Source organism: Dendrobates tinctorius, unplaced genomic scaffold, assembly GCF_039654945.1.
Source record: "Dendrobates tinctorius isolate UK_male_01 unplaced genomic scaffold, ASM3965494v1 ptg000113l, whole genome shotgun sequence".
Classification (NCBI taxonomy): domain Eukaryota; kingdom Metazoa; phylum Chordata; class Amphibia; order Anura; family Dendrobatidae; genus Dendrobates; species Dendrobates tinctorius.
Window position 1 is genome coordinate 11,836,125 of NW_027361781.1, and position 288,358 is coordinate 12,124,482.

Consider the following 288,358-nt stretch of genomic DNA (forward strand, 5'->3'; position numbering starts at 1 on the left):
CATGGCATAGCATTAATTCCAATTTTTTTTTTCAAGACGTTCGGAGTTAAAAAGATATTGACTATGTTAACCTTTTTTTTTTTTGTCAGATATGTATGTTTCACAACTTCCATGCTCTTCACCTTCTTTTGTACTTCTCCCACACTTTCTCATTCATGATCCGCAGCAGTAGCATTTTTTTCATCAACTTTTTCTTCACCTTATTCATCTTCTTCTTCTTCATCTTCTTCCCATTAATTTTTTTTTCCATTCTTCATATTCTTCTTATTCAGCTATTATTAATTTTCATATGCTATTTCTTCATCTTCTTCCTATTCTTCTTTTTCTTCATTTTCTTATGGTGACAGGCATTCCTGTAGTACTTATCTATAAAAGTTATAAGATTACACCTTACGTTCTGCCTGTCACTAAAGATTTACAACAGGATTTGTCCGCATTCAGTTTGGCCTGCAGCAGCAGGCATTTTCCAGGGGCACCACGAGGAGGAACGGACTCACCCCCATTTACTGCTTAGTCTTCTTCTGCTTATAATTTTGATTTCTTCTATGCTGATTTTTAGTCTTATGCTTAATGTTCTTCTGCTTTCTGTTCTTCTGCTTTTGCTTCTTCTGCTTCTTGTTCTTCTGTCTTTTGTTCTGTATCTTGGTGGTTGTCTTCATGTTCTTTGTCCTCTTGGTCATATTATTTAGGGTCATATTTCTGGTCTTCTTTGGTGTGGTCTTCAGGGTCGTCGTCATCAGGGTCGTCGTCATGGAGATCAATACAGATTACCAAAGACAATTTCAAAAAGCTTGATCTTGGAAATGTAGCAGAAGGTACAAGAAGGCTGAGAAACTGGCGAGAACCAGCTGTCAGTACTGGAACCCGTAGTGGCAGCAGAAGGAACAAGAGCCATTGGCACTACTGAGAAACAGCTGACGGTGCTGGAACCCAGATGGGTAGCAAAAGCTACAAGAGCCAATGGCACTACCGAGGACCAACTGACGGTGCTGGACCATGGTTACTAAGCAGAAGGTACCTGTGCTAAAAAGCACTACCAAGGACCAGCTGACATTGCTGGACCTCGGATACCGAGATGGAGGCACCTAGGCCAAAGGCTCTGGCGAGAACCAGCTGACAGTGCTGGAACCCGGATGGGTAGCAGAAGGAACAAGAGCCAATGGCACTACCGAGGACCAGCTGACGGTGCTGGACCACGGTTACTAAGCAGAAGGTACCTGGGATAAAAAGCACTACCAAGGACCAGCTGACGGTGCTGGACCTCGGATACCGAGATGGAGGCACCTAGGCCAAAGGCTCTGGCGAGAACCAGCTGACAGTGTTGGAACCCAGATGGGTAGCAGAAGGAACAAGAGCCAATGGCACTACCGAGAACCAACTGACGGTGCTGGACCACGGTTACTAAGCAGAAGGTACCTGTGCTAAAAAGCACTACCAAGGACCAGCTGACGGTGCTGGACCTTCGGATACCGAGATGGAGGCACCTAGGCCAAAGGCTCTTGCGAGAACCAGCTGACAGTGCTGGAACCCGGGTGGGTAGCAGAAGGTACCCATCCAAAGCAAAGTAGCCAGGCCGCAAGCCGGCCGCAGTTACCGAAACCCACAGTCCTACAGGGGGTCCATGTCCCAATGGCACTACGGATCCAGCCTTCAGTGCCAGTTCCCGCAGCCCACATAGGAGTCACCTAAACTGCAGGCACCGTAGAGTCGGCTAACCCGGCCGCAAGACGACAGGACAACGGATTGTTGGCATAGAGACCTTGACACTACCCGGAAACAGCTGGCGTGCTGGAACCAGGCTGGGCAACAGGGAGTACCCATGCCAAAGACACTGCCGAGAACCAGCTGACGGTGCTGGAACCCAGATGGGTAGCAAAAGCTACAAGAGCCAATGGCACTACCGAGGAACAGCTGACGGTGCTGGACCACGGTTACTAGACAGGAGGCACCTGTGCTAGAAAGCACTACCAAGGACCAGCTGATGGTGCTGGACCTTCGGATACCGAGATGGAGGCACCTAGGCCAAAGGCTCTGGCGAGAACCAGCTGACAGTGCTGGAACCCGGGTGGGTAGCAGAAGGTACCCATCCAAAGCAAAGTAGCCAGGCCGCAAGTCGGCCGCTGTTACAGAAACCCACAGTCCTACAGGGGGTCCATGTCCCATTGGCACTACGGATCCAGCCTTCAGTGCCAGTTCCCGCAGCCCACATAGGAGTCACCAAAACTGCAGGCACCGTAGAGTCGGCTAACCCGGCCGCAAGACGACAGGACAACGGATTGTTGGCATAGTGACCTTGACACTACCCGGAAACAGCTGGCGTGCTGGAACCAGGCTGGGCAACAGGGAGTACCCGTGCCAAAGACACTGCCGAGAACCAACTGGCATTGTTGGAACCCAGGGACAATCATGGTGAAGGCCGAGGCCTACTTGGTGGTAGTTTTAGATTGTTTGTAGGCTACAACAGACTGTCAACGTGCTCCAATTAGGCATCTGTCTCCACTCTGTTTCCAGGATTTCACGTGACCACCAACACCGCCAGTTTTTGCGTACAGTAGCCGTCTGCCCAATCCACACGTGTTCCTGTGTTACTGGGGTTCTGTAATGTCAGCAGATCCCCTGATGTGTGTCTGCCAATGTCTCCTGCTCTGTCCACATTCCCACCACTTGCTGTGGGAAGGTGGACAGCGCAGGAGACAGTGCCGGACACACATTGGGGGATCAGCTCACGTAACAGAACACCAGGAACATAGGAACAAGTGTGGAATGTGTGGACGGCAACTGTGGGCAGGAACTGGCGGTGTTGGAGGTCAGGGGAAATACTAGAGACAGAGTGGAGACAGAGGCCAAATCAGAGAATGTTTAAATCTGAAGTAGTTACAATTTGGAGGCAGCAGCAGTTTGCCCTCCACACAGCAGGGGATCAGCTGACGTTACCGAACCCCACTTTCAGATGAACGAGTGTTTTTTTCTGTGTGGACAGCACTTCCGAGCACCAACTGGCGTTGTTGGAGCCCAGGGACAATCATGGTGCAGGCCGAGGCCTACTAGGAGCCAGGTGTAAATCGGAGGTATTTTGACTTTGGAGGGAGCAGGACACTTTGCCCTCCACACAGCAGGGGATCAGCTGACATTACCGAACCCCACTTTCACATGAACAAGTGTTTTTTTCTGTGTGGACAGCACTTCCGAGAACCAACTGGCGTTGTTGGAGCCCAGGGACAATCATGGTGTAGGCCGAGGTCTACTTGGTGGCAGTTTTAGATTGTTTGTAGGCTACAACAGACTGTCAACGTGCTCCAATTAGGCATCTGTCTCCACTCTGTTTCCAGGATTTCACGTGACCACCAACACCGCCAGTTTGTGCGTACAGCAGCCGTCTGCCCAATCCACACGTGTTCCTGTGTTACTGGGGTTCTGTAATGTCAGCAGATCCCCTGATGTGTGTCTGCCACTGTCTCCTGCTCTGTCCACATTCCCACCGCTTGCAGTGGGAAGGTGGACAGCGCAGGAGACAGTGGCGGACACACATTGGGGGATCTGCTCACGTAACAGAACACCAGGAACACAGGAACAAGTGTGGAATGCGTGGACGGCAACTGAGAGCAGGAACTGGCGGTGTTGGAGGTCAGGGGAAATACTAGAGACAGAGTGGAGACAGAGGCCAAATCAGAGAATGTTTAAATCTGAAGTAGTTACAATTTGGAGGCAGCAGCAGTTTGCCCTCCACACAGCAGGGGATCAGCTGACGTTACTGACCCTCACTTTCACATGAACGAGTGTTTTTTTCTGTGTGGACAGCACTTCTGAGCAACAACTGATGATGTTGGAGCCCAGGGATAGTCATTTTGTAGGCTGAGGCCTACTTGGAGGCAGTTTAAGATAAGATGTTGTTAGAATTTGGAGGCAGCAGGAGAGATTGCCGTACACACAGCAGGGGATCAGCTGACGTTACCGAACCCCACTTACACATGAGCGAGTGTTTTGTCTGTGTGGACAGCACTACTGAGCACCAACTGGCGGTGTCGGAGCCCAGGGAAAATCAGGTAGTAGGCCGAGGCCTACTTGGAGCCAGGTGTAAATCTGAGGTTATTTGACTGTGGAGGGAGCAGGACACTTTGCCATACACACAGCAGGGGATCAGCTGACGTTACCGAACCCCACTTACACATGAGCGAGTGTTTTGTCTGTGTGGACAGCACTTCTGAGCACCAACTGGCAGTGTCGGAGCCCAGGGAAAATCAGGTAGTAAGCCGAGGTCTACTTGGAGCCAGGTGTAAATCTGAGGTTGTTTGACTGTGGAGAGAGCAGGACACTTTGCCATACACACAGCAGGGGATCAGCTGACGTTACCGAACCCCACTTACACATGAGCGAGTGTTTTGTCTGTGCGTACAGCACTTCTGAGCACCAACTGGTGGTGTCGGAGCCCAGGGAAAATCAGGTAGTAGGCTGAGGCCTACTTGGTGGCAGTTTTCGATTGTTTCTAGACTACTACTAACTGTCAACGTACTCCAATTAGGCCTCTGTCTTCACTCTGTTTCGAGTATTTCCTCTGGCTTTCAACCACGCCAGTTGCTGCTCTGAAATGCCATCTGCACAACCCACACTTGTTTCTGTGTTACTGGGGTTCTGTAACAGCAGCTTCTCCCTAGAGGTGAGTCAGGCAATGTCTCCTGCTCTGTCCACTTTTCCACTACAAGTAGTGAGAATGTAGACAAAGCAGGAGACATTGCCGGACTCACCTCTGGAGATGAGCAGATGTTACAGGACCCAGGTAACACAGGAACAAGTGTTGATTTTGCAGACGGCACTTGAGAGCAGAAACAGGCGGTGTTGTAGGCCGGAGGAAATACTCAAAACAGAGTGGAGACAGAGGGCAAATGAGAGAACATATTTAATCAGAGGTAGTCAGAAGTTGTAGGCAGCAGGAGAGTTTGCCGTACACACAGCAGGGGATCAGCTGACGCTACCGAACCCCACTTACACATGAGCGAGTGTTTTGTCTGTGCGTAAAGCACTTCTGAGCACCAACTGGCGGTGTCGGAGCCCGGGGAAAATCAGGTAGTAGGCCGAGGCCTACTTGGAGCCAGGTGTAAATCTGAGGTTGTTTGACTGTGGAGGGAGCAGGACACTTTGCCATACACACAGCAGGGGATCAGCTGACGTTACCGATCCCCACTTACACATGAGCGAGTGTTTTGTCTGTGCGTACAGCACTGCTGAGCACCAACTGGCGGTATCGGAGCCCAGGGAAAATGAGGTAGTAGGCTGAGGCCTATTTGGTGGCAGTTTTCGATTGTTTCTAGACTACTACTGACTGTCAACGTACTCCAATTAGGCCTCTGTCTTCACTCTGTTTCGAGTATTTCCTCTGGCTTCCAACCACGCCAGTTGCTGCTCTGAAATACCGTCTGCACAACCCACACTTGTTCCTGTGTTACTGGGGTTCTGTAACAGCAGCTTCTCCCTAGAGGTGAGTCAGGCAATGTCTCCTGCTCTGTCCACTTTTCCACTACAAGTAATGGGAATGTAGACAAAGCAGGAGACATTGCCGGACTCACCTCTGGAGATGAGCAGATGTTACAGGACCCAGGTAAAACAGGAACAAGTGTTGATTGTGCAGACGGCACTTGAGAGCAGAAACAGGTGGTGATGTAGGCCGGAGGAAATACTCAAAACAGAGTGGAGACAGAGGGCAAATCAGAGAACATATTAAATCAGAGGTAGTCAGAAGTTGTAGGCAGCAGGAGAGTTTGCAGTACACACAGCAGGGGATCAGCTGACGTTACCGAACCCCACTTACACATGAGCGAGTGTTTTGTCTGTGTGGACAGCACTTCTGAGCAACAACGGGCATTGCTGTAGCCCAGGAAATAAAGTTCAGGTCATAGAAACATGAACACAACAGGAGACCTGGATCCGGTTGCCAGCCAATTATTTATTCTGGAAGAGGACTGGCAAATTCAGGTGAGATCCAGGCCTTGTTCATTTTCAGAAGAGTAAGCCGGTCAACATTATCGGCGGATAGTCGCGTGCGACGGTCTGTTACCACACCACCTGCAGCACTAAAGACACGTTCCGATAATACACTGGCAGCAGGGCAAGCCAGCACCTCCAGTGCATACTGGCTAAGCTCTGGCCATGTATCCAGCTTAGAGACCCAATACTTGAACGGGGAAGAGCCATCTGGGAGTACACTAACAGGGCAAGACAAGTAGTCTGTCACCATCTGGCGGAAACGTTGCCTCCTGCTGACTGGAGCCGTCTGTGATGGTGTAGCCGTTTGTGGTGGTCCCACAAAACTTTTCCACATTTGGGCCATACTGGCCTTGCCTTGTCCTGCGGCACTGCCTCTGCTACCTCTTTGTTCAGAGCTTCCTCCACTGCCTCTACCCACATGGCTGCTTTGAAAAGTACTACCAGCAACACTTGCGGGGGGAATGGAAAACATGATGGCCTGCACAAGTGTTTCTTGGTACTCCCGCATTTTACGCTCCCGGTTCAACTGTGGTATGAGGCTTTGTAAGTTGTCCCAGTAGCGAGGATCTAGGAGGGTGTACACCCAATAATCAGCCGTGTGGAGAATGTCAGCGATGCGGCGGTCATTTAACAAGCACTGCAGCATGAAATCAACCATGTGCTGCAGACTGCCAACTGGACCGGAAACGCTGTCCCCAGCTTGAGGCAGCATCTCAGCCTGCTCAGCATCACCACACCCTCGCTGTACACACTGACTACTAGAGCCTTGTGTACCTCCCTCCTCTGGACAGATGTGTTCCTCCTCCATTGACTCCTCCTCATCCTCCTCACTAAGTGTCCCCTGCCTGGGCCTTTGTGTGGAAGCACGTTGCGCAAACTTGCCCGAAGCAGATGGCATTTCTGACTCCTCATCCTCAACCTCTTCAAAAGCCTCCTCACTTAGTGCTTGTAAGGTTTTTTGAAACAGACAGATAAGGGGGACAGTCATGCTGACTAGTGCATCATCTGCACTGGCCATCCACGTGGAGTCATCGAAGGCACGCAAAACTTGGCAGATGTCCCTCACAGTGGCCCACTCAGTGGTGGTGAAGTGTGTCCGGCGCACAGTGCGACTTGTTTGCGCCTGATGCAGCTGGTACTCCATTACTGCTGCCTGCTGCTCACACAACCGCTCCAACATATGTAATGTTGAATTCCACCTGGTGGGGAGGTCACATATGATGCGATGTTCTGGCAGGCGGAATCGGCGTTGCAGAGATGCAATGCACGATCTTGCCATGCTGGAACGCCGCAAGTGAGCACACTCTAGGCGAACCTTGTGCAGCAGTGCATCAAGATCCGGATAGTCCCTCAGAAAGCTCTGCACGACCAAATTGAGCACGTGTGCCAGACATGGTATGTGAGTGAGGTTGCCTAGGCCCAGAGCTGCCACTAGATTTCGGCCATTGTCACTCACTACCAAACCTGGCTGGAGATTCGCTGGCACAAACCACACATCGCTCTCCTGCTTGATGGCATTCCAGAGCTCCTGTGCTGTGTGGCTCCGATTCCCCAAAGAAATTAATTTAAGGACGGCCTGTTGACGTTTGGCCACACCTGTGCTCATTTCTGGCCTAACAGGCTCATGCAGTGCTGATTCGGAGGATATAGAGTAGGAGGAGGACTCAATATGTACAGACTGCATTCCTGCAATCCTTGGAGTTGGCAGAATACGTACAGAGCCACTCTCCAGATCTGTACCCGGCACCACAACATTAACCCAATGGGCAGTGAGGGAGAGGTATCGTCCCTGTCCATGGCTACTGGTCCACGCATCAGTGGTCAGGTGGACCTTGCTATTGACGGCGTTTAGTAGCGCATTTTTAATTTTTCCCTCCACATGCTTTTGCAGGGCAGGGATGGCTTGCCTGCTGAAATAAAAGCGGCTGGGCACATTGTATTGTGGAACTGCCAATGACATCAAGTTCCGGAAGGTGTCAGTCTCCACCAGCCTGAATGACAGCATCTCAAGGGCCAGTAGTTTGGCAATGCCGGCATTCAGAGCCAGTGCTCGGGGATGGTTTGCCGAGTATGGCCGCTTTTTCTCCCATGCCTGTGCTACCGATTGCTGGTGAGTGGCCTGGGAGTGTGCTGATGACTGAGAACGTGGTTCAGTTGGTGGAATTTCACTGTGTCTCTGGACAACAGTGGCAGTGGTTCTTCCATGGGGTTCCAGTGAGGAAGCCGAACCAGCTGTGTGTGAGCTGGAGGAAGATGCCCCAACACGAGCTGAAGAGGTGGTAGGTGCTGCTGAAGGTTGGCCTACATCTTCAGTGTGTCTGTGTAACTCCACCTCGTGCTTGGTACGCACATGTTTCCACATATTTGTGGTATTGAGGTTGCTCACATTTTTCCCTCGTTTAACTTTCTGATGACACAGCTTGCATTTGACAAAGCAAATGTCATCTGCAACTGTGTCAAAAAAAGACCACGCACTGCAAGTCCTGGGAGCTCCCGTTTTGTGTTTTGGAAGAGGATTGCTCCTCACGGGTGCCAAAGTGGAGGCTACAGGCAACCAAGTCTGCCCCCGCCCTCTCCCTCCTCTTTTGGCCATTCGGGGAATCTCTTCCTCAGAGCTGCTCCCACAACCTTCCTGTGGCTGACACCATGATGGGTCAAGGACCTCATCATCTCCACTCCCCTCTTCAAGCACCGGCTGGTCCTGGGTTGTCTCGCCAGCACCGTACGCACCAGAAATTGGCAACTGAGTCTCATCATCATCAGATGAGCACTGAGGTGTGCTGACAATAGGCACTGGGCCACCCGCCTCTTCAGATTCAGAGGGACAAAGCAGTTGCGCATCACTGCATACTCCCTCTTCTTCACGCTGTAGAATGCTGCTTGGCTGGCCACCTCTTTCCAAGCCAACAGATTCTGAGAACAGAAGTAAAGATTGAGATGGCTCCTGTCCAGGGCTCTCAGACTGCCTGGGCAATTTGGCAGGTGGTGAAGAGACAGATGGTTGCTCTTCAGTGCTCTGGCCCTGGGAGGATGCGGAAGTCATTGAAGTGGATGCGTTAGCTGCCATCTATCCGACAACGGCTTCAATTTGTTCGTCACGCAGCAGTGGGGTACAGCGAGGTCCTACAAAGCTGCTCATGAAGGACTGTTGCCTTGTAAAAGTGGGGGATGCCGGGTCACTGGTGGCCGCAGCAGACACTGAATCCCCACGTCCTCTCCCTGCTGAATCCCCCCATCCTCTCCCTGCTGAAACTCCACGGCCACGACCACGTGCCTTACTCCCTGCCTTCTTCATCTTGGTAGACTGATAAAGATAGGCAGAAAAGTAAAAAAGGGGGGCTTAGTGTTCTTATTCCTGAACACCTGCTAACCAGTATAAGAAACACTAATTTGGCTAAGAGTGTGTGTACTACACTTTAATATGATCTAATGTGGCCTACACAACTCTAAAGTGGAGTGTTTGGTGAACTTTATTTCCTTTTTTTTTTGGAGGGGGGAAAAAGAAAAGGATGTGACCAAGGTTTGAAAGCTATAGTATTACAAACTTTTTGGAGTGATTACAATGCAGGAAGCTAACCTACAATGCAATTGATAAGGCTCCAAAAAATAGGGTGATACTAGTCTGGCTGGCCCTGAAGGGCACAAGCCAGCAAAAAGGCTCCTCTATCTAATCCTATATAGTGTTTGCAACCAACCAATGACAATGGATGCGGATGGAAGCACACTAATATAGGAGCAAAAATCTGGACAAATTAGCTGCAAAAAAAGGACTATGTATGAGGCAGTGACGCACGCTGAGCGGACTACAACCAGCGGTGGCTGTAGAACACACTGCAACGTGAGCTGCACTCACACACAGAGAGACCTATCAGACAGCCAAAAACAGTGCAGAGAAATGGGCTATAGCACTGAAAGGCTGCTGAAAGGCTCCGCTGTCCGCTCCTTTAGTGTTTGCAACCAACGTATATAGACAGTATGGAAGCACACTATACAGGAGAAAAAAAAAGCAGCAATAAAAGAAAAATGTGTATGAGGCAGAGACACACGCTGGGCGGCCTACAAGCAGACGTGCCTGCAGGACACTCTACACAGCGTGGGTCTGCACTCACACAGCCCTTGCAGACAGCTATTAAAACAGTGCTGCTGGGCTACAAAAATGCTACAGTAGTGGATTATGTAGCCTGGGTAGAGCAATAGATATGTTTGATGATCGCTATTTCTAACTGTCCCTCACAGTCTTCAACAACAGCCTGCCCCTAACTGAATTCACAGCAGAGTGAACCCGAAATGGCGGCTGCTGCGGTTTTTATAGTGCATCATGACATCATTTCAGCAGCCAATCACAGCCATGCCAGTAGTTAACATGCCTACATGCCTAACAGGATGCGCCCACACTTCTGAGGATCCCCATTGGCTGAATCAAATCGAGCGGGCTCCTAGCATTATGGGAACTTCCGATTCCGGTATTCAATATGAAAAAAGTATCGGAACTAAGTATCGGAATTCCGATACAGCGAATATCGGCCGATACCCGATACTTGCGGTATCGGAATGCTCAACACTAGTGAGCAGCGATGGACCGGGGGACCGATGAATATCGCTATACTCACCCATCCTGCTGCGGTCTCTGCAGCCTCGCTCGCTTCTCCACTGTCTCTCTTCCCTTCCTGTCTTCAGCGGTAAAATGGTACCGCTCATATGCGCATATTCATGAGTGGTAATGAGCGGCACCACGTGACTGCTGAAGACAGGAAGGAAGACAGTGGAGAAGCGAGCGAGGCTGCAGAGACCACGGCAGGACAGGTAAGTATGATCTCTGACACCCACGCTCCCCCTCCCCCACCAACCCCCAGGTATATGACCCGAAAGGGGGACTTTCAGCCCCAAAAAATTGGCTGAAAATCTCGGCTTATACACCAGTATATACTGTAATTCGCGGAAAAAAATTGTTTGGGCTCCAGCGCAATTTTCTCTGTCAGAGAGGGAAAACCAGTACGTGAGGGCTGATATTAATAGCCTAGGAAGGGACCATGGTTATTGTCCCCCCCAGCTACAAACATCTGCCCGTAGCCACCCCAGACAAGGCGCATCTGTAAGATGCGCCAATTCCGGCACTTAGCCTCTCTATTCCCATTGCCTTTAGCGGTGACTCAAGGGTTAATAAGAGGTTAATGTCACCTTGGTATTGAAAGGTGACATTAAGCCGGGTTAATAATGGAGAGGTGTCAATAAGACACCTATCCATTGTTAATCCAATAGTAGTAATGTAGCATTAGCACTAGTCCACCTTGCGATGGATTGCAGCGGGGGACCTGACTGAACTGCGGAGAGGTATGGATATTGTTGCTTTTTTATTTTACATTTTTATTCCAGGAGAACGATTGCTTCAGTTGGATTGGCAGCATAATGAATTTGGTCAAAAACTGTGTGTGATTATTTCATTAAAATAATTTTTAATTAATTAATCATGATTAAGACCCACAGGTCGAAACGCGTTGATCATTAGCGGCATTGAGCCAGTGTGTGTATTGTGCTGGACATTATTTAAATGGAATTTTAACCATTGTTTGCATTAAAAGTTAAATAATCTTTTGATTATTTGCTGGACGCTATTCTTCACTACTGGATCCTGCTGTGGTTGCTTCACCCTTGTCCATGCAGAGCACTATGAAGCAAGCTGGACATCAAGATGGACTAAAAGTGGTGAGCTGACTTCTCATAGTTTTCGATGTAAATCTATGGGAAAACCAAGTATTTTTACCGTGACCCCCCCCCGAGGGTCCTTCTAAAGTCTAAAAATGTCTGAAAATGATGGAAATAGTGCTGAAATGACATGGAGAATGCCCCTGGAAGCATTTCTGACTCCCAGGTCACAGCTGTGAACAATGTTGTCAGAGTCTTATGCCATTTTTACAGGCGCATCAAAAAACATACAAAAACTAAACCAGAATGGATTTTCCTGTGAGATATTTTAAGGAAAATCCTTTCCAGGGTAATGACTTTTATTTAAGGCAAAATAATAAACCCAAACCAAAAATTTTTCTCAAGCACTTGGGCTATGTTCACACGTAGCGTTTTTGGTGCGCTTTTCAAATCTAGCATTGCTTTCAACCAAGACAAATGCACTCACTGGGAAATGTCATTTTAGCAGTTTACAACCTTCTATGGCCATGTGGTTTGTGACACATCATCAGACACATCCTGTTTCATTTATGAAGGAGGGACTCTGAAAGTCACAAAGTCTATTTTTAGAGGGCCATCCACAGGCTATGCTTTGTTGTTCCCATTATTAAACATTGGGACTCTTATACTGTTATTGCATATGCAGTGAGTGGCAGTGCTGCCCAAAATTTGGACGCACCCCAACAACCCATTGAACAGACGTCATGGATGACCACATGCAACTATAGTTCCCAGTATTCATTTGGTACTTCCATACTGTTTGCTTATGCCTGGAATGCAAGTCCTGCACTGCACCAAAGTTACACGTGCCCCAATAAGCCTTTGAAGCCACATACTGGATGGCCACATGCAATCATAGTTCACATTAATCATTTGGTACTCCCATACTGTTTACTTATGCATGGAATGCAAGCCCTGTCCTGCAGCAAAGTTACACACACCACGTTAAGTATTTGAACCCACGTACTGGATGGCCACATGAAAACCAAGTTCACATGAATCATTTGGCACTCCCATACTGTTTGCTTATACATTGAATGCAAGGCCTGCCCGGCACCAAAGTTACATGCACCCCTATAAGCCTTTAAAGCCACTTACTGGGTGGCCACATGCAACCATAGTTCCCAGTATTCATTTGGTACTCCCATACTGTTTGCTTATGCATTGAATGCAAGATCTGCCCTGCACCAAAGTTACATTCACCCCTATAAGCCTTTGAAGCCACATACTGGATGGCCACATGCAACCAAAGTTCCAACGTGCCTGTGAATACAAGGACTGCCCAAAATTTGCACACACTCCAATCCTCCAAGCAAGAAATGTGGAGGATGGCCTCCAAAAAATGTTTCCCAGTTTAAAGCAGCGGGTCTCCTATACTGGCAATGCCCATATAGTAAGTGTATGGGCTGACAAACATTATTTACCTCTGGGGGTACATATCAACATAGTGCGTAAAAAAATATTTAAAGACCATCATTATTGTTGAACATTCCGATACTGCAAATATCGGGTATCGGCCGATATTCGCTGTATCGGAATTCCGATACCGAGTACGGATATTTTTTCAAAATCGGATACAGGAATTGGAAGTCACCATAATGCAATGAGCCACTTTTGTGGCTGTGATTGGCTGCTGAAATGATGTCATCATGATGCGCGGTCTGTACCGACAGCCGGGGGTCTGTACGGGCCTGCCTGGGGCCTGTGCCAGCTGCCGGGGGTCTGTACGGGCCTGCCGGGGGCTTGTGCCGGCTGCCGGGGGTCTGTACGGGCCTGCTGGGGGCTTGTGCTGGGGGTCTGTACGGGCCTGCTGGGGGCCTGTGCCGGCTGCCGGGGGTCTGTATGGGCCTGCTGGGGGCCTGTGCCGGCTGACGGGGGTCTGTACGGACCTGCCCGGGGCTTGTGCCGGCTGCCGGGTGTCTGTACGGGCCTGCCGGGGGCCTGTGCCGGCTGCCGAGGGTTTGTACGGGCCTGCCGGTGGCCTGTGCCGGCTGCCGGGGGTTTGTACGGGCCTGCCGGGGGCCTGTGCCGGCTGACGGGGGTCTGTACGGGCCTGCCGGGGGCTTGTGCCGGCTGCCGGGGATATGTAAGGGCCTGCTGGGGGCCTGTGCCGGCTACCGGGGGTCTGTACAGGCCTGCTGGGGGCTTGTGCTGGCTGCCGGGGGTCTGTACGGGCCTGCCGGGGGTCTTGTGTGTGTGCAGGCATCATCCGATGGGACTACAAGTCCCATTGGGCGATGCCTGCTACAGTGACAGTGATTGACACATTAGCCAATTAGTAGTCCCATCATCCGGCTAATGTGTTGAATGTAAAATATATATATATATATATATATATATATATATATATATATACACACATACTACATACATACAACATACATACTACATACATACATACTACATATATACAACATTCATACATACTACATACATACTACATACATACTACATATATACAACATTCATACAACATACATACATACTACATACTACATACATACTTCATATATACTACATTCATACATACTACATACATACTGCATTCATACAACATACATACATACTACATACTACATACATACTACATATATACTACATTCATACAACATACATACTGCATACATACATACTACATATATACAACATTCATACATACTACATACATACTACATATATACAACATTGCTACATACAACATACATACTACATATATACAAAATTCATACATACTACATACATACTACCTACTACATACATACTTCATATATACTACATTCATATATACTACATACATACTACATTCATACAACATGCATACTACATACTTGCTACATTCATACAACATACATACATACTAAATACATACTACATATATACTGCATTCACACAACATACATACATACATATTACATATATACTACATACTACTATTTTTTTTACAGTGGCGGAGGAATACAGTGCGGAAGGATACCTACCTCCCATCATTGGATTCCTGGAGCCCCATGGAGAGCGGTCGCATCAGCTGATGCTGCTGTTCTCCACGGGAGATTGGCGTGGGACACGCGTGGATTTCTGCGGATCAGGGAGTATATAGGTTGTTTGTTATTTCCATATTTTTCCACAGATGACACTGGCTTCCGTGATCAAAGTGACAAGTATTCGTGAGTATGTACTCTATGTTATATGTACTGTATGTCTGTATGTATGTATTGTATGAATGTATGAATGCATTGTGTGTAGTATGTATGTTGCATGTCTGTTGTATGTCTGTAGCATGTTGTATGTATGCTGTATGAATGTTGTATATATGTAGTATGTATGTTGTATGAATGTACTGTCATGGCCAAAAGTTTTGAGAATGACACAAATATTATATTTTCACATGATCTGCTGCCCTCTGGTTTTTATGTGTGTTTGTCAGATGTTTTTATCACATACAGAAATATAATTGCAACAATATTATGAGTAACAAAAGGTTATATTGACAGTTAGAATGAGTTAATGCAGCAAGTCAATATTTGCAGTGTTGACCCTTCTTCTTCAGGACCTCAGCAATTCTCCCTGGCATGCTCTCAATCAACTTCTGGATCAAATCCTGACTGATAGCAGTCCATTCTTGCAAAATCAATGCTTTTATTTTGTCTGAATTTGAAGGTTTTTGTTTGTCCAGCCGTCTCTTGATGATTGACCACAAGTTCTCAATGGGATTAAGATCTGGGGAGTTTCCAGGCCATGGTCCCAAAATCTCTATGTTTTGTTCCCTGAGCCATTTAGTTATCACCTTTGCTTTATGGCAAGGTGCTCCATCATGTTGAAAAAGGCATTGTTGATCGCCAAACTGCTCTTGGACGGTTGGGAGAAGTTGCTCTCGGAGGACATTCTGGCACCATTCTTTATTCATGGCTGTGTTTTTAGGCAAGACTGAGAGAGAGACCATTCCCTTGGCTGAGAAGCAACCCCACACATGAATGGTTTCAGGATGCTTGACAGTTGGCATGAGACAAGACTGGTGGTAGCGCTCACCTCGTCTTCTCCGAATAAGCCGTTTTCCAGCTGTCCCAAACAATCGAAAAGGGGATTCATCAGAGAAAATGACTTTACCCCAGTCCTCAGCAGTCCACTCCCTGTACCTCTTGCAGAATATCAGTCTGTCCATGATGTTTTTTCTGGAGAGAAGTGGCTTCTTTGCTGCCCTCCTTGAGACCAGGCCTTGCTCCAAGAGTCTCCGCCTCACAGTGCATGCAGATGCACTCACACCTGCCTGCTGCCATTCCTGAGCAAGCTCTGCACTGCTGATAGCCCGATCCCGCAGCTGAAACACTTTTAAGAGACGGTCCTGGCGCTTGCTGGTCTTTCTTGGGCGCCCTGGAGCCTTTTTGGCAACAAGGGAACCTCTCTCCTTGAAGTTCTTGATGCGATGAGGTGCAATCTTTCTAGCTGCGATACTCTTCCCCGTTAGGCCATTTTTGTGCAGTGCAATGATGACTGCACGTGTTTCTTTAGAGATAACCATGGTTAACAGAAGAGAAACAATGATGCCAAGCACCAGCCTCCTTTTAAAGTGTCCAGTGGTGTCATTCTTACTTAATCATGACAGATTGATCTCCAGCCCTGTCCTCATCAACACCCACACCTGTGTTAATGGAGCAATCACTGAAACGATGTTAGCTGGTCCTTTTAAGGCAGGGCTGCAATGATGTTGAAATATGTTTTGGGGGATAAAGTTCATTTTCTAGGCAAATATTGGCTTTGCAAGTAATTGCTGTTAAGCTGATCACTCTTTATAACAATCTGGAGTATATGCAAATTGCCATTAGAAAAAATGAAGCAGTAGACTGAAAAAATTAATATTTGTGTCATTCTCAAAACTTTTGGCCATGAATGTAGTATATTTGTAGTATGTATGTAGTTTGTATGCTGTATGAATGTAGTATGTATGTAGTATGCATGTAGTATGTATGTTGCATGAATGTAGTATATATGTAGTATGTATGTATGTTGTATAAATGTAGTATATATGAAGTATGTATGTAGTATGTATGTATGTTGTATGAATTTTGTATATATGTAGTATGTATGTAGTATGTAGTATGCATGTATGTATGTATGCTGTATGAATGTAGTATATATGTAGTATGCATGTAGTATGTCTGTATGCTGTATCAATTTAGTATATATGTAGTATGTATGTTGTATGAATGTAGTATATATGTAGTATGTATGTAGTATGTAGCTTGTATGTATGTATGTATGCTGTATGAATGTAGTATATATGTAGTATGTATGTATCTATGTTGTATGAATTTTGTATATATGTAGTATGTATGTAGTATGTAATATGTATGTATGATGTATGAATGTATTATATATGTAGTATTTATGTAGTATGTATGTATGTATGTATGCTGTATGAATGTAGTATATACTGTATGTAGTATGTATGTATGTTGTATGAATGTAGTATATATGAAGTATGTATGTAGTATGTAGTATGTATGTAGTATGTATGAATGCTGTATATATGTACTATGTATGTAGTATGTATGAATGTTGTATATATGTAGTATGCATGTATGTATGCAGTATGTATGTTTTTTTGTTTTTTTTTTACATTCAACACATTAGCCGGATGATGGGACTGCTACTGTCCCATCATTGGCTAATGTGTCAATCACTGTCATTGTAGCAGGCATCGCCCGATGGGACTTGTAGTCCCATCGGACAATGCCTGCACACACACAAGCCCCTGGCAGGCCCGTACAGACCCCCGGCAGCCGGCACAAGCCCCGGGCAGGCCCGTACAGACCCCTGGCAGCCTGCACAAGCCCCCAGCAGGCCCGTACAGACCCCCGGAAGCCGGCACAAGCCCCCGGCGGGTCCGTACAGACCCCTGGCAGCTGGCACAAGCCCCAGGCAGGCCCATACAGACCCCCGGCAGCCGGCGCAAGCCCCCGGCAGGCCCGTACAGAACCCCGGCAGCCGGCTCAAGCCCCTGGCAGGTCCGTACAGACCCCCGGCAGGCCTGTACAGACCCCCAACAGGCCTGCACAGACCCGCACAGTGTCCGCCCACACACCGCCCACACTCTTCTCCCCTCCCGAGCTGGATGTGCAAGTAAAGAAAGGGTTTTTTTAATTCCGATATTTCTGTCCCATTGACTTGAATGGGACTTCCGGTATCGGAATCGGCGATACCGATACTTTTTTGGGTATCGGGCCGATCCAATCCGATCCGATATTTCTCAATATCGGATGGTATTGCCCAACACTAACCATCATAAACACCCTTGCAAACAATAACTTGGTTTCCTACACAGTTGCTGGTGGGAAGATGCAGGTTTTTAGCAGAAATATGGTGGATGAATCATTGGATGAAGTGATCAGGAAAAGAGACATGGTGATGGCAGGAATGGGAATGTACAGGATTAATTACAGGGAGGTTATAGGAGGTATTTTATCCAGGATCCAGCCTGCAATGATTAGTCGTTTACCCACCACCAATTACCAGAATGCGTTTGATGCCCATCAGAAGATAGGTGTAACAGATGCGCGTCTGAAGCTCGGCCTAAAAGATGCCCATGAGAAATAGGTTGCCAAAGATGCACGTATCCGTATAAATGGTAAAGGGCAATATGCTCCTGAGACACTTAACCCTAGAACGCATACCTGGGGCCTCGCAGGCCTGCCAGGTTACTTGTTTTCTATTTTCTGTAAAAGTACTTTAGTTAGAATTTTGAAAATCTAGGTATTCCTCAGGTATATAGTTGTTAGTAATTTCCAGTTATTCATATATTTTTATGTTACAGACATTTCGGTATAACAACCTTTTTTTGGGACTACCCCATATTCACGCACCTGGGGCCTTTTAGGCCTGTACTAGGTTTTCATGTGATACTCAGTCTTTTTGTCTGTATTGTTGCTGGGGAAGAACTTTTATGACTCTGCTATTGCTGGGAAGAGTGTGGGTTCTGCATGACAACATGGTCATGTGATCTTGGAAGGGAGGCTCCCTCACAAAGTCATGTGTCTCTGACCTCATCGCAGGTCTTTTTGTCCTAATTGCTGGAGAGACTTTGGAGGAAGAAGTCAGCTTTCTTTTGTCTGGAAATAGAAACTTTCTGAGCTCCAAAACCAGAGGCTTCTACTGCACTACAAGAAAGTGATCTGTTGGAGGTAAGAGGAGGGGGGCTGCACTTTACCTGCTTTATATTGCTTGGTGTGCTGGGACCCTAACAAAGAGTCTTATCACATACTGTTTACAGTGCACAAGCCTGATTGTAATCTTTTTTTTTCTTTTTTGTTTACTGACATCTAAAATTACAATGGCACAGTCTACTTCCAGGGGATTGACTGACCATGAAATCGAGGTGATTGTTTTCAATAGTGATGAAGAAAGTGAAATTTCTTTGTCTGATGAAGAGTACATGCCACCAGCTAATGTATCAACTTCATCGTCCAGCGATTATTCAGATGATGTGGATCCAGCAGAACGTTCAAATAGAACATCTAAAACGAATATTTTTTGGAACACTACTGCTGCGGCTCCTGCACGCACCCCATCACATAACATTATTAGAGTTGCTCAAGGAGCTGTCGGAATTCCCCAATTCATGTCCAAAAGAGATGTTTTATGTAAATTTGTTTCGGATGATATTGCAGATGAGGTAGTTTTGTGTACTAACGTAGAAGGAAAACGTATCGCGTCAGGAAGAAAAAAAACATGGAAAAATATAACTAAAGAGGAACTATATGCTTGTATTGGCCTTACTCTTCTGGCAGGGTCGACAAAATCATACGATGTTCCAATCAGAGAGTTATTTCAGAACCCATTTGCAGATCCACAATACAAAGCTACTATGTCCATCAATAGATTTGAGGGTATTCGGAGATGCCTTCATTTTGATGAAAAGAGAACTCGCCCTGTGAGGTTGGCAACCGATAAATTAGCCCCTATTAGCTATATCTGGAATCTTTTTATCAAGAACTGTACAAAGCTTTACCATTCCAGTGATAATGTGACAGTGGACGAGCAACTTCTTGCCTTTAGGGGACATTGCAAATTCATTCAGTATATGCTCAGTAAGCCAGCTAAGTATGGCATATAAATTTTCTGGATGTGCGATTCAGCAAGCTATTATGGGATGAATGGTCTGATTTACTGTGGCAAAGAAGCTGATGCTCCAGTCCAGAAAGACCTATGTTCCGACATAGTAAAAACACTTGCTCTACGGATTACGGATCCATTACGGATCACCTCCTGGCAGACCCCAGCGCTAGTGGGAATGCATCCTTACTTTGCAATTGTAAAATAAATTTTGAAAAGTATTTTTATTTGAGTTATTCCGTGTTATTTGCACGCAGGCCTAAAAGGCCCCAGGTGCGTGAATATGGGGTAGTCCCAAAAAAGGTTGTTACACCGAAATGCCTATAACATAAAAATATATGAACAACTGGAAATTACTAACAACTATATACCTGAGGAATACCTAGAGTTTCAAAATTCTAACTAAAGTAATTTTACAGAAAATAGAAAACAAGTAACCTGGCAGGCCTGCGAGGCCCCAGGTATGCGTCCGCCAGCCTTAGCTGGGGTCACCAGGAGGTCAGATCCATTACGGAATCCCGTCCTGGTGGACCCCAGCGCTAGTGGGAATGCATCCTTACTTTGAAATAAACTTTGAAAAGTATTTTTATTTGAGTTATTCCATGATAATTGTAAACAGGCCTAAAAGGCCCCAGGTGCGTGAATGTGTAGATTTCTATGGGTATGCGTTCTAGGGTTAATTCTATAAAGCAGCAGATCACAGTTGGAGGTAAACCAAACAAACTGATGGATGCTCGTGCAAAACAAAGTTTAAAGAGGAGTGCACCGGCCATAGCTGTCAACACCCCCGTGGCACAAGGTTCCTCATCTTCACTCATACATATTACCAAGAACATCCAAATTTAACATCTGAAAACAATTTGTTTTGGTGTAACAAACACTGTTATAGGAATGCCAATAAATGTATTTAACCCCGAGCCTGTGAAACAACAGATTTCCTCCTTACAAGATATGGACGATGATGGTTTTGAAGATGACTTGGACTTCCCACCAAGAAGATGAAGATCACAGCTGCCAAAAATGTGCAAAAAAGGCCGTGAATGTCTGTAAATTATTTTTCTGTTGGCCAAAGTTTACCGTGGTACAGAATGATGCACACACAGCTCCCATGTCTACTCAGCACGAGACTTCGACCTTTATTGTACACAAAGGCTGTAACCAACGTGTCACAGACACTTGTCTCAAAGGAGCAAAGTTAATCAGTAGGGCCCACTCCAAAAATAGTCTGTCTTTTGCCCTTTCAAAGGCACAAAATGACCATTAATAATTTGCATCCAAGAGTCACAGAGGAAGATATCGTGGAGCTTTTCTGTGTTATGCGTACTCCACAAGAAGGCCCACTTGATGCTGTCAAAAGGTTTTAGCTGCATCGAGAGATGCTATTGCCATATATTTATGGTTCTTAGAGGGAAACTGAAGTTTTTGAAATAATCTATGTATATTAACCACCGGTGACATATTTAACATAAAGCCAGCCTGGTCTTGGTGAATTTGTAAGGACGTTATAACATTATTATTCCTGTTGGCTAATAATTTTGCAAGATCTTGATGTCCACTGTAAGTAATGAAATGGGACCATAAGAATCTGGCAATAGATTGTCTTTCTCTTCCTTTGGAATCACTACAATGGTGGCATAGTTCATTGATGTTGGTAATATACAACTTGTTTTGCATTATTAAAAACATCTAAAAGTTGTGGGAGAATAAGTTTACTGTACTTTTTATAAACTTCTACTGGAATACCATCTTCCCTAGGTGATTTATTATTTGCTAGTGAGCTCAAAGCATCCTCAAGCTTCTCCAGTGAAAGAGGCCTATCTCTGAAAATATCTATATCTATGGGAACCTATTCTTGTCATTTTGGAAAGAGAGAAGGGGGATCCATCCTGTTTCTCACTTGTACTTTGTGTCTTGGAATCATATAATGAGGCATCATAGTCCTTAAATACTCCAAGTATAGCCGGTGGTGAGCACAGCTTCTCTCCAGTTAAGTTCCTCATGGCGCTAACATACAGTGGTTTCTGTTGTGCCTTAAAAATCATAGCCAGAATATGGTCTGCCCTTTCCCCCTTCATAAAATGTCTACCTTACAAAGAAGCGCTTATTGTCCCCCATTTATGATTAAATGTTGTTTCAGTTGACTCTGAGAGTTTGGTAATTTTTCATTGGTGAGAACAGTAGGATTTTGTATGTGTTGAATTTCTGGCTTGTGCACTTCCTCCAGAAGGGTTTTTTCTAATGCCTTTGAATATGTTTTACTACTATTAACTTTTTTAATTAATAGGTCTCATAAAAAAAGCCTTCATAGCTTCCCAAATCATAGGCAGTGAGACTGATTCCCTGTTGACCTAAAGGAACTCAACAATTTAGAAATACCACTGTCAAGCTGCAGGATGTTCAAGCAGAAGGGGCTAAACCTTCATGATCATGACTAATTTACTGAACTCCCATGGTCAAGAGGGATCAGTTCCACCAAAAAGCGGGGAGTGATCAGAAATATTCCTCCAGCTGCAATATTACCTATTATGAGAACTATGTGAGGCAAAGAACTATATACAGCGGAGTAACAAGAAAATACTCTTTCATTAGAGTGTCTTGTTCACTAGACATCCAAAAGCACCACTTTCTACAATACTTTCCCAAAGAGGGTTCTCCAATCCCATGACCAAGCTGTATTCACAGAGAATCTGGCTACTGTATAATGTACCATTATTATTAAAATCTTTCACAAGCATTAGGGAAACCCATGATTTTTGCTAGCAAATGATAGTATATTTTGAAGGACCATCACTTTATATAGTTGTAGAGTCGTGGGCCGGGGGGTGGTCCCTCTGTGTACCGCGCAGTGACGTACAGACAAAAGATGGAGGCAGATTTCAGGTGCAACAGGTCCAAGTTTAATTTCCGCCGTCCGACTGACAGCCCTCTCGATACACCGCAATTCTCTTCACGGCCCTCCGTGTCCAGGCCCCGTTACACACTCACACACCGTACTTTTCCACCAGGGATGTAATTACATGTACCGTCCCTTTTTCACTTAGTGACGATCCTGTCAGCGCAGTCACTGTGGCCGCCTTAGGCCCGTTCACCATCAGCACTTTTACTGGTCAGTTATCGCCTTCAATATGGTGCGCTTTTCTCCGGGGCCTCGTCTGTACTGCGGTACTCCCTGTCAGGACCACCCCCCCTGACTTCCTCTCTCCTCAGTCCCCTGGTTTGGCTCTCCTCACAGCACACAAACTGTCACAGACTCCTTGTCTCTTGAGCACCTCCCGGGGACTGGAACTTTCTGGAACCCTCCTGTCAAATTTATAACTTTCCCGGTTCCCTGTAACTCCGCCCCCATGGCCAACGGTTTCTAAAGCCCTAAGCTGCTGTTAAGTCCTGAACTTACACTCCTCCCTGCCATTTAGTGGTCAACCCAAGGTACTGCACTTCATCTACACTTTCCTGGCTGTTTCCCCACTGTCATAACTGCTATCTGCCTAAACTGTGCAAACGCTCCTTTCCGTCCGCTAGGTCACCTTCCCTACATAGTGTCGGAATATAGACCGTGGCAACAAAAATTAAGGAATTAAAATAGTTTCCCTAATATAGCATACATAATGCCCTATTTATCCAATTCCTTATCAATCCATTGAAAGAGAGTAGTAAGGTAGAACAGAATACTAACACCTGGCGAGTAAGTGGATGATATTTTGAGCCTAACCTGGATGGGGATAACAAATGTGTATTCTGTGCTGTTGCATGGGTCACCTGAAGACATACTATTGAAGGCTAATATTTTTTTCATGCTGTCAAAAACACTTTCCTTTTACTAGCCTCATTCATTCCTCTAACATTCCATGATATTATATTAATTTTCCTAGACACCCCACTCTGACCATAGCAATAGAAAGGGGTATTGTGGTAAAGACAAACTCCATCTGTACCGATGTGAATGCAGGATTGACCAATTTGCTCCTTTTTTCCTCCTCGATTAGATCCAAACATTAATAATCTGAGAATTGGTACTACCCTATCAAACCCTGAACACATCCTCAATTTTAACTCTAACAATTTAACCACGGCAACTATACCAAAATAATTTCTCCCAAAGGGACTATGGTGCACTACTTAGCCATAGATATAACAGAGGCAAGCAGGGGTAGGGGAAAACAGCCTATATTCAAGCCTTCCAATTTTTCCTCTATTTTTAACCGTTGTCTTTGCCCAATTATTATCTGTAAATTTTAACACAAATGACTGTATCAATTTGTCCATTGAGAATCTGGTCTCTCCCAGAGAGAACGTACTCTGGCCAGAAAAACGGAATTGTCGGTCAACATAGCTACCAGACAGGTCTCTGTGTTGTCAGTCCCTTTCTGTCCACAGTTTCTTTTCATTTTGGCCCAACCACAGGAGAGCGTCCTTGGGTGAATCAAAGAAAAATATTAAATTCATAGAAGTAGGGTGCATGTCGTGAAGGGATTAAAAACAACCTTAAATACCCAGTATCTATAACAACATCACTATTGAGGTCTTGGTAACCAGCAAGGAACAAGATATTGGAAATATTTATTTCTACTTTATCTTTTAATAAATTATATTTCTTTCTGAATTCATGTTCAATTTTACAACATTAAGTTTTTAATATTCAGGTGACTTTTACAATTTATCAGAGTGAACGTCAATTATTCATCCAAGAATAATAATTGATAGCATTATTTTTAATTTTAGGAACATTTGAATCTCCAGTGTACTCTTAAAACACATAGTGCATGACCAGCATAAAACTAATAAAATGCAAAAATAATTGCTAATTAGCCATTAGGCAAAGATCATTAGGATAATGACAGACGTTAGTTGAGGCAATCATACCTGATAGTATGTAATATCTTGAGATGACACTTAAAAGTTTGTGTTGGCGAATAATTAATGATATTCATTTAAATAGTTTTCAAAATATTTGAGTTCCTCTAAATCTGTTAATATTCAAGTATGCCTTGCAAAATTTTGTGGCAGTAAGTAGAAATTATTTTTTTTTATAAAAAGTAAGCAATTTAAACTTTGAAACTTTTTGGCTTAATCAATATTGCCAGAATGTTTTCCATTTTGTATTGTATTTTCCTATTCTCGTATTTCTGGTTTTGCATTTTCGTTTTTTGCTCCCCTTCTTCTCAAAGCCATAATTTTTTTATTTTTGGTCAAAATGGCCATGTGGGCTTGTTTTTTGCGGGTTGAGTTTTGAGTTGTAATTTTGAACGACACCATTAGTTTTACTATGTCATGTACTAGAAAACAGGAAAAAAATTCCAAGTATTGTGAAATTGCAAAAAAAAGTGCAATGCCACACTTTTTTTGTTTTGTTTTTTTACTAGGTTCACTAAATGCTAAAACTGACCTGCCATTATGATTCTCCAGGGCATTATGAGTTCATAGGCACAAAGATGTCTAGGGTCTTATTTATCTAAGTGCTGAAAAAAAATTCCAAACTTTGTTAAAAAAATGCGCCATTTTCTGATACTTGTAGCATCTCTATCTTTTGGAATCTCGGGTTGGGTGAGGGCTTATTTCTTGTGCACCGATATGTCTTTTAACAATATCATATGCAATGTCACGGCGACCAAAAAAAGCAATTCTGGCGTTTTTACTTTTTTCTCGCTATGCCATTTAGCGATCAGGTTAATCCTTATTTATTATTGATAGATTGGGCTACTCTGTATGCGGCGACACCAAATTTGAGCATGTTTGTGTTTTTATAGTTTCATTTTGAATGGGGTGAAAGGGGGGTGATTTGAAGTTTTAGATTTTTTTTATATATTTTTAAAAACATTTTTTAACTTTTGACATGTTTCAATAGTCTCAATGGGAGACTAGAAGCTGCCACAACCTGATCGGCTTTGCTACATACGGGAGATGATTAGATCGCCTGCATATAGCAGAATGCCTCACTTGCTATTAGCTTACAGCAAACCAGCAGTGACAACCATAGAGGTCCCCAGGAGACCTCTGCTTGTCATGCCAACCCATCGGTGACCCTTTGTCACGGGACAGGGTCACTGGTGGGCGGATTTCTGGCACAATTGCCGGAAGCGCATGTTAAATTCCGCTCTCAGCATTTGACAACTGCATTTAACTGGTTAATAGCCATGGGTGGATCACGATTCCACCCGCGGCTGTTCCGGGCACATGTCGGGCTGTTCAAAACAGCTGGCATGGGCCAGGAAAGATGTGGTATGTAAGATGTATGAATGTAGTATATATGTAGTATGCATGTAGTATGTATGTATGTTGTATGAATGTAGTATATATGAAGTATGTATGTAGTATGTATGTATGTTGTATGATGTAGTATATATGTAGTGTGTATGTAATATGTATGTATGTTGTATGAATGTAGTATATATGTAGTATGTATGTAGTGTGTAGTATGTATGTATGTATATTGTATGAATGTAGTATATATGAAGTATATGTAGTATATATGAAGTATGTATGTAGTATGTAGTATGTATGCATGTATGTTGTATGATGTACTATATATGTACAGTAGTATGTATGTAGTATGTATGTATGTTGTATGAATGTAGTATATATGTAGTATGTATGTAGTATGTAGTATGTATGTTTTTCTTTTTTTTTACATTCAACACATTAGCCGGATGATGAGACTACTACTGTCCCATCATTGGCTAATGTGTCAATCACTGTCATTTTAGCAGGCATAGCCCTATGGGAGTTGTAGTCCCATTGGATGATGCCTGCACACACACACAACCCCCGGCAGGCCCGCACAGACCCCCGGCAGCCCGCACAGACTCCCGGCAGGCCCGCACAGACCCCCGGCAGGCCCGCACAGACCCCCGGCAGCCCGCACAGACCCCCGGCAGGCCCGCACAGACCCCCAGCCGGGCCGCACAGACCCCCGGCAGCCCGCACAGACCCCCGCCAGGCCCGTACAGACCCCCGGCAGCCCGCACAGACCCCCGGCAGCCCGCACAGACCCCCGGCAGGCCCGCACAGACCCCCGGCAGACCCGCAGAGACCCCCGGCAGCCCGAACAGACCTCCGCCAGGCCTGTACAGACCCCTGGCAGGCTCGCACAGACCCCCGGCAGGCCCGCACAGACCCCCGGCAGGCCCGTACAGACCCCCAGCAGCTCGCACAGACCCCCGGCAGGCCCGCACAGACCCCCGGCAGCCCGCACAGACCCCCGGCAGGCCCGTACAGACCCGCGGCCGGCCCGCACAGACCCCCGGCAGCCCGCACAGACCCCCGCCAGGTCCGTACAGACCCCCGGCCGGCCCGCACAGACCCCCGGCAGCCCCGCACAGACCCCCGGCAGGCCCGTACAGACCCCCGGCAGGCCCGCACAGACCGCTGGCAGCCCGCACAGACCCCAGGCAGGCCCGCACAGACCGCGCATCATGATGACATCATTTCAGCAGCCAATCACAGCCATGCCATTAGTTAACATGGCTAACACAACTAGCTCATTGCATTATGGGAACTTCTGATTTCGGTATTCGATATTGTAAAAATATTGTTACTCGGTATTGGAATTCCGATACCGCGAATATCGGCCGATACCCGATATTTGCGGTATCGGAATGCTCAACACTTTTGATGAGCCAACGAGCTTGGACAATATGATATTCAAGCATTCACGTGTGCTTGCCCAGTGTCTTCGGCATGCTTGAATACATTCAAGTCCCCACACCTGCATGTCTCATGGCTGTTCAACAACCTCAACACATGCAGGAAATGCCTAACAAAAGGCAATCCCTACATGTATTGTGGCTGTCGAACAGGCTTGAGACATGCAACCGCAGAGATTTGAACATATTTTTTGAGCGTGACAAAGACCATTTGGTCAGCACATCAGAATGTTCGGATAACACCATATCTAAGCACGTACACTCATCACTAATGGAAATGGGTAGTGCAATTTTTCTTCATTTTTTAAGAATACAAGAAAAATGAACACATAGCGCAAGCATTAACGGAATCTGTCATCCCATTTTTGACCTATAAGATGCGGCCACAGCCATCAGGGGCTTATCTACAGCATTCTGTAATGCTGTAGATAAGCCCCCGATGTAACCTAAAAGATAAGAAAAATGAGTTAGATTATACTCACCCAGGGATCTGGTCCGATCCGATGGGTGTCACTGTCCGGTCCGGTGCCTCCCATCTTCTAGAGATGACATCGTCCTTCTTTCTTCTGCCATGGCTCCTGCGCAGGTGTACTTTCTGTGCCCTGTTGAGGTCAGAGTAAAGTACTGCAGTGCACAGGTGCCGGACCTCTCTGACCTTTCGCGGCGCCTGCGCACTGCAGTATTTTACTCTGCCCTCAACAGGGCAGATAAAGTACGCCTGCGCATGAACCACGGCAAAAGTAAGGAGGAGGATGTCATCTCTAGAAGATGGGAGGCGCTGGACGGGACCACAACACCCACTGCACCCGACCCCGCCTCCGGTGAGTATAATCTAACTTGCTTTTCTTATCTTTCAGGTTACATCGGGGGCTTATCTACAGCATTACAGAATGCTGTAGATAAGCCCCTGATGGTGGTGGCCTCAGCTCATAGGCCGAAAATGGGGTGACAGGTTCCCTTCAATGAAAACTTGATCCAGCACACTACTGAAAATTGGTCGGTTCTTTTCATATACGAGGAAAAAAAAGACTTCTTATATGGCCTATATATATCGCAAAAATATGAAAGCCACTATAAGTGTTATTTGTGTCTGTTTGAAATAGATAATTTTTATCGACATTAATGGAAGACAAATTTGTTGTTTCCAAATTTTTCTAAACAAAACTTTTGGAAAGGCCGTAAGTAGAGTTGAGCGACTTTGGTCGGATCGGGTTTCGTGAAACCCGAATGAAACAAAATAAGTTTCAGATGAAACTCGTCCGACTAGAGGAAAAAAAGTCGGAGTTTCGTCCGACTTTTATTTCCCATTGACTTGCATTGGGGTCAGGTTTCGGACGAAACTCCGACTTTGTTTTGCTCTAGTCGGACGAGTTTCATCTGAAACTTATTTTGTTTCATTCGGGTTTCACGAAACCCGATCCGACCAAAGTCGCTCAACTCTAGCCGTAAGCATTTCTCACCACAAGCAAAAGTATGACTCTAGGATTAAACATGTGTGCACAGCCTGTAACTTTTGACATTAAAAGGAACATGTCAGTTGACTCATGCTGACCAAACTACAGGCAGCATGAATCAGAACCTGGCTGTAGGATTACTTCCACACATGTTATTCTGTTATTTGATATGATGTTTTAGAGAAAGTATAGTTTAAAGATCAGGCTTTGCTCCATCTGACTTCGACCACAAGCCTGCTCTTCCCAGCGCTGCTAGTGGTGATTGACAGGACTTTCCCCTGGGTGTGTATAGAGAGAGACCTGTCAGTCCTCTGCAGTAGAAAGAGCTGGCACGGAGCAGAACTGGACAAGTCACATCTTTGGCTTTGGTCTCCGGCCTTATCTTCAAACTGTGTTATCTCTGAATCATTGGAGTATTTCAGATAGTAATTTAACACTCTGCAATCATGCACCCAGGTTGCAAGTCATGCTGCTTGCAGTTTGGGCAGAATGAATTTTTTAATAGACTCCTTTTAATGTCTTTGACTGCTTACTTGGTGATCTACAAGTACTTTGAGGGGGTGACACTTTATCACGGCCAGTAAGACAGGACCAGTAAGAAACATGCAGCTCTCGACAGCTACAACTCCCTCCATAACTCCCAGAGACAGAGCAGGAGCTGTGGATGTTTGGTGCCCCTCAAACTCCAGCAAGAAGCTACCAATGTTTCCTCCCCACATTGTAAGCTAAGGCCTGTTTCATACCTCCATCATCGGCGGTCAGCTGAAATCCGCCAAAGGGTAACAGCAACTGATCGTCTCCATTAAGTGACGGACGGATGGCAGTGGACCACGTTGGAGTACGGATCCGTGGAAGATGGAAAGCGGCCTGATTTAAAGTGACCGCGGCCTTCCCGTCGCTGCAATATCATCTCGTGGACATCCAGTCGCCACGATCTCATCTCGTGGCCATCCAGTCGCTGCGATCTCATCTCGTGGACATCCAGTCGCCGCAATCTCATCTCGTGGCCATCCAGTCGCCGCGATCTCATGTCACGGCCTTCCCGGCGCTGCAATCTCATCTCGCGGCTATCCAGTCACCGCGATCTCATCTCATGGCCATCCAGTTGCCGCGATCTCATCTCGCGGCCTTCCCGGCGCCGTGATCTCATCTCGCGGCCTTCCCGACGCCATGATCACATCTCGTTGCCTTCCACGCGAGGTCGTCGCTGATATTCGCGAGCGAGTTCCGGTGAGGTAGCATTTTAGAGGCTCCCGGAATGGCATTACATGGTTAAAACAGCTCCCGGTTTCACCTTTCGGGCATGCGCAATTAAAAATAGCGGACCATCAAACTAAAAAAAGTTGCAGTGTCCGTCTGGTCCGCCCGGGAGCCGCTAAAATTCTCACGGATCCGTCAAAAAATGGACCCAATGGACGACCATCAGTCAAAAATCCTGCCGGGGGTCTGTACGGGCCTGCCGGGGGTCTGTACGGGCCTGCCGGGGTCTGTGCAGGCTGCCGGGGGTCTGTGCGGGCCTGCCGGAGGTCTGTGTGGGCCTGACGGGTGTCTGTACAGGCCTGCCGGGGTCTGTGCAGGCTGCCGGGGGTCTGTGCGGGCCTGCCGGGAGTCTGTGTGGGCCTGCCAGGGGTTGTGTGTGTGTGCAGGCATCGTCTGATGGGACTACAAGTCCCATCGGGCTATGCCTGCTACAATGACAGTGATTGACACATTCGCCAATGATGGGACAGTAGTAGTCCCATCATCCGGCTAATGTGTTGAATGTAAAAAAAAAAAAAACATACATACTGCATACATTCATACGACATACTACATATATACTACATATATACTACATTCATACAACATACATACATACTACATACTGCATACATACTTCATATATACTACATTCATAAAACATACATACATACTACATACTTCATACATACTACATATATACTACATTCATACAACATACATACATACTACATACATACTACATATATACTACATTCATACAACATACATACATACTACATACTGCATACATACTTCATATATACTACATTCATAAAACATACATACATACATACTACATACTTCATACATACTACATATATACTACATTCATACAACATACATACATACTACATACATACTACATATATACTACATTCATACAACATACATACATACTACATACTGCATACATACTTTATATATACTACATTCATAAAACATACATACATACATACATACTACATACTTCATACATACTACATATATACTACATTCATACAACATACATACATACTACATACATACTACATATATACTACATTCATACAACAAACATACTACAAACTACATACATACTACATATACTACATTCATGCAGCATACATACATACATACTACATACATACTACACATATACTACATCCATACAACAAACTATATACATACATACTACATACTACATACATACTACATTCATACAACATACTGTACATACATACTACATAATACATACATACTACAGTACTACATACTGCATACTTACTACATACAAACAACATACATACAGCATGCTACATACATACAAAATACATACAACATACATACTACATACATACAGCATACAATACATTCATACATTCATACAATACATACATATAGACAAACAGTACATATAACATAGAGTACATACTCACCATCACTTGTCACTTTGATCTCCGAAGACAGTGTCATCTCACTGTAAAAAATATTAAAATAACAAACAATTAATATACTCCCTGATCCGCAGAAATCCACGAATGTCCCACGACGATCTCCTGCAGTTCATCACTGAGAGGTTACTATAGTTCACTGGTTTCACTTCATGGCAAAAGCTGCGTGGGAACTTTCTCACACAGCAATGCCAAAAGTGAGACTAGGGACTATTTTTTTACAGTGGCGGAGGAATACAGTGCGGAAGGATACCTACCTCCTGTCATTGTATTCCTGGTGCCCCTAGAGAGCGGACGCATCAGCTGATGCTGCTGTTCTCCATGGGAGATCGTCGTGGGACACTCGTGGACTTCTGTGGATCAGGGAGTATATTGCTTGTTTGCTATTTTAATATTTTTTACAGATGACACTGGCTTCGGGGATCAAAGTGACAAGTGATGATGAGTATGTACTCTATGTTATATGTACTGTATGTCTATATGTATGTATTGTATGAATGTATGAATGCATTGTATGTAGTATGTAGTATGTATGTAGTATGAATGTTGTATGTCTGTAGCAGGTTTTATGTATGCTATATGTCTGTATGTATGTAGTATGTATTATGTATGTATGTATGTTGTATGAATGTAGTATATATGTAGTATGTATGTAGTATGTATGTATGTATGTTGTATGAATGCAGTATATATGTAGTATGTATGTAGTATGTATGTATGTATGTTGTATGAATGTAGTATGTATGTAGTATGTATGTATGTTGTATGAATGTAGTATATATGAAGTATGTATGTAGTATGTATGTATGTTGCATATATGTAGTATGTATGTAGTACGTATGTATGTTGTATGAATGTAGTATATATGTAGTATGTGTGTATTATTCAGTATGTATGTATGTTGTATGAATGTAATATATATGTAGTATGTAGTATGTATGTATGTATGTTGTATGAATGCAGTATATACAGTATGTAGTATGTATGATTTTTTTTTTTTTTTTTACATTCAACACATTAGCCGGATGATGCGACTACTACTGTCCTATCATTGGATAATGTGTCAATCACTGTCATTGTAGCAGGCGTAGCCCAATGGGACTTGTAGTCCCATTGGACGATGCCTGTACACACACACAACCCCCGACAGGCCCGCACAGACCCCCGGCAGCCCGCACAGACCCCGGCAGGCCCGTACAGACCCCCGGCAGGCCCACACAGACCCCCGGCAGCCCGCACAGACCCCCAGCAGGCCCGCACAGACCCCCGGCATCCCACTGACCCCCGGCAGGCCCGCATAGACCCCTGGCAGCCCACACAGACCCCCGGCAGGCCCGCACAGACCCCAGGCAGGCCCGCACAGACACCCGAGAGGCCCATACAGGCCCCGCCCCCACACACAGACACGCACAGTATCCGCCCACGCACCGCCCACACTCTTCCCCCCTCCCGAACTGGATGTGCAAGTAAAGAAAGGGTGTATTTTCATTCCGATATTTGTGCCCCATTGACTTGCATGGGTTTCCGTTATCGGAATCGGCAATACCCGATACTTGGGTATCGGTCCGATCCAATCCGATCCGATATTTCACGATATCGGATGGTATCGCTCAACAGTACCATAGACAATATACATAGTGTGACGCCACTAGGGGATGAGTACCAAGAGTGGACCCTCTGGACCGTGGAACAGACCTACCCCTGGGCGAGCTGACCTAGTGGAGACCGACCCCTATACAGGGACCAAATAGTAATACAAAAAACTTCTGCACTCATATGATAATTTCATTATCCAATTGTCAAAAAAAAATGAGGTGAATACCACCATTTAGCAAAACAATAGAAAATGACCCAAGTGTAAACAGATACTGTACACTAATGTAATATTTCGGCATTAGCAGCCTTTTTCAAGCAAAATCTGTGTAGAAGCGGGTCTTTGAATATGGCACTAAATGCTCTTTCAAACCTGCGGGGTGCACAGCATATGAGAAAAAGGACGCGCTCCAGATGCCTGTGGGGAGCGAAGCATGAGGGCTAAAGGACGCTCTCCACAGGTAAATGTAAACTCTGAAAGAAAATGTAAACTCCACAAGATGGCAGCAGAGTGGAGGGAAGGCTGAAATACTGCTCAGTGCAGTCCAGCAGCACTGCAGCGAGGCTACCACAAGGTGGCAGCAGAATAGTCAAAAGGTTGCAAAGGTTTTACCCGGTGGCGGACTGGTCATCTTTGAAAGAGCCACAGTAATGATCTTGGAAGGTTCGGCAGTACATACAAGGCAATCCTTTCACGATGTAGAGCCCCAAGCCGCAGTTCTACCTCTTCAGTCACCATGGTGATGACTTCTTGAAAAGGTCTCCCATCCACAGATGCAATTAGACGTGGACTGTCCAGGGTGGGAACTGGAATTTGAAGCCTCCGAACTGCCTCAAGACTGACGAAATTGCCCACCGTGCCCGAGTCCACATAGAAGAACTCAGAGAAGCATCTCTGATCAATAACTAGTAGGACAGACAGGGTCAGGGGTAGAGAGGAATCAGGAACACTTAGGGAGACCTCTCTTACCTGTCCTAGGTGGAGGAGTTTCATGGCCTCTCTGGACAGGCCCACAGCAAGTGGAAGGTGCTACCACAGTAAAAATGGAGACCTTAATCACGTCTCTCTCTTTGGCGCTGCTCTGCCATCTTGACCCGATCGACTTGCATTGTTTCGGGTGTGGACGCAGAAGGGGACACCGAAGATCGCCGTCTAGCAGACCTGCAGACTGGAGGCGTGGAACGAATAGATCTTCTTTCTCTGGCTGATTCAGGGACTCGCTACTGGAAATGCAGGTCGATGCATGTGGCCAGGGAGATTAGATCCTCCAGGGAGGCTGGGGTATCCCGTCCTGTGAGTTCATCCTTTATCCGACTCAACAGTCCACACCAGAAAGCGTTGACTAGAGCCTCATTACTCAATCCCATTTTGTAGGCCAGGGTGCGAAAGCGAATGGCATATTGGCCTACCAACAGGGAGCCCTGATGAAGGTTGAAGAGGAACTCAGTCGTAGAGGACAACTGCCCAGGCTCGTCAAAAACTCTGCAAAAGGTTTCCAGGAAGCCTGCCAACTTGGAGACTATGGGGTCATCACGCTCCCACAGGGGATTGACCCAAGCCAAAGCCTCCCCCTCCAGGTTGTACATGATAAAAGTGACTTTTGCCCGGTCAGTGGGATATTGCAGGGGAAGACGCTCAAAGTGGAGGCGGCACTGGTTCAGGAACCCCATGCAAAGTTTGGGATCCCCACTAAACCTGGGAGGCTTGCCAAGACGAGGCAGGGGATTCGTGCTAGGGTCTCGGAAAGCTACTTGAGCGGAGACCGTGGCAGCGGATTGCAAGTTATACAGACGATCATCTACAGAAGCCAGATAGTTCAGCATGTGAGCCTGTGTGTCTCGCTCCTGAGAAAGCTCCTGCTGGAGGCCCGCAAGCTGGGCCGCATTTACCAGATCGGCGGCCTGTAATGAGGTCAGATGTGACTCCAAGAGCGGCAGCTCAGATAGTAAGTGGGGCATGAAATAGGGAGAAACCATGGGAGGACGGTGGACACAGTAGTACAGGAACCAGGGATATAGAACCAGGAGCAGCAGACACTGGAGGTGGACGTCTGGACAGGACCACAGGAGTGCTGAGGCGAGAGGTAACTGCGGAGAGAGAGAAAGTTAGAGGGAAGAGGAATATGGGACCATGGCAGCACACAATGTTACAAACATGCAGAGTACTGGCAAGACATCACACGGGGTACGAGCATGCAGGGCAATGTACAAGGCCATGTACAGGGATCAAGCATGCAGAGCATGGAGCGCGAGGAAGCAAGTACCAGTCTGTGACTTTAGTGGAAAGCTGTATGAGAACCAGGCACCTCCTGGAAGAGGAGGCCACCTGAAATATCGTACACCTTACCCGGATTGGCTGTAGGTGATTTCCTGGTCTGGGCATCTGAGGGCAAAAGGAACTGCAGAGGTGCGTGCGTGCACTCTAAGGATCAGACGCGGGGATCTTCCTGCAGAGCGAGAGACTGGAAGCCGGGGAAGAGCACAGCGGGGCCGAGTGAGGACAGCGCACCGGGACCCGGAAGCAGAGCCGGAGGTGCGATCACTAGGCGGGAGAGCAGACACAGCAGCAATAATACATAGAATGCTATTGTGTTGGCGGTGTTAGCTTTCTCAACTATGCTGCATTCTATATCTAGGTACTCTGATTTTGTCACAACTGTTGCATTCAGTAAGCTAAGTGATACTTCGTTGGAATCAGGATCTCATTTCCTTCATTATATTGCTCTCAGATGAGGTAGCAAAAACCTGGTGACAAATTCCCTTTAATAAATCCCGTTTGCATATGTTTCAGTGGAACATATTAACATGGTATACCTTTTTACATTGGGAGTTGACATTTTTCCTATCGTTCAATAATTTGTAAACTATACATTAAACAATCACAATTAGTGGTTTTCCTGGTGCTCTGTGTAAGCCAAAATTAACAGTTCTTACATATATTCTCAAATAAAAAGTTTTCTTATACGGATGTAGAAATGGCACAGATCTGCGTCTGCATAGCTATAAGTTCTGTTGGTTATCAAGTACCAGAATGCAGAACAACTGACGTGCAGGAAATAAGACTGCAGCCGTCTTCCATCTTGCTACACTACAGTGCATTTGTTTTAATGTATCAGCAAAAATGGAGCTTTTACTTAATTAACATCCTTACAGGGGGACTGTGTAGTAAAGCGATCCAAATTGCTCGGGTGTTTGTATTTTGATCTAAATTGACTATATGGGAGGCAAGAAATAGGTAATTATTCATCACTTCCACATTCAGTCTCATAATTCTATATTAAGGTAAATGGTGGAAGGTTATAAAATATTCAGGGCTCTCCTTATCTCTCCTCCTTCCTCTTATTAGAAGCTGCAGAGGAATTTGCATAGAATAAACTCAACTCATAAATCAAAGCTGGAATGTTGGAACATTTTGTGTAAGTCTGAATTTAGGGTTAAGTGTTGCACGTTTTGCTTATTGTATTATTAATGGTTTTTGGTCAATATCTGAAAAGGCTACATAATACTAATGCTAATAATAATATTAATAATTGCCTGGAGAGAAAACTGAGATCATAATCAATGTTAGAATGTTAGAGATAGACCAAGCTTGATAAACATAAAGAAGAAATATTATGTGCACGCTGCAAAATTTTCTTACTCAGGGCTAGACATCTTTTAAGGACAGTTTTGCAGCAAAATATTTCCCACTGAGTTTGTAATAAGCACTGTGAAGAACAGGACAAAATGAATTATATGGATTCTTTGACATGCAGTAAAACTATTTTTTTTCCAATTCCCTTCAAAAAATTTTTATTTCTGAAAGTCAGAAGCTTGGTTTAAATGAAAAAATTGAAAGAGCTACTCCCTTATGTTTCTTCTCCTTGTCCTTCATCACCATGAATTGAAGGCATTTAATTCTGAGCTTTAACCCCCTATCTTTGTAAAATTACCAAGCCTGTTTAAAGTCCCAGTTCCAGCAATCTAGCAGGATCAGGTCCAGTCATTGAGCAATATGTAGCCACCGGCAAAAAAGACAAAACTGACAATAAACCACTTCTGCCTTCCCTGTTTGTGACTGAAAAATGGTGACTAGAGTTGAGCGATACCGTCCGATACTTCAAAGTATCGTATCGGATGGTATCGGCCGATCTTTAAAAAAAGTATCGGTATCGCCGATTCCGATACCGGAAGTCCCATTCAAGTCTATGGGACTTCCGGTATCGGAATAAGAAAAACCCTTTCCTGCCCTTGTACAGCCTCTCTGGGGTCTGTACGGGCCTTTCGGGGGGCTGTGCCGGCCTGCCAGGGGGTCTGTGCAGGCTCCGGTGGTCTGTGCCGGCCTGCCGGTGGTCTGTGCAGGCTCCGGGGGGCTGTGCCGGCCTGCCGGGGGGCTGTGCCGGCCTGCCGGGGGGCTGTGCCGGCTCCGGGGGGCTGTGCCGGCCTGCCGGGGGGCTGTGCCGGCATCGTCCGATGGGACTACAAGTCCCATCGGGCGATGCCTGCTACCATGACAGTGATTGACACATTAGCCAATGATGGGACAGTAGTAGTCCCATCATCCGGCTAATGTGTTAAATGTAAAAAAAAAAAAAAAAAATTACATGCTACATACATACAACATGCATACTACATACATGCTACATTCATACTACATACTACATACATGCTACATACATACTACATATATACTACATGCATGCTACATACATACTGCATGCTACATACATACCACATACATACTACATACATACTACATACATACTACATGCTACATACATACCACATACATACTACATATATACTACATGCATGCTACATACATACTACATGCTACATACATACCACATATATACTACATACATACTACATATATACTGCATGCTACATACATACTACATATATACTACATGCATGCTACATACATACTACATGCTACATACATACCACATACATACTACATACATACTACATACATACTACATACATACTACATGCTACATACATACTACATATATACTACATGCATGCTACATACATACTACATGCTACATACATACCACATATATACTACATACATACTACATATATACTGCATGCTACATACATACTACATATATACTACATGCATGCTACATACATACTACATGCTACATACATACCACATACATACTACATACATACTACATACATACTACATACATACTACATACATACTACATATATACTACATGCATGCTACATACATACTACATATATACTACATGCATGCTACATACATACTACATGCTACATGCATGCTACATACATACTACATACATACTACATGCTACATACATACCACATATATACTACATACATACAATACATTCATACAATACATACATAGACATACAGTACATATAACATAGAGTAACATACTTACCAATACTTGTCACATTGTTCCCCGAAGCCATTGTCGTCTACGGAATAAATATTAACATAACAAACCACAAAAATACTCACCCACGATCCGAAGCAGTCCACGAGTGTGTCCCACGACGATCTTGGGTAGAGAACGGCAGCATCGGATGATGCTGCCGTTCTCTACGGGCTGCAGGAATCCAATGACGGAAGGTAGGTATCCTTCCGCACTGTATTCCTCCGCCACTTAAAAAAAAAAAGTCCCTAGTCTCACTTTATGCCATTGCTGTGTGGGAATTTCCCACACAGCAATGGCATAAAGTGAGACTAGGGACTTTTTTTTTTTAAGTGGCGGAGGAATACAGTGCGGAAGGATACCTACCTTCCGTCATTGGATTCCTGCAGCCCGTAGAGAATGGCAGCATCATCCGATGCTGCAGTTCTCTACCCAAGATCGTCGTGGGACACACTCGTGGACTGCTTCGGATCGTGGGTGAGTATTTTTGTGGTTTGTTATGTTAATATTTATTCCGTAGACGACAATGGCTTCGGGGAACAATGTGACAAGTATTGGTAAGTATGTTACTCTATGTTATATGTACTGTATGTCTATGTATGTATTGTATGAATGTATTGTATGTATGTAGTATATATGTGGTATGTATGTAGCATGTAGTATGTATGTAGTATGTATGTAGCATGCATGTAGCATGTAGTATGTATGTAGCATGCATGTAGTATATATGTAGTATGTATGTAGCATGCATGTAGTATATATGTAGTATGTATGTAGCATGTAGTATGTATGTAGCATGTAGTATGTATGTAGTATGTATGTAGTATGTATGTGGTATGTATGTAGCATGTAGTATGTATGTAGCATGCATGTAGTATATATGTAGTATGTATGTAGCATGCAGTATATATGTAGTATGTATGTAGTATATATGTGGTATGTATGTAGCATGTAGTATGTATGTAGCATGCATGTAGTATATATGTAGTATGTATGTAGCATGCATGTAGTATATATGTAGTATGTAGTATGTATGTAGCATGCAGTATGTATGTAGTATGTATGTAGTATATATGTAGTATGTATGTAGCATGCATGTAGTATGTATGTAGCATGCATGTAGTATGTATGTAGCATGTATGTAGTATGTATGTAGCATGTAGTATGTATGTAGCATGCATGTAGTATGTATGTAGTATTTTTTTTTTTTTTAACATTTAACACATTAGCCGGATGATGGGACTACTACTGTCCCATCATTGGCTAATGTGTCAATCACTGTCATGGTAGCAGGCATCGCCCGATGGGACTTGTAGTCCCATCGGACGATGCTTGCACAGACCCCCGGACATCAGCACAGCCCCCCGGCAGGCCGGCACAGCCCCCCGGCAGGCCGGTACAGACCCCCACAGGGTGCACAGACCACCGGCAGGCCGGCACAGCCCCCCGGCAGGCCGGTACAGACCCCGGGCAGTCCACACAGCCCCCCGGCAGGCCGGCACAGCCCCCCGGCAGGCCGGCAGAGACCCCCGGAAGGCCCGAAATGACGGCGCATCATGATGCGCACACACCGCGCATCATGATGACGTCAGGCCGTCAATCAACTGAACTTCCGATTCCGATGCCGAATTCCGATATTGAAAAAATATCGGAAGTCGGTATCGGAATTCCGATACAGCAAGTATCGGCCGATACCCGATACTTGCGGTATCGGAATGCTCAACACTAATGGTGACCCTTAGAAGAAGACAGTAGTGGTTTATTACAAAAATTAGTGTGGGTGCTGCATGACTACTGGGAGTACTGGTAACTATTATTTTGCTGTGGCTGCCAACTCTTCCATTTCCTTTGCCCTTGTTATCCCATATTTTGAATTTTTGAGTATATATATATTTCCCCTGGCCTCCAACCCCGCCAGTTGCTGCTCTGAAGTGGCGTCTGCAAAATCCACACTTGTTCCTGTGTTACTGGGGCTCAGTCACATCAGTTGATCCCTTGATGTGTGTCCGGCAAGGTCTCCTGCTCTGTCCACATTCCCACTACTAGTAATGGGAATGTGGACAGAGCAGGAGACATTGCTGGACACACATCAGGGGATCAACTGATGTGACTGAGCCCCAGTAACACAGGAACAAGTGTGGATTTTGCAGACGCCACTTCAGAGTAGCAACTGGCGGGGTTGGAGGCCAGGGGAAATACTAGAGACAGTGGAGACAGAGGCTTAAGTGGAGCACGGTTAAAAATCAGTAGTAGTGTGACTGTGTAGGCAGCAGGAGACATTGCCATCCACACAGCAGGGGAGCAGCTGGCGTTACTGAACCCCACTGACACAGGAGCTAGTGTTTCTCTCTGTGCGGATGGCACTTTCAAGCAACAACTGACTGTGTTGAAGCCCAGGATCAATCATGGAGCAGGCTGAGGCCTACTTGGAGCGAGTAGAAAATAAGATGTAGTGTGATTTTGGAGGCAGCAGGAGACTTTGTCGTCCACACAGCAGGGGAACAGCTGACGTTACTGAACCCCACTGACACAGGAGCTAGTGTTTCTCTCTGTGCGGATGGCACTTTCAAGCAACAACTGACTGTGTTGAAGCCCAGGATCAATCATGGAGCAGGCTGAGGCCTACTTGGAGCGAGTAGAAAATAAGATGTAGTGTGATTTTGGAGGCAGCAGGAGACTTTGTCGTCCACACAGCAGGGGAACAGCTGACGTTACTGAACCCCACTAACACAGGAGCTAGTGTTTTTCTCTGTGAAGACGGCACTTCTGAAAACCAACTGGCGTTGTTGGAGCCCGGGATCAAGCATGGAGCAGGCTGAGGCCTGATGTGTTTTGAAAATGGAGGCAGTAGGAGATATTGCCGTCCACACAGCAGGGGAACAGCTGGTGTTACTGAACCCCACTAAAACAGGAGCTAGTGTGTTTTTCTCTGTGAAGACGGCACTTCTGAACACCAACTGGCGTTGTTGGAGACCAGGATCAAGCATGGAGCAGGCTGAGGCCTGATGGTTTTTGAATGTGGAGGCAGCAGGAGACTTTGTCGTCCACACAGCAGGGGAACAGCTAACGTTACTGAACTCCACTAACACAGGAGCTAGTGTTTTTCTCTGTGAAGACGGCACTTCTGAACACCAACTGGCGTTGTTGGAGCCCAGGATCAAGCATGGAGCAGGCAGAGGCCTGATGGTTTTTGAATGTGGAGGCAGCAGGAGACTTTGTCGTCCACACAGCAGGGGAAGAGCTGACATTACTGAACCCCACTAACACAGGAGCTAGTGTTTTTCTCTGTGAAGACGGCACTTCTGAACACCAACTGGCGTTGTTGGAGACCAGGATCAAGCATGGAGCAGGCTGAGGCCTGATGGTTTTTGAATGTGGAGGCAGCAGGAGACTTTGTCGTCCACACAGCAGGGGAACAGCTAACGTTACTGAACTCCACTAACACAGGAGCTAGTGTTTTTCTCTGTGAAGACGGCACTTCTGAACACCAACTGGCGTTGTTGGAGCCCAGGATCAAGCATGGAGCAGGCAGAGGCCTGATGGTTTTTGAATGTGGAGGCAGCAGGAGACTTTGTCGTCCACACAGCAGGGGAAGAGCTGACGTTACTGAACCCCACTAACACAGGAGCTAGTGTTTTTCTCTGTGAAGACGGCACTTCTGAACACCAACTGGCGTTTTTGGAGCCCAGGATCAAGCATGGAGCAGACTGAGGCCTGATGTGTTTTGAATATGGAGGCAGCAGTAGACTTTGTCGTCCACACATCAGGGGAACAGCTGACGTTACTGAACCCCACTAACACAGGAGCTAGTGTGTTTTTCTTTGTGAAGACGGCACTTCTGAACACCAACTGGCATTGTTGGATCCCAGGATCAAGCATGGAGGAGGCTGAGGCCTGATGTGTTTTGAATATGGAGGCAGCAGGAGATATTGCCGTCCACACAGCAGAGGAACAGCAGACGTTACTGAACCCCACTAACACAGGAGCTAGTGTTTTTCTCTGTGTGGACAACACTTCCGAGCAACAACTGGCTGTGTTGAAGCCCAGGATCAATCATGCAGCAGGCGGAGGCCAACTTGCAGCAAGTTTGATGTAGGGTGTAGACTACTACTGATTGTAACCGTGCTCCACTATGGCCGCTGGCTCCACTGTCTCTAGTATTTCCCCTGGGAATGTGGACAGAGCAGGAGACCTTGCCGGACACACATCAGGGGATCAACTGACGTGACTGAGCCCCAGTAACACAGGACCAAGTGTGGATTGTGCAGACGCCACTTCAGAGCAGCAACTGGCAGGGTTGGAGGCCAGGGGAAATATTAGAGACAGTGGAGCCAGAGGCCTAAGTGGAGCACGGTTAAAAATCAGTAGTACTTCGTTTGTGGAGGGAGCAGGAGACTTTGCCGTCCACACAGCAGGGGAGCAGATGGCGTTACTGAACCCCACTAACACAGGAGCTAGTGTTTTTATCTGTGCTGACGGCACTGCTGAGCGACAACTGGCTGTGTTGAAGCCCAGGGATTACAGTTCAGGTGGTAGAAACATGAACACAACAGGAGATCTGGATACTGTTGTCAACCAATTATTTATTCTGGTAGAGGACTGGCAAATTCTGGCGAGATCCAGGCCTTGTTCATTTTCAGAAAAGTAAGCCGGTCAACGTTATCGGAGGATATTCGCGTGCGGCGGTCTGTTAGTACACCACCTGCGGCACTAATTACGCGTTCCGATAATACACTGGCAGCAGGGCAAGCCAGCACCTCCAATGCATACTGGCTAAGCTCTGGCCATGTATCCAGCTTTGAGACCCAAACTTGAAGGGGGAAAAGCCATCTGGGAGTACACTGACAGGGCAAGACATGTAGTCTGTGACCATCTGACGGAAACGTTGCCTCCTGCTGACTGGAGCCATCTGTGATGGTGTAGACATTTGTGGCGGACACACAAAACTTTGCCACATTTGGGCCATAGTAGTCTTGCCTTGTGCTGAGGCGCTGCCTCTGCTCCCTCTTTGTGCCAAGCTTCCTCCACTGCCTAGACACACAGAGCTGCTTTGTAAAGCACTAGCAGCACTGCTGTCGGGTGGAATGGAGAACATGATGGACTGCACCAGTGTGTCTTGGTACTCCCGCAGTTTACGCTCCCGGTTCAACGGTGATATGAGGCTTTGCAAGTTGTCCCGGTAGCGAGGATCTAGGAGGGTGTACACCCTATAATCAGTCGTGTTGAGATTGTGGGTGATGCGGCGGTCGTTTCTCAGGCACTGCAGCATGAAATCAACCATGTGCTGCAGACTCCCAACTGCCAAAGAAACGCTGTTCCCTCTGTCGTCATCTCTGCCTGCTCTGCATCACCCCACCCTCACTGTACATACTGACTAGAGCATTGTGTACCTCCCTCCTCGGGAGAGATGTCTTCCTCCTCCATTGACTCCTCCTCATCCTGCTCACAAAGTGTCCCCTGCCTAGGCCTTTGTGAGGAGCCATGTAGCGCAGTCTGTCCAGAAGCAGATGGCATTTGTGACTCCTCATCCTCCACTTCTTCCAAAACCTCCTCCCTTAGTGCTTACAGTGTTTTTTGAAGCAGGCAGATAAGGGGGACAGTCATGCTGATTAGTGCATCATCTGCACTCGCCATCCACGTGGAATCATCGAAGGCACGCAAAACGAGGCAGATGTCCTTCATAGAGGCCCACTTAGTGGTGCTGAAGTGTGACCGGCGCACAGTGCGACTTGTTTGCGCCTGATGCAGTTGGTAATCCATGACTGCTGCCTGCTGCTCACACAACCGCTCCAACATATGTAATGTTGAATTCCACCTGGTGGGTAGGTCACATATGATGCGATGTTCCGGAAGGCATAATTGGCACTGCAGAGCAGCAAGGCGCGATCTTGCCGTGCTGGAACACCGCAAGTGAGCGCACTCTATGCGGACCTTGTGCAGCAGTGCATCAAGATCCGGATAGTCCCTCAGAAAGCTCTGCACGACCACGTTGAGCACATGTGCCAGACATGGAATGTGAGTGAGGTTGCCTAGGCCCAGAGCTGCCACCAGATTTCAGCCATTGTCACACACTACCAAGCCCGGCTGGAGATTTGCTGGCACAAACCACATGTCGCTCTCCTGCTTGATGGCATTCCAGAGCTCCTGTGCTGTGTGGCTTTGATTCCCCAAAGAAATTAATTTCAGTACGGCCTGTTGACGTTTGGCCACGGCTGTGCTCATATCGGTCGTAACAGGCTCCTGCAGCGCTGTTTCTGAGGAACTTGAGTAGGAGGAGAAGTCAATGTGTACAGACTGGATTCATGCAATCCGTGGAGTTGGCAGAACACGTACAGCGCCACTCTCCAGATCTGTACCCAGCTCCACAACTTTGACCCAATGGGCAGTGAGGGAAAGGTATCGTCCCTGTCCATGGTTACTGGTCCACGCATCGGTGGTCAGGTGGACCTTGCTACTGACGGCGTTTAGTAGAGCATGTTTTATTTTTCCCTCCACATGTTTTTGCAGGGCAGGGATGGCTTGCCTGCTGAAATAAAAGTGTCTGGGCACGGTGTATTGCGGGACTGCCAATGCCATGAATTTCTGGAAGGTGTTAGTCTCCACCAGCCTGAATGAGAGCATTTCAAGGGCCTGTAGTTTGGCAATGCCAGCATTCAGAGCCTGTGCTCGGGGATGGTTTGCAAAGTATGGCCACCTTTTATCCCATGCCTGTGCTACCGATGGCTGTAGAGTGGCCTGGGAGTGTGAGGATGACTGGGAACGTGGTGCTGTGGGTGGAATGTCACTGGGTCTCCGGACAACAGTGCCAGAGGTTCTTCCTTGGCGATCCTGTGAGGAAGCCGAACCCACTGTGTGTGAGCTGGAGGAAGAGGCCCCAACACGAGCTGAAGAGTCGGTAGGTGGTGCTGTACGTTGGCCTACATCTTCAATGTGTCTGTGTAACTCCACCTCATGCTTGGTCCGCACATGTTTCCACATATTTGTGGTATTGAGGCTGCTGACATTTTTCCTTCTTTTGACTTTCTGATGACACAGCTTGCATTTGACAAAGCAAATGTCATCTGCAACTGTGTCAAAAAAGGACCACGCACTGCAAGTCTTGGGAGCGCCCGTTTTGGCTTTTGAAAGAGGAATGCTCCTAACGGGTGCCGAAGTCGAGGCTACAGGCAACCAAGTCTGCCCCCTCCCTCTCCCTCCTGTTTTGGCCGTTCGGGAAATCTCTTCCTCAGAGCTGCTCCCACCACCTTCCTTCCTTATGCCATGATGGGTCAAGGACCACATCATCTACACTCCCCTCTTCAAACACCTGCTTCTCCTGGGTTGTCTCGCCAGCACCGTACGCACCAGAAAGTGGCACCTGAGTCTCGTCATCATCTGATGCGTACTGAGGTGTGCTGACCATAGGCACTGGCCCACCTGCCTCTTCAGATTCAGAGGGACAAGGAAGTTGCGCATCACTGCATACTCCCTCTTCTTCACATTCTTGAATGCTGCTTGGCTGTCCCCCTCTTTCCAAGCCAACAGATTCAGAGAACAGAAGTAGAGACTGTGATGGCTCCTGTCCAGGGCTCTCTGACAGCCTGGGCACTTTGGCAGGTGGTGAAGAGACAGAAAGTTTCTCTTCAGTGCTCTGGCCCTGAGAGGATGTGGAAGTCATTGAAGTCGATGCGTTAGCTGCCATCCATCTAACAACGGCTTCAATTTGTTCCTCCCGCAGCAGTGGGGTACTGCGAGGTCCAACAAAGCTGCGCATAAAGGACTGTTGCCTGCTGAAACTGGGGGATGCTGACTCACTGGTGCCCGCAGCAGGCACAGAATCCCCACGTCCTCTCCCTGCAGAATCCCCACGTCCTCTCCCTGCAGAATCCCCACGTCCTCTCCCTGCTGAAACTCCACGCCCATGCCCACGTGCCTTACTCCCTGCCTTCTTCATCTTGGTAGACTGATAAAGATAGGCAGAAAAGTACAAAGGGGAGGCTTAGTATGCTTATTCCTGAACAGCTGCTAACAGGTATAAGAAACACTAATTTTATGAAGTGTGTGTGTGGACTACACTTTAATAGGAGCTAATGTGGCCTACACAACTGTCAAATGGAGTGTTTGGTGAACTTTATTTTGTTTTGTTTTTTGAAAAAAAACTAAAAGGATGTGACCAAAGATTTGAAAGCGATAGTATCACAAACTTTTTGGAGCTATTACAATGCAGGAAGGTAACCTTCAATGCAAAAGATGAGGCTCCAAAAAATAGGGTAATACTTATCTGGCTGCAGCTGAAGGGCACAAGCCAGAAAAAAGGCTCCTCTATCTACTCCTATATAGTGTTTGCAACCAACCAATGTAGATGGATACGGATGGATGCACACTAATAGGAGAATAAAAAATGAGCTGCAATAAAAGAAAAATATGTGTGAAGCAGTGACGCACGCTGAGCGGCCTACAACCAGACGTAGCTGCAGGACACACTACTCAGCGTGAGCTGCACTCACACACAGTCAGAGACCTCTCAGACAGCCGTGAACAGTGCAGATAAGGGGGCACCAGCACTGAAAGGCTGCAGAGAGGGTCCGCTGTCTACTCCTATAGTGTTTGCAACCAAGGTATATGGATACAGATGGATGCACACTAATAGGAGAATAAAAAATGAGCTGCAATAAAAGAAAAATATGTGTGAGGCAGTGACGCATGCTGAGCGGCCTACAACCAGACGTAGCTGCAGGACACACTACTCAGCGTGAGCTGCACTCACACACAGAGACCTCTCAGACAGCCATGAACAGTGCAGCAAAATGGGACTAGCACTGAAAGGCTGCAGAGAGGCTCCGCTGTCTACTCCTATAGTGTTTGCAACCAACGTATATGGATACGGATGGATGCACAGTTCACACTAATAAGAGAATGAAAAATGAACAGCAAAAAATGAAAAATATGTATGAGGCAGTGACATGCTGAGCATCCTACAATCAGACGTGGCTGCAGGACACACTACTCAGCGTGAGCTGCACTCAACCAGACCTTGCAGACAGCTGTGAACACTGCTGCAAGGCAAAAGAAAGCTACAGTGGTGGATTATGTAGCCTGGGTAAAGCGCACTATGATTGTGAAAATCGCTATCTCTAACTGTCCCTCACAGTCTTGAACAGCAGCCTGTCCCTAACTGAATTCACAGCAGAGTGAACCAGAAATGGCGGCTGCGGCGGCTTTTATAGTGCATCATGACATCATTTCAGCAGCCAAACACAGCCATGCCATTAGTTAACATGCCTACATGCCTAACAGGATGTGTCCACACTGCTGAGGATTGTCATTGGCTGAATCAAATCAAACTGGCTCATAGCATTATGGGAACTTCCGATTCCGGTATTCGATATGCTAAAAGTATCGGAACTCAGTATCGGAATTCCGATACAGTGAATATCGGCCGATACCCGATACTTGCGGTATCGGAATGCTCAACACTAGTCACAAGCCATCAAACAAAGAGGAACTGCTTAAATTTTTGTGCCAGAGGCAGCGTGAAAGACTGGTGGAAAGCATGACAAGATGCATGAAAGCTGCTTTTAAAAATCATGGTTATTCCACAAAATATTGATTTCTGAACTCTTCCTGAGTTAAAACATTAGTATTGTTGCTTCTAAATGATTATGAACTTGTTTTCTTTGCATTATTTGAGGTCTGAAAGCACTGTTTTTTTATTTTGACCATTTCTCCTTTTTAGAAAAAAAAACAACATTTATTGCTTGGAAATTCGGAGACATGTTGACAGAGTTTTGTAGACTAAGGTTGGCTTCACATTAGCATTTTTTGCGCAGCACATCGTGCACGTCTATGCGCATACGTCATGCGCACCTATGTTTAACATGGCGTGCTCATGGTCTAGCGTTTGCACGCATTCGTATGCATTTTCGTGCGCATGCGTTTTCTTAACGTGTGCGCCTAGGCACGCCAGATGCAACCGGTTGCATTTTTGGGTACATCCAAAGGCGTTAAAAAAATGCATGTGCACACTTGCACACAGAATGAGACAAAATAACGTATTACATTCTATGGGAACGCAGGCGTGCGCATGGACATGCACACGCCTGCGTTACAAAACGCATGCATTTTAAGAGTTAACATGGCTAGAAACTGGTTAAAACGCATGTGTCTAAAAAAAACAAACGTATGCAAAACGCATGAAGCGTTTTTTGCATGCGTCTCCATTGTGCATGAAGCACTGCACTAAAAAAGGATAATGTGAAAGTAGCCTTAAAGAACAATTTACATTTTACTCAAAAATATACCTATAAAGAGAAAAATCAGGCAAACTGGACATCTGGAAGTGGTCTCTTAATTTTTGCCAGAGCTGCATATATATATATATATATATATATATATATATATATAAAACTTCCTTCCCACCCCTCAATGGGGGTGGTCTTTGTTGTTCTTTCTCATTCTCGTTGTTCCCAGTATTGCACTTTTCTAGACAGAGAGCTCAGATGTTCTTCCTTGGATCTAATGCAGCCATTCTTCCAACTTAGGGGTCACTGTTCCAAGTGCTCCTATCACGACTGGAATCACTTTTGCCTTCATCTTCCACATCTTCTCCAGGTCTTCCTTGAGGCCCTGGTATTTCTCCAGCTTCTCATATTCCTTCTTTCAGATGTTGCTGTCACTTGGCACTGCCACATCTATTATCACTGCTGTCTTCTGATCCTTGTCTGCTATGACAATGTCTGGTTGGTTAGCCAACACCTGCTTATCTGTCTTGAACCTGAAGTCCCACAGGATTTTAGCCCTTTCATTTTCCACCACTTTTTCTGGAGTCTCCCACCTGGACTTAGGGGGACTTATCCCATATGCTGCACAGATGTTCCTGTATACAATTCCCGCTGCTTGGTTGTGGCGTTCAGTATATGTTGTTCCTGCTTTCATTTTGCATCCTGCCATTGTGTGTTGGACTGTTTCTGAGGTTTCTTTGCATAGTCTGCACCTTGGATCTTGTCTTGTGTGGTAGATTCCTCCTTCTATGGATCTGGTACTTAGTGCTTGCGCTTGTGCTGCTATGATTAGTGCCTCTGTGCTGTCTCAGAGTCCAGCTTTCTCCAGCCATTGGTAGGATTTCTCCATTTCAGCTACTTCCATTATCTGTCGGTGGTACATCCCATGCAGCGGCTTGTCTTGCCATGGCGCTTCATGTCCTGGTTCTTCCTTCCAGATCTGTTGTTGTTGCTGCCTTAGGCTTTCTCTCAGCATCTCATCTTCTGGCGCCATTCTTCTGATGTATTCCTGGATACTCCTTGTTTCATCCATGGTGGTGGTTTGAACGCTTATCAAGCCTCGGCCACCCTCCTTTCTGTTGTGTACAATCTTTGGGTGCTAGACTTAGGGTGGAGACCTCCATGCATTGTGAGGAGCTTTCGTGTCTTCACATCTGCAGCTTCCATCTCTTCTTTTGGCCAACACACTGTGCCAGCAGGGTATCTGATATATTGTGACAGGGTCACTGGCACGATGTATGAGGGGGGATATGTGTCACGGAGATTGCTTTCTTCCGTGATCTAGAAATCCATGTTTTTTTTCAGCATGATAGGTGCTGAAGGAGTTAAGCGGCATTGTTATGGGTGGGTTATTAGGTGAGTAAGTAAGAGATGGGTGGGATGCCTACTGATCATATCTCCAACTCAAGGATGTGGCTGGGGAAATAAATTTCCAGCCAGTTTTTTTTTCTGTGGTCTGTGTTGTGTAGAGGCCAGCAAGCCCTAGGGTGACACGCCTGTGGAAGCTGCCATATGTGTTGGCCCAGAAGTGCTGGGCAGGACTTCTTATAAACTTTTTATTTCCTTTTTGCGCCAGAAAGACTGTTTTTCTGTTACCATTATACACTCACTGGCCACTTTATTAGGTACACCTGTCCAACTGTGTGTTAAGACTTAATTTCTAATCAGCCAATCACATGGCGGCAACTCAGTGCATTTAGGCATGTAGACATGGTCAAGACAATCTCCTGCAGTTCAAACCGAGCATCAGTATGGGGAAGAAAGGTGATTTGAGTGCCTTTGAACGTGGCATGATTGTTGGTGCCAGAAGGGCTGGTCTGAGAATTTCAGAAACTGCTGATCTACTGGGATTTTCACGCACAACCATCTCTAGGGTTTACAGAGAATGGTCCGAAAAAGAAAAAAAATCCAGGGAGCGGCAGTTCTGTGGCCGGAAATGCCATGTTGATGCCAGAGGTCAGAGGAGAATGGGCAGACTGGTTCGAGCTGATAGAAAGGCAACAGTGACTCAAATTGCCACCCGTTACAACCAAGGTAGGCAGAAGAGCATCTCTGAACGCACAGTGCGTCGAACTTTGAGGCAGATGGGCTACAGCAGCAGAAGACCACACTGGGTACCACTCCTCTCAGCTAAGAACAGGAAACTGAGGCTACAATTTGCACAAGCTCATCGAAATTGGACAGTAGAAGATTGGAAAAACGTTGCCTGGTCTGATGAGTCTCGATTTCTGCTGCGACATTCGGATGGTAGGGTCAGAATTTGGTGTAAACAACATGAAAGCATGGATCCATCCTGCCTTGTATCAACGGTTCAGGCTGGTGGTGGTGGTGTCATGGTGTGGGGAATTTTTTCTGGGCACTCTTTGGGCCCCTTGGTACCAATTGAGCATCGTTGCAACGCCACAGCCTACCTGAGTATTGTTGCTGACCATGTCCATCCCTTTATGACCACAATGTACCCAACATCTGATGGCTACTTTCAGCAGGATAATGCGCCATGTCATAAAGCTCGAATCATCTCAGATTGGTTTCTTGAACATGACAATGAGTTTACTGTACTCAAATGGCCTCCTCAGTCACCAGATCTCAATCCAATAGAGCATCTTTGGGATGTGGTGGAACGGGAGATTCGCATCAGGGATGTGCAGCCGACAAATCTGCGCCAACTGTGTGATGCCATCGTGTCAATATGGTCCAAAATCTCTGAGGAATGCTTCCAGCACCTTGTTGAATCTCTGCCACGAAGAATTGAGGCAGTTCTGAAGGCAAAAGGGGGTCCAACCCCTTACTAGCATGGTGTACCTAATAAAGTGGCCAGTGAGTGTATATATATAATGCAGGCTGATGTTTTTTTGAACCATAAAATACAAGCAAAAGCTTTAAAATAAAAAACTAATACTCATCTTAACACTAACCTCTCAGGCCCATGCGCTCTTCACCATCAATTGTCCAAATGTTGTCACATCTTGCAATCCCTGCGGCTCACGTTGACAAAATTCTTGGCACCCTTCTTTTAAATTAAGAAAAAAATCACAATGGTAGCTGAAATAACTTCAAACTGAAAAGTCATTTTCAATGTAAATTTTCTTTCAGCTACTGAAAGTCAGTCCCAGCCAACTGTCACCAAATGGTCCCCTCTCTTTTTACCTTAAATTGTAAGCTCTTATGGTTAGTGGGATCTTTTCTCTACTGTAAATTGTAAGGTCAGTGAAGTTCTTCCTATCCCATGTAGAGTGTAAGTTTTTATAGTCAGTGAAGCTCTCCTCTATCCTATAAGTATTTTCCAAGCAATTGCAAGCTCATCAGCAATGAAATTTCTTCATCAGGGATCAAATATTGGGGACAAATTTGACGAAATTGTCCAATTTGTAAAGATTTGCTCATCTCTAATGATGATGCCAAGAGTGCCCAAGAGGAAATAACACATGGGTCATCAAAAGGAAATAAGAGACCAGAGACTTTTGCTCATCCCTTTCCTGACCAAAATATGATTTAGTTATTTTAATATTTCAGAAGAATATTTGTTATGCTGGTCCCAGAGGGGCCGTTTTGGGTTCATGTGCCACAGACAACACTGCACCCCTTACAGTTTTCCTCCATTGTAACTAAACAATAACTTAAATAGCAACAAGCATAGATTGTTAATACCACTAGGAATTTAAAAAAAAAGCTACAGAAATTTGCATAACAAACACAAAAACATTTAAGACTTTGAAATAATTGAAAAAAAATTGTAAGTGCCCTTTTTAAAGCATATTAATGGCCTAATTTTCAGAACAGTCCTTTAATTTTCCGAAAATGTATCCACCATGGTTTTTCATTATGTTACATCATAAACTAAATGCAGTTACTAAATAAACATAATAACATAGCTTTACATTCACCATGGGACTTTGATTTTGCATTTTAACCTTTTCACACTATAGATGAGTAAAAGAAGATCTCAAACATAAGACGCAGCAGGGAGGGCAAGCAAAGTGCGAATGGACACATATAAAAAATACATAAAGTTAAAGCAATGTTTAGTGGTAATTACAAGGATAAAAATGCTAGATAGACTGAATTTCAATATAAAAAGTGACTGAAGCCAAGTAAATTAAAATGCATGTTTTATGTATCTCTCAAATGCTGTGTGTATATTTATTTAATGCATATGGAGGAAATTCGACACAAGGCAACGCTGTCTTACTAATCTTTATCCCTATAAAATCCCTTGCTCAGCTTTTCCATTTCGCTCTATGCTTTGAAATGCAAAGCAAAAATGGACACTCTGGAATTTGGACAATGCTGAATGTGCAGACTCGTAACCAGACCTTATATCTTTGGGGTAAAATAATAACTACTTCCTTTTGTAATTTAAATTACCTTGTATTCAGTGTTCCGATGATGCAGTAAAGTATTGTTACTGTGGAAGGAAAGATCACTAACACAGCAATAATGTGAATCAGTGCCCTGGTCTGGTCGTGAAGCACTGCTGAGTCTGATGTTATCTTAAGAAGGTGAGATTTTGAAGTTCCACATGCGGCGTTTTTTTGGGGGGGTTTCGGCAAATAAGGTTATTCGTTGTATCATGAGATGTGTTATATTTTTATTTTCATAGATGGTAGATGAACTGTGGATTAGTTGGAACAAAACTACTGTACAGTCCCATACACGTGCACTAAAATTAAAATTGTGGCGAAAAAACCCACTAAAATCTGTGATATGATAAAGTTTGTAATATGTTACAGGTCACTGCTCATTGCATTAAGTTGGAGTATAATTAGTAGCTTGATTTTAGTTTAAAATTCAGTATTGTAAGCATTTTTGGTTCTGTATCTGTGTAAGGGAGAGGTAGTGCGATCTGCAGGGGAAAGGAGGAATAACTATGTCAGTCTGTTTCTTTGCTTATGGTATTAACCAAAGATAAGTGGATTGATCTGTGGAAGATTAGCTCTGAATCGAATTTCTGAAAACTGTGATTCTACTCGTGAGGATCAGCCCGTAGAAAAAAGCCATGTGCCATTTCATGAACTGCTGAAGACTCAGAGTGCCAGCTAATGGCATCCGATGTGGTCACATGAGCTCCATGATGGACTAACACAAGCAGTATAAAAGATGGGGGTTGGCCACAGAGCATTAATATAAAATAATGAACAGGGTAGGGATAGCAGATCAGAGAACACAGATCATTCCACCTAGGAATAGAAAAATGCATATCTCTCTTTCCTTTTTTGACAATTACTGGCTTTTCGAATATCTACTCATCTACAGTGATTTGGGGTGTGCAATCTCAAGTGTCTGCTGACAAATCTACGTATGCGCACATACGCAGAGAAAATGATGACACTTGACTGCTGGTTGTCAGTCAAAGCATAAAATTCCCTCCATCCATACGAGGTATTCCATGGATTTTTTATCCCTGAGTTCTGGGCTAGTTCTTCTGATAAGTCAGTAAGTCCTTTAAGTGCCATAGTTATGCTCCCATTCGGGGCTGTGTTAGAGGGTGTGTAAGTAGAGCAGTTAGTCCATATTATTTTGCAGGCCCCACTATTTCTGCCAGGATCATGTGCCATTCTGTTTTGGAAGGACATAATGGATGTGGGACCTAATTGCTCAACAATTCCTTTTAGAGCATCCCTAGTATAGTTTACAAACCGTTGTTCATTGTAGTACAGGGTGGGCCATTTATATGGATACACCTAAATAAAATGGGAATAGTTGGTGATATCAACTTCCTATTTGTGGCAAAATAGTATACGGAAGGGGAAAAACTTTTCAAGATGGGTGGTGACCATGACGGCCATTTTGAAGTTGGGCATTTTGGATCCAACTTAATTTTTTTCAATGGGAAGAGGGTCATGTGACACATCAAACTCAATGAGAATTTCACAAGAAAAACAATGGTATGCTTGTTTTTTTTCTTTCATGAGTTATTTACAAGTTTCTCTTTGTTTACAGCCATTGACATGTTGCAGAGGTTAACACGTGAGGATCGGATAGAAATTGTGTTGATGTCTGGTGAACGGAGTACCTGGGTCATTGCAGCAGATTTCAATGCAAGACACCCTACGCAAGAAAACTGTCACCATTCCCAATTTATTTAGGTGTATCCATATAAATGGCCCACCCAAAAAAAAATTTTGCCTCATCACTGAACATAATGTTCTTTGTAAACTGAGGGTCCTGTTCCAATTTTTGTCTTGCTCATTCTGCAAATTCAGCGCGCCGATTTGGGTCACCAACCATTCACATTTTATTTAGTTGTGTCCATATAAATGGCCCATCCTGTATAGATAATTTATCCAGACTACATTTTTGTTTGTCATTATTATGGGGAAAATGGATTCAAATCCAGCTGCTACTTAGTCTCTAGTTTTGAATTTGTTAGGCACTTCCTGTGGGACCTCCAGGGCATCTATGTAGACGTGAGAATCAAAAAGCCCTTTTCGTTCCCTTTTCAATTGATTTGATGGCTGGATGTCCCGGAGTGCTTGACCCCAACTGGGTAGCTCGAATATATGGAAGGGCATAAGTGCTTTTACCAAAACGGCACTGTCCTTTCAAGCGTACATGTAGTCTGGGCATAATTTTCATGTCACCACTTAACCAATACTCATCTCATCAAGTAATTGGCAAGTATTGCCTGTCAGCAGGGTATCATTATAAAAGCTACCTGACTGGAACTTGATAATGTAGTTGCAATATTCGGGTGGCAAATTGTCTCCCTATAATTAAGCAGCATCCTGGTCAAAACAGGTATAGTTTCCTGGATAAGGGGTGATCCCATGGCCAGTTGGTTCCTTATTTTGGTAGGGTGGATTTAGCTGTGATACGGTATGGCATCTTTGTGAATCTTCTAGGTGGTTGTTTGAGTATAGTGATAAGGCACATCTAAATCCTACTGTTCTTTCCTTGGGTCTATTAAGAAAGCTACTGTGCCTAAATGAGATCGGGCAGTAGAGCAGACTATGCTTGACTAGCGATTCTCACTAGTGGCAGTATATTTTAGCCATTCCAACCAAATGTTGGAGTCAGGAAACCATGTTTCTAGGGCCAGTTTATCTTCATATGTTAGTTCTGATAGGAATTTGGCCACCATAATTGGTTCATCTATGCTTTCAGTTTGTGTAGCTGAGACAGATCTGCTATTGATATTTATTAGCCAAAATTTGCCTATTTTGTCACCCCCCCCTCTCTCCCATGTTGTGTACTTAAACCTAATAGATATAACCCTTAATCATTCTCTGAGGGATTCTCAGTGGTGAGATACAGGGTTATGCACCCATCCTTGGGACAATACACCACAGGGAGGGGGATTATTGGGTTTGAAAAGCCTTTCTTGGTTTGAAAGTGGTCATTTGTCAGGGTCATGTGGGCTAATAGACTCTTTCCCTATGTATCCTTTTGCTCCTGTGCCTAGACTGGTTTATATCCCCAGTCATTATCACCAGTGTTCCATCCAACAAGCGTCCAATTCTCACAGCTTGACCCCTCTCCTATTTCAGCAGTGGTGACGCAGACAAATTGTGTACCTAAACATATTTCAAACTGCTCCATGGGGATGGATATTCCACTATGATGCGTATGTTACCCTTTGAGTAGATGAATCCAAAGGGGGTTTGTAGCAATATTCCGCGCTGCCGCTTTAGACAAATTCCAGGAGAATGCTGTATGATTGCAGTGGTTTTATTCTACGCGTTTCAGGGGTCTCATGCCCCCTTCATCAGGAAATGGTGGTATTTCCTGATGAAGGGGGCATGAGACCCCTGAAACGCGTAGAATAAAACCACTGCAATCATACAGCATTCTCCTGGAATTTGTCTAAAGCGGCAGCGCGGAATATAGCTACAAACTCCCTTTGGATTCATCATTTCTTTGGTCACTGAAGACCTGTGGATCTGCAGCAGCCGCTACCTACACGCTCTTATCTCATCCTAACCAGGTGAGCATATTTCATGATATACTGTCTTTTGTAACGTGGATAAGACCCTATTGCGCTTTTTTGTCTCCCCCTTTTTTTTGCAATACCCTTTGAGTAGAGACATTGTACCAGAAGGTCACTATTCCTTTCTCTTTGGTTACTGCCCTCTAGTGGCTCGCTACCCTTTGTACTAGATAAAGGATATTTCTAGTATGGATGAAAAGTGTCAGCCACCACTGGCCTCTTGATCTGGCACCTTCTTGCAGAGGGAAGCATGGACCCATGTGGGCTTTTCTTCAACCTTGACTGCTGTGGTGGTGGGCAACAGGACTTGGAACAGGCAGCCATATCTGGGTTTGAGAGTTCATGTGTTAAACTTTTTGGTGAAGATTCAGTCCCCAGGTTGGATCTGAGGGGTCCTTTCTAGGTCTTGAGGATCTGGGATGGAGGACAAAACTCGATAATGTATTTCAGTTAGGTGTTTAGTTAGTTAAATAATAAACTCAGTCAAAGTGTCATATTGCATAGACAACTGTTGTAGAATATACAATCCTAAACTTGGGGCACTTCCAAATAGAATTTATTAGGGGCTGAATTTGGTTGGGCTGGTTGGTGTGTGTCTAAGGCTAGAGTCACACTACCGTAGAATATGGCCGAGTGCTATGTGAGAAAACATTGCAAAGCACTCGGCTCAGTATTAATCTATGGGGCAGCTGACATCAGCATTTATTTTCTGAGCCATATTCAGGGTGCGGGTAAAATCGCAGCATGCTGCGATTGTCACCAAGACTCGGCCGAGACTCGCCAATGCAAGCCTATGGGTGCGAGAACAAATCGCACAGCACTCGGATCATGCAAGTGCTGTCCAATTTTTACCGGTGTCCTTTGAAAAGCCAGAAATTCATTTGCAGCATACAGTAAAATCACAGAGTGACAAGTATTTAGTCAGCCACCAATTGTGCAAGCTCTCCCACTTAATAAGATAAAAGGCCTGTAATTGACATCATAGGTAGACCACAACTATGAGAGTCAAAATGAGAAAGCAAATGCAGAAAATCACCTTGTCTGATCTGGCAAAATTTATTTTTCAAATTATGGTGGAAAATAAGTATTTGGTCACCTAAAACATGCAAGATTTCTGGCCCTCACAGACCTGTAACTTCTTCTTTAAGAGACTCCTCTATTCTCCACTCATTACCTGTAGTAATGGCACCTGTTTTCATTTGTTAACAGTATAAAAGACATCTGTTCACATGAAACAGGTGGGGAGGGTCACATACCTTCATATGGTGACATTTTAAAGAGAAGATTCCGCTATCGGGTGGATTCGTGAGCCTGAGTTGCTTGTTTTTGTTTCCCCTGTTCTTTATGGCATTGTGCTGCTATGTCATCCTTGTCATCTTCTCCAATGGTGATAGAGACATCATCATTAGGACAGATTGCGGTAGTCACCGGAGCTAAGATGGTCACCATGGCAGACGTGCCATCACTTAAGATGGTTGCTGGGCCTGAAGTGCCCTGAGCTAAGATGGCTGTTGGGCCAGAAGTGCCCTAAGCTAAGATGGCTGCCGGGATGTAATGTATGCCATCTGCATTGATAACCAAGTACAGGGAGGTGCATCTATATGAGAGTCGTGCTCCACACGACACAGCGTGTACGCCGGTTTCCAAGGTAAACAGTGGGTATCCAGGAGCCATGGCTCCTGGATACCCGACGTTTACATTAGCAACCAGCGTCCAGCGTCGCTGATTGCTGGTCTCTCGCTGCCACATGCAGCGATGCGGGCTGGGCAGCGGGAGACCAGCGATGGAAAAATGGCCCAGGCCGCTCGAGCACGATCAGCAATAACCGGCAGGGGGGCCGGTCGCTGATCCCCGTCACACACAGCGATCTCGCTGGCTGATGTGTCACAAAATCAGCGATTCCGCTAGCGAGATCGCTTAGTGTGACGGGGCCTTTAGTCCTGGATACCAATATGAGTACAGTTTATAACATGTCTCCTCTCTTGCAAAAAGTGTATCCATACCTCTTGCTATCTGCCAGCCTGGGGATGAGATAACGAGTTCTGAACCCTGTTGGTACAAGTTCCACGTCATAAAGCAAGGAGACAGCAATCACTAAATTTGATTTAATTATCATTCTGCCTGAATTGCTACAACTGGGAAGCAGACCTTAGTTAGGCAATTTTGGATGGGAAATGATAACATCATCAGCTGTATCAGAAGCTAGAACCATAAACTCATCAGCCATATCTGAGGCTGGAACCAGTGTGATTGTGAATTATCTACTTAGAACATCTCCCTGTCTTTTCAGGCTGGCTAAGATAGCATTCACATGTACAGACAATAGAAAAAAATAAAGCAGACAATTAAGAATACTGTTTTGACTGGGTTCAGGCTAGGACTTGTCAGTGTCGGTCAACTATGTCTCAGTCTGACAGCCAATTGTCTCTATCCCTGCATGGAGACATGGGAGGGTGGTAGGCAAGATGAATAATTTTCTTACCTTGTGCCGAGCTGTGGTCCATCCTGGGAGTAGAGGTTCTGACGTGGCTTTCATCATCTGGACGTCTCATCCTAGCCCCACATTGGCGCACCAACTGATTTTGGGGCACACTCCAGTGGTGTGCAATCTTCTTAAGTATCTGCTGCAAAATCTATGTATGTGCACGTACAGGGAGAAAATGATGACACTTGACTGCCGGTTGTCAGTCAAAGTAAGTAATTGTCTTTTTTATTAAGCAAGTTACACAGGTTTATATAGACAATTGCCTGTCTTCATGATCATTGCAGAAAGCTGCAATTATCACCTTTTTGGTTCAAGGTTCAAGATTCTGCTATCTATAGCTGAGCAATAATTTTATTAGTGAAATCAGAACAAGCAGATCAATGTCCACAAAATGTCTTATGATTATGAGGACTCTGAATCTAGCATAGATAGGTGTGGTAAAGAATGTCAGCATTTTGTATATCTTCATTGTTATCCTAAACGCAAGTATTAATCAGTTGCTTACCCCTAGAATGCGGGAAAAAAAATGTCTGCAAAGAACATTCTTCAGAAAAGATAGCATGTGAAAATTGTTTGGAAGACCAATAAAAATTGAAAAGAAAAAGTTAGAAAACAAGAGTAGCTGCAGCTAGTTTACTCTAGATTTATAAACCTTTGTGTGTTTTTGAGATCTTTGTTTGAAATTTGGAAAAAAAAATGTTTTTTGGTGTTTACTGCAAAAAATTATAATTAAAAATTTATGCTCTATTCATATATTATTTTACAATTTTGAAATATACTTGTAAAAGTTATTTATGTGCGTTTCTCCATATGATTTGCCTAAAAGGCCCCGGTTACGTAAAAGTGTAGATTTGTGATGTCAAGCATTCTAGGATTACACTACACTAGAACATAAAACTTGGTGGTTACACCATTAGACAGTGGAACACAACTTGATGCTTACACAACAACAGAGCATAAAACTTGGTGGTTACACCACTAAACAGTGGCACACAACTTGTTGCTTACACTGCAATAAAGAATAAAGCTTGGTGATTACACTATTACTGTAGACAGTGGCACACAACTTGATGTTTACACTGCAATCGAGCATAAAGCTTGGTGGTTACATCACTAGACAGTGGAACATTTTTTAAAAATAAGCTCAGGAGGCAGATTTTCAGGGATATCAGTGTCCTCCCTGTAGTCTGGAACAGCTCATTTAGAGTACATATAAGAAAATTAAATTTTATAGTATATGATATTGGATTGCAGATGTAAAGATATCATTTTTCAGCTTCATATGACCTACATGCCCATATAGCCATATAGATGGTTCAAGAGGGACGATTCTATTGACTGATTCCCTTTAAAGTAGGTTCCAATAAGAACAGTCCATAGTTTCTCTCAAACAGGAAATTACTACAGAACATGCAGAGGCAGAGCCGACATTTGGAGGCATTATACCACTTTGAAGGCCAAGATCTTTGCAGTCTCAGGAATTGGAGGGTTAACGGTCTTGACACAGTTTCATCTCTATCTCAAGCCACTACAGACCTTTTAATCACAGACAATGGTCTTATATGCTCTCTGAAGAAAGAACATGATTCATTTTTTAGGCTTCATTCAGACATTCATTTTTCTCGTGTGCAAGAAAAACGGACTAATAATTTCGTTCACAGTTTGATCAGAGTGTTCTCAGCTTTTCTTTTACGAGAGATAAAAAAAAGTTTCTCCACCTTTGCCTTACTGACAGTCTGTGAAATTTGTACCATGCTCGGAGAATGTCATCCAAATGTGGTCTGATTTTTTTCACGGATCCATGGACTTGCATTGCTAATTTTAATTTGACCCTTGGAACTAAATCAGACAGGTTTCCATGATTTTCCATGGACATGTGAATGGCCCTATTGACTATCACAGATATGAGTTCTAACTATGAAAAACAATTGCAGTGAGCCAAAGGGAGATGACAGATGTTGCCGAAGGGCCGGTTGTTACATGTCGTTCAACTGGCAACAGATTTTAAAGTCATGGTAGCTGAAGTTGGTTGCTGGACTCCTAAACACTTCCCTTGTGTCCAGAGCAATTGTTAATAGTGGGAGATGGAACTTATGGAGATGGTATAGGACTCCCTGGGGGCAGGCTTAAAGTGTCTGGGTGCAGGTGTTGGAGCACCCATTAGGCTTGTGCAATTACAAGCAGCCAGACACACAGGTGAACTGGTAAGCGTAACAGTTCATACTGAAAGAGAAAACAGGGTTTAGTCCATCTTTTAGGCCGGGATCACACATGTGAGAAAATCAGACGATTCTCGCATGTTAATACCCGGCACTGCCGCCGGCACTCGAGAGTGGAGCGTGCGGCTGCATTGAAATAATTGCAGCCGCACGCTACTGTCTGAGTGCCGGTGGCAGTGCCGGGTATTAATATGCAGGACTCATCCAAGTTTCTCGCATGTGTGATCCCGGCATTAAAGGCTAAGTTTTGGTAGTTCACAGTAATAAGTTACACTGCATATTGTGCGTATGAAAGAATATGTCTTCTCCTTATGAAACAAGCAAGTTTAGGGACATTCAGGGCAGCTGGATCACAGTTCTCTTCACTTGCTATTGGAGAAAATATTATGCCTATTCCAGGTAATTCCGCAGTGATGGAGGGACCTTCATGGGTTGGCTCTTTGTGGCAACTTACGAGTAGTATGCAGTCACTCACGGCTTTGGCACTGCCATTCCTTATTGCAGGGGTTAGGGTAGACAACATTTGTGGTGTGAAAGTCATGTTGAACTGATTTATTCTGGAAGTGCATAGGAAAACAAGTGTTCAGGAAAGCACTTTTTCAGTCTTATCTCTCCTGACCATATGAGGCTTCACTCCTTTGTGGAGCTGATTATGTGGAGAATGATGTCCCCAGAGCATGGACTGGAATAGACTCAGGGATCAGTGGAGCTTGCTTGGTGTTCTTTGACTGGACTAAACAGGACTGAACTGGTTTGTACCATTCTTACAGGAAGTGTTTGAGCATTGAGCTGGGAGACTCTACGGTATCTTGATGTGAGGAAATTAAAAACCTAATTGTCAGACGCATACATTGACTAGTAGATGACAGCAAATTACAATGCACAGTTATGAGGTCTCACTGTATGCAAATGCCATATATTATACATCTCATAACTTACAGTGCCCAAAGAAGCTCTGGCACACTGGAGCAAATATACTGCCACATGACATCTGTTTCCCTCAGCAGCAGTAGACTGAGTACCGGGACACCACATACTGATAGCACTTGTTGGAGAATTTTGGAGGTCTTAATGAGCCATTATAGTCCACAATCTCAGGTCACAACATTACTTAGAATTATTGGATGAAGTTCCTATAACTGAGTAAGACTACATTATTACCACGACCAGCTCTTCACTGCTACTCTGGTTTCTATGTTTTAGCAGCGCACATAATTAAAAAATTCCCAAAAATTAAAAAAAAAAAACACATTTGAAAGGTTAACTCACCAAAACCCTGACTAATGCACTAGCAGGATGCAACAGACGTCCATTGATAAAGTCTGGGGCAGCACAGGTGCAAACCTCTGATGAGAACAGCCAGTAACCCAAGATGGTCTGGCTGCCTAGTGGAAAAAAATGCAAACAAATAGGGCTTGCACAGGACATCAGTCACACAGATAAGTGTGGTGCAAAGTCTCTGAACAGCCTATTGATGACGCCCATAGTATTAGCAGGCGGGCTGCTCAGCACTGTATATATGCATCACACAGGAAAAACCAAGCCAACATGAAGGGCTAGCTGCTTCCTGCAAAAATGATAAAAAGTGCAAAAAGATAAAAAGATATGGGGTATTAGTTACTATTTTGGCCCAAGTAGATTAGCTCACAACCCAACATCAAGGGTCTCCAGGTTTTGTGAGTCCCTAACACTAAATCTGTGTTTTAGCAGCATCGGTGATGACAACATAGAACCTTACTGCTGTAGCCAATCACTGATCTCCTTGGCTCTGCTGATATACAGTAGATGTCATGAGATGCTGAGATTAGTGATTGGCTGCAGCAGTGATGGGTGCTGCAGTCATGATGTTACAACTGTACCCAAAATACAAAGACTGAAGCAGCGGTAGAGGGCCAGCACTGAACCCAGGGAGGGTGATTGCTATCTGTGTTTGCTCTTTTCGAATTATGTAATCATTTAAGTATAACTTTTGCAAAAGTGGAAACCCCTTTAAACTGCTTTGGATGCCTAATTTTATAAACTGTTGACTTTACCCATGTATGATAGTTTGGGACATAACTTATTGTGTATATAGATTAGGTTATATTTAAGATATAATTTATTGAGAAAAAAAAACATTCAATGCCAATTGTAAAGTCAAAGCCGTATGAATTAATTTTCTCCCAGGAACAATCAGGAGGGGATTTGACTTTTCTGCTACTACAACTTTGAGACAGAAGGTAACACACAGACAACCTGCATTGTCTACAGTTTAGTAATTTCCTCTCACAACAAGTAGAAATATATACAGATGGCAGCGTACCCAATTTCCAGAACATTGAATTGAGAACTATTTCCATGCATTCACTGAACTGTATAACATCAGACATTGTACCAGATGTAAATGCTACTTAAACAGTGCTGTGCACAACTCCTGCTGAGATGAAACTTCTACGTGCTCGCACTTAGAAAGCCATATGAATTAAGTATAAGCAGATGCTTACAGAGAGCGCGAACAGCTCTTAGGAAACAAGTAGCTCTTGAATGCAACATTGTTCAATTAATTTGCATGTCTAAATTCTTGTTTGTCAGTGCAACTATATGACATCTTTACTACGGATCTATAGGTACAAAGTTACTATATATGTGTTGTCATGCTTGTCAAATGCAAAATATTCAGGATAGAATTGATAGAACACTTACTTTGTACAGATATAACCTTTACAGTACAATAACTGGACCTTGGAATTGATTCCTCATAGAGCTTTATGCTATCCCCATGTTCTCCAGATGGCCCAGCTTTCTGAACCAGCTTCTATATAAATTGGTCCTACTGTGTTTATGTCTTTGATAGCTAAATTAGATTTAAGGTCATTTCTAATCAAATAAACTTAAGTGCTGAAGTATGGCGGTTACACGGAACTTGAGGTGGACATACAGTGTGTAAGGAAAGTATTCAGACCCCTTTAAATTTTCCACTCTTTATTTCATTGGTAAACTCAAAAAAGTTCTTCTTTTTTTCTCATTAATGTACACGCTGCACCCCATCTTGAGTGAAAAAAAACAGAAATGTAGAAATTTTTGCAAATTTATTAAAAAAGAAAAACTGAAATATCACATGGTCATAAGTATTCGGATCCTTTGCTCAGTACTGATTAGAAGTGCCCTTTTCAGGTAGTACAGCCATAAGTCTTGTTTGGAATGATGTAACAAGTTTGTCATACCTGGATTTGGGGATCTCTGCCATTCTACCTTGCAGATCCTCTCCAGTTCCATCAGGTTGGATGGTGAACATTGGTGGACAGCCATTTTCAGGTCTCTCCAGAGATGCTCAATTGGGTGTAGGTGAGGACACAGGTTGGGCCAGTCAAGAATGGTCACAGAGTTGTTCTGAAGCCACTCCTTTGTTATTTTAACTGTGTGCTTAGGGTCATTGTCTTGTTGGAAGGTGAACCTTCGACCAAGTCTGAGGTCCAGAGCACTCTGGAAGAGGTTTTCATCTAGGATATCTCAGTACTTGGCTGCATTCATGTTTCCTTCAATTGCAACCAGTCTCTGCAGCTGAGAAACACCCCCATAGCATGATGCTGCCGCCATCATGTTTCACTGTTGGGATTGTATTGGGCAGATGATGAGCAGTGCCTGGTTTTCTCCACACATACTGCTTAGAATTATCACCAAAAAGTTCTATCTTCATCTCATCAGACCAGAGAATCTTATTTCTCATAGTCAGGGAATCCGTCATGTGTTTTTTTTAGCAAACTCTATGCGGGCTTTCATATGTCTTGCACTGAGGAGAGGCTTCCGTTGGGCTACTCTGCCATAAAGGCCTGACTGATGTAGGGCTGCAGTGATAGTTGACTTTGTGGAACTTTCTCCAATCTCCCTACTGCATCTGTGGAGCTCAGCCACAGTGATCTTGGGGTTCTTCTTTACCTCTCCCACCAAGACTCTTCTCCCACGACTACTCAGTTTGGCTGGACAGCCAGGTCTAGGTAGACTTTTGGTGGTCCCAAACTTCTTCCATTTAAGGATTATGGAGGTTACTGTGCTCTTAGGAACCTTGAGTACTGCGGAAATTCATTTGTAAACTTAGCCAGCTGTGTGCCTTGCCACAATTCTGTTTCTGAGCTCCTTGGCCAGTTCATTTGACCTCATGATTCTCATTTTGTCTGACATGCACTGTGAGCTGTGAGGACTTATATAGACAAGTGTGCGCCTTTCCAAATCAAGTCCTATCAGTTTAAACACAGCTGGACTCCAATGAAGGATTATAACCATTTCAAGGAGGATCACAAGGAAATGGACAGCATGTGACTTAATTATGAGTGTCTGAGCAAAGGGTCTGAATACTTATGACAATGTGATATTTCAGTTTTCCTTTTTAAATACATTTGCAAAAATGTTTACATTTCTGTTTTTTTTTCAGTCAAGATGGGGTGCAGAGTGTACGTTAATGAGAAAAAAAATGAACTTTTTTTAATTTACCAAATCGCTGCAATGAAACAAAGAGTGAAAAATTGAAAGGGGTTTGAATACTTTCCATACCCACTGTATATCATGTACAGTCACATCATGCAACAATGCCGCCTGCCATCTAGATGTTGCAGTGCTGGACCCGTCATGGGACACATGGATTATTATCTTCTCTGTGGACAGGTGAGGAATATTGTTTATTATTTTAGTTCTGCTACAGAATACCATGGCTTCTGTAGATTGGGCGTTGATGTGAGTATGGATTAATTTAGATTCATTAATTTTAGGGTGGGGGAACAATATCCATGGCCCCTTATGAACCTGGGAATACCAGCCCCTAGCCATCTGCTTTAACTTAGCTGGTTGTCAAAAATGGAGGGAACCAAAGCCAGTTTTTTAATTATTTACTTAAACAATTAAAAAATATGGTTTGAGGACCCCTTTATTCTTGATAACCAGCTGTGCTGAATCTGAAAGCTGAGGGATGCAGCTCACAGCTGTCAGCTTTGCCTGGCTGGTTATCAAAAATACAGGGTAACCCCACATCATTTTTTTCTTATTATTTATTTATAACACAGCTGGTGGCTGACAATTATTCCCATCAGCTGCCGCCTGTTCTCGCTGTTAACAGTTAAATACAACTCGCAACATTGTCCCCTGCAAATGCTGATTGCAGCACAAGCAGGGTCTGTGATGTGAGCTGCCTTCCCTTCAGCACCCAACAATGGGGAACAGCATGGACAGTACAGCTGATTCCCAGACTCCTGTATCTGTCACACTGATGACACAGGGATGTCATCCATTTGTCATCAGTGTCAATGTGTTCGGGGCATTTTGTGGCCCGTGCTGCTAGTGGAAACACTGACTTCTGAAAGAGCCTTTAGTAAATTATGTGTGACTTTTGCCAATTTAGCCGTGGAGTATTCCTACGATGCCCTAGATGCTTCGTCACAGCCAGAGAGCTAACTAAGCCTAAAGACAGAAAGATGAAATCTAAACTGCCCCGGGAGCAGATCCCCAAAGGAATAGACAGCCCCCAAACATATATTGTCGGTGAGACAAGATGAGACACAAACACAGGCAGAGAACAGACTGAGCAAACAGTGGGGCCCAAGCTGTCTAGACAGGACAGGACAGAAAAGATACTGTCTGCAATCATGCACAAAACCCTAAAAAAGTCCAACACTTCTGATATACAAAAAACCTCAGGCCACACGACCTCACCCCCGCTAGATCAGCACTCTGGTATAAACTGGAAGCAAAGCAAAAAGATACTAACATAACAGGGGACTGAACAAGCTGTAACATATGAAGCAGGGCCCAACGCTGCCTCCAGCAGGGAGCACGTTGAACCCTAGCAACAAAGCAGAAAGCAAAAAAAGGCACAATCAGATTAGATGCAAGGATTAGGAAAAGAATCACTAAACTGAACCATGCAGATCAGACAGGGGGTAAAAGACCTCCAAATGCACAATGAGGAAAATCACCAGCAACCTTCAAGAGCAGCCAGCTCAATTATATGCTCCCAGCCAGTAATCCCAGGTTCCCAATTATCGTCATCAGGTGGGGAACTTCCATCAACCTGACCAGCTCCACTACTCTCAGTAACCACCAGAGGGAGCAGAGGGATCTTCGGCTCAAAGATCCGAGCAAGGGAATTCACAACAGGTTATGTTCGGGCAGAATTTGAAATTGGCAAACATTTTCCAAACAAGTTTGCACAGCTCTAATAATGAGCTAAAGAAGCAAAGAGTAGAAGAAAAAGTGACTTATAATTGGAGAAAGAAGTATATTTCTCTGATAAGATAAATTGCAAAGTTTCTTAAATCTACTTTCATTATTGATTTATGCAAGGTTTATCAAAACAACAGTGACCATACAGTATATCCTGATGGAATAGATTTATTTTACATTTTCATGGCACCTCAATTAAATTTAATAAGTTAAATTAACTCATGTATAAAATTGAGCTAAATGACATTTTTTTTTTTTTTTTTTTACTTTTATATACATAGTAACTTTAGCATGAGCTGTGTCAAGTAACAAAAAGCAGCATTCCTCAGTCTGTTTTACGCATCCTGTTAAAAGCATTTTGCAAAATGTTATTGGTTTTAAAAAAATATTGCTTTGTCTGCTTACACTTAATATCCCTCGAAGAACCTTCAAAATAAATAACAGTATTAAGGAAAGAAAAAAAAGATACATAATAACAAACACTGGAGATTTGATTTTCAAATAAATATTCCTTTTCTAATTATGTGTTTTTCTATCACCGGAATTTTTGAGAGTTTGTGCTCCTAATTATAATATTCTTTCAAAAAGGCTCATAGTCTTTCGAAAAGGGCAATGCTTTTAGCTTAACTGTTATCATTTTCAGTATGTTCTTATAGTTGAAAGGGGTTTTTTTATTTTGTATAATGGGCAAGAGAAGGTCAGAACATTCAATTACATTGAAGACTGGTAAGACCTTCATAGACATGCCATCATTACCACCGCTTTACTGCAATTCAGCTGTCAGACCTCAAAGTGTAATTTCCTTCTTTGCTACAGAGACATTTCTCCCTTCATTTTAGAGAGTACGCAAAATTAGTTAGATAGCATCTAATGGCTCCAAAATAGGGACAATATATAAAGACAGCACACACCAAAAAGAATATTAAATAAGAAAAAATCAATTGAAAAATAATAATAAAAAATGTTAATTTTGCTTTCAAATTAGCTGTTTAGAAAGCTTATAATCAAAAGTTATTGTACAGAAAAGTTTCTTTGAAATGCTCTGTTCACAACTGCTTTGGAGGTCTCACTGCAGATTTCGTTATTTTGGAAAAAAATGGAACTTAATGAGGAGTTCTTTATCCAGGCCAAAGGACTGACATCCTAGGAGAGCCCAAGAGATCCAATTATAAGTCAGCAAGGTTAATCCGGAGCTTCTGTTGTTGATCATGTGACAGATCAGGCAATGACAGTTTGTTGAGAGTTAACTGACCACATGATTTTGATGAACTACTAGAGTTTTAATTATGAGAATTGGTTGTAATAAACAAAGATAATAAAATTAATCCGGAAAAAAGGAGATTAACGGCACTCCAGGAATAAAGAAAAAAATAGATATATTTTATTGTGGCAAATTAAGCCATATTGAAATCAAGTTGCCTTGATTTTAATATGGCTTAATTTGCCACAATAAAATATATATTTTTTTCTTTCATCCTAGACTGCCCTCAATCTCCTTTTTTCCTGATTCCGCTATGCTAACTAGCTTGGCCGTGCACCCTCCACATGTGAGCTGGCTCGTCTAATTTGGATTCATCTCGTGGCAGCTCCAAGTCCTCCCTCCATGCACCAATAAAATTAATCCATTCACACCCAAAACCTGTTTTCACCTTCCTGACCTAGGACAATTTTTACAATATTGACCAGTGTCACTTTATGAGGTCATAACTCTAGAGTGCTTCAACAGATCCTGGTGTTGAATGTTTACTCATGACATTTTGCGCTTTATGATAGTATTAAAAGTTCTTGCGTTTATTTGTTACAAAAGGGAAATTTGGCGAAAATTTTGAAAATTTCACAATTTTCATACTTTTAATTTTTATGCCCTTAAATCAGAGAGTCATATCGCACAAAATAGTTAACAAATAACATTTCTTACATGTCTAGTTTACATCAGCACAATTTTGGAATTATTTTTTGTTAGAAGTTAAAAGGGTTAAAAGTTGACCAACAATTTCTCGTTTTTACAACAAAATTTGCAAAACTATTTTTTAGGGACCACATCACATTTGATGTAATTTTGAGGGGTCAATATCACAGAAAATACCCAAAAAAGACACCATTCTAAAAATTACACTCCTCAAGGTACTGAAAACCACATTCCAGAAGTTTATTAACTTTTCAGGTGCTTCGGGAAGGAGCGCCATTTCACTTTTTGAATGCAAATATTGCTGGCATAAATAGCAGTCGCCATGTCACAATTAGATAGCCCCTGGTGTATCTAAACAGTGGAAACCCCCAACAAATGACACCATTTTGGAAACTAGACCTCTTAGGGAACTTATCTAGATGTGTATTGAGCACCTTCAAACCCCAGGTGCTTCACAGAAGTTTATAATGTTAAGCCGAGAAAATAAAAAAAATCACATTTTTTCCCAGATAAATCTTTTTAGCTCCAAATTTTGCATTTTTATAAGGGTAACTGGAGAAATTGATTCATACAATTTGTTTTGAAATTTCTCCTAAGTGTGAAGATACCCAATATGTGGATCAAAACAACTGTTTGGGTGCACGGCAGGACTCGGAAGGTGCTTCACAGAAGTTTATAACGTAGAGCCTTTGAAATAAAGAAAAATCACAATTTTCCAAAATTAAACATTTTTGGCTCCATATTTTGCATTTTTGCAAGTGTAACAGGAGAAATTGCTCAATTCCGTTTGTTGTGGAATTTCTCCTGAGTGCGTTGGTACCCCATATGTTGGGGAATAATAATGTTTGGGTGCACTGCAGAGCTTGGATGTGAAGGAGCGCTATTTGACATTTTGAATGTAAAAATTACTGGATTAATTAGCGGATACCATGTTGGGTTTGGAGAGCCCCTGATGTGCCTAAACAGTGGAAACCACTCACAAGTGACACCATTTTAGAAATTAGACCTCTTTGGGACCTTATCTAGATGTGTATTGAGCACTTTGAACCCCCAGGTGCTTCATACAAGTTTATAATGTTAAGTTTTGAAAATGAAAAAAGTCACATTTTTCAGACAAAAATCTTTTTTAGCTAAAAAATGTTGCATTTTCACAAGGGCAAAAGGAGAAAATTGACCTCATGGGTTGTTGTGCAATTTCTCCTGAGTTCATAGATACCCCATATAGTAACTTAGTAACACAGTTATTAAGGTTGAAGGAAGACTTTAAGTCCATCTAGTTCAACCCATATGCTATCATAACCTGCCCTAACATGTTGGTCAAGAGGAAGGTAAAAAAAAACCCATGTGGCAAACAGTAAGCTTCACATTGGGGAAAAAAATTCCTTCCCGACTCCACATACGGCAATCACACTAGCTCCCTGGATCCATGCAATATCAAGGACACTATTATATATACCCTGTTATATTATACTTTTCAAGAAAGGAATCCAGGCTCTTCTTAAATTTTAGTAGGGAATCACTCATTACAACATCATATGGCAGAGAGTTCCATAGTCTCACTGCTCTTACTGTAAAGAATCTGCGTCTGTGACTATGCTTAAACCTTCTTTCCTCCAGACGTAGAGGATGCCCCCTTGTCCCTCTCACAGGTCTAAGAGTAAAAAGATAATTAGAAAGGTCTTTGTACTGTCCCCTCATACATTTATACAGTGTAATAAAATCACCCATAAGCCTTCGTTTTTCCAAACTAAATAGCCCCAAGTGTAATGAGCTGTCTTGGTATTGCAGACCCCCCAGTTCTCTAATAACCTTGGTCGCTCTTCTCTGCACCCGCTCCAGTTCAGCAATGTCTTTCTTATACAATGGAGACCAGAACTGTACACAGTATTCTAAGTGAGGTTGCACTAGTGACTTGTATAGAGGTAAAATTATGTTCTCATCATGAGCATCTATGCCTCTTTTAATGCATCCCATTATTTTATTTGCCTTTGCAACAGCTGCCTGACACTGGTCACTAAATGTGAGTTTGTCGTCCACCCATACACCCAGGTCTTTTTCAGTGACAATTTTGCCCAGTGTTTTACAATTATGCACATAAATATACATCTTGTTTGTTCTACCCAAGTGCATGACCTTACATTTATCCACATTAAAGCTCATTTGTAGTGTTGAGCATTCCGATACCGCAAGTATCGGGTATCGGCCGATACTTGCTGTATCGGAATTCCGATACCGACATCCGATATTTTTTCAATATCGGGCATGGGTATCGGAATCGGAAGTTCAAAGTTAATTGACAGCCGAAATGACGTCATCATGATGCGCGGTGTGTGCGCATCATGATGCGCCGTCATTTCGGGCCTTCCGGAGGTCTCTGCCAGCCTGCCGGGGGGCTGTGCCGGCCTGCCGGGGGGCTGTGTGGACTGCCTGGGGTCTGTACCGGCCTGCCGGGGGGCTGTGCCGGCCTGCCGGTGGTCTGTGCACCCTGTGGGGGTCTGTACCGGCCTGCCGGGGGGCTGTGCCGGCCTGCCGGGGGGCTGTGTGGACTGCCCGGGGTCTGTACCGGCCTGCCGGGGGGCTGTACCGGCCTGCCGGGGGGCTGTGCCGGCCTGCCGGGGGGCTGTGCACCCTGTGGGGGTCTGTACCGGCCTGCCAGGGGGCTGTGCTGATGTCCGGGGGTCTGTGCAGGCATCGTCCGATGGGACTACAAGTCCCATCGGGCGATGCCTGCTACCATGACAGTGATTGACACATTAGCCAATGATGGGACAGTAGTAGTCCCATCATCCGGCTAATGTGTTAAATGTTTAAAAGAAAAAAAAAATATACTACATACATACTACATACATACTACATGCATGCTACATACATACTACATGCTACATACATACCACATATATACTACATGCATGCTACATACATACTACATGCTACATACATACTACATATATACTACATGCATGCTACATACATACTACATGCTACATACATACTACATATATACTACATGCATGCTACATACATACTACATGCTACATACATACTACATACATACTACATGCATGCTACATACATACTACATGCTACATGCATGCTACATACATACTACATACATACTACATACATACTACATACATATTACATGCTACATACATACCACATATATACTACATACATACTACATGCATGCTACATACATACTACATGCTACATACATACCACATATATACTACATACATACTACATGCATGCTACATACATACTACATGCTACATACATACCACATATATACTACATACATACTACATGCATGCTACATACATACTACATGCTACATACATACTACATATATACTACATGCATGCTACATACATACTATATGCATGCTACATACATACTACATGCTACATACATACTACATACATACTACATGCATGCTACATACATACTACATGCTACATACATACCACATATATACTACATGCATGCTACATACATGCGACATGCTACATACATACTACATACATACTACATGCATGCTACATACATACTACATGCTACATACATACCACATATATACTACATACATACTACATACATGCTACATACATACTACATGCATGCTACATACAATACATACATAGACATACAGTACATATAACAGAGAGTATCATACTTACCAATACTTGTCACATTGTTCCCCGAAGCCATTGTCGTCTGCGGAATAAATATTAACATAACAAACCACAAAAATACTCACCCATGATCCGAAGCAGTCCACGAGTGTGTATTCCCACACAGCTTTTACCATAAAGTGAGACTAGGGACTTTTTTTTTTAAGTGGCGGAGGAATACAGTGCGGAAGGATACCTACCTTCCGTCATTGGATTCCTGCAGCCCATAGAGAGCGGCAGCATCAGCTGATGCTGCAGTTCTCTACCCAAGATCATCGTGGGACACACTCGTGGACTGCTTCGGATCATGGGTGAGTATTTTTGTGGTTTGTTATGTTAATATTTATTCCGTAGACGACAATGGCTTCGGGGAACAATGTGACAAGTATTGGTAGGTATGTTACTCTATGTTATATGTACTGTATGTCTATGTATGTATTGTATGTAGCATGCATGTAGTATGTATGTAGCATGTATGTAATATGTATGTAGTATATATGTGGTATGTATGTAGCATGTAGTATGTATGTAGCATGCATGTAGTATATATGTAGTATGTATGTAGCATGTAGCATGTATGTAGCATGCATGTAGTATATATGTGGTATGTATGTAGCATGTAGTATGTATGTAGCATGCATGTAGTATGTATGTAGTATGTATGTAGCATGCAGTATGTATGTAGCATGCATGTAGCATGTAGTATGTATGTAGCATGCATGTAGTATATATGTAGTATGTATGTAGCATGTAGTATGTATGTAGCATGCATGTAGTATGTATGTAGTATATATGTGGTATGTATGTAGCATGTAGCATGCATGTAGTATGTATGTAGTATATATGTGGTATGTATGTAGCATGTAGTATGTATGTAGCATGCATGTATTATGTATGTAGTATATATGTGGTATGTATGTAGCATATAGTATGTATGTAGCATGCATGTAGTATGTATGTAGCATGTATGTAGTATGTATGTAGTATATATGTGGTATGTATGTAGCATGTAGTATGTAGCATGTATGTAGTATGTATGTAGCATGTAGTATGTATGTAGCATGCATGTAGTATGTATGTAGCATGCATGCAGTATGTATGTAGCATGTAGTATGTATGATGCATATATGTAGTATGTAGTATGTAGCATGTAGTATGTATGATGCATATATGTAGTATGTATGTAGTATGTATGTAGCATGTAGTATGTATGTATGTAGCATGTAGCATGTATGTAGCATGCATGTAGTATGTATGTAGCATGTATGTAGCATGCATGTAGTATATATGTAGTATATATGTACTATGTATGTAGCATGTAGTATGTATGTAGCATGCATGTAGTATGTATGTATGTAGTATTTTTTTTTTTTACATTTAACACATTAGCCGGATGATGGGACTACTACTGTCCCATCATTGGCTAATGTGTCAATCACTGTCATGGTAGCAGGCATCGCCCGATGGGACTTGTAGTCCCATCGGACGATGCCTGCACAGACCCCCGGACATCAGCACAGCCCCCCGGCAGGCCGGCACAGCCCCCTGGCAGGCCGGTACAGACCCCCACAGGGTGCACAGACCCCGGGCAGTCCGCACAGCCCCCCGGCAGGCTGGCACATACCCCCGGCAGGCTGGCAGAGACCCCCGGAAGGCCCGTACAGACCCCCGAGAGGCTGTACAAGGGCAGGAAAGGGTTTTTCCAATTCCGATACCGGAAGTCTCATAGACTTGAATGGGACTTCCGGTATCGGCATCGGCGATACCGATACTTTTTTTAAAGATCGGCCGATCCATTCCGATCCGATATTTTGAAGTATCGGACGGTATCGCTCAACTCTACTCATTTGCCATTTATCAGCCCAAGTTTCTAGTTTACATAAATCCTCCTGTTTTATAAAATTGTCCTCCTCTGTATTGATTACCCTGCAGAGTTTAGTGTCATCTGCAAATATTGAAATTCTACTCTCTATGCCCCCTACAAGGTCATTAATAAATATGTTAAAAAGAAACGGGCCCGACATTAACCCCTGTGGTACCCCACTGCTGCCCGTGACCCAGTCCGAGTGTGCTCCATTAATAACCACCCTTTTGTTTCCTATCACTGAGCCATCTCTTAACCCACTTACATATATTTTCCCCTATCCCCATTGTTCTCATTTTATGTATCTACCTTTTGTGTGGCACCGTACCAACAGCTTTTGAAAAGTCCATGCACAACACGTCCACTGCATTTCCTTTGTCCAGTAAGGAACTTAATCTTCATGAAAGCTTATCAGATTAGTCTGACAGGAACAGTCCCTCGTAAACCCATGTTGATATTGGGTCATGAGGTTATTCTTCTTCAGATACTCCAGTATAGTATCTCTTAGAAAACCCTCCAGGATTTTACCCAAAGTAGTATTAAGCTAACTGGCCTATAATTACCCTTGGCCTGGGTCAACTCATAAAGTCCCATGGATTCCAGTACTACCTTTATGCTGACGACACTCAGATCTACCACTCTGGCCCAGACATCAACTCTCTGCTGTCCAGAATCCCAGAGTGTCTATCGCTTCCTCAAGCTCAATGTGGACAAATCTGAACTCATCATCTTTCCTCCATCTCACAGATCTTCCTTACCTGACCTATCTATCACAATTAATGACACCACACTTTCCCCAGTACCGGAAGTCTGCTGCCTCGTAGTACCATTGACTCTGACCTGACCTTCAAACCACACATCCAAGCTCTTTCTACCTCCTGTCGCCTCCAGCTCAAAAATATTTCCAGAATCCGTCCTTTCCTCAACCCTCAATCTACTAAAATGCTTGTGCACGTCCTCATCATCTCCCACCTTGACTACTGCAACATCCTTTTCTGTGGTCTCTCTGCTAACACCCTCACACCTCTCCAGTCCATCCTTAACTCTGCTGCCCAACTAGTTCATCTCTCTCCTCGCTACTCCTCTGCTTCTCCCCTCTGCAAATCTCTTCACTGGCTTCCATTCCCTCAGAGTATACAGTTCAAATTACTAATACTGACCTACAAGGCCATCTATAACCTGTCTCCCCCATATGTCTCTGAACTAATCTTCTGATACCTTCCCTCACGTAATCTCCGGTCATCCCAAGACCTCCTTCTCTCCTCCACACTTATTCACTCATCATCCAACTGCCTCCAAGACTTCTCCCGAATAGCCCCCATCCTCTGGAATTCTTTGCCCCAACATGTCTGACTATCAACCACATGTGGATCCTTCAGATGGAACCTGAAAACCCACCTCTTCAAGAAAGCCTACAGCCTGCAATGACTCTACTCCCTCCTCACCACTACCGGAGATATCACCTCAACCAACACCGGAACTGCTGCAACCCACCAACCTATTGTCTCCTTTCCCACCATCCTTTAGCATGTAAGCCCGAAAAGGCAGGGTCCTCTCCCCTCTGTATCAGTCTGTCATTGTAAGTTTGTTTACTGTAAATGATATCTGTAATTTGTATGTAACCCCTTCTTATGTACAGCACCATGGAATCAATGGTGCTATATAAATAAATAAATAACAATAATAATAATAATAATAATAATTTCCAAGTTCAGTTTTTGTCCCCTTTTTGAATATTGGCAAACAACTTTAGAGACACACTGCAAAGCTCAGAAGGGAAAACACGCCACATTACAGCGCAGATTTTATTGCACTTGTTTGAGGGTGCCATGTTAAATTGACAGAGCCCCTGAGGTGCCATAACAGCAGAGCCCCCGATAAGTGACCCCATTTTACAAGCTAAACCTCTCAATGAATTCATCCAGGGGTGCAGTGATTATATTGACAGCATAGGTGTGTCACAAATTTTTATACCATTGGGCAGTGAAAAAAAAAACTACATTTTTACCACCAAGATACTGTGTTAGCCCCAAGTATTACATTTTCATACTGGGAAATTTTTAAAAATGGCACCAAAACTTGTACCACAATTTCTACTGTTCGTGGCAATACCCCAGATGTGGCTGTACAGTATTACTTTGCCATACAGAGAGACTCGGGAGGGACAGAGCGCTATTTGTCTCCTGGAGCGCAGATTTTCCTAGACTAGTTTAAAGATTCCATATAAAGAGCCCCTAAGTATTAGAAAAGCAGAATCCCACCTCAAATGACCCCATTTTGGAAATTATAACCCTTTGGGAATTTATCTACAGATGTAGTGATGATTTTGACTCCATGGGTGTTTACCAGAAATAAGCAGTAGTGGATAGAGTTGAACGACTTTAGTTGGATAGGGTTTCATGAAACAAAATTTGTTTCAGATGAAACTGGTCCGACTAGGGCAAAAAAAGTCAGAGTTTCATCCGAAACCGGACCCCAAAGCAAGTCAATGGGGAATAAAAGTCGGCATTGAGCGGATGACATTCATCCACTCAACGCTGACTTTTATTCCCCATTGACTTGCATTGAGGTCGGGTTTCGGACGAAACTCCGACTTTTTTTTGCCCTAGTCGGACCAGTTTTATCTGAAACAAATTTTCTTTCATAAAACCCAATCCGACTAAAGTCGCTCAACTCTAGTAGTGACTAATACGTTGTAGTCACTAGTACGGTGCAGACACCAGTCCATTATGTCCAGTCCGTGTGGCTGTAGACATGCTGTTAGGGTTGGCAGATCGCACTTTATTAGTTATTTTATTTAGTACAATCGCAATCCAGGGTCCACCATGCAGCGATGTTAACCTGCTGCTAATGAGCAATGGCGGAGCAGTGAGGCGAGTGATCACAGAAAATACTCAGGGTTAAACGTCACCCTGTGTGGACTGAGTGCAGATTACCCTAATCTGATAACTTCTCAGAGAGGTGAGCACTGGCCGCGGAATACCAGCTCAGCTAGACGCAGAGTGGCAAAGAAAATAAAACTAACTAATTCAGCTCCACTGAATGACGTAAAAAATACAAGTATCAAGATCAGCTAACCGCCGAGCAGTACCAAAAAGGTGTGTGCTGTACCCAACACAAAAGGGTTAAAGCACGTGGGTATGACTGTGCCCTGTAAACAGCCCATGCTACCAGCACATGTGGCCGATACAGACACTAGGCCAAGCCAAGGAAAAACTTGCCTCTATAGGTAAAACTAGACGATCACACAAGCCGACAGAGCGGCAGAGTCTCCACCCACACACACACGACCGCAAGTGATATTAGCGCACCACCGGGTGCCCCAAAAACCCTTTTATAGACTGCGCCTAAGTCCAATCAGACAGGACCTTGCTTGCTGGCCAATCCAGAGCCAGCACTGAACCTGAGCAGCTGACGACCGACCACCAGTGAGAGGTTGCCACCTCACGAGCATGCTCGATAGGGTAATTCCCGGACTTAGCCCCAAAAAAGTCTGTTCGTTGCTGCCTATTGCAAATTACTATGGTAGTAGCTGGAGAACCAGCAGTAACAAAATGCACAGCACGAGTCTGAGCAAAATACTGAGACTGACGTCTTTGCTGTGCAGGTTCCATTGCGGTCAAAGAAGAATGGGAGACCACAGAGGGAGATAAGGCTTGGGATCTACCCTGTGCAGTGGTAGCATCCTAACACATGTGTAGAGTCGGTGGCGGGCCGAGCTGGGGGGTGATAGGGGGTGGTCCCACTTCTTACCGCGCAGAGATGACAACAGAGACACGATGGAGGCAGATTCTGGGTGCAACAGGTCCAAGTTTATTCACGCTTGTCGTCCGACTGACGGCACACCTCGCGGCCCTCCGTTTCCAGAGCCGCTTCTCACACCGTACACTGGGGACGTGTCTGCACACACCGTCCCCTCCTTTACTGTCGACGCTCCTGACAGGTCCGTCACTGTGGCCGCCTTAGGCCCATAAACCAACAGCGCTTCTACTGCTCAGTCGTCGTGTCACATACGGTGTCTTACACCCAGTGTCTCGTCTCTTCTGCGGTCCTTTCCTGTCAGGACCACCCCCCTGATGTTCTCTCTCCTCAGTCCCCCTGGTCTCGATTCTCCTCAGGGCACACAGACTGGCGTAGTCCTCCTGTCACCTGAGCTCCCCCTGGGGACTGGAACTTTCTGGAACCCTCCCTCAGTATTTATAACTCTCCCGGTTCCTTGAAACTGTCACTCTAACTGTCACTCCGCCCCCCATGACCAACGGTTTCTAAAGCCCTAAGCTGATGTCAAGTCCTTTGCTCACACTCCTCCCTGCCATCTAATGGTCAACCCAAGGTACTGCACGTCCACTACACTTTCCTAGCTGTTTTCCCACTATATTACTGACACCTACCTAAACTGTGCAAACCTATCTTTCTTCACTCTGACTAGTCTGTCCGTCCATCAGGTCACCTTCCCTACACTCTCCCTTCCTTTGTCCATTGTCGTCCTCAAAAATCGTCATCCCTGCCTTCGTCATTCTGAAGCTACACCTACATTCTGTTGTCGGACCAGCTGTTGAGCCAAACCCACTATCTGCGGGGGGCCGAACCATACTGGGAGCACTATGCTCTGAGCAGCCTACTGCTACTCACCAGCGTGCACGCCACATGACAACGTCTTTCAAACTGGGCAAGGTACACCCGTATTCTCTCTACGGCGTGTATCTTTCCCCTACTCTCCCCTTCTGTTACCTTTCACTATCCGGTACGCCATGATCGAGGCCACACACTTACCAGATCATTGCCGGCGCCCGCCTTTCCTTCTTCAGGGGTGTCCTTGGTGTTGGGGACCTGACCTAGGACGGCTGTCTTCCTCACGTCTTCCAACTCATTTTCCTTTCTTTCAATAACATGTCATGGTCGGCGTCCCGGTCTCCCAGACCTCCTCAACTCTTAGATCCCTACCGGATCTCACACTTTCCTTTGGTCCCGCAGACCTTCCCTTACCCGGACCTGTTGCATTTACTTTGCATATTATACATCAAAACAACTTTACAATATCACAAGTACCCAGTTTTATAATTTTTTTTTTCATTTTCTTTTGCTTTAAAACTCAACATTCAACAATAAACATCGCCAGTACTCCTTTTCCCTCCCCCTTCCTTGGACATGGACACTCCCTCTTGTCTTCGTATCCCCGTTCTGTCAAGTTTCCAAATCAGTAAATAACATCCTGTAAGAGGAACATTCTAAAAAAAAACAGCTTAATCACATAAAACATTTTTTTTTTTACTAGAACAGTTCTTTCAGACTCTGACAGTCCAGGCCATCTCCTGATGGCCGGTAGCAAGGGGCCCACCGCCGTGGAACTCCTGGGGTGAAGGGAGTGTCCACTACAGTCCTCTTTACGGGGGTTCGTGTTCCTCGGGTACCGCCAGTACTGCCACCGCATAATACCCGCGGGGGCAGTATTCTTTATAATAAGAGACAAAGTCCCCTATTTCCAGGGCACGGCCGTGGCGTATGGAGGCTACGTTCACGTATACCTTCTGACCAGTCTGATCTCGTATGAAACCATACCCCCGGGCCACATTGGTGTACACCAGCCGCCCCCGGGATCTTTCCACCGCCATGCCAGCCTCCCCTTTTGAATGAAGCAGGCTCCATACCTCCTGCTCTCGAACCTTCTTTTGTTTTACCACCTCCGCAACCCAAACGGAGGGTACCGCGCCAGTCCCAGAGTCCGGTGGGCGGGACCTTGCCGAGAAAGGGCGCGGGGCAGAGGCGGCCGATGATATCTGTGGCCCAGCAGCCGCTGGGGCAGGGTAGCGGATGGGAGCAGCCGTGATTCCGGAGGGCTGGTCCACAGGGCCCGTTAAACAGACCCCAGCCGGTTCCAATACTGGCATTACCGCGGCCGCAGGGTAGGCCGCATCCACAACTTCCAGCAAAGCCGGAGTAACGGCCGGTTCAGGTGATGAGGCTGACACCGGCCGAGGGAGCGCAACCGCGCCTTCTGTAAATAAGCTCCGCCCTGGTGACTCCGGGCGGGAAGGCTCAGGGACGGGAGCGAGGGCCTTGCTCAATTCCGCGTATAGCATAGGGCCCTCCGCAGCCGAGCCTTCCGGTACACTGGAGGCTGCATGTTGTGGCAAAATGATAGGGGCCGCTTGTGAAGCCGCCGGCAGGGCCGGGGGAACTCTCACCTTCCCCGGCGCCGCGGCCTCCGTCAGACCACCGCATGGCTCATCCCGCAGCCTCCGCTCTCCAACTCGCTGCTCAGCGGGCCTAGCTTCCAGACTCAGGGGCTCCGCGGGGAGACTCTCCGCCGGTATCAATGGCGGCCACTCCTTCTGGTTCCGCACGGGCTCCGCACAGATTCCTCTTCTTGCCCATGGACCCGAAGATGACGTCTTCTGTCTCAGCTCGTTCTCCTGCCGCCACTGCCATTCTAGGCGGCCAATGCCCCGACACCCGCAGCGTCTCATACCGTCCAGTGGGCTGCAATCGAATGGTGCCAAACAGCCTTTTGGCCGAATGGTGCCAGGCTTTTCTTCGGTGTCACTCCCTCTGTGGGGTGGGGCGTTGGCAGGCCTCTCTACCCACCTGTCAGGGTCCAAAATATGGAAACGTCGGCCTCCGGGCACATACTGCTGTCCACAGGGGTACGTTGGAGGGGGTCCCAGTCCATTCAACACGACTGCAAACACCCGGACCTCTCCCCTGTGCTGTAGTAATGCCGCCATCTTGCGTAGCACCTGATGCCGCCCCGGATCTTCGGTCAGCACCCCTGAGTCACCAGAGCGCAACCAATTTGTAATTCACAGGTAAGCCAATTGTAATCCACAGGTATTTATAATCCAAGCAGCACAGTCTAAGTCCTTCTCCATCCTTTAAGGCAGGCCTGCCGCAGAAGATGATGTATTAGCGGCGGCGATCCTGCCGACTACGCCAAATGTAGAGTCGGTGGCGGGCCGAGCTGGGGGGTGATAGGGGGTGGTCCCACTTCTTACCGCGCAGAGATGACAACAGAGACACGATGGAGGCAGATTCTGGGTGCAACAGGTCCAAGTTTATTCACGCTTGCCGTCCGAGTGACGGCGCACCTCGCGGCCCTCCGTTTCCAGAGCCGCTTCTCACACCGTACACTGGGGACGTGTCTGCACACACCGTCCCCGCCTTTACTGTCGACGCTCCTGACAGGTCCGTCACTGTGGCCGCCTTAGGCCCATAAACCAACAGCGCTTCTACTGCTCAGTCGTCGTGTCACATACGGTGTCTTACACCCAGTGTCTCGTCTCTTCTGCGGTCCTTTCCTGTCAGGACCACCCCCCTGACGTTCTCTCTCCTCAGTCCCCCTGGTCTCGATTCTCCTCAGGGCACACAGACTGGCGTAGTCCTCCTGTCACCTGAGCTCCCGCAGGGGACTGGAACTTTCTGGAACCCTCCCTCAGTATTTATAACTCTCCCGGTTCCTTGAAACTGTCACTCTAACTGTCACTCCGCCCCCCATGACCAACGGTTTCTAAAGCCCTAAGCTGATGTCAAGTCCTTTGCTCACACTCCTCCCTGCCATCTAATGGTCAACCCAAGGTACTGCATGTCCACTACACTTTCCTAGCTGTTTTCCCACTATATTACTGACACCTACCTAAACTGTGCAAACCTATCTTTCTTCACTCTCACTAGTCCGTCCGTCCGTCAGGTCACCTTCCCTACACATGCACCTGTAAATTAGGTGGGCTCTCATCATTACAGAAATGTCAAACATGTGGGCACTAAATGGTGTTTAGGTGCACTGGGTCTCAGAAGGGTGGGCATTTGGGTTGCTGAACTTCTTTTTGGGGCGAGGAGCCATTTAGCTTTTCCAGAGGTTTTCTGTTACCAGTAATGTGGAAGCCCCCCATATTTCTAACAGATGATGAACCTGAGTGGGGACTTGCTTTTTTTGTGGATTTAGTTGAAGCTTTTATTGGGAACATTTTACATAACGTTAGTGATCACATTTATCTGGTGCTCTACGCTGAGCACTCATTTTGGGGTTTCCATCTAAATCTCTGAGTGATGTGACAGACGAAACCCCTGAGGGATCCATTCACTATAATGAGGCAGAAGAGTTACTCTGGACTCCATCTGGCCTCTGGTCAGTGGTGTCCTTTTCAGATGTGCACAAAACTGTGGCCGACAGAACTTTTAAGCAATTATAAAAAGATGGACACTGCCGGATAACAGGTCAGACGGCATCCACAGTACCTCCATCTTGCTCATTAGAGGAAATCTTCTGCTGGGAGTTCTGCCTGAAACATGTATTTCAGAGATTTACACAGAAACCCCAGTGTAAGCACTCAGCGCAGAGTGCAGGATAAATGTGAGCCAAGCTTTAACCCTTTAATCCCATATGACGTACTATCCCGTGGTGAGCGCCACTGATCGCGGCTGGGTGTCAGCTGATTATCACAGCTGACACCCGGCACAATGTGTCAGGGCTGGTCACGGACCGCCCCTGACACGTTAACCCCTTGTACACTGCGATCAAACACGATCGCAGTGTACCGGGGGTTAAAGGGAAGCATCGGCAGGGAGGTGACTCCCTCCGTGCTTCCCTGAGCCCCCCACGGCAGCGCAATGTGCAGCACTGCTGCGGGGCGCTCTTTCCCTACAGGCCTCCGGTTCCAAGATGGCGACTGGGACCTTCGGGGGCCTGTAGGGAGCTGACTTCCTCACTTCCTGCAAAGCGCAGGCATGAGGAAGTCTGTGTCTATGCCTGTGACAGATCGCTGATCTGTCACAGTGATCTGTGATGTGACAGATCAGCGATCTGTCACAAGACAGTGATGTCCCACCTGGGACAATGTAATAAAGTTAAAAAAAAAGTGTAAAAATAAATTTAAAAAAATTGTTAAATAAATTAGTAAAAAAAAAATATTCCCCAATAAATTCAATTTTTGAAAATTATAAAAAAAACAAAAAAGTACACATATTTGGTATCGACGCGTCCTTAATGACCCGCCCTATAAAACTGTCCCATTAGTTAACCCCTTTAGCGAACCCCTTAAAAAATAAAAATAAAAAACGAAGCAAAAAATAATGATTTATTATCATACAACAAACAAAAAGTGCAATAACGTGCGATCAAAAAGACGCATATAAATATGCATGGTACCGCTGAAAACGTCAGCTTGTCCCACAAAAAAAAAAGCTAGCATACAGCGTCATCTGTAAAAAAATTAAAAAGTTATAGCTCACTGAATAAAGCGATGCAAAAATAATTATTTTTTATATAAAATAGTTTTCATTGCATAAAAGCGCCAAAACATAACAAAACGACCTAAATGAGGTATCGCTGTAACTGTACTGACCTGAAGAATAAAAGCACCTCATCAATTTTACCACACGCGGAACGGTGTAAACGCACCCCCCCAAAAGAAATTCATGAAATGCTGGTTTTTGTTCATTCTGCGTCCCAAAAATCAGTATAAAAAGCGATCAAAAAATGTCACGTGCCCGAAAATAGTACCAATAAAAACGTAAACTCATCCCGCAAAGAATGAGACCTCACATGACTCGGTGGGTCAAAATGCGGAAAAATTATAGCTCTCAATATGTGGTGATGCAAAAACTATTTTTAAAATAAAAAGCGTCTTTTAGTGTGTGACAGCTGCCAAACATAAAAACCGCCATAAATAGTAAATCAAACCCACCCGTTATCACCCCCTTAGTTAGGGAAAAATAATAAAATTAAAAGAAAATGTATTTATTTCCATTTTCCCATTAGGGCTAGGGTTAGGGCTAGGGTTAGGGCTGAGATTAGGGTTAGGGGTGTGTTGGCATTAGGGTTGGAGTTAGAATTGGGTGTTTTCACTGTTTGGGCACATCAGGTGCTCTCCAAATGCAACATGGCGTCTGATCTCAATTCCAGCCAATTCTGCATTGAAAAAGTCAAATGGTGCTCCTTTCCTTCCAAGCTCTGCCATGCACCCAAACAGTGTTTTACCCCCACATATAGGGTATCAGCATACTCACGACAAATTGCAAAACAACTTTTGGGGTCCAATTTCTCCTGTTACCCTTAGGAAAATAAAAAATTGGGGGCAAAAATATCATTTTTGTGGAAAAAAATGATTTTTTTATTTTCACGCCCAGGCGTTATAAACTTCTGTGAAGCACTTGGGGGTTCAAAGTGCTCACCACACATCTAGATAAGTTCCGTGGGGGTTTAGTTTTCAAAATGGGGTCACTTGTGGGGAGTTTCAATAGTTTAGGTACATCAGGGGCTCTCCAAACGCACATGACACCCGCAGACCATTCCATCAAAGTCTGCATTCCAAAACGTCACTACTTCCCTTCCGAGCCCCGATGTGTGCCCATACAGTAGTTTTCTCCCACATATGAGGTATCAGCGTACTCAGGACAAATTGGACAACAACTTTTGGGGTCCAATTTCTCCTGTTACCCTTGGGGAAAATAAAAAAAAATTGGTGACTAAAAGATCATGCTTATGGAAAAAATACGATTTTTTTATTTTCACACCCGGGCGTTATAAATTTCTGTGAAGCACTGGGGGGTTCAAAATGCTCACCACACATCTAGATAAGTTCCTTGGGGGGGTCTAGTTTCCAAAATGGTGTCATTTGTGGGGGACTTCCACTGTTTTGGTACATCAGGGGCTTTCCAAATGCGACATGGTGTCCGATCTCAATTCCAGCCAAAAACGTCAAAGGTCGCTGCTTCCCTTCCGAGCTCTGACATGCGCACAAATAGTGGTTTACCCCCACATGTGGGGTATCAGTGCACTCAGGACAAATTTCACAATAACTTTTAGGGTCCTCTTACCCTTGGAAAAATAAGAATTGAGGGTGAAAAGATCATTTTTGTGGAAAAAATATGATTTTTTAATTGTACGGCTGTATGTTATAAACTTCTGTGAAGCCCTTGTGGGTTCAAAGTTCTCGCCACATATCTAGATAAGTTCCTTTGGGGGTCTAGTTTCCAAAATGGGGTCACTTGTGGGGGGCTTCCACTGTTTAGGTACATCAGGGGATCTCCAAACGCGACATGGCGTCCGATCTGAATTCCAGCCAATTTTGCATTGAAAAAGTCAAACGGTGCTCCTTCCCTTCCGAGCTCTGCCATGCGCCGAAACAGTGGTTCCACCCCAAATATCAGGTATCAGCGTACTCAGGACAAATTGCACAGTAACCTTTGCACTCCAACATCTCCTGTTACCTGTTGTGAGTTCATTTTCCCCTTCACCATTGAGGTCTGATGAACTCCCTCTTCTGGTGAAGGAAGGTAGTGAGGCTGATTACCAAGCACCTGAGCTGGATGATGATGACTGGGTGATGGGAATTGCTGACTGGATATAAGGCAGCCGACACCCTTCTGCCTTGCTGATGATCTCTCTGAGGGATTCTAGGAGACCAGTCTGATTCCTGCTCCTCAAAAGCTAAGTTTTCTGCTCTGCTTTTTGCATTTGTGTTTTGGTTTTGTTTTGCCATGTTTTTCTGGATTTCTGCCATTCCCTGCTGGGGTGAGCTGAATTCCTTTTTGCTCTGTCTTCAGAAAATACCTGAGTACTGATATAGTCTTTTTGAAGTCTAGCATCTTCAGGGCTTTTTTCCTTATCAGCCTGTTGGCCCTTGTTTTGATAGGGTTTTGGCGGATTGCAGACAGCAGCTTTTCTATCCTGTCCAATTTAGTTAGCTTGGGCCCCTCTTTGCTCAGTCTATCTTTCTGTCTGTGTTAGTATTTTCATCTTGCTTCACCGTCATTATATGTTGGGGGCTGCCTATTGCTTTGGGGTCTGCTCTGGGGCAGTTTAGATTTCCCTTTCTGTCTTTAGGCTATTTAGTTCTCCGGCTGTGATCGAGGGGTCTAGGGCATCGTAGGAACACCCCAAGGCTACTGCTAGTTGTTGTTGATAGGTCCAGGGGTCTGCAATCCGATAGCTGCCAACTTCTCTGGTTTTCTGGACTTAGCTAGTATTTCTGTTTTTGCCTCCTACGGTGACTCATTCATAACAGAATCACCAGCCATACCGCAGATCCTAGGGTACTCAATAGCAGGAAAGAATTGCAAAAAAAAAAAAAAAAAGTGTGCATATTTTTTCCTCTATATCTCTGAGGCCATAGGGGGAATTTTTTTTTTCTCTCAATGGAGATAAAGCAATTGTCTGATCGTGTGGAGCAGCTCGCTGCGGAAGTGCGGGGAATTTACGCTTACCTTGCTCATTCACATGCTGCTGAACCAAAGATCCCTACTCCTGATGTGTTTTTTGGGGATCGGTCTAAATTTTTGAATTTAAAAAATAATTGTAAATTATTTTTTGTCTTGAAGCCTAACTCGTCAGGGAGCTCCGCACAGCAGGTTAAAATTGTCATTTCTTTGCTGCGTGGCGATCCCCAGGATTGGGCATTTTCTTTGAAACCAGATGATCCTATTCTGACTAATGTGAATGCATTTTTTCAAACCTTGGGGTTGTTGTATGACAAACCTAATGCTATTGATCTGGCTGAAAAGACCCTGTTGGCATTGAGCAAGGGTCGAGATTCTGCAGAATTGTACTGTCAAAAATTCCAAAAGTGGGCGGTCCTTACTACCTGGAACGATAATGCCTTGGCAGCTCTCTTTCGGAAGGGTTTGTCAGAAGCCATAAAAGATACTATGGTGGGATTTCCTGTTCCCTCTGGTCTTGACGATTCTATGTCATTAGCCATCCAGGTTGATCGGCGTTTACGTGAACGCAGGACTGCACGAAAGGTGTTGCCACCTGTTGAACAAGTGTCTGAACCTATGCAATGTGATAGAGTTTTGTCCAGGGAGCAACGTCAGGAGTTCAGAAGGCGTAATAAGCTGTGTTTTTTTGTGGAGATGCCTCGCATATTATTTCTGTCTGTCCTAAACGAGAGAAACGTTTTGCACACACATTTTCTGTGGGTGGTGTTCAACCTAAGTTTCTTCTGGCAATTACTCTGATCTGCTCCCTGTCCACATTTTCCGCCAGGTTTTTGTGGATTCGGGAGCAGCCCTGAACCTAATGGACTTGGATTTTGCTAAACGTTGTGGATTTCCAATGACACCTCTGCGGACGCCTATCCCTTTGAGGGGGATTGATGCTACTCCTTTGGCGAAAAATAAACCTCAGTTTTAGACCCAGGTGGTAATGCGGGTTGCCCCAGACCATCAAGAAAATTGCAGATTTTTGGTGTTGCATAATTTGCATAATACCAATGTTCTGGGGTTTCCCTGGTTGCAAATTCATAATCCAGTTTTGGATTGGAAATCTGTGTCTGTGGTGAGTTGGGGTTGTCGGTGTGCCCTTAGTGATGCTCCTGTTTTCTCCACCTCTCCCCAGTCGCATGATGTTCCTGACTATTTGGCGGACTTTTATGATGTATTTAGTGAGAATGAGTCTGCGTCTTTGCCTCCTCATAGGAGTTATGACTGTGCAATTGAACTGAGCCCGGGGTGTAAATTTCCCAAGGGTCGGCTCTTCAATTTATCTGTACCCAAGCACGAGGCTAAGCGATCCTATATTAAGGAGTCGTTGGAGAAGGGTCATATTAGACCATCCTCTTCACCCTTAGGTGCTAGGTTTTTTTTCGTGGCCAAAAAGGATGGTTCATTAAGGCCTTGTATTGATTATCGTGCCCTCAACAAAATTACTATTAAATATCAGTTCCGTTACCACTGATTTCGGATCTATTCTCCAGAGTTAAAGGTGCTTGCTGGTTTACCAAGCTTGACCTCAGGGGGCGTATAATCTTATCAACATTAATCATGGGGATGAATGGAAGATGGCGTTTAATACTCCGGAGGGACATTTTGAGTACCTGGTGAAGCCTTTTGGGCTCACTAATGCCCCTTCTGTCTTCCAGTGCTTCATGAACGTCATTTTCCGAGACTTTGTGGATAAATTTTTGATTATCTATCTGGATGATAATTTGATCTTCTACAAGGATTGGGATTCTCATGTGGAACATGTTCGGACTGTGTTCCGGATCTTGAGGGAGAATTCCCTGTATGTCAAAGGATCGAAATGCCTTTTTGGGGTACAGAGGATTTCATTTTTGGGATTTATTTTGACTCTGTCAACTATTGAAATGGACCCGGCCAAGGTACAGGCCATTTATGATTGGGTTCAGCCCACTTCTTTGAAGGCCCTCCAGAAGTTTTTGGGTTTTGCTAATTTTTATCGGAAATTTATAGCAAAATTTTCTAGTATTGCCAAGCCATTGACTGATCTGACTAAGAAGGGTGCTGATGTGTTGAATTGGTCTCCGGAGGCTGTTTCTTCCTTTCAGGAGCTGAAGCGAAGATTCACTTCTGCCCCGGTTTTGTGGCAACCTGATGTCTCACTCCCGTTCCAGGTAGAGGTGGACGCTTCTGAGATTGGTGCAGGAGCTGTTTTGTCCCAAAAGGATCCTGTAACATCTAAAATGAATCCCTATGCTTTCTTTTCCCATAAGTTCTCTCCATCTGAACGTAACTATGATGTGGGGAATCGGGAACTGTTAGCATGAAATGGGCATTTGAGGACTGGAGACATTGGTTGGAGGGAGCTAAACATCAGGTCGTGGTCCTCACTGACCACAAGAATTTGATTTACCTGGAGTGGGCCAAACGCTTGAACCGTAGATAGGCTAGGTGGGCCTTGTTTTTTACACGTTTTGATTTTGTGGTCTCTTTTCTTCCTGGCACTAAGAATGTCAAGGCTGACGCTCTCTCTAGGAGCTTCTTTGCTGATTCTCCTGTGGTGACCAAGCCTGCTACCATCTTAGGTGAAGGGGTAGTTCTTTCTGCCATCTCGCCTGATTTGAGATGTGCTCTGGAAGAGTTCCAGGAGGACAAACCTGAGCGTTGTCCCAGTGGAAAGTTGTATGTTCCTGACCAGTGGAAGAAGAGAGTGATGTCTGAAGTTCATTGCTCTGCATTGACTGGTCATCCAGGTATTTTTGGTACTAGAGATCTGGTGAGTCGGTCTTTTTGGTGGCCCGCCTTGTCTCGTGATGTCAGGAATTTTGTGCAGTCCTGTGGGACTTGCTCCCGGTCTAAACCTTGTTCTTGCTCTAGTGAGTTGTTGATGCCTTTGCCAGTCCCCAGGAGGCCATGGACCCATATTTCAATGGATTTCATCTCTGATATGCCTGTCTCTCAGAGAATGACTGTTACTTGGGTGATTTGTGATAGGTTCTCTAAGATGGTTCATCTTGTACCACTCCCTAAGTTGCCATCTTCCTCTGAGTTGGTGCCCCTGTTTTTGCAACAGGTGGTTCGTTTGCACGGGATTCCTGAGAACATTGTATCTGACAGAGGAGTTCAGTTTGTGTCTAGATTTTGGAGGACTTTCTGTTTCAAGCTGGGAATTCAGTTGTCCTTCTCCTCTGCTTTTCACCCTCAGACCAATGGGCAGACGGAGAGAACAAACCAGACCTTGGAGTCGTATTTGAGATGTTTTATTTTCACTGATCAGGATGATTGGGTGTCATTTTTGCCCTTGGCCGAATTTGCTTTAAATAATAGAGCTAGTTCTGCCACTTTGATGTCACCTTTTTTTTATAACTTTGTGTTTCATCCTCGATTTTCTTCAGGGCAGGTGGAGCCTTCTGCCTGCCCAGGTGTTGACACTGTGGTGGAGAGAATGCACCAGATCTGGGACCAAGTGGTGGATAAGTTATCTCTCTCCCAGGAAAAGGCCCAGCGGTTTTCCAACCGACATAGGACCATTGGTCCCCAGTTTAAGGTTGGTGATATGGTTTGGTTATCATCAAAAAATATCGCTATGAAGGTGGCTTCTCCTAAGTTTAAGCCTAGATTTATTGGACCTTACAAGATTTTGGAGATTATTAATCCAGTCTCTTTTCGTTTGGCTCTTCCTGTCACATTTAAAATCCATAATGTGTTTCATAAGTCCTTGTTGAAGAGGTTTGTTGAACCAGTAGTTCCTGGGGTGGCACCTCCGGACCCTGTATTGGTTGAAGGTAACATGGAATATGAGTTAGAGAAGATACTGGATTCCCGTCTGGCTAGACGGAGACTCCAGTATTTGGTTAAGTGGAAGGGTTATGGTCAGGAGGATAATTCCTGGGTCTCTGCCTCTGATATTCATGCCAAAAGATTGGTGCGTGCCTTTCATCGGGCTCACCCTGATCACCCTCGTGGCGTGGATGAGGGTTTGGGGACCCCTCCTCAAGGGGGAGGTACTGTTGTGAGTTCATTTTCCCCTTCACCATTGAGGTCTGATGAACTCCCTCTTCTGGTGAAGGAAGGTAGTGAGGCTGATTACCAAGCACCTGAGCTGGATGATGATGACTGGGTGATGGGAATTGCTGACTGGATATAAGGCAGCCGACGCCCTTCTGCCTTGCTGGTGATCTCTCTGAGGGATTCTAGGAGACCAGTCTGATTCCTGCTCCTCAAAAGCTAAGTTTTCTGCTCTGCTTTTTGCATTTGTGTTTTGGTTTTGTTTTGCCTTGTTTTTCTGGATTTCTGCCATTCCCTGCTGGGGTGAGCTGAATTCCTTTTTGCTCTGTCTTCAGAAAATACCTGAGTACTGATATAGTCTTTTTGAAGCCTAGCGTCTTCAGGGCTTTTTTCCCTATCAGCCTGTTGGCCCTTGTTTTGATAGGGTTTTGGCGGATTGCAGACAGCAGCTTTTCTATCCTGTCCAATTTAGTTAGCTTGGGCCCCATCATTTGCTCAGCCTATCTTTCTATCTGTGTGAGTGTTTTTTCATCTTGCTTCACCTTCATTATATGTTGGGTGCTGCCTATTGCTTTGGGGTCTGCTCTCGGGCAGTTTAGATTTCCCTTTCTGTCTTTAGGCTATTTAGTTCTCCGGCTGTGATCGAGGGGTCTAGGGCACCGTAGGAACCCCCCACAGCTACTGCTAGTTGTTGTTGATAGGTTCAGGGGTCTGCAATCCGATAGCTGCCAACTCCTCTGGTTTTCTGGACTTAGCTAGTATTTCTGTGGGGGGAGCCACGCATACCAGGACAGGATGGGGGAGCCATGCATACCAGGGCAGGACAAGGGGAGCCATGAATACCAGGACAGCTACGGGGGAGCCACGCATACCAGGACAGGATGGGGAGCCATGCATACCAGGACAGAAATGGGGGGAGCCACGCATACCAGGACAGGATGGGGGAGTTATGCATACCAGGACTGCTACGGGGGAGCCATGCATACCAGGACAGGATGGGGAGCCATGCATACCATGACAGTGACGGGGGAAGCCACGCATACCAGGGCAGGACAGGGGGAGCCATGAATACCAGGACAGTTACGGGGGAGCCACACATACTAGGACAGGATGGGGGAGCCATGCATACCAGGACAGATATGGGGGAGCCACCATACCAGGACAGCTACGTGGTAGCCACGCATACCAGGACAGGATGGGAGAGCCACGCATACCAGGACAGCGATTGGGGAGCCACGCATACCAGGTCAGGATAGGGAAGCCATGCATACCAGGACAGCTACAGGGAGCCATGCATACCAGGACAGGACGGAGGAGCCACACATACCAGGACAGTGATGGGGGTGCCACCATACCAGGACAGCTGTGGAGGGAGCCACGCATACCAGGACAGGACGGGGGAGACACGCATACCAGGACAGTGACAAGGAGAACCATGAATACCAGTACAGCTATGGGGGAGGTGCCAGGGGTCACCATTGAGACAATCAGGCCAACGCGATCGCATCGCATTGTTCTTATGGAAGCGCGCAGGGAGCCCCCTCTCTGCGCTATGCTTCTCTATGCCGCTGTCACTACAGGCTAGGGTCTGCATTACAACCTTTCAAAATGTTAAAGTGGGAGAGGCTAATGTAAAAGCTGAAATTTGCTTTAAGGTTCATTCACACATTGAATTTTTTCACATATGAGAAAAATGGACCAATTATTCTGATCAGACTTCGATCAGAGTTTTGTCAGTTTGGTCTGGGTGTCATAAATTTTTCTGGTACATGGAGAGATTTTAAAAATGTTTCTTCACCTTTTACATTCTGACTGTCTGTGAAAAAGATATCTGATTTTGATTTGAGAGTTGGATCAAAATTGGCAATGCAAGTCAATGGGTCCGTAAAAAAACTGACGTCACTCAGATAACATCCGAGTGCGGTCTGAATTTTTTCATGGACCCATTGACTTGGATCCAACTCTCAGATCAAGATGGTATGTCTCAGTGATTTTCAATATATGTGAATGGCTCCATAGACTATCACAGGTATGATTGCTATACCTGACATACAGTGTTTAGCACTCTTGTGAGAAAATTGGACATGTAAATGAGCCAATGAGGACAACAGAACTTCACTATCTGTCCTGCATGTGTTTTCCAACATGGGCAACATCTGTAAAAAGTTTCATGTATATATTATTTTGTTTGGATATATTCTAGGTTGATTAGTTTCTTCCTGCACAAAAAACTGTATTGATGGGTTAGCTGGTTACTATGAAATCGGCAATAGCATGCTTCTTCTTTTGCTAAATATTTATCACAAATGTGAGCAAACTACCATTCATACATTTTTTCCCCAAGAATCCAAAAAGGTTAACTATCACACATAATTATAATTACTCCACTGCTTTTTTTGTAATATATCTTTCCTGAAATATTGTCTTATCTGCTCATCAAGACAGATTGTAGGTTTGGAATTTTTTTTAAGAATATTTATTTTAAAATACAATGATACATTATTAATGAATTAGTAAATCTCTACAGTCCTACTGTCATGTTTCCGCTGTCAGATTACCAAGGGCTAGGGCATCCTTCCCTGTCCCTAACGTTAGAAGCACCTTAGCCATCCCTGCTTTCCAGATTATTTCTGTTGGTGAAGATGCTGGGGCCACATACCTTGCTTAACTCCTGAATCATCCCTATATCTGTCCTTCTGCCCTTCCAGGGAAGAGGGGAGGAATTGTATTTGTACATACACAAACCAGACAAACAATAAAGGACATACAGGGATAAATGAATATACCAAACATACACATATACATTCACAGACAACCGTGGATAACACTGGGTAGAAAAGGTAGAGAAAGTAAATAGGAGCAGGATTGCACACAGTCGAAACAACTAGCAACAGTCAAAGATAAACCCTCCAAAAAACCTCTACCAACAACTGACTCCTACACTCCTCAACAGGCAGTACAAGACTTAACTAAATTGCCCGAAGCAGGTATATATAGGAGAGGGGAGTGGTTAACACTGAGCAGCTGAGATCGTCCAAGCTGGAAATCTGAAACAGAAATTTGGAGAGTTTAATTTGAAGGAAAAGTGCCCCTGATCAGTGCATGAATACATGAAGTCAGACTCTGGATTCTTCTGGCCCCTCGCAGTAATTCCATGACACCTACTTTGAATATTGTATTTTACAAATCTAGGAAAATGTCATATTTTTGTTCTCATAATTGTATGATTTGATAATTAAATAATTCAATGATTATTTTAGTTTCATACACAGTACAACAATGTCAACAATTCTCCAATAAGTTATTAACAGCAGTAAAGACTTGCATAATGGCGGTAAGTTGTCAAAAAGGAAATTAATGCTTTAGGGCTGAATTATCAACATTGGCATTTTTTACACCAATCTTGAATAAATTGATGTTGGAATAAGATGCAGTACATGTTTTAGGATGTTGATGTATAAGAATCCGAACTCTATCATATGACATCTATGAGCTGTAGTATATTTCTGTAATAACTTACACCACTTTCTGCATGACGATGCCATAAGTTTTCCCTCCAACAGTTTTTGTTTCAAAAAGTGACATCGCTGAAAAAAAACATCAAAATTTGCAAACTGTTTACACAACTATATTGTTACTTTTGTGTATGAGGAATCTGCATAACGTTTATGATGGGTGCTGTAATTGCCGCAAATAAAGATATCACCTAATGTGTCATAAGGAGAATCTGTCAGCAGGATTTAAAACCCCAAACTATATACACTGCTCAAATAAATAAAGGGAACATTTAAACAACAGAATATAACTCCAAGTAAATCAAACTTCTGTGAAATCAAACTGTCCACTTAGGAGCAACACTGATTGACAATCAATTTCAGATGCTGTCCTCATGGAGTCGGTTTCTAACCATTTGTGCAGACACATGCACATTTGTGGCCTGCTGGAGATCATTTTGCAGGGCTCTGGCAGTGCTCCTCCTGTTCCTCCTTGCACAAAGGCTGAGGTAGCGGTCCTGCTGCTGGGTTGTTGCCCTCCTATGGCCCCCTGCACGTCTCCTGGTGTACTGGCCTGTCTCCTGGTAGCGCCTCCAGCATCTGGACACTACGCAGACAGACATAGCAAACCTTCTTGCCACAGCTCGCATTGATGTGCCATCCTGGATGAGCTGCACTATTTGAGCCACTTGTGTGGGTTGTAGAGTCCGTCTCATGCTATCACGAGTGTGAAAGCACAACAAACATTCAAAAGTGACCAAAACATCAGTCAGAAAGCATTGGTACTGAGATGTGGTCTCTGGTCCCCACCTGCAGAACCACTCCTTTATTGAGGGTGTCTTGATAATTGCCAATAATTTCCATCTGTTGTCTATTCCATTTGCACAACAGCATGTGAAATTGATTGTCAGTTAGTGTTGCTTCCTAAGTGGACAGTTTGATTTCACGGAAGTTTGATTTACTTGGAGTTACAGTTAGGTCCATATATATTTGGACAGAGACAACATTTTTCTAATTTTGGTTCTAGACATTACCACAATGAATTTTAAACAAAACAATTCAGATGCAGTTGAAGTTCAGACTTTCAGCTTTCATTTGGGGGTATCCACATTAAAATTGGAAGAAGGGTTTAGGAGTTTCAGCTCCTTAACATGTGCCACCCTGTTTTTAAAGGGACCAAAAGTAATTGGACAATTGACTCCAAGGCTATTTCATGGACAGGTGTCATTCTCAATTAAGCAGATAAAAGGCCTGGAGTTGATTTGAGGTGTGGTGCTTGCATTTGGAAGGTTTTGCTGTGAAGGAAACATGCAGTCAAAGGAGCTCTCCATGCAGGTGAAACAAGCCATCCTTAAGCTGCAAAAACAGAAAAAACCCATCCGAGAAATTTCTACAACATTAGGAGTGGCAAAACCTACAGTTTGGTACATCCTGAGAAAGAAAGAAAGCGCTGGTGAACACATCAATGCAAAAAGACCTTGACGCCCACGGAAGACAACAGTGGTGGATGATTACAGAATAATCTCCATGGTGAAGAGAAACCCCTTCACAACAGCCAAAAAAGTGAACAAAACTCTCCAGGAGGTAGGCGTATCAATATCCAAATCTACCATAAAGAGAAGACTGCATGAAAGTAAATGCAGAGGGTTCACTGCACGGTGCAAGCCAATCATAAGCATCAAGAATCAAAAGACTAGACTGGACTTTGCTAAGAGCCATCTAAAAAAGCCAGCAAAGCTCTGGAAGAAAATTCTTTGGACAGATGAAACCAAGATCAACCTTTGCCAGAATGATGGAAAGAGGAAAGTATGGTGAAGGCGTGGTACAGCTCTTGATCCAAAGCATACCACATCATCTGTAAAACACGGCGGAGGCAGTGTGATGGCTTGGGCATGCATGGCTGCCAGTGGCACTGGGTCACTACTGTTTATTGATGATGTGACACAGGACAGAAGCAGCCGAATGAATTCTGAGGTATTCAGAGCTATACTGTGTGCTCAGATCCAGCCAAATGCTGCCAAACTGATTGGTCGTTGTTTCATACTACAGATGGACAATGACCCAAAACATAAAGCCAAAGCAACCCAGGAGTTTATTAAAGCAAAGAAGTGGAATATTCTTGAATGGCCAAGTCAGTCACCTGCTCTCAACCCACATGAGCATGCATTTCACTTGTTAAAGACTAAACTTCAGACAGAAAAGCCCACAAACAAACAGCAACTGAAAACCACCGCAGTGAAGGCCTGGCAGAGCAATAAAAAGGAGGAAACACAGCATCTGGTGATGTCCATGAGTTCAAGACTTCAGGCAGTCATTGCCAACAAAGGGTTTTCAACCAAGTACTAGAAATGAACATTTTATTTACAATTATTTAATCTGTCCAATTACGTTTGGTCCCATTAAAAACAGGGTGGCACATGTTAAGGAGCTGAAACGCCTAAACCTTTCATCCAATTTTAATGTGGATACCATCAAATGAAAGCTGAAAGCCTGAACTTCAACTGCATTTGAATTGTTTTGTTTAAAATTCATTGTGGTAATGTCTAGAACCAAAATTAGAAAAATGTTGTCTCTGTCCAAATATATATGGACCTAACTGTATATTATGTTGTTTAAGTGTTCCCTTTATTTTTTGAGCAGTGTATATATTCACATGTACTTCTTTCAAAGATAAGTCCAGCAATACCTTTACGGGTCATATACCTATAAGTAGATACACTCAAGTGATAAAATATATAAATCTTTATTGTCCAATTAATACAAACAACAACAAAATACTTTTATTTTATTGTTGTTTTTATCAATGGGATAATAAAAATGTCTATATTTTATCATTAGGGTGTATCTACTTCCCTTCTTTTTGGATATGTATACTTTTGGAAGTACCCCCTCTATTTATTGGTCATATATAGGTTGTAAGGCAGCGCTTATTTTCAGTGTTGGGGACACTCACTTGGCAGCGGATTCATATTACACAGGAACACTTTCTACTTAAACAGTCCATATGGTTTATTAAACAGCATTAGCCATGTTAGGCAACACAAAGAATACAGTCTTGCATCAGACAGATTAATCCTTAATGATCGTTAGTAGAGCACCGCTCTCTCAGTTCATTAGTGTCCATAGAACATCACGGGCACCAACAGTTATATCTCCATGTCTGGGGTTACCTCGCAGGAGCTCCGGCTCCAGATGCCGTCTCTTTGGTAGTCCTCTCTCTCAGGGAAGCTGCCGAACTGAGATCACCGTCCCAGTCAACGCCTTGCTAACCAGCCCACCTGACAGTCCTGATCCACAGAGGGACAGTAGCTCCCCAATGCAGTGCTGTCACAGGTTCTGCTCACACACGTGGCCGGTCCAGGTGCTATTCAGGGATCCGACCATACTCCCTGGGTCTCCCAACACATCGGCCTCACCAGATTCAGGGCCTCAGCGGGTGCTATTCAGGACGTCCGTCCCGTCTTGAGACCGTCCAAGACTCACGCCTCACCAGGTGCTATTCAGGAATCCGTCCCTACTCCCAGGGACTCCCAACACACCAGCCTCACCAGGTCCAAGGTCGCAGCATGTGCTCCAGAGATCCGATTCTTCTCCCAGAATCTCCCAACACTGACCCTCCAGGACCTTGCACCCTGAACCATTAAGGTACACACTCTTCCTCCCCATGTGACCACACCTCAGGCACATTATACGGTACATAGCCACACCCACAGATGATCACATGGCTATGACCTCATTGCAGGTAATTTCAGACACCCAACCATACACACACATATACTGTGGGCATTCAGACACATGCCCCTTGGTGGGTTTGTAGGTGACTGGTCCCACCCATCTCACCAGCCACCTGGAAGCTCTCCCTATTACACTGCAGCAAATTATCAGCAGTATATCTCTGCTGATTAATACATATTCCAGCTTCCATCACAGGGCACCCACCCCTGTGATACATATCGGCCATTTATAATCCTGCCGCTCATCATTTCCCCATCACAATAAAGGAAACGCCTACATGCATGTCCTGGGAAGGCCATACAGCACCCCTTAGCTGTCACAATGGTCACTGCATCGCAAGGTATTGACCTTTATGGGTCAGTTCATTACTCTGATACTGAGAAATCATCATTTGAATTGATTTGCAAATGAGGCTGAAGATCCAATTTTAGATCTGAAGCCTCTGTCACGCCAGCTCTATTCCCTGTCCAGCACTGCCACCTTCTTTTTCATTGATGGCTCTTTTGCCTGAAGTCATACAGCATAGAGGCTGTAAGTCAAACAGTAGGAGGTGGTGCTAGGCATGGAATGGAGCTGGAATGACAAAGCCTTCAGATCTACAAGGTAATTAGCGTATCCCATCAAATGCTGATTTATCAGTTTCACATTAATGGACTGGACATAAAAAGACAATAAGGCTGGCGTCACACACAATGATAAAAAAATCCATCCGATTTTTATGGACCTACATCGGACAAATGTTTCATAAACAGTAATCCGTCTGTCATCCGAATTTCCTGCGATGATCCGATTTTATTCGCATGTAAGCATCCGATTGACATCCATCTGGCGATATTTTCTCAGAGGCTTGCAAAATGTAAAAATAACGGTTTTTAGGCCTGAAACGAATTTAAATCATCATCTAGCTCTATATTTATGGGCTCTACAACAGGTGGGAGCCTGCAACCTTTGCCATAGAGTCAGTGCTTGGATTTGGTTATCTCTGCTTTGTGCTAAATATGACAGACAGGCTGACTTTTAACACCACTGAGCGTGTTCTTTCCTATTGGGCTATATCCTGACGTTTTGGTGAACCATACCCTGTGATTGTCGATCCGAGGAGGTGTAGACGAATGTGGGTCCATCCTCTTTTGTTGCGCAGGATATCTAAAGGCCATTTCCACCGTCTCTATACATCTCTGCGTAGCCATCCGGAGAAGTTCTTTCAATATTGTCGGATGAGCCTTGCTACATTTGATCTTTTGCTGGAGATTGTGTGCCCTGGGATCACGTTTCAGGACACGAGGATGCGCAAATCAATTTCTGCAGAGGAGCGGCTTCTCCTCACCTTACGGTATGTCTTAAAGCAATATGTTGATGATGTGTGAAGCAGCATATTTAATTTCCAGACCTTGAATCTTATAGACTTTTGTCCTTTAATATATATTTGCAAGCACATTTCCCAAGATACATTATATGCTTGTGTATTACTGAACCAAACCATGGCATGTAATTTAATGTTGACCATGCATACTTTAGAATTGATACACTATAACTTTGATTAAAGCTTTATCTGTTGTTTGTTGGGCTGTGTACACATGGTTTTTTTCTTTGGTTTTAGCTTCCTTTCAACTATCGTTTCATATGCTGGTCTGCATTTAGAATTTTTAATCGGGAAATCCACAATATCTGGCATTGTCCGGTCTACCTGCTCAGTAATCTGGTCCAGACTCCATCATGTGGTAATGCCGGAGCCAAAATGGCAGACTGGTTGCGTATATACCGTGGATTTGAGGCCACCTGCCAGTTTCCACAATGTATTGGAGCCCTGAATGGAAAGCACATCTGTTATAAATGGGTCACTGAGGAGGATAGCAGGCCCAGACTAAGCCACAGAAAACCAGAGAGGTTGGTAACTAAGCAGATTGCAGACCCCTGATCCCTCAGGAGACCAATTCACCACATCAGCACCTTTTTTGTCAAATCAGTCAGTGGTTTAACAATACCAGAAAAATTACTTGTAAATATATGGTAGAAATTAGCAAAACCCAAAAACTTCTGGAGAGCCTTCAAAGAGTAGGCTGAACCCAATCATAAATGGCCTGTATCTTGGCCGGGTCCATTTCAATAGCCGACGGGGACAAAATGAATCCCAAAAATAAAATCCTCTGTACACCAAAAAAGCACTTTGATCCCTTAACATACAGAGAATTTTCCCTCAAAATCCGGAACACAGTCTGGACATGTTCCACATGAGAATCCCAATCAAAATATCATCCAGATAAATTATCAAAAACTTATCCACAAAGTCCTGGAAAATATCTGTCATGATCAAAGGTGGATCTGATAAGTAAATGGACAAAGTGAACTTTTTTCCCTTTGGCTTGGTGCCAAAGTGGGCTGATTGCCCCCGGTGGCCATTAGAATTATTACACGTGGTGTCGTTCATTCTAAGTTGCCCCGGTGGTGGTGAGCGGTAGTGCACTTTAGTTTCTTTGGTTTAATGTGCACATAATTATAAAACAGTTGTGATGCTCTATAAAAGAGTGTCAGGTGTGTTTGATCACTTTTGGTGATATTGTGAGTTAGTCATTCTCAAGGAAGCCTGGGTGACAGAAGGAGCTGAATAAGAGTCCTGGGCAGCCCAGCCAGAGGGTTTGAGTCAGCTATGGAGTCTGCATGGAGGGCTGGCATGGCGTGGTGGAGTCGCAGTTTATGGTGTCAGCAGGAGGTGCTTGCATGGCTTGGTGGAGTCACGACGATGGTGAGAGTTGCACTCAGCATGCTGGACTTGGTTGCTGAAAACTGGACTCAAGCATGCTGGACTTTTTGGCAGAAGCTGGACTCATCTTTGGGACTCTGTTTACTGGGCAGCTGCAACTGGTGGTGGACTCTGCTCCAAGGCTGCACTATGGCGATGGATCCGGTTATGGTGATGGATCCGGGTGGAGGAGAAGATGCACGCAGGTGGTGGGCTCTGTTGCTAGGAGCGTACGTAACAGTGCAAAGCTGTATTGTCATTTTCCCTTGTGTGTTTAGTGCAGTGGTGGAACTAGTTTCCACACCGACCAATTCCCTAGTTAGGGTTTAAGGTCAGGGCGAGTCAGGGTTTTAAGGTTCCTGTGCGTCGCCCGGTGCGGAAGCGGCATAGGGAAGGTTAGGAGTGCAGGGACGCTGGCTCAGGGGAGTGCAGGAGGTCTCCACGTCCCTATTCCCTTTGACAGGGCCCACCATTGTTAATGTTACCCAGGTTCCCCTTTATTATTTAAATTCACCTTACTGGAGGCGGGGTTTCCAGACTATTGTACAAATACGTGTAATACCTAAATTCACCAGTTGGAGGCGGTGTATCCAGCTGCACGTCTTATTATTTAAATTCGCCCAACTGGAGGTGGTGTATCCAGGGTCACGTGTGTCATATGGGTTTGTCTTGCGGTACTCACTGCGTCCAGACACACGTGATCATGACAATATCGTTCATAAAAGACTGGAAGACAGAAGGGGCATTTGTGAGCCCAAAAGGCATCACCAGGTACTCAAAATGTCTCTCCGGAGTATTAAACGCCATCTTCCATTCATCCCCGTGCTTCAAGCGAATAAGATTATACGCCCTCCTGAGGTCAAGCTTGGTAAACCAACAGGCACTTTTAACTCTGGAGAATAAATCAGAAATCGGGGTAACGGGTACTGATATTTAACAGTGATTGTGTTAAGGGAACGATGGTCAATACATGGCCTTAATGAACCATCTCTCTTGGCCACAAAAAAAACAGCACCTAAAGGTGAAGAGGATTGTCTAACATGACCCTTCTCCAATGACTCCTTGATATAAGATCGCATAGCATCATGCTCGGCTACCGATAAGTTGAAAAGCCGACCCTTGGGAAATTTACACCCAGGCATCAACTCAATTGCACAGTCATAACTCCTATGAGGAGGCAAAGATGCAGACTTACTCTCACTGAATACATCAGAAAAATCAGCATAATAGTCGGAATATCATGAGACTAGGGAGAGGTGGAGAAAACAGGAGTGTCACTAAGAACACACTGACAACCCCAACTCACCACAGACACAGATTTCCAATCTAAAACAGGATTATGAGTTTGCAACCAAGGGAAACCCAGAACAATAGTATCGTGCAAATTGTGCAACACCAAAAATTTACAATTTTCTTGGTGGTCCGGGGCAACCCACATTATCACCTGCGTCCAAAACTGGGGTTTATTCTCTGCCAAAGGAGTAGCATCAATACCCCTCAAAGGGATAGGAGTTCGCAGGGGTATCATGGGAAAACCACAACATTTAGCAAAGTCCAAATCCATCAGATTCAAAGCTGCTCCTGAATCAACAAAAGCCTTAGCGGAAAATGTAGACAAGGAGCAGATCAGGGTAATCGCCAAAAGGAAGTTAGGCTGTACACTGCCCACCACAAATGTGTGAGCAAAATGCTTTTCTCATTTAGGGTAGACAGCAATAGTATGAGAGGCGTCCCCACAGAAAAAAAACACAACTTATTATGCCTTCTAAACTCCTGACATTGCACCCTAGACAAAACCCTATCACATTGCATAGGTTCAGAAGTTCGTTCGAAAGGTGGCAACGCCTCTCATGTAGTTTTACGTTCATGTAAACGCCGATCAATTGGAATGGCCAATGACATAGAGTCGTCAAGACCAGAGGGAACAGGAAATCCCACCATAACATCTTTTACGGTTTCTGCCAAACCCTTCCGAAAGAGAGCTGCTAGGGCATTGTCATTCCATTTAGTAAGGACAGCCCACTTTCAGAATTTTTTACAATATAACTCTGCAGAATCGTGACCCTGGTTCAATGCCAATAATAACTTTGCAGAATCATGACCCTGGTTCAATGCCAATAAGGTTTTCTCAGCTTGATCAATAGCATTTGGTTCATCATACAACAACCCCAAGGCTTGAAAAACGCATTCACATTAGCCAGAATAGGATCTCCGGGTGTCAAAGAAAAAGCCCAATCCTGGGGATCGCCGCATAGCAGAGAGATGACAATTTTAACCTGCTACACAGAGCTCCCCGATGAGTTAGGTTTCAAAGCAAAAAATAGTTTACAATTATTCTTAAAATTCAAAAGTAGGAGTAGGGATTTTTGGTTCAACAGCAGATGATTGAGCGAGATAGGCAGAAATTCCCCACACTTCAGCAGCGAGCTGCTCAACACGATCAGACAATTGCTTAGTCTCCATTTAGACAAAAAATATCCTCCTACAGTCCCAGAAAAAAAAGAGAAAAAAATATATAAAAAAATTCTGACACTTTTTTTTTTAATTCTTTCCTTCTTTAGAGTACCCTAGAGTCTACAGTTAGGCTGGTTATTCTGTTAGGAATGGGTCACAGAGGAGGATAGCAGGCCCAAGCTAAGCCACAGAAAACCAGAGAGGTTGGTAACTAAGCAGATTGCAGACACCTGATCCTGTCCACACAACTAGCAGTAGCCGTGGCGCATACCTATGATGATCCTAGACACCTCGGCACAGCCAGAGAGCTAACTAATCCTAAAGCAAGAAAGGGGAAATCTAAACTGCTCAGGAGCAGACCCCAAAGGAATAGATAGCCCCCAAACATATATTGTCGGTGAGACAAGATGAAAACACAAACGCAGGCAGAAAAATAGACTGAGCAAATGATGGGGCCCACGCTGTCTAGACAGGACAGGAAAGGAAAGACACTGTCTGCAATCACGCAAAAAGCCCTGCAAAAAGTGCAACACGTCTGATGCGCAAAAAACACTGAAGTAGCATGACCTCGCCCCCACTATATCAGCACTCTGGTATATTCTGAAAGCAAAGCAAAAAGAGACCAATATAGCAGGAGACAAAACAAACTGGCACATGCAGTAACATGGGCCGTGATTCAGCACAGCCCCAGCAGGAGCTGGCTGACCCGCACAAAGCAGAGATAGACAAAACTAGATCAAATGCAAACAGAATAACAAATGAACCACTTAGCTGAACCATGCAGGGAAAGAGCTTGAGACATCAGACCTCTGAAGGCAGAGGAAGAGGATGAGGCGTTTCAATTGAGCCGACATATCATGTGGCCATATCCACGATGAAACCTTGACCACCGGCGTCGAATATTTAACTTGCGCCTATCACATGCTCGGCGACTGGTGGAGTGGGCCTTTGGCATTCTTTCGGCCAAATGGAGGGTCCTACAGCCCGCCATTCAGCTGAGTGAAGCTAATGTAAATTAAGTTATTAAAGCCTGTGTGGTCCTACATAACTTCACACGCATTCATGATTGCCCCTCACATGATGATGCTGAAGTTGAGTCTGTCAATGTGTGTAGGCCTAGTCCACTTGTGAACCCACCCTATCATCCAATCTCGGGACTAAAAGTACATGATGTGTTCACTACTTATTTTCTTACACCACAGGTTGCTACTCCCTGGCAAGATGATGCCTTATCTATGTAGTGGTTTGGTTGTGTTGTGTTGGTGGTAGTGGTGGTGATCTTGGTGGTGGGGGTGTGACTCTTGAAAGTTCTGCAGATGGGCCAGACCCTGCAGCAACATCAGACACTGGATCTATCACCACCTCAGAGTCAGAACCCGTCTCCCTCTCTGTAAGGTTTGACTTGGTGCTACAATGTAAAAAACAAAAAAATCCAAAATATTTTTGCTTTTACAAATAAAAAATAAAAAATTAAACCCTGCACTTACGGTCTCAGATCCATCACGGGAGCAAGGAAATCTAGGCGGTCGAAGTGGAGGTATTTCCTCTTGGTGGTTGCGGACGCTCCACTACGAGCCCTCAGCTGTCTCTCCCTCCTATATGTGTCCTGACAGCTGCGCCAACGCCCCATCACATCAGTCACTGCAATGTAAACCAAAACACAAATGTTCAGACCACACATATGGCTATGTTATCAACAGTTTAAATGTGCTTATGCAACCATATTTAAATTATAGGAATTCTATTTCTGATGGCTCTACACCAATACTACAAAAAGGAGTAACGGTTTCAGGCCTACTACAAAGGACCTTCTAGCCAACATACTATACTTTAAACCAAAATGTAGAAAAACATGAGGTAATAATGTATGGATGCAAACATCTATTATTTTTTTTGTTAAAAAAAACAAGATATATACTGGCTAAGATAGGGATCAAAAAACAAGGAGAAGAGCAATGCATTTGTTGTGAGAACAATTAGCTAAGAATTGCAATATTTGTCTGAAAATATTAATGGGTCCACCAGTCAGGGATGTGTAATTTCGATTGGGAGACTATGCAGACATTAATGGCGTAGTACTTTTATAATTTGCCAAGGAGGCCACATATTGTAACTTACATAGACCATATTACATTTGCCTTTTTAATTATGGGTCCACATTTTTACAGTGCAATTTAAATTTTTTGAGAAGATTGAACTTACTAATTTGCTCCTGCTCCTCCCAAGATCTGCCCGCATAACCAGTGAACATCTGGGAACAGATTCTTCTCCACGTTGCCTCCTTGTGTGCCCGGTCAGCATAGTGGGGATCTCTCTGGTCCCATAGTTCTGGCCTCTCCTGGACATTTACATGTGTGGACATGCTGGAGGAATCCGTGGAGGCGTTCTTCCTGTTTTTTTATGGTGCCAGTGAAATTTACATGCCAAAGCTTCCTGCCAATGTCTGATGCTATTTCCTGTTGACCTGGAGAAGTCTTGCGATTTTATTGCAAGTCACACCTGTGGTCCGTTTCTAATCCGATTTTTTATTGCACCCATAGACTTGCATTGGCGAGTCCGATCCTAAAATCGGTGACAATCGCAGCATGCTGCGATTGTCTCAGTCCGAGGAAAAGATCCGAAAACAAATCGGATGATGGGAGTGACACCATAGAATAACATTGGGATGATTGCAATGCGATCTTTTATCGCATTGCATTCGTCCGATTTTTTTCGCTAGTGTGACTCCGGCCTAAAAGAGTTATCTGTCTTGGAAAATGGCAACACATTTCAATTTTTTTTTCTTTTTTTTACAAACTATTGATTTTTTTTCACCACTAGAATAACAAAAATGTATGCAAGTCTAGTATTTCCAAATTTGTAGTAATGTGGATAATTATTATTCAGAATCATTTTTACCACATAGTAAACATTGCAGAATCTAAAAAGCACAAAAAACCTTGGGAGAAATGCATTTTTTTCACAATATCACTGCATTTTGATTTTTTTTTCAGTTTTCTAGAACATTAGAAACGCAGCAATGGCATAAAGTGAGACTAGGGACTTTTTTTTTTTTTAAGTGGCGGAGGAATACAGTGCGGAAGGATACCTACCTTCCGTCATTGGATTCCTGCAGCCCGTAGAGAACGGCAGCAACAGCTGATGCTGCAGTTCTCTACCCAAGATCGTCGTGGGACACACTCGTGGACTGCTTCGGATCGTGGGTGAGTATTTTTGTGGTTTGTTATGTTAATATTTATTACGTAAAAGACAATGGCTTCGGGGAACAATGTGACAAGTATTGGTAAGTATGTTACTCTATGTTATATGTACTGTATGTCTATGTATGTATTGTATGAATGTATTGTATGTAGTATGTATGTAGTATATATGTGGTATGTATGTAGCATGTAGTATGTATGTAGTATGTATGTAGCATGCATGTAGCATGCAGTATGTATGTAGCATGCATGTAGTATATATGTAGTATGTATGTAGCATGTAGTATGTATGTAGTATGTATGTAGCATGCATGTAGCATGCAGTATGTATGTAGCATGCATGTAGTATATATGTAGTATGTATGTAGCATGTAGTATGTATGTAGCATGCATGTAGTATATATGTAGTATGTATGTAGCATGTAGTATGTATGTAGTATGTATGTAGTATGTATGTGGTATGTATGTAGCATGTAGCATGCATGTAGTATGTATGTAGTATATATGTGGTATGTATGTAGCATGTAGTATGTATGTAGCATGCAGTATGTATGTAGCATGCATGTAGTATATATGTAGTATGTATGTAGCATGTAGTATGTATGTAGTATGTATGTAGTATGTATGTGGTATGTATGTAGCATGTAGCATGCATGTAGTATGTATGTAGTATATATGTGGTATGTATGTAGCATGTAGTATGTATGTAGCATGCAGTATGTATGTAGCATGCATGTAGTATATATGTAGTATGTATGTAGCATATATGTAGTATGTATGTAGCATGTAGTATGTATGTAGCATGCATGTAGTATATATGTAGTATGTATGTAGTATATATGTAGTATGTATGTAGCATGTAGTATGTATGTAGCATGCATGTAGTATATATGTAGTATGTATGTATCAAGTAGTATGTATGTAGCATGCATGTAGTATGTATGTAGTATGTATGTAGTATGTATGTAGTATGTATGTAGCATGTAGTATGTATGTAGCATGCATGTAGTATGTATGTAGTATGTATGTAGTATGTATGTAGTATATATGTGTTATGTATGTAGTATGTATGTAGTATGTATGTAGTATATATGTAGTATGTATGTAGTATGTATGTAGTATGTATGTAGCATGTATGTAGCATGCATGTAGTATGTATGTAGTATTTTTTTTTTTTTTTTTTTTTTAACATTTAACACATTAGCCGGATGATGGGACTACTACTGTCCCATCATTGGCTAATGTGTCAATCACTGTCATGGTAGCAGGCATCGCCAGATGGGACTTGTAGTCCCATCGGACGATGCTTGCACAGACCCCCGGACATCAGCACAGCCCCCTGGCAGGCCGGCACAGCCCCCTGGCAGGCCGGCACAGACCCCCACAGGGTGCACAGACCACCGGCAGGCCGGCACAGCCCCCCGGCAGGCCGGTACAGACCCCCACAGGGTGCACAGACCACCGGCAGGCCGGCACAGCCCCCCGGCAGGCCGGTACAGACCCCCACAGGGTGCACAGACCACCGGCAGGCCGGCACAGCCCCCCGGCAGGCCGGTACAGACCCCCACAGGGTGCACAGACCACCGGCAGGCCGGCACAGCCCCCCGGCAGGCCGGTACAGACCCCGGGCAGTCCACACAGCCCCCCGGCAGGCCGGCACAGCCCCCCGGCAGGCCGGCAGAGACCCCCGGAAGGCCCGAAATGACGGCGCATCATGATGCGCACACACCGCGCATCATGATGACGTCAGGCTGTCAATCAACTTTGAACTTCCGATTCCGATGCCGACTTCCGATATTGAAAAAATATCGGAAGTCGGTATCGGAATTCCGATACAGCAAGTATCGGCCGATACCCGATACTTGCGGTATCGGAATGCTCAACACTACTCGTCTCCAAAAAAATCAACCTCTGATACAGCTATGTTGATGAAAAAAAATTGAAGTGCACATATTCAAAATTGCCTAGTCGTTAAGCAGTTCGAGAAGACCTGTCACTACGTCAAAAGTGACCTTCTTATATTTTTTTTATCCTTCCCAAGAGGCAATACTAACAGGGTAATTATGCAGAGCTGCCGAAAAACATTCCCTGGAGAATCCTGTGACCATTGTTTCCTTGAAAAAGACTACAATAATTATCATAGTGGGCACACTAAATAAAAATGCCTATATCTCCACATACACCTGAGATATTTTAAGAAATAGAATCAATGAAAAACTCAAGGGAGCAACAAAAATAAACTAAATAAATACTGGACACTTTTGACCTGGTGACAGGTCCTCTTTAACACCTCATTTCGCATTCTCTTCTAAAGTCTCAATCTATGTTAAGGTGACCATGTCTTCTCTCATCTGAAAATCGGTCAAATTATGCCAACCACATTCCGATCAGAGTTTAATCAGAGTGTGATCTAATTCTCTTGCATGAGGAAAAGATAGAGAAAAAAAATTCTCTATCTGCTCCATTTTGTCAGTCAGTGGAATATGTACTCCACTCATATGTCAATCAACTGCAGTCCTACAGTATCCATGGACTCAATGACTTGCATGGCAGAGAGCGATCCCAATATCAGATCCAACTCAGCTATACCGCAATTTTTTTCCTCAGATCAGTTCAGTCTGAGGAAAAAAATCAGACATGTGCACAGCCCCATTGAGCAAAACGTTTGTCTGGATCACACTCGGACCACAGTTACAACAATTTGCATAAGCTCTAACTCAAATTCATTTGTAGCATATGCTTTTTTTCTGTGTGTTAATTATCTTCACACAGTCTAGTATAATCCTTAAAATAGCATGTATTTTTCTCTACAATCCCTCAACATGGTCAGAAAAAAAAATAGATGAATATAGATTTCCAGGTAAAACCATACAGGAAAAAAATAGAAGAGGTCAAAGCAATAGAGGTGAGCGAATATTTTTTTGCATTGAATTCTGCTCAAATATTACAAAAATTCACATTTGCCAAATTCTGATGTTTTTATACTGTAATTCAGTTCTGCGTGGATTCTGGAAAATGGTAGCTACTGGTTGCTGTTTTTTCTGAACCGAAAAAGGTCAACGACAAGTTAAAAAATAAAATATATATTATACTCACCTTACCATTCACCTTTCCAACACTTCCGCTTTTCACTGTCACCCATTCAGTCCTTGTCCCATCTTCTGATTGCCCCCAAGCAATGTCACGGCGCAAACTATGACATCATGAAGTTGTGTTTTGCATGCTTGTCTACACACGTAGTCAAAATTGTTGGTACTCCTTGTTTAATGACAGAAAAACCCACAATGGTCACATAAATACCTTGAATCTGACAAAAGTAATAATGAATCAAATATCTATGAAAATGAACAAATGAAAGTCAGACATTTTTTTCAACCATGCATCCACAGAAGTTTTTAAAAAATAAAACTCAAGAAATAGGCCTGGACAGAAATGATGGTACCCCTGAAAATAATGTGACAAAAGGGACATGTTAAATCATGGTGTGTCCACTAATTAGCATCACAGGTGTCTACAATCTTGGAATCAGTGAGTGGCCTGTATAGAGGGATACAGATACTCACGGTGCTGTTTGGTGACATGGTGTGTGTCACACTCAACATGGACCGGAGGAAGCGAAGGAAAGAGTTGTCTCAGGACATTAGAAACAAAATTATAGACAAACATGTTACAGGTAAAAGTTATAAGTCTATCTCCAAGCAGTTTGATGTTCCTGTGACTACAGCTGCACATATTATTCAGAAATGTAAGCTCCATGTGACTGTAGCCAACCTCCCTGGACTTGGCCACAGGAGGAAAATTGATGACAAATCAAAGAGACAGATAATATAAATGGTAACAAAAGAGCCCAGAAAAACGTCTAAACAGATTAAGGAACATGAGTGTCAGATTGCACCATCCTTCATTGTATGAGCCAAATTGGGCATCATGGGAGACAACCAAGGAGGACACCATTAATGAAAAAAAATCATAAAAAAGCCATATTGGAATTTGCCAAAATACATGTTGACATACCACAAAGCTTCTGGGAGTCCTATGGACAGATGAGACAAAAATGGAAATTTTAGGCAAGGCACATCAGCTCTATGTTCACAAATGGAAACATGAATCATATCAAGAAATGAACACTGTCCCTACTGTGAAACATGTAGGAGGCTATGTTATGTTCTGGGGCTGCTTTGCTGCATCTGACACAGGGTGTTTAGAATCTATGCAGGGTACAATGAAATCTAAAGACTATCAAGGGATTCTAGAGAGAAATGTGCTGCCCAGTGTCAGAAAGCTTGGTCTCAGTTGCAGGTCATGGATCTTGCAACAGGATAATGATCCAAAACACACAGCTAAAAACACCCAAGAAAGTCTAAGAGGAAAACATTGGACTATTCAGAAGAGGCCTTCTATAAGCCCTGACCTAAATCCTATTGAGCATCTTTGGAAAGAGCTGAAACATGCCATCTGGAAAAGGCAACCTTCAAACATGAGACAATTGGAGCAGTTTGCTCTTGAGGAGTGGGCCAAAATACCTGTCGAGAGGTGCAGAAGTCTCATTGACAGTTACAGGAATCGCTTGATTTCAGTGATTGCTTCAAAAGGTTGTGCAACAAAATAGGAAGTTAAGGGACCATCTTTTCTGTCCAGGCTATTTCATGAGTTACATTTTAAAAAAAAATTCTGTGGAAGCATGTTTGAAAAGCAATGTCTAACTTTCATTAGTTCATTTTCATAGATTTTTTATTTATTGTTACTTTTGTCAGATTCAAGTTATTTCTGTGACCACTGTGGGTTTTTCTGTCAGTAATAATAATCTTTATTTATATAGTGCCAACATATTCCGCAGCGCTTTACAGTTTAACAGTTTCAAAACACAAGCCATAAGTGACAATGTTAACAATACAATAATTAAAGCAAAATAAGACGAAATAAGATGACCCTGCTCGTGAGAGCTTACAATCTACAATGAGGTGAGGGAGATACAAAGTACAGGTGTGTATTTACAATTGTATATTTACAATGAAGGTCCAGCCTTCTTGAGGGAGTGAAGGATGGATGGATATAGTGAATGGGCTACACACGCACACGTACACATAGAATGACTTTGATTAGTGAACGTGATAAGCCACTCTGAACAAATGTGTTTTGAGGGAGTGCCTAAAACTATGCAATTTGTGGTTAGTCCTAATTTCATGGGGTAGAGCATTCCAGAGGGTAGGAGCAGCACGGGGGAAGTCTTGGAGTCGGGAGTGGGAGGTACGGATTAGTGCAGAGGTTAGTCAAAAGTCATTTGCAGAGCGCAGCGATCGGCTAGTCAGATAGACAGAAATGAGGGAGGAGATGTAGGGGGGTGCCTCACCGTGGAGAGGTTTTGTGGGAGAGAGCAATTACTTTAAATTGGATCCTATAATGAATGGGCAGCCAGTGTAATGACTGACGAAGAGAGGACACATCAGAGTACCGATTAGCCAGATGGACAACCCTGGCTGCTGCATTAAGTATGGACTGGAGAGGGGAAAGTTGAGTGACGGGGAGGCCAATTAATAAAGAGTTGCAGTAATCCAAGTGGGAGTGGATCAATGCTACAGTGAGGGTTTTTGTTGTTTCCATGGTGAGAAAAGGGAGGATTCTAGAGATGTTCTTTAGGTGTAAGCGGCAGTAAACGAGGGGTACCAACAATTTTGACCATGTGTGTAGAACCCTCTTGGGGCTTATCAGAGCCATAAATCCCAGCTTAATGTGAGATATTCGTGGATTTATGAAGACATGGTGGTGATAAGAAGATATGGCAAGGACAAGAAGAGTGACAGTGATTAGTAGAGGGGCTGGAAAGGTGAGGAGTAAAGGCCCCGTCACACTAAGCAATATAGCTAGCAATATCGCTATAACGTCACTGCTTTTGTGGCGTAGCAGCGATATTGCTAGCGATATCGCTATATGTGATACTTACCTCCGACCGGCTCCCCCGCTGATTATCGCTGATCGTGCGAGGATGGCCTGGGCCATTTCTTGTCGTCAGCTTCCTGCTGGGCTTCCTGCTGTGGAGACGAGCAATGCGTGGACGCTGGCGGGAGGACGTCAGGATCGCCACCTCTGACAGGTAAGTAGCGACCCCCAACCGCTGCTATGTCGCTGGTGAGATCTGCCTGTGTGGCAGCTCACTAGCGACCACTTGTTGTCGGGATCGCTGGTGCATTGCTTAGTGTGACAGTACCATAAGATGACAATTTGACCTCAGAGCAAAATAAAGAACATTAAATTTGCAGAGATTAACTTCTCTGTGAATCAAATTTGAGGCCAGACAGATGAGGGGTAAGATAAGTATAGATACCTGTAAATATAATAAGGGACGTTGAATTTGCAGAGATTAATTTCTCTGTGAACTTAATTTCTTGGGGAAATCCATAGGAAAAGGTATATTTAATTCTGGCCTGATCCGTTCTTCTTTACACAGTACTATAACAGTGCTGCTTCCATTAATACTGGAAATGGTGACATTTCAGAGATCGGACCCCACCAATCATACCCAATCAAGAATAGCCTTTTATTCTTCTATGTGTCTTAAAGACTTCTTATTGACTTCTATAGTTACATTTCCCAGAATTTAGAAATCCACAAAGCTCCATAGCCAAAATTCTGTATTTTTCTTAACTATTTTGCATTTTTTCATTGTTTGGGAACATTCAATTAAAAAGATGCATCCCGGTCTAGTTTTTGCATTTTAAATAGAAATCACTTTGAAGGTCAAAGATTAAAAGTTAAACAAAATTGACAATCTCTAAGCTTAAAAATCAGCCTTCCAATTCCAAACAATAGTTCTAGCATGTTAGTGTTGTGAGGAATAATTAGATGCTGAATGCAAAAACACCAAGAAGAAAGCTGCACATTTCTAAGCCCTTCTGTTTCTTGAAGTGAAAACTCATTTTAAGAAGATTATGCTGAATATATTATAAGACGGGCTCAAACAATGCACCCATTGTTATCCTAAGCATCAGAGTTTGGCTCCTTGGAAACAATTGTCTCATTTCAAAACATTATTCATTATTTCGAGCATTTATTCAATTGAAAATTTGTACTGTGTTTACAAATTGTTGGTTTAGCAAGATAACTATATATCTCTATGAATTTGAGTTTGGGGAAAAATGCATACTTTCTATAGTTGAGTCTTAAAGTGAATCTAATTTTTTAACCAATACAGGATCCTACATTCTTGACCAAGCATATTTTCGTTTATTTTCATACATGTAATTTTAATGGTTCTAAAAATGGTCCTGTTCGGGTGTTCAAATAATTCTTGTTTCTTTTATTTGCAGTGCATGGCGACTAATTTTTAAGACATTTTTATATTTCTTTTTTTTAATAATAATATTGTGGTAGAATGTAAAAGAAAAATAGAAAATACATGTTACTTTTCATTTTTTTTAAATTCTATTTAGGATCATATAGGACTGCTAGAAAACATTTAAAATTATGGTCCCTTTTCCATAAAAAATATTTTATATATATTATTATTTATTTTTATTTTTTATGAGAGATTAGCTAGAAACAGCAATTTGGATTGACTGTTTCTCTTTTTCTACTTAGTTTTATTTTTTTCACTTATTTCACACATTTTGCCCACCATAAGATCCTAAAACACTGTTAGAGGGCATTTTGATATATTAGTAATTTATTTTCCTATCTGATATCTCCTGTAACTATGTATGGTATATTAGCTCAAGTTACAAAGGAAATATAACTTCCTCGCTGCATAGCAGAGATGACTGGGTCTCTTAGGTCCCACCAGCTTCTGTTCCCCTCCTGTTCGATCACTTGATCAGAGGATGGAGAGGAGGAAGCATTGTTTGTACTTCCTAATCTTTATATACAAGCACTGATTCAGTTCTGTGCATAAAAAGATTAGGAAGTTAAACATGGTAACAAACCATATTTAGCTTTTCTTTAGGGATTCTTGTGGTATCTGACATAAATATAGATATATACAGGTATGTACAGTACCACGCAAAAGTTTTAGGCAGATGTGGAAAAGGTCCCAAATATAAAGAATTCTTTAAAATATAGAAGTGTTAATTGAAGATGATCAGATCTTTTGAAATTTGAATTCATCGGCTACACAAATTTTCTCAAAGATTTTGATACTCAAATTGGCAAAGCCTCTAATTATCATATAGATAGGTATATAACAATCAAAGGTGTCCTAGACCTATATTAAACCTCTTTTCAAATGTTTAGTGCAAACGGTACCTTATTAATTCCCTAGTGACCTAAATCTAACCAGTTAAGTGAAAATGAATGTTACACATGTTACAGTGGTAAATAAAAAGTTATGTAACAACACACTGCAGCATCAGAATTATTAAGATGCTTATACTGTAGAAATGATCCAAAAATTATCCTTTTTGAAGGGGCAGATGATTTCCTTACTGGTGTTAATACACAGGTGGCGAAACTGGAATAATAAAAGGCTTCTCCATACAGGAAAATAAATAAATATAACTGTTTAGTGAATTTCAAGAGCTTTTTACTTAGTAAAATGAAGAAGCCAATACTTTTTTATAAGGCATCCAAAATTTAAGCATTTATTTAGGAAGTTAAACAGAAGTGCTCAGCAACATTTTTCAAAGCTACAAATTAATGGATTTTCAACCAGTAGTGAAAATATTATCAATTCTTTGTCAATAGTAAGACTTTATCCAGCCTTCCAAAAATTATCCCATTTTTAAGGGAGCCAGAACACGTTAGCTGTTTTCAATGTGAAGATGGAAAGCTTGTTGTAAACGTGTCTGTTTGTGACTTATTTGATGTTTGTGCAATGTCAAAACAGAATGTTTCCCATCAGTGGTAGTAGTTAGAGTTGAGCGAAACGGGTCGAAAAACGCCAAAGTCGCATTTCAAAAGTTTGTTTTGCGCTCTTTTTCAGCCAATCAGGATCCATGGATACTGTGGGCAACGTGATGACATAGGCAGGGGTCGCCACCATCTTTCAGAAGGGCATGCAAGTGAATGGCTTGCTTTGGTGGGCGTCACAGGGGGTATAAAAGGGCGTGCACGCCGACCGCCATGTTACTCATGATGATCTCAGAATAGGGAGAGCTGCTGCTGATGATGATTTTGTAGGGAGAGCGTTAGGCAGGGAAGAAGACACCAAAAACTGGTTCTGCTGCTAGCGATTTTGCCTGTACAACACACCAGTCACTGTGTGTGCAGTGCAAGTGGAGGCTATATTTTACTGGATCAGCGGTGTTGGTTGTTAGGCTGCCTTCTAAGGCTTCTTGAAGGATGCATTGCTGTTTACCCAATTTTTTTTTTGTCCTGGTGAGGTACTGAGCATGCATTTTTTCACACCATACAGTGGTGCACACTCCTCACACAGTACCGTGTAACGGCTGTTATCACAGCCACAGTGAAGCTATCTGTGGGTCACTCTGTAAGGATAAGTCGAGGACATGTTCCGTTCTTACAGACCTGCACCTTCTAGTTTTGTCTAGCTTTCAAACAGTTAAATATATTTGCTGTTTGATCACATTCAAAACTATAGAGAGACAGCGTGTGTCAGTCCGTATGCTTAAAAAACACGGAGCTTGACAATTTTAAGTACAACGGACAGCCGTGTACATGCACGCTCCTCTCTCAGTACCGTGTAACGGCTGTTATCACGGCCACAGTGAAGCTATCTGTGTGTCGCTCTGTAAGGATAAGTCGAGGACATGTTCCGTTCTTACAGACCTGCACCTTCTAGTTTTGTCTAGTTTTCAAACAGTTAAATATATTTGCTGTTTGATCACATTCAAAACTATAGAGAGACAGCGTGTGTCAGTCCGTATACTTAAAAAACACGGAGCTTGACAATTTTACGTACACCAGACAGCCGTGTACGTGCACGCTCCTCTCTCAGTACCGTGTAATGGCTGTTATCACGGCCACAGTGAAGCTATCTGTGTGTCGCTCTGTAAGGAAAGTTGAGGACTTGTTCCGTTCTTACAGACCTACACTCTAGGGAGATTCCTATTCTGCCCAATTCTATATACACCTTGTAGTTTGTCATACACTAGCCAATTTCTGCCTGTGAGATAGCGCTGTGATATTCAAAGGGCCTCACACAATCCAAAAGTGTCCAGTGTTCACAAGTGTGTGCTGAAATTCAAAATCTCCGTTATCATCTAGTGACATTTTTCACACCTGCGACATTAAGCCTGTGACATAGCGCTGTGATATTTAGTGGGCCTCACACAATCCAAAAGTGTCCAGTGTCCACAAGTGTGTGCTGAAATTCAAAATCTCCGTTATCATCTAGTGACATTTTTCACACCTGCGACATTAAGCCTGTGACATAGCGCTGTGATATTCAGTGGGCCTCACACAATCCAAAAGTGTCCAGTGTCCACAAGTGTGTGCAGAAATTCAAAATCTCCGTTATCCTCTAGTGACATTTTTCACACCTGCGACATCGAGCCTGTGACATAGCGCTGTGATATTCAGTGGGCCTCACACAATCCAAAAGTGTCCAGTGTCCACAAGTGTGTGCAGAAATTCAAAATCTCCGTTATCCTCTAGTGACATTTTTCACACCTGCGACATCGAGCCTGTGACATAGCGCTGTGATATTCAGTGGGCCTCACACAATCCAAAAGTGTCCAGTGTCCACAAGTGTGTGCAGAAATTCAAAATCTCCCCTGTCCTATAGACACCTTGTACCTTGTTTTACATTACTATATAGTTTGTTGGATTTTGTCTACATTTCTACCAAAAATGAGGAAGGCTGGTGGAAGAGGCCGTTGAACTGGGCGGGGGTTGGCAGCTGGTAATGATGGTGTTGGTAGTGGATCTGATGGTAGCAGCAAAAGCAAAATAGGACCGAATGCAGGAGGTGTTGAGCCTGCGTCATCGTCTGGCTCCACAAGGCCTCGAAGGCTTAGTTTTCTAGGAGTTGGCAAACCGCTTTTAAAGCCAGAGCTTCAGGAAAAAGTTTTGTCTTACATTGCTGACTCAGCCTCCAGCTCTATCGCCTCCTCTTCTGAAGTTGTAAAAAATAAAAGCACTGAGTCGTCATTGGAGGCTCATGTTCATGAACCACACCTTTCCTTGAGTCTTTCACCCCAACCAAGATTGAAGGATGATGCAGGCCATACTACTGATTACTCCATGGAGCTGTTTTCACATACCATGCCTGGATTATCAAGTGAAATGGTGAATTACCCAGGCCAAGATGAATGCACTGATGCACAGCCACTGATAGATGATTCTGCTGGTACATTCACTCAGAGAACTACATTGTCCTCGCAGTGTACAGAGCCAGATTCTGACCCCGATGAGACTCTGGTGCCCCTTCCCGCACACTATACCACCATACACGGTGACACAGAGGAAGGTGCACATGACATTGAAGAGGAGGTGATGGATGACCCAGTTGTTGACCCAGATTGGCATCCATTGGGGGAAGAGGATGCTGCTTCCAATAGCTCAGATGAGGAGGAGGAGCATCCACAGCAGACATCAACATCGCAACAGCTGTTATCTGGCAGGCCCGGAGCACTCCAAAGACAGGTTCCAAAAATCAAAAGAGTTGCTGGACAGCTTGTCCAGAGGGTCAAAATAGCACAGCGTGCTAGGCCGCAAAATGTCTGCCAAAGTAGGAAGAGTGCAGTGTGGCACTTTTTTGAACAAAATCCTCATGATCAGACCAAGGTTATCTGTAAGAAGTGCGCAAAGACCTTTAGCCGAGGGAAAAATCTGAAAAATTTGAATACCAGTTGCATGCTTAGACATTTAACCAGCATGCACTTGCAAGCGTGGACACAACACCAAACCTCAAGTACCACATGTGCAACTGATCACAAAGAAGGTAGTCAACAACGCTACATTGTTTCCCCCACTGTAAGCCCACCGGTTAGCACAGCAGCAAATGTTAAGGTGTCGTTGAAAGGCCACAGCAGTCAGGGAATCCAACTGTTATAGCAATGAAATACTGAATCTAGGCCATCAGAAAGAACACCAACTCCATCACCATCATCAGCCCTCTCTCAGTCTGCCCTGTCCACCGCTAGTTCCACCATATGCAGCTCTCAAATCCAGCTCACCCTCCCAGACACTTTGAGTAGGTCAAGAAAGTACTCAGTCTCTCATCCGCGTACACTGGGTTTGAACGCCCACATTGCCAAACTAATCTCATTAGAGATGATGCCCTATCGGTTGGTGGAAAGCGCAGCTTTCCGCGCACTCATGGCCTATGCAGTACCACGCTATGACCTACCCAGTCGCCACTTCTTCTCTCGCAAAGCCATCCCAGCCCTCCACCATCATGTGAAAGACCGCATTGTCCATGCACTCAAGCAGTCAGTGAGTGGAAAGGTGCACCTCACAACTGATGCATGGTCCAGTCAGCATGGCCAGGGCCATTACGTGTCCATCACTGCGCACTGGGTTAATGTGGTGGATGCAGGGTCCACAGGGGACAACGGTGGTGGGACAGTGCTGCCTAGCCCACGGTATAGGAAACAGTTGGCTGTAGGTGTTCGACCCTCCTCCTCCAGAAGCGAAAGCTCGTCCACAGAGCGCAGTCGTACGAGCACTCCATCTGCAGCTGCCACTGTTGCACACGAGGTGTCCCCCTATCGAGCAGCTAGTGGAAAGTGTCAGCAGGCTGTGCTGCAGATGATGTGTTTGGGTGACAGACACACCGCCAAGGTGCTGTCCGAGTACTTTCAGCGACAAACTGAGTCATGGCTGGGCAGTGTACATCTTGAGGCAGGCAAGGTAGTTAGTGATAATGGCCGTAATTTTGTGGCAGCAATAGCCCTTTCAAAACTCAGCCACATACCTTGCTTGGCTCACACCTTGAACCTGGTGGTGCAGTGCTTCCTCAATAATTATCCGGAGTTAACATCCCTGCTCCAGAAGGTGCGAAGACTGTGCGCGCACATCCGCCGGTCGCCTGTACACTCCATTTGTATGCAGAAGCTGCAGCGATTGCTCCACCTTCCCAACCACCGCCTCATTATCGACATTGCAACAAGGTGGAACTCCACCCTGCACATGGTTGAGTGGCTGTGCGAGCAGAGGCAGGCCATAATGCATTTGTGGGAGGATACACGGCCAGTCACTTTGAGAGCAGACATGGAGTTGACAGGTGTGCAGTGGTCGAAGCTGAAGGACCTCTGTAAAGTCCTTCAGTGTTTTGAGGAATGCACACGGCTGGTAAGCGCAGACGACGCCATCCTAAGCATGAGCATCCCACTTAGGCGTCTGCTCATGCAAACTTTGACGCACCTTAAGGAGCTGGTGTCTGCAGCCAATGTTGACGAGGAGGAAGAGCTGGAGGGAATCCTTGATGACATTCAGCCATTGTCTGCTCAGGGACCTCTCCTGGACGAGGTGAAGGAAGAAGAAGAGGAGGAGGATGATGATGGGGATGATTACTTAGGGGAGGAGGATGCATCTTGTGGGGCAAGTGAAAATGTTGGCGTGGCAAGGTCTGGTACAGGGTTTGTGTGTGACTGGAGGGATGTGGATTTGCCAGAAAGTGCTCCTCCACCCAGCACTCGCAGTGCATCATTGACACCGGGAGCACTGGCCCATATGTCATATTATGCCTTGCAGATCCTAAAAAGGGACCCACGCATTGCCAAAATGATGAACGATGACGACTACTGGTTGGCCAGCATCCTGAGTCCACGCTATAAAGGCAAATTACAAAACATCATGCCACAGGAGAACCTTGACCTAATATTGGCTACTAAACAAGCAACTCTGGTTAACCGGTTGGTTGAGGCATTCCCAGCACACAGCAGCGGTGATGGTTCTCACACGAGCTGTACGGGCCGGGGGCAGCTTGGCAGAGGTGTTCGTGGTGCACACAGCAGAAGTGGCGTTGGAGACAGGGATTTCATGACAATGTTGTGGACTGATTTTTCACAGACCGCTCACACAACTGGTAATACTGCATCGATGGAAAGTGACAGGAGACAGCAGTTGTCAACTATGGTTAACAACTACTTTTCCTCCCATATCAATGTTCTCCCACACAGGTCATTCCCCTTTGACTATTGGGCCGCTAAACTGGACACCTGGCCTGAATTGGCACAATATGCCTTACAGGAGCTCGCTTGCCCAGCTGCAAGTGTGCTATCGGAAAGAGTCTTCAATGCAGCTGGATCAATCCTGACAGAAAAAAGGACCCATCTGTCAACCCAAAATGTGGATGATCTAATCTTCATTAAAATGAACCATGCATGGGTTTCCAAGGATTTTGTCCCACCTTCCCTTGATGACACATAGGTTGCCAGAAAAATGGCTTGCTTTGGTCCTCCTCCTATTCCACGAACTTGACCTATTTCGCCTTTTGCAGCAGCTGAATGACCCACATCTACATATGCCACTTTGTAAACCTCCCTAAGTGGGCGGCCCCCCTCATGGCCGGGGTCACCACCTAGCGCACAAAACCGTGCGAGTGCCGTTGCCCTGGACAGGTGGGTAGGCCGACTCTTGGGAGCGGGCACTGGCATAGGGTCCCTCATAGTGCAATCAAGTGTCTCTGACAGTGGTGGTGCACACCCGCTGTCAGACACACCACCGTACTATGAGGGGCCCAGTGCCAGTACCGACGCCCACGAGTGGGCCCCCCTTGCTTGGGCAGGGCCCCAGCATTTGCAATGTTTACCTCTCCCTGCTCCTCCGCTGTGTAGTCTGGGCTGTCAAATCCTTCACTGGGACTGCCACTACAAATTGATTGAACTGAAAGATGATGGTTAAGATGTAGCTATGCCCTGTCCTGCTGGCCGGGCTCTAGCTCCAGATGATCAGTGGCTTCCATTTCTTATGGACGTCGACTCACAATTACATGCAGTGGTGGTTTATCATCAGCTTTCACAGTTTTCCTACTCACAAACGTGTGACATTCCGGCGCACATTTCAAAATGTGCCCTCTCATGCCAATCAAATAGAATTGCCTACGGCCTGTGGCTTCTGTCTTTTGCACTCCAAAGTTAGGTGACAGATCATGAAAGCCAGTGAGCACCATGTTTACATCGCTCCCTGTGATAAAAATTGGATTGAGATGAGTAACAGTGATGGAATCCACGGAAGTGCGATACAGCAAGACTTTATTCACAAAAAAATGTTTTCACAGTCTCAACACACAAATTAATTGAGGGTCAGCATCGCCTATGAGAATTGTGACGGATGTTTTTCCCGTGAATAATAATTCCTAGATTTCTGCAATCAATAGCCTTTATGTCACTAATTGTATGCATCTCATTTCCTATTGCGGAGAGGCTGGACTGTATTACTGAGACAGAAATATATATGAAGATTTAAAAATAACACCAAAAGTATATAGTTGTTTACGCCTCAAATGCATTTCCTTTTTTCCACTTTTTAGATTGCTGTGTAATCCATACTGAGAACACGGAGATTTTACATGTTTAAACTATGCTATATATACCTGTTATCCAGTGATAAAGTACCCTTTCTCAACTTTGTACAATCTCGTCAAATCCATACTGGGCCTGAGAACATCTGAGTCTGCCTCCTGATCTATAGACATATATTTTTAATGTGTAAACTAGGCAACATATATACGTGTTATCCGGTGAAACTGTACCCTTTATCAACTTTCTACAATGTTGTTGAATCCATACTGGGCCTGAGAACGGCTGCCGAGCTGTTAAGCAAGCTACAGCACCTGTGGTTTGGACACGTAATTTTTTCAGGAATGACGGTTAGGCCTAACTCCGGAATTGCGGTTGACCTGAACTTACTGGGAAATCATCGTTCGCGGGGAATAATCTGAATCCCAGATCCCCATCACTAACGGAGTTCAGCAGGTTATCTGCACATGTAAGCGACAAAAGCTGGTCCTTTCAGTGTAGCGTGCATGCAGCCCCGGACATGTACTGGAATGCTAGACCTGTTATTGCTCGATCTCACGTGCCACAGCCTCGCGTATCACTCTAGTAAGCTTGACGCGTACTGCGGGGCCATGCCGGAGTCTTGGTCGTTAACGGAATAAAGCTGAGAAATCGCTAGCACAACTACAAACGGACATACCACACCACACACAGAATCGACAAAGCTTGCAATCTGTCCATGTTTTCTGTAGCTTGTATGGTAGTGGTTTCCCGGGTGCAGTCCAATTAAGCCACAGGCTCCACTCCTGGTGGTGCCCTTTTGGACATTCCTTTAAGGATCAGCTTTGCAATCATACTGCCCCCGGAAACCAAAAACTTTGCCATCAGGGACGCTGTTTGGAGGTTCGTGGGAATAACGTCGCCCGATCAGCAGTCGGCATATGGGTCGCCCTCCCAGGGCTGTGGGGTACTCGGTATCGGGCAGGTGTCAGTGGGATGTGTCACAGCAGCGGTGACCCGGACGGTGGCCCTGGGCGCCCATGTAAATGGCATGGTATAATGGTAAAGAGTTTGTATAGATAGTTTGACGCCACCTGTGGTGTTCAGCAACATAGATGTTAGGCCGACGCTGCATGCAGATCCTCTGGGACTGATGGTGTTGTGCAGCAAAGATGGTGAAGCTCCCCACAGGTGGAGCTGGAGTCCCAGGGAAGTGTAGATGTAGTGATGGGGGAAAGGCACAGGCGGTGTAGGTGCTGGTACCCAGATGTAGCAGTGCTGGAATTACTGTAGGACACCAGAGCGTGCAGTTCCAAAGCTTTACTCACAGTCTACAGGTTACACAGATGCCTGCCTCCGTGCTGTGTCCTCCGGGTCAGGACCTCTGCCAACCTCCGGGACCAGAATGGAAAGCTCCCTTCCAACACTCCGCCAACATGTACCTTCCTGAACGTCTCCTTTCTAGCACTTGTGGGGGAAGCACTCACAGGACCGTGGTTCACTGAAATGCCTCCTGTCTAACAGATGTTCCTCAGACTTTACTTGTATGGCAGACAGCTGTAGCCTTTTCCTTCTGCCTCGCACACGTCGATGCTGGGGCCTCCAAGCCTTAGTTGGGTACAGAGCATTTATAGCTGCTACTTCCCCCCCGGATTCTGCTGCAGGAACGTCAGTGTCCCTACAAACTCGGAGACCGGAATCCAGACCATGCCCTCCAGCTAGGAGTGAGCCTTAACTCTGCTCATCCTCCAGCTCCCCTTCTCACGTCCACACACTTCCCCTTCCCTGCACAGAATGCCCTAACTTACCTCCTCCCGACCACAGAGAGCAGCTCCTCAGCAGTCAGGTTCAGAGGTCTCCCTGCTGGCCTGGAGTGGGAAATGTGTTGTGTGTTGGTTTCACTGCTAGAGAGATCCTTCGTTGCTCCCAAGCTTGACAACACACTCCCTAGGAGGAAGGCAATGCCACAGTGGCGACCGTACTCTTGGGGACGCCACAAGTGCACTGAGGCCCAGCCACTGCTGGATGATGCTGCTGGTACATTGACCCAGACCACTACATTCCCCTTGCACTCTACACAGACAGAATCTGACCCAGCGGAAACTCAGGTTCCCCTTCCCGCATACTATACCACCTTACACGGTGACAAAGAGGAAGGTGCAGATGAAAGTGCAGGTTCCTTGAGCAGGTGGGGGGGCATACTCATGGGCGATGGCACTGGCACAGGGCACCGCATAGTACACAAAAGTGTCTCTGCCGGTGGGAGGGCCTAAACAGCCAAGTGCAGTGAGATGGAAGATGGGGACGACAAGGAGTTCAGAGTAGTGCAGGGATTCCCTAGCAAGGAGACTTATGTAATTGTTTTCAATGTTGGGACAGCAATTTTAGGGGAGCACTATACTCTGGTGAATGATATATGGGGCCCACCATACACTGGAGCATTCCAAAGGTGGATATCAGACACTGGAGCAGCATTTACAGGGCCCATTATACACTAGAGCAGTAGAAATGGGGACCACTATATATGGAGCATTATTTGGGCCCATAAGACAGTGGAGCTTCATCCATTGGGACCAACATATACTGTAGCATTATGTGGAGCTCATCATATACGGTTTGAAACATTATATGGGAATAATGATTCCGTATGGAGAAATATATGGGCCTCATTACTCTGTATAGCGCACTAAGCGCTGGCCATAATACTGTATGGAGTTATATACTGTCCATTTTTGGAGGTATTGGAGAATTTAAAATGGATATCAGTCATGAGATGTAAGAAGTGAAGTATTTTTCATTGTACTATACTGCTATTTCTCTGCCGTATCGGAGCATCATGAGTTGTGGTATGTGTTAAAGGGGTGCTCTTTGGCCCTGGGCCCACGAAAACCTGGAGCCAGCCCTCCCCCCCACAACTGTAGCCAAATAACCCCCATTTTTCAGTGCGTAACTAGTATTATGAAGTTAATTAAGGTTGACAAGCTTCAGTAACAAGAATTTATGCTTTTGGCATTCAAATGGGCACTGTTGGTGTGTTTCCTGTCCTCCTCTCACTGCCGACTTTAATTCTCCATTGACATATATTGGGTTTCGTGTTTCGGGACGACCCCGACTTTTCCCTATAGTCGGCCGATTTTGCTCGACCCGACTTTTGGAAAAGTCGGGTTTCATGAAACGGAACTCGACCCTAAAAAACCAAAAGTCGCTCAACACTAGTAGTAGTACATAGTAGTAGTCTATGGTGGAGCATTATGACCAGCAGGTAAGGAGATGTCTAGCAGTGTGGGGCCAGCAACAGCAGCCCTGACAACAGCAGTTCAATCTATTACTATAAAACACAGTAAGAAGCGACTAGGGGATTTGTGGCTGCCATGGTTTTGTAGTAGCACTAGTGACAGAGACAGAACCTGTAAGGTACAGCATTAGAACAGGCAGACAAGCCAGTGTCTGGGAGTATAGGGCCAGCTATGTAAGCTTCAGCAACAGCATAAATGATATGATGAAAAGGGCATAGAAGCTTGACAGGAAAAGGGCCATTGGCAGTGGCAGAAGGAGAACCGTGTAGAAGACAGACAATGGATAGTAAAGGAAGCTGATTGTATCATAGTAACATAGTTTTGAAGGCTGAAGGAAGACCTTATGTCCATCTAGTTCAGCCTATTTTTAGTGCAGCTGTTCTGTATTGTTGATCCTGGGGAAGGCAAAAAACCCACAGAGTAGAAGCCAATTTTCTCCATAGGGAAAAAAATTCCTTCCCCTAAGCTGGGTCAACCATCTACCTATAATATTATGTTATTCGTAACCTTCTATACTGTTACTCACAAGAAAAGCATCCATTCCTTCCATTCGATGATTTAAATATTTATGGACTGACCATAAAATACAAATGCATCGACAGTCCACACATTACTTTAAATTAAAACACTAAAACATCAATGCAGTCCAAGCAACTTGAATAAGATCCTACAGCTATGGGCAAATGACTGTCAGACACAACCAGACTCCCTACAGAGAAGATATTCATGGTCTATTGCCATATTTACCTTCTGGATCAATTTATACACAGCATTAAGTCACAGCTTAAGTAAATAGATTAGGAAGCAGTAAAACTGACTGTGCGTACTGTTCCGGACCTAGTGAACAGGGTTTGGGAAGGGAGACGAAGCTGCCGATTCTTTGGAGACCCTGTCAGATCTGCTATGAGTTCAGGAGGCTAAAATTCCCGTGTCGCACGTTGTGAAAGTTTAGCACCATGGGGGCAGCGGATGCAGTTTTTCAACGCATCTGCTGCCCCATTTTAATGTTCAGGGAGGAGGGGCGGAGTTTCGGCCGCGCATTCTCGGTCGAAAATGGCGGACACAACGCACAAAAAAAGTTACATGTAATGTTTTTGTGTGCGTCGCGGCCGCCAAAACACGACGCATCCGTCGCATGACGGATGCGACGTGTGCCCATACGTCGCAATGCATTGCTAACACAAGTCTATGTAGAAAAAACGCATCCTGCGGGCAACTTTGCAGGATGCGCTTTTTCTCCAAAACGACGCATTGCGACGTGCGTTGCACGACGCTAGTGTGAAAGTAACCTAACTGTGACTAATGTAGCAGCCACAATTACAGGGAAAATCAGCAATAAAGAGACTGCATTAATATTGAAAATGAGAGGATTGCTTCACATGATCCCTGTCCATAGTACAGGTCAATTCTATTCAGCAGTGAACAGGAGCTGCACACAATTTTCTTATCTTCCGGGATGCTAGAGAGCACTGACCTGGATCATGGACTGGGGTTGCGTGAAGCGATCCGCTTATCTCTAACTAATATGTAAAAATGCCCAAAAAGATCTTTTAAAACAAGATGTGCACAATGTGTACATAATGTATAATAATGTGTAAAATAAATGAAAAACTAAATAGGAAGGCATACATAAATCTGAAGCAAAAACATAAAAAGTAGAAAGAAAAAAGCTATAATGAAAGAGACACTGTCATTCTGAATCGTTGTTTCAATAGAAAGTGACTATGTTACAATGTGGTCGTAAAAAAATAAATAAAAAAATGAAAATGTGATGAAAAGTTCTATTTTTTAATTCCATTTGCTACTCAATATCTTAAAACTGGATTAAGAAAAAGATTTAGAGCTGTTAAAAAAGAAATACAATGCAACCAAAAAATGTGGTAAATTGCCACAAAATGAACTTGCTAAGTATTGACATGACTCTCAGGGCTCGCTCCAAGTTGTGTCTGTGGAAAAAAACGACACCACTCGGACAAATGTTATTCAATGGGGCAGTGCAGATGAGCAATTTTTTCCACTGATGAAATCTTGTGCAAAAGATTGCAGTATGCATTTATTCAAGTCTATGGGTGCTCAAAATGAAAACAGATGCCATCTGATTTTACGGATACACTGCAATTGTGCATCATAGAAGCTATAACTGATTTTGTAAATACAAGGTGATCCTCACAAAATTAGAATATCATCAAAAAGTTAATTTATTTCAGTTCTTCAATACAAAAAATGAAACTCATCTATATATATATATATAAATGAGTGTATATGTGTGTGTATGTGTGTATCAAGCCACGCCCACTCCACATAGCCCCGCTGATGATGTCATAATTATTTGATGCTATCATAATCAATCGATGATGTCATAATCATCTGATGATGTCACAATTATTCAATGATGTCATAATCATTTGATGTTATAATTATTCAATGAGGTCATGATCATTTGACGATATCATAATCAACTGATGATGCCCCCAATATGCAGAGTGGGTGGGCTACGTGGAGTGGGCGTGGCTTAATACACACACATACACCTATGGGATGGAGGATGTGTGATGGGTATATGGGCATGGGACTATGGGATGGAGGATATGTGTGATGGGTATATGGGCACTGTACTATGGGATGGAGGATATGTCTAATGGGTATATGGGCACGGGACTATGGGATGGATGATATGCATGATGGGTATATGGGCACGGGACTATGGGATGGAGGTTGCATGATGGGTATATGGGTCCAGGACTATGGGATTGAGAATGTGTAAATGGGTATATCAGCACTGGACTATGGGATGGAGGATAATCATTATAATTTGGTATAACTAATCACAGTTAGTTACTATGTCCAGGCAATGCTGGGCTCTTCAGCTAGTATATTATAAAGAGTCTTTACAAACAGAGTAATCTATTTCATGTGTTTGTTTCTGTTAATGTGGATGATTATGGCTTACAGCCAATAAAAACCCAAAAGTCATTATCTTAGTAAATTAGAATAATTAACAAAAAACACTTACAAAGGCTTCTTAGGTGTTTAAAAAAGGTCCCTTAGTCTGTTTTATTAGGCTTCATACTCATGGGGAAGACTGCTGACTTGACAGATGTCCAGAAGGCAGTCATTGACACACGCCACAAGGAGAAAAACCACAAAAGGTCACAGCTAAAGAAGCTGTCTGTTCTCAGAGTGCTGTACCCAAACATATTAATGGAAAGTTGAGTAGAAGGAAAACAATTCGTAGAAAAAGGTGCACAAGCAACCGGGATAACCGCAGCCTTGAAAGGATTGTTAATAAAGGCCATTCAAAAATTAGGGGGAGATTCGCAAGTAGTGGACTGGTGCTGGAGTCATTGCTTCAAGAGCCACTACCCACAGACATATCTAGCACATGGACTACAAGTGTCGCAACCCTTGTGTCATGCCACTCATGACCAATTGACAATGCCAGATGCATCTTACATGGGACAAGGAGAAAAAGAACTGGACTGTTGCTCAGTGTTCCAAGGTGTTGTTTTCAGATTAAAGTAAATTTTGCATTTCATTTGGAAATCAACGTCCCACGCTGCGGTGACCTGCGTCGAATGCAACATGTTGCATTTTTTTGCGTCATCGCAGCATCAAAACTACGCATGCAGAGGCATCCGCATACATCCGCACGGCCTGTGTACCCAATGTTAAAGATAGGTATGCAGGCCGCATGCAGATGTAGGTGGAGATGAACAGAGCAGGTGTGGCAGTGGGCGGAGCTTCACAGAGGAACTACGTAGCCATCCACAGCTCTGCCGAACGCTAGTGTGAAACTAGCCTTACAGGAGGTGCATATGCTGCAGATGGAAAATCTCGAGCAGGCAGTTTGTGGAAGGCCAGCAGCCCCTCACCCAAGTTCAGGTGATAAGTCATATGTCCAGATGGCTGTAGATGAGCCTTGCAAAAGATGACCCTGTATGATGATGATGAAGTATTATTAACTGTGTTCGAAAGGGTAGCAAAGCTGGAGAAGCTGCCACCAGAGCAGTGGACAGAGGTACTTGCCCCTTATCTAAATGGCGAACCCTAAAAGGCTTATTATGACCTGATCTTACAGGACGCACTTGAATGTGCCAAATTAAAGACTGAAATATTGGCACGCTCAGTAGTGACTATGTCTGTCAGAGCTCAAATGGTCCAGCATTCAGCATATTGCAGTGACAAACCCCCTCACTCCCAAATGTTTGACCTACAACATCTGGTGCAAAAGTGGTTGCAGTTGAAGTCCTCCACCCCAGTCCAGATGGTCAAGTGAGTTGTTATAGAAATATTAAAAAACTCTCTTCCAAGTAGGGAGCAGACCTGGGTTACCCATGGAGATGCTTGGAGTGCGGATGATCTGGTTGGCCTAGTCGAAATGTACCAGGTGGCTAAGAAGCTCATAGTAAAGTTGGGAGTTGTTGTATCTCCATACTGGAGTACTCAAAAGCAGTCTGAATCTCAAAAGAAGGGTAATAAAGCTGCAACTGGGAGGAGTCCGAGGTTCCAAGAGGTCATTGAGGGGTTGTAAAAGGCCGCTGGTAAGGACTTAATTTGTTGGAAATACCACGGTCTTGGGGACATAGTCGTTCATTGTCCTCTGTCCTCCAAAAAGAATAACTGGAGCATAGGGAGGCACTGTTCGTATTATCATATATGTATATCCCCTAAAATGATACTTTATTAGTTAAAAACCACAAATGTGGTAAACACACCAAAGAAAAAAGTGTCCAAAAATAAAAGAAAAGAGTGTTCAAACAGAGACCACACTAAGGTGACACCTAGGAATCCCTGATCTAATCCTGAGCTTGAGTCTGCCTGTCCGCGGAGGTTGGCACCCTAGGGGGGAACGTTGTGGCGCCCCTGCTCAACGATGACTGTCCCTAGGGGCCCTGATGTACCCTACAGCCACTAGTAGTCCCCTCTACCCGATAATAAAGGGGACCTCTATTTCTAGACAGAGACCAATCTGCTCTAAAGAGGGCCCTGTGTCCCAAAGAAAGAGGTTAAAAATAGAACACACATGGCATCAGGTAGTATAATTGGATACTGATTTGCATTACAATGCCCCACATAAGATATCAACAGTGAGACACCATGCACAAGATAATGGGAGTCAAAACCGGACACTTTAAATAGATTCAGTGTTGCCACGATCTCACAGGCATAAGATCTCTTAATATAGAGAGAAAAATATATCAATAAACTGGCGGTTTAACCAGTATAGCACAAGATTAGAAATAGTATCCCATTATTAAATGCATTAACATCCCATTAGGAGCAAAATGGTAAACACAGAAATGCCACAGCGATATTCATCTGTGTTTATCGCCACCTGCCATCAATTGGTTAACGCCTCAACGCGTTTCGCCTATGTAGGCTCATCAGGAGGCCCGATAGTATGATATCTTGTGTCCCATGACGGTGCAATAGCCTTGTGTCCCCTTTATTATCGGGTAGAGGGGACTACTAGTGGCTGTAGGGTACATCAGGGCCCCTAGGGACAGTCATCGTTGAGCGGGGGCGCCACAACATTCCCCCCTAGGGTGCCAACCTCCGCAGACAGGCAGACTCAAGCTCAGGATTACATCAGGGATTCCTATGTGTCACCTTAGTGTGGTCTCTGTTTGAACACTCTTCTTTTATTTTTGGTCACTTTTTTCTTTGGTGTGTTTACCACATTTGTGGTTTTTAATAGAGTTGAGCGAAACGGGTCGAAAAAATTCAAAAGTCAACGACTTTTGGCAAAGTCGGGTTTCATGAAACGAAACCCGACCCTAGGATGAGGTCGGCCACGAGGTCGGGGACTTACGCGCCAAAGTCGCGTTTCAAAAGTTTGTTTTGCTCTCTTTTTCAGCCAATCAGGATCCACGGACACTGTGGGCAACGTGATGACATAGGCACGGGTCACCACCATCTTTCAGAAGGGCATGCAAGTGATTGGCTTGCTTTGGTGGGCGTCACAGGGGGTATAAAAGGGCGTGTACGCCGACCGCCATCTTGCTTCTGCCGATCTTAGTATAGGGAGAGGTTGCTGCTGATTCTGTAGGGAGAGCGTTAGGCAGGGAAGAAGACAAAAAAACTGCTTCTGCTGCTAGCGATTTGGCCTGCACAACACACAAGTCACTGTGTGTGCAGTGCAAGGGGAGGCTATATTGTGGTGTATCAGTGGTGTTGGTTGTTGGGCTGCCTTTTAAGGCTTCCTGACACGCTGGCATTGCTGTTTACCCACTGCTCCGCAAACTGCTATTTTAAAAGCAATCCAATCTCCCTTATCCTCTCGTCACTTTGGTCACAGGCAGCTGTGCCATCGAGCGTGTCACATAGCGCTCAGATATCAGTGGGCTGCACACAATCCACAAGTGTCCACTGTCCACAAGTGTACGCAGAGATTCAAAATCTCCATTATCCTCTCGTCACTTTGGTCACAGGCAGCTGTGCCATCGAGCGTGTCACATAGCGCTCAGATATCAGTGGGCCGCACACAATCCACAAGTGTCCAGTGTCCAAAAGTGTACGCAGAGATTCAAAATCTCCATTATCCTCTCGTCACTTTGATCACAGGCAGCTGTGCCATCGAGCGTGTCACATAGCGCTCAGATATCAGTGGGCCGCACACAATCCACAAGTGTCCAGTGTCCACAAGTGTACGCAGAGATTCAAAATCTCCATTATCCTCTCGTCCTCGTCACTTTGGTCACAGGCAGCTGTGCCATCGAGCGTGTCACATAGCGCTCAGATATCAGTGGGCCGCACACAATCCACAAGTGTCCAGTGTCCAAAAGTGTACGCAGAGATTCAAAATCTCCATTATCCTCTCGTCACTTTGGTCACAGGCAGCTGTGCCATCGAGCGTGTCACATAGCGCTCAGATATCAGTGGGCCGCACACAATCCACAAGTGTCCACTGTCCACAAGTGTACGCAGAGATTCAAAATCTCCATTATCCTCTCGTCACTTTGGTCACAGACAGCTGTGCCATCGAGCGTGTCACATAGCGCTCAGATATCAGTGGGCCGCACACAATCCACAAGTGTCCAGTGTCCAAAAGTGTACACAGAGATTCAAAATCTCCATTATCCTTTCGTCACTTTGGTCACAGGCAGCTGTGCCATCGAGCGTGTCACATAGCGCTCAGATATCAGTGGGCCGCACACAATCCACAAGTGTCCACTGTCCACAAGTGTACGCAGAGATTCAAAATCTCCATTATCCTCTCGTCACTTTGGTCACAGGCAGCTGTGCCATCGAGCGTGTCACATAGCGCTCAGATATCAGTGGGCCGCACACAATCCACAAGTGTCCAGTGTCCAAAAGTGTACGCAGAGATTCAAAATCTCCATTATCCTCTCGTCACTTTGGTCACAGGCAGCTGTGCCATCGAGCGTGTCACATAGCGCTCAGATATCAGTGGGCCGCACACAATCCACAAGTGTCCGCTGTCCACAAGTGTACGCAGAGATTCAAAATCTCCATTATCCTCTCGTCACTTTGGTCACAGGCAGCTGTGCCATCGAGCGTGTCACATAGCGCTCAGATATCAGTGGGCCGCACACAATCCACAAGTGTCCACTGTCCACAAGTGTACGCAGAGATTCAAAATCTCCATTATCCTTTCGTCACTTTGGTCACAGGCAGCTGTGCCATCGAGCGTGTCACATAGCGCTCAGATATCAGTGGGCCGCACACAATCCACAAGTGTCCAGTGTCCAAAAGTGTACGCAGAGATTCAAAATCTCCATTATCCTCTCGTCACTTTGGTCACAGGCAGCTGTGCCATCGAGCGTGTCACATAGCGCTCAGATATCAGTGGGCCGCACACAATCCAAAAGTGTCCACTGTCCACAAGTGTACGCAGAGATTCAAAATCTCCATTATCCTCTCGTCACTTTGGTCACAGGCAGCTGTGCCATCGAGCGTGTCACATAGCGCTCAGATATCAGTGGGTCGCACACAATCCACAAGTGTCCAGTGTCCAAAAGTGTACGCAGAGATTCAAAATCTCCATTATCCTCTCGTCACTTTGGTCACAGGCAGCTGTGCCATCGAGTGTGTCGCATAGCGCTCAGATATCAGTGGGCCGCACACAATCCACAAGTGTCCGCTGTCCACAAGTGTACGCAGAGATTCAAAATCTCCATTATCCTCTCGTCACTTTGGTCACAGGCAGCTGTGCCATCGAGCGTGTCACATAGCGCTCAGATATCAGTGGGCCGCACACAATCCACAAGTGTCCACTGTCCACAAGTGTACGCAGAGATTCAAAATCTCCATTATCCTCTCGTCACTTTGGTCACAGGCAGCTGTGCCATCGAGCGTGTCACATAGCGCTCAGATATCAGTGGGCCGCACACAATCCACAAGTGTCCAGTGTCCAAAAGTGTACGCAGAGATTCAAAATCTCCATTATCCTCTCGTCACTTTGGTCACAGGCAGCTGTGCCATCGAGCGTGTCACATAGCGCTCAGATATCAGTGGGCCGCACACAATCCACAAGTGTCCACTGTCCACAAGTGTACGCAGAGATTCAAAATCTCCATTATCCTCTCGTCACTTTGGTCACAGGCAGCTGTGCCATCGAGCGTGTCACATAGCGCTCAGATATCAGTGGGCCGCACACAATCCACAAGTGTCCACTGTCCACAAGTGTACGCAGAGATTCAAAATCTCCATTATCCTCTCGTCACTTTGGTCACAGGCAGCTGTGCCATCGAGCGTGTCACATAGCGCTCAGATATCAGTGGGCCGCACACAATCCACAAGTGTCCACTGTCCACAAGTGTACGCAGAGATTCAAAATCTCCATTATCCTCTCGTCACTTTGGTCACAGGCAGCTGTGCCATCGAGCGTGTCACATAGCGCTCAGATATCAGTGGGCCGCACACAATCCACAAGTGTCCACTGTCCACAAGTGTACGCAGAGATTCAAAATCTCCATTATCCTCTCGTCACTTTGGTCACAGGCAGCTGTGCCATCGAGCATGTCACATAGCGCTCAGATATCAGTGGGCCGCACACAATCCACAAGTGTCCACTGTCCACAAGTGTACGCAGAGATTCAAAATCTCCATTATCCTCTCGTCACTTTGGTCACAGGCAGCTGTGCCATCGAGCGTGTCACAAAGCGCTCAGATATCAGTGGGCCGCACACAATCCACAAGTGTCCACTGTCCACAAGTGTACGCAGAGATTCAAAATCTCCATTATCCTCTCGTCACTTTGGTCACAGGCAGCTGTGCCATCGAGCGTGTCACATAGCGCTCAGATATCAGTGGGCCGCACACAATCCACAAGTGTCCACTGTCCACAAGTGTACGCAGAGATTCAAAATCTCCATTATCCGCTCGTCACTTTGGTCACAGGCAGCTGTGCCATCGAGCGTGTCACATAGCGCTCAGATATCAGTGGGCCGCACACAATCCACAAGTGTCCATTGTCCACAAGTGTACGCAGAGATTCAAAATCTCCATTATCCTCTCGTCACTTTGGTCACAGGCAGCTGTGCCATCGAGCGTGTCACATAGCGCTCAGATATCAGTGGGCCGCACACAATCCACAAGTGTCCACTGTCCACAAGTGTGTGCAGAAATTCTAAAACTCCCCTGTCCTATAGACACCTTGTACCTTGTTTTACATTACTATATAGTTTGTTGGATTTTGTCTACATTTCTACCAAAAATGAGGAAGGCTGGTGGAAGAGGCCGTGGAATTGGGCGGGGGTTGGCAGCTGGTAATGATGGTGTTGGTGGTGGATCTGATGGTAGTGGCAAGAGCAAAATAGGACCGAATGCAGGAGGTGCTGACCCTGCGTCATCGTCTGGCTACATAAGGACTCGAACGCTTAGTTTTCTAGGAGTTGGCAAACCGCTTTTAAAGGCAGAGCATCAGGAAAAAGTTTTGTCTTACTTTGCTGACTCAGCCTCCAGCTCTATCGCCTCCTCTTCTTCAGTTGTAAAAAGTAAAAGCACTGAGTCGTCATTGGAGGCTCATGTTCATGAACCACACCTTTCCTTGTGTCCTTCACCCCAACCAAGATTGAAGGATGACGCAGGCCATACTACTGATTACTCCATGGAGCTGTTTTCACATACCATGACTGGATTATCAAGTCAAATGGTGAATTACCCAGGCCAAGATGAATCTGACATGGAGTGCACTGATGCACAGCCGCTGATGGATGATTCTGCTGGTACATTCACTCAGAGCACTACATTGTCCTCGCAGTGTACAGAGCCAGATTTTGACCCTGATGAGACTCAGGTGCCCCTTCCCGCACACTATACCACCATACACGGTGACACAGAGAAAGGTGCACATGACATAGAAGAGGAGGTGATGGATGACCCAGTTGTTGACCCAGATTGGCATCCATTGGGGGAAGAGGGTGCTGCTTCCAATAGCTCAGATGAGGAGCATCCACAGCAGACATCGACATCGCAACAGCTGTTATCTGGCAGGCCCGGAGCACTCCAAAGACAGGTTCCAAACATCAAAAGAGTTGCTGGACAGCTTGTCCAGATGGTCAATAGATCACAGCGTGCTAGGCCGCAAAATGTCTGCCAAAGTAGGAAGAGTGCAGTGTGGCACTTTTTTGAACAAAATCCTCATGATCAGGCCAAGGTTATCTGTAAGAAGTGCGCAAAGACCTTTAGCCGAGGGAAAAATCTGAAAAATTTGAATACCAGTTGCATGCTTAGACATTTAACCAGCATGCACTTGCAAGCGTGGACACAACACCAAACCTCAAGTGCCACATGTGCAACTGATCACAACGAAGGTAGTCAGCAACGCTACATTGTTTCCCCCACTGTAAGCCCACCGGTTAGCACAGCAGCAAATGTTGAGGTGTCGTTGCAAGGCCACAGCAGTCAGGGAATCCCACTGTTATATCAACGAAAGACTGATTCTAGGCCATCAGAAAGAACACCAACTCCATCACCATCATCAACCCTCTCTCAGTCCGCCCTGTCCACCGCTACTTCCACCATATGCAGCTCTCAAGTCCAGCTCACCCTCCCAGACACTATGAGTAGGTCAAGAAAGTACTCAGTCTCTCATCCGCGTACACTGGGTTTGAACGCCCACATTGCCAAACTAATCTCGTTTGAGATGATGCCCTTTCGGTTGGTGGAAAGCACAGCTTTCCGCGAACTCATGGCCTATGCAGTACCACGCTATGACCTACCCAGTCGCCACTTCTTCTCTCACAAAGCCATCCCAGCCCTCCACCATCATGTGAAAGACCGCATTGTCCATGCACTCAAGCAGTCAGTGAGCGGAAAGGTGCACCTCACAACTGATGCATGGTCCAGTCGGCATGGCCAGGGCCGTTACGTGTCCATCACTGCGCACTGGGTTAATGTGGTGGATGCAGGGTCCACAGGGGACAGCGGTGGTGGGACAGTGCTGCCTAGCCCACGGTATAGGAAACAGTTGGCTGTAGGCGTTCTACCCTCCTCCTCCAGAAGCGACAGCTCGTCCACAGAGAGCAGTCGTACGAGCACTCCATCTGCAGCTGCCACTGTTGCACACGATGTGTCCCCCTATCGAGCAGCTAGTGGAAAGCGCCAGCAGGCTGTGTTGCAGATGATGTGTTTGGGCGACAGACACACCGCCGAGGTGCTGGCCGAGTACTTGAAGCGACAAACTGAGTCATGGCTGGGCAGTGTACATCTTGAGGCAGGCAAGGTAGTTAGTGATAACGGCCGTAATTTTGTGGCAGCCATAGCCCTTTCAAAACTCAGCCACATACCTTGCTTGGCTCACACCTTGAACCTGGTGGTGCAGTGCTTCCTCAAAAATTATCCGGAGTTAACAGCCCTGCTCCAGAAGGTGCGAAGACTGTGCGCGCACATCCGCCGGTCGCCTGTACACTCCGTTCGTATGCAGAAGCTGCAGCGATTGCTCCACCTTCCCAACCACCGCCTCATTATCGACATTGCAACAAGGTGGAACTCCACCCTGCACATGGTGGAGCGGCTGTGCGAGCAGAGGCAGGCCATAATGCATTTATGGGAGGATACACGGCCAGGCACTTTGAGAGCAGACATGGAGTTGACAGGCGTGCAGTGGTCGAAGCTGAAAGACCTTTGTAAAGTCCTTCAGTGTTTTGAGGAATGCACACGGCTGGTAAGCGCAGACGACGCCATCCTAAGCATGAGCATCCCACTTATGCGTCTGCTCATGCAAACTTTGACGCACCTTAAGGAGCAGGCGTCTGCAGCCAATGTTGATGAGGAGGAAGAGGAGGAGGGAATCCTTGATGACATTCAGCCATTGTCTGCTCAGGGACCTCTCCTGGACGAGGTGGAGGAAGAAGAGGAGGAGGAGGAGGAGGATTATGGGGATGATTACTTAGGGGAGGAGGATGCATCTCGTGGGGCAAGTGAAAATGTTGGCGTGGCAAGGTCTGGTACAGGGTTTGTGCGTGACTGGAGGGATGTGGATTTGCCAGAAAGTGCTCCTCCACCCAGCACTCGCAGTGCATCATTGACACCGGGAACATTGGCCCACATGTCAGATTATGCCTTGCGGATCCTAAAAAGGGACCCCGCATTGCCAAAATGATGAACGATGACGACTACTGGTTGGCCAGCATCCTGGATCCACACTATAAAGGCAAATTACAAAACATCATGCCACAGGAGAACCTTGGCCTAATATTGGCTAATAAACAAGCAACTCCGGTAAATCGGTTGCTTGAGGCATTCCCAGCACACAGCAGCGGTGATGGTTCTCACACGAGCCGTGCGGGCCGGGGGCAGCTTGGTAGAGTTGTTCGTGGTGCACACAGCAGAAGTGGCGTTGGAGACAGGGGTTTCATGACAATGTTGTGGACTGATTTTTCAAATACCGCTCACACAACTGGTAATACTGCATCGATGGAAATTGACAGGAGACAGCAGTTGTCAACTATGGTTACAAACTACTTTTCCTCCCATATCGATGTTCTCCCACACAGGTCATTCCCCTTTGACTATTGGGCCGCTAAACTGGACACCTGGCCTGAATTGGCCCAATATGCCTTACAGGAGCTCGCTTGCCCAGCTGCAAGTGTGCTATCGGAAAGAGTCTTCAGTGCAGCTGGATCAATCCTGACAGAAAAAAGGACCCGTCTGTAAACCCAAAATGTGGATGATCTAACCTTCATTAAAATGAACCACGCATGGGTTTCCAAGGATTTTGTCCCACCTTCCCCTGATGACACATAGGGTGACAGAAAAATGGCTTGCTTTGGTCCACCTCTTCCTGGTACTGCACCTATTTCGCCTTTTGCATCAGTTGAATGTCCAACATCAACATATGCCACTTTCTAAAACTCCCTAACTGTGCTGCCTCCCCCCCCATGGCTGGGGTCACCACCTAGCGCACGACACCGTGCGAGTGCCATTGCCCTGGACAGGTGGGTAGGCCGACTCTTGGGCGCGGGCACTGGCACAGGGTCCCTCATAGTGCAATCAAGTGTCTCTGACGGTGGTGGTGCACACCCGCCGTCAGACACACCACTGTACTATGAGGGGCCCAGTACCAGTACCGACGCCCACGAGTGGGCCCCCCTTGCTTGGCCAGGGCCCCAGCATTTGCAATCTTTACCTCTCCCTGCTCCTCCGCTGTGTAATCTTGGCCGTCAAATCCATACTGTGCCTGACACCGTCTGAGCCTGCCTCCTGAGACATATATTTTGAATGTGTACGCTATCCATACATGTTATCCGGGGATACGGTACCCTTTCTAACCTTTGTGCAATGACGTGCAATCCATACTGGGCCTAACACCGTCTGAGCCTGCCTCATGCTGTATAGACATATATTTTGAATGTGTACGCTATCCATACATGTTATCCGGGGATACGGTACCCCTTCTAACCTTTGTGCAATGACGTGCAATCCATACTGGGCCTAACACTGTCTGAGCCTGCCTCATGCTGTATAGACATATATTTTGAATGTGTACGCTATCCATACATGTTATCCGGGGATACGGTACCCCTTCTAACCTTTGTGCAATGACGTGCAATCCATACTGGGCCTAACACCGTCTGAGCCTGCCTCATGCTGTATAGACATATATTTTGAATGTGTACGCTATCCATACATGTTATCCGGGGATACGGTACCCCTTCTAACCTTTGTGCAATGACGTGCAATCCATACTGGGCCTAACACCGTCTGAGCCTGCCTCATGCTGTATAGACATATATTTTGAATGTGTACGCTATCCATACATGTTATCCGGGGATACGGTACCCCTTCTAACCTTTGTGCAATGACGTGCAATCCATACTGGGCCTAACACCGTCTGAGCCTGCCTCATGCTGTATAGACATATATTTTGAATGTGTACGCTATTCATACATGTTATCCGGGGATACGGTACCCCTTCTAACCTTTGTGCAATGACGTGCAATCCATACTGGGCCTAACACCGTCTGAGCCTGCCTCATGCTGTATAGACATATATTTTGAATGTGTACGCTATCCATACATGTTATCCGGGGATACGGTACCCCTTCTAACCTTTGTGCAATGACGTGCAATCCATACTGGGCCTAACACCGTCTGAGCCTGCCTCATGCTGTATAGACATATATTTTCAATGTGTACGCTATCCATACATGTTATCCGGGGATACGGTACCCCTTCTAACCTTTGTGCAATGACGTGCAATCCATACTGGGCCTAACACCGTCAGAGCCTGCCTCATGCTGTATAGACATATATTTTGAATGTGTACGCTATCCATACATGTTATCCGGGGATACGGTACCCCTTCTAACCTTTGTGCAATGACGTGCAATCCATACTGGGCCTAACACCGTCTGAGCCTGCCTCATGCTGTATAGACATATATTTTGAATGTGTACGCTATCCATACATGTTATCCGGGGATACGGTACCCCTTCTAACCTTTGTGCAATGACGTGCAATCCATACTGGGCCTAACACCGTCTGAGCCTGCCTCATGCTGTATAGACATATATTTTGAATGTGTACGCTATCCATACATGTTATCCGGGGATACGGTACCCCTTCTAACCTTTGTGCAATGACGTGCAATCCATACTGGGCCTAACACCGTCTGAGCCTGCCTCATGCTGTATAGACATACTGTATATTTTGAATGTGTACGCTATCCATACATGTTATCCGGGGATACGGTACCCCTTCTAACCTTTGTGCAATGACGTGCAATCCATACTGGGCCTAACACCGTCTGAGCCTGCCTCATGCTGTATAGACATATATTTTGAATGTGTACGCTATCCATACATGTTATCCGGGGATACGGTACCCCTTCTAACCTTTGTGCAATGACGTGCAATCCATACTGGGCCTAACACCGTCTGAGCCTGCCTCATGCTGTATAGACATATATTTTGAATGTGTACGCTATCCATACATGTTATCCGGGGATACGGTACCCCTTCTAACCTTTGTGCAATGACGTGCAATCCATACTGGGCCTAACAACGTCTGAGCCTGCCTCATGCTGTATAGACATATATTTTGAATGTGTACGCTATCCATACATGTTATCCGGGGATACGGTACCCCTTCTAACCTTTGTGCAATGACGTGCAATCCATACTGGGCCTAACACCGTCTGAGCCTGCCTCATGCTGTATAGACATATATTTTGAATGTGTACGCTATCCATACATGTTATCCAGGGATACGGTACCCTTTCTAACCTTTGTGCAATCACGTGCAATCCATACTGGGCGTTAGAACGGCTGGCGAGCTGTTAAGCAAGCTACAGCACCTGTCCAGACAAGTACAGGGATTCCCTAGCGAGGAGACTTATTTGATTGTTTTCTATGTTGGGATAGCAATTTTTGGGGAGCACTATACTCTGGAGAATGATAGATGGGGCCCACCATACACTGGAACATTCCAAAGGTGGACATCAGACACTGGAGCAGCATTTACAGGGCCCATTATACACTAGAGCAGTAGAAATGGGGCCCATTATGTTTGGAGCATTATTTGGGCCCATAAGACAGTGGAGCTTCATCCATGGGGATCAACATATACTGTAGCATTATGTGGAGCTCATCATATACTGTTTCAAACATTATATGGGACCAATGATTTTGTATGGAGAAATAGATGGGCCTCGTCATGAGATGTAAAAAGTGAGGTATTTTTCATTGTACTATACCGCTATTTCTCTGCCGTATCGGAGCATGATGAGTTGTGGTATGTGTTAAAGGGGCGCTCTTTCACCCAGGGCACATGAAAACCTGCAGCCAGCCCTCCCCCCCCACAAATTTAGCCAAATAACCCCCATTTTTCAGTGCGTAACTTGTATTATGAAGTTAATTAAGGTTGACAAGCTTAAGTAAGAAGAATTGATGCTTTTGGCATTCAAATGGGCACTGTAGGTGTGTTTCCTGTCCTCCTCTCACTGCCGACTTTTATTCCCCATTGACTTACATTGGGTTTCGTGTTTCGGGACGACCCCGACTTTTCCCTATAATCGGACGATCTTGCTCGACCTGACTTTTGGAAAAGTCGGGTTTCACGAAACGAAACGCGACCCTAAAAAAAGCAAAAGTCGCTCAACTCTAGTTTTTAACTAATAAAGTATCATTTTAGGGGATATACATATATGAGATTACTTTAGACCCTTTCAAAAATTGTATTTGAGATTACTGTTCGTATTATGCCTATCCAGCCTGCAATGAGGACTATCAGCCCAGAGACGGGCCACAGGCATGTCCTGTGACAATAAATGGGGAACTGGTGTCTGTAATCTTGGACTCAGGGAGTTTAGTTACCTGTGGCAAGGACCACATTCCCCCACTATTTCAACCCAAGAAAATTTGTGGACATCCTCTGTATTCATGGGGATGCCAAGGACTACTCCATTGCAAGAGTGGCTATGAAAACGAACCATGGCACTGAATCCAATGAGGTCAGAGTGGTAGGGAACCTGTCACCTCACCAGGTTTGCCTGATACGAGTTACGGACCCCGCCTTTCAGTGCTTCTATACCGCATTCAATAATGCTGTAGATAAGCCCCCGACCTGACCTGCAAGAGAAGACAAATAAGTTTTATTAAGTTTTATTATACTCACCTGCAGGGCTGTCTGGTCCAATGGGTGTCGCAGGTACTGGTTCAGTGCCTCGCATGTTCTTATGATGCTGCCCTCCTGCTTGCTTTACAGGCTCCCGCCATTGCACTCCTGCACAGGCGTACTTTTCTGCCTTGTTGAGGGCAGAGAAAATTCCTGCAGTGCACAGGTGCTGGGCCTCTCTGACCTTTCTTGGTGCCCACGCACTACAGTACTTTGATCTGCCCTCAACAGGGTGGATAATTACACCTTCGAAGGAGCTCAATGCTGGGTAGCCTGTGAAGCAAACAGGAAGATGGCATCGCAAGATGGGAGGCGCCAGACCAGGACCTGTGACACCAATCGGACTGGACCACCCTGCAGATGATTATCATAAAACTTATTTTTATTCTCTTGCAGGTCAGATCGGGGGCTTATCTACAGCATTTAGGAATGCTGCAGATAAGCCTTGAAAGGTGGTAGCCGTATCTTATATTGGCCAAAATTGCTGACATGTTCCCTTTAAAGACCTTCTATACCCAGTGATAATAGCGCTGGACTTTTGCTTGGTCTGGGACTTATGGCAAAAGGAGGGGGTGCCAAGTTACTCATACAGGAGCCTGATCAATCATGAAGAATCTCCATCACAGTCGGAGAAGGATGAGTTCCCCCTGTGTGTCCTTGCTATTGATGAAGACAAGACCGTGATTCATAAGGTTGAGATTCCGGAGTTGGAGGTTTCTGAGGGGAAATTTCGGACTGCTGATATTGAGAACTTTATGTTAAAAGGGGCATTTAACAATGTTACTGTGCTAAATGCGGCATCTAAACAGCCGGGGGCCGACCCCAGGTTTCTATGTTTTGTGGAAAATGAGGATTTGCTATATCGGGTCACTAAACTGATAGGGGAAGTAATAGAGCAGCTGTTAGTAATGTGTCCCATAGGTGTTGGGTACTAGACCTTGCCCATGTCTTGGGTGGGCATCTGGGCATAGACAAAACCCAAGAGCGGATACATCAGAGGTTCTACTGGCCTGCATGTCACCGCGAGATTGTTAATTATTGCCGGTCCTCTCCTACCTGTCGGCTAACTCCTCCCGTCTTCCACTTCAGCAGTCCTCTAGTTCTGTTACTCATTATAGTGGTCCCATTTGACCGATTTGCCATTGATCTTGTCGGATCCCTAGTTAAGTCAGCCAGAGAGCACCAATATATCCTTGTGGTCATGGACTGTGCAACACGGTACCAGGAATCAGTACCACTGAGAATCTCTTCCGCCAGGTGTATAACTTGAGAGCTAGTCCATATTTTTAATGGATTTGCCTCCCACAGGTGATCTTGTTGAACCAAGGAACTCCTTTAATGTCCATAGAGATGAGGGAGTTGTGTAAGGCTCTCCAGATTACATAACTCAGAATATCGACAGATGGCCTGATAGAGAGATTCTACAAGACTGTGAAGTTCAAACTCAAGAAGACCGTGGAGAAGAAAGTCTGAGACTGAGATTCCCTACTCTCATACCTACTGTTTTCTGAGAAGTTTAAACAGGCTTTACACCGTTCAAGCTGTTATACCGATGGCACCCTCGGGGACTTCTGGATATTGCAAAGGAACACTGGAAAGCCATGTTTGCACCCCACTGGAGCATCATTGAGTATGTGATCCAGATGCAGTAAAGGATTGCAGAAGTGATGCCAATTTTGAGCAAGAGCCTTCTTCAAGCACAAGATGCTCAGGCAAGGGTCTATAATTGGTCTGCGAGGCTGATATAATTTAGCCAAGATCGACTGTTAGTGTTAATTCCCAGGGTCAAAAGTAAATTTCTGGCAAAGTGGTTGGAGTCAAAAAAAGTGGTTGAAAAGTTGAGAGACGTCAACTACAAAGTCCACTATCCAGGGAGAAGAAAAGCATACCAGGTGAATCATGTCAACCTGCTTAAACCCTGGCGAGATAGTGAACCAGGGGAAGCTATGTACCTGGTGGTCAATCCTGAAGCCAAGATGGAGGATGTCACAGTGACAGAGACAGTGTCACCAGCAAAGAGACAATAATGGACAGGAACAGCTTCAGCAGAACCAAGACTTGCTTTTGGGGTTGCCAAAATGTACTCAGATTGTCGAGCATGAAATTCTGATGCAACCACATTTGTGGTTCAACCTAAAGCCGTATTAAATCCACAAAGCCTGCCTGAGGTGATTTTGAAGGTGTTGAGGAGAATTTTGAGCCTGGACATCATTAAAATCAAAGAGCTGCTGGTCCAGCCCCATTGACCTTGTGCCGAAGCCTGATGGAGAATGATGTTTTTCTAATGATTTCCAGAAGTTCAATGAGGTGTCCAAATTCGATACATTTCTGATGCAGCGGGTCGAAGACCACATTGAGAGGCTAGGGTCAGCCAGATACATCACCACCCTTGACCTAACAAAAGGGTACTGTCAAATTCTCCTGTCCCAAAGTGCCAAGGAGGAGATGGCCTTCTTTACACCTAATAGTTGTTTCCAGTATGCCAGAATGCCTTTAGGGCATACACTGCCAATATGAAAAGGATAAAACCCCTCTTTTCTGGCAGACATGTTCTATGAGCGGTTAGTTTGTTTTTCTGTCAACATCTGTCTCCTCTCAGCTTGCTTGTGGTGACAGAGTATTGGAAGGGCACATTCACTACACCAGCAGGTTGCAGGATATGAACTTCAGTGCTGTATGGTGTGAACAAGGGAAAAAAGCATGGCTTTTCCCCAAGAAAGGGAGGTGGAAGGAGTGATATGCAAGGGCAGCACTCCAGCTCACTGCCTGGTGAGTTATGGAGTACAGACACAGAGCTGCATGATTGACTGAGCTCATCCAGTTCAGTCACAGTGCGTTTTCTTAGACCGGCAGACTGGATCATGGGAGAGTGACATAAGCAGAGTATAGTTTTTACGTTTATTTGTGAAAAAAATCGGAAATTTGGAGAAAATTTTGAAAATTTCGCAATTTTCAAATTTTGAATTTTTATTCTGTTAAACCAGAGAGTTATGTGACACAAAATAGATACTAAATAACATTTCCCACATGTCTACTTTACATCAGCACAGCTTTGGAGACATAACTTAATAACAAAAAAAAATTTAAGGATTAAAACTTGACCAGTGATTTCTCATTTTTACAACAAAATTTACAAACCCGTTTTTTTAGGGACCACGTCACATTTTAAGTCACTTTGAGGGGTCTATATGGCAGAAAATACCCAAAAGTGACACCATTCTAAAAACTGCACCCCTCAAGCTACTCAAAACTACATTCAAGAAGATTATTAACCCTTCAGGTGCTTCACAGGACCTAAAGCAACATGGAAGGAAAAAATGGACATTTCAATTTTTCCAGCAAAAATTTTATTTTAGCATCAATTTTTTCATTTTCACATGGCAACAGGATAAAATGGATCCTAAAATTTGTTGGGCAATTTCTCCTGAGTACATGGATACCTCATATGTGGTTATAAACCACTGTTTGGGCGCACGGCAGTATGTGTCTGTACTGCAGCATCGGCCATGGCTGGATTGTAATATTTCATCAAATTTCATTGATGAAATATTACTATCACTCTGATTGGCTATTTCACTCTGATCGCAGTCACAGGGGGGATCAAGCCCCCTGTACCTGTGGGTCGGGTGACCTTTCATTGACCCCTTTCACCCGACCCACAGGGGGGCTTTCAAGTCATGACACAGCATATGTGTCATTGGTCAGATTGGCACCGACTTTCATGACACATATGCTGTCACTGGTCAGGAAGGGGTTAAGTGAATGAAACTCACTGATCTTTGCTTTATTCGTTTTGAAAATATTATATTTTCCATGCTTGTGGTGGTAGGTAACCTGGTTTACTTGTACAACAGAGTCCTATTCCATCTCTAGCATAACTGGGTAATTCTCTCTCTTCTGTAGAGTGTAAGCTCTTATGGAAAATAGGGTCCACTCTCTCTTTATCTTTCTCTTGTAGAGATAATGCTCTTAAGAACAGTATGATACTTTTTGTTACTTTCTTCCGTAAAGTGTCATCTCATGCTCTGTGGGGTTCTCTATCCCACCCCTCTCTCCCACATGTAAATTTGATAAATGAGAAACTTTTCTGTATTCTAGTTGTTACAAATTTATTTTCTGAAGATCAAAATTTTGAGGAACATTCGACTTTCAAAAAATCTGCTCATCTCCACCAGAAACACATGTAATAAGGGTTCAGGGAAGCTGCCAGGGAAAGGACACAGTGCATGTACAACTGAACCCGGCTGTTTAGGTGGTGCGTGTCATGACTTGGTTTCAGGACTTGATCCAGTGGCCTCTTGCTGTATGGTCAGCCTCTCTTAGGGTCCCATTTCACATAGCGATGCACCAGCGATCCCAACAACTATACGACCTGGTAGGGATCACTGGTACATCGCTACATGGTCACCAGTAAGCTGCCAAACAGGCAGATCTCTTCAATGACGCACCAGCGATCCCAACAACTATACGACCTGGTAGGGATCACTGGTACATCGCTACATGGTCACCAGTAAGCTGCCAAACAGGCAGATCTCTTCAATGACGCACCAGCGAAATGATGCAACCAGGTAAGGATCGCTGGTGCGTTGTCACACAGCAGCTATTCTGAACTATTCCAGCCTGCGACCCTGAGTTCTGCGTCACCAACGAGGTCGCTCAAACACAGCGATGCATGCTGGCCAGCGGTACGCCGATGATGAAAAAATGGCCCAGGACATTCGAGCACAATCTGCAATATCCTGCAGGGGGGCCGGTCACCGCTATGTGTCATATGTAGCGAGATTGCAGGCAAGATCGCTGTTGCATCACAAAATCGCTAGCGATCTCGCTTTGTGAGGCGGGGCCTTTACTCTGCTGAGCCACAGCCTGTTCAGTCTCTGTCCAACTGCTGATAATTCTCCAGTCTTTGCTTTTCTTTATTTGATTTGCATTTATTCAAGTGTCTCTCACCTCCTCATTTGCAGCTAAGAAAATTTTGTTTAGACTGCATTCCAATGCAGAGAATTTTGAGCTTTCTATAATTTATATTGTGTCTCTATAAGTGTTAAAAGTTTGCTCTCATGATCATAAATGGGTAAAATAGCAAGATGTCTGTTAGCACAAGCAACTTTGCACTTCTGCTCACTGCCTAGGTTATCAGCTAAGGCTGCAGTCTAGCAGCAGTGATAAAATATTTTAAGTACTACTCTGAAAATTGCATAGATCTCTGAAGAACACTGTTAACGCTCAGTCCCAATACTGCTCTCCTCTGATATTTCAGAGGATGGCTAACTGTTTGCTGCATTGGAGAGCCCACAGTTCACAAAATTAGCACTACAATGCTGCTGGTCTGATCTGTTAATCAAGAAGGGGCTCACTGACCTCAAGTAACCAGAAGACAGGAGGTAGAGGTGTGGTGCACTATTGAAAGGAAGAAGAGACAACTTTTTTAGAGATTATTGCTTTCAGGTCATAGATATGTTATATAGTCATAGCATTCTAATATATATTTTTGCTTACAGATTAGGGGAAACTTTTTAAAGATGTTGTTCAAACATATTCTGCACCTTGACAACTTCACCATTCTATATATCCTGATGTCTGAAGTGACATCCAGTAGGGGAGTATACTTCAACAACCCCTTTAGGTGTTAGAAGGTTTGTTCCATCTCGTATACAGTTTATAAGGAGTACTTACTGGTTATTGAAGCTTTTTTGGCAATTCTTGAAACTTCTATACAAATCAGTGGTGCTACACATCAACATTGTGTGACTTTAGCCTGTTCTCAAAACTCGTAGTTACTATTGCAGTTGGAAATATATTTCATTTCCTGTCAAATATCAACATCAACGATCACAATTTTTTTTTAAATTACATTTTCTGAGCATTGGTGCTGTGAAATACTATTAACAAAGCTTAAGAATCAAAGAGCCGAATGTCTTAGTTCATGTGTGTAAACAGCTTTCTAGGAGCTTTCCAATTAATAGAAGAAAACAATGGAAAATGAGAGCGCTGACATAAAATGAAATCTTCAAAAAACATAGAAGTGTAGACAGCACACATAAAGAATAACATTTTGCTGGCAGATAAAAGGCCAGTGACTTACGTGTCACTCGATAATTACATAAACATATTAACATATTATTGACCTTGATATATTTTAATGAGATATGTAAATAGCTCAGAAAATGGATCCAACAGCAAAGCAGTGGTTCAGTGGTTAGTGTTGCTGCTTTGCAGCGCTGGGGTCCTCAGTTTAAATCCCACCAAGGGCAAATCTAAGGAATTAGAGGGTTTTCTTGGGTTTCTCCCCCAAACTCCTAAGAGTTACTGATAGGGAATTTAGATTGTGAGCTGTAATGGGGTCAACGATGTTTGTAAAATGCTGTGGAATTAAAGGTGCTATATAGGTGAGTAAAAACAATAATATACACCGGTCACGAAACTTGACAAATGGTAAGTTTTTTAATATTAGCGTTAGGACTGTCCCAGTTATGGTTGCCATGATGAGACGAGATGGCTTGCCCATTTTTTTTTTTATTAAAAACATGTTATCTAAGTACCTTATATTATTTTCATGCACTATGCTTTTTATTCATTTACTGCAGGGTATTTAATCATGATGTCCCTGTCTTTGGTATTAATGGTCTGTCTGTACTTGTTCTGAAGTCTACATCACTACTATATTTGCATATAGCCATACAGTAACAGCGGCTTTGAACATGCAAACAGGTGAATGAGCAAAAGTAAGCACTGATTAGGAGAACTGATTTAGAGAATGCTGATGCTGGAGGTTGATCTCTGCAAGCTGTACACTATGAAAGATAAAAGCTCTCTTTGCTAGAGAATGACAATGGATAAAAAAATAAATAAATTACAAAAAATACTTATATTTATTCTAACTGACTAAACCAATTTTATCAATGGAGCAAACCACTTTAATATTCATCATGATACCAAATATATATAGCTTTTTTAAGGTTTTATAATGTTACAAAATGAAAGCATCAAAAGTAAATTAAATTATTAAACAAACTTAAACTTTATTTTTATTTTTGTTTTTCTCCAAGGCAGGAATCTTACTGAATATTTCAACTTGTAATTAAGAAGATATTTTATAGAATTTCTCAGAGCCTTTATGATTCTCCTGACTTCCAAAGCAACAAATCACAACTAGGATTGAGCAAATCAGTTTTCAGGACCATATTCCAGTGACTGCATTAGTATTCTGTAGCCACAAGGTTGCAGTCATCCAAACTGCCTCCTAACTTCTTCTGATTAGTAGGCTTGACGCAGCATCATAAGTAGCAGCAAAAGGAAATCAGTGCATAGATGTCCAAGGTATGATAAAATCACAAATCTTTATTAGATAACACAGGTAGAAAAGCACAAACAATGACAGACAAAGAGTGACACAAGCAGAAGCAGAGCAAAGGGATATACAGTGTCAAAAACCTCACTCTGACCCTTATCGTGAGTAAAGTGTCCAAGTATAAACACCCAATATATAGCAGGCAGATCAGTGAAAAGCAGAAAGGGGTAAAATCCCCAGCTGGACAGCCATATAATCTGGGGTGAAATTACAAAGACACAAAAGCAAGGTAAACCTACCAGGAGGGGAGAGGGGAGAGACACTGAATCCCAAGCTCAGCTGACCCCGACGTATGTTTCGGAAATGATCTTCCTTCCTCAGGGGGCGTGTCAATAGGGTGTTAATTGTGGTTTAAATAGAGGAAGTAAAAACAAGCACCAATCATGAGGGGTGACGCTGACCAATCCCCCCACATCCCCCATCGCTGCCTGGGCTGGTGCTGATCAGCACGGGGCCCCGTGACGTCAGATGCCAGACCAGAGGCAGACGGGGCGGGACAGGAAGCGCGTCCACCCACACATGTACAGGAACAGGAAAGACGGCCGCGGCCATCTTGGATATGGGCAAAAGGCAGGAAATCTGCCAGAACTGTGAAGGGGAATAGTGAGCGTCCCTGAAAGGACTTTACAAGATAGAAGCGGGCTGAATAGCGCTACAACTAATGAAGTACCCTAATATAACAATGTAGTAATGCATCACCAATGATATACAAATTAATTAATATATAGGGAGCGCAAATAGGGCATTAACAAGAAATGGAAATGTAAACTAAGAGTATAAATTACACCTGGGCAGCAAGAATAATCGGTAAAAATGAGAGGCAGAGCACATAATATTACAGAGTTAATAACAGTAACCAGTATTCAGTGCCCATACCTATCATATATAATCGAGTACATAATTTTAAATACATAAAGCCGCACAAAAGCTGTATACGTGTTGATATATACATTAGTATACACATCCATAATATTGAGCCATAAAATACACCTACATATGGATACAGCAGCATCATTAGTCCAGCATTCATAGTAATGAGATGGAGAAAGAATAAGGACTAGGGCACAACCATATTCTCCATGAAAGTGTGCCATAAATTAAACTTGCACATAAATACAGAGACATTATTAAACCAACATTCATAGTATTGTGATGAAAAGAAGATGAGGCCATGAAACCGCCAAATTCTCCATTCAGAATGTGCCATAGAGTAAACTGGCACATAAATACAGAGGCATTATTAGTCCAGTATTCAAAGTATTGCGATGAGGGAAAAATGAGGCCTTGAAACCGCCATATTCTCCATACAACAATGGAGGAGTAGATATATCTTCATCTTCCCAAGTAGGATATCCATCCAACCCAACAAGGAAAGCCACAAGAAAACCATCAGACAGGTGCCTGCAATTAAAACTAAAATAAAAACAAATGTTAAAACCAAAGACGCAAAGAGTCACCCAACTGGCAGCAGCAGAAAAGGGGATAGAGAGGATAATCATAAAAATGGAGCAAATGACAGACACTCATTAAGACCCCTCAGATGAACCGTTTGCAACTTCCAGATCCACCTGGTTTCCAATTGACCCAGCCTTTTAGATAGGCCCCCACCTCTGATATCTATTCTCAGAGCCTCGATGCCACGCACTTTAAATAAAGATGCGTCACATTTATGATGATCTTTGAAGTGCTTGGGAATAGTTCTCAGGGTGGAGTCATCCATGTGGTCCCGTGCCGCCTCGATCCCCAACACATGCTCCCGCACACGGACCTTTAGTTGGCGTGTTGTAAGGCCAACATAAATAAGATCACACGGACAAGTAGCGTAATAAATTACGTATCTTGTCGTGCATGTGATTCGTTGTTTAATGGTGAAAGTTTGATCACCATCCGAGTTGGTGAAATCATTGCATCGCAATATGTTGGGGCAGGCAACACAGTGACCACATGGAGAAAAACCACCCCTGAGAGTAAAGGAGTCCAGGAATGAGGGTCTAAAACCACCAGAATAATGACTAGAGACCAAATGGTCTCTTAAATTTTTTGCCCGTCGAAATGCCAAAGACGGTTTTTCGGTGGTGAATAGTGTTGAGCGATACCGTCCGATACTTAAAAGTATCGGATCGGAATGGATCGGCCGATCTAAAAAAAATATCGGGTATCGCCGATTCCGATACCGGAAGTCCCTTTCAAGTCTATGGGACTTCCGGTATCGGAATAAGAAAAACCCTATTTTTGCCTTGTACAGCCTCTCTGGGGTCTGTACGGGCCATTCGGGGGACTGTGCTGGCCTGCCGGGGGTCTGTGCCGACTGCCCGGGGGTCTGTGCAGGCTCCGGGGGTCTGTGCCGACTGCCCGGGGGTCTGTGCCGGCCTGCCGGGGGGCTGTGCCGGCCTGCCGGGGGTCTGTGCCGACTGCCCGGGGGTTTGTGCAGGCTCCGGGGGTCTGTGCCGACTGCCGGGGGTCTGTGCGGCCTGCCGGGGGCTGTGCCGGCCTGCCGGTGGTCTGTGCAGGCTCTGGGGGTCTGTGCAGGCATCGTCCGATGGGACTACAAGTCCCATCGGGCGATGCCTGCTACCATGACAGTGATTGACACATTAGCCAATGATGGGACATTAGTAGTCCCATCATCCGGCTAATGTGTTGAATGTAAAAAAAAATATATATACATGCTACATACATGCAACATGCATACTACATATATACTACATGTAACATACATGCTACATTCTACATACATGCTACATACATACTACATGCTACATACTTGCAACATACATACTACATACATAATATACTACATGCATGCAACATACATACAACATATATACTACATGCATGCAACATGCATACTACATATATACTACATATATACTACATGTAACATACATACTACATATATACTACATGCAACATACATGCTACATACTACATACATGCTACATACATACTACATGCTACATACATGCAACATACATACTACATACATAATACATATATACTACATACATGCAACATACATACAACATATATACTACATGCATGCAACATGCATACTACATATATACTACATATACACTCACTGGCCACTTTATTAGGTACACCTGTCCAACTGTGTGTTAAGACTTAATTTCTAATCAGCCAATCACATGGCGGCAACTCAGTGCATTTAGGCATGTAGACATGGTCAAGACAATCTCCTGCAGTTCAAACCGAGCATCAGTATGGGGAAGAAAGGTGATTTGAGTGCCTTTGAACGTGGCATGATTGTTGGTGCCAGAAGGGCTGGTCTGAGAATTTCAGAAACTGCTGATCTACTGGGATTTTCACGCACAACCATCTCTAGGGTTTACAGAGAATGGTCCGAAAAAGAAAAAAAATCCAGTGAGCGGCAGTTCTGTGGCCGGAAATGCCATGTTGATGCCAGAGGTCAGAGGAGAATGGGCAGACTGGTTCGAGCTGATAGAAAGGCAACAGTGACTCAAATTGCCACCCGGTACAACCAAGGTAGGCAGAAGAGCATCTCTGAACGCACAGTGCGTCGAACTTTGAGGCAGATGGGCTACAGCAGCAGAAGACCACACTGGGTACCACTCCTCTCAGCTAAGAACAGGAAACTGAGGCTACAATTTGCACAAGCTCATCGAAATTGGACAGTAGAAGATTGGAAAAACGTTGCCTGGTCTGATGAGTCTCGATTTCTGCTGCGACATTCGGATGGTAGGGTCAGAATTTGGCGTAAACAACATGAAAGCATGGATCCATCCTGCCTTGTATCAACGGTTCAGGCTGGTGGTGGTGGTGTCATGGTGTGGGGAATTTTTTCTGGGCACTCTTTGGGCCCCTTGGTACCAATTGAGCATCGTTGCAACGCCACAGCCTACCTGAGTATTGTTGCTGACCATGTCCATCCCTTTATGACCACAATGTACCCAACATCTGATGGCTACTTTCAGCAGGATAATGCGCCATGTCATAAAGCTCGAATCATCTCAGATTGGTTTCTTGAACATGACAATGAGTTTACTGTACTCAAATGGCCTCCTCAGTCACCAGATCTCAATCCAATAGAGCATCTTTGGGATGTGGTGGAACGGGAGATTCGCATCAGGGATGTGCAGCCGACAAATCTGCGCCAACTGTGTGATGCCATCATGTCAATATGGTCCAAAATCTCTGAGGAATGCTTCCAGCACCTTGTTGAATTTCTGCCACGAAGAATTGAGGCAGTTCTGAAGGCAAAAGGGGGTCCAACCCCTTACTAGCATGGTGTACCTAATAAAGTGGCCAGTGAGTGTATACTACATGTAACATACATACTACATATATACTACATGCAACATACATGCTACATACTACATACATGCTACATACATACTACATGCTACATACATGCAACATACATACTACATACATAATACATATATACTACATGCATGCAACATACATACAACCTATATACTACATGCATACAACATGCATACTACATATATACTACACATATACTACATGTAACATACATACTACATATATACTACATGCTACATACATGCAACATACATACTACATACTTGCTACATACATACTACATACATGCTACATACATACTACATACAACATATATACTACATGCATGCTACATGCATGCAACATACATACTACATGCTACATACTACATGCATACTACATACATACTACATACATGCTACATAATACATACTACATACATACTACATACATACAACATATATACTACATGCATGCAACATGCATGCAACATATATACTACATGCATGCAACATACATATATACTACAAACAATACATACATATAGACATACAGTACATATAACATAGAGTACATACTCACCATCACTTGTCACTTTGATCCCCGAAGCCATTGTCGCCTGAGGAATAAATATCAAAATTAAAAACCACCAATATACTTACCCCGATCTGCAGAAGTCCACGAGGGTCCCACGTCGATCTTGCGTGGAGAACAGCAGCATCAGCTGATGCTACCATTCTCTACCAGCTCCAGGAATACAATGACGGAAGGTAGGTATCCTTCCGCACTGTATTCCTCCACCACTGTAAAAAAAAAGTCCCTAGTCTCACTTTATGCCATTGCTGCGTGGGAATTTCCCAATGCCTGCACAGACCCCCGGAGCCTGCACAGACCACCGGCAGGCCGCACAGACCCCTGGGCAGTCGGCACAGACCCCCGGAGCCTGCACAGACCCCCGGACAGTCGGCACAGACCACCGGCAGGCCGGCACAGCCCCCCGGCAGGCCGGTACAGACCCCCGGACAGTCGGCACAGCCCCCTGGCAGGCCGGTACAGACCCCCGGACAGTCGGCACCGAATGCCCGAACTGACGGCGCATCATGATGCGCACAGACAGCGCATCATGATGACATCATTTCGGCAGCCAATCAGAGCCACAAAAGTGGCTCATTGCATTTTGGACTTCCGATTCCGGTATCCGATACGAAAAAAGTATCGGTACTCTGTATCGGAATTCCGATACAGCAAATATCGGCCGATACCCGATACTATGCTCAACACTAGTGGTGAATTTATTAATGACTGGGTCAATCCGGAGTATAGGCCAGGCCTTTTGTAAAGCTGTCCGAACGGCATTAGATCTGGAGTTGTAAGTGGTAACGAACCTCACAACCTGCCGATCCCTAGACTCAGTAGATGACCCCGTTTTATACAGTAAATCTTGTCTAGAAGTATGTTTGGCACGATTAAAGGCTCGCTTCAGTGATCTACGGCTGTATCCACGATCTAAGAAGCGTTGACGGAGCTCATTTGCACGATAGAAGAAAGTTTCATCCGTCGAACAAATACGACGTAATCGTAAAAATTGTCCAACTGGGACAGATTTAATAATATGTTCTGGATGAGATGACGTGGCGTGAAGTAAGGAGTTAGTAGCCGTAGTCTTTCTGAAGATGTTCATCTGTAAAAACCCAGCAGGGTCCCTCCTTACAGTAACATCTAGAAAATCCAAAGCCTCTGAACTATACGTAAATGTTAAATGGATGTTACGGTCATTGCTGTTCAAAATGGTCATCAACCGCTCAAGGTCGATGGGCGTGCCCTGCCAGATGAAGAAGACATCATCAATGTACCGCATCCAAAAGGGGATGCGGCCCATTGACGAGACCTCATCTGACAGAAAGAGGTCCCTCTCCCACAGCCCCAGGAATCAGCCCCACTGATTTTCCATGGGCTGATTGTGTTGGTTTTCTTTTCATCTGCACCCACATGTAATATATGATGTTATACTGTTTCAGCCTTGTTGTCTGTCATTTTTATGCAGCATCATAAGTGTATGAAACAGCAACGATGACTTGAGCCTGCACATCAGAAAAGACACTGTGGATTTCAACATATAGGAGGCAGATTGCGGTGCTCTTACCACAGGCTATTGACATGGTTGCTGGACCGGGGTTTTGAAAATTAATTTGCTCATCTCTTATCCTGGGCCCTTGCTTTTTTTGACATCTTAAAAGGATAGTCATTGTTGGTCAGTTACAGTGGATTAGTGATTAGCACTGTAGCCTTGTTGTGCGGGGGTCCTGTGTTCATATGTTCTCCCCATGTTTGCGTGAGTTTACGCTAGGTACTCCGGCCTCCTCCCATACTGCAAAAAAATTTTGATAGGTAATTTAGAACTCCAATGGTGACAGTACTAGTGGTGTCTGTAAAGAGTTGTGTTATACTGCTATTCAAGCGAGTAAAATAAATGAAATAAATAACTGCGAGTTAATTTCTCAATATTCCCATATAAAATCTTATGTGTTGTATGAAGCTGTTACCAGAGATTTTCCCATTTGTGGACACCTTAGTAAAAACTGTATTCAGATGAATGGCTTCCAATAAAAAAAAAGTTCTTCAGCAGCAGAAGCAACTCTTACAAAGCTACTTACAATTTTGGCACACAGAGCAGGATGTCAAGTAGAGAATCTTCTCTTTATCATATATTGTATATGACCTAGTAGAGCATATGGCTACGTGTTGCTTTTGTCGCTCTGCTCCTGCTCCTCTTTCTGTTATTGTTGCTCTCCTGACCTGGGTATCCCATGTGCCGTTTCCTTTCTATGGGTCCACTGCCCTCTTCTGTGCTCCACATAGGATTTTGCAGGTTGCCCATGGTAGATTCATTACCTCAACTCCCTAGACCTATTTTAGGCCCATTTTGACACACATCTGTATTTTGGAATTGAGACTCTAACCTCTGTGTTTGGTGTGCTCCGCCATCTGTGTATACTGTTATTTACATGCATCCTTCCCTGTTGGTTCCCACTTCCCTGCTGCTCCCGAGATTCCTGAGTTTACCAAGCCTTCATTGCCCACATACCTTTCAGCTTGCTGCATCAACTCCAGTTGTCCGTGTGCCTATCCAGAAATGGGTCTTAGAAGATCCACATAGTCTGCTGAGCCTATCAGGTAAGCTGCTTGCAAAAAAAATAGAGAAGTAAGCTTTCAGTTTGGCAAGACAGACATACCATATGTGCAACCTAAGCACCTGTAAAGAGAACCAGTAGATTAGGACTTCCTCTACCTTCGAACTAGCTTTCAACTGTCTATTAAATTGCATGTAATTGAGCTAATAAATTTTAGGGCTTAGAATTATTAGGGAGTTGTTATAGGTACATTAACTGGGTGCGCTATAATGAAATAATGCATAAAAAAGACCCCCACATTCTATGAGGCTTGGGCCAGCAAACTGTTAGGCAATAGCAGTCAAAGTGTGTACTGATGAGTATAATGAAGTTTGCACACCTATAAACCTAGCAGAATGCTAATAGAGAACAATCTACTGAAAAATGAATGGCAAGTAGTGTTGAGCATTCCGATACTGCAATATCGGGTATCGGCCGATATTCGCGGTATCGGAATTCCAATACTGAGTTCCGATACTTTTTGTATAGCGAATATCGGAATCGGAAGTTCCCATAATGCAATAAGCCAGTTTGATTTTATTCAGCCAATGAGGATCCTAAGAAGTGTGGGCACATCCTGTTAGAGCATGTTAGGCATGTAACTACTGGCATGGCTGTGATTGGCTGCTGAAATGATGTCATGATGCACTATAAAAGCCGCCGCCGCCATTTTGGGTTCACTCTGCTGTGAATTCAGTTAGGATTAGGACGCTGCTGTTCTGAGGGACAGTATGACCTAGCGATTTGCTATAATGTGCTTTAACCAGGCTACTTTATCAACCGCTGTAGCTTTCTTTTGCCTTGCAGCGCTGTTCACGGCTGTCTGCGAGGTCTCTGTGTGTGAGTGCAGCTCACGCTGAAGTGTGTTCTGCAGCCGCCTCCGGTTGTAGTCCTCTCAGCGTGTGTCACTGCCTCATACATTGTCCTTTTTTGCATTAGGGCAGCTCATTTTTCCTGATTTCTCCTAATAGTGTGGTTCCATCCGTATCCAGCTAGATTTCTCGAAAACACTATATAGGAGTAGATAGAGGAGCGTTTCTGCTGGCTTGTGCCCTGCAGCCCCAGCCAGATTAGTAATAGCCTATTTTTTGGAGCTTCATCTATGGCATTGTAGGTTACCTTCCTGCATTGTAATAGCTACAAAAAGTTTGTGATACTATCGGTTTTACATCTTTGGGCACATCCATTGTCTTTTTGAAAAAAAAAGATTAATAAAGTTCATCAAACACTCCACTTTACAGTTGTGTAGGCCACATTAGCTCATATTAAAGTCTAGTCCACACTTTATAACATAAATGTTTCTTATATCTGTTAGCAGCTGTTCAGGAATAAGCACACTAAGCCCTTAGTACTTTTCTGCCTATCTTTATCAGTCTATCAAGATGAAGAAGGCAAGGAGTAAGGCACATGGTTGTGGGCGTGGAGTTTCTGCAGGGAGAAGACGTGGGGATTCTGTGCCTGCTGCGGGCACCAGTGACTCAGCATCCCCCAGTTTTCCCAGGGAACAGTCCTTTATGCGCAGCTTTGTAGGAGCTCGCCGTACCCCACTGCTGCGGGACGAACAAATTGAAGCCATTGTCGGATGGATGGCAGCTAACACATCGACTTCAATTAGTTCCAGATCCTCTTAGGTCCAGAGCACTGAAGAGCACCCATCTGTCTATTCACCACCTGCCAAATTGCCCAGGCAGTCAGAGAGCCCCAGACAGGAGCTATCTCTACTTCTGTTCTCTGAATCCGTTGGCTTGGAAAGAGGCGGCCAGCCAAGCAGCATTTGAGAATTTGAAGAAGAGGTAGTATGCAGTGATGCGCAACAGCTTTGTCTCTCTGAATCTGAAGAGGCGGGTGGGCCAGTGCCTATGGTCAGCACACCTCAGTACGCATCTGATGATGAGAATCAGGTGCCACTTTCTGGTGCATACTGTGCTGTCTAGACTACCCAGGAGAAGCAGTCGTTTGAAGAGGGTAGTGTAGATGATGAGGTCCTTGACCCATCATGGCGTGAGGTACAGGAAGGTGGTGGGAGCAGCTCTGAGGAAGAGATTCCCTGAACAGATAAAAAAGGAGGGAGAGGAAGGGGCAGACTCGGCTGCCTGTAGCCTCCACTTCGGCACCCATTAGGAGCATGCCTCTTCCAAAACCCAAAACGGGTGCTCCCAAGACTTGCAGTGCCTGGTCCTTTTTTGACACAGTTGCAGATGACATTTGCTTTGTCAAATGCAAGCTGTGTAATCAGAAAGTGAAAAGAGGGAAAAGTGTCAGCAACCTCAATACAACAAATATGTGGAAACATGTGCGGACCAAGCACATGGTGGAGTTACAAAGACACACTGAAGACTTAGGCCAACCTACAGCACCACCTACCACCTCTTCAGCTCGTGTTGTAGCCTCATCCTCCAGCTCACACACAGCTGGTTCGGCTTCCTCACAGGATCGCCATGGAAGAACCTCTGGCACAGTTGTACAGAGACACAGTGTCATTCCACTCACAGCACCACGTTCCCTGTCATCCTCACACTCCCAGGCCTGTCTACAGCCATCGATAGCACAGGCATGGGAGAAAAGGCGCCCATACTCGGCAAACCACCCCCGAGCACAGGCTCTGAATGCTGGCATTGCAAAACTACTGTCCCTTGAAATGCTCTCATTCAGGCTGGTGGAGACTGACACCTTCCATAACTTCATGGCATTGGCAGTCCCACAATACAACGTGCCCAGCCGCTTTTATTTCAGCAGGCAAGCCGTCCCTGCCCTGCAAAAGCATGTGGAGGGAAAAATTAAACATGCGCTACTAAACGCTGTCAGTAGCAGTAGCAAGGTCCACCTGACCACCGATGCATGGACCAGTAACCATGGACAGGGACGATATCTTTCCCTCACTGCCCATTGGGTAAATGTTGTGGAGCCGCGTACAGATCTTGAGAGTGGCGCTGTACGTGTTCTGCCAACTCCAAGGTTTGCAGGAATCCAGTCTGTACACATTGATTCCTCCTCATACTCCTGTTCCTCTGAATCAGTGCTGCAGAAGCCGTCACAGTCTACCTCCACATGGACCCGTGAACGATTACCTGTTACAGCCGATATGAGCACAGCCGTGGCCAAACGTCAACAGGCCGTATTGAAATTAATTTCATTGGGGAATCGAAGCCACACAGTGCAGGAGCTCTGGAATGCCATCAAGCAGGAGAGCGACGTGTGGTTTGTGCCAGCAAATCTCCAGCCAGGCATGGTAATGTGTGACAATGGCTGAAATCTGGTGGCAGCTCTGGGCCTAGGCAACCTCACTCACATCCCATGTCTGGCACATGTGCTCAACTAGGTCGTGCAGAGTTTTTTGAGGTACTATCCGGATCTTGATGCACTGCTGCACAAGGTCCGCATAGAGTGCGCTCATTTTCGGCATTCCAGCATGGCAAGATCACGCATTGCAGCTCTGCAGCACCGATTCCGCCTTCCGGAACATCGCATCATATGTGACCTACCCACCAGGTGGAATTCAATGTTACATATAATGGAGAGGTTGTGTGAGCAGCAGGCAGCAGTAATGGAGTACCAGCTGCATCAGGCGCAAACAAGTCGCACTGCGCACCATTCACACTTCACCACCACTGAGTGGACCTCTATGAAGGACATCTGCCACGTTTTTTTTTTGCACCTTCGATGACTCCACGCGGATGGTGAGTGCAGATGATGCACTAGTCAGCATGACTATCCCCCTTATCTTCCTGCTTGAAAAAACACTGCAAGCACTTCACGTTAAGAGCAGTGAGGCTCTGGAATTCTCTTCCTGAGGAAGTGGTGATGGCCAACTCACTGAATGAATTTAAGAAAGGAATGGATGCTTTTCTTGTGAGTAACAGTATAGAAGGTTACGAATAACATAATATTATAGGTAGATGATTGACCGAGCTTAGGGAAAGGAATTTTTTTTCCTATGGAGAAAATTGGCTTCTACTCTGTTGTTCCGTAGTGCCAATAGGACAAGCTCCCCCTGTAGGACTGTGGGTTTCAGTAACTCCGGCTGGCTCGCAGCCTTGCAACTTTTTTTTTCATGTGTACCTTCTGCTGCATATCTGAGTTCCAGTACCATTAGCTGTTGCTTTGGAAGTCAATCTTGAATATGTCCCCCTGGGTTCCAGTAACGTCAACTGGTTCCAGGCAGAGTCTTTGGCTTAGGGGCCTCCTTCTCGGTATCCGAGTTCCACCAACGTCTGCTGGTCCTTGGTAGTGCTTTCTGGCACAGGTACTTCCTGCTTAGTAACCGGTTCCAGTACCATCAGCTGGCCCTCGGTAGTTCAATTGGCTCTTGTACCTTCGGCTACCCATCCAGGTTCCAGCACCGTCAGATGGTTCTCAGCAGTTCCTCAGCCTTCTTGTACCTTCTGCTACATTTCCAAGTTCAAGCTTTTTGAAATGGTTTTTGGTAATCACTCTGGATCTCCCTGATGACGACCCTAAAGACGACGACTGTGAAGACCACCCCGAAGAAGACGACCCCGAAAACGACAATCCTGGAGACGACGACCCTGAAGACCATCCCGAGGAAGACCAAGAAGATGACCCTGAAGAGGATGATGAAGGAGAAAGTGTGGGAGAAGTAAAAAAGAAGGTGAAGAGCATGGAAGTAGTGAAACATAAATATCTGACATAATATAAAAAAGCTTAACATAGTCAATATCTTTGTAACTCCGAACGTCTTAAAAAAAATTAATTCCTGCTATTCCATTTGATTGGTCTAAACCTCTATGCCTTTAATGTCTCCTCCACCTCCCCTATACATTCTACATTATTCTTAGTTGTTTTCCTTCATGTAGAATTACCCTACAATGAAAGTAAGGCTTTATTTTCATTCCGATATTTGTGTCCCATTGACTTGCATTGGTTACCGATATCGGAATCGTCGATATCCGATATTTTTGGGGTATCGGTCCTATCCATTCCGATTCGATATTTCCCGATATCGGAAGGTATCGCTCAACACTAATGGCAAGTTTAAGACGACCACGTCCTGGACATATTAGACTGGAATGTACATAAATAAAAAGTTTTTGTGGGAGATTAGGGTGGCAAAACCACGTTTTTCTCCAAGTTTTGTGTAATATTGCAGGTATATTTTAAAAATATACATTCCACATGAAGTCATTTTATCTTTATTATTTTTCCTTATATGATTTCTTTACTAGTGTGAATTTTGATGGTATTTGTTTCTATTTTTTGTTGAATACTAGATCAAGTTCTTTCATCTTGCTTTTATTTGCAGGCATGTTTTTTTCTTTTGTTATTTATTATATTTCATACTTTTGGGCTGCTACTCACCAATTATAATGTAGTTTTCTGTTGAGCGCAGCCTGTACAGGATTTCGCTGCTTAATACCCACTTTTATGATAATTTTTTTCAGTAGGATTACCGTTGTAAAAAGCTTCTTTTCTAAGTGAAATCTTTAAGAAATAAGCCTAAACATTCTCATTATGCATGGTGCACAATGTTGTAGAACAGGTAACAAAACATCAAACAATAGTCAACAGTGTTGGGCATATTTTAATTTTCCACTCTAGCTATTCGCACGCCAATGCCAAGTTATATGGATAACTTGTACAGTTCCGAAGCAAAACAGAAAAGATGAATGTAGCCAGTTATTAATTTGTGCACAAACTTTCCATCGTAAATGGAATATTTTGTTAAGTGAATGTGCAATCATGCTTACCATTCTCTATTTACCTCATATATTCAGAGACATTGCCTCTGCGCTCATGAATATCACATACATGAAACAGGGTAAAGCCTTTTCATTAAGAATAATATTGTTATTACCAGCTGTAAGAATTCTTAGCTTGAATTTCAACCTCAAATTTGGGACTTGATGTCTACGAATCTATCACTATATTGTTCTCAGCTTGCCGTAAAATAAATTACAAAATAAAAAATATAAATTTTTTTTGTGGAGATAGAATTTTTGGAAGAAAGTCTGTGATTGCATCTTGATTAGCGCAAAAATATTTCTAAAAGAAACCCACAAGTACTAAGTAAAATGGAAAGGCCTCCTGGTTGCTCTTCGATGGTTCATTCAAATTTATAAAATTTCAAATTAAAGTTTTATAATAATTTGTAATAATGGAAACAAATGTTATTTCTATATAGTCAACATATTCCGCAGTACTTTACAATTCAGTGGGTACTTGTACAGACAATAAACATACCACAAAGAGTGATGGCCCTGCACGCAAGCTTACAATCTCTGAGGAAATAGGGGAGAAACAAAAGGTAAATGGTGAAATGTTCTTGTATTGTATGATCCTACCATCAATATAATAAATAGGGTTTTCAAATAACGATGCATGAACTGGTCACCAGGTAGTATATGAACAAGTTTTAAATGCAAAGTAAAAATTGCTCCCGAATAGTGTTGAGCGATAACTTCCGATATCGGGAAATATCAGATCGGATTGGATCGGACCGGTACCCCAAAAATATCGGATATCGCCGATTCCGATACCGGAAACCAATGCAAGTCAATGGGACACAAATAACGGAATGAAAATAAACCCTTACTTTCCTTGTAGGTTAATTCTACATGAAGGAAAACAACTAAGAATAATGTAGAATGTATTGGGGGAGGTGGAGGAGACATTAAAGGCATAGAGCTTTAGCCCAATCAAATGGAATAGCAGGAATTAGTTTTTTTTTTTAGACGTTAGGAGTTACAAAGATATTGACTATGTTAAGCTTTTTTATATTTTGTCAGATATTTATGTTTCACTACTTCCATGCTCTTCACCTTCTTTTTTACTTCTTCCACACTTTCACCTTCATCATCCTCTTCAGGGTCATCTTCTTGGTCTTCTTCGGGGTGGTCTTCAGGGTCGTCGTCTCCAGGGTCGTCATTTTTGGGGTCGTCGTCTTCTTCGGGGTGGTCTTCAGGGTAGTCGTCTCCAGGGTCGTCGTTTTTGGGATCGTCGTCTTCTTCGGGGTGGTCTTCAGGGTCGTTGTCTTTAGGGTTGTCGTCAGGGTGATCCAGAGTGATTACCAAAAACCATTTCAAAAAGCTTGAACTTGGCAATGTAGCAGAAGGTAAAAGAAGGCTGAGGAACTGCTGAGAACCAGCTGACGGTACTGGAATCTGGATGGGTAGCCGAAGGTACAAGAGCCAATGGAACTACCAAGGACCAGCTGATGGTACTGGAACCCGGTTACTAAGTAGGAGGTACCTGTGCCAGAAAGCACTACCAAGTACCAGCAGACATTAGTGGAACTCGGATACCGAGAAGGAAGCACCTAAGCCAAGGGCTCTGCCTGCAACCAGCTGACATTACTGGAACCCAGCGGGACATATTCAAGATTGACTTCCAAAGCACCAGCTAATGGTACTGGAACTCAGATAGGCAGCAGAAGGTACACATGAAAAAAAAAGTTGCAAGGCTGCGAGCCAGCCGGAGTTACTGAAACCCACAGTCCTACAGGGGGAGCTTGTCCTATTGGTACTTCGAAACCAGCCTTCATTGCCAGATCCCGCAGCCCACATAGGAAGCACCTAAACTGCAGGCACCATAGAGTCGGCTGACCCGACCGCAACACGACAGTAAAATGTATCGGAGGCAAAGTGACGTTGACACTACCCAGAAACAGCTGGCGTGCTGGAACCAGGCTGGGCAGGAGGGAGTACCCGTGCCAAAGACACTTCTGAGCAGCAACTGGCAGTGTTGGAGCCCAGGGATTACAGTAGAAACAGAGTGTAGCCAGAGGCCTAATTGGACCAAGTTTAATATCTGTAGTAGTGTGAATGTGGACAGAGCAGGAGAAATTGCCGGAAACACAGCAGGGGATCAGCTGACGTTACTGAACCCCAATAACACTGGAACATGTGTTGACTGTGCAGACGGCACTTATGAGCAGCAACTGGTGGTGTTGGAGCCCAGGGATTACACTTCAGGTGGTAGAAACATGAACACAGCAGGAGACCTGGATACTGTTGCCAAACATTTATTTACTCTGGAAGAGGACTGGCAAATTCCTGTGAGATCCAGGCCTTGTTCATTTTCAGAAAAGCAAGTCGCTCAATGTTATCGGAGGATAGTCACATGCGACGGTCTGTTGTACACCTCCTGCGGCACTAAAGACGCGTTCCGATAATACACTAGCAGCAGGGCAAGCCAGCACCTCCAATGCATACTGGCTAAGCTCTGGCCATGTATCCAGCTTAGAGACCCCAAACTTGAAGGGGGAAGAGCCGTGTGGGAGAACACTGAGAGGGCAAGACATGTAGTCTGTCACCATCTGACGGAAACATTGCCTCCTGCTGACTGAAGCCGTCTGTGATGGTGTAGACATTTGTGGCGGGGACACAAAACTTTGCCACATTTGGGCCATACTGGTCATGCCTTGTGCTGAGGTGCTGCTTCTCCTCTCTCTTTGTGCAGAGCTTCCTCCACTGCCTCGACGCACTGAGCTGCTTTGTAAAGCACTAGCAGCACTGCTCTCGGGTGGAATGGAGGACATGATGCAGTGCACCAGTTTGTTTTGGTACTCTGGCATTTTACGCTCCCAGTTCAACGATGTTATGAGGCTTTGTAAGTTTTCCCGGTAGCGAGGATCTAGGAGGGTGTACACCCAATAATCAGCCGTGTTGAGAATGTGGGCGATGCGGCGGTCGTTTCTCAGGCACTGCAGCATGAAATTAACCATGTGCTGCAGACTGCCAACTGGCCAAGAAATGCTGTCCCCTGCTTGAGGCGTCATCTCTGCCTGTTCTGCATCACCCCACCCTCACTCTACATACTGACTACTAGAGCATTGTGTACCTCCCTCCTCTGGACAGATGTCTTCCTCCTCCATTGACTCCTCCTCATCCTCCTCACAAAGTGTCCCCTGCCTAGGCCTTTGTGAGGAACCACGTTGCGCAGACTGTCCAGCAGCAGATGGCATTTGTGACTCCTCATCCTCCACCTCTTCCACTACCTCCTCCCTTAGTGCTTGCAGTGTTTTTTCAAGCAGGCAGATAAGGAGGATAGTCATGCTGACTAGTGCATCATCTGCACTCGCCATCCGCGTGGAATCATCGAAGGCACGCAAAACAAGGCAGATGTCCTTCATAGAGGCCCACTCAGTGGTGGTGAAGAGTGAACAGCGCGCAGTGTGACTTGTTCGCGCCTGATGCAGCTGGTACTCCATTACTGCTGCCTGCTGCTCACACAACCTCTCCAAAATATGTAACGTTGAATTCCACCTGGTGGGTAGGTCACATATGATGCTATGTTCCGGAAGGCAGAATCGTTGCTGCAGAGCTGCAATGCGCGATCTTGCCATGCTGGAACGCTGCAAATGAGCACACTCTATGCGGACCTTGTGCAGCAGTGCATCAAGATCCGGATAGTCCCTCAAAAAACTCTGCACGACCAAGTTGAGCACATGTGCCAGACATGGGATGTGAGTGAGGTTGCCTAGGCCCAGGGCTACCACCAGATTTCGGCCATTGTCACACACTACCATGCCTGGCTGGAGATTCGCTGGCACAAACCACATGTCGCTCTCCTGCTTGATGGCATTCCAGAGCTCCTGCGCTGTGTGGCTTCGATTCCCCAAAGAAATTAATTTCAATACGGCCTGTTGACGTTTGGCCACGGCTGTGCTCATATCGGTCGTAACAGGTAAGTGTTCACAAGTCCATGTGGAGGTAGTAGATTGTGATGGCTCCTGCAGCGCTGATTCAGAGGAACTGGAGGATGAGGAGGAGTCAATGTGTACACATTGACTCCTCATCCTCCAGTTCCTCTGAATCAGCGTTTCAAGAGCCGTCACAGTCTACCTCCACATGGACCCGTGAACCTGTTACGACCGATATGAGCACAGCCGTGGCCAAACGTCAACAGGCCATATTGAAATTAATTTCTTTGGGGAATCGAAGCCAGACAGTGCAGGAACTCTGGAATGCCATCAAGCAAGAGAGCGACGTGTGGTTTTTGCCAGCGAATCTCCAGCCAAGCATGGTAGTGTGTGACAATCGCCAAAATCTGGTGGCAGCTCTGGGCCTAGGCAACCTCACTCACATCCCATGTCTGGCACATGTGCTCAACTTGGTCGTGCAGAGTTTTTTGAGGGACTATCCGGATCTTGATGCACTGCTGCACAAGGTCCGCATAGAGTGTGCTCATTTGCAGCGTTCCAGCATGGCAAGATCGCGCATTGCAGCTCTGCAGCAATGATTCTGCCTTCCGGAACATCGCATCATATGTGACCTACCCACCAGGTGGAATTCATCGTTACATATTTTGGAGAGGTTGTGTGAGCAGCAGACAGCAGTAATGGAGTACCAGCTGCATCAGGCGCAAACACGTCACACTGCGCGCCGTTCACATTTCACCACCACTGAGTGGGCCTCTATGAAGGACATCTGCCACGTTTTGTGTGCCTTCGATGATTCCACGCGCAGATGATGCACTAGTCAGCATGACTATCCCCCTTATCTGCCTGCTTGAAAAAACACTGCAAGCACTAAGGGAGGAGGTTGTGGAAGAGGTGGAGGATGAATAGTCACAAATGCCATCTGCTTCTGGACAGTCTGCGCAACGTGGTTCCTCACAAAGACCTAGGCAGGGGACACTTTGTGAGGAGGATGAGGAGGAGTCAATGGAGGAGGAAGACATCTGTCCAGAGGAGGGAGGTACACAATGCTCTAGTAGTCAGTATGTAGTGCGAGGGTGGGGTGATGCAAAGCAGGCAGAAATTACGCCTCAAGCAGGGGACTGCGTTTCTTGGCCAGTTGGCAGTCTGCAGCACATGGTTGATTTCATGCTGCAGTGCCTGAGAAACGACCGCCGCACGCCCACATTCTCAACACGGCTGATTATTGGGTGTACACACTCCTAGATCCTCGCTACCGGGACAACTTACAAAGCCTCATAACACCATTAAACCAGGAGTGTAAAATGCCGGAGAACCAAGACACACTGGTGCATTCCATCATGTTCTCCATTCCACCCGAGAGCAGTGCTGCTAGTGCTTTACAAAGCAGCTCAATGCGTTGAGGCAGTGGAGGAAGCTCTGCACAAAGAGGGAGCAAAAGCAGCACCTCAGCACAAGGCAAGTCCAGTATGGCCCAAATGTGGCAAAGTTTTGTGTCCCCGCCACAAATGTCTACACCATCACAGACGGCTCCAGTCAGCAGGAGGCAACGTTTCCGTCAGATGGTGATAGACTACATGTCTTGCCCTCTCAGTGTTCTCCCACAAGGCTCTTCCCCCTTCAAGTTTGGGGTCTCTAAGCTGGATACATGGCCAGAGCTTAGTCAGTATTAGAGTTGAGCGACTTTTGGTTTTTTAGGGTCGCGTTTCGTTTCGTGAAACCCGACTTTTCCAAAAGTCGGGTCGAGCAAGATCGTCCGATTATAGGGAAAAGTCGGGGTCATCCCGAAACACGAAACCCAATGTAAGTCAATGGGGAATAAAAGTCGGCAGTGAGTGGAGGACAGGAAACACACCTACAGTGCCCATTTGAATGCCAAAAGCATCAATTCTTCTTACTTAAGCTTGTCAACCTTAATTAACTTCATAATACAAGTTACGCACTGAAAAATGGGGGTTATTTGGCTAAAGTTGTGGGGGGGGAGGGCTGGCTGCAGGTTTTCATGAGCCCTGGGTGAAAGAGCGCCTTTTTAACACATACCACAACTCATCATGCTCCGATACGGCAGATAAATAGTGGTATAGTACAATGAAAAATACATCACTTTTTACATCTCATGACGAGGCACATCTATTTCTCCATACAGAATCATTGGTCCCATATAATGTTTGAAACAGTATATGATGAGCTCCACATAATGCTACAGTATATGTTGGTCCCCATGGATGAAGCTCCACTGTCTTATGGGCCCAAATAATGCTCCAAACATAATGGGCCCCATTTCTAATGCTCTAGTGTATAATGGGCCCTGTAAATGCTGCTCCAGTGTCTGATGTCCACCTTTGGAATGTTCCAGTGTATGGTGGGCCCCATCTATCATTCTCCAGAGTATAGTGCTCCCCAAAAATTGCTGTCCCAACATTGAAAACAATCAAATAAGTCTCCTCGCTAGGGAATCCCTGTACTTGTCTGGACAGGTGCTGTAGCTTGCTTAACAGCTCGCCAGCCGTTCTCACGCCCAATATAGATTACACGTGATTGCACAAAGGTGAGAAAGGGTACCGTCTCCCCAGATAACATGTATGGATAGCGTACACATTCAAAATATATGTCTATACAGCATGAGGCAGGCTCAGACGGTGTTAGGCCCAGTATGGATTGCACGTGATTGCACAAAGGTTAGAAAGGGTACCGTATCCCTGGATAACATGTATGGATAGCGTACACATTCAAAATATATGTCTATACAGCATGAGGCAGGCTCAGACGGTGTTAGGCCCAGTATGGATTGCACGTGATTGCACAAAGGTTAGAAAGGGTAACGTATCCCTGGATAACATGTATGGATAGCGTACACATTCAAAATATATGTCTCAGGAGGCAGGCTCAGACGGTGTTAGGCCCAGTATGGATTGCACGTGATTGCACAAAGGTTAGAAAGGGTACCGTATCCCCGGATAACATGTATGGATAGCGTACACATTCAAAATATATGTCTATACAGCATGAGGCAGGCTCAGACGGTGTTAGGCCCAGTATGGATTGCACGTGATTGTACAAAGGTTAGAAAGGGTACCGTATCCCCGGATAACATGTATGGATAGCGTACACATTCAAAATATATGTCTCAGGAGGCAGGCTCAGACGGTGTCAGGCACAGTATGGATTTGACGGCCCAGATTACACAGCGGAGGAGCAGGGAGAGGTAAAGATTGCAAATGCTGGGGCCCTGCCCAAGCAAGGGGGGCCCACTCGTGGGCGTCGGTACTGGCACTGGGCCCCTCATAGTACAGCGGTGTGTCTGACGGCGGGTGTGCACCACCACCGTCAGAGACACTTGATTGCACTATGAGGGACCCTGTGCCAGTGCCCGCGCCCAAGAGTCGGCCTACCCACCTGTCCAGGGCAACGGCACTCACACGGTGTCGTGCGGTAGGTGGTGACCCCGGCCATGGGGGGGAGGCAGCACAGTTAGGGAGTTTTAGAAAGTGGCATATGTTGATGTTGGACTTTCAGCTGATGCAAAAGGCGAAATAGGTGAAGTACCAGGAAGAGGTGGACCAAAGCAAGCCATTTTTCTGTCACCCTATGTGTCGTCAGGGGAAGGTGGGACAAAATCCTTGGAAACCCATGCGTGGTTCATTTTAATGAAGGTTAGATCATCCACATTTTGGGTTGACAGACGGGTCCTTTTTTCTGTCAGGATTGATCCAGCTGCACTGAAGACTCTTTCCGATAGCACACTTGCAGCTGGGCAAGCGAGCTCCTGTAAGGCATATTGGGCCAATTCAGGCCAGGTGTCCAGTTTAGCAGCCCAATAGTCAAAGGGGAATGACCTGTGTGGGAGAACATCGATATGGGAGGAAAAGTAGTTTGTAACCATAGTTGACAACTGCTGTCTCCTGTCACTTTCCATCGATGCAGTATTACCAGTTGTGTGAGCGGTATTTGAAAAATCAGTCCACAACATTGTCATGAAACCCCTGTCTCCAATGCCACTTCTGCTGTGTGCACCACGAACACCTCTGCCAAGCTGCCCCCGGCCCGTACGGCTCGTGTGAGAACCATCACCGCTGCTGTGTGCTGGGAATGCCTCAAGCAACCGATTTACCAGAGTTGCTTGTTTATTAGCCAATATTAGGTCAAGGTTCTCCTGTGGCATGATGTTTTGTAATTTGCCTTTATAGCGTGGATCCAGGATGCTGGCCAACCAGTAGTCGTCATCGTTCATCATTTTGGCAATGCGGGGGTCCCTTTTTAGGATCCGCAAGGCATAATCTGACATGTGGGCCAATGTTCCCGGTGTCAATGATGCACTGCGAGTGCTGGGTGGAGGAGCACTTTCTGGCAAATCCACATCCCTCCAGTCACGCACAAACCCTGTACCAGACCTTGCCACGCCAACATTTTCACTTGCCCCACAAGATGCATCCTCCTCCCCTAAGTAATCATCCCCATCATCCTCCTCCTCCTCCTCTTCTTCCTCCACCTCGTCCAGGAGAGGTCCCTGAGCAGACAATGGCTGAATGTCATCAAGGATTCCCTCCTCCTCTTCCTCCTCATCAACATTGGCTGCAGACGCCTGCTCCTTAAGGTGCGTCAAAGTTTGCATGAGCAGACGCATAAGTGGGATGCTCATGCTTAGGATGGTGTCGTCTGCGCTTACCAGCCGTGTGCATTCCTCAAAACACTGAAGGACTTTACAAAGGTCTTTCAGCTTCGACCACTGCACGCCTGTCAACTCCATGTCTGCTCTCAAAGTGCCTGGCCGTGTATCCTCCCACAAATGCATTATGGCCTGCCTCTGCTCGCACAGCCGCTCCACCATGTGCAGGGTGGAGTTCCACCTTGTTGCAATGTCGATAATGAGGCGGTGGTTGGGAAGGTGGAGAAATCGCTGCAGCTTCTGCATACGAACGGAGTGTACAGGCGACCGGCGGATGTGCGCGCACAGTCTTCGCACCTTCTGGAGCAGGGCTGTTAACTCCGGATAATTTTTGAGGAAGCACTGCACCACCAGGTTCAAGGTGTGAGCCAAGCAAGGTATGTGGCTGAGTTTTGAAAGGGCTATGGCTGCCACAAAATTACGGCCGTTATCACTAACTACCTTGCCTGCCTCAAGATGTACACTGCCCAGCCATGACTCAGTTTGTCACTTCAAGTACTCGGCCAGCACCTCGGCGGTGTGTCTGTCGCCCAAACACATCATCTGCAACACAGCCTGCTGACGCTTTCCACTAGCTGCTCGATAGGGGGACACATCGTGTGCAACAGTGGCAGCTGCAGATGGAGTGCTCGTACGACTGCGCTCTGTGGACGAGCTTTCGCTTCTGGAGGAGGAGGAGGAGGAGGGTCGAACGCCTACAGCCAACTGTTTCCTATACCGTGGGCTAGGCAGCACTGTCCCACCACCGCTGTCCCCTGTGGACCCTGCATCCACCACATTAACCCAGTGTGCAGTGATGGACACGTAACGGCCCTGGCCATGCCGACTGGACCATGCATCAGTTGTGAGGTGCACCTTTCCGCTCACTGACTGCTTGAGTGCATGGACAATGCGGTCTTTCACATGATGGTGGAGGGCTGGGATGGCTTTGCGAGAGAAGAAGTGGCGACTGGGTAGGTCATAGCGTGGTACTGCATAGGCCATGAGTTCGCGGAAAGCTGTGCTTTCCACCAACCGAAAGGGCATCATCTCAAACGAGATTATTTTGGCAATGTGGGCGTTCAAACCCAGTGTACGCGGATGAGAGACTGAGTACTTTCTTGACCTACTCATAGTGTCTGGGAAGGTGAGCTGGACTTGAGAGCTGCATATGGTGGAAGTAGCGGTGGACAGGGCGGTCTGAGAGAGGGTTGATGATGGTGATGGAGTTGGTGTTCTTTCTGATGGCCTAGAATCAGTCTTTCATTGATATAACAGTGGGATTCCCTGACTGCTGTGGTCTTGCAACGACACCTCAACATTTGCTGCTGTGCTAACCGGTGGGCTTACAGTGGGGGAAACAATGTAGCGTTGCTGACTACCTTCGTTGTGATCAGTTGCACATGTGGCACTTGAGGTTTGGTGTTGTGTCCACGCTTGCAAGTGCATGCTGGTTAAATGTCTAAGCATGCAACTGGTATTCAAATTTTTCAGATTTTTCCCTCGGCTAAAGGTCTTTGCGCACTTCTTACAGATAACCTTGGCCTGATCATGAGGATTTTGTTCAAAAAAGTGCCACACTCCACTCTTCCTACTTTGGCAGACATTTTGCAGCCTAGCACGCTGTGATCTTTTGACCCTCTGGACAAGCTGTCCAGCAACTCTTTTGATGTTTGGAACCTGTCTTTGGAGTGCTCCGGGCCTGCCAGATAACAGCTGTTGCGATGTCGATGTCTGCTGTGGATGCTCCTCATCTGAGCTATTGGAAGCAGCACCCTTTTCCCCCAATGGATGCCAATCTGGGTCAACAACTGGGTCATTCTTCACCTCCTCTTCTATGTCATGTGCACCTTTCTCTGTGTCACCGTGTATGGTGGTACAGTGTGCGGGAAGGGGCACCTGAGTCTCATCAGGGTCAAAATCTGGCTCTGTACACTGCGAGGACAATGTAGTGCTCTGAGTGAATGTACCAGCAGAATCATCCATCAGCGGCTGTGCATCAGTGCACTCCATGTCAGATTCATCTTGGCCTGGGTAATTCACCATTTCACTTGATAATCCAGGCATGGTATGTGAAAACAGCTCCATGGAGTAATCAGTAGTATGGCCTGCGTCATCCTTCAATCTTGGTTGGGGTGAAGGACACAAGGAAAGGTGTGGTTCATGAACATGAGCCTCCAATGACGACTCAGTGCTTTTACTTTTTACAACTGAAGAAGAGGAGGAGATAGAGCTGGAGGCTGAGTCATCAATGTAAGACAAAACTTTTTCCTGATGCTCTGCCTTTAAAAGCGGTTTGCCAACTCCTAGAAAACTAAGCGTTCGAGGCCTTATGTAGCCAGACGATGACGCAGGGTCAGCACCTCCTGCATTCGGTCCTATTTTGCTCTTGCCACTACCATCAGATCCACCACCAACACCATCATTACCAGCTGCCAACCCCCGCCCAATTCCACGGCCTTTTCCACCAGCCTTCCTCATTTTTGGTAGAAATGTAGATAAAATCCAACAAACTATATAGTAATGTAAAACAAGGTACAAGGTGTCTATAGGACAGGGGAGATTTAGAATTTCTGCACACACTTGTGGACAGTGGACACTTTTGGATTGTGTGAGGCCCACTGATATCTGAGCGCTATGTGACACGCTCGATGGCACAGCTGCCTGTGACCAAAGTGACGAGAGGATAATGAAGATTTTGAATCTCTGCGCACACTTTTGGACACTGGACACTTGTGGATTGTGTGAGGCCCACTGATATCTGAGCGCTATGTGACAGGCTCGATGGCACAGCTGCCTGTGACCAAAGTGACGAGAGGATAATGGAGATTTTGAATCTCTGCGCACACTTTTGGACACTGGACACTTGTGGATTGTGTGAGGCCCACTGATATCTGAGCGCTATGTGACAGGCTCGATGGCACAGCTGCCTGTGACAAAAGTGACGAGAGGATAATGGAGATTTTGAATCTCTGCGCACACTTTTGGACACTGGACACTTGTGGATTGTGTGAGGCCCATTGATATCTGAGCGCTATGTGACAGGCTCAATGGCACAGCTGCCTGTGACAAAAGTGACGAGAGGATAATGGAGATTTTGAATCTCTGCGCACACTTTTGGACACTGGACACTTGTGGATTGTGTGAGGCCCACTGATATCTGAGCGCTATGTGACAGGCTCGATGGCACAGCTGCCTGTGACAAAAGTGACGAGAGGATAATGGAGATTTTGAATCTCTGCGCACACTTTTGGACACTGGACACTTGTGGATTGTGTGAGGCCCACTGATATCTGAGCGCTATGTGACACGCTCGATGGCACAGCTGCCTGTGACCAAAGTGACGAGAGGATAATGGAGATTTTGAATCTCTGCGCACACTTTTGGACACTGGACACTTGTGGATTGTGTGAGGCCCACTGATATCTGAGCGCTATGTGACACGCTCGATGGCACAGCTGCCTGTGACCAAAGTGACGAGAGGATAATGGAGATTTTGAATCTCTGCGCACACTTTTGGACACTGGACACTTGTGGATTGTGTGAGGCCCACTGATATCTGAGCGCTATGTGACAGGCTCGATGGCACAGCTGCCTGTGACCAAAGTGACAAGAGGATAATGGAGATTTTGAATCTCTGCGCACACTTTTGGACACTGGACACTTGTGGATTGTGTGAGGCCCACTGATATCTGAGCGCTATGTGACACACTCGATGGCACAGCTGCCTTTGACCAAAGTGACGAGAGGATAATGGAGATTTTGAATCTCTGCGCACACTTTTGGACACTGGACACTTGTGGATTGTGTGAGGCCCACTGATATCTGAGCGCTATGTGACACGCTCGATGGCACAGCTGCCTGTGACCAAAGTGACGAGAGGATAATGGAGATTTTGAATCTCTGCGCACACTTTTGGACACTGGACACTTGTGGATTGTGTGAGGCCCACTGATATCTGAGCGCTATGTGACAGGCTCGATGGCACAGCTGCCTGTGACAAAAGTGACGAGAGGATAATGGAGATTTTGAATCTCTGCGCACACTTTTGGACACTGGACACTTGTGGATTGTGTGAGGCCCACTGATATCTGAGCGCTATGTGACAGGCTCGATGGCACAGCTGTGACCAAAGTGACGAGAGGATAATGGAGATTTTGAATCTCTGCGCACACTTTTGGACACTGGATACTTGTGGATTGTGTGAGGCCCACTGATATCTGAGCGCTATGTGACAGGCTCGATGGCACAGCTGCCTGTGACAAAAGTGACGAGAGGATAATGGAGATTTTGAATCTTTGCGCACACTTTTGGACACTGGACACTTGTGGATTGTGTGAGGCCCACTGATATCTGAGCGCTATGTGACACGCTCGATGGCACAGCTGTGACCAAAGTGACGAGAGGATAATGGAGATTTTGAATCTCTGCGCACACTTTTGGACACTGGACACTTGTGGATTGTGTGAGGCCCACTGATATCTGAGCGCTATGTGACACGCTCGATGGCACAGCTGCCTGTGACCAAAGTGACGAGAGGATAATGGAGATTTTGAATCTCTGCGCACACTTTTGGACACTGGACACTTGTGGATTGTGTGAGGCCCACTGATATCTGAGCGCTATGTGACACGCTCGATGGCACAGCTGCCTGTGACCAAAGTGACGAGAGGATAATGGAGATTTTGAATCTCTGCGCACACTTTTGGACACTGGACACTTGTGGATTGTGTGAGGCCCACTGATATCTGAGCGCTATGTGACACGCTCGATGGCACAGCTGCCTGTGACCAAAGTGACGAGAGGATAATGGAGATTTTGAATCTCTGTGCACACTTTTGGACACTGGACACTTGTGGATTGTTTGAGGCCCACTGATATCTGAGCTCTATGTGACACACTCGATGGCACAGCTATGACAAAAGTGACTAGAGGATAAGGGAGATTGGATTGCTTTTAAAAAAGCAGTTTGCGGAGCAGTGGGTAAACAGCAATGCCAGCGTGTCAGGAAGCCTTAAAAGGCAGCCCAGCAACCAACACCACTGATACATCACAATATAGCCTCCCCTTGCACTGCACACACAGTGACTTGTGTGTTGTGCAGGCCAAATCGCTAGCAGCAGAAGCAGTTTTTTTGTCTTCTTCCCTGCCTAACGCTCTCCCTACAGAATCAGCAGCAACCTCTCCCTATACTAAGATCGGCAGAAGTAAGATGGCGGTCGGCGTGCACGCCCTTTTATACCCCCTGTGACGCCCACCAAAGCAAGCCAATCACTTGCATGCCCTTCTGAAAGATGGTTGTGACCCGTGCCTAGGTCATCACGTTGCCCACAGTGTCCGTGGATCCTGATTGGCTGAAAAAGAGCGCAAAACAAACTTTTGAAACGCGACTTTGGCGCGTAAGTCGCCGACCTCGTGGCCGACCTCATCCTAGGGTCGGGTTTCGTTTCATGAAACCCGACTTTGCCAAAAGTCGGCGACTTTTGAATTTTTTTCGACCCGTTTCGCTCAACTCTAGTCAGTATGCATTGGAGGTGCTGGCTTGCCCTGCTGCTAGTGTATTATCAGAACAAGTTTTTAGTGCCGCAGGTGGTGTACTAACAGAACGTCGCATGTGACTATCCTCCTATAACGCTGACCGTCTTTACTTTTCTGAAAATGAACAAGGCCTGGATCTCGCAGGAATTTGCCAGTCCTCTTCCAGATTAAATAATTGGTTGGCAACATTATCCAGGTCTCCTGTTGTGTTCATGTTTCTACCACCTGAAGTGTAATCCCTGGGCTCCAACACCACCAGTTGCTGCTCAGAAGTGCCGTCTGCACAATCAATACTTGCCCCTGTTTTATTTGGGTTCAGTAACGTCAGCTGATCCCCTGCTGTGTGTCCGGCAATTTCTCCTGCTCCGACCACACTCACACTACTACAAATATTAAACTTGCTCCACTTAGGCCTCTGGCTACACTCTGTTTCTCCTGTTATCCCTGGGCTCTAACACCGCCAGTTGCTGCTCAGAAGTGCCATCTGCACAGTCAACACATGCTCCAGTGTTTTTGGGTTTCAGTAACATCAGCTGATCCCCTGCTGTGTGTCCGGAAATTTCTCCTGCTCTGTCCACATTCACACTACTACAAATATTAAACTTTCTCCAATTAGGTCTCTGACTACACTCTGTTTCTACTGTAATCCCTGGGCTCCAACACTGCCAGTTGCTGCTCAGAAGTGTCTTTGGCACGGGTACTCCCTCCTGCCCAGCCTGGTTCCAGCACAACAGCTGTTTCCGGGTAGTGTCAACGTCACTTTGCCTCCAATACATTGTGCTGTCGTGTTGCAGTAGGTTAGCCGACTCTATGGTGCCTGCAGTTTAGGTGCTTCCTATGTGGGCTGCGGGATCTAGCAATGTAGGCTGGTTCCGTAGTGCCAATAGGACAAGCTCCCCCAGTAGGACTGTGGGTTTTGGTAACTCCTGCAGGCTCACGGCCTTGGAACTTTTTTTTTCATGTGTACCTTCTGCTGCCTATCTGAGCTCCAGTACCATTAGCTGGTTCTTTGGAAGTCAATCTTGAATATGTCCCCCTGGGTTCCAGTAACGTCAGCTGGTTCCAGGCATAGCCTTTGGCTTAGATGCCTCCTTCTCGGTATCCGAGTTCCACCAACGTCTGCTGGTCCTTGGTAGTGCTTTCTGGCACAGGTACCTCCTGTTTAGTAACCATGTTCCAGTGCCATCAACTGGTCCTCGGTAGTTCCATTGGCTCTTGTACCTTCGGCTACCCATCCAGGTTCCAGTACCGTCAGCTGGTTCTCAGCAGTTCCTCAGCCTTCTTGTACCTTCTGCTACATTTTCAAATTAAAGCTTTTTGAAATGGTTTTTGGTAATCACTCTGGATCTCCCTGACGATGACCCTAAAGACGACGACCCTGAAAACCACCCTGAAGAAGACGACGACCTCGAAAACGACGACCATGGAGACAATGAACCTGAAGACCACCCCGAAGAAGACGACGACCCCGAAAACGACGACCCTCAAGACCACCCCGAGGAAACCAAGAAGATGACCTTGAAGAGGATGATGAAGGAGAAAGTGTGGGAGAAGTAAAAAAGAAGGTGAAGAGCATGGAAGTAGTGAAACATAAATATCTACCAAAATATAAAAAAGCTTAACATAGTCAATATCTTTGTAGCTCCGAACATCTTAAAAAAAAATAATACCTGCTATTCCATTTGATTGGGCTAAAGCTCTATGCCTTTAATGTCTCCTCCACCTCCCCCCAATACATTCTACATTATTCTTAGTTGTTTTCCTTCATGTAGAATTAACCTACAAGGAAAGTAAGGGTTTATTTTCATTCCAATATTTGTGTCCCATTGACTTGCATTGGTTTCCGGTATCAGAATCGGCGATATCTAATATTTTTGGGGTATCGGTCCGATCCAATCCGATCCGATATTTCCCGATATCGGAAGGTATCGCTCAACACTAATCATGGGTATTCCACAAAATATGGATTTCTGAACCCTTCCTGAGTTAAAACATTAGTATTGTTATTTCTAAATGATTATGAACTTGTTTTCTTAGCATTTTTTGAGGTCTGCAAGCACTGCATTTTTTGTTATTTTGACCATTTCTCATTTTCGGAAAATAAATAAAAAAAATTGTGCTTGGAAATGGGGATACATGTTGTCAGTAGTAGAATTGAGCGAAACGGGTCGAAAAATGTCAAAAGTCGCCGACTTTTGGCAAAGTCGGGTTTCATGAAACGAAACCCGACCCTAGGATGAGGTCGGCCACGAGGTCGGCGACTTACGCGCCAAAGTCGCGTTTCAAAAGTTTGTTTTGCGCTCTTTTTCAGCCAATCAGGATCCACGGACACTGTGGGCAACGTGATGACATAGGCAGGGGTCACCACCATCTTTCAGAAGGGCATGCAAGTGATTGGCTTGCTTTGGTGGGCGTCACAGGGGGTATAAAAGGGCGTGCACGCCGACCGCCATCTTACTTCTGCCGATCTCAGTATAGGGAGAGGTTGCTGCTGATTCTGTAGGGAGAGCGTTAGGCAGGGAAGAAGACAAAAAAACTGCTTCTGCTGCTAGCAATTTGGCCTGCACAACACACCACTCACTGTGTGTGCAGTGCAAGGGGAGGCTATATAGTGGTGTATCAGTGGTGTTGGTTGTTGGGCTGCCTTCTAAGGCTTCCTGACATTCCTGCATTGCTGTTTACCCACTGCTCCGCAAACTGCTTTTTTAAAAGCAATCCAAATTTTTTTTTTTTTGTCCTGCTGAGAAGAAAAAAAAACTGCTTCTGCTGCTAGCAATTTGGCCTGCACAACACACCAGTCACTGTGTGTGCAGTGCAAGGGGAGGCTATATAGTGGTGTATCAGTGGTGTTGGTTGTTGGGCTGCCTTTTAATGCTTCCTGACAGGCTGGCATTGCTGTTTACCCACTGCTCCGCAAACTGCTTTTTTAAAAGCAATCCAATCTCCCTTATCCTCTAGTCACTTTTGTCACAGCTGTGCCATCGAGCCTGTAACATAGCGCTCAGATATCAGTGGGCCTCACACAATCCAAAAGTGTCCAGTGTCCAAAAGTGTGTGCAGAGATTCAAAATCTCCCTTATCCTCTAGTCACTTTGGTCACAGCTGTGCCATCGAGCCTGTCACATAGCGCTCAGATATTCATTGGGCCTCACACAATCCAAAAGTGTCCAGTGTCCAAAAGTGTGTGCAGAGATTCAAAATCTCCCTTATCCTCTAGTCACTTTGGTCACAGCTGTGCCATCGAGCCTGTCACATAGCGCTCAGATATTCATTGGGCCTCACACAATCCAAAAGTGTCCAGTGTCCAAAAGCGTGTGCAGAGATTCAAAATCTCCCTTATCCTCTAGTCACTTTGGTCACAGCTGTGCCATCGAGCCTGTCACATAGCGCTCAGATATTCATTGGGCCTCACACAATCCAAAAGTGTCCAGTGTCCAAAAGTGTGTGCAGAGATTCAAAATCTCCCTTATCCTCTAGTCACTTTGGTCACAGCTGTGCCATCGAGCCTGTGACATAGCGCTCAGATATCAGTGGGCCTCACACAATCCAAAAGTGTCCAGTGTCCAAAAGTGTGTGCAGAGATTCAAAATCTCCCTTATCCTCTAGTCACTTTGGTCACAGCTGTGCCATCGAGCCTGTCACATAGCGCTCAGATATTCATTGGGCCTCACACAATCCAAAAGTGTCCAGTGTCCAAAAGTGTGTGCAGAGATTCAAAATCTCCCTTATCCTCTAGTCACTTTGGTCACAGCTGTGCCATCGAGCCTGTCACATAGCGCTCAGATATCAGTGGGCCTCACACAATCCCAAAGTGTCCAATGTCCAAAAGTGTGTGCAGAGATTCAAAATCTCCCTTATCCTCTAGTCACTTTGGTCACAGCTGTGCCATCGAGCCTGTCACATAGCGCTCAGATATTCATTGGGCCTCACACAATCCAAAAGTGTCCAGTGTCCAAAAGTGTGTGCAGAGATTCAAAATCTCCCTTATCCTCTAGTCACTTTGGTCACAGCTGTGCCATCGAGCCTGTCACATAGCGCTCAGATATTCATTGGGCCTCACACAACCCAAAAGTGTCCAGTGTCTAAAAGTGTGTGCAGAGATTCAAAATCTCCCTTATCCTCTAGTCACTTTGGTCACAGCTGTACCATCAAGCATGTGACATAGCGCTCAGATATCAGTGGGCCTCACACAATCCAAAAGTGTCCAGTGTCCAAAAGTGTGTGCAGAGATTCAAAATCTCCCTTATCCTCTAGTCACTTTGGTCACAGCTGTGCCATCGAGCCTGTCACATAGCGCTCAGATATTCATTGGGCCTCACACAATCCAAAAGTGTCCAGTGTCCAAAAGTGTGTGCAGAGATTCAAAATCTCCCTTATCCTCTAGTCACTTTGGTCACAGCTGTGCCATCGAGCCTGTGACATAGTGCTCAGATATCAGTGGGCCTCACACAATCCAAATGTGTCCAGTGTCCAAAAGTGTGTGCAGAGATTCAAAATCTCCCTTATCCTCTAGTCACTTTGGTCACAGCTGTGCCATCGAGCCTGTCACATAGCGCTCAGATATCAGTGGGCCTCACACAATCCAAAAGTGTCCAGTGTCCACAAGTGTCTGCAGAAATTCAAAATCTCCCCTGTCCTATAGACACCTTGTACCTTGTTTTACATTCCTATATAGTTTGTTGGATTTTGTCTACATTTCTACCAAAAATGAGGAAGGCTGGTGGAAGAGGCCGTGGAATTGGGCGGGGGTTGGCAGCTGGTAATGATGGTGTTGGTGGTGGATCTGATGGTAGTGGCAAGAGCAAAATAGGACCGAATGCAGGAGGTGTTGAGCCTGCATCATCGTCTGGCTACATAAGGCCTCGAACGCTTAGTTTTCTAGGAGTTGGCAAACCGCTTTTAAAGCCAGAGCATCAGGAAAAAGTTTTGTCTTACATTGCTGACTCAGCCTCCAGCTCTATCGCCTCCTCTTCTTCAGTTGTAAAAAGTAAAAGCACTGAGTCGTCATTGGAGGCTCATGTTCATGAACCACACCTTTCCTTGTGTCCTTCACCTCAACCAAGATTGAAGGATGACGCAGGCCATACTACTGATTACTCCATGGAGCTGTTTTCACAAACCATGCCTGGATTATCAAGTCAAATGGTGAATTACCCAGGCCAAGATGAATCTGACATGGAGTGCACTCATGCACAGCCGCTGATGGATGATTCTGCTGGTACATTCACTCCGAGCACTACATTGTCCTCGCAGTGTACAGAGCCAGATTCTGACCCTGATGAGACTCAGGTGCCCCTTCCCGCACACTATACCACCATACACGGTGACACAGAGGAAGGTGCACATGACATAGAAGAGGAGGTGATGGATGACCCAGTTGTTGACCCAGATTGGCATCCATTGGGGGAAGAGGGTGCTGCTTCCAATAGCTCAGATGAGAAGCATCCACAGCAGACATCGACATCGCAACAGCTGTTATCTGGCAGGCCCGCAGCACTCCAAAGACAGGTTCCAAACATCAAAAGAGTTGCTGGACAGCTTGTCCAGAGGGTCAAAAGATCACAGCGTGCTAGGCCGCAAAATGTCTGCCAAAGTAGGAAGAGTGCAGTGTGGCACTTTTTTGAACAAAATCCTCATGATCAGGCCAAGGTTATCTGTAAGAAGTGCGCAAGACCTTTAGCTGAGGGAAAAATCTGAAAAATTTGAATACCAGTTGCATGCTTAGACATTTAAACACCATGCACTTGCAAGCGTGGACACAACACCAAACCTCAAGTGCCACATGTGCAACTGATCACAACGAAGGTAGTCAGCAACGCTACATTGTTTCCCCCACTGTAAGCCCACCGGTTAACACAGCAGCAAATGTTGAGGTGTCGTTGCAAGGCCACAGCAGTCAGGGAATCCCACTGTTATATCAACGAAAGACTGATTCTAGGCCATCAGAAAGAACACCAACTCCATCACCATCATCAACCCTCTCTCAGTCCGCCCTGTCCACCGCTACTTCCACCATATGCAGCTCTCAAGTCCAGCTCACCCTCCCAGACACTATGAGTAGGTCAAGAAAGTACTCAGTCTCTCATCCGCGTACACTGGGTTTGAACGCCCACATTGCCAAACCAATCTCGTTTGAGATGATGCCCTTTCGGTTGGTGGAAAGCACAGCTTTCCGCGAACTCATGGCCTGTGCAGTACCACGCTATGACCTACCCAGTCGCCACTTCTTCGCTCGCAAAGCCATCCCAGCCCTCCACCATCATGTGAAAGACCGCATTGTCCATGCACTCAAGCAGTCAGTGAGCGGAAAGGTGCACCTCACAACTGATGCATGGTCCAGTCGGCATGGCCAGGGCCGTTACGTGTCCATCACTGCGCACTGGGTTAATGTGGTGGATGCAGGGTCCACAGGGGACAGCGGTGGTGGGACAGTGCTGCCTAGCCCACGGTATAGGAAACAGTTGGCTGTAGGCGTTCGACCCTCCTCCTCCTCCTCCTCCTCCAGAAGCGAAAGCTCGTCCACAGAGCGCAGTCGTACGAGCACTCCATCTGCAGCTGCCACTGTTGCACACGATGTGTCCCCCTATCGAGCAGCTAGTGGAAAGCGTCAGCAGGCTGTGTTGCAGATGATGTGTTTGGGCAACAGACACACCGCCGAGGTGCTGGCCGAGTACTTGAAGCGACAAACTGAGTCATGGCTGGGCAGTGTACATCTTGAGGCAGGCAAGGTAGCTAGTGATAACGGCCGTAATTTTGTGGCAGCCATAGCCCTTTCAAAACTCAGCCACATACCTTGCTTGGCTCACACCTTGAACCTGGTGGTGCAGTGCTTCCTCAAAAATTATCCGGAGTTAACAGCCCTGCTCCAGAAGGTGCGAAGACTGTGCACGCACATCCGCCGGTCGCCTGTACACTCCGTTCGTATGCAGAAGCTGCAGCGATTGCTCCACCTTCCCAACCACCGCCTCATTATCGACATTGCAACAAGGTGGAACTCCACCCTGCACATGGTGGAGCGGCTGTGCGAGCAGAGGCAGGCCATAATGCATTTGTGGGAGGATACACGGCCAGGCACTTTGAGAGCAGACATGGAGTTTACAGGTGTGCAGTGGTCGAAGCTGAAAGACCTCTGTAAAGTCCTTCAGTGTTTTGAGGAATGCACACGGCTGGTAAGCGCAGACGACGCCATCCTAAGCATGAGCATCCCACTTATGCGTCTGCTCATGCAAACTTTGACACACCTTAAGGAGCAGGCGTCTGCAGCCAATGTTGATGAGGAGGAAGAGGAGGAGGGAATCCTTGATGACATTCAGCCATTGTCTGCTCAGGGACCTCTCCTGGACGAGGTGGAGGAAGAAGAGGAGGAGGAGGAGGAGGATGATGGGGATGATTACTTAGGGGAGGAGGATGCATCTCGTGGGGCAAGTGAAAATGTTGGCGTGGCAAGGTCTGGTACAGGGTTTGTGCGTGACTGGAGGGATGTGGATTTGCCAGAAAGTGCTCCTCCACCCAGCACTCGCAGTGCATCATTGACACCGGGAACATTGGCCCACATGTCAGATTATGCCTTGCGGATCCTAAAAAGGGACCCCCGCATTGCCAAAATGATGAACGATGACGACTACTGGTTGGCCAGCATCCTGGATCCACGCTATAAAGGCAAATTACAAAACATCATGCCACAGGAGAACCTTGACCTAATATTGGCTAATAAACAAGCAACTCTGGTAAATCGGTTGCTTGAGGCATTCCCAGCACACAGCAGCGGTGATGGTTCTCACACGAGCCGTACGGGCCGGGGGCAGTTTGGCAGAGGTGTTCGTGGTGCACACAGCAGAAGTGGCGTTGGAGACAGGGGTTTCATGACAATGTTGTGGACTGATTTTTCAAATACCGCTCACACAACTGGTAATACTGCATCGATGGAAAGTGACAGGAGACAGCAGTTGTCAACTATGGTTACAAACTACTTTTCCTCCCATATCGATGTTCTCCCACACAGGTCATTCCCCTCTGACTATTGGGCCGCTAAACTGGACACCTGGCCTGAATTGTCCCAATATGCCTTACAGGAGCTCGCTTGCCCAGCTGCAAGTGTGCTATCGGAAAGAGTCTTCAGTGCAGCTGGATCAATCCTGACAGAAAAAAGGACCCGTCTGTCAACCCTAAATGTGGATGATCTAACCTTCATTAAAATGAACCATGCCTGGGTTTCCAAGGATTTTGTCCCACCTTCCCCTGATGACACATAGGGTGACAGAAAAATGGCTTGCTTTGGTCCACCTCTTCCTGGGACTTGACCTATTTCGCCTTTTGCATCAGCTGAATGTCCAACATCAACATATGCCACTTTCTAAAACTCCCTAACTGTGCTGCCTCCCCCCCCCATGGCCGGGGTCACCACCTAGCGCACGACACCGTGCGAGTGCCGTTGCCCTGGACAGGTGGGTAGGCCGACTCTTGGGCGCGGGCACTGGCACAGGGTCCCTCATAGTGCAATTAAGTGTCTCTGACGGTGGTGTACTATGAGGGGCCCAGTGCCAGTACCGACGCCCACGAGTGGGCCCCCCTTGCTTGGGCAGGGCCCCAGCATTTGCAATCTTTACCTCTCCCTGCTCCTCCGCTGTGTAATCTGGGCCGTCAAATCCATACTGTGCCTGACACCGTCTGAGCCTTCCTCCTGATGTATAGACATATATTTTGAATGTGTACGCTATCCATACATGTTATCTGGGGATACGGTACCCTTTCTAACCTTTGTGCAATCACGTGCAATCCATACTGGGCCTAACACCGTCTGAGCCTGCCTCCTGAGACATATATTTTGAATGTGTACGCTATCCATACATGTTATCCGGGGATACGGTACCCTTTCTAACCTTTGTGCAATCACGTGCAATCCATACTGGGCCTAACACCGTCTGAGCCTGCCTCCTGAGACATATATTTTGAATGTGTACGCTATCCATACATGTTATCCGGGGATACGGTACCCTTTCTAACCTTTGTGCAATCACGTGCAATCCATACTGGGCCTAACACCGTCTGAGCCTGCCTCCTGAGACATATATTTTGAATTTGTACGCTATCCATACATGTTATCCGGGGAAACGGTACCCTTTCTAACCTTTGTGCAATCACGTGCAATCCATACTGGGCCTAACACCATCTGAGCCTGCCTCCTGAGACATATATTTTGAATGTGTACGCTATCCATACATGTTATCCGGGGATACGGTACCCTTTCTAACCTTTGTGCAATCACGTGCAATCCATACTGGGCCTAACACCGTCTGAGCCTGCCTCCTGAGACATATATTTTGAATGTGTACGCTATCCATACATGTTATCCGGGGATACGGTACCCTTTCTCACCTTTGTGCAATCACGTGTAATCCATACTGGGCGTGAGAACGGCTGGCGAGCTGTTAAGCAAGCTACAGCACCTGTGGTTTGCACACGTAAGTTTTTCATTTTTTCAGGAATGACGGTTAGGCCTAATTCCAGAACTGCGGTTGACCTGCACTTACTGGGAAATCATTGTTCGCGGGTAATAATTGTAATCAGTGATCCCCATCACTAACGTTGTTCAGTGGGTTATCTGCACCTGTAAGCGACAAACGCTGGCCTTTTCAGTGTAGCGCACATGCAGCCACAGACATGTAAGGGCATGACATACCAGTTATTGGCCAATCTCATGTGCCAGAGCCTCACGTGTCCCTCTAGTAAGCCGGACTCGGACCGCGGGGCATGACGGAGTCTCGTTCGTTAACGGAATTAAGCTTGCAATGTGTGCATCTGTTCTGTAGCTGGCATGGTTGAGGTTTCCCAGGTGGAGTCGAATTTAACCGTAGGCTCCACTCCTGGTGGTGCCCTTCTGGACATTCCTTTAACCCCTTACCTACAATTGACGTAATATTCCGTCCATGTGACCATGGACCTAATTACCATGGACGGAATATTACGTCATCGCGATCAGCGGCGCCCACGTGGTGAGCGCCGCTGATCGCGGCCGAGTGTCAGCTAATTATCATAGCTGACACCCGGCACAATGTGTCAGGGGCGGTCACGGACCGCCCCCGACACGTTAACCCCTTGCACACCGCGATCAAACGCGATCGCGGTGTACCGGGGGTTAAAGGGAAGCATCGGCAGGGAGGGGGCTCCCTCCGTGCTTCCCTGAGCCCCCCACGGCAGCGCAATGTGCAGCGCTGCTGCGGGGGACTCCCTTCCTCCAGGCCCCCGAATCCAAGATGGCGACGGGGGCCTTCGGGGGCCTGAGGAAGCTGGCTTCCTCAGTGCCTGCAAAGCGCAGGCATGAGGAAGTCTGCAGCAGTGCCTGTGACAGATCGCTGATCTGTCACAGTGATCTGTGATGTGACAGATCAGCGATCTGTCACAAGACAGTGATGTCCCACCTGGGACAAGGTAATAAAGTAAAAAAAAAAAAAAAAAAAAGTGTTAAAAATAATTTAAAAAAAATCGCTAAATAAATTAGTTAAAAAAAAAAAAAATATTCCCCAATAAATCCATTTTTTGAAAATAAAAAAAACACAAAACAATAAAAGTACACATATTTGGTATCACCGCGTCCGTAATGACCTGCCCTATAAAACTGTCCCATTAATTAACCCCTTTAGCGAACCCCTTAAAAAATAAAAATAAAAAACGAAGCAAAAAATAATGATTTATTATCATACCACCGAACAAAAAGTGCAATAACGCGCGATCAAAAAGACGCATATAAATATCCATGGTACCGCTGAAAACGTCATCTTGTCCCGCAAAAAACGAGCCACCATACAGCATCATCCGCAAAAAAATAAAAAAGTTATAGCTCGCAGAATAAAGCGATACAAAAATAATTATTTTTTATATAAAATTGTTTTCATTGCAAAAAACCGACAAAACATAAAAAAACGACCTAAATGAGGTATCGCTGTAACCATACTGACCCGAAGAATAAAAACGCGTTATCAATTTTACCGCACGCGGAACGGTGTAAACGCACCCCCCAAAAGAAATTCATGAAAAGCTGGTTTTTGTTCATTCTGCATCCCAAAAATCGGAATAAAAAGCGATCAAAAAATGTCACGTGCCCGAAAATGGTACCAATAAAAATGTCAACTCGTCCCGCAAAAAATAAGACCTCACATGACTCGGTGGGTCAAAATATGGAAAAATTATAGCTCACAATATGTGGTGATGCAAAAACTATTTTTACAATAAAAAGCGTCTTTTAGCGTGCGACAGCCGCCAAACATAAAAACCGCCATAAATCGTAAATCAAACCCCCCGTTATCACCCCCTTAGTTAGAGAAAAATAATAAAACTAAAAGAAAATGTATTTATTTCCATTTTCCCGCTAGGGTTAGGGTTAGGGTAGGGTTAGGGCTAGGGTTAGGGTTAGGGCTAGGGTTAGGGCTAGGGTTAAGGCTAGGGTTAGGGTTAGGGCTAGGGTTAGGGCTAGGGTTAGGGATAGGGTTAGGGCTAGGGCTCAGATTAGGGTTAGGGGTGTGTTGAGGTTAGGGTTGGAGTTATAATTGGGGGTTTCCACTGTTTGGGCACATCAGGTGCTCTCCAAAGGCAACATGGCGTCTGATCTCAATTCCAGCCAATTCTGCGTTGAAAAAGTCAAATGGTGCTCCTTCCCTTCCAAGCTCTGCCATGTGCCCAAACAGTGTTTTACCCCCACATGTAGGGTATCAGCCTACTCAGGACAAATTACAAAACAACTTTTGGGGTCCAATTTCTCCTGTTACCCTTAGGAAAATAAAAAATTGGGGGCAAAAATATAATTTTGCGGAAAAAAATGTTTTTTTATTTTCACGCCCAGGCGTTATAAACTTCTGTGAAGCACTTGGGGGTTCAAAGTGCTCTCCACACATCTAGATAAGCTCCGTGGGGGGTCTAGTTTCCAAAATGGGGTCACTTGTGGGGAGTTTCAATAGTTTAGGTACATCAGGGGCTCTCCAAACGCACATGACACCCGCATACCAATCCATCAAAGTCTGCATTCCAAAACGTCACTACTTCCCTTCCGAGCCCCGACGTGTGCCCATACAGTAGTTTTCTCCCACATATGAGATATCAGCGTACTCAGGACAAATTGGACAACAACTTTTGGGGTCCAATTTCTCCTGTTACCCTTGGGAAAATAAAAAAAATGGGGACTAAAAGATGATGTTTGTTGAAAAAATACGATATTTTTATTTTCACGCCCGGTCGTTATAAACTTCTGTGAAGCACTGGGGGGTTCAAAGTGCTCACCACACATCTAGATAAGTTCATTAGGGGGTCTAGTTTCCAAAATGGGGTCACTTGTGGGGGGTTTCCACTGTTTAGGTACATCAGGGGCTCTCCAAACGCAACATGACACCCGCAGACCATTCCATCAAAGTCTGCATTCCAAAACGTCACTACTTCCCTTCCGAGCCCCGACGTGTGCCCATACAGTAGTTTTCTCCCACATATGAGATATCAGCGTACTCAGGACAAATTGGACAACAACTTTTGGGGTCCAATTTCTCCTGTTACCCTTGGGAAAATAAAAAAATGGGGACTAAAAGATCATGTTTGTGGAAAAAATACGATTTTTTTATTTTCACGCCCGGTCGTTATAAACTTCTGTGAAGCACTGGGGGGTTCAAAGTGCTCACCACACATCTAGATAAGTTCATTAGGGGGTCTAGTTTCCAAAATGGGGTCACTTGTGGGGGGTTTCCACTGTTTAGGTACATCAGGGGCTCTCCAAACGCAACATGACACCCGCAGACCATTCCATCAAAGTCTGCATTCCAAAACGTCACTACTTCCCTTCCGAGCCCCGACGTGTGCCCATACAGTAGTTTTCTCCCACATATGAGGTATCAGCGTACTCAGGACAAATTGGACAACAACTTTTGGGGTCCAATTTCTCCTGTTACCCTTGGGAAAATAAAAAAATGGGGACTAAAAGATCATGTTTGTGGAAAAAATACGATTTTTTTATTTTCACGCCCGGACGTTATAAACTTCAGTGAAGCACTGGGGGGTTCAAAGTGCTCACCACACATCTAGATAAGTTCCTTGGGGGGTCTAGTTTCCAAAATGGTGTCATTTGTGGGGGGTTTCTACTGTTTTGGTACATCAGGGGCTTTCCTAATGCGACATGGTGTCCGATCTCAATTTCAGCCAAAAACGTCAAATGGCGCTGCTTCCCTTCCGAGCTCTGCCATACGCCCAAATAGTGGTTTACACCCACATGTGGGGTATCAGCGTACTCAGGATAAATTGCACAATATCTTTTAGGGTCCTGTTACTTTTGGAAAAATAAGAATTGAGGGTGAAAAGATCATTTTTGTGGAAAAAATATGATTTTTTAATTGTACTGCTGTACGTTATAAACTTCTGTGAAGCCCTTGGGGGTTCAAAGTTCTCACCACACATCTAGATAAGTTCCTTGGGGGGTCTAGATTCCAAAATGGTGTCATTTGCGGGGGGTTTCCACTGTTTTGGTACATCAGGGGTTTTCCAATCGCGACATGGTGTCCGATCTCAATTCTAGCCAAAAACGTCAAATGGCGCTGCTTCCCTTCCGAGCTCTGCTATGCGCCCAAATAGTCATTTACACCCACATATGGGGTATCAGCGTACTCAGGACAAATTTCACAATAACTTTTAGGGTCCTGTTACCCTTGGAAAAATAAAAATTGTGGGTGAAAAGATCATTTTTGTGGAAAAAATATGATTTTTTAATTGTACCGCTGTACGTTATAAACTTCTGTGAAGCCCTTGTGGGTTCAAAGTTCTCACCACATATCTAGATAAGTTCCTTGGGGGGTCTAGTTTCCAAAATGGGGTCACTTGGGGGGGTTTCCACTGTTTAGGTACATCAGGGGCTCGCCAAACGTGACATGGCGTCCGATCTGAATTCCAGCCAATTTTGCATTGAAAAAGTCAAACGGCGCTCCTTCCATTCTGAGCTCTGCCATGCGCCGAAACAGTGGTTCCCCCCCACATATCAGGTATCAGCGTAGTCAGGACAAATTGCACAATAACTTTTGCAGTCCAATTTCTCCTGTTACCCTTGGTAAAATAAAGAAAATTGAACCTGAAGTATTTTTTTTGTGAAAAAAAGTTAAATGTTCATTTTTTTTTTAATATTCAAAAAATTCCTGTGACGCACCTAAAGGGTTAATAAACTTCTTGAATGTGGTTTTAAGCACCTTGAGGGGTGCAGTTTTTAGAATGGTGTCACTTTTGGGTATTTTCTATCATATAGACCCCTCAAAGTGGCTTCAAATGTGAAGTGGTCCCTAAAAATAAAATGGTGTTGCAAAAATGAGAAATCGCTGGTCAATTTTTAACCCTTATAACTTCCTAGCAAAAAAAAATTTTGGTTGCAAAATTGTGCTGATGTAAAGTAAACATGTGGGAAATGTTATGTATTAAGTTTTTTGTGTGCCGTATCGCTGTGATTTAAGGGCATAAAAATTCAAAGTTGGAAAATTGCGAAATTTTCAAAATTTTCGCCAAATTTCCGCTTTTTTCACAAATAAACGCAAGTTATTTGAATGCAATTTTACCACTAACATGAAGTACAATATGTCACGAGAAAACAATGTCAGAATCACCAGGATCCATGAAAGCGTTCCAGAGTTATGACCTCATAAAGGTACAGTGGTCAGAATTGTAAAAATTGGCCCGGTAGTTAACGTGCAAACCACCCTTGGTAGTGAAGGGGTTAAGGTTCAGCTTTGCAACCATACTGCCCACGTAAAACAAACACTTTGCCTTCATGAACGCTGTTTGGAGGGTCATGACTCGTGGGAATAACGCCGCCCAATCAGTTAACCTGCTAGAGAGATCCTTCGTTGCTCCCAAGCATGACATCACACTCCCTAGGAAGAAGGTAATGCCACTGTGGCGACCGTACTCCTGGGGGCGACACAAGTGCACTGATGCCCAGCCACTGCTCGATGAATCTGCTGGTACATTGACCCAGACCACTACATTCCCCTCGCACGCTACCTGGCCTGAATCTGACCCTGATGAAACTCAGGTTACCCTTCCCATATACAGTTCCATCTTACACGGTGACAAAGAGGAAGCTGCAGATGAAAGTGCAGGTTCGGCCCACCCGCCATCAGACACACTACCGTACTATCAGGGGCCCTGTGCCAGGGCCGTCGCCAACGAGTGGGCCCCCCCTGCTTGCCCAGGATCACAGCACTTGCAAAGTTGAAATACTGTGCAGTGAGATGGAAGATGGGGACAACGAGGAGTCTAGTCTAGTACAGGGATTCCCTAGCGAGGAGACTTATTTGATTGTTTTCAATGTTGGGACAGCAATTTTTGGGGAGCACTATACTCTGGAGAATGATAGATGGGGCCCACCATACACTGGAACATTCCAAAGGTGGACATCAGACATTGGAGCAGCATTTACAGGGCCCATTATACACTAGAGCATTAGAAATGGGGCCCATTATGTTTGGAGCATTATTTGGGCCCATAAGACAGTGGAGCTTCATCCATGGGGACCAATATATACTGTAGCATTATGTGGAGCTCATCATATACTGTTTCAAACATTATATGGGACCAATGATTCTGTATGGAGAAATAGATGGGCCTCGTCATGAGATGTAAAAAGTGAGGTATTTTTCATTGTACTATACCGCTATTTCTCTGCCGTATCGGAGCATGATGAGTTGTGGTATGTGTTGAAGGGGCACTCTTTCGCCCAGGGCACATGAAAACCTGCAGCCAGCCCTCCCCCCCCACAACTTTAGCCAAATAACCCCCATTTTTCAGTGCGTAACTTGTATTATGAAGTTAATTAAGGTTGACAAGCTTAAGTAAGAAGAATTGATGCTTTTGGCATTCAAATGGGCACTGTAGGTGTGTTTCCTGTCCTCCTCTCACTGCCGACTTTTATTCCCCATTGACTTACATTGGGTTTCGTGTTTTGGGACGACCCCGACTTTTCCCTATAATCGGACGGTCTTTCACGAAACGAAACGCGACCCTAAAAAACCAAAAGTCGCTCAACTCTAGTCAGTAGTTTATAGAATAAAAGAGCAATTTACATTTTACTCAAAAATATACCTATAAGGCTAAGTTTACAAGTAGCGGAACTCTCTCGGAAGTTACCGTGAGAATTCTGGAAAAACTAGCGATTTGCAAGCGTAATTAGCTTGCAGAATGCTAGCTTTCTCCAAGTGATCTGTAGCATCGCTTGGAGAACTGATTGACAGGTTGGTCACACTCGTCAAACATAGTGCTTGACGAGTTGACGAGTGTAACCAACTTTTTACTATAGAGGCTGCCTATGCAGCATCAGTAGTAAAAAGATATAAAGTTAAAATTAATAATAACAAATAAAAAAAATGGTGTTATATTCAGCTTCCGGCGTCCCGCGCAGCCTTCCCGGGCCTCAGAGATGCTCCCGTTCCCAGTGATGCCCTGCGAAGACGCTCCCATTCCCAGTGATGCCCTGCGAGATCTTTGATGACGTCGCAGTCTTGCGATAATGTAGCGGTCTCATGAGGAATAAGGACCTCTATGTTATCGCGAGACGGCAACATCATCAAAGGTCTCGCAAGGCATTTACTGGGAACGGAAGCATCGCTGAGGCCCAGGAAGTCTGCGCAGGATGCCGGAAGATGAATTTAACACCATTTTTTATTTTTTATTCTATTTTTACGGGGATATGGTACCCACAGCCCAGAGGACAGTCTCCTCTCCTCCGGACTGTGGGTACCATCCGCAAATGTTCTCCTTACTTTTCGCATGGTGGGCACAGCCACATACGGAAAGTAAGCATAGCAATGCAATCCTATGGGTGCGGGATCGCCACGATTCCACAAAATAATGAGCATGCTGCGTATTTTTCCGTGATGCGATTCCGCCATGGGAAAATCCGCAGCATTATCACAGCATTGCGGAATCCCATAGGACTGCATGTGATGCTGTTTTTTGCGTTTTTGCGGCAAAATTGCGAGTTAAAATACACCGCAAAAATGCAAAAAACGCAATGTGTGAACGCAGACTAAGGAGAAAAATCAGGCAAACTGAAAATTTTGCAATGGTCTCTTAATTTTTGCCAGAGCTGTATATAGCCCCAGGTATCAGTGGACAAGAATATTTTTTTTGCATCTTAATTAGTGTTGAGCATTCCGATAATGCAAATATCGGGTATCGGCCGATATTCGCTGTATCGGAATTCCGATACCAAGTACCGATATTTTTTCAATATCGGATATCGGAATCGGAAGTTCCCATAATGCAAAGAGCCACTGCTGTGGCTCTGATTGGCTGCCGAAATGACGTCATCATGATGCGCGGTCTGTGCGCATCATGATGCGCCGTCAGTTCGGGCCTTCAGGGGGGTCTGTGCCGAGTGCCCGGGGGTCTGTACCGGCCTGACGGGGGTCTGTGCCGACTGCCCGGGGGTCTGTGCAGACTGCCGGGGGTCTGTACCGGCCTGGCCGGGGGCTGTGCCGGCCTGCCGGTGGTCTGTACCGACTGTCCGGGGGTCTGTGCAGGCTGCGGGGGTCTGTACCGGCCTGCCGGGGGGCTGTACCGACTGTCCGGGGGTCTGAGCGGACTGCCGGGGGTCTGTACCGGCCTGCCGGGGGGCTGTGCCGGCCTGCCGGTGGTCTGTGCCGACTGTCCAGGGTCTGTGCAAGCTGCGGGGGTCTGTGCAGGCATCGTCCGATGGGACTACAAGTCCCATCGGGCGATGCCTGCTACTATGACGGTGATTGACACACTAGCCAATGATGGGACAGTAGTAGTCCCATCATCCGGCCTATGTGTTGAATGTAAAATATATATATATATATATATATATATACTACATACATACTACATGCTACATACATACTACATGAATGCAACATACATACATACTACATATATATACCACATGCATGCAACATACATACAACATATATACTACATGCATGCAACATGCATATTACATATATACTACATGCATGCAACATATACTACATGCAACATGCATACTACATATATACTACATGCATGCAACATACATACTACATATATACCACATGCATACAACATGCAAACTACATATATACCACACATATACTACATGCATACTACATATATTCTACATGCATGCAACATACATACAACATATATACTACATGCATGCAACATGCATACTACATATACGACATGCATGCAACATACATATATTCTACATGCAACATGCATACTACATATATACTACATGCATGCAACATACATACTACATATATACCACATGCATGCAACATGCAAACTACATATATACCACATATATACTACATGCATACTACATATATACCACATGCATGCAACATACATATACAACATATATACTACATGCAGCATACATACTACATATATACTACATGCATGCAACATATATATATATATATATATATATATATATATATATACTACATATATACTACATGCAACATGCATACTACATATATACTACATGCATGCAACATACGCACTACATACATACTGCATATATACTACATGCATACTACATATATACCACATGCATGCAACATACATATATACAACATATATACTACATGCATGCAACATGCATACTACATATATACCACATATATACTACATGCATGCAACATACATACAACATATATACTACATGCATGCAACATACATACTACATATATACCACATATATACTACATGCATGAAACATACATATATACTACATATATACTACATGCATACTACATATATGCTACATGCATGCAACATACATACATTCTACATATATACCACATGCATGCAACATGCATACTACATATATACCACATATATACTGCAAGCATGCAAAATACATACATACGACATATATACTGCATGCATCCAACATGCATACTACATATACACAACATATATACTACATGCATGCAACATACATATATGCAACATATATACTACATGCAACATGCATACTACATATATACTACATGCATGCAACATACATACATACTACATATATACCACATGCATGCAACATGCATACTACATATATACCACATATATACTACATGCATGCAACATACATATATACTACATACAATACATTCATACAATACATACATATAGACATACAGTACATATAACATAGAGTACATACTCACCATCACTTGTCACTTTGATCCCCGAAGCCATTGTCATATGTGGAATAAATATTAAGATAGCAAACCACCAATATACTTACCCCTGATCCGCAGAAGTCCACGAGTGTCCCACGACGATCTTGCGTAGAGAACAGCAGCAGCAGCTGATGCTACCGTTCTCCACGGGCCCCAGGAAACCAGGGTCGGGAGGTAGGTATCCTTCCGCACTGTATTCCTCCGCCACTGTAAAAAAAGTCCCTAGTCTCACTTTATGGCGAAAGCTGCGTGGGAAATTTCTTACACAGCAATGCCATAAAATGAGACTAGGGACTTTTTTTTTTTTACAGTGGCGGAGGAATACAGGGCGGAAGGATACCTACCTCCCGACACTGGTTTGTTTGTTGCATGCATGTAGTATGCATTTTGCATGTAGTATATATGTATGTTGCATGCATGTAGTATATATGTGGTATGCATGTAGTATATATGTAGTATGTATGTTGCATGCATGTAGTATATATGTAGTATGTATGTTGCATGTAGTATATATGTAGTATATATGTATGTTGCATTCATGTAGTATATATGTGGTATATATGTAGTATGCATGTTGCATGCATGTGGTATATATGTAGTATGTATGTATGTTGCATGCATGAAGCATATATGTAGAATGTATGTTGCATGTGGTATATATGTATGTTGCATGCATGCATGTACTATATATGTGGTATATATGTAGTATGCATGTTGCATGCATGTGGTATATATGTAGTATGCATGGAGTATATATTTAGTATATATGTAGTATGCATGTTGCATGTATATAGTATATATGTAGTATATATGTATGTTGCATGCATGTAGTATATATGTGGTTTATATGTAGTATGCATGTTGCATGCATGTAGTATATATGCTGTATATATGTATGTTGCATGCATGTGGTTTATATGTAGTATGCATAAAGTATATATCTAGTATGCATGTAGTATGTATGTTGCATGCATGTAGTATATATGTAGTATGTATGTTGCATGTAGTATATATGTTGTATATATGCATGTTGCATGCATGTAGTATATATGTAGTATGCATGTTGCATGCATGTGGTATATATGTAGTATGTATGTATGTTGCATGCATGTAGTATATATGTAGTATGTATGTAGCATGTATGTAGTATATATATTGCATATATGTAGCATGTATGTTGCATGTATATAGCATGTAGTATGTATGTAGTATGTATGTATGTTGTGTGAATGTAGTATATATGTAGTATGTATGTTGCATGTATGTAGCATGTATGTAGTATGTATGTAGCATGTAGCATGTAGCATGTATGAAGTATGTATGTAGCATGTAGTATGTATGTAGTATGTATTTTATTAATTTTTTTTTGTACATTGAACACATTAGCCGGATGATGGGACTACTACTGTCCCATCATTGGCTAATGTGTCAATCACCGTCATGGTAGCAGGCATCGCCCGATGGGACTTGTAGTCCCATCGGACAATCCTCCACAGACCCCCGCAGCCTGCATAGACCCTGGACAGTCAGCACAGACCACCGGCAGGCCGGCACAGCCCCCCGGCAGGCCGGTACAGACCCCCGCAGCCTGCACAGACCCCCAGACAGTCGGCAGAGCCCCCCGGCAGGCCGACACAGCCCCCCGCAGCCTGCACAGACCCCCGGACAGTCGGTACAGACCACAGGCAGGCCGGCACAGCCCCCCGGCAGGACGGTACAGACCCCCGGCAGTCCGCACAGACCACCAGGCAGTCGGCACAGACCCCCCATAGACTTGAATGGGACTTCCGGTATCGGAATCGGCGATACCCGATACTTTTTTCGTATCAGGCCGATACCATCCGATCCGATATTTTAGGGTATCGGATGGTATCGCTCAACACTAATCTTAATCCTTATTATTTAATTCCAAAGCAATCCAGAGCCCCCCCTTTTTCTCAATTTGCTTGTTGACACTGCAGAAGACAGCCAGATCCTTTTCATAGTCCAGCGTGAAAATCCAGCTATTTTAAATGGGTTTTCCTGTCCCAGCCATCACATCTGAGTGCACAGAAAATTCTGCCATTTTTGTGGTATTGTAAATTTTTTTTGGAGCGTTTTATATAATTTCTTGACACCATTTTGCTGCCCAAAAAATATTTAGCTGCCAAAAAATATTTAACAGCAGGGCAGATATTTTACCCTGGGTTTTGTCCGCCACACAGATTGCATATCATTGCGCTCAAAATTATCCCACTTCAGGCCTCCATAGAATATTTTTTGTTATGTCTCAGCCTACTTATTGACACAATTTAGCCGGGCAAAAAAAGAAAAAATAATACAAACCAGATATTTAAAAGTGGGCTTTCTCCGTAAGGCGCCTCATCTAGCTGTGGGCTACAAAATGTGGCATTTCAGGCCTCCATTCAACTGATTTAATTGTGTCCTACCTTAGTTCTATACACTTTTGTGCATGAAAAAACAAAAAATACAGGCCAGGTATTTAAAAGTGGGCTATCTCCGTCAGACGCCTCATCTATCTGTGGGCTACAAAATGTGGCATTTCAGGATTCCATTCAACTGTTTTTGCTGTGTCTTCTGTCTGCGGCCACCACACTGCATCTTCCTGCCTGTTGGGGTGCTATGTCTCTCTCCCCCTGTGTGCTACTGTCTTCGCTCTGCATGTTCTTCTGCCAGATTGGGTCAGTTACTGTATCATCCACCTCCTTGTCTTGCACTTCGGCACCCTGATCCTCCTCCTGACTTTCTGGCAATTGTGTCTCATCATCGTCCACCTCTTGTGACACATTCCCACTGTCGCCTTCGTGTGACTGTTGCTGCTGAAATATTTGGGCATCGCTGCATGTGATTTCATTTTGCCCCACTTCAAGAGGCCAGGCAAGAGGCCCGAATCTATAAAAGGGAAAGTGAATAGCTCTTTGGTGTGTCCAAGTGTGGGATCAGTTGTCTCCGGGCACTCGGTATGGTGGGAGCAAAGAAGATCATGGTGATGAATATGCGTTCCAGACTCACAGCTACTCTAGCTTGACTGTGTGGAAGACAGGGTGTGGGTGGTGGTAGTGGCAAACTGAATGGAAGCATTATCCACTATCAAACCAACAACCTTTACACAGTGCTCTGGGTTCAACACACTATATATCCAGTATCCCATAGAAATGGCCACTTTGAGGGATACCACATATCCTCCACGTCATGCTGTGTCACAATACTAGAGCAAGGGGAAAATTTAAATGCTTGATGTAATAATGCAACTGCCCCACAACGAAGGTGAACTGTATTACAATGCTGGGAACAGTATAAATTGTCCAATGTCTGATGCTAGACTCCTTCTAACATCAACAACAAACTGGAGATCCACAGTGCTAAACAAAAAACAAGAAGAAAAATGAAAGTTTTTTTAAAGGAGTCTCTGGGCCCATATATGAATTGTGAATCTCTCTTATTACAGTCTCCAAGTTGTGTCGGTGTCATCATAGCTTAATCTTTAATGCAGGTGGTTGGATGACTGCTGATGACACTGATTACTTAAATAGTGTTTTTAAGTTAGTATCAGGATCAACTTCAGGTGGAGGATTTTAAGCAACACTGGAGGAGGTTGTGTTTCTTCTAGATTCACCTTCCTTCTTTGATGTGTGTCACTTAATCTTAGAAGTATGGGCTGGTCTGATGTTATCACACTACCATTCAAAGGAAGAGTGAATTTCATTGGTTGTCCATCTAGGTATCTGCTGTATTTTTTGCAGGCATCAACTGCAACTAACTTTTTTACAAACACCACCTCAGAAACTCCATAACTCAACAAGCAGGTGCACTTCAAGGCACTGCATACACAGAAAAGCCCCACGATATCTTCCTCTGTGACTTTTGGATGCAAATTATTAATGGTCGTTTTTGGCCTTCTAAAGAACTAAAGATTGACTCTTTTGAAGTGGGCCCTACAAATGAACTGGCCTCCTTTGTGACAAGTGTTCGTGACACGTTGGTTAGAGCCTTTGTGTGCAATAAAGGTGTCCAAGTCTCATGCTGAGTAGACATGGGATCTGTTTATGCCTCATTCTGTACCACTTTAACCACTTTAGTAAGAGATAAAGTTTGACCAAGCAAACATGAATTTCCAGACATTCACGGCCTTTTTTGCAAATTGTTGTCAGCTGTGATATTCATCTTCTTGGTGTAGATGTAGAAAAGTTCCAAGTTGTCATCAATACCATCATCATCCATATCTTGTAAAGCGGAAATCTGTTGGTTCCCAGGGTCGTGGTTAACAAAGTTTATTGGCATTCCTTTAACAGTGTTCATTACACCGTAACAAATAGTTTTCAGCTGTGAAATTTGGATATACTTGGTAATATAATATGTATGGAAGAAGATGAAGAACTTTGTGCCATGGCTGTGTTGATAGTTACTGCAAGTACACTCCTCTTTAAAGTTATTTTTTCCTGAGCATCCATCAGTTTGTTTGGTTTTCCTCCAACACTGATCTGCTGCTTTCTAGAATTAAGAATCTCATGAACATCTTGCACTTTACCCTTTATACGGACACGTGTGTCTTTGGCAATTTATTTCTCATGGGCATTTTTTATGGCAAGTTTCAGACGCGCATCTGCTACACCTATCTTCTGACGGGCAGCAAACACATTCTGGTAATTGGTGATGGGTAAATGACTAATCATTGTAGACTGGATCCTGGATCTCATTCTTCCCATAGCCCCCCTGTTATTAATCCTGTACTTTCCCATTCCTGCCGTCACCATGCCCCTTTTCCTGCTCACTTCATCCAATGACTCATCATATTTATGCTATAAAAGTGCACCTTCCCAGCAATAACTGTGTAGGAAACCACGTTATTGTTTTCAAGGTTGTTTATGATGCCCATAAAAAAAAGTTTACACCCTATTTAGATGTGTACCCCCCAGGGGGAAAGGTTTGTCAGCCCATACTAAAGTGTATGGGCATTACAAATATAGGAGACCTGCTCTTTTTAATGGAAACATTTTTTTTATGAAGCCCTCCTCCACGTTTCTTCCAAGGGGGATTGGGGTGCGTGCAAATTTGGGGCAGACCTTGCATTCACTTCATGGGCAAACTTTATGGGAGTACAACATTCATAATAATGGGAACTTTGGTTTCATGGGGCCATCTAGTAAGTTGGTTCAAAGGGTTATTGGGGTGCATGTAACTTTGTGGCAGGGCAGGCCTTGCATTCAATGGATAGGCTAACAGTATGGCAGTACCAAATGAAAAAAATGGTAACTTTGGTTTCATGTGGCCATCCAGGACGTCAGTTCATGTGTTATTGGGGTGCGTGCAACTTTTTGGCAGGGCAGGCATTGCATTGAATGCATAGGCTAACAGTATGGCAGTACCAAATTAAAACAATGGCAAATTCGGTTTCATGTGGCCATCCATGACATCAGTTCCAAATGGTTTTGGGGTGCCTATAACTTTGGGGCAAGGCAGGCCTTGCATTCAATGCATAGGCTAACAGTATGGCAGTACCAAATGAAAAAAATGGCAACTTTGGTTTCATGTGGCCATCCAATATGTTGGTTCAAAGGGTTATTGGGGTGTGTGTAACTTTGGTGCAAGGCAGGCCTTTCATTAAATGCATAGGCAAACCCTATGGGAGACCCATTTTTTTTAATGTGGACATTTTTTCATGAGGCTCTCCTGTAAGTCTCGTCTCGGCATTTTTCCCATCTATTTCAGACGTTTTTAGACCCTATAAGGACCCCCGGGGGGATCGAGGAAAAAGTGCTAATTTTTCCCATAGACTTACATTGGGCTCGTTGCTCGGGTCGACCCAAGCAATGAGCACAAGAGCATTATAGTGCTCGCCCATCACTAATAAAAATCATAAATAGAGTTGAGCGACTTTGGTTGGATCGGATTTAATGAAACAAAATTTGTTTCAGATGAAACTGGTCCGACTAGGGCAAAAAAAGTCGGAGTTTCGTCCGAAACCCGACCCCAATGCAAGTCAATGGGGAATAAAAGTTGGCATTGAGTGGATGCCAAAAGCTACCCAGAGCTACCACATCTGCTTATGAAAGTACACCACCAGTGGGCCCATTTTAGAATGTCAGCTACAGCTTCAGCCGCTCTTGCCATGCTTCAGCATTGTTTGCAGCTTCCGGCTCACCGACTGGTTTATGATGTTCCCACGTGTTGCAACTCTACACTGCATATGTTGGAAAGGATTTGTAACAGAAGAGGGCAGTTCTTGACTACCAGCATCAACAAGGCGGTCGAAATTGAGGTCAGACTCCACACATAAGACCTCAGGAGTGGGCATGGATGTTAGACATATGTACCATCCTCCAAAACTTTGATTTCTCCACCAAAATGGTAAGAAGCGATGACATCATAATTAGCGTCACCATCCCGCTTCTCTGCATTCTGAAAAGCTCTCTGCTCACAGTGAAAGAGGATGCATTGCAGGTGGTGCACGAGGACATGAAGCAAGGAACCATACAAGGTGATTACACACAGCCGAGCCTCATGTCATCCCAACGTGGATTGGTTGACAATGAGGTAGAGGAGGAGGAGGAAGACCACGAGATACTTTCATGCGCTATAGATGGTACAACAAGGACAACGGTCATACCGTCTGTTCAGCGTGGATGTCCTGAGGATAGAAAGGAGGAGGACACCATGGTCAGTCATCCTGCTATTGATGACACGGAAGACTTGCCTGTTACCAGTCTGGCATGCATGGCTGACTTTATGTTGCGCTGCCTTTCCCCTGACCCTCGCATTTTGAAAATTTACGGTGACACTCATTACTGGTTCGTGACACTTCTAGACCCATGCTACAAGGAGAACTTTCAATCTCTTCTTCCAGAGGCAGATAGGTATATTAAAATGGTGCAGTACCAGAGTGCCCTTGTTGCGGAATTATTAAAAAAATTCCCATCTGAAAATGCTGGCAGCAGCCATCACAGTTCCTTGGACAACCAAGGAGTACAGGCGAGAGAGAGACACAACTCCAATTCAGCAGAGGCAGGGTAACACTTGCAAAGTTCTGGGAGAGTTTTCTAAGACCCTCCCATCGCCCTAGCCCAGAGGCGCCGGATAATATCACAAGGAATGACCAATGCTACAAGGAAACCTTTCAATCTCTTCTTCCAGAGGCAGAGAGGAGGACAAAAATATTGCTGTACCAGAGGGCCCTTGTAGTGGAATTACTGAAACAATTCCCATGTGAGAACGCTGGCAGCAGATGTCAGAGTTTGTTGTACAGCCTAGGAGTCCAAGCAAGAGAGACAGAAGTCCAATCCAGCTCAGGCAGAGGAACAATGGCAAAGTTCTGGGACAGTTTTCTCAGACCCTCACATCGTGCTGCCACAGAGGCAAGGGGTGGTGTCACAAGAAGTGCAATGTTTTGGAAGGTGCTGAGGTAGTACCGTGCTGACCGTACCAACGTCCTCCGTGATTCCACTGTGCATTTTAATTATTGGCTAATTATTGGCTATCCAAGCTGACACATAGCATGAACTGGCTCTCTATGCCTTGGAGGTCCTGGCCTGCTCTGCCGCTAATGTTTTGTCACAGCAGGTTTTTAATGCCGCTGTTGGATTTATAACTGATAAGTGCATTCGTCTGTCAACAGAAAATGCAGACAGGCTGACTCTTAGAAAAATGAACAAGGGCTGGATTGGGCCAGACTTCTCTGCACCACGAATGATAACAACAAAACATAACCTCCAATAGTTTATTTTTTTGGCAGGTGTATTCCCATGCACCTCTTCACACCCACACAAGGGTATACGCTTCCTGATTTTGGCTATTTGTTGTCATCCTCCTTCTTTTTTCTCATCCTCATCATCCACCACCACTAGAACACGAGGGTGAACGTATTCTGTGATGCTACAGCCACTCTTGTTTTTTGCAATGGTGTTTATGATGCCGGCAAAAAAAAATTTCAAAAGAAGTTGATGTGTACCCCCAAGGGGGAAATGTTTGTCAGCCCTTACACTCAGTGTATGGGCATTCCAAGTATAAACACAGAAAAAAACGGAGCAGAGAACAACATCCAATAAAAAGCAATAATTTATTGATTCAAGTAAATGACAATACAAAAGTATACATATCAATAATAGCTTATATAGTAAAAAGGAAAAGGAGGAATACAAAGGCCAAAAACAAAGGTACACATAGTGATCCTGTGACCAAGGGTTATAAGATATATAGAGCGACAATATAATATAATATGATAAACCCCGGGCAAAATACCCATACAAAGTGTAGTTAATATTGTCTAGAGCATTTAAACAAGTCAAATGCCCCTCAGTATCTAAATAGTATCACTTACTCATGATCGCCAGTATGCCAAAGTGCAGCTCTATGACCCCCTGACGCGCGTTTCGCGTTGAATGCTTTCTCAAAAGGGGTACCCCTTTTGAGAAAGCATTCAACGCGAAACGCGCGTCAGGGGGTCACAGAGGTGCACTTTGGCATACTGGCGATCATGAGTAAATGCTTGTTTAAATGCTCTAGACAATATTAAATACACTTTGTATGGGTATTTTGCCCGGGATTTATCACTTAGTGTATGGGCATTCCAAGTATAGGAGACCCGCTCCTTTTAATGGAAACATTTTTTTATGAGTCCTTCCTCCAAGTCTCTTTCAAGGAGCAGTGGAGTGCCTCCTAATTTTTGGCAGGCCTTTCATTCAATGCATAGGCAAACACTATGGGAGACCCACTTCCTAATAATGGGAACATTGTTTTCAGAATGAGGCCCACCTCTACGTCTGTTCCATGGGTTATTGGGGTGCGTGTAACTTTGGTGCAGGGCAGGACTTGCATTTATTGTATAGGTAAACACTCTGGGAGAACCACTTTCTTTTAATGGGAACTGTAGAGATTGGTCAACAATGCAATTCTTCACTGCTAGGTATTCTTCAGCCTCAACACTGCAATTCACCAATGCAGGTTCTTCAGCCTAAAAAATGCAATTTTCCACTACATGTTCTTTAGGCTCACCACTGAAATTCCAAAATGCATGTTCTTCAGGTTTAACACTGCAATTCACTGCATAGTCAAACTGTATGGGAGACACACTTTCTTCTAATGGGAACATTTTTTGTCATGAAGCCCTCAAGTACGTGTGTTGAAAGGGTTATTGTGGTGCATGTGAATTTTGTTCAGGGCAGGCCTTGCATTCAATGCATAAGCAAACAGTATGGGAGTACCAAGTGAATACTGGAACTATGTTTGCATGTGACCATCCAGTACGTGGCTTCAAAGGCTTATTGGGGTGCATGTAACTTTGGTGCAGGGCAGGCCTTGCATTCAATGCATTAGCAAAGAGTATGGCAGTGCCAAATGAATAATGTGAACTTGGTTTTCCTGTGGCCATCCAGTGCGTGGGTTCCAAGGCTTATTGGGGTGCATGTGACTTTGTGGCAGGGCAGGCCTTGCATTCAATGTATAAGAAAACAGTATGGAAGTACCAAGTGAATACTGGGAACTATGGTTGCATGTGACCATCCAGTACGTGGCTGTAAAGGCTTATTGGGGTGAGTGTGAATTTGGTGCAGGGCAGGCCTTGCATTCAATGCATAAGAAAACAGTATGGCAGTACCAAATGAATAATGTGAACTTGGATTTTCTTGCCCATCCAGTACGTGGTTTCAACGGCTTATTGGGGTGCATGTAACTTTGATGCAGGGAAGGCCTTGCATTCGATGTATAAGAAAACAGTATGGAAGTACCAAGTGAATACTGGGAACTATGGTTGCATGTGGCCATCTAGTAGGTGGCTTCAAAGGCTTATGGGGTGCATGTAACTTTGTTGCAGGGCAGGGCTTAGACTTTCATTGGGCTAGTTGTTCTGGTTGAGTACCCAAGTATTCCAATTTGCTCGACCCGAGCAACGAGCATCTGAGCATTTTAATGTTCGCTCATCACTATTTGCCGAGTTAAAACTGCAAACTGCCATTGTAGTGATCAGTACTTGCTTCTGGTGATACACACCTGTAAATTAGGCGGGCTCTCATCACTACAGAAATGCTAAACATGTGGGCGCTAGATTTAGGAGCGAAAAATTTGCTGAATTTCTTTTGGCAGGTGTAATGTGGAATCCTCCTATATTTCCGTTAGCAGATGATGGACCTGAGTGAGGCCTTGCTTTAATGTGGATTCAGAGGAAGCTTTTATTGGGAACATTTTACATAATGTTTGGGATCACAGTTATCCGGCACCCTTTGCTGACCACTTACTTTGTGGGTTTCCATCTAAATCTCTGAGTGACGTGATTCAGATGAAACCCTTGAGGGATCCATTCACTATAGGGAGATATCAGAGTTACTCTGGACTCCGTCTGGCCTCTGTTCCGCGGTGTCCTTCTTTTCAGAGGTGCGCAAAACTGTGGGCAACGGTACTTTTATGCAATCCAAAAGTGTCAGACACCGCCAGATCACAGGTCAGACAGCTTCCATAGTGTCTTCATCTGCCTCATTATAGGGAATCTTCAGCCAGAAGCTCTGTCTGAATCACGTATTTCAGATGTTTACATAGAAACCCCAATGTTAGCACTCAGCATAGAGCGTAGGATAAATGTGTGTTGAGCCTTACTTCGATCTTTGGGAGGTAGAATGAAAAAATGAACAGCAGGTGAAGAATTGGTTTTATTTATTTTTATGTTTGACTGCTGTCACACACTAAAAGTTGCTTTTTATTGCAATAACTAGGTTTTGCGTCACCATATTTTGAGAGCTATAATTTTTTCTTATTTCAGTCCAGAGAGTCATGTCAGGACTTGATTTTCATGGAACGAGCTGATGTTTCTATTGGTACCATTTACGGGCACATGACAGTTTTTATTGCTTTCTATTGCATTTTTTGTGAGGCAGAATGAACAAAAACTAGCAATTCAGGAATTGCTTTTTTATACACTGCTCAAAAAATAAAGGGAACACTTAAACAACAGAATGTAACTCCAAGTAAATCAAACTTCTGTGAAATCAAACTGTCCACTCAGGAAGCAACACTGATTGACAATCAATTTCACATGCTGCTGTGCAAATGGAATAGACAACAAATGGAAATTATTGGCAATTATCAAGACACCCTCAAAAAAGGAGTGGTTCTGCAAGTGGGGACCACAGACCACATCTCAGTACCAATGCTTTCTGGCTGATGTTTTTGTCACTTTTGAATGTTGGTTGTGCTTTCCCACTCGAGGTAGCATGAGGCGGACTCTACAAACCACACAAGTGGCTCAGGTAGTGCAGTTTATCCAGGATGGCACATCAATGCGAGCTGTGGCAAGAAGGATTGCTGTGTCTGTCAGCGTAGTGTCCAGAGGCTGGAAACGCTACCAGGAGACAGGCCATGGGGAAAGAGAGAGTGGATAGATGGGTGAGCACAAGGGGGGAGAGATTCTCAACTCTGCAAAGCCTGCCCCCATGGTGACATTAGCGCCCTCCCTATGCGATAGCATCTGGCCTCTATCTAGTATGGACATAATCAGTGTTTTTACAGGCAAAGTGGAAAATATGCAAGAGTTTAAATTAGGGTAGGCTAAGCAATAAATTTGTACAAGTGCATAAAAAGCAACAAAGCCAACAATATCCTGGAAACTTAGCATAACGTTTTATTAAGGCAATCACAAGCATATGTAAAAAATATATTTTATTTGTCTTCATTTTAACTCCATTGATATGTTTTGCCTGGATGGATAGTATTTGCTCAAAAGACAATCAAAATGACTAAATTTGAAGTTTTTTTTGGAACTTACAGTATATGTTGTTCGACTGCCCACATGATATGTCATCAATGACAGATTGCTGGAGGCTGAACAAAAGGCAATCCCAATGATCAGATGTCATCTCTTCGTATTCATTAATGTGCAGTGCATAAATGAGCAACCACTGGTCTGCTGTGCTCTGATCTGTACATTGGTTGCATTTAGCAACCACTCGAGTTGATGACAGCTGAGCAATGGGGGCACTGGTTGTCGTATTCCCACCAATCTTATATCAATAAACTATTCTATGGGTGAGTCACGAATATTTCCTTGACAAACCCTTTTTCCAATACTAAATATTGTGGGCTACACTTCTGCAGCTATATAAAAAAAACTCCTAAAAAGAACCAGAATATTTTGCTTGCTATATCTGATAAAAATGCATTCTTTTCTTAAAATATCTACAATTAGTGGTTCTCAGTGCAAGCATGGCAAATATGTGAGAAATAGATAAAAATTTCAAAAACGAAAAAATCATTTTTGTATTCACTTCTGAAGTTCTGCAACTCCCTATGACTTATAAAACTTTTTGGTCAATGGCTCCACTTTTGTTTATTATAACAAGAATGTAGAAAACCATTTCTGTTAGATCAGATGAGTCTGCTCTCCGTTGACCTTGTCAGAATTTAATGAACGTATAAACCTGTCAGAATCTGCACAATCATTACAAATTCTTCATGAAACAATGATGATGAAGTCCCTTGTGATCACATTATACTTCATGAATATATTTGTTATATTGTTTTATTCCCTTTGATTCCTGTATATAACTTTTTCTTTTTTTACCACTTCAATGTCAATAAAAGTTGAGAAGGGGATTTGTTATTTAATCTACAGTACATAAAAATATATTTAAAGCATTCTGATATGAATAATCAACAATAAAAGGATAAATGTGACACCATTACAATATTAATCCATATGGATCTAAGATTGCCCATTCACAAATAATAACCAACCACTGGACAAATACAATGGGTACGGAAAGTATTCAGACCCCTTTACATTTCTCACTCTTTGTTTTATTGCAGCCATTTGGTAAATTCAAAAAAGATCATTTTTTTCTCATGATTGTACACTCTGCATCCCATCTTGACTAAAAAAAAGAGAAATGTAGAAATTTTTTGCAAACTTATTAGAAAAGAAAAACTGAAAAATCACACGATCATAAGTATTCAGACCCTTTGCTCAGTATTGAGTAGAAGCACCCTAGTACAGTGTTAAATATACATATTCTTGCATATTATTCAGGACTTGTTACCAGATGTGATACTCTAAAATATGACAATGTTCTTATAAAAAATGTAGTGGTTTATTTGGATTCTTCCTTTAAAGAAATGATTATTACAGAAAAACATAAACATAGGTTAAATGATTATAAAGAGATTGTCCACTTGTTCATAGCTAAGCTTGTATCCTTCTTTTCCTGGAACTCTGAATGGTAAAATGGCCTCTGTCTCTGTTAAGAGCTTCTCTTGAAGTCACACATGGTGATTAAGTTACATACCAGCTGTCCATTCAACGTAGTGGCCCAGCACAGATGACTCCTCGAGTGTGTGTCTCATGGTGGTAGGGAAGGAGAGAGCAACCCCTAGAGTAAGCCATGAATTATATATGTCCCTTAAAGCACGTGATCTCTATATATATGGAGTTGACATTTACTATGAGCTAAACTTACATATACGTAAGACCATGTGTTCAGTACAGAACTGAGTGTAATAAGAAATATAAATACATATCCAATTATAAATATTTAACAATTCCCCCTTTTGAGGGTGACAGACATTAATTGGAACCCTCAAAATATAATGAGATCTTCTTTCTTCTTTTCTGGCAAAATAATTTAATATCAATAATAATAATAATAATAATAATAATAATAATAACAATAATATCAGATTATTGTTATACGTACTCAGTGACATAATAATTCATGTTATGGTAAGCCGTGAACAATATTCATATAAGATATGTAATTATACTTCCCTAAATCTAAATTGAAGCATCTCAGGTCCAGTCATCATCATCAGATGTCATCTGGTCTTCTTTTTGATGTCTTCTGTCTTCTTCTTAGTTCTTTTAAAACACAGTCTTTATATTATAATTCCTTTGAAATAGCATATGGATATTGTAGAAATCATGTTGTGTGTCAAATCAAAGTCCATAAATTCAAATGTTGATAAGAAAACAAAGTCTATAGATGAAATGTAGCGTTAATATCCGTGCAGTGTCACCTTTAAAGACCTGGGCTTACATTGGCTCGCCTTGTAAATTTCTGGAATCCTTCATTGGCACTGGTCTTTGAACAGGTGCCACGTCTTTGGTCAGCAAAGCAAGGGTTAAGTTAAAATGACTCTTCCTTGCTAAACATAACACCATAGCCAGTCCTTAGTCCTTATGCACAGGACATATGTCAGGGTTGTAGCTTCCTGACAATTACCTTCAATGTTCACAAGCCTTCATTGAAGCTTTACAGGTGATAGGAAATCACTGGAACTTGGTAAAAACATGATAACTAGTGTTGAGCGATACCTTCCGATATCAGGAAATATCGGATCGGATTGGATCGGATTGATACCCCAAAAATATCGGATATCGCCGATTCCGATACCGGAAACCAATGCAAGTCAATGGGACACAAATATCGGAATGAAAATAAACCCTTATTTACCTTGTAGTTTAATTCTACATGAAGGAAAACAACTAAGAAAAATGTAGAATGTATTGGGGGAGGTGGAGGAGACATTGAAGGCAAAGATGCATAGCCCAATCAAATGGAATAGCAGGAATTAATTTTTTTAACACATTCGGAGCTACAAAGATATTGATTATGTTAAGCTTTTTTATATTTTGTCAGATATTTATGTTTCACTACTTCCATGCTCTTCACCTTGTTTTTTACTTCTCCCATACTTCCCCTTAATCATCCTATTGAGGGTCATCTTTTTGGTCTTCTTCGGGGTGGTCTTCAGGGTCGTTGTCTCCAGGGTCGTTGTTTTCGGGGTCGTCGTCTTCCTCGGGGTGGTCTTCAGGGTCGTCGTCTTTAGGGTCGTCGTCAGGGAGATCCAGAGTGATTACCAAAAACCATTTCAAAAAGCTTGAACTTGGAAATGTAGCAGAATGTACAAGAAGGCTGAGGAACTGTTGAGAACTAGCTGACGGTACTGGAACCTGGATGAGTAGCCGAAGGTACAAGAGCCAATGGAACTACCGAGGACCAGCTGATGGTACTGGAACCCAGTTACTAAGCAGGAGGTACCTGTGCCAGAAAGCACTACCAAGGACCAGCAGACGTTGGTGGAAATCGGATACTGAGAAGGAGGCACCTAAGCCAAAGGCTCTGCCTGGAACCAGCTGACGTTACTGGAAGCCAGGGGGACATATTCAAGATTGACTTCCAAAGACCCTGCTAATGGTATTGGAACTCAGATAGGCAGCAGAAGTTACACATGAAAAAAAAAGTTGCAAGGCCGCGAGCCGGCCGGAGTTACCGAAACCCACAGTCCTACAAGGGGAGCTTGTCCTATTGGCACTACAGAACCAGCCTTCATTGCCAGATCCCGCAGCCCACATAGGAAGCACCTAAACTGCAGGCACCATAGAGTTGGCTAACCTGAACGCAACACGACAGTACAATGTATTGGAGGCAAAGTGACGTTGACACTACCCGGAAACAGCTGGCGTGCTGGAACCAGGCTGGGCAGGAGGGAGTACCCGTGCCAAAGACACTTCTGAGCAGCAACTGGCGGTGTTGGAGCCCAGGGATTACAGTAGAAACAGAGGGTAGCCAGAGGCGTAATTGGAGAAAGTTTTATATCTGTAGTAGTGTGAATGTGGACAGAGCAGGAGAAATTGCCGGACACACAGCAGGGGATCAGCTGACGTTACTGAACCCCAATAACACTGGAGCATGTGTTGACTGTGCAGACGGTACTTCTGAGCAGCAACTGCCGGTGTTGGAGCCCAGGGTTTACAGGAGAAGCAGAGTGTAGCCCGAGGCCTAATTGGAGCAAGTTTAATATCTGTAGTAGTGTGAGTGTGGTCGGAGCAGGAGAAATTGCCGGACACACAGCAGGGGATCAGCTGACGTTACTGAACCCCAATAACACTGGAGCAAGTGTTGACTGTGCAGACGGCGCTTCTGAGCAGCAACTGGCAGTGTTGGAGCCCAGGGATTACAGTTCAGGTGGTAGAAACATGAACACAACAGGAGACCTGGATACTGTTGCCAACCAATTATTTAATCTGGAAGAGGACTGGCAAATTCCTGCGAGATCCAGGCCTTGTTCATTTTCAGAAAAGTAAGCCGGTCAACGTTATCGGAGGATAGTCGCATGCGACGGTCTGTTAGTACGCCACCTGCGGCACTAAAGACGCGCTCCGATAATACACTAGGAGCAGGGCAAGCCAGCATCTCTAATGCATACTGGCTAAGCTCTGGCCATGTATCCAGCTTAGAGGCCCAAAACTTGAAGGGGGAAGAGCCGTGTGGGAGAACACTGAGAGGGCAAGACATGTAGTCTGTCACTATCTGACAGAAACATTGCCTCCTGCTGACTGGAGCCATCTGTGATGGTGTAGTCATTTGTGGCGGGGACACAAAACTTTGCCACATTTGGGCCATACTGGTCTTGCCTTGTGCTGAGGCGTTGCTTCTGCTCCCTCTTTGTGCAGAGTTTCCTCCACTGCCTCGACGCACTGAGCTGCTTTGATAAAGGACGTTGTTAGGTCGAAACGTCAGCTTTCGCTTCATCACCGTCAAAAAAATAAGAAAAAGCTCACTAAAGCATAATTTACGTGTGCAGTGATTCTATATTGACTTCATACTTACGGGACCAGAGGTTCCCTTTCACTAGCACCGTACATTCAACTTCCTGGTCGTGTGCTAACCATTCTTTATATCTACTCTCCAACATATGTAACGTTGTATTCCACCTGGTGGGTAGGTCACATATGATGCGATGTTCCGGAATGCGGAATCGGTGCTGCAGAGCTGCAATGCGCGATCTTGCCATGCTGGAACGCCGCAAGTGAGCGCACTCTATGCGGACCTTGTGCAGCAGTGTATCAAGATCCGGATAGTCCCTCAAAAAACTCTGCACGACCAAGTTGAGCACATGTGCCAGACATGGGATGTGAGTGAGGTTGCCTAGGCCCAGAGCTGCCACCAGATTTCGGTCATTGTCACACACTACCATGCCTGACTGGAGATTCGCTGGCACAAACCACACATCGCTCTCCTGCTTGATGGCATTCCAGAGCTCCTGGGCTGTGTGGCTTCGATTCCCCAAAGAAATTAATTTCAATATGGCCTGTTGACGTTTGGCCACAGCTGTGCTCATATCGGTCGTAACAGGTAAGTGTTCACGGGTCCATGTGGAGGTAGTAGACTGTGACAGCTCCTGCAGCGCTGATTCAGAGGAACTGGAGAATGAGGAGGAGTCATTGTTTGCAGACTGGATTCCTGCAATCCTTGGAGTTGGCAGAACATGTACAGCGCCACTCTCAAGATCTGTACCCGGCTCCACAACATTTACCCAATGGGCCTGCTGAAATAAAAGCGGCTGGGCACGTTGTATTGTCGGACTGCCAATGCCATGAATTTACAGAAGGTGTCAGTCTCCACCAGCCTGAATGTGAGCATTTCAAGGGACAGTAGTTCTGCAATGCCAGCATTCAGAGCCTGTCCTCGGGGGTGGTTTGCCGAGTATGGGCACCTTTTCTCCCATGCCTGTGCTACCGATGGCTGTAGACTGGCCTGGGAGTGTGAGGATGACAGGGAACGTGGTGCTGTGGGTGGAATGACACTGTGTCTCTGTACAAGAGTGCCAGAGGTTCTTCCATGGCGATCCTGTGAGGAAGCCGAACCAGCTGTGTGTGAGCTGGAGGAAGAGGCTACAACACGAGCTGAAGAGGTGGTAGGTTGGCCTAGGTCTTCAGTGTGTCTTTGTAACTTCACCACGTGCTTGGTCTGCACATGTTTCCACATATTTGTGGTATTGAGGTTGCTGACACTTTTCCCTCTTTTCACTTTCTGATTACACAGCTTGCATTTGACAAAGCAAATGTCATCTGCAACTGAGTCAAAAAAGGACCAGGCACTGCAAGTCTTGGGAGCACCCATTTTGGGTTTTGGAAGAGGCATGCTCCTAATGGGTGCCGAAGTGGAGGCTACAGGCAACCGAGTCTGCCCCTTCCTCTCCCTCCTTTTTTGGCCGTTCGGGGAATCTCTTCCTCAGAGCTGCTCCCACCACCTTCCTGTACCTCACACCATGATGGGTCAAGGACCTCATCATCTACACTACCCTCTTCAAACGACTGCTTCTCCTGGGTAGTCTCGACAGCACAGTATGCACTAGAAAGTGGCACCTGAGTCTCATCATCAGATGCGTACTGAGGTGTGCTGACCATAGGCACTGGCCCACCCGCCTCTTCAGATTCAGAGAGACAAAGCTGTTGCGCATCACTGCATACTACCTCTTCTTCAAATTCGAATGCTGCTTGGCTGGCCCCCTCTTTCCAAGCCATCAGATTCAGAGAACAGAAGTAGAGATGGCTCCTGTCCAGGGCTCTCTGACTGCCTGGGCAATTTGGCAGGTAGTGAAGAGACAGATGGGTGCTCTTCAGTGCTCTGGACCTGAGAGGATCTGGAACTAATTGAAGTCGATGCGTTAGGTGCCATCCATCCGACAACGGCTTCAATTTGTTCGTCCCGCAGCAGTGGGGTACGGCAAGCTCCTACAAAGCTGCGCATAAAGGATTGTTCCCTGGGAAAACTGGGGGATGTTGAGTCACTGGTGCCCGCAGCAGGCACAGAATCCCCACGTCCTCTCCTTGCAGAAACTCCACGCCCACGACCACGTGCCTTACTCCCTGCCTTCTTCATCTTGGTAGACTGATAAAGATAGGCAGAAAAGTACTAAGGGCTTAGTGTGCATATTCGTGAACAGCTGCTAACAGGTATAAGAAGCACTAATTTTATAAAGTGTAGACTAGACTTTAATATGAGCTAATGTGGCCTACACAACTGTAAAGTGGAGTGTTTGGTTAACTTTATTATCTTTTTTTTTTCACAAATAGACACTGGATGTGCCCAAAGATGTAAAACCGATAGTATCACAAACTTTTTGTAGCTATTACAATGCAGGAAGGTAACCTACAATGCAATAGATGAGGCTCCAAAAAATAGGCTAATACTAATCTGGCTGAGGCTGCAGGGCACAAGCCGGCAGAAAGGCTCCTCTATCTACTCCTATGTAGTGTTTGCAAATATTCTAGCTGGATATGGATGGAACCACACTAATAGGAGAAATCTGGAAATATGAGCAGCACTAATGCAAAAAAGGACCAATGTGTGAGGCAGTGACACACGCTGAGCGGACTACAACCGGAGGTGGCTGCAAAACACACTACAGCGTGAGCTGCACTCACACACAGAGACCTTGTAGACAGCCATGAACAGCGCTGCAAGGCTGCAGAAAAGCTCCTCTGTCTACTACTATATAGTGTTTTCAAGCAATCTAGCTTGATACGGCTGGAACCACACTAATATGAGAAATCAGGAAAAATAAGCTGCACTAATGCAAAAAAGGACAATGTATGAGGCAGTGACGCACGCTGAGCGGATTACAACCGGAGGTGGCTGGCTGCAGAACACACTACAGCGTGAGCTGCACTCACACACAGAGACCTCGCAGACAGCCGTGAACAGTGCAGAGAACTGTGCACTAGCGCTGCACGGCTGCAGAAAGGCTCCTCTATCTAATCCTATATAGTGTTTGCAAGCAATCTAGCTGGATACAGATGGAACCACACTAACAGGAGAAATCAGGAAAAATGAGCAGCACTAATGCAAAAAAGGACAATGTATGAGGCAGTGACGCACCCTGAGTGGACTACAACCGGAGGTGGCTGGCTGCAGAACACACTACAGCATGAGCTGCACTCACACACAGAGACCTCGCAGACAGCCGTGAACAGCGCTGCAAGGCAAAAGAAAGCTACAGTGGTTGATAAAGTAGCCTGGGTAAAGCACAATATAGCAAATCGCGAGGTCACACTGTCCCTCAGAACAGCAGCGTCCTATCCCTAACTGAATTCACAGCAGAGTGAACCCAAAATGGCGGCGGCAGCTTTTATAGTGCATCATGACATCATTTCAGCAGCCAATCACAGCCATGCCAGTAGTTACATGCCTAACATGCTCTAACAGGATGTGCCCACACTTCTTAGGATCCTCATTGGATGAATAAAATCAAACTGGCTCATTGCATTATGGGAACTTCCGATTCCGGTGTTCGATGTACTAAAAGTATCTGAACTCAGTATCGGAATTCCGATACAGCGAATATCGGCTGATACCCGATATTGCAGTATCAGAATGCTCAACACTAGTGATAACACAGTTCATCTCAGCATCATAGGATCATCATCCTCTGGTTGTCAGGTTGGATACTTTAATTGTGACTGTCAGTGAAGGATACTGCACTTGTAATTGACACAGTCTATTACTCAGGAATCATAGCTTTGTTACCTTCTGGGACTTCTGGATCGCATTCTTCTTCTTGCAGCTGGTAATAATAATAATAATAAAAATAAAAATAATAATTTTTTTTATTTAGATAGCGCCAAAATATTCTGCAGCACTTTACAATTAAGCAGGGACATGTACAGACAATAAATTCAATACAAGTTAAGAAAATTTAAACAGTGACATTAGGAGTGAGGTCCCTGCTCGCAAGCTTACAATCTACAAGGAAATGGGGGGGACACAGTAGGTGAAAAGTGCTTGTTAATTCAGGTCTGGCAATTATAATAAATAGGGATTTTCATATAAAGCTGCATGATCCGGTCATCAGCCCGTGTGTTTAAGTGCAATAGTCAAGTATCAAGTGCAGTTATCGCGTGCATGGAGGGTGTGGAGACAGATGAATAGTAGGGTGCAGATTCAGAATAATATTTGGAAGGAGGGAACAGGGCAAAGTTAGCTTACTGAGTAGTTGATGTGGTAGGCTTGTTTGAAGAGATGGGTTTTCAAAGCGCGCTTGAATAGGTCGGGGCTAGGTATCAGTCTGATCATCTGGGCAAGTGCATTCCAGAGAGCTGGAGCAGCACGAGAGAAGTCTTGGAGACGGATGTGCAAGGCTCGGATTACGGGGGATAGAATCATAGAGTCGTAGAGTTGGAAGGGACCTGAGCCATCTGGTCCAACTCCCTCCTCAAAGCAGGATTCGCTAAATCATCCCAGTCAGATGTCTGTCCAGCCTGTTTGAAGATTTCCATTGAAGGAGAACTCACCACTTCTTGTGGCAGCCTGTTCCACTCATTGATCACTCTAACTGTCAAAAAGTTTTTTCTAATATCTAATCTGTGTCTCCTCCCATTCAGTTTCATCCCATTGCTTCTAGTCTTTCCTTGTGCAAATGAGAATAAAGTTGATCCTTCTACAATGTGACAGCCCTTTAGATATTTGTAGACAGCTATTAAGTCTCCTCTCAGTCTTCTCTTTTGCAAACTAAACATTCCCAAATTCTGCAACCTTTCCTCATAAGACAGGGTTTGCAGGACCGGTCACCATTCTGGTCGCTCTTTTCTGAACTTGCTCCAGTTTGTTGATGTCTTTTTTAAAATGTGGTGCCCAAAACTGGACACAATAGATGATGTCTGGCCAAAGAGGAGTAGAGGGAAATAATGACTTCACGTGATCTAGACTGTATGCTTCTGTAATACATCCTAGAATTGCATTTGCCTTTTTTGCTGCTGCATCACACTGTTGACTCATATTAAGTCTGTGATCTATTAGTATACCCAAGTCTTTTTCACATGTGCTGTCACTTAGCCCTATTCCTCCCATTCTGTATATGTTTTTTTCATTTTTATTGCCCAGATGTAATACTTTGCATTTTTTCCTGTTAAAAACCATTCTGTTAGTTGCTGCCCACTTCTCCAGTTTATTTATATCTTTTTGAATCCTCTTTCTCTCTTCTCTAGTATTAGCTATCCCTCCTAGCTTTGTGTCATCAGCAAATTTAATCAGTTTACCCTCAATTCCTTCATCTAAATCGTTGATAAAGATGTTGAACAATACAGGGCCCAGGACAGAGCCCTGTGGTACCCCACTTGAGACATTCTTCCAACTGGATATGCAGCCATTTACGACCACTCTTTGGGTCCGATCACTAAGCCAGTTATGAATCCACCTAACAGTTGCCTAGTCCATTCCATACTTAGTCATTTTTTTCAATAAGGATTGTATGAGAGACTTTGTCAAATGCTTTGCTGAAGTCAAGATATACTATATCTACAGCATTTCCTTGATCCACCCAATCAGTGATTCCATCATAGAAGGAAATTAAGTTAGTCTGACATGACTTATTAGTTACAAACCTATGCTGACTCTGTTTAATCACTTCATTCTTATCCAGGTACTGACATACATGTTGTTTAATAATTTGTTCAAAGATCTTTCCTGGTATAGAAGTCAGACTCACCGGCCTATAGTTGCCTGGGTCCACCTTCTTCCCCTTTTTGAAGATAGGAAGAACATTTGCTCTTCTCCAGTCTTCTCCTGTTCTCCAAGAATTTTCAAAGATTATGGAGAGGGGTTCAAAAATTTCTTATGCTATCTCCCTCAGTATTCTGGGGTGTAATTCATCTGGACCTGGAGACTTGAATTCATTTAGGTTAGCTAAGTGTTTCCTCACTATCTTTCTGTTTATAGATATCCTGGATTCTTCTATTCCCTTAATAGGACAGTGAAGAACAGTTGATGTTACATTTCCTTTCTGAGAGAAAACAGATGCAAAATAGGAATTTAAAAGTTCAGCCTTCTCAACATCCTGTCTTACCATTTCATCATTTTCATCCTGTAAAAATCCTATAGCATCTTTGACTTTTCTTTTACTTTTGACATATCCCCAAAATCCTTTATTATTGCTTTTGACATCTCTTGCCAGCCTCAATTCATTTTCAGCTTTAGATAATCTGATTTGTGCCCTGCAGGTTCTGCAGACAGCATTATATTCTTCTTTAGATATGCCTCCCTCTTTCCATTTTATAAACATTTTTTTCTTCATTTTTAGCATGTGCTTAAGTTCTGTGTTCATCCATCCTGGTTTCCTTAAATGCTTCCTATTCTTCCCTCTTTTCGGAATTGTTAACAATTGTGCTTTGAGAATTTCATTTTTCAAGATTTCCCATCCTTCCTGGACATTTTTGTCTTTAAGTATATCCAGCCATTGGATCCCTCCAATTCTCTTTCTGAATCCCTTGAAATCTGCCTTTCTGAAATCTAACCTTGACGTCTGAGTCTTCACTGGTCTTCCTCCTCTAGTTATCCAAAATTCTAAAATAGCATGGTCGCTACCTCCTAGGGTCCCAGCCACTTTTACCTCCTCAACCATTTCCTCCCTGTTTATAAGGATTAGATCCAAGGTAGCAGTTCCCCTTGTTTTCTCCCCTACCTTTTGGAAGATAAAGTTGTCAGCAACAGAGGATAAGAATTTCCTTGACCTGTTAGTTTTGCCTGAGAGAGATTCCCAACAAATGTCTGGATAGTTGAAATCTCCCATGACAACTATGTCATATTTTTTGGAGAACTTGGCCATTTGATGCATAAAGAGTTCATCCATATCTTCAGCTTGCACAGGCGGCCTGTAGTAAATGCCTACAATGGTGTCCTTTCCATTGTTCTGTCCTTGTAATCTTACCCAAACAGTTTCCACAGATCTCCCAGTCTCTGAAGCTTCAATCTCTGTGCAGATATACTAGTTTCTAACATACAATGCAACACCTCCTCCTCGTTTATCAAGTCTGTTTCTTGCAAATAAGTTGTATCCTTCTAGCCTTGTATTACAATCCTGTGTATTGTCCCACCAAGTTTCAGTGATTCCAATGACATATTTATTTTCCTGTGTTAGTAGTTCCAATTCTCCTTGTTTGTTGCCCATGCTTTGTGCATTAGTATAGAAACATTTTAGTTTGTGATAGGTTTCTCTTTCTCCAATATTTTTATTAATTAGATTCTTTTGTCTTTGTTCTTCCTTTCCACTTCTAATAGCAGAGTTCTCAATAGCATTTGTCAGGTGTATGGCTTTTTCTGGTCTTTTGCTTCCTTTCCCATGTTCTAGTTTAAAGCTCTCCTGATAAGTGTAGCAAGGCGACTTCCAAATACATGCTTTCCAGTCTTCGTAAGGTGCACCCCATCTCTAGCAAGTAGTCCATCGTATAAGTAATTCACTCCGTGATCCAGAAATCCAAATCGTTGCTGACTGCACCATCGACGTAGCCAGTTGTTCACCTGCAGAATCTTATTCCACCTCCTTGTTCCATGGCCATCCACTGGGAGGATGGAAGAGAAGACCATCTGCGCTCCCAGTTCTTTCACTTTGTTGCCTAAGTCTTCAAAGTCTCTGCAGATGGTTTCCAGGTCATTTCTTGCAGTGTCATTTGTCCCCTAATGTAGTAGCAGGAATGGGTAGTCATCTGTAGGTCTGAAGAGTCCTGATATCCTGTCAGACACATCTTTAATGTGTATTGTATAATGTTAGTATTAGGTCATTTGTAGAATGGAGGGCACATGTAGGGCGATAGACAGAGATGAGAGAGGAGATATAAGGTGGTGCAGAACAGTGGAGAGCTTTGTGGGTGAGAGAGATGAGTTTATACTGGACCCTGTAGTGAATAGGTAGCCAGTGTAATGACTGGCACAAGATGGAGGCATCAGTGAAGCGGCTGGACAGAAATATGACCCTGGCTGCTGCATTCAAGATGGATTGGAGAGGAGAAAGTTTGGTAAGAGGGAGACCGATCAGAAGGGAGTCCAGACGAGAATGAATAAGAGCGACAGTAAGAGTCTTAGCAGTTTCAAAGGTGAGAAAAGGTTGGATTCTGGAGATGTTTTTAAGATGCAGGTGACAAGAGCGAGTGAGTGATCGGATATAGGGAGTAAAGGAAAGTTCAGTTTCAAATATGACCCCAAGACAGCGTGCATGCTGCTTGGGAGTTATGGTTGAACCCTCCAGGGTTAATTCGATGTTAGGTAGAGTGAGGTTAGTAGAGGGGAGAAACACAAGAAGTTCAGTTTTGGAGGGATTTAGTTTCAGATAGAGGGAGGACATGATGTTAAAGACAGCAGACAGACAATCCTTGGTATTTTGAATTAGGGTAGGGGTGATGTCAGGGGAAGAAGTGTATAATTGGGTGTCATCAGCATGATACTGATAGGGAATTTAGATTGTGAGCCCCATCGGGGACAGTGATGAAAATATGTGCAAACTGTAAAGCGCTGCGGAATATGTTAGCGCTATATAAAAATAAAGATTATTATTATTATGGAACCCAAATCTGCTGATTGTCCAATAGGGGCAGTGTATAGAGAGAAGAGGAGGGGGCCTAGGACTGAGCCCTGTGGGACCCCGATAGTAAGGGGATGAGGAGAGGAAGTGGGAGCCGGCAAAAGATACAGTGAAGGAGCGGTCAGAGAGGTAGGAGGAGAACCAGGAGAGGGCTGTGTCCTTGAGGCCTATAGAGCGGAGCATAGTGAGGAGGAGCTGGTGATCCACAGTGTCAAATGCGGCAGAGAGATCCAGGAGAATCAGCAGGGAGCAATGACCTTTTGATTTAGATGTTATTAGATCATTAGAGACTTTAGTGAGGGCAGTTTCAGTAGAGTGTAAAGAGTGGAAACCAAATAACCAAATTGTAAGGGGTCGAGAAGACAGTTATCCGAGAGATAGCGGATTAGACGGGAGTGGACCAAGTGTTCCAGGAGTTTAGAGATGAAGGAAAGGTTGGAGACAGGTCTGTAGTTAGCAGTGCAGTTCTGGTTCAGGGATGGCTTTTTAAGTAAAGGGGTTATGATGGCATGTTTAAATGAGGAGGGAAATATACCTGAAGAAAGAGAGAGGTTAAATATTTTAGTCAGGTGAGTGGTGACCACTGGTGAGAGAGACTGCAGGAGCTGTGAAGGAATGGGGTCACTGTTGCAGGTTGTAGGCCGAGCGGAAGCAAGGAGCTTGGAAACTTCTTCTTCTGAAACAGGCTCAAAGATATCTAGTGAGCTTGAGGTGCGGCAGGGAAGGGGATCGGGCACTGAGGATATTGGGCTGATATATCCTGATGGATGTGGTTGATTTTTTCTAGGAAATAAGTGGCCAGATCCTCACCACTGAGATTGGTGATGGGGGCCTGTACTTTAGGTTTCAGGAGGGAGTTTAAGGTTTCAAAAAGTCATCTTGGGTTGTTGGATAGTGAGGTGATGAGGGTGGTGAAGTAGAATTGTTTGGCCAGATGAAGGGCAGAGTTATAGGTTTTGAGCATGAACTTATAGTGGATGAAGTCTTCTGCTAAGAGAGATTTTCTCCACTGCTGCTCTGCACACCTTGAGCAGAGCTGAAGAAAGCGTGTTTGCATTGTGTGCCAGGGCTGCCGTTGTCTGTGTCGGGTCTTTCTGCATGTAGAAGGTGCTGCTTGATCTAGGGCATTCTTCAGTGTATTATTGAAGTGTGACAATGCTAAGTCTGGACAGGAGAGGGAGGAGATGGGGGCTAAAGATGTGTGGAGATTGTCCATAAGCTGCTGGGTATTAATGGTACGTGTATTCCGATAAGTGTGGTAAGTAGGGGTGTCCCGGGTGAGGCGACAATTCTTGACTTAGAAGGAAAGATGGTTGTGGTCCGAGAGTGGGAGAGGGGAGTTAGTAAAGTCGTGCAGTGAGCGGGATGGGAGAAAACCAGGTCCAGAGTATTCCCGTCCTCATGTGTAGGAGATTTAGTAAACTGTGAGAGGCCGAATGAAGAAGTTAGAGAAAGAAGATGAGAGGCAGATTTGGAGAGGGGATCATTGATGGGGATGTTAAAGTCTCCCTTGATGAGGGTGGGGATGTCGCAGGATTGAAAGTGAGTAAGCCAGGTGGCGAAGTGGTATAGAAACTGGCGGGAGGAGCCTGGGGGGTGATAGACAACCGCCACTCGTAAGGAGAAGGGCTTAAAGAGTCTGACGGTGTGGACTTCAAAGGAAGGAAATGTAAGTGAGGGAACTGGGGGGATGACCTGGAAAGCACATTGTGATGAAAGGAGCAAACCAACACCTCCACCCTGTCTGTTCTCAGGTCTGGGTTTATGTGAAAATTTCAGCCCACCAAACGAGAGAGTGGCAGCAGCGGTGGTGTCTGAATGCTGGATGCAGGTTTCTGTAATAGCCAGAAGGTTAAGGGAATTAGAGAGAAAACAATCGTGAATGTAAGTCAGTTTGTTACACACAGACTGTGCATTCCAGAGAGCACATTGGAAAGTGATAGGAGAAGGCATGCACTGAATGTTAATAAGATTAGCAGGGTTTCTATATGCAGCTGGAGGAGAGTAATGTATGCTGGTGGAAATATGAAAAGTCTTTATTTACGTAATTTCAGTATCTTGCTTGAAGTCTTCATTCCCTATTCTATATCAAATCTGGTAATTTTCCTAACCTATAATATCACAGCGTACCATAGCAATCAGTAATATCCATATAATTATTATCAGAAATTGTACCATATATGGATTTCATGTTTGGAATAATAAAACAATAATAATAAGTGATAATACATTATTAACCATATTCTTCATGTGATAGAACAATTTTTTTTATGCAATAGGTGTAATTACCTTTTTCAACCCATAGGTGTCAGTGTGTTTTATGTAACAAGTGTTTTCATCTTTATTAGTGAGACTTTATTAGTAGAATATACTTATTATACCAATAATATGTAAGAATGTATAGCCATGAAACAAAATAAGAAAATATGTGTGAGTGAATGAATGAAAGAATTGTTGCATATAACTCAGAATTGAAACATTTTTCCTTTGTAATGGAACCATATCATCACTGTATTTAATGAAGCAATATTCTCATACTAGCATTACTTTATTAAATCTTGATGTTTTTTTTTTCTTTTCTTGATTGACAGAAAAAATAAAAATTTAAGAATTAAAAATAAAAATAGAATAATAAAAATTGAAAATTAAAAATAAAAATAAGAATAAAAATAGGGCCTTTATGTTGATACCAAATACAGAGTAGTTATGTCCTCAGTAACATATACCCTTAATATTTCCATGATCTGGATTATTTCATATTTGTCATAATCTTGTATTACCAAAATATTCAAATTATGCAACTTTGCATTGTTTTATGAAATAACTCATTTATCAAAACCAAAATTAAAAATAATTAATTTATAAATTGTGTACATTTTATACTTGCTTTATACCATTTATTTGTCTGAAGATGTGTAACCATCTATGTAACCATTGAAAATAAAATTGAATACCATAAAATTATCCTTTGGAAAAATTAATTTAAATGTAGATTTTCTTAATAAACCATTTTGATGTGCGATTGCACTTATCCACAATTAACTAAATCAAGAAATAATTACTAAAGAAATATAGAATTATATGTTGTGTAGATAGTATTCCGTTATATATCTTAATATTCTAATATTCTGACCTGCATATCTAATATATAAAGCTCAAGTGTGTGTATGTATGTATGTATGTATGTGTGTGTGTGTGTGTATGTATGTGTGTGTGTGTGTGTGTGTGTGTGTGTGTGTGTGTATGTCCGGGATTGGTATCCGCACCATCGCAGCTACAGCCACAAAATTTGGCACAGTCACACGACTGGACCCCGAGAGCATCCTAGGCTATGTTGTGAGGCGAAATTTTAACCCCCCGCGTTCCAATTCATCAAACAATTTGCCCCTGTCTACATATTGGGGAAAAAGTGTGTGCGCGTCAAGCCCCGCCCCTCATTATAATGTCATAATGCCTCTATTCACATAATGGGGAAACAGTGTGTGCGTATCAAGCCCCGCCCCTCATTATGATGTCATAATGGTTGCCATGGCGACGCTGATGTTATCATAGGTTGCAAGCCCCGCCGCTCATTATGATATCATAATGGTTCACTATGGGATGGAGGATGTGTGATGGGTATATGGGCACTGGACTATGGGATGGAGGATGTGTGATGGGTATATGGGCACTGTACTATGGGATGGAGGATATGTATGATGGGTATATGGGCACGGGACTATGGGATGGTGGATATGTATGATGGGTATATGGGCACGGGACTATGGGATGGAGAATATGTATGACAGGTATATGGGCATGGGACTATGGGATGGAGGATGTGTGATGGGTATATGGGCACTGGACTATGGGATGGAGGATATGTATGATGGGTATATGGGCACGGGACTATGGGATGGAGGATGTGTATGATGGGTATATGGGCATGGGCCTATGGGATGGAGGATGTGTGATGGGTATATGGGCACTCGACTATGGGATGGAGGATGTGTATGATGGGTATATGGGCATGGGACTATGGGATGGAGGATGTGTGATGGGTATATGGGCATGGGACTAAGGGATGGAGGATGTGTGATGGGTATATGGGCATGGGACTATAGGATGGAGGATATGTATGATGGGTATATGGGCACGGGACTATGGGATGGCGGATATGTATATGGGCACGTGACTATGGGATGGAAGATGTGTGATGGGTATATGGGCACTGGACTATGGGATGAAGGATATGTATGACGGGTATATGGGCATGGCACTATGGGATGGAGGATATGTATGATGGGTTTATGGGCACGGGACTATGGGATGGCAGATATGTATATGGGCACGGGACTATGGGATGGAGGATATGTATGATGGGTATATGGGCATGGGACTATGAGATGAAGGATGTGTGATGGGTATATGGGCACTCGACTATGGGATGGCAAATATGTATGATGGGTATATGGGCATGGGACCAGGGGGTGGAGAATATGTATGATGGGTATATGGGCATGGGACTATGGGATGGAGGATATGTATGATGGGTATATGAGCACAGGCCTATGGGATGGTGGATATGTATGATGGGTATATGGGCACTCGACTATGGGATGGAGGATATGTATGATGGGTATATGGGCATGGGCCTATGGGATGGTGGATATGTATGATGGGTATATGGGCATGAGACTATGGGATGGAGGATAATTATAATTTGCTATAACTAACCACAGTTAGTTACTATGCCCGTGCAGCACCGGGCTCATCAGCTAGTTTCTTATAAAGACAAAGTTTTTTTTTTCTCTACCATACATAGTCGAGGCCTCTTTCATACATCAAACGTATCACATTACTCTCTAAACAGCTGCTCATACACGCATCTGTCATCTGTCACTCAGACTGTGTCACATATAAGTTCACACCACAGATTACTCTTACAAAAGGTATGATGAATACATGAATATAACCCAAAAAATTATTGTCCTAATTATCAATGCACATTGTAAACTATTAAATTTAATCTTAATATTTCTTTGAATATTTCCCAAATACATATAACATAAATATATGTTCTATATACACTTTAGGCCTAGGAAAAAAAATTCCTTTGACTAGCAAAAACTGGGGTCTCTCAAAAATTCTCTTCACTACGGAACAGGGATATGGTATACCTATTATTAGAATAAGGTTCAGATTTCACATGCTGTGTTTGTCATGTCAAGCCATGTAGTAAAGACATCATATTAGCAGCACACAGATTTTAAATTGTTAGCTACATGAATATTATTTAAGTGTTAAAAATATAAAATCATGCAATTATTACAACTTCCTGTGTAAATAAAAGCATAAATCCATGTAAGAGAATTTTTCCCGATTAAGTCCTGCTTTGAAATGAAAATTCTAAGGAAAAATAAAAGATAAGGTTAATATCATATTCATCCAGAAACAAAACAATTGCAATATCCTATACTGGAGTAAATTTTAATTTTCACTACAAAATACAGTTCTACGATCTCTACTTATACAAACACTCTATATATACTGTATGAATATGTATAACTACAAAACTATAGAACTACAGAATTATACTCTATAAAATAATTACATATAACTGACTAATACATTGTATAACACTTTTACACAACATATAATTACATTTTAGCCAATTCCTAAACCCAATCTTATTTCTCTATAAAAAATGTCCTGAAAAATTCTTGCCATTTTGAAGCTAACGGATTCTCGGAGCAGAGTCTTCAGTTTAAAGCCAATGATGTCACTCACCACCTGCTTCTGTCTTTCAAATTCCGCCATCTTTTTTACAGAAAGAAGATCAGAACTTTGAATTTTTCTTAACTCAATCTGTGAAGTTTTTTCGGAGGTCCTTTGCATAATTTCATACGGCTTATAACAAATATGTGATTTTCTTCGTTCTTCATAGATTTGATTTCGGGGATAACTCAGTTTATGAGATTTCAATACAGGCTTCTGATAAGATTTTACTCTGTCTGCCTTTACAAAATTAGCATGATTTATCCTCGTTTCACGATTCTCATGTTTCCTAGCAAAATCAAGGGATTGTGCACATTCAAATAAAGAATCTTTTTGTGACGCAATAACACGAGATGCAGGATTTAGAAACCCAAGTTTGTTTACAAAACTCTTTATCAGGGACTGTGTTTTGACATTTTTAACAAGAATCCTGTACAACCGATCAAATATGGACATGAATGTAATAGTACATTCTTTCCGACCAATCCTTAGTTTTTGAAGAATATCAATATCTGGATAATTTTCATTTGATGCACAAAAAATCAGAAATTTTAATCTGTCTTTATCGTTTAAGTTCACATGTTTTTCAACAGATATTCTTAAAGATAACCGCCTGGAAAAGGTTACAGGAATCCACATTTTAAACAACTCATTCTCCTCCTCACTAGTCAAATCAAATTACCAAAAAAGCTTTCAAAAACCTCAGAGTTTCTACAAACATGGATCTTGTTATCATATGCAGGAATGATTTTGCATAATTTTAACAAATTTTTCCTAACTTTAATTTGGAGTTGGGCCTCTGAGTGGTCTATTTTTAGTGGTACGTCTTTCCCTTGTATGGCATCTACGTCAGTTCTGAAGTCTCCTTCTACTTCTCCATTTTGTTCCAAATCTGCAAGGTCACCTTGAATGGCTGTCAAAGACACATGTTTTACATATTGTTCAGTCTCCCTAACTTTACAGTCAATCTCGAGAACATCAATATTTTCCTTTACACAATCATTTTTGGATTTCTCTGTCACCAACTTGTGAAATACATCAATCATTTATAAAATATTTTTCAATTTCTCTCTTTCTCTATTAAAGGACACCAGCTTAGAATCTAACTTTAGATTTTCCATTTCACATTCTGCATATAAGCTGAGCCATAAAACATCTAAATTAGACTCGTCTACAGACATAAATTTCAGTTTACTTTGCTTAGAAAAAGAAGTAATGACATCCATATTTCTTACCTTGAAATATCTCAGCTTGTAGTTCCTTTGATGGACAACGCTGGGCTCTGGTCTTCACATGTCTATCTTGTAGGATGTCTGCCTTTGTAGTACTTCTCAATCCATCTGGCAATTCTTAGTCCTCACTTCTAGGTTCTTGCAGCCTGAAATAATATTGTAGTGGAGTTCCTGATAACTTGCACATCTGATGTTCTTTTACTTCTCTGGTGACTCCCCTTGCAAGTTGAAGGAATTTCACACACAAAAAAATTCAGGTGTGGCTGGCTGGCTGGCTTGGCCGATGTTAAATATACATATTCTTGTATATTATTCAGGACTTGTTACCAGATGTGATACTCTAAAATATGACAATGTTCTTATAAAAAAAGTAGTGGTTTATTTGGATTCTTCCATCAAAGAAAAGATTATTACAGAAAAACATAAAAATAGGTTAAATGATTATAAAGAGATTGTCCATTTGTTCATAGCTAAGCTTGTATCCTTCTTTTCCTGGAACTCTGAATGGCAAAATGGCATCTGTCTTTGTTAACCCTGCTGTTCTGTTCGTTTCCACTATACACTTGTACTCTTCCGGTCATTTTTGACCGGACCTATTAAAATGCTGTTTTAGCTACTTAAAAAAAACTTTTTGAATACCTGTTGCATTATTATACTGTATGTGAACATGGTTGGTCATTATAAAAAAAAAATACATAAAAACTCAATTTTTTTATTTATTTTGTGTTTATAAAGGTTGCAAGGGCTAATTGAATTCTGCACAGAAATTACAAATTTGAGCTTAACTAACTAACTAACTAACTAACTAAAACAACTACTACTACTACTATAACAACTATAACTAACTATAACTATAACTAAAATTAACTATAGTGTAAAATGCGTGCAAACTTTTTGAAAAAAATAGTAAAAATAATTAAAAAAAAAAAAAACAACTGACAACTGAATTTATTTATTTTTAGAGGAAAAGCAGGGAAGCATACAGAGAAAAAAAATTGCACAGAACTGAACTGAAAGCCAATGTGTATGGTTTGTACTGAAAGCATGTGTAAATCTGCACCTAAAGCAACTGTTTACTTCATAAACAATAGTAGATGCAATAAGTAGTCTCAAAAGAAATTATAACTCATTTGTTTTACTCAAAAAATGGCTGAAATTAGCATAAAATGCTATTCGGTCATTTTTGACCGGAACAGTACAAGTGTAAAAAAAAATGTGGCGCAAAAACTAAACCAAAAAAAAAGTACCCTTAGAAAGAACCCCTCAAATTAGGAAAATAGAAGTAACCACAAGTTTCAGAACCTCATAATGAATTTTTAAAAAATATCAAAGTTCAAAAACGGTCATTTTTGACCGAACAGAACAGCAGGGTTAAGAGCTTCTCTTGAAGTCACACATGGTGATTAAGTTACATACCAGCTGTCTATTCAATGTAGTGGCCCAGCACAGATGACTCCTCGAGTGTGTGTCTCATGGTGGTAGGGAAGGAGAGATCGACCCCTAGAGTAAGCCATGAATATATGCCCCTCAAAGCACGTGATCTCTATATATATGGAGTTGACATTTACCATGCGCTAAACTTACATATGTAGTGTCAGCGTAAGATCATGTGTTCAGTACAGAACTGAGTGTAATAAGAAATATAAATACATATCCAATTATTAATATTTAGCATACAGCTATGAGTCTTCTTGGGAGTGATGCAACAAGTCTCATACTTGGATTTGGGGATCCTCTACCATTCGTCCTTGCAGATCCTCTCCAGTTCCGTCAGGTTGGATGGTGAACGATGGTGGACAGCCATTTTCAGGTCTCTCCAGAGATGTTCAATTGGGTTTAGGTCAGGGCTCTGGCTGGGCCAGTCAAGAATGGTCGCAGAGTTGTTCTGAAGTCACTCCTTTATTATTTTAGCCATGTGCTTAGGGTCATTGTCTTGTTGGAAGGTGAACCTTCGACCAAGGCTAGATCCAGAGTACTCTGGGAGAGGTTTTCATCCAGGATATCTCTGTACTTGGCCGCATTCATGTTTCCTTCAATTGAAACCAGTCATTCTGTCACTGCAGCTGAAAAACACCCTCATTGCATGATGCTGCCACTAACATGTTTCACTATTTTGATTGTACTGGGCAGGTGTTGAGCAGTGCCTGGTTTTCTCCACACATGCCACTTAGAATTATCACCAAAAAGTTCTATCTTCATCTCATCAGACCAGAGAATCTCATTTCTCATAGTCTGGGAGTTGTTTTTAAGCAAACTCTATGCAGGCTTTCATATGTATGGCACTGAGGGGAGGCTTCCATTTGGCCACTCTGCCATAAAGTCCCAACTGGTGGATGGCTGCAGTGATAGTTGACTTTGTGGAACTTTCTCCCATCTCTCTACTGCATCTGTGGAGCTCAACCACAGTGATCTTGGGGTTCTTCTTTACCTCTCTCACCATGGATCTTCTTCCACAATTGCTCAGTTTGGCTAGATGGCCAGGTCTAGGAAGACTTCTGGTGGCCCCATATTTCTTCCATTTATGGATTATGGAGGCCACTGTGCTCTTTGGAACCTCCAATGAAGGAGTGGAACCTTCTCAAGGAGGATCATAAGAACATGGACAACATATGACAAATATGAGTGTCTGAGCAAAGGGTCTGAATAATTAAGACCATGTGATATTACAGTTTCTCTGTTTTAATAAATTTGAAAAAAATTCTACATTTCTGTTTTTTTTCAGTCAAGATGGGGTGCAGAGTGTACATTAATGAGGAAAATATGAATTTTTTTGAGTTTACCAAATGTCTACAATGAAACAAAGAGTGAAAAATGTAAAGGGGTCTGAATACTTTTGGTACTCACTGCAGTTATGCCTCAAGTCTCAATATTACTAAGCCTCTATTTGTCCAGAAGAAAAGTATATAACAATCAGAGGTCTCCTAGTATTTTGTTGAAATCATTTTGAACTGTTTAACTCAAGCATAATGCCTTGATGTGCAAGAGACCTCAACTTATCTGGCTAGTGTAAAACCAGCTTTTTAACAGCACACTACACTAACAAACAGACTTTTTATGCTAAATAAACTTTACAACAGTTTTTCCCTTTTTAGAGACTGATGCCTGCCTTGCTGATGTTTATACAGAGGAAGCTGTTCTTTTTTTTTACGTCGGGTGGTTCAAGAACATTGTTCTGTGTTTAATCAATAAGCTATAGCTTTTTAACAAGCTGTACAAAATTTATTTTTATATTTAGGTATCAAAGACGTGAGCAATCATTTGTCAAATAACAATGAAAATATGATCTGCTAAATGGTTAAACAATAACAATTAATGTTTTAAAGGCATGCAAAATGAATACTTTTATTTACAACACAAAAACAGGTTAACTGTTGTCAAAGTGAAGAAGTGTTGCTTAGGGATGATATCACTCAAGTATCTAGGTGCTTAGATGTGCTCGTCACTCGGTGAGAATTAGCAGGTGCTCGATTTCAAACTCAAATCCCTGACCCGCATGTTTGCCATCTGTTACACAGCCAGTAAGCACATGGGGACTGCCTGCGCATCATGATGTGTCAAGACTGCTGCGTCTACCCTGACGCGCATTTCGCTGATTCTTCTTCCAGGGGTGTGAAGAAGAATGGCAAAACGCACGTCGGGGTAGACACAGCAGTCTTGACACATCATACAGGTATTCAGCATAATGTCTGTACACTATATGTGGTTATATTGGTTTTAGGGTACTCAGAGTTAATCACAGGTGATTTTTTGTTTACATGCACTTAGGCCCTTTAGTATCAGGGCAGTTGTTTCTGTAATATGATTGGATGGATTCTTCCCATTTTTATCTGAGGTTTTTTAGCGTTCTTGACTAGAGAGGGGAATGGGAAGGATTGTTTTGCCTCAATATATAGCATTGCAATATAGTTTTGATAAATGGCACTAGAACCTATGTTTGTAGGCTGACAAGTAGAGTTGAGCGATACCGTCCGATACTTCAAAGTATCGGATCGGAATGGATCGGCCGATCTTTAAAAAAAGTATCGGTATCGCCGATTCCGATACCGGAAGTCCCATTCAAGTCTATGGGACTTCCGGTATCGGAATAAGAAAAACCCTGTTTTTGCCTTGTACAGCCTCTCTGGGGTCTGTACGGGCCTTTCGGGGGGCTGTGCCGGCCTGCCAGGGGGTCTGTGCAGGCTCCGGTGGTCTGTGCCGGCCTGCCGGGGGGCTGTGCCAGCTTGCCGGTGGTCTGTGCAGGCTCCGGTGGGCTGTGCCGGCCTGCCGGGGGGCTGTGCCGGCCTGCCGGTGGTCTGTGCAGGCTCCGGGGGGCTGTGCCGGCCTGCCGGGGGGCTGTGCCGGCCTGCCGGGGGGCTGTGCAGGCTTCGGGGGTCTGTGCAGGCATCGTCCGATGGGACTACAAGTCCCATCGGGCAATGCCTGCTACCATGACAGTGATTGACACATTAGCCAATGATGGGACAGTAGTAGTCCCATCATCCGGATAATGTGTTAAATGTTAAAAAAAAAAAATACTACATACATACTACATGCATGCTACATACATACTACATGCTACATACATACTACATGCTACATACATACTACATGCTACATACATACTACATGCTACATATATACTACATGCATGCTACATACATACTACATGCTACATACATACTACATATATACTACATACATACTACATACATGCTACATACATGCTACATACATACTGCATGCTACATACATACTACATACATACTGCATGCTACATACATACTACATACATACTACATGCATGCTACATGCATGATACATACATACTGCATGCTACATACATACTACATACATACTACATACATACTACATGCATGCTACATGCATGCTACATGCATGCTACATACATACTACATGCTACATACATACCACATACATACTACATACATACTACATGCATACTACATACATACTACATACATACTGCATGCTACATACATGCTACATACATACTACATACATACTACATACATACTACATGCATGCTACATGCATGCTACATACATACTGCATGCTACATACATACTACATACATACTACATACATACTACATGCATGCTACATGCATGCTACATACATACTACATGCTACATACATACCACATACATACTACATACATACTACATGCATACTACATACATACTACATGCATGCTACATGCATGCTACATACATACTACATGCTACATACATACCACATACATACTACATACATACTACATACATACTACATGCTACATACATACTACATATATACTACATGCATGCTACATACATACTACATGCTACATACATACCACATACATACTACATACATGCTACATGCATACTACATATATACTACATGCTACATACATACCACATATATACTACATACATACTACATACATACTACATGCTACATACATACCACATATATACTACATACATACAATACATTCATACAATACATACATAGACATACAGTACATATAACATAGAGTAACATACTTACCAATACTTGTCACATTGTTCCCCGAATCCATTGTCTTTTCCGGAATAAATATTAACATAACAAACCACAAAAATACTCACCCACGATCCGAAGCAGTCCACGAGTGTGTCCCACGACGATCTTGGGTAGAGAACGGCAGCATCAGATGATGCTGCCGTTCTCTACGGGCTGCAGGAATCCAATGACGGAAGGTAGGTATCCTTCCGCACTGTATTCCTCCGCCACTTAAAAAAAAAAAAAGTCCCTAGTCTCACTTTATGCCATTGCTGCGTGGGAAATTCCCACACAGCAATGGCATAAAGTGAGACTAGGGACTTTTTTTTTTAAGTGGCGGAGGAATACAGTGCGGAAGGATACCTACCTTCCGTCATTGGATTCCTGCAGCCCGTAGAGAACGGCAGCAACAGCTGATGCTGCAGTTCTCTACCCAAGATCGTCGTGGGACACACTCGTGGACTGCTTCGGATCGTGGGTGAGTATTTTTGTGGTTTGTTATGTTAATATTTATTCCGGAAAAGACAATGGCTTCGGGGAACAATGTGACAAGTATTGGTAAGTATGTTACTCTATGTTATATGTACTGTATGTCTATGTATGTATTGTATGAATGTATTGTATGTATGTAGTATATATGTGGTATGTATGTAGCATGTAGTATGTATGTAGTATGTATGTAGCATGCATGTAGCATGCAGTATGTATGTAGCATGCATGTAGTATATATGTAGTATGTATGTAGCATGTAGTATGTATGTAGTATGTATGTGGTATGTATGTAGCATGTAGTATGTATGTAGCATGCATGTAGTATATATGTAGTATGTATGTAGCATGTAGTATGTATGTAGCATGCATGTAGCATGCATGTAGTATGTATGTAGCATGCATGTAGTATATATGTAGTATGTATGTAGCATGTAGTATGTATGTAGTATGTATGTGGTATGTATGTAGCATGTAGTATGTATGTAGCATGCATGTAGCATGCATGTAGTATGTATGTAGCATGCATGTAGTATGTATGTATGTAGTATGTATGTAGCATGCATGTAGTATGTATGTAGTATGTATGTAGCATGCAGTATGTATGTAGCATGTATGTAGTATATATGTAGAATGTATGTAGCAGTAGTATGTATGTAGCATGCATGTAGTATATATGTAGTATGTATGTAGCATGTAGTATGTATGTAGCATGCATGTAGTATATATGTAGTATGTATGTAGCATGTAGTATGTATGTAGCATGCATGTAGTATATATGTAGTATGTATGTAGCATGTAGTATGTATGTAGTATTTTTTTTTTTTTTTTTTTACATTTAACACATTAGCCGGATGATGGAACTACTACTGTCCCATCATTGGCTAATGTGTCAATCACTGTCATGGTAGCAGGCATCGCCCGATGGGACTTGTAGTCCCATCGGACGATGCTTGCACAGACCCCCGGACATCAGCACAGCCCCCCGGCAGGCCGGCACAGCCCCCCGGCAGGCCGGTACAGACCCCCACAGGGTGCACAGACCACCGGCAGGCCGGCACAGCCCCCCGGCAGGCCGGTACCGACCCCGGGCAGTCCACACAGCCCCCCGGCAGGCCGGCAGAGACCCCTGGAAGGCCCGAAATGACGGCGCATCATGATGCACACACACCGCGCATCATGATGACGTCAGGCCGTCAATCAACTTTGAACTTCCGATTCCGATGCCGAATTCCGATATTGAAAAAATATCGGAAGTCGGTATCGGAATTCCGATACAGCAAGTATCGGCCGATACCCGATACTTGCGGTATCGGAATGCTCAACACTACTGACAAGCTTCCCCTTTTAATAGGAATAACTTTCCAGTTTTTGATACTTGCCATTCATGTTATAATTATCGCTGTTCTCTGGGATGATATGTATTTTTGGTAAAAACCACTGTGCTTTATAACAGTATTAACATGCACTGAATGTGTTAATCTGCTGTTTCATGCTTCTAGTTTGACAAGTAGCATCCAATGCATACTTTGCATATTATTTGAGGTATTAATATAAAATCTTTTGCTGTATTTTTGAAAGCCACATATAATTCCTAAATTTTCTTTTACATCAAGGGTGCAATAGTGTGGCTGTCCTAGAGGTATCCCTTTGCTTCATAATAACCATATGCCTGTCATCCCTCAAGCATTCCAGCATACAGATTGCTATGCTCACCAGCTTGATCAAGAGCACCGATAACTCTCTGTCTCAGCCTCATACCCTACCAATTATATGTATACTCCACACCTACCAGCTTCTTCTCCACTACAGCTCCATATATCACAAAAGTTAACATTGTCCTTTGTGTCTGGGCAGGGGCCCAATCCTGAGCAATGTTCTACCAGGGAACTTCACCCCAAAAAAAAAACATTAATTTAGCCAAAGTTGATAATTTGATTAAAAAAGTTGCATTAATGGAACACCAAGAACACAAGATCATGAGAAAGACTTTTTAGTTGAAACACGTTGATTGCCGCCACTGGTGTGACAGGTGTGTGCTATGTTTTGGACATTTTAAGCTTGTCCAATAAAGGTTTGTCCTATTTTGGTCACACGTCAGAACATGTGAGGGTCCAAATTACTTTAAGGGGTCGCTCACACTGGCGTATAACTCAGTGTGGGTGGTATTTTTGATTTTAACTCCTTGTAATAATGACAACTGTTTCAGCTTCTATATCAAAGTTTCCATGACCGGTATGAAGATTATCTTGTCTGATATAATGTTATCGAAAACCTGGGAGAGAGAGACATTGACTCTTATTTTAGCCTGTTGAGTAGTACAAACGAGAGAATCTTGTGGCTATAAGAAAGTGGGAACCCTAATCCAGTGAGGTTGAGGGATAAAAAAATCCAATCTATGCCTTTTGGATATCTGTGGATGACAGAATAATTTAATTTTTCTTTAATAGGGAGCATTGCAACAGGAGGAGAATGCCTCTCTAACTCTGACAAAATCTGCCTGTTTTGAACCGACAAGATAAAAAATGATGTAGCTTAATTCTATTGGCTAACATTTTTGGGGACTATTTAACATGTATATTTAGAAGTGAGAGAAGGTGATAGTTGCTTTAAGGGGTTTGGCATTTTCCCTCCTTGGGTACAATGGATCTTTGTGATTCTAGGGTTTGGGTTGGAAAGTGACAATTTTAGCTTAGAGAGTTGCACACTATTAGGTAGGACTCGGAGGGAAGAGGATATATTCAAGTTGTTTTTTAGTGCGCTGATGGGAGGCCATACTGCTCAGGATATTTATTTTCTGGTGACTCAGAATGAGCATCCTTAGGTTCCTTAGCCAAAATGGGAACGGCAATGATATCTTTGTCCTAGGTGGAAAGTGTAGGAAAAGTTAAAGACTGCAGGAAGGTACATAATATTTTTTTTTTATTCCTATTACATTTTTTGGGAAACAATAACAAAAAAAAATTCAATTTTTTTATTCCTTTTTTTCACACTGTTCACCATGCAGAAAAAGTAATGAGCTAGATTTATTTTTTTCAGACCAGTACAATTAATATTATTATTATTTATTTTTAAAGCTCCCTTAATTCCAGGGTGCTGCACATGAGAAAATACAATTACAGCTATACCAGTGCTATATACAGTCATGGCCGAAAGTATTAGCACCCTTGAAATTGTTTCAGAAAATTAAAGGGATCAATGACCTGTCAGAAGCCGTACTGATGAATACCTGCTTAGAGCATCACATGAAGACTCCACACACAGGCTCACCCCAAAGCACAAGCATACCATTACCTGAAAATGGAAAATAAAGATTAAACAACAACCACAAGATGGATTTCATCAACCAATGTATCATTTTAATCAGTAAATAACACCAACCTGACACTTTCTGTAGGTTACTCAGCACAATTCTGCTGACAGGTCCCCTTTAAGTATTTCTCCCAGAACATTATTTCAATTAAATATGATTTGTTATGCACGTTTATTTTCTTTGAGTGTGTTGAAACAACACAAAAAACGGTAAAAAAAAAGACAAATTGGAGATCATTTTAAACAAAACTCCAAAAATAAGCACAATTTTGTTGGCATCTTTCCAAAATTGTGGGTAAACAATTTTGTTTCAAGCATGTGATGTTCTTTCAAACTCATCTGTGGCAAGTAACAGATATGGGCAATTTTAAAAGAATGCTTCAAACCAAATTAAAAGGGAAGAAGTTGATTCAATTTTTGCATTCTGTGTCTTTATGTGCCACACTAAGAATGGAAAACAGAAAGAGGAAAAGAGAAATGTCTGCAGACTTGAGAGCTAGAGTCGTTGAAAAATATTAACAATCTCAAGGTTAAAAGTCCATCTCCACTGATCTTAGTTCGGATGGTGGATAAGCAGCCCCAATCACGTTCCAAAAAAATTCAAACTGTCCTACAGGCTCAGGGCGCATCAGTTTTAGCTCAAACTATTCATCAACATTTGAATAAAGTAAATCACTATGGCAGGAGACCCATAAATACCCCACTGCTGACACAGAAAAATAAAAAAAAAGCTAATCTGCAGCTTTCCATAATGTGCGTGCGTACACTAAAATCCTTCTTGGAAAGCGTCTTGTGAACAGATGAGACCGAGATAGAACTTTTTGGTAAAGTACATCATTCAACTGTTTACTGAAAGCGTAATGAGGCATACAAAGAAAAGAACACAGTACCTACAATCAAATATGGTGGAGGTTCAAAGATTTTTTGTTTTGTTTTTTTTGCTGCCTCTGGCACTGGGTGCCTTGATTGTTTGTAAGGCATCATGAAATCTGAATATTACCAAAGGATTTTGGGCTGTCCAGTGTCAAAATGTTGGGTTTGCATCTAAGGTCATGGGACTTCCAGGATAACAATAACCCCAAGTATACTTCAAGAAGCACACAGAAATGGATGGAAACAAAGCAACAAAGAGTTCTGGAGTGGCCAGCAATGAGTCTGGCTCAAAACCCCATGACCTGTGGAGAGATCTTAAAATTGTTCTTGGGAGAAGGCAATCTTCAAATATGAGATACCTGAGGCAGTTTGCAAAAGAAGCGTTGTCCAAAATTCCAGTTGAGAGGTGTAAGAAGCTTACTGATGGTTATGTGAAGTGACTGATTGCAGTCATTTATTCGAAAGGGTATGTAACCAAATATTAAGTTGAGAGTGCCAATAATTTTGTCAAATTTTCTTTTTTTCCTCTATTTCTTTTGCATTGTTCCAATACACACAATGGAAATAAACATGTGTATAACAAAACATATGTAATTGCAATGATATTCTGGGAGAAATACTTAATTTTCTGGAACAATTTCAAGGGTGCCAACAATTTCAGCCATGACTGTAGTTTTTTTGTTTTACTACTTTCTTACAGTGAACAAATTTTTTTTAACAAAATAAAGTTTGCATTGCATTATCATATTCTGAGAGTTATAACCTTTTTTTTTCCACCAACAAAGCTTTATGAGGGCTTTATTTTTAGGGGATCAAATTACATTTTCAGTTACATCATTTTTTTTCAATGACTGATATTGTTTTATTCCTCTTTTTATTTGGCAGTAAGGTGAGAAAATAATTTTCTTTGTTCACTGTGAGGGTTAGTAATGTGACAATTTTATAGTTTGGAATGATCTAGGTGTGGCTATATCAAATATGTGTATATTTTTCATGTGTTTTTAATGACAAAACAGCTTTATTTTTTGTAATCGATTTTTTAAAGAATTTTTACGTAGTTTGTGATGGAAATATATACATTTCAGATTGATCTCACTTGCCTGTATACTCCTGTATGTATATATGCTCATATATATTAACATCTAATATGTGACCTATAATCAACTGTTCAGAATGATCTAATAACCTCATGAAGCCAGATCAGAATAAACCTGACCGTTTTTTGGTCTTTTCCAGACATCGAAAACAGAAACTAGCACCAGATGTTCAAACTGATGTCTCCATTTTTGTTGAATAGCAGGAAACGGCATAGCTAAGCATATATTGCTAAATAAGCCCTTTTGTTAGATATCTTCCATGTACTCAAACAGCCAATGGCATTGAAGCTCAACCTTACGTTAATTAACTAACCACTCCTTTCTATACGTAATTATAAAACCATGTATGTGTAATAAGCCTTCAGAGTACTGAGGGAATGCGATGCTGTAACCATGTGTACAGAGTTTCATTTCATTGAGCTCTCAAACTACTCAGTTTAATTGGGAGCAGCCGCAGCACACACAGGGATAGATTAATCCCAACCAAATTTCCATAACAAGTTCCACTATAGAACTTGAACACTCAATATTTTCATTACCGGTCTAATACATTTCAATACTCGTGTATTATGATTTACAATTCATTAGAGCAGTCAGTTTTTGACACTGACAGGACTCCTGTTATACTGTACATTGCTTATGGCAGAGAATAACAGACCACCGTACCTCATAGACTCGCAGGTCATTGTTTGACCTCCATTTGCCATGAAAATAATCAGCACCCCACAATCTGTTCTCCCACTTACTCTTGGAGCAATCCTTCAATATTGAGAAAAAATAAACTAAGGCCGGGGTCACACTAACCGACGCAAAATACGTTCAGTATTTTACATGCGTAATACGGATGAATGGCCCCTAAACAGTGCTCCGTATGTCATCCGTAATCAAGGTGTGGTCGCGTATTTTGCGCATGTAAGCATCCGTATGTAATCCGTATGTAATCTGTATGGCAAGATTTTCTCGCAGGCTTGCAAAATGGACATATAATGGAGCCTTATGACAGGGTTTATAACAGAAACCAAAGAATAGATATAGACGCATAGAATACATATATATTTTTATATATATATATATATATATATATATATATATATACACTCACTGGCCACTTTATTAGGTACACCTGTCCAACTGTGTGTTAAGACTTAATTTCTAATCAGCCAATCACATGGCGGCAACTCAGTGCATTTAGGCATGTAGACATGGTCAAGACAATCTCCTGCAGTTCAAACCAAGCATCAGTATGGGGAAGAAAGGTGATTTGAGTGCCTTTGAACGTGGCATGATTGTTGGTGCCAGAAGGGCTGGTCTGAGAATTTCAGAAACTGCTGATCTACTGGGATTTTCACGCACAACCATCTCTAGGGTTTACAGAGAATGGTCCGAAAAAGAAAAAAAATCCAGGGAGCGGCAGTTCTGTGGCCGGAAATGCCATGTTGATGCCAGAGGTCAGAGGAGAATGGGCAGACTGGTTCGAGCTGATAGAAAGGCAACAGTGACTCAAATTGCCACCCGTTACAACCAAGGTAGGCAGAAGAGCATCTCTGAACGCACAGTGCGTCGAACTTTGAGGCAGATGGGCTACAGCAGCAGAAGACCACACTGGGTACCACTCCTCTCAGCTAAGAACAGGAAACTGAGGCTACAATTTGCACAAGCTCATCGAAATTGGACAGTAGAAGATTGGAAAAACGTTGCCTGGTCTGATGAGTCTCGATTTCTGCTGCGACATTCGGATGGTAGGGTCAGAATTTGGCGTAAACAACATGAAAGCATGGATCCATCCTGCCTTGTATCAACAGTTCAGGCTGGTGGTGGTGGTGTCATGGTGTGGGGAATTTTTTCTGGGCACTCTTTGGGCCCCTTGGTACCAATTGAGCATCGTTGCAACGCCACAGCCTACCTGAGTATTGTTGCTGACCATGTCCATCCCTTTATGACCACAATGTACCCAACATCTGATGGCTACTTTCAGCAGGATAATGCGCCATGTCATAAAGCTCGAATCATCTCAGATTGGTTTCTTGAACATGACAATGAGTTTACTGTACTCAAATGGCCTCCTCAGTCACCAGATCTCAATCCAATAGAGCATCTTTGGGATGTGGTGGAACGGGAGATTCGCATCAGGGATGTGCAGCCGACAAATCTGCGCCAACTGTGTGATGCCATCATGTCAATATGGTCCAAAATCTCTGAGGAATGCTTCCAGCACCTTGTTGAATCTCTGCCACGAAGAATTGAGGCAGTTCTGAAGGCAAAAGGGGGTCCAACCCCTTACTAGCATGGTGTACCTAATAAAGTGGCCAGTGAGTGTATATATATATATATGTATTCTATGTGTCTATATCTATTCTTTCGTTTCTTTATTAAACCTGTCAGTGTGAGTTTACTGTATAGCGCACTGAATTGCCGCTTTTGCTAAAAGACACCGGGTGCGTATTTCTCGCAAGTCACATGTGTGGTCCGTGTGTAATCCGTATTTTTTGCGCACCCATAGACTTGCATTGGCGTACTATGGGCGTAGAAATTACGGCTGGTGCGAGGGACCCCATAGAGAATCATTGGTCCGTGTCTAATGCGTGCTTTTAGCGCTTCTCGCTCGGCCGTATTCCTCGCCAGTGTGACCCCGGCCTAATTCTCATAATCATCAAAATTCTATAAATTAACCTAATTTCCCGATTTTTTTACAGGCTCAGTGCCATGCAATTAAAAACTGTATGTGAATAATTCTCGTTATGATTTTATAAAATATTAAGCAGTGTTTATAGTTGTAACATTAGAGAATATTTCTATAAATCTATAGAAGTTTTCCAAGAAGTCTTCTGACCACCTTCAAGTGCAGTTTTCTTAGGATATGATTTTAATTGCAGCTTTTATCACAAAAGGATGGTAAAGTATAGATTAGATATCCATCAACAACAAAAGAAACAATGATTACTACAAATGGCTGCGATTATAGGAAGTTTTGTGTGTTGACCTTACACTCACCTATACTCTAGTCACACTCAACTAGATTCCCTATATTATGTAACTCTAAATAATGCATTGTAATACAACTATCTACTCGGAAAGGCCACTGTGGACAATTTTATGAGCTAGCCGCTCTACTTAGGATGTCCCAAGGGTTCCTCCTTAGCATTCATGGAATTGCCTGCTGGCAAGTGGTAAGTGAAACTGTCAAGATTTGGCAGATCACTGGAATTTGACCTGAAAGGTCACTTCGCACCGAAGTTAAAGGGGTATTTCTTTCTCCAAGATCTTATTCTAATAAGTAGCAGGCGTAATATTAATATTATCAAATACCCCAAATTAAAACATAGTACAGTTCTTTTGATTAGCTATGCCACTTACCCCATGTGCAGGGAATTAGAGTAGCTTAGATATCCATGGTTATTACCACTCATATAATGACAGTACCTATATAGAAAATGAGGAGTATGAAGCCATATGTAAATTTAATAAACCTTATTGAGTGAGTACAAGAAATAACAAAACAGATAGGAACAAAAACAGAAGTAAATCTCACTAGAATCGTTACTGAGCAAGTGGTATAAATATCATATGTGTATTAAATTTAGAAATGCATTAAAAAAAGGATTCATCCAATATACCTTCTATACATAGGGGATATATGGTCAATATCATTTATGTGTATTTGCTAGAGAAAGGTGAAAAAGATCTTAATAGTACTAATGAAAACGGTATCTGTATCACAATTTTAAAAATGGAGTTAAATGGCCATATGTGGAAATAACTCTAAAAAAAAGGTCTTAGTACATATAGGCATGTGTACAGATACAAAGACTGCTATACCTATTAGTGTCATTCAAAGGAGAGTATCTAGTGAAGTTCAACCAAGTTTGGAATCCTCTGTGCACATTTAAGCTAAACATCTCAAAGAAGTATCTGTATCAAAATTTAAAAAAATGGTTTAAATAATGATAACATAGTAACATAGTAACATAGTAACATAATAATAATAATAATAATAATAATAATAATCTTTATTTATATAGCGCCAACATATTCCGCAGCGCTTTACAGTTGAACAGTTTCAAACACAACAGTCATAAGTAACAACGTTAACAATACAATAATTAAAGCGAAATAAGACGACCCTGCTCGTGGAGCTTACAATCTACAATGAGGTGGGGGGGATACAAAGCACAGGTTTGTATTTACAATGATGTATTTACAATGACGGTCCAGCCATCTTCAGGGGGTGGGGGTTAGATGGAGATAGTGAATGGGCTACACACACACAAACATGACTTTGATTACTGAATGTGATAGGCCGCTCTGAACAAATGTGTTTTGAGCGAGCGCCTAAAACTATGCAAATTGTGGATGGTCCTAATATTTTGGGGTAGAGCATTCCAGAGGATTGGCGCAGCACGGGAGAAGTCTTGGAGTCGGGAGTGGGAGGTACGGATTAGGGCAGAGGTTAGTCGAAAGTCATTTGCAGAGCGCAGCGGTCGGTTAGGCCGATAGACAGAAATGAGGGAGGAGATGTAAGGGGGTGCCGCACTGTGGAGAGCTTTGTGGGTGAGAACAAGTACTTTGAATTGTACCCTGTAATGAATTGGCAGCCAGTGTAACGACTGGCGAAGAGCGGACGCGTCTGAGAAACGATTAGCCAGATGGACAACCCTGGCTGCTGCATTAAGGATAGACTGGAGAGGGGAGAGTCGAGTGAGAGGGAGGCCAATTAATAGAGCATTACAGTAGTCTAGGCGGGAGTGGATCAGGGCGACAGTGAGAGTTTTTGTTGTTTCCATGGTGAGAAAAGGGCGGATTCTAGAGATGTTCTTTAGGTGTAAGCGGCATGAGCGGGCAAGAGATTGTATATGGGAGGTGAAGGAGAGATCGGAGTCGAACATAACACCCAGACAGCGCACCTGCTGTCGGGGTGTTATTATGGTGCCACCCACAGAGAGGGAAATGTCAGATTTAGGGAGGTTAGTAGATGGTGGGAGCAGAAGAAGTTCAGTTTTGGAGAGGTTGAGTTTCAGATAGAGAGCAGACATGATGTTGGAGACTGCAGACAGACAGTCAGTGGCGTTCTGTAGTACAGCGGAGGTAAGGTCAGGGGATGATGTGTACAGTTGTGTGTCATCAGCATAAAGATGGTACTGAAAGCCAAATCTGCTGATGGTCTGTCCAATTGGGGCTGTATAGAGAGAGAAGAGAAGGGGGCCAAGGACTGAGCCCTGAGGTACCCCAACAGTGAGAGGAAGAGGAGATGAAGTGGAGCCAGAAAACAGAACACTGAAGGAGCGGTCGGAAAGATAGGAGGAGAACCAGGAAAGAGCAGTGTCCTTAATGCCTAGTGACTGGAGCCTAGAGAGTAGGAGAGGATGGTCAACAGTGTCGAAAGCTGCAGAAAGGTCGAGAAGAATGAGCAGAGAATGGTCACCATTACGTTTTGCTGTCAGAAGGTCATTGGTCACTTTGATGAGTGCAGTTTCTGTCGAATGTAGGGGGCGGAAACCGGACTGTGAAGGGTCTAGGAGGGAGTGAGTGGAGAGGTAACGGGTAAGGCGTGAGTATATCAGGCGCTCCAAGAGTTTAGAGATGAAGGGGAGATTGGAGACTGGTCTGTAGTTGTTTGTGCAGGATGGGTCAAGGGTGGGTTTCTTTAGTAATGGAGTAATGATAGAGTGTTTGAAGGAGGAGGGGAAAATGCCAGAGGAGAGGGAGAGATTAAAGATTGTAGTTAGGTGAGTTGTGACGACTGGGGAGAGAGACTGGAGGAGATGTGAGGGAATGGGGTCGGTTGTGCATGTAGTTGGACGAGAAGAGGAGAGGAGCCTGGAGACTTCTTCTTCTGTGATGGGAGCAAATGTGGAGAGTGAGCCAGGGGAAATGCAGGGAGGGATGGGAGTCACTGAACTTGGTGATTGGGAGCGGATTTCCTGACGGATATTGTCTATTTTCTCTATAAAGTGGGAGGCCAGGTCATCAGCGCAAATGTCTGTGATAGGGGCTTGTGCTTTTGGCCTGAGGAGGGAGTGAAAGGTGTCAAAAAGTTTCTTGGGGTTGTTGGATAGTGAGGAGATCAGGGTGGTGAAGTAGGTCTGTTTGGCGAGGTGAAGGGCAGAGTTATATGTCCTTAACATAAATTTGAAGTGTATGAAGTCTTCTGGTGTGTGTGTTTTCCTCCATAAGCGTTCAGCACACCTAGAGCATCGCTGGAGAAATCGGGTTTGCGATGTGAGCCAGGGCTGTTTCACTCTGTGTTTGGAGGTTCTGAGGGTGAGGGGAGCTACTTGGTCAAGGGTGCTTCTAAGAGTGTCATTGAAGTGATGTACAGCCAGATCAGGACAGGACAAAGAAGAGATTGGGGACAATGATGAGTGTAGGGAGTCTGAAAGTGTATGAGGGTTAATGGCTTGTAGATTTCTGACTGAATGGTAGGTAGGAGGGTGCTGGGGTGAGCGAGGATTTGTGAGTGTAAAGGAGAGAATGTTGTGGTCAGAGAGGGGAAGCGGTGAGTTATCTAGGTAGGAGATTGAGCAGAGCCGGGCGAAAACCAGGTCCAGGGTGTTACCGTCTTTGTGTGTTTCAGAGGTTGAGAGCTTTGAGAGGCCTAGAGAAGTGGTTAGTGATAGAAGCTGGGATGCAGATGTGGAAGTGGGGCTGTTAATGGGGATGTTGAAGTCTCCCAGGATAAGAGTTGGTAGTTCTGAGGACATGAAGTGCGGCAGCCAGGCAGAGAAATGGTCCAGGAAGTGGGTGGGTGAGCCTGGGGGCCGGTATATGACCGCTACTCTGAGGGAGAGGGGACGAAAGAGCCTGATGGTGTGGACTTCAAAAGAAGGGAATGAGAGTAATGGAACTGGGGGGATGACCTGGAAAGTGCATTGTGGGGACAGGAGTATGCCGACTCCACCACCAGGTCTATTTGTCGGTCTCGGGGAATGGGAGAATTGTAAGCCACCATGGGAAATGGCAGCAGGAGAGACAGTGTCAGAATCCTGAATCCAGGATACATAGTTAGTAAGGCCGAAAAAAGACATTAGTCCATCCAGTTCAGCCTATAAAATTCTGACAGAATAAATCCCCAGATCTACGTCCTTCTAAAGAACCTAACAATAACTGTAAGATACAATATTGTTACACTCCAGGAAGACATCCAGGCCTCTCTTGAACCCTTCAACTGAGTTCGCTATCATGGTCGTGTGTGACAATGGCCATTGCCTGGTGACATCTCACAAGCTTAGCACTAGAGTTGAGCGAAACGGGTCGAAAAAATTCAAAAGTCGCCGACTTTTGGCAAAGTCGGGTTTCATGAAACGAAACCCGACCCTAGGATGAGGTCGGCCACGAGGTCGGCGACTTACGCGCCAAAGTCGTGTTTCAAAAGTTTGTTTTGCGCTCTTTTTCAGCCAATCAGGATCCACGGACACTGTGGGCAACGTGATGACATAGGCACGGGTCACCACCATCTTTCAGAAGGGCATGCAAGTGATTGGCTTGCTTTGGTGGGCGTCACAGGGGGTATAAAAGGGCGTGCACGCCGACCGCCATCTTACTTCTGCCGATCTTAGTATAGGGAGAGGTTGCTGCTGATTCTGTAGGGAGAGCGTTAGGCAGGGAAGAAGACAAAAAAACTGCTTCTGCTGCTAGTGATTTGGCCTGCACAACACACCAGTCACTGTGTGTGCAGTGCAAGGGGAGGCTATATAGTGGTGTATCAGTGGTGTTGGTTGTTGTGCTGCCTTCTAAGGCTTCCTGACATTCCTGCATTGCTGTTTACCCACTGCTCCGCAAACTGCTTTTTTAAAAGCAATCCCAATTTTTTTTTTTTGTCCTGCTGAGAAGAAAAAAAAACTGCTTCTGCTGCTAGCAATTTGGCCTGCACAACACACCAGTCACTGTGTGTGCAGTGCAAGGGGAGGCTATATAGTGGTGTATCAGTGGTGTTGGTTGTTGGGCTGCCTTCTAAGGCTTCCTGACATTCCTGCATTGCTGTTTACCCACTGCTCCGCAAACTGCTTTTTTAAAAGCAATCCAATCTCCCTTATCCTCTAGTCACTTTGGTCACAGCTGTGCCATCGAGCCTGTCACATAGCGCTCAGATATCAGTGGGCCTCACACAATCCAAAAGTGTCCAGTGTCCAAAAGTGTGTGCAGAGATTCAAAATCTCCCTTATCCTCTAGTCACTTTGGTCACAGCTGTGCCATCGAGCCTGTCACATAGCGCTCAGATATCAGTGGGCCTCACACAATCCAAAAGTGTCCAGTGTCCAAAAGTGTGTGCAGAGATTCAAAATCTCCCTTATCCTCTAGTCACTTTGGTCACAGCTGTGCCATCGAGCCTGTCACACAGCGCTCAGATATCAGTGGGCCTCACACAATCCAAAAGTGTCCATCCAGTGTCCAAAAGTGTGTGCAGAGATTCAAAATCTCCCTTATCCTCTAGTCACTTTGGTCACAGCTGTGCCATCGAGCCTGTCATATAGCGCTCAGATATCAGTGGGCCTCACACAATCCTAAAGTGTCCATCCAGTGTCCAAAAGTGTGTGCAGAGAATCAAAATCTCCCTTATCCTCTAGTCACTTTGGTCACAGCTGTGCCATCGAGTCTGTCACATAGCGCTCAGATATCAGTGGGCCTCACACAATCCAAAAGTGTCCATACAGTGTCCAAAAGTGTGTGCAGAGATTCAAAATCTCCCTTATCCTCTAGTCACTTTGGTCACAGCTGTGCCATCGAGCCTGTCACATAGCGCTCAGATATCAGTGGGCCTCACACAATCCAAAAGTGTCCATACAGTGTCCAAAAGTGTGTGCAGAGATTCAAAATCTCCCTTATCCTCTAGTCACTTTGGTCACAGCTGTGCCATCGAGCCTGTCACATAGCGCTCAGATATCAGTGGGCCTCACACAATCCAAAAGTGTCCAGTGTCCAAAAGTGTGTGCAGAGATTCAAAATCTCCCTTATCCTCTAGTCATTTTGGTCACAGCTGTGCCATCGAGCCTGTCACATAGCGCTCAGATATCAGTGGGCCTCACACAATCCAAAAGTGTCCATCCAGTGTCCAAAAGTGTGTGCAGAGATTCAAAATCTCCCTTATCCTCTAGTCACTTTGGTCACAGCTGTGCCATCGAGCCTGTCACATAGCGCTCAGATATCAGTGGGCCTCACACAATCCAAAAGTGTCCAGTGTCCAAAAGTGTGTGCAGAGATTCAAAATCTCCCTTATCCTCTAGTCACTTTGGTCACAGCTGTGCCATCGAGCCTGTCACATAGCGCTCAGATATCAGTGGGCCTCACACAATCCAAAAGTGTCCAGTGTCCACAAGTGTCTGCAGAAATTCAAAATCTCCCCTGTCCTATAGACACCTTGTACCTTGTTTTACATTACTATATATTTTGTTGGATTTTGTCTACATTTCTACCAAAAATGAGGAAGGCTGGTGGAAGAGGCCGTGGAATTGGGCGGGGGTTGACAGCTGGTAATGATGGTGTTGGTGTTGGATCTGATGGTAGTGGCAAGAGCAAAATAGGACCGAATGCAGGAGGTGCTGACCCTGCGTTATCGTCTGGCTACATAAGGCCTCGAACGCTTAGTTTTCTAGGAGTTGGCAAACCGCTTTTAAAGCCAGAGCATCAGGAAAAAGTTTTGTCTTACATTGCTGACTCAGCCTCCAGCTCTATCGCCTCCTCTTCTTCAGTTGTAAAAAGTAAAAGCACTGAGTCGTCATTGGAGGCTCATGTTCATGAACCACACCTTTCCTTGTGTCCTTCACCCCAACCAAGATTGAAGGATGACGCAGGCCATACTACTGATTACTCCATGGAGCTGTTTTCACATACCATGCCTGGATTATCAAGTCAAATGGTGAATTACCCAGGCCAAGATGAATCTGACATGGAGTGCACTGATGCACAGCCGCTGATGGATGATTCTGCTGGTACATTCACTCAGAGCACTACATTGTCCTCGCAGTGTACAGAGCCAGATTCTGACCCTGATGAGACTCAGGTGCCCCTTCCCACACACTATACCACCATACACGGTGACACAGAGGAAGGTGCACATGACATAGAAGAGGAGGTGATGGATGACCCAGTTGTTGACCCAGATTGGCATCCATTGGGGGAAGAGGGTGCTGCTTCCAATAGCTCAGATGAGGAGCATCCACAGCAGACATCGACATCGCAACAGCTGTTATCTGGCAGGCCCGGAGCACTCCAAAGACAGGTTCCAAACATCAAAAGAGTTGCTGGACAGCTTGTCCAGAGGGTCAAAAGATCACAGCGTGCTAGGCCGCAAAATGTCTGCCAAAGTAGGAAGAGTGCAGTGTGGCACTTTTTTGACCAAAATCCTCATGATCAGGCCAAGGTTATCTGTAAGAAGTGCGCAAAGACCTTTAGCCGAGGGAAAAATCTGAAAAATTTGAATACCAGTTGCATGCTTAGACATTTAACCAGCATGCACTTGCAAGCGTGGACACAACACCAAACCTCAAGTGCCACATGTGCAACTGATCACAACGAAGGTAGTCAGCAACGCTACATTGTTTCCCCTACTGTAAGCCCACTGGTCAGCACAGCAGCAAATGTTGAGGTGTCGTTGCAAGACCACAGCAGTCAGGGAATCCCACTGTTATATCAACGAAAGACTGATTCTAGGCCATCAGAAAGAACACCAACTCCATCACCATCATCAACCCTCTCTCAGTCCGCCCTGTCCACCGCTACTTCCACCATATGCAGCTCTCAAGACCAGCTCACCCTCCCAGACACTATGAGTAGGTCAAGAAAGTACTCAGTCTCTCATCCGCGTACACTGGGTTTGAACGCCCACATTGCCAAAATAATCTCGTTTGAGATGATGCCCTTTCGGATGGTGGAAAGCACAGCTTTCCGCGAACTCATGGCCTATGCAGTACCACGCTATGACCTACCCAGTCGCCACTTCTTCTCTCGCAAAGCCATCCCAGCCCTCCACCATCATGTGAAAGACCGCATTGTCCATGCACTCAAGCAGTCAGTGAGCGGAAAGGTGCACCTCACAACTGATGCATGGTCCAGTCGGCATGGCCAGGGCCATTACGTGTCCATCACTGCGCACTGGGTTAATGTGGTGGATGCACGGTCCACAGGGGACAGCGGTGGTGGGACAGTGCTGCCTAGCCCACGGTATAGGAAACAGTTGGCTGTAGGCGTTCGACCCTCCTCCTCCTCCTCCTCCTTCTCCTCCAGAAGCGAAAGCTCGTCCACAGAGCGCAGTCGTACGAGCACTCCATCTGCAGCTGCCACTGTTGCACACGATGTGTCCCCCTATCGAGCAGCTAGTGGAAAGCGTCAGCAGGCTGTGTTGCAGATTATGTGTTTGGGCGACAGACACACCGCCGAGGTGCTGGCCGAGTACTTGAAGCGACAAACTGAGTCATGGCTGGGCAGTGTACATCTTGAGGCAGGCAAGGTAGTTAGTGATAACGGCCGTAATTTTGTGGCAGCCATAGCCCTTTCAAAACTCAACCACATACCTTGCTTGGCTCACACCTTGAACCTGGTGGTGCAGTGCTTCCTCAAAAATTATCCGGAGTTAACAGCCCTGCTCCAGAAGGTGCGAAGACTGTGCGCGCACATCCGCCGGTCGCCTGTACACTCCGTTCGTATGCAGAAGCTGCAGCGATTGCTCCACCTTCCCAACCACCGCCTCATTATCGACATTGCAACAAGGTGGAACTCCACCCTGCACATGGTGGAGCGGCTGTGCGAGCAGAGGCAGGCCATAATGCATTTGTGGGAGGATACACGGCCAGGCACTTTGAGAGCAGACATGGAGTTGACAGGTGTGCAGTGGTCGAAGCTGAAAGACCTTTGTAAAGTCCTTCAGTGTTTTGAGGAATGCACATGGCTGGTAAGCGCAGACGACGCCATCCTAAGCATGAGCATCCCACTTATGCGTCTGCTCATGCAAACTTTGACGCACCTTAAGGAGCAGGCGTCTGCAGCCAATGTTGATGAGGAGGAAGAGGAGGAGGGAATCCTTGATGACATTCAGCCATTGTCTGCTCAGGGACCTCTCCTGGACGAGGTGTAGGAAGAAGAGGAGGAGGAGGATGATGATGGGGATGATTACTTAGGGGAGGAGGATGCATATCGTGGGGAAAGTGAAAATGTTGGCGTGGCAAGGTCTGGTACAGGGTTTGTGCGTGACTGGAGGGATGTGGATTTGCCAGAAAGTGCTCCTCCACCCAGCACTCGCAGTGCATCATTGACACCGGGAACATTGGCCCACATGTCAGATTATGCCTTGCAGATCCTAAAAAGGGACCCCCGCATTGCCAAAATGATGAACGATGACGACTACTGGTTGGCCAGCATCCTGGATCCACGCTATAAAGGCAAATTACAAAACATCATGCCACAGGAGAACCTTGACCTAATATTGGCTAATAAACAAGCAACTCTGGTAAATCGGTTGCTTGAGGCATTCCCAGCACACAGCAGCGGTGATGGTTCTCACACGAGCCGTACGGGCTGGGGGCAGCTTGGCAGAGGTGTTCGTGGTGCACACAGCAGAAGTGGCGTTGGAGACAGGGGTTTCATGACAATGTTGTGGACTGATTTTTCAAATACCGCTCACACAACTGGTAATACTGCATCGATGGAAAGTGACAGGAGACAGCAGTTGTCAACTATGGTTACAAACTACTTTTCCTCCCATATCGATGTTCTCCCACACATGTCATTCCCCTTTGACTATTGGGCCGCTAAACTGGACACCTGGCCTGAATTGGCCCAATATGCCTTACAGGAGCTCGCTTGCCCAGCTGCAAGTGTGCTATCGGAAAGAGTCTTCAGTGCAGCTGGATCAATCCTGACAGAAAAAAGGACCCGTCTGTCAACCCAAAATGTGGATGATCTAACCTTCATTAAAATGAACCACGCATGGGTTTCCAAGGATTTTGTCCCACCTTCCCCTGATGACACATAGGGTAACAGAAAAATGGCTTGCTTTGGTGCACCTCTTCCTGGTACTTCACCTATTTGCCTTTTGCATCAGCTGAATGTCCAACATCAACATATGCCACTTTCTAAAACTCCCTAACTGTGCTGCCTCCCCCCCCATGGCCGGGGTCACCACCTAGCGCACGACACCGTGAGAGTGCCGTTGCCCTGGACAGGTGGGTAGGCCGACTCTTGGGCGCGGGCACTGGCACAGGGTCCCTCATAGTGCAATCAAGTGTCTCTGATGGTGGTGGTGCACACCCGCCGTCAGACACACCGCTGTACTATGAGGGGCCCAGTGCCAGTACCGACGCCCACGAGTGGGCCCCCCTTGCTTGGGCAGGGCCCCAGCATTTGCAATCTTTACCTCTCCCTGCTCCTCCGCTGTGTAATCTGGGCCGTCAAATCCATACGGTGCCTGACACCGTCTGAGCCTGCCTCCTGATGTATAGACATATATTTTGAATGTGTACGCTATCCATACATGTTATCCGGGGAAACGGTACCCTTTCTAACCTTTGTGCAATCACGTGCAATCCATACTGGGCCTAACACCGTCTGAGCCTGCCTCCTGAGACATATATTTTGAATGTGTACGCTATCCATACATGTTATCTGGGGATACGGTACCCTTTCTAACCTTTGTGCAATCACGTGCAATCCATACTGGGCCTGACACCGTCTGAGCCTGCCTCCTGAGACATATATTTTGAATGTGTACGCTATCCATACATGTTATCCGGGGATACGGTACCCTTTCTAACCTTTGTGCAATCACGTGCAATCCATACTGGGCCTGACACCGTCTGAGCCTGCCTCCTGAGACATATATTTTGAATGTGTACGCTATCCATACATGTTATCCGGGGATACGGTACCCTTTCTAACCTTTGTGCAATCACGTGCAATCCATACTGGGCCTAACACCGTCTGAGCCTGCCTCCTGAGACATATATTTTGAATGTGTACGCTATCCATACATGTTATCCGGGGATACGGTACCCTTTCTAACCTTTGTGCAATCACGTGCAATCCATACTGGGCCTAACACCGTCTGAGCCTGCCTCCTGAGACATATATTTTGAATGTGTACGCTATCCATACATGTTATCCGGGGATACGGTACCCTTTCTAACCTTTGTGCAATCACGTGCAATCCATACTGGGCCTGACACCGTCTGAGCCTGCCTCCTGAGACATATATTTTGAATGTGTACGCTATCCATACATGTTATCCGGGGATACGGTACCCTTTCTAACCTTTGTGCAATCACGTGTTATCCATACTGAGCGTGAGAACGGCTGGCGAGCTGTTAAGCAAGCTACAGCACCTGTGGTTTGCACACGTAAGTTTTTCATTTTTTCAGGAATGACGGTTACGCCTAATTCCGGAACTGCGGTTGACCTGCACTTACTGGGAAATCATTGTTCGCGGGTAATAATTGTAATCAGTGATCCCCATCACTAACGTTGTTCAGCGGGTTATCTGCACCTGTAAGCGACAAACGCTGGCCTTTTCAGTGTAGCGCACATGCAGCCATGGACATGTAAGGGCATGACACACCAGTTATTGGCCAATCTCATGTGCCAGAGCCTCACGTGTCCCTCTAGTAAGCCGGACTCGGACCGCGGGGCATGACGGAGTCTCGTTCATTAACGGAATTAAACTTGCAATGTGTGCATCTGTTCTGTAGCTGGCATGGTTGAGGTTTCCCAGGTGGAGTCGAATTTAACCGTAGGCTCCACTCCTGGTGGTGCCCTTCTGGACATTCCTTTAAGGTTCAGCTTTGCAACCATACTGCCCACGTAAAACAAACACTTTGCCTTCATGAACGCTGTTTGGAGGGTCATGACTCGTGGGAATAACGCCGCCCAATCAGTTAACCTGCTAGAGAGATCCTTCGCTGCTCCCAAGCATGACATCACACTCCCTAGGAAGAAGGTAATGCCACTGTGGTGACCGTACTCCTGGGGGCGACACAAGTGCACTGATGCCCAGCCACTGCTCGATGAATCTGCTGGTACATTGACCCAGACCACTACATTCCCCTCGCACGCTACACGACCTGAATCTGACCCTGATGAAACTCAGGTTACCCTTCCCATATACAGTTCCATCTTACACGGTGACAAAGAGGAAGCTGCAGATGAAAGTGCAGGTTCGGCCCACCCGCCATCAGACACACCACCGTACTATCAGGGGCCCTTTGCCAGTGCCGTCGCCAACGAGTGGGCCCCCCCTGCTTGCCCAGGATCACAGCACTTGCAAAGTTGAAATACTGTGCAGTGAGATGGAAGATGGGGACGACGAGGAGTCCAGACAAGTACAGGGATTCCCTAGCGAGGAGACTTATTTGATTGTTTTCAATGTTGGGACAGCAATTTTTGGGGAGCATTATACTCTGGAGAATGATAGATGGGGCCCACCATACACTGGAACATTCCAAAGGTGGACATCAGACACTGGAGCAGCATTTACAGGACCCATTATACACTAGAGCATTAGAAATGGGGCCCTTTATGTTTGGAGCATTATTTGGGCCCATAAGACAGTGGAGCTTCATCCATGGGGACCAACATATACTGTAGCATTATGTGGAGCTCATCATATACTGTTTCAAACATTATATGGGACCAATGATTCTGTATGGAGAAATAGATGGGCCTCGTCATGAGATGTAAAAAGTGAGGTATTTTTCATTGTACTATACCGCTATTTCTCTGCCGTATCGGAGCATGATGAGTTGTGGTATGTGTTAAAGGGGCGCTCTTTCGCCCAGGGCACATGAAAACCTGCAGCCAGCCCTCCCCCCCACAGTCTGTAGCCAAATAACCCCCATTTTTCAGTGCGTAACTTGTATTATGAAGTTAATTAAGGTTGACAAGCTTAAGTAAGAAGAATTGATGCTTTTGGCATTCAAATGGGCACTGTTGGTGTGTTTCCTGTCCTCCTCTCAATGCCGACTTTTATTCCCCATTGACTTACATTGGGTTTCGTGTTTCGGGATGACCCCGACTTTTCCCTATAATCGGACGATCTTGCTCGACCCGACTTTTGGAAAAGTCGGGTTTCACGAAACGAAACGCGACCCTAAAAAGCCAAAAGTCGCTCAACTCTACTTAGCACCCTTCCACAGGTGGCATGCCTGGCCAGCATGCTCAACTTAGTGGTTTGGCGGTTTCTCTAAAGCATATCTTGTCTACTTGTGTAAGTACACCGTGTTTACCCATTTTGGTAAATCGGTTACAGCTGTCGCAGTCCTGGTAGTGCTGCAGAAGCATTTGCAACTTGCAGCTCATCGACTGGTGTGCGATGTCATTACACATTGCTACTCAATGTTAAATATGTTAGCAAGACTTTGTGAGCAGCAGAGGGAAGTTGTTGAATACCAGCTACACCATGCACATTGGTATTCCGGTCAGCTGCCGCACATTAGAGCTGATGAGTGGGCATGGATGTTTGTCATTTGTGTGGTTCTCCAAAATTTGGAGTACTTGAACAAGATGGTGAGTGATGATGATGCCATATTCATATGAATCGTATGCTCTTAATTAAGCTAGACCATTGCTGTAGCCACAATCTTGATCTTGTTTTAAATCTAAGAATTTAGAGGTAATTTGAGCATGAACAGATTAAACTGTTTCCACGCCATAATTTGGTCTACTAAACAATTATTTGTTAATACAATCTCACTATAACCAAAAGGGGAGGATTGATTTTTGATTTATTATTTTTCCAATGTCTTTACGTATATTATTAAAAAAATCATTAGTTCTAGTTCATACCACCTCCACCTATCACCTTTACAGCAGCATACGCAAAAGCAGCATTTGCCCTGGTGCACACTGGGCTAAGTCCAATTAACCCCTTTGTGACCTCCGCGGTACTAGAATGGCAGAGGTCAGGTCCCTCCCTTTGATATGGGCCCCGGCTGTGAGCTCATATCTTTACTGGGACTTGTCAGCTCTTTTGAACAGCTGACATGTCCCCAGAACAGCCGAGGGTGGAATCGCGATCCACCCAAGGCTATTAACTTGTTAAATGCCGCTGTCAATCTATGACAGCTGCATTTAATGCCATTGAGCCGGAAATCCTCCCACCAGTGACCACCATCATGTGATTGCGGGTCCCAGGTTGGTATGACAACCAGAGGTCTCCTGGAAGCCTCTATGGTTGACAATGCCGGAGTACTATGAGCTCTTTGATACATCATTGCCTATATGTATCAAAGCCAATCAGGTTATTGCAGCTTCTAGTCTGTCATTGAGACAATTAAAGCATGCCAAAAGTAAAAAAAAGTTTTTAAAAATATTGAAAAAATAAAAAATTTTAAATTTTAAATTACTCCCTTTTCCCCATTCAAAATAAAACAAAAAAAAAGCAAGCATACACATATTTGATTTTGCTGAGTTCAGAATTGCCTGATCTATCAATAAAAAGAGAATTAACATGATCGCTAAATGGCGTAACAAGAAAAAAAAGTAAAAATGCCAGAATTAAATATTTTTTGGCCACTGCGACATTGCATTACAATGCAATAACGGGCGATCAAAAGAACATATTTGCACCATAATGGTATCAATAAAAAAGTCAGCTCAGCATGAAAAAAATTAACCTTCACCCAACCAGAGATCACGAATAATGGAGACGCCATGGGTCTCGGAAAATGGCGTAGTTTTTATTTTTTAAACAATCTTTGGATTTTTTTTTCACCCCTTAAATAAAAAAAAAACTCGACATGCTTGGTGTCTATGAACTCAAAGTGACCTAGAAAATTATAATGGCAGGTCAGTTTTAGCATTTAGTGAACATGGTAAAGGAAAAAAAAACAAAAAACATGGAATTGCACTTTTTTTGCAATTTCAATGCACTTGGAATTTTTTTCCCGTTTTTGAGTACACAATATGGTAAAACCAATGGTGTCCTTCAAAAGTATAAGACGTCCCACAAAAATCAACCCCTCACCTGGCCATATTGACAAAAGAATAAAAAAAAGTTATGACTCTGGGAAGAAGGGGAGGGAAAAACAGAAACGCAAAAACAAAAATGGGCAGAGACTTTAAGGGGTTAAAAAAAGAATGGAAACAGGTTTGAAATGCTCTAAAAAATAGTGTTTCCATGAATACTTAAAGTGTAAAGGTACTGTCACACTTAGCGATGTACCAGCGATCCCGACCAGCGATATGACGCGGTCAGGATCACTGGTACATTGCTAAGTGGTCACTAGTCAGCTGCCACACAGGCAGATCTCACCAGCGACATCGCTGGGGACGGGGGTCGCTACTTACCTGTCACACTAGGTGATCCTGACATCCTCCCGCCTGTCTCCACGCTCGTCGCTCGTCGCTCGTCTCTCAACAGGAAGCTGACGACGAGAAACAGTCCAGGACGTTCTCGCACGATCAGCGATAACCAGCGGGGGAGCCAGTCGTAGGTAAGTATCAGACACAGCGATATCGCTAGCAATATCGCTATAACGTCACAAGTTATAGCGATATTGCTAGCGATATCGCTTAGTGTGACAGGCCCTTTAAGAGGATAGCTGGAACAGCTCTCATTACCTGTTCACAATTTGTAGTGATGATGATCCGTTCTGGGCACTAGTTTCTTAAGGATGGATGCGGAACAATTGCAAAGTTTATGGAATTCTTGTTTGTCATAAAGCTATACAGTATGTCATCAACATGTCAAGACAATTGGAATAACCAGCTTATCTTCTTTCAGGAAATTTATGGAGTATAAAGGGCTGTTTACAATAGACAAATTTAAAGCTAAAAAATGACTGCTAATCAGAAAATATTGCCTGATTGGTTAGGTCACTTCATTGCCTGTTTACACAGGCATATGGTGCTTAAGATGTGCACTGAACCATTTGTATTAGATCATAGAATCATAGAATCGTAGAGTTGGAAGGGACCTCCTGGGCCATATGGTCCAACCCCCTGCTCAAAGCAGGATTCGCTAAATCATATCAGTCAGATGTCTGTCCAGCCTCTGTTTGAAGACTTCCATTGAAAGAGAACTCACCACTTCTCGTGGCAGCTTGTTCCACTCATTGATCACTCTAACTGTCAAAAAGTTTTTTCTAATATCTAATCTGTGTCTCCTCCCATTCAGTTTCATCCCATTGCTTCTAGTCTTTCCTTGTGCAAATGAGAATAAAGTTGATCCTTCTACAATGTGACAGCCCTTTAGATATTTGTAGACAGCTATTAAGTCTCCTCTCAGTCTTCTCTTTTGCAAACTAAACATTCCCAAATCCTGCAACCTTTCCTCATAAGACAGGGTTTGCAGACCGGTCACCATTCTGGTCGCTCTTTTCTGAACTTGCTCCAGTTTGTTGATGTCTTTTTTAAAATGTGGTGCCCAAAACTGGACACAATATTTCAGATGAGGTCTGACCAAAGAGGAGTAGAGGGAAATAATGACTTCACGTGATCTAGACTGTATGCTTCTGTTAATACATCCTAGAATTGCATTTGCCTTTTTTGCTGCTGCATCACACTGTTGACTCATATTCAGTCTGTGATCTATTAGTATACCCAAGTCTTTTTCACATGTGCTGTTGCTTAGCCCTATTCCTCCCATTCTGTATATGCTTTTTTCATTTTTATTGCCCAGATGTAGTACTTTGCATTTTTCCCTGTTAAAAACCATTCTGTTAGTTGCTGCCCACTTCTCCAGTTTATTTATATCTTTTTGAATCCTCTCTCTCTTCTCTAGTATTAGCTATCCCTCCTAGCTTTGTGTCATCAGCAAATTTAATCAGTTTACCCGCAATTCCTTCATCTAAATCATTGATAAAGATGTTGAACAATACAGGGCCCAGGACAGAGCCCTGTGGTACCCCACTTGAGACATTCTTCCAACTGGATGTGCAGCCATTTACGACCACTCTTTGGGTCCGATCACTAAGCCAGTTATGAATCCACCTAACAGTTGCCTTGTCCATTCCATACTTAGTCATTTTTTCAATAAGGATTGTATGAGATACTTTGTCAAATGATTTGCTGAAGTCAAGGTATACTATATCTACAGCATTTCCTTGATCCACCCAATCAGTGATTCCGTCATAGAAGGAAATTAAGTTAGTCTGACATGACTTATTAGTAGTGTTGAGCATTCGGATACCGCAAGTATCGGGTATCGGCCGATACTTGCTGTATCGGAATTCCGATACCGACATCCGATATTTTTTCAATATCGGGCATCGGAATCGGAAGTTCAAAGTTGATTGACAGTCGAAATGGTGCGCCGTCATTTCGGGCCTTCCGGGGGTCTCTGCCGGCCTGCCGGGGGGCTGTGCCGGCCTGCCGGGGGGCTGTGTGGACTGCTCGGGGTCTGTACCGGCCTGCCGGGGGGCTGTGCCGGCCTGCCGGTGGTCTGTGCACCCTGTGGGGGTCTGTACCGGCCTGCCGGGGGGCTGTGCTGATGTCCGGGGGTCTGTGCAGGCATCGTCCGATGGGACTACAAGTCCCATCTGGCGATGCCTGCTACCATGACAGTGATTGACACATTAGCCAATGATGGGACAGTAGTAGTCCCATCATCCGGGTAATGTGTTAAATGTTTAAAAAAAAAAAAAATACTACATACATACTACATACATACTACATGCATGCTACATACATACTACATGCTGCATACATACTACATATATACTACATGCATGCTACATACATACTACATACATACTACATGCATGCTACATACATACTACATGCTACATACATACTACATACTACATGCATGCTACATACATACTACATGCTACATACATACTACATGCTACATACTACATGCTACATGCATACCACATATATACTACATACATACTACATGCATGCTACATGCATACTACATGCTACATACATACTACATGCTACATACATAATACATACATACTACATGCATGCTACATACATACTACATGCTACATACATACCACATGTATACTACATACATACTACATGCATGCTACATACATACTACATGCTACATACATACTACATGCTACATACATACTACATATATACTACATACATACTACATGCATGCTACATGCTACATACATACCACATATATACTACATGCATGCTACATACATGCTACATGCTACATACATACTACATACATACTACATACATACTACATGCTACATACATACCACATATATACTACATACATACTACATACATGCTACATACATACTACATGCATGCTACATACAATACATTCATACAATACATACATAGACATACAGTACATATAACATAGAGTAACATACTTACCAATACTTGTCACATTGTTCCCCGAAGCCATTGTCGTCTACGGAATAAATATTAACATAACAAACCACAAAAATACTCACCCATGATCCGAAGCAGTCCACGAGTGTGTCCCATGTAGCATGTAGCATGCATGTAGTATGTATGTAGCATGCATGTAGCATGTAGTATGTATGTAGCATGCATGCAGTATATATGTAGTATGTATGTAGTATATATGTAGCATGTAGTATGTATGTAGCATGTATGTAGTATGTATGTAGCATGCATGTAGTATGTATGTAGTATGTATTTAGCATGTAGTATGTATGTAGCATGCATGTAGTATATATGTAGTATGTATGTAGTATATATGTAGCATGTAGTATGTATGTAGCATGCATGTAGTATGTATGTAGTATGTATGTAGCATGTAGTATGTATGTAGCATGCATGTAGTATATATGTAGTATGTATGTAGTATGTATGTAGCATGCATGTAGTATGTATGTAGCATGCATGCAGTATGTATGTAGCATGCATGTAGTATATATGTAGTATGTATGTAGCATGTAGTATGTATGATGCATATATGTAGTATGTAGTATGTGTGTAGCATGTAGTATGTATGATGCATATATGTAGTATGTATCTACTATGTATGTAGTATGTATGTAGCATGTAGTATGTATGCAGCATGCATGTAGTTTATATGTAGTATGTATGTAGTATGTATGCAGCATGTATGTAGCATGTAGCATGTATGTAGCATGCATGTAGTATATATGTAGTATGTAGTATGTATGTAGCATGTAGTATGTATGTAGCATGCATGTAGTATATATGTACTATGTATGTAGCATGTAGTATGTATGTAGCATGTAGTATGTATGTATATAGTATTTTTTTTTTTTTTATATTTAACACATTAGCCGGATGATGGGACTACTACTGTCCCATCATTAGCTAATGTGTCAATCACTGTCATGGTAGCAGGCATCACCCGATGGGACTTGTAGTCCCATCGGACGATGCCTGCACAGACCCCGGACATCAGCACAGCCCCCCGGCAGGCCGGCACAGCCCCCCGGCAGACCGGTACAGACCCCCACAGGGTGCACAGACCCCGGGCAGTCCGCACAGCCCACTGTCAGGCCGGCACAGACCCCCGGCAGGCCGGCAGAGACCCCCGGAAGGCCCGTACAGACCCCCGAGAGGCTGTACAAGGGCAGGAAAGGGTTTTTCCAATTCCGATACCGGAAGTCTCATAGACTTGAATGGGACTTCCGGTATCGGCATCGGCGATACCGATACTTTTTTTAAAGATCGGCCGATCCATTCCGATCCGATATTTTGAAGTATCGGACGGTATCGCTCAACTCTACTTATTAATTATAAACCCATGCTGACTCTGTTTAATCACTTCATTCTTATCCAGGTACTGACATACATGTTGTTTAATAATTTGTTCAAAGATCTTTCCTGGTATAGAAGTCAGACTCACCGGCCTATAGTTGCCTGGGTCCACCTTCTTCCCCTTTTTGAAGATAGGAACAACATTTGCTCTTCTCCAGTCTTCTGGGACTTCTCCTGTTCTCCAAGAATTTTCAAAGATTATGGAGAGGGGTTCAAAAATTTCTTCTGCTATCTCCTTCAGTACTCTGGGGTGTAATTCATCTGGACCTGGAGACTTGAATTCATTTAGGTTAGCTAAGTGTTTCCTCACTATCTTTCTGTTTATAGATATCCTGGATTCTTCTATACCCTTAATAGGACAGTGAAGAACAGTTGATGTTACATTTCCTTTCTGAGAGAAAACAGATGCAAAATAGGAATTTAAAAGTTCGGCCTTCTCAACATCCTGTCTTACTATTTCATCATTTTCATCCTGTAAAAATCCTATAGCATCTTTGACTTTTCTTTTACTTTTGACATATCCCCAAAATCCTTTATTATTGCTTTTGACATCTCTTGCAAGCCTCAATTCATTTTCAGCTTTAGATAATCTGATTTGTGCCCTGCAGGTTCTGCAGACAGCATTATATTCTTCTTTAGATATGCCTCCCTCTTTCCATTTTATAAACATTTTTTTCTTCCTTTTTAGCATGTGCTTAAGTTCTGTGTTCATCCATCCTGGTTTCCTTAAATGCTTCCTATTCTTCCCTCTTTTCGGAATTGTTAACAATTGTGTTTTGAGAATTTCATTTTTCAAGATTTCCCATCCTTCCTGGACATTTTTGTCTTTAAGGATATCCAGCCATTGGATCCCTCCAATTCTCTTTCTGAATCCCTTAAAATCTGCCTTTCTGAAATCTAACCTTGACGTCTGAGTCTTCACAGGTCTTCCTCCTCTAGTTATCCAAAATTCTAAAATAGCATGGTCACTACCTCCTAGGGTCCCAGCCACTTTTACCTCCTCAACCATTTCCTCCCTGTTTATAAGGATTAGATCCAAGGTAGCAGTTCCCCTTGTTTTCTCCCCTACCTTTTGGAAGATAAAGTTGTCAGCAAGAGAGGATAAGAATTTCCTTGACCTGTTAGTTTTGCCTGAGAGAGATTCCCAACAAATGTCTGGATAGTTGAAATCTCCCATGACAACTATGTCATATTTTTTGGAGAACTTGGCCATTTGATGCATAAAGAGTTCATCCATATCTTCAGCTTGCACAGGCGGCCTGTAGTAAATGCCTACAATCGTGTCCTTTCCATTGTTCTGTCCTTGTATTCTTACCCAAACAGTTTCCACAGAACTCCCAGTCTCTGAAGCTTCAATCTCTGTGCAGATATACGCATTTCTAACATACAATGTGACACCCCCTCCTCGTTTATCAAGTCTGTTTCTTGCAAATAAGTTGTATCCTTCTAGTCTTGTATTCCAATCATGTGTATCGTCCCACCAAGTTTCAGTGATTCCAATGACATCATATTTCTTTTCCTGTGTTAGTAGTTCCAATTCTCCTTGTTTGTTGCCCATGCTTTGTGCATTAGTATAGAAACATTTTAGTTTGTGATTGGTTTCTCTTTCTCCAATTTTTTTATTAATTAGATTCTTTTGTCTTTGTTCTTCCTTTCCACTTCTAATAGCAGAGTTCTCAATAGCATTTGTCAGGTGTATGGCTTTTTCTGGTCTTTTACTTCCCTTCCCATGTTGTTCTAGTTTAAAGCTCTCCTTACAAGTGTAGCAAGGTGACTTCCAAATACATGTTTTCCAGTCTTCGTAAGGTGCACCCCATCTCTAGCAAGCAGTCCATTGTAAAGGTAATTCACTCCGTGATCCATGAATCCAAATCGTTGCTGACGGCACCATCGACGTAGCCAGTTGTTCACCTGCAGAATCTTATTCCACCTCCTTGTTCCATGGCCATCCACTGGGAGGATGGAAGAGAAGACCACCTGCGCTCCCAGTTCTTTCACTTTCTTGCCTAAGTCTTCAAAGTCTCTGCAGATGGTTTCCAGGTCGTTTCTTGCGGTGTCATTTGTCCCCACATGTAGTAGCAGGAATGAGTAGTCATCTGTAGGTCTGAAGAGTCCTGATATCCTGTCAGACACATCTTTAATTTTTGCACCTGGAAGACAGCACATTTCTCTTGAAGTTATATCCGGTCTGCAGATAGCGGCCTCTGTTCCTCTCAACAGGGAATCCCCCATGACCACCACTCTCTGTTTCTTCTTCACAACATTTTTCTTTCTCCATCCAGGAGGACTCTGAAGGCGTACAAGGTTGCTGTTTGTGGGCAAAGTCTTATCCTGATGTATTTCTTTATCATTTTCCTGCGTGAGAGCCTGGTACTGGTTCCTGAGCAGTATGGGTGCTGACAGTCTCCTGATCCTCCTGCTTCTCTGGGTCACATGTCTCCATTCCTCTGTTTCTTCAGGTGCACTACGAATTTCTTCTCTTTCTGTAACATGAAGAGATAATTCTGCTCTGTCTAAGAACTCTTCGCCTTCCTTAATGATCTTCAACGTAGCTAACCTCTCTTCGAGATTTTGCAACTTTTCCTCCAACAGGGACACAAGCTTGCATTTGTGGCATGTGAAGTTTGGCTTTTCCACTGGTAAGTCTGTGAACATGTAGCAAGAAATGCAGCTCACCAGTAAATGATCATTTTGTGTGCATAGGCTTTTATTGTTCTTGACAATGCTGGTCCTGTTTACACAGAATGCCAAGAACAATGATCCTTTCTTTCAAACTAAAGCATTTATTTCACCGGACGAATAAACAGTTTATTAATTTGTTGGTGGATCAGCAAGAAGTTTAGACAAGTTTATCATTTAAGAACATTTCTAGGAACGCTGATTCACAACATTCTTGAGTGTAAATGGACCTTTTGCACATACTCACATTTCAAGGTGTGTAATCCCTGAGATGTTTTATATTTTTATTTTAATTTTCACTTTTACGATGTGCAATACAAAATAATATTGTGGTACAGTGTTAGCCAGAAAAATCAATGTAAATTCTTAGGTCCCAAAAAAAGATAAAAGGTATTCAAGGAGTGATACCTTTATTGGCTAACCAGAGAAATTATGTTTGCAAGCTTTCAGGGCTCAGAATGCCCCTTCATCAGGCTGCATTACAAGTGTACTTGTAATGTAGCCTTCTGAGCCCTGAAAGCTTGCAAATATTATTTCTCTGGTTAGCCAAAAAAGGTATCACTCCTTGGATACCTTTATCATTTTTTTGGGACCTAAGTATTTACAGTACATCAATTTTCACTTTTGAAATTTGTAGTTTAAAACCAAATGTTTTGTCTCTTCAAAACTGGTGATTTCATGAAGATACTGTATTCTCATCTTTAAGGGTTTATTTGCCCTTTTTTCCTTTCTAAATTGTTTCCAGGAACTCTGATGAATTAAGTTATGCTCACGTGTTGATAAACAACTGTTTCACTTGCTTCACTTTCGATGGTGGCAGCGCATGAGCACTGCACCTAATAAGTGGCTGCAATGGGAACCACAGTGATAGCTTTTTAACATTTTCATGTGGTATTTATAAATATCTTGTATTTTTACTTTTTGGATGTGTGGTAGATCTAATTTTTTGATTAGCTCAGATTTTTAGCCTCAAACATGATTTTAATGCTTTTGTTAAGAGAAAATCACACTTTGAAGCAAAATGATATGAAGGTGATTCTGCAGAAAGAGCATTGAGTTTCTGCATGTTTCTCAAAACATATGTCATCTGCATAACGCACACATAATATTGTGCCCGTCTAGCTAATCAAAAGAAAATGTGAAATCCAGGGAGGTAAGGAGATTTGCAGGCCTACCGCAGTCACCTGACCTAGACAATGCACCGGAGTCCTGTGAATTGATTCTTCCATCTCTATTGACCACTGATTTGATGTAGCCTTCACATTACATGTAAGCAGCAAGAAGTTATCTCTCTTATGGCCTCAGATAGAATGTAAAGTTTGCAACTGATGGATGGGTTATTGGCTGCAGCAAACACATGATGTTCCCCAATGGAAGAAGATAGGAGACTGGCAGGATGTGCGGAGGAAAGTCAGTTCTGTGGATGAATACAGATTATTTTTTTATTTTCTCACCACCATTAGTCCACTTAGGAAGTGTTTTAGAATAGTGGACAACCGCTTTTACTGTTAACATTTAGGAGAGAAACTTAAGTGACGCTCTAAATTATTTTTACTATCCTTTAAAAAGCTAAATATTAGGATTTTCTGTATGTGAAAAAAAGAGTCAAAGGTGCCTTAAAATGCTTTAAAATAACAAAGTATAAGCTACTGTACCTAATAAGTTGAAGCCCCTGCTGCTCTTCTGCTGTTGTCCACTGTTCCCTATGATCACTGATGGTCTTTGGTCACAACGACTTTACCTGGGATTTTGACAAGAATGCTCGCAAGTGATTGACTGCAGCGTTCATTTGATTTACATGGCATTTTTGATGCAGAAAAGTTGATAATGAATGGTTGAACCGCTTAAAAACTATTTTTCAGGGTTTTGCTGCCTCATTGTGAGTAGCAGAAACCCTTACTCCGGTACTGTGAAGAGATAAGGTAGCGGTCTCCAGGGAGAGCTGTGGATCAGCCGGAAGCAATGATTAGGTAGTTGGGATGGTGGATTCGTTGCAGCTCCAGCTGTGTGCCCTCAGATGAGGGAAATAGTAGATAAAAGGCAAATGAATATGGTCAAAAGAGCACTGAGGATCCAAAGATGAAAATTAATACACTTTATTCCACTACGAGTTTCAATGGACAACGCCTTCTTCATCAGGTGGCAATGTAGTGGTGCCTTTTATTTACTCCAGCACTGTGTCACTTCAGGCTACATGCAGTAGTTGTTATATAAAATAGTTTACCTGCTTCAGCTCTGCTAGTCCCCTCAGTGATTAGCTACTGCAATGTAGACAGTAATACTCATGAATCCTGTCTTTTCCCACCACCACCACTGATTGACATTCTTACATGTACTGTATGCACAGTGAATGCAGAAGACAAACAATGGGGCAGGAAAAGTTAGATAGAGCTTAAAATTATGAGGAATGGTAAAAATTAAGCAAATAAAAATAGATTTTGTCATGATCCCAGTGCAGGTTTTGACCTGCACATCAGGGGTTAATGTCTTGAGCCCAGTGCAGGCTTTGACCTGCACGCCTGGGGTTAATTATTGTGGCCTCTCTTTGGTTCAAGGAGAGCTTCTTATAGGCCTGGGAAACTCCAATCCCCGTCAGTTATACTTTTGCCTTTGGCCGAGTGTGGTGACCCCTGTTTGCCTGTTCCTTCTGATTGTCTTCTAGCTTGCTTATATGGTTCTGACCCGGTTCTGTCTCCTGTTGTGAGTTTGTCTCTTGATTCTGTACTGTGTATCTGCTTCTCTGGTTTCTGACTCATTGCCTATGTCCTGACTATTCTTTGATTGCCCCTCTTGTACTGTGCTGCTATCTCCATGTATAACTCATTGCTTATGTTCTGACTACTCTCTGCTTGTCCCTCTGGTACCACGCCGCCCTCTCCGTGTATGACCCCCCGTTTGTCTGACCTGAGTTTCCCTGTAGTAGAATCCTGCATTTGTCTCCAGCAGGATGCTAAGCCCCGCCCCCTGCGGTCACATGATCGTAGGTCCTTCACTGCTTGCTACCTTCAGCGTCCCAGGTCCTATCTGCCTGAGCATTCCCTGAAGTATCTGACCCCGGGCCCTCCCACAGTGTCGGTGATTCACCCTGTTCAGCCGTGGCAGATTGCAGGCACTGACAGAACCCTGACAGATTTTATCAAAATTGCTGGAAGCATCCCAGTAAGTGAACAAGATCTGGAATGAGAATCACAATCAGGACCTGTTTTCAGATTCTCATAAGTGTTGGAGTTGGACTAGTGATTAGTGATGAGCAGATATTTTGAAATTTAAATTTGCTGAATTTATGAATTGTCCCAAAAATTTGGTTTGCGGGGAATAAATTCACACAAATCTCAATACTGGAAAGCTCTTAATTACTAGAAAAATACACATGAGGAGAAGAGAGAGAGAACCTTGCTAACTATACTGGCAATAGAGAGAGAAAAAGGAACCCGCTGACCATAAGATCTTATACTCTACAGGAGAGAGAGGACCCTGCTTACAATAAGAGCTTACACTCTACAGGAGAGAGAGGACCCTGCTGACCATAAGAACTTACACTCTACAGGAGAGAGAGGACCCTGCTGACCATAAGAGCTTACACTCTACAGGAGAGAGAGAGAGCCTTGCTGACCATAACAGCTTAAGCTCTACATGGGAGAGATAGTACCCTGCCGACGATACTGTAAAAATGTACACGCTAGAGGACAAAGTGGACACTGCTGACCATAAGAGCTTACACTCTACAGAAGAGAGAAAGGACCTTGTGGAGTGTAAGAGCTTGCACTTTAAAGGGGAGAGATAGTTCCCTGCTCACTATAAAAGCTTACACTCTACAAAAGAGAGCGAGGTCACCGCTGACTAAAAGAGCTTGCGCTTTACAGAAAAGAGATGCTTACCCAGAGATTCTAGAGATGGAAAATAACTCTGCTGTACAAACTGTGCTGTACTGGGATTGGCTGATCTGTTATGGCCAAGGTACTGACCACCACTGTACAGGGTGGGCCATGTTTGTGGATACACCTAAATAAAATGGAAATGGTTGGTGATATCAACTTCCTATTTGTTGCACATTAGTATATGGGAGGGGGAAAACTTTTCAAGATGGGTGGTGACCATGGCAGCCATTTCGAAGTCGGCCATTTTGGATTCAACTTTATTTTTTCAATGGGAAGAGGGTCATGTGACACATAAAACTTATTGAGAATTTCAGAAGAAAAACAATGGTGTGCTAGGCTTTAATGTAACTTTTTTCTTTCATGAGTTATTTACAAGTTTATGACCACTTATAAAATGTATTCAAAGTGCTGCCTGTTGTGTTGGATTGTCAATGCAACCCTCTTCTCCCACTCTTGACACACTGATAGCCACACCATCCATATAAATGGCCCACCCTGTACTGTATAAACCACTAAATCTCATAGCTATAACGCATTATAGGGAGGTCCACGTGGCCACACAAAATGATGTTAGCCTGTTCTCTGATACTTTAGAAGTGTTGGAAAAGGTGCCGAGCAAGTATTTTTATGCAAACTATGAATGAAATCTCAAAATATTAAAATTTGCATTAAACCATGAATTTCAGGAAATTTGAGTTAAACTTGTTCCTCTGGGATCTATTCGCTTATCTGTACTAGTGATTTATGGTTATTTTCTAAATATGTTTATCAAACTTCCTGCTGTTATTTACAATATTTTTAAACTTTCCTCTTCTTTATTTGTAGATGTTTTATAATAGATTATTTGCTTCCCCTTTAATAAACAATCTTATCAATTTTAAGACTTGCTGTGGGCAAAGTTCTAAGTTGCATTTATTGCCTCATTCACAGAAGTCTTGTAAAACTTTTCTTCGACTCCACTCTCCTGTTTACAAGATTTCTCCAGACATATTTTTATGATGTGGAACAGTATGAATTTGAGAGCATATCAAGAGCATCAGGAACAGACTGACAAATTATTGTCTCTCACTGATGAGCAGCTAAAGCCCTTGGCTACAGGCCATAGCCATATGCGGTAAGTCAGAGACCCGCCACATCATTATCTGTGCAATATTGGTTTGGTCTTTGAATGTTTACTAGAGGTTGCTGTGAAAAAAAAGTAAATGACTCAACTATCCCCGGGGGGTTTCAAATAAAATGAATTAGTCTTTTAAAATGCAGTAAAGAAAACAATAGGCATTGTACGAATCTTTTATGATAGTGTGGAGGCTCCAATTGTATTTATAAGAATAAACTTCTAGAACAATAGAGACTTATGTACAGTAATATGAGAGCTGTAGATATAAAAGAGTTTACATTCTTTGGCTTCATTGAAAGGCCCTTATAAATAGCAAGTTAGATTAGGCTACTTTCACACATCAGTTTTTTGCTGTAAGGCGCGATCCGGCTCTTTTTTTAAAAAACGGATCCGGCTAAATGTAAAGCCGGATCCAGTTTTTACCCATTGACTTGTATAAGCGCCGGATCGTGCCACATGGCTTTATGTTTCGTCCGTTTTTTGCCGGGTACGGCGAAACGTTGCGTTCCGGCATCTGGAAAAAATGGCAACAGTAACGTTTTTTGTCTCCAGCAAAAAAGCCAGAAACGCCGGATCCGGCGATTCCAGTTTTTTGCTACAATTGAAGTCTATGGACGCCGCAATGCGCCGGATGCGGCAAAAGAAGGATCCGGTGGCAGGATCCGGTTTTTACATCTGAGCATGCTCAGAAGATGGCCAACCCCCAGGAAACATATATAAACCATGCCAGTGGGGCCCTCACCCTCAGCCATTTACCATGGAGCCTGCCAAGGAAGCATCCCAAAGGCCATCAATGCATCAGCCAGCAGCGGAGGCCACAAACAGCAGCAGATGCTGCCAGCAGCAGTTGTAGATGGCGGCCAGTAGCTAACACCACCAGCAGCACACACTGCGCAGCAGAAATGTATGCCGCCAGCAGCAGATGCCGCACAGCTCAAGTGCATGCTGCCAGCAGTAGATGCCGTGCAGCTGAAGAACACGCCGCCCAGCAGCAGCCAATGCCGCCAGCAGCAGATGCCGGGCAGCAGCACGAGATGCTCCCAGCATCAGATGCCCCACAGCAGCAGACGCCACCAGTATCAGATGCTGGCCACCATCACACGCTGCCAGCAGTAGTGGAAATCTCTTCTTCTTCTGGGATCCCTCCCTCGCATCGACAGTGCTTACAGGTAAAAAAATGTTTTATTTTTTTATATTTTTTTTGTAAAGTAGATGCTGGCCTGACAATTGTCATCAACTTTTTACTATTGATGCTGCCTATGCAGCTTCAATAGTAAAAGATTGGATGTAAACATTTTTAAAAAATTATATAGTCACTATCTGATAGCCTCCAGACTCTTTCTCTTCTCTGCACACTCCTTGCATCTTCTGTTCCCAGTAATGCTTTGCGCCAAAGACCACTCATGACGTTGGGTGAGAATGACATAATCAGTGTTTTGAGCAAAGCATAAACTGTGACCGGAAGATGCCGGGCACGTGGTGAGAGTAGGGACAATGTCTGGGGGCCGTTGGATGGTCAGTATATTCCTTTTTTGTTTTGTTATTGTATGTTTTTCTAGCGCCGCTGATCAACCGACGCTAGTGGTGGCGTGCGTCTTTAGAACTCAGGACTGCGTCTGCGTCTGTCACTTATTTGTTGCGCTCTAGCGGACCATACCAAGCACCTACGCGTGATTTTTGTGACAGACAGACCTGACATGATAAGATGTTGATATGTATATTAATATATTTTTTAATCTTCGTTTTTTTTTCTTTAAAGGATTTTGAAGATGAAGAGGTGGCTGAAGAGGTGCTCCCAGAAGAAGAAAGAAGGGATGGAGAGATACCCGGAGTGGGCTCGCAATTCGTAAGTTTCTTGCATACATCGCAGAAACACAACATCACAGTACACACAACACATAGAAAACAATTTAGTACAGACATCGCACTGCAGACAACAAATAAAAAAAGATGATTGCAGATATCACACTGCACACAGCACATATGCCTACATCCAAGCACAAATTTTTTTCATTTTATGCTTTTTATTATAGTCTTCGGAATCTTTTGGCTGTTCAATAGGTCCTCAAAGTGCCTCCCAGGGCAGTCGGCATGTGCAACACGGCGGTCGTCATCGTGTAAGTACCTTTTTTTTTTTCTTCACCTTTATTTCAATTTTTTTAAAAATATTTTTCGCCTTATTTCCCCCCCTTTTTTATATACTTTTTCTAAATTTTTTCATTGAATTTCTTTGGCCATTTTTTCAATTTTTTTTTTTTGGCCTTTTTTACCAATAATTTTTGACAATTTTTATTGGCCTTTTTTCAAATTTTTTTTTACAAAATTTTTACACCTTTTTTGGTACTTATTTTTAAAAATTTGTAATTTTGTCTCTTTGGTAGAATGTTTTTTGATGTTTTGTTTTGTGTCTAGTTTTGAGGCTAAATTTTTTTTTATTTTTCCTTTAACAGGATTCACAGCGTGCTCTTGACTCGGACGGTGAGGAGGGGGGCTGGACATTGACCTCCTCATTGATCTGGTCCGAGAAAGGGAGCCGCTGTGGAACATGGGGGACCGCCGCCATGCCGATCTCATAGTGACACGGAAGATGTGGGAGGAAATCTGTGCCCAACTTGTGGCCAACTGGGAGGACCTCGATGCTCGGGCAAAGATTCAAAACCGTAAGTATGCACATTTCAGTAATGTGGCTGCATGTAAACCAGTGTTTCCCAAACTTCAGTCCTCGTGGCCCCTATTTGTGTTCTGTTTTCAGGATTTCATTTGTATTGCGCAGATGGTGGAAGTATCATTAAGGCATCTGTGATTCTATCACCTGTGCAACACTATGGAAATCCTGTAAACATGACCCGTGGGGGACTTGAGGAGTGGACTTTGGGAAAGCCTGATGTTGGATACTAACCAATTTGTGCTTTGTCTTTTCAGGGGAGAGAATTGTGAAGCTGTGGCAGTCTATCAGGGATCACTTCAAGAAGGAATTCAACAAAGAAATGCGGGCCCCGAGTGGCTCTGGAGGACGCAGGAGCAAATACAAGTGTGCGCACGCCCTGTCGCTCCTCTGGATAACAATGGTGACCAGAAGGTAAATATTTAAACTGCATGTACAAAAAAATGTAACATGTCTAAGGCTAATTTCACACTTGCTTTTTTTTGCAGCGCGTTTTTCCCGCAAAAAAACGCATTGAAAAAACGCATACAAAAGCATACAACTGCTGCGTTTTTTTCAAGCATTTTTATGAGCATGCATGAAAAAAACGCAGCGTTTTTATGCGTTTGTATGCGTTTTTAGTGCGTTTTTACCGCGTTTGCGTTTTTTCCAAACATTAGGTGGCCCCTAACCCAAACCATGACTTTACTAACCCTAACCCTAACCCTGACCCTAACCCTAACCCTGACCCTAACCCTAACCCTGACCCTAATCCTAACCCTGACCCTAACCCTAACCCTGACCCTAACCCTGACCCTAACCCTTAACCAAACCATACTTAACCCTAACCCAAACCCTAAACCCTAACTAACCCTAACCCTGACCCTAACCCTAACCCTAACTCTGACCCTAACCCTAACCCTAACCCTGACCCTAAACCCCCTTAACTAACCCTAACTCTAACCCAAACCCCTAAATTCCATGGTTAACAAAAAAAACGCATGTGCAAAAAAACGCATACATAAGCATGCCAATGCGCACATATGCGCACCCATAGACTTATAATGGGTGTCTTGCTGTAAAAAAACGCATTGCGCGCGCATGCGTTTTTTTGAGGCAAGTCGGACACCCAAAAAATGCAACAGGATGCATTTTGTGCGCCCGAGCGCATACCGCAAAAAACCGCATGAGCACAAAAACGCATACAAACGCGTGTGTATGCGCACATAAGCGCATCCCATGCAAAGTATAGGAAAAAAAACGCATGCATTTTTTAGCGCTAAAATCCCGCGAAAAAAAACGCAAGTGTGAAACCAGCCTAACAAATTTTTTGGGTTTCAGCAAGGGACATGCAATAGCAATATATAAATTTTGTTTTTTCTCTCTTTCTTCATCAGCACCGTGAGCAGCACTCGGGAGCCTGCACAGTTGGAACCTTCTGGGGCGATCCTTCACGAGACCGCCACCGAGGGACACTTCGACTGCCCTCACCCATCTGCACCTTCACAGCCTGCCCTCACATGTGATCCCTCCATCCCATCCACCAGCGCTAAGGCATCATGGCCGACTGCATTGCATGAATCTGCTGGTGAGGAAATAGCTTTCCCTTCACCCCACCCTTCTGCCGCTGCCACCTATAGTACACCTGTGGGTACTGGGCGGCAGCGGCAGAGGGGTCAGGAAAGAAGCTATGCGCCTGAATTCTTGCATCTGAATGCATCTTTTCAAAACTGTCTCAAAGTGTTGTCTGAGCAAATTGCTGCAGGCTATAATATGCTCAGCAACATCATTCTTGAGGTCAAAACACTTTTGCAAAGCATGCATTCAGATGCAAGTTGAACTCCAAACCACACATTTTTCTGGTCTGTAGTTGAGCGCATAGATGCACTATCTCCTGGCCAGCAGATGCATGTAATGCAGTCGTGCCATGCTGCTCTAGCACAGGTTACCTCCCAAGCTCCTCCACCCACCCCGGTAATTCCACCCACACCTACCCTCCCTTCAGCCTTTGTCACCCCACCCCCTCCTATTCATTACCAGCAGCCTCCCCAGGACCAGCAACCTCCCCATTACCAGCAACCTCCTCAGTACCACCAACCTGCCACATTCCAACATCCTTCCCCATACCATTTCCCAACCACATCTTCTGCGCCTCCAGTCCCTGCCCAACCATCCTCTCCACCAACTACCACCTATTCTGCCTCCTACATGTCCTCCCATTCTTATTCTTTTTCAACCCCTTCACCTCTTTTACCTACCGATCCTTCCTCACCACCACCATCCCAGTCCTCTCTCCGCACTCCCAATGTCAAAGTGTCCCAAAGTGGAAGCCCCTCCAGCATTATCGCCACCCAACACAATGATAATTTATAGCTTTTTTCTATTAAAAACTCATAACTCTTTCAGATTAATAAAAATCTTTTCCAGAAAATAATGAATACCAATACAATAAAAAAAATTTTTTGTTGGTTCAAAAAGTTGTCTGTCTTTTATTTCGACGGTTAAATAGTAAAACAAAGGTTTAAAAATTTGTTTACATAGAGTTAAATTGATTGGGTATCCAAAACCAGGTACATAACTTTTGGTAAAAGGTAAAATAATTTTACCTTTTTACCCCAGTTGTGTGTCTGGTTGTGTATTATCCAAAGTATTTTACCTTTTACCCAAAGTTTGGTACATTGTTGTGTATTATCTACAGTATTTCTGTACTCCACAACAAGGTACACAACTTTGGGTAAAGAAGGTAAAATACTTTGTATAATACACAACCAGGTACACAACTTTGGCAAAAAGGTAAAATTATGATGTTAAAATACACATCCATTTACCCAAGTTTGGTTAAATGGTAACATCATGTAGGTAACAACAAGGTACACCACTTTGTTAAAAATTTCAAAAAATGTGGTTACAGAAGGTACATCAATTTTGTTTAAAAAAGTAACAGAAGAAGCTTTCAAACTATGTCATCCTGCCAGTCGATTCGTCCTTCAGGTGAATTAAAGTATTCAGCAAATTTGTCCCTCATTCTGGAAACAGCCACAGAACTTCTAAAGGTAATGTTCTGGTAATCATGCAAGGTGGTTTCTTCAGAGTGGTCCTCAATGGAAATTTGTTCCTTGCAGATAACAAAATTGTGCAGGACCACACAAGCTTTGATCACCTTTTCCACAGTTTCAGTCTTGAGGTTGATCGCAGTCAATAGAACACGCCATTTGGCTGTCAGAATACCAAAAGCGCGCTCCACCATTCTTCGTGCTCGTGTGAGGCGGTAATTAAAAATTCTTCTTGTAGGTGTCAATGCACTGCTGGAGTATGGCTTCAATAGGTGTTCTGAGAGCTGGAAGGCTTCATCCCCTACCCAAACAAAAGGCATTGGTGGGCCTGATGATTCAGGCAGCGGTCAAGGGGGTGGAAATTGGAAGGTGTTTCCATAGAGATGCCAGCCCATTGCTGGCAATTTAAAGACTTGGGAATCATTGGACCAGCCATAGGCCCCAATATCAACCGCTATAAATTTGTATTCAGCATCAACGATGGCCATGAGGACAATGGAAAAATACTTCTTGTAATTAAAATATTCCGATCCAGATCCAGCAGGTTTGACGATGCAGATATGTTTCCCGTCCACTGCACCCAAGCAATTAGGAAACTGATATATTTTTTGGAACTTGTCAGCAATTTCAAACCATCTCTCCGTTGTGGGCTCTCATATAAATTCCTCAACTAAAGAGTCCCACAATGTACGGCATGTGTACTTCACAATTCCAGATATTGTGGAAATCCCAAGTCTGTACTGGAAATGGAGTGACGAAAGTGATTCTCCAGTTGCAAGGTATCTGTGAATAAAAAAAAGGTTATAAGTCAGCTACAATAGTTGGGGATACTATAAAAACAATTATTCAAAACGACCATCAGCAACATTCCAGTGCAAATGTGCTCTCAAGCGAGCAGATCAAAGAAATATGGCTTACTGAAGAGTCACCATCAGACGCTCCGCCGGTGAAATGGAGAAGCGGCAATATGTGTCACTTCTTCTGATGACATGCCCAATTCTTTCCAACAATAAATCAAAGTTCTCCATTTTCTTCCGAACATATGCGAAAAATTTCTCAAGGTTTCCTCTTAGCTCCATGTACAGTGTAGAATACACCCCACGTATCATTCTCTGGGCTGTGATGGGGTGGATCCACAATCGTCGTCGGCGCTGATGCATGATGCGCTGCTGTCTCTTTCTCTCCTCCAGAACAATCGCTTTCAAACGATTTGCCTCAACAGTAAAATCCACCAAATTCTTCAGAATGTTTGCTATCACAACGTCCATCTTGGCCAGCCAGCTACTTTCTCTTCTCTCTCTCCAACCTGCACTTGCTCCTCTACAAACTGTGAAAGATGGGCTGGGAACACTGTAAAAATAGGTTTTCCGTAGCCAATCCTGTTTTGGAGCACCCCCATGGGCGTTTTTAAAAAACGGATCCGTCGTAATCCGACGAAAAATGGATTAAAAACCGGACGAAACGGAAGAAACTAATCCGTTTTTTTTGCAGGATCCGCTTGGCGGATCCGGCAGAAAAACGCATCCATTTCTTTCGTTATTACATATTTGGAGCCGGATCCGGAACTCCGGCGACAAGCCAGATTGCGCCTGATGGCAAAAAACTGATGTGTGAAAGTAGCCTTAACTGGGAAAATATGGGATAATGTCACACTGCAGCTTTAAGTGGTAAAAGAGAGTACATGAACAGTTGCAAAAATGTAAGCTAAAACTACTATAATACAGAAAATAACAATTTTATTAAAAATAAACAACAAATGATTACAACCTTTTTACACAATAAGTATAAAGTGTCCTCAATGAGCGAATGACAGCTGTATACTATAGTTGACACCTTGTAGCATCGATCTCAGTAAGTCAAAGAACCGATAATGCCGTTTAATGACCTATGTTCGATACAATACGCTATATTGATCCCGAGGGAAATTGTAGTATCACAGCAGCAGAACATAAACAAGAACATGATTTCATTAATAATGAAAAAAACAGCAGAATAGACAGAAGAATGTCATTTGTATTATTCCTGACAGGTTATACATAGGTCATACACAATTAATCACAGGTTATACACACTTGGTAACCGTAAAAAGAGCAATTCACTTGCGGATTTTCCACTTTGAAAATTGTTATACATCCCCATAGCAGTCAGTACAAATGATTTCCTTTAACTTTCCTTCTTGAACCTTACTAGGATTAGATGGTTAATGAAGTGCTCCTCTGTCTCATGAACAGCTCACATAATGGGGGTACATTATAATTCATTATCTTTAAAAATTTCTTAAAAGTTCTTTTCTCCATTACCTCCTCAAGAGTGTCGAAATGGTGGCCAACATGTCCTACTATCAACCACATTCGGATCCTTCAGAAGGAACCTGAAAACCCACATCTTCAAGAAAGCCTACAGCCTGCAATGACCCCGCTACCTCCTCACCACTACCGGAGGTATCACCTCAACCAACACCGGAATTGCTGCAACCCCCAACCTACTGTCTCCTTCCCCACCATCCTGTAGCATGTAAGCCCGAAAGGGCAGGGTCCTCTTCCCTCTGTATCAGTCTGTCATTGTAAGTTTGTTGACTGTAAGTGATATCTGTAATTTGTATGTAACCCCTTCTCATGTGCAGCATCATAGAATCAATGGTGCTATAAAAATAAATATTAATAATAACAGTAAAGCTTGCCTTTTTGAAGAGCTTATTTAGCTTACTAGCAACAGACACGTGAACATTACATACCCACTACATACCCAGCATATAATTGCGAAAAATATGCACTTGCCACTTCTTACTGGTAGAGCATTTTTAACATTTTGCTGCACGCATTAAATGACATTAGTTTCCATAGGAAGAAGTTTGTTCATCCCTCTCTGTATGGCACATACAATCAAGTTTACTGTCCAAGTAGAACCACAAACATTTGTAACTCTCAATTTGCTCCACTTCCTCACTAGTAGAGATGAGTGACTTTTCCTTTATTCGGGTCGAGTCGGGTTTCATGAAACCCGACTTTCGCAAAAGTCGGGTCGAACGAAATCGGCCGACTGTAGGGAAAAGTCGGCGGCCGACTGAAACACGAAACCCAATGCAAGTCAATGGGGAAGCAAAGTCGGCAGGGAGTGGCGGACAGTAAACACACCTAAAGTGCCCATTTCAATGCCAAAAACATGAATTCTTAATAACTGGGGTTATGTTGCTAAAGTTGTGGGGGGCTAGGGCTGGCTCCAGGTTTTCGTGTGCCCTGGGCTAAAGAGTGTCAGTGCGTACCTTTAACAGATACCACAACTCATGATGCTCCGATACGGCACAGAAATATAGGTATAGTACAATGACAAATACTTCACTGCTTACATGACTATTTTAAATTGTACAATAGCTCAAAAAAAGGACAGTATATTACTCCATACAGTATTATGGCCACCACATTGTGTGCCATACAGAATAATGAGCCCCATATATTTCTCCATACAGAATAATTGATCACTCACATATAATGTTCCATACAGTATATAATGAGCTCCACATAATGCTCCAGTATATGATGGGCCTGATGGATGATGCTCCAGTGTATGATGGGCCCTAATAATGCTCCATATATAATGGGTCCCATTTCTCATGATTCAGTGTATAATGGGCCCCATAAATGCTGCTCCAGTGTCTGATGTCCCCAATCTTGAATGCTCCAGTATATGATGGGCCTCATGGATGATGCTCCAGTGTATGATGGGCCCTAATATTGCTCCATATATAATGGGCCCAATTTCTAATGCTCCACTGTATAATGTGCCCCATAGATGCTGCTCCAGTGTCTGATCTGCCCCATTTATAATGCTCCAGTAGATGATGGTCCCAATGGACGATGCTCCATTCTGTTATGGGCCCAAATAATGCTCCATGCTATTGTGTTTTTGGCACTACCAGCAGATGCAGTACCAGGTGGTCCCCCAGCCTACGTCCGTGTCCTCTTCCACCATACTTCCTCATGTTTTGGAAAATGGACCCAAAATACTAGCAGATATATGGTACTTATCAGAAGCATACAGCTCTATACAGTCTAGGGATAACAGTAAATCTAGATATATTTCATGAGTCATACACAGATGCTCACAGGCTCAGTATGGATTACCCAATAAAATAAAAAGTTGAAAAAGGGTACAGTATCACCAGATACAAGGTATATATAGTATAGTGTAAACATTCTGAATCTCCGTATATATTTCAGGAGGCAGACACAAATGCTCTCAGGCCCAGTATGGATTTCACAAGAATATGAAAAGCTGTAAATGGGTAATGTAACACAAGCATACAGCTGTATATAGTATTGGGGTAATTTTAAAGCTCCTAATATACTGTCGGAGTAACAGACAGACGTTCACAGGCTCATTGTGGATTATGCCAGAATCTAAATAGCTAAAAAGGTTACTGTATCAGAAGCGTACAGCTGTATACAGTGTTGGCCAAATTTGAAATCTCGGTATATATTTCCGGAGTCACCCTCAGACGCTCACTCAGACTGGGTTTGACCATAATAAAAAATGTTGTAAAAAAGGTACTGGATAACAAGATAGCAAGTATATATATTATAGGGTACAATTCAAATCTCTGTATACATAGTCCCGTAGTCACTTTCAGACGCTTACTCAATATGGATTTGACCGTAATACTAAATGTCGAACAAAGGTACTGTATAACAAGATACAAGCTGTATCGAGTATAGGGTAAAAATTGGTATCTCCGATTGACCGTATATATAGAAGGTGTAAACTACACACGCTCACTCACTATGGATGATACCGTAACACAAAATTTTGAACAAAAGTACTGTATCAGCATATACCAGGTGTATCCAGTCTAGGGGTCATTGTAAATTTCCATCTATACTTCCGGAGTCAGACACAGACACTCACAGGCTCAGTATGTATTACACCAGAATTTAAAAAGTAGAAAAAGAGAAAGGTAGTCGAAGCGTACAACAGTGTACAGTGTTGTGGTATTATTTCAATCTCAGTAAGCCAGTCCAGACTCTCCGCTACTGGAAACTACATGGATACAAGTACAGACAGAAAGTCGAGTGTTAGCAGAAATTTGGGAATTACTCATCGTGGGAAAACCCCCCAGTAGAAGTTGCAGAGGCGATGCAGACCCTCAATTACTGTGTCTGTGGAGACAGCAAAAAAGGTTCTTTGTGAAGAAAGGATTGTTTTATCGCAGTAGCGTGGATCACATCACCGTTAATCGTCTCCATCAAATTGTGATCACAGGGAGAGATGTAGACATGGCCTTCACTGCCTAACATGATGTGTCTGGTCATTTTGGAGTGCAAAAGACAGAAGCCATAGGCCGTAGGCGATTCTATTGGATAGGCATGAGAGAAGACATTGAAAAATTGTGGCAGGAATGTCACACGAGTGTGACTATCACAACTGTGAAAGGTGATCATAAAGCACCACTGCATCCGCTTGTAAGTTGACATCCATTACAAATGGTAGCCAATGATCTTCTGAAGGTAGAGGCCAGCAGGACAGGCCATAGTTACATCTTAACCATCATCGATCAATACACCAAATTTCTAGTGGCCGTCCCTGTGAAGGATTTCACTGCCCAGACTACACAGCAGTCGAGCATGGAGAGGTAAGTATTGCAACTTGCAAGTGCTGTGGCCATGACCAAGCGGGGGGGGCACACTCGTGGTCGACGGTACTGGCACATGGCCCCTCATAGTACACTGGTGTGTCTGACAGCGAGTGGGCCTCCCCACCATCATAGACACTGTATTGTACTTTGAGGGGCCCTGTGCCAGTGCCGTTGGCCATCAGTGGGCCCATCCACCCGTTCATAGCAACGGCACTTGCCCGGGTGCACCAGGTGGTGACCCCAGCCATTGGGGGGTGGGCAGCCCACTTAGGGAGGCTTAAAAAATGCCATATGTTGATGTGTTGGCAGGACATTCAGCTGCTGCAAAGGGCGGAATTGGGCAAGTCCGAGGAAGAGGAGGACAAAAGCGAGGCAGTTTCCTGGCAACCTATGTGTCATCAGGGGAAGGTGGGACAAAATCCTTTGAAACCCACTCTTGGTTCATTTTAATGAAGGTTAGATCATCAACATTTTGGGTCAACAGACGGGTTCTTTTTTCTGTCAGGATTGATCCAGCAGCACTGAAGACTCTTTCAGATAACACATTTGCAGCAGGGTAAGCGAGCTCCAGTAAGACATATTGTGCCAATTCAGGTCAGGTGTCCAGTTTAGAGGCCCAATAGTCAAAGAGGAATGACCTGTGTGGGAGAACATCGATATGGGAGAAGTAGTTTGTAACCACTGTTGACAACTGCTGTTACCTGTCACTTTTAATCAATGCAGTATTAGCAGTCGTGTGAGCGGTACTTGAGAAATCATTCCACAACATGGTCATTAAACCCCTGTCTCAAACGCCACTTCGGCTGTGTGCACCACGAACAGATCTTCTATTGTGCCCACTAAGGCTCGTTGGGAGAACCAGCACCACTGCTGTGTGCTGGGAAAGCCTCAAACAAACGGTTTACCAGAGTTGCTTGTTTGTTAGCCAATATTATCTCTAGGTTCTCCTGTGGCATGATGTTGTGTAATTTGCCTTTGTAGTGTGGATCGATGATGCTGGCCAGCCAGAAGTCGTCATCTCTCATCAGTTTGGCAATGCGGGGGTCCCTTTTTAGGATCCGCCAGGCATAATTGCACATGTGGGCCAATATTCCACGTGTCAATGCTGCACTGCCACTGGTGTGGAGGAGCTCTTTCTGGCAAATCCACATCCCTACAGTCACGCACAAACAATGTACCCGATCTTGGAACGCCAACATTTTCTCTTGCCACCTGAGAAGCATCCTCCTGCCCAAAATAATCATCCCCCTCATCCTCCTCCTCCTCCTCTTTCTCTTCTTCCTCCACCTCGTCATGGACAGTTCCCTGACCAGACAATGAGTGACTGTCATCAAGGCTTCCCTCCTCCTCCTCCTCCGCTGCAGACGCCTGATCCTTAATGTGTGCCAAACTTTGCTTGAGCAGGCGCATAAGTGGGATACTCATGCTTATGATGGCGTCGTCTGCCCTTACCAACCGTGTGCATTCCTCAAAACACTGAAGGACTTTACAGAGGTCTTTCAGCTTTGACCACTGCACAATTTCATGTCTTCCCTCAAACTGCCTGCCTGTGTATCCTCCCACAAATGCATTACAGCCTGCCTCTGTTCACACAGCCTCTGAACCATGTGCAGGGTGGAGTTCTAGCTTGTTGCAATGTCTTTGATTAGACGGTGCTTGGGTAGGTGGCACAATCACTGCAGCTTCTGCATACGAGTGGAGTGGACGGTTGAGCGACGGATGTGCGAGCACAGTCTTCGCACGTTATGCAGCAGGGATGTTAACTCCGGATAATTATTAAGGAAGCACTGCACCACCAGGTTCAAACTGTGAGCCAGGCAAGGTATGTGTGTTAGTTTTGCACCGGCAATGGCTGTCACAAAATTACGGCCGTTATCACTGACCACCTTGCCTGCCTCAAGATGTAGACTGCCCAGCCATGACTCAGTTTGTCGCTGCAAGTAGTCAGCCAGTACCTCCGCGGTGTGTCTGTTGTCGCCCAAACACATCATCTTTAACACAGCCTGCTGACGCTTACCACTAGCTGTTCGATAGTGGGACATCTCATGTGCAACACTGTCAGCTGCGGATGGAGTGCTCGTGCGACTGCGCTCTGTGGACGAGCTTTCGTTGATGGAGGAGGAGGAGGAGGTTCGAAAGCCTACAGCCAACTACTTTCTATACCTTGGGCTAGGCAGCAATGTTCCAGCGCCGCTGTCATCTGTGGAGCCTGCATCCACCACATTAACCCAGTGGCAGTGATGGACACATAATGGCCCTGGCCATACATCTGTTGTGAGGTGCACCTTTCCACTCACTGACTGTTTTAGTGCATGGACAATGCGGTCTTTCACATGCTGGTGTAGGACAGGGATGGCTTTTCAAGAAAAGAAGTGCCAGCTGGGTAGGTCATAGCGTGGGACAGCGTAGGCCATGAGCTCACGGAAAGCTTCGCTTTCAACCAAATGGTAAGGCATCATCTCTAATGAGATTAGTTTGGCAATGTGGGCGTTCAAACACAGTGTACGCGGATGAGAGGATGAGTACTTTCTTGTCCTACTCACAGTGTCTGGTAGGGTGAGCTGGACTGGAGAGCTGCATATGGGGGAAGTAGCGGTGGACCAGACGGAGTGAGCGGGGGTTGGTGAAGGTATTGGTGGTGATGGCCTAGATTCAGTGTCATGTTGCAAAACCATTGTGATTCCCTGAGTGCTTTGGCCTTGCGACTACACCTCCACATTTAGTGCTGGTGGTGTGCTTAACGGTGGGGGTGGTCTTACAGTGGGAGAAGCAATGGAGCGTTCCTGGCTACCTTCAGTCGAAGCAGATGCACATGTGCTACCTGAGGTTTTGTAGTCCGTCCACTCTTGCAAGTGCATGTTGATTAAATGTCTAAGCATGCAACTGGTATTCAAATTTCTGAGTTGTTTACCTCGGCTAAAGGTCCTTCCGCACTTCTTACAGGTAACCTTTGCCTCATCAGTAGGATTTTGGACAAAGAAGTGCCACACTGCACTCTTCCTACTATGGTAAACATTTTCTGGCCTTTCACACTGTGCTAAATTGACCGTCTGGTCAAGCTGTCCTGCAATTCTTTTAGTTTTTGTTCCACGTTTTAGGACAGCTACGGGCCTGCGAGATAACCTCTGCTGCGATGTCAATGCCTGCTGCGGATCCTTCTCCTTATCTGAACTATTACCAGTGCCACCCTCCTCCCCCAATGGATGCCAATCCGGGTCCAGAACTGGGTCATCCATCACCACCTCTTCAAAGTCATCTTCACCTTCCTCTTTACCTTCCTCTGTGCCACCGTGTAAGGTGGTATAGTATGCGGGAAGGGGCTCCTGGGTTTTATCTGGGTCAGATTCTGGCTCAATAGACTGCAAGGGCAATATAGTGCTGTAGGTCAATGTACCAGCAGAATCATCTGGCAGTGGCTGTGCATCAGTGCACTCCATGTCAGATTCATCTTGGACTGGGGAATTCAGGATTTGACTGGATAACCCAGGCATGGTATGAAGAGCTCCATAGAGTAATCTGAAGTGTGGTCTGCCACATCCTTAACTTTTGGTTGGGGTGAAGGACACAAGGAAAGGTGTTTTTCCTGACCAGAACCCTGCACTGATGACTCCATGATTGCAGGTTTCGAATGTTCAGAAGAGGAGGCAATAGAGCTGGTAGCTGTTTTGGCAATGTACGCCAAAACCTGTTCCTGATGCTCCGGCTTTAAAAGCGTTTTTCCTACTACATGAAAAGGTAACCTTACAGGCCTTCTTGGGCCAGATGATGACGCAGGCTCAACAACTCTGCCTTAGCTGCTATTGTGCTTTTGCTAGAACCAGCCTATGCACCACCACCATCAGTACCAGCTTCGCCCCCCTGCCAACGTCCGTGGCCTCTTCCACCATACTTCCTCATGTTTGGGAAAATGTACCAAAAATACCAGCAGAGAGATGGTACTGTACGAGGAGTGTCCACCTGTGTAAGGTGTATTAAAAAAATTAAATCTACGTATATATTTTGTTAGTCACAGATGCTCTCACAGTATGTATTTGACTGTAATCCAACAAGCAGATATACGTATCTGTATCAGAAGTGTACAGGTGTATAGTTTCTTGTGTAACTAACAATATCTGTATATGTATTTACGGAGTGTCACACAAACACACGCTGACTCTGTATAGATGTGACTGTAATGCGAATGGCAGATATACAATGCTGTTTGAGAATCGAACAGCTCTATATGGTGTGTGTATGGAAAATTGTCAATCTCCGCCTATTTTTATACGGACTGACACACGCTGTTTCTGTCTAGTTTTGACCGTATCAAACAGCAGATATACAAAACTGTTTGAAAAGCGGACAGCTCTCTAAGGTGTAGGTTAGAAAAATGGAAAATCTTCCTGGCTTGTTTTTCCAGAGTCACACACAGCTTCTATTTGTCCGTGATACAAGGCGGTACACGGTAGTGTGTGAGGAGCGTACACCGCTATACGGTGTCTGTATTTAAAATTGTCAATCTCCGTCTATTTGTATACGGACTGACACACGCTTTCTCTGTCTAGTTTTGACCGTCATCAAACAGCAGATATATGAAACTGTTTGAAAAACAGACAGCTCTATAAGGTGTAGATCTGGAAAAATGGAAAATCTCCTCGGCTTGTTTTTCCAGAGTCACACCCAGATAGCTTCTATTTGTCTGTGATACCAGCCGGTACACGGTAGTGTGTGAGGAACGTACACCACTATACGGTGTCTGTATGGAAAATTGTCAATCTCCGTCTATTTTTATATGGACTGACACACGCTATCTCTGTCTAGTTTTGACCGCCATCAAACAGCAGATATACAAAACTGTTTGAAAAGCAGACAGCTCTCTAAGGTGTAGGTCTGGAAAAATGAAAAATCTCCTCGGCTTGTTTTTCCATAGTCACACACAGCTTCTATTTATCCGTGATACAAGGCGGTACACGGTAGTGTGTGAGGAGCGTACACCGCTGTATGGTGTCTGTATGGAAAATTGTCAACCTTCGTCTATTTGTGTGATGTCACGGGTGACTGGATACTCCGCCTCCAGCAGGGCGAATTTCTATGACACCCGTGACCCTGGATACACCACCTCCAGCAGGGCGAATTTAAACAACGAAATGTGCAGCCCGATACACCGCCTCCAGCAGGCGAATTTCAATAGTTACACATGTATCTGGTTACCCCACCTCCAGCAGGGCGAATCTACAGAGATAAGGGAGACACCAGGGAAACCGATATAATGGAGGGCCCTGCAATAAGGAACGGGACGTGGAGACCTCCTGCACTCCCCTGAATCAGTGTCTCTACACTCCTGATGGTCCCTAGGCAGGTTCCGCACCTGGCAACAAGCAGGATACCTAAAAACCATAGCTCGCCCTACACCAATGCCATTCTAATGAATTGGATGGTGCAGAAACAAATCCCACCACTGCACTAAAACACACATAAGGAAAGTTACAAACAGGGAAAAACCACTTAGCTTTGCTCTGTTGCTATTGCTCCAGCAACAGAGTCCAGCACCTGAGTGCAGCTTTCCTCCTGAATAGCTGCTACTACACCAAATCTTTGTCGGAGCTACAAGGAACTCCTCACTGTAGCTCCTTCCACACCAGGACTCTGACTGAGCTGCAAGGAACTCTTCTCTAGCTCCTTCCTCCACCAAGGATGGTTGGAAATGACCAATATCACCAACAGTGAATGAGACCACCTGACTCTCATTTATAGGCAAGAGCCACAGCAATCACATCTACTAGTGATTCCTGTTTAATAATATTAGCCACCACTGGGGGCAAAACTAGAACTGAAGACACAACTGTGTAATGACCCTAATGGCTACTGGGGGCAAAACTAACTTTAAGCAAAACAGCTTAAAGGAAAAAAAAGGTTACATGTGCTTTTATCTGTCACAATCCAGCATGGATCGTGACAGTTTGTATACGGACTGACATGCTGTCTCTGTCTAGTTTTGACAGTCATCAAACAGCAGAAATATGAATCTGTTTGAAAAGCGGACAGCTCTATAAGGTGTAGGTCTGGAAAAATGGAAAATCTCCCCAGCTTGTTTTTCTAAAGTCACACCCAGATAGCTTCTATTTGTCCGCGATACCAGCCGGTACACGGTAGTGTGTGAGGAGCGTACACCGCTTTACGGGGTCTGTATGGAAAATTGTCAATCTCCGTCTATTTTTATATGGACTGACACACGCTGTCTCTGTCTCGTTTTGACCATTATCAAACAGCAGATATACAAAATTGTTTGAAAAGCGGACAGCTCTTTAAGGTGTAGGTTTGGAAAAATGGAAAATCTCCTCGGCTTGTTTTTCCCAGAGTCACACACAGATAGCTTCTATTGTCCATGATACAAGGCGGTACACGTTAGTGTGTGAGGAGCGTACACCGCTATATGGGGTCTGTATGGAAAATTGTCAATCTATTTGTATACGGACTGAGACACGCTGTCTCTGTCTAGCTTTGACCGTGAACAAGCAGCAGATATATGAAACTGTTTGAAAAGCGGGCAGCTCTATAAAGTGTAGGTCTGGAGAAATGGAAAATCTCCTCGTCTTGTTTTTCCAGAGTCACACCCAGATAGCTTCTATTTGTCCGTGATACCAGCCGGTACACGGTAGTGTGTGAGGAGCGTACACCACTATATGCTGTGTGAAAAAATGAATGCTCAGTAACTCACCAGAACAAAATAATAAAAGTTAGAGTGCTTTGAAAAAAGCAGTTTGAACAGCAGTGTGCACACAGCAATGCAGCTAGCAGGTAGCCTTAAAAGGCAGCCTAATTACCACCAGTGCTGCTGCACACAACAAAACTCCTCCCCTTTCACTGCACACTAACTGTACAGTGAAAAGCGCTATCAGCAGAAGTAATTT